Source organism: Calliphora vicina, chromosome 4 (assembly GCF_958450345.1).
Source record: "Calliphora vicina chromosome 4, idCalVici1.1, whole genome shotgun sequence".
NCBI lineage: Eukaryota > Metazoa > Arthropoda > Insecta > Diptera > Calliphoridae > Calliphora > Calliphora vicina.
The window spans coordinates 22,394,544-22,682,901 of NC_088783.1; the positions used below are offsets into that span (position 1 = coordinate 22,394,544).

General features: G+C 31.4%; 15 protein-coding genes and 1 non-coding gene across 22 annotated transcripts; 9 read left to right on the top strand and 7 right to left on the bottom strand.

Moving 5' to 3' along the window:
- The first annotated feature begins 18,808 nt into the window (after positions 1 to 18,808).
- Positions 18,809 to 45,080, top strand: LOC135956217 (uncharacterized). Its single transcript, XM_065506623.1, has 5 exons — positions 18,809 to 19,091; positions 41,706 to 43,261; positions 43,323 to 43,475; positions 43,546 to 44,160; positions 44,224 to 45,080. The coding sequence occupies exons 1-5, from the start codon at positions 19,078 to 19,080 to the stop codon at positions 44,424 to 44,426; spliced, it is 2,541 nt and encodes an 846-aa protein (XP_065362695.1). The 5' UTR covers positions 18,809 to 19,077; the 3' UTR covers positions 44,427 to 45,080.
- Positions 45,081 to 47,752: 2,672 nt separating this feature from the next.
- On the top strand, positions 47,753 to 49,072 carry LOC135956967 (odorant receptor 94a-like). The gene is made up of 3 exons (XM_065507603.1): positions 47,753 to 48,489; positions 48,548 to 48,914; positions 49,016 to 49,072. Exons 1-3 carry the CDS (start codon positions 47,753 to 47,755, stop codon positions 49,070 to 49,072), a joined length of 1,161 nt encoding a protein of 386 aa, XP_065363675.1.
- Positions 49,073 to 63,160: 14,088 nt separating this feature from the next.
- Atx-1 (Ataxin 1) lies at positions 63,161 to 102,053 on the top strand. 2 transcript variants are annotated; one of them, XM_065507621.1, is made up of 4 exons: positions 63,161 to 63,256; positions 97,033 to 98,639; positions 99,793 to 100,009; positions 100,081 to 102,053. In XM_065507621.1, exons 2-4 carry the CDS (start codon positions 97,357 to 97,359, stop codon positions 100,993 to 100,995), a joined length of 2,415 nt encoding a protein of 804 aa, XP_065363693.1. In that variant the 5' UTR covers positions 63,161 to 63,256; positions 97,033 to 97,356; the 3' UTR covers positions 100,996 to 102,053. The 2 variants fall into 2 exon arrangements, with proteins under 2 accessions (XP_065363693.1, XP_065363692.1); XM_065507620.1 differs by lacking the exon at positions 63,161 to 63,256 and having other exon boundaries at positions 96,349 to 98,639.
- Positions 102,054 to 106,218: 4,165 nt separating this feature from the next.
- nonC (serine/threonine-protein kinase Smg1) lies at positions 106,219 to 134,056 on the top strand. Of its 2 annotated transcripts, none has more exons than XM_065510374.1 (12): positions 106,219 to 106,727; positions 106,788 to 107,208; positions 109,077 to 111,336; positions 111,540 to 113,489; positions 114,083 to 115,708; positions 128,096 to 128,412; positions 128,501 to 129,248; positions 130,467 to 131,027; positions 131,096 to 132,106; positions 132,174 to 132,546; positions 133,107 to 133,485; positions 133,543 to 134,056. In XM_065510374.1, exons 1-11 carry the CDS (start codon positions 106,364 to 106,366, stop codon positions 133,307 to 133,309), a joined length of 9,834 nt encoding a protein of 3,277 aa, XP_065366446.1. In that variant the 5' UTR covers positions 106,219 to 106,363; the 3' UTR covers positions 133,310 to 133,485; positions 133,543 to 134,056. The 2 variants fall into 2 exon arrangements, with proteins under 2 accessions (XP_065366446.1, XP_065366447.1); XM_065510375.1 differs by having other exon boundaries at positions 133,562 to 134,056.
- Positions 117,528 to 121,474, bottom strand: mAChR-C (muscarinic Acetylcholine Receptor, C-type). Its single transcript, XM_065508756.1, has 3 exons — positions 120,976 to 121,474; positions 118,095 to 118,398; positions 117,528 to 118,029 (listed from the first exon to the last, which is right to left on the bottom strand). Exons 1-3 carry the CDS (start codon positions 121,425 to 121,427, stop codon positions 117,538 to 117,540), a joined length of 1,248 nt encoding a protein of 415 aa, XP_065364828.1. The 5' UTR covers positions 121,428 to 121,474; the 3' UTR covers positions 117,528 to 117,537.
- A 1,387-nt stretch (positions 134,057 to 135,443) lies between the features above and the next one.
- Positions 135,444 to 135,535, bottom strand: TRNAI-UAU (transfer RNA isoleucine (anticodon UAU)). The gene is given in 2 exon segments: positions 135,444 to 135,479; positions 135,498 to 135,535. It is a non-coding gene; the product is annotated as a tRNA-Ile (tRNA).
- A 429-nt stretch (positions 135,536 to 135,964) lies between these two features.
- Tmf (TATA element modulatory factor) lies at positions 135,965 to 139,871 on the top strand. 2 transcript variants are annotated; one of them, XM_065508031.1, is made up of 5 exons: positions 135,965 to 136,871; positions 136,934 to 138,599; positions 138,765 to 139,038; positions 139,091 to 139,321; positions 139,390 to 139,871. In XM_065508031.1, the coding sequence occupies exons 1-5, from the start codon at positions 136,118 to 136,120 to the stop codon at positions 139,579 to 139,581; spliced, it is 3,117 nt and encodes a 1,038-aa protein (XP_065364103.1). In that variant the 5' UTR covers positions 135,965 to 136,117; the 3' UTR covers positions 139,582 to 139,871. The 2 variants fall into 2 exon arrangements, with proteins under 2 accessions (XP_065364103.1, XP_065364104.1); XM_065508032.1 differs by having other exon boundaries at positions 135,966 to 136,871; positions 139,100 to 139,321.
- LOC135957308 (uncharacterized Golgi apparatus membrane protein-like protein CG5021) lies at positions 139,872 to 141,210 on the bottom strand. 2 transcript variants are annotated; one of them, XM_065508035.1, is made up of 4 exons: positions 141,062 to 141,210; positions 140,758 to 140,840; positions 140,444 to 140,678; positions 139,872 to 140,359 (listed from the first exon to the last, which is right to left on the bottom strand). In XM_065508035.1, the coding sequence occupies exons 1-4, from the start codon at positions 141,074 to 141,076 to the stop codon at positions 140,051 to 140,053; spliced, it is 642 nt and encodes a 213-aa protein (XP_065364107.1). In that variant the 5' UTR covers positions 141,077 to 141,210; the 3' UTR covers positions 139,872 to 140,050. The 2 variants fall into 2 exon arrangements, with proteins under 2 accessions (XP_065364107.1, XP_065364106.1); XM_065508034.1 differs by having other exon boundaries at positions 141,053 to 141,198.
- Positions 141,211 to 141,732: 522 nt separating this feature from the next.
- Positions 141,733 to 142,360, top strand: LOC135957311 (protein FAM32A-like). The gene is made up of 2 exons (XM_065508037.1): positions 141,733 to 142,024; positions 142,079 to 142,360. Exons 1-2 carry the CDS (start codon positions 141,803 to 141,805, stop codon positions 142,199 to 142,201), a joined length of 345 nt encoding a protein of 114 aa, XP_065364109.1. The 5' UTR covers positions 141,733 to 141,802; the 3' UTR covers positions 142,202 to 142,360.
- Positions 142,215 to 144,254, bottom strand: Cht11 (Chitinase 11). Its single transcript, XM_065508033.1, has 5 exons — positions 144,094 to 144,254; positions 143,874 to 144,010; positions 143,034 to 143,801; positions 142,831 to 142,978; positions 142,215 to 142,760 (listed from the first exon to the last, which is right to left on the bottom strand). Exons 1-5 carry the CDS (start codon positions 144,132 to 144,134, stop codon positions 142,409 to 142,411), a joined length of 1,446 nt encoding a protein of 481 aa, XP_065364105.1. The 5' UTR covers positions 144,135 to 144,254; the 3' UTR covers positions 142,215 to 142,408.
- A 3,699-nt stretch (positions 144,255 to 147,953) lies between these two features.
- On the bottom strand, positions 147,954 to 173,376 carry egh (beta-1,4-mannosyltransferase egh). Of its 2 annotated transcripts, none has more exons than XM_065506924.1 (3): positions 172,975 to 173,376; positions 156,601 to 157,878; positions 147,954 to 153,573 (listed from the first exon to the last, which is right to left on the bottom strand). In XM_065506924.1, the coding sequence occupies exons 2-3, from the start codon at positions 157,399 to 157,401 to the stop codon at positions 153,001 to 153,003; spliced, it is 1,374 nt and encodes a 457-aa protein (XP_065362996.1). In that variant the 5' UTR covers positions 157,402 to 157,878; positions 172,975 to 173,376; the 3' UTR covers positions 147,954 to 153,000. The 2 variants fall into 2 exon arrangements, with proteins under 2 accessions (XP_065362996.1, XP_065362995.1); XM_065506923.1 differs by having other exon boundaries at positions 172,968 to 173,376.
- Positions 173,377 to 175,271: 1,895 nt separating this feature from the next.
- LOC135957383 (uncharacterized protein CG5902) lies at positions 175,272 to 178,955 on the top strand. Its single transcript, XM_065508119.1, has 4 exons — positions 175,272 to 175,584; positions 176,687 to 177,156; positions 177,234 to 177,550; positions 178,216 to 178,955. Exons 2-4 carry the CDS (start codon positions 176,897 to 176,899, stop codon positions 178,398 to 178,400), a joined length of 762 nt encoding a protein of 253 aa, XP_065364191.1. The 5' UTR covers positions 175,272 to 175,584; positions 176,687 to 176,896; the 3' UTR covers positions 178,401 to 178,955.
- Positions 178,956 to 179,571: 616 nt separating this feature from the next.
- Positions 179,572 to 183,835, top strand: LOC135956794 (E3 ubiquitin-protein ligase znrf2). 2 transcript variants are annotated; one of them, XM_065507380.1, is made up of 5 exons: positions 179,572 to 180,769; positions 180,828 to 180,975; positions 182,229 to 182,324; positions 182,390 to 182,495; positions 182,561 to 183,835. In XM_065507380.1, exons 1-5 carry the CDS (start codon positions 180,452 to 180,454, stop codon positions 182,616 to 182,618), a joined length of 726 nt encoding a protein of 241 aa, XP_065363452.1. In that variant the 5' UTR covers positions 179,572 to 180,451; the 3' UTR covers positions 182,619 to 183,835. The 2 variants fall into 2 exon arrangements, with proteins under 2 accessions (XP_065363452.1, XP_065363454.1); XM_065507382.1 differs by having other exon boundaries at positions 179,573 to 180,769; positions 180,840 to 180,975.
- Positions 183,836 to 185,387: 1,552 nt separating this feature from the next.
- On the top strand, positions 185,388 to 187,532 carry LOC135956357 (2',5'-phosphodiesterase 12). Its single transcript, XM_065506813.1, has 4 exons — positions 185,388 to 185,826; positions 185,892 to 186,146; positions 186,201 to 187,158; positions 187,222 to 187,532. Exons 1-4 carry the CDS (start codon positions 185,443 to 185,445, stop codon positions 187,494 to 187,496), a joined length of 1,872 nt encoding a protein of 623 aa, XP_065362885.1. The 5' UTR covers positions 185,388 to 185,442; the 3' UTR covers positions 187,497 to 187,532.
- Positions 187,533 to 188,636, bottom strand: LOC135956358 (NADH-quinone oxidoreductase subunit B 2-like). The gene is made up of 2 exons (XM_065506814.1): positions 188,532 to 188,636; positions 187,533 to 188,390 (listed from the first exon to the last, which is right to left on the bottom strand). The coding sequence occupies exon 2, from the start codon at positions 188,380 to 188,382 to the stop codon at positions 187,708 to 187,710; it is 675 nt and encodes a 224-aa protein (XP_065362886.1). The 5' UTR covers positions 188,383 to 188,390; positions 188,532 to 188,636; the 3' UTR covers positions 187,533 to 187,707.
- A 924-nt stretch (positions 188,637 to 189,560) lies between these two features.
- Positions 189,561 to 197,646, bottom strand: LOC135956649 (membrane-associated progesterone receptor component 1-like). The gene is made up of 3 exons (XM_065507199.1): positions 196,698 to 197,646; positions 190,825 to 190,977; positions 189,561 to 190,738 (listed from the first exon to the last, which is right to left on the bottom strand). The coding sequence occupies exons 1-3, from the start codon at positions 197,038 to 197,040 to the stop codon at positions 190,467 to 190,469; spliced, it is 768 nt and encodes a 255-aa protein (XP_065363271.1). The 5' UTR covers positions 197,041 to 197,646; the 3' UTR covers positions 189,561 to 190,466.
- Between the last annotated feature and the right edge of the window lie 90,712 nt (positions 197,647 to 288,358).

Sequence of the window (288,358 nt, forward strand, 5' to 3'; positions counted from 1 at the left end):
ACAAAATTGAAAAGGTGGGTTCATGAAACACGTCGCGCAAATTTGCACAATTGAACAAATGGGACACTTAAGCGTTTAAATGAGTACCCTTAATATAATTTTTATCGAACTTTTTTCGAAAAAGTTTAATAACTTTGGCAAGTATAAACCGATTTTAACAACTAATGTCTCATTTTTGTCTATATAAAACCGTATTTAAAACACTGTGCCAAAAAAATAGGGCTTCTTAAAATAATTATTGTTGAATTTGAAAAATTACAAAAAAAATAAAAAGGAATGCGAAACTATTTATAAAAACTTAAACAATTTCTTGGAATATAGATTTTATGCATACATTTTATGAAAGCTTAATTCTTTACCTATCCATAATTGTTTAAAATTTTGAAATCGGTCTAAAAATGTGTGAATTAGAGGTACTACGACCTACCCTAAAACAGTTTTTTCAAAATAACTCAAAATTTTGGGGGTGTTTCAAAATCTTTGAAAACGGTTTTAGTTTTCAAAGATTTTTCACCTAGGCCTACAACCTCCATTAGGTCACTTTTCAAGTTCTAACAAAAAGTGTTATTTTGTAGCAGAGTGTTATTAAAGAATAGACAATTAAAATTACTAAATCGTAGATTAAGCCAAAGAAATAATCTAAAATAAAATGTTAGGAAATGGGCCACGAAGTATAGTTTAAGAAATAATTTTAACAAATTTGATACCAAATACTAAATTTCCTCAAAATTCTCCAATTTCAAAATGGTGCACAAGCTAATCCATAATAGGTACAACAGTTTGAATTTGCATTTTATACCCTTCACCTTCGCTGAGATATGAGGAAAAACCAGGACAACCTCGATTTTAGACCTCAGATATTTCAAAGACCTTTGCAACGACGTATATAAGACCATAGTAATTTGGACCTACAATGGGTCAAAATCGGAAAAAATATTTTTTAACCCAAATTTTTTTTTTCACCAAAAAATTTTGTTTCAAATTTAAAAAAAAAAATTTTTTTTTTAAAATTTAAAAAATAAAATTTTTTTTTGAAAATTTAAAAAATTAAAAATAACAATTGGAAATTTTTTTTTTCCAAAAAATGAATAAAAACATTTTTGGAAAAAAAATTAATTTTGTTTACCTAAAATATTTAAAATTTGTATTTTGAAGTATAATTTGGTGAAGGGTTAATTTTGTTTACCTAAAAGTATTTAAAATTTGAATTTTGAAGTATAATTTGGTGAAGGGTATATACGATTCGGCACAGCCGAATATAGCTCTCTTACTTGTTAATATTAACCTTTATTAGAATTGCAACATTTTTTTTAACCCTCCGTTAGGAGCAACTGATCTGACTGATACAGGCAAACATTTTTTATTGTAAATTTTTTTATACACCATATGTTTTAAGCTATTTTTGGTTAAAAATATATTTTTACTGCAATTTTATTTTTATTATTCTTTTAAATACTTTGAATTTAATATTGTTTTTATGTTTTAGAAATTAAAAGCGAAGATATTATTTTCAAACGCGCCTTTCTTTTATTGATATCAATTTGATACATTGCGACTAGTCTCGATTGAAAATGATTCCGACTAACGGAGAGTTAAAAGAATGTTTGAAAATGTAAAATTTGGTATTTTTTTGGCATCAAGTTATAGTTATCGAAGTCAGAAATTTTTTATATTTTATCTATGGGTATGTTGAACTGGATTTTTTGTTCAACATTTATTTTTTCGAAACTTAAAAAATGAACCATGTCTAAACGTTATTCGATTTACTCATATTTTCAGCATTTGGTTTTTAGATGAGGGAGTATTTAGGAGCTAAAAATAAAGGCCACTTTAGTATTTTAATAGAATAATGTTTTATTTGGTTTTAAAAACCAAAAATTTCGAAATTTTTGTAAAAAATAATTTTTATGTCAAAAAAATTTATATTTCCACAATGACTGCGAAGATTAATGCCGTGTTAAGCATAACTTAAAGGTAATTTTATTGCGGAATTTCGTTTTTTTAGTTTATTCATGAAACTAAACCGTTTTTGAGTTACGCGAATATATGTTGTGAAACCTCCTCCTAAAAAAACGGTTAGCACCACTGAATTCAGCTTACCCGAATTAGTTTAACCCTCTGAGTGCCCTTCTTGAGAGAAAAAAGTGTCAATTTCGTGCACAGTGTAGTTTATGTCTCTATATTGTTTATCATTAATTGGAAAATCATGCTAACTCTATTACAGATACTTTAACCTTTACAGATATTTAGTAGTCACAAGATTTTCGTTTCATAATGTTTTGATTTAAGTCTAAATGTCTTAATTTAAGTTTAATAATTTTCTGATCTTGGTATCTTAATACAAACTCGATTGGAAAATGAATATAGAAAGTTGTTTCTAATGGAGTAACATTATTAATTATATGTGTTGCTTCTTTGAGATATTTTTCTCCAAATTTATTATAAAACTGTTTGTTTCAGTTTTAAATTGAAAATAAATTTATTCGACTATTCAATTAATCGACAATTATTGATCTAATAATTGATTATTCTAAGTAGAAATATGTTATTCATTCAAATATAATCACCAGGGAAACCAGAAATATGCTAAAAAAAAAGGGTTTTAAGCTCTTTAAATATGCAGTAAAAACTCTAAAATATGCTCTTAAAATTTAAAAAATATGATCTTAAAAATACAAACTTTTATATAATTTTTAGCCAAAAAATATACTTTTATTCAAAAAAATCAATAGCGGTATTCACAATGTAGAGTACTTGGCCTGGCAATGTAGTAAAAGAGCACAATAAAGTAACATAAATCGATGTCTATTGGATCTGAAAACATTTTTATACATAGAAAATGTTCTTTCGACATCCACTGATGTTATAGGAGCAAATTTAAAAGACAATATTTCTTTAACACATAGAACGGTTAAGTTTGAATTAGAACTAAAAGTTGATATTTAGATGGCGCTATTATTAAAATAGTGCTTGTTTTATATTAAAACAAGTAAGAGAGCTATATTCGGCTGTGCCAATCTTATATACCCTTCACCAAATTATTCTTCAAAATAAAAAATTTAAATATTTTTAGCTGAACAAAACTTTTTTTCAGTTTTTTCATTTTTTGGAAAAAAAAATGTTCGAATTGTTTTTTTTTAAATTTAAAAAAAAAATATTTTGTTTTTTAAATTTTTTTTTTTGATGAAAAGCCATCTATTTTTCAATTTTGAATTTTAAACAAAGCAAGTAAAAACCTGTAACACAATACCGAAAAATAAGTAAGACAAAATTTGTTTGATAAAGTCAAAATATCCTATTAAACAATAAAATATGCTCTAAAAACGCAAAAATATGGCATAAATATGCTCACCAGAAAAAACATGCATTTGCATATTTTGGTTTCCCTGATAATTACATATATTGTTTTTTCGAGTATTCGAATATTTTTTATTCGAATTACAACCCTAGTGTGCATACTGTGCCCCCAAATCTACCTTTACCAGCACCTTCCTTCCAAATAAATCTTTCACATTTTTTTTTTGTGTTCACTTTTTTTGTTTTGGGAAAGACCTAAACAGAAAAAAATACATAATACCAATCAAAAGCTGAAGCAGTTAAAACTCAAACTCCCCCGCACAAACTCAAATACATACAAACAATCGAATATAAAAAACTAAAAATTTGAATGTTGTCGCATGACGCGACTTTACGTTGAAGTTACTCACTCACTCATCTATTGATCGATACGTGTATGTTTTACGTAAATTTTTTTATTATTTTTGATTCTTTTTTTTATTTTGTTTAAATAAAAACAATAATAATAAAAAAATTGTTATTGTACCTATGGATGGATATCGTATAAATGTTTGCAGTAGTTGGTGGTGTTGTACTGTATGTTTGTAGTTATAGTTGTTTTTAATCGAAGTTGTGAGGTTGTAACTGTAACTGTTGTTATTGCAGTTGTTGCTGTTATACGGAGTTTAACTCTTGCATAATAATTGACAGTGATAAATTTTATTATTGCTATTGTTTTTGTACACTTTTTTTTATTAAATATTAAACACAAAATATATTTATATTTACTTCTTTTTCAATGGAATTCCAAGCCAATAGATTTTTTGAGATACCAATCATAATGAAAATACATAAAAAAATATACACAAAAAGACCAAAAATAATAAAACAAACTGTTTAATTCCTTGTGGATTTTAAATGAAACCAACAACAAATACCCAGCAAACGCAGTATTATACATATATGAACGTAAAGTGCTTTTGCTGTTGGTACAGTGGTATGAGGAGACTAATATATTGTCATAGAATATCAAGTTAGTTGGTAACTGGTTGCTAACTTTTCATCTTACCATTAAATTTTAATAAGAAATCCATTTTGGAAAAATTTCTTATGCCAAATTATTTTTAGTTTTTTTGTCATTAGATCAGTAAGCTTACATTTTACAGTGGCTCAGTTTTCCTTTCTCCATTTTTTTTATCCCTTCCAAAAAATACGATTTGTCGAGGTCAAGGTATTTTTTGTTAGTTGATTTCATCTTTGGAGTCAAGTCTCTTTTCTCCGAGACATTTCCTCAGGTTTGCAAACTAAAAATAGTCACTCGGAACAAAATTCGGAGAATAGGATGAGCATTTCGTACCCTAATTCATATATTTTAGCCATGGAAACTACAGATATGTGTACCCTTTTGTGCACCCGATGGTGAGCAAACGCGATATCCATCTTGGGGAAAGCTTTTTCATACCCAAGTGATCACTCAAAATTTAAACCAATGAGCCATGTGAGATGCCTATAGTTTCCACAATCTCTCGCACTTTAAATCTCCGATCGGCCACGACCATATCATGATTTTTTTCAAATGTTTTGGGTTTAGAGACCTCAAATGCCGCTGCCAATCAACAACATCAGTTTAAAATAATTATTAGTTTATTAATAACTAATATTTATCACCTACTCACCACAAGAGGCGCTGCAACCTGTACTAATTACAAACATAGTTGTCAAATAAGCTTTTCTCCTCCTTTCACCACCTTTCCTTCTTCAGTCTATCTCCTTACCAAAATAACACAAAAAAATAAATTCAGTAATTCACTTTTTTACCATTGAAATTGATGGTGTATAGTTCCCATAGTATTTATCAAGCTTAGCCTTGATGGTTTTTTTTAGCAAAAAATGCTGGCAAAATTCACTTTTTACAAATTTCTCCACAAGCCACGAGGTAGTCTGCTATCAATAGCTTTCAAACATAAAATAATAGACGCAGCTTGTTAAAATTTTGACAGGAGTCAACTGACAAATGCCTGTTGCCCTTTCAGTTAAGAGCCATTAATTCAAAAAGTAGCGGACTTATGGGCCCATATTGGTCCATATTTACAAACAAACAATCATGGTGCGGTAATTAATCAGTTACGCGAGCTCAGTCTTAATTTTTGTAGAAATAAGGTCCGATGATGTTACCAGCGTGTAAAACACACAAAATGCACCGTTTGCATTTTTCTGGATGTAATGGAGTCTGTTATGGATTGGTTTTACTCCATATGCGGCAATTTTGTTTATTAACAAACCCGTTAAGTCAAAAAGTAACTTCATCGTTGAACACAATTTTGCGTTAAAACAGACGACTATGAGTTGCTCCAATCGATGAATGATTTTCACAGTAAATTTGGATTATTTCGTAGCGTTATTCAATGTCAATAAGTGAGATCAGTATGAACTTTAAGCCTATATAAATACTAAAACAATAATAAATATTATCGAATATACATTTTCTGATCGATATCTTTCGCTTCGTCCCTGCTACAGCAAAATGAAACATACCTATTTCAGTTGGTACTTTTTTTAATTTTGATGAAAAAGTATGACATTTTAGTACTTTTTGCAAATTCCGAATGAAATAATCCAAAATGATGAAAGATTAGTGCTACCGCAAGAAAAAAATTACAATTTAATGAAGAATCATTAAATTTTAGTACTTTTCTTAACTTTCTAGTGAATTTATTCAAAATGATGAAGGATTAATGCTACCGCAAGAAGAAATTTAAGTCACTTTAAGAAAGTTAAAAAAAAGTTTTACACAAAAAAAATAAGTTTAACACATATTCTAGAATTAAAACCACTGTTCTGTAATTTTTACAAATAAATAAATAAGCATATGTTCGTACATACAATACGAATTTTTTTTTTTAATAAATGACAACTTTATTCAAATATTCAATACATATGTATGTCTGTGTCTGCGTCCGATTGTCTGTATATAAGTACTATAAGTATGTGTATGATTTTACACCTTTCTTTGTCATAAACTTAAGAGTTCATGTAACTTTTAATCATGCACAAACACTTGATTATTTTAAACACTCAGAAAGACAGACAGAGAGACATTCATTCCAACCATAATGGCCACTCCTGTTAATACAAACAGAAAAATATTCAGAAAATCAAAGTTAAATGAAAAAAAAAACACTCCAATACAATTCATTTATGAACCTCAATGCTAAAGATACGTTCAGACTAGACAACTATTTCCTCAGTATTTTTGGGTAAATGTTTTTTATATCTTACATGGCATTTGTAAGAGCAAACAAGTTTAAGAAAATATGAAAAATTTATTCTCGAAATAAAAATTATTTGAAAATTTGTAAAAAATATTTATACAGTGTGAACATACCTTAAGTATTCGTCACAGCAAACATTGAATCGTTGGGTTGCCACAAATAAATTCACAGCACATGAGTTTGAGTGTATGAATGTGATTGTGAGTATTTATGCAAATATCTTTGTTTTCTTGTTAATTTTTAAGCCTGGTTCAGATGGTATACAAAAAAAACCTATAAAAATAACAGCAACAAAAGATTGACAGACGTCCGTCCAACTGCAACAGAGCAGTTACCTTTCGGTTTTTGTTTTTTATCTTTTATTTTTTTTTTGTCATGAAGTGAACAATAAATCAATAAAAATGTGTAACGAATGATATACTATAGTTTCTCGTTGAGCTTTTTATGCATTTTGGTTTTATTTATATATTCACCTTCAATTTGGTTGACGAAAACCAAAAAAAAAATAAAAAAAAGAAAAAGCATAAAAATAAGAATAAACAAAAATATATTCTGACATTTCTGTTGCGTTAAAAGGTACAAATGTGCCACAACTGATAAAAAGCCATGTCCTTTAACTTGTTAAGAGACACTGTGTTGAATTTTACTTAACTCCAACAAATACAAAATTCTATGGAGCTGTCATTCAACTGTTTAAATTTTTATGATGCATGTAAAATACAGCCATAAATCTTGGTATATAAATTTTACAAAAATATATTGTTGCTGGTAATATTACAAATCATTTGTTTAAATCAAAACAGAAAAAAAAACTGCAGTCTGGTAAGAACACAAAAAAACCCAACTGTCTTTTAAATATTTTATGTGTTTTTATCTGAAGGGCAGTGTTTTTTTTTTTTGTTGGAACGAGTTCCATTAGCAACTTTAGAATGTCTCCTTGCAGCTATGAATTCACACAAAATGCTTAATGAAAAATTACTAAAATTTGTTTTAATGATAAGACTGGCTGTACCTTTTACTCGTTACAGGATTAAACAAGTTTATGCCTGCCGCCAGCAGGGTTCTTTGGAGATTCAAGGGCATTAGTGCAGTTGCTTTAATAATATGTGTAAAAGAAAAAATATGTTGTTTTTTAAATGTTTAAAAAAGAAACGTCAGTAATCAATGGCAATACTGATTCAGCCCAAACCAGCCCAAATGGATAATGTTATAGGCAAGATATTTGGACAGCGGCAAATAAACCCACCAAGAACTGATTTTTGGAAATTCATATTTCTTAACATGAGCTACATATCAGTTTGACATCCATAAACATTAAAACAAAAAAAAAAGGTGTTAATGTTTAAAAATGCGGAAAATTTTTTATTTAAATTCTAGTTAATATTTGGTATATTACTTAAATATGCAGGATTTTTTCAAATCTTTAGCTTTTATTTTGAAACATTTGTACAATATAAATATCGCACTGGTTCCACTAAAGAGAGCCAATTCAAAATTTAAAAATTTTCAGTAGAAGCAAAAAACTGTTTTTTTTAATTCATTACAATGAAAGTTGAAGACAGATACAGCTGTATTTTTTAAATTTTCACTTTTTGCAAGAAATCGATGTACAGTGGTCATATCTACCCACTGTAAAAATCTTACATAATTTTCTCTACGATTTCGTAGAGAAAATTATCGTAGAGAAAATTATGTAAGATTTTTACAGTGGGTAGATATGACCACTGTACATCGATTTCTTGCAAAAAGTGAAAATTTAAAAATTTTGAGTTGACTCTCTTTAGAGGAACCAGTGCGATATATTCAAAATATTCGCCATTGTTAGCTATGTTAGCAGTGTTAGCAAAGTGAAGAGTATCTCAGAGAGAGCGTTCTGCATCGATCGAAACAAATAGTATTCGAACGCAAGGGGTAAGGTCGGGACTATTATACAGGTGAGGCAAAATTTCCCAACCACTTCATTCTAAATGAATGATACTCGCTTCAAACGAATCAGTTGCATTCGGTACAGGTTCCCTGTGATGATCTGGTCAGATTTCAGCAGCTCATAATATATAGAAACCTTTTGCCCCCACCAAATACAGAGCATGGTTATTTGGCTTTGGTATTGATTCGGCTGGTTGGCCGGGCTTTACATGCGATCTCTTACGATTCGGGTTATCGTAATCGATCTATTTTTCATACCAGTAATGACTCGGTGCAAAAATCATATTCTTTTATAGCTTTCAAACATCATTTCTTTCAAAGTCTTTCGGCTTCAATTCGTATGATACCCAATTTCCCTGATTTTGGATGAATTTAGCTGCTCGCAAACATTTTGAAATTGCTGCTTGAACAGCTCCCAATGATTTTGCAAGCTGTTGTTGAGTTTTACAACAATCTTCATATTGTAATGCCTCCAATTCTAATTCTTCTAACATTTTTGGCTGGCCTGGGTGATCTTTGTCACTTCCGAATCGCACAAACCATATCTCGCCGATGAAACACATTCATCATAAGCTTCGTTGAGCAATCGGTGTACATCAGTGGCAGTTTTTTCAAATTATAAAGAAGTAAAGCAAAACTTCCCGCATGTAACGATTCGGTTTAAAGGCCCATCGATGCCAATATGTATGTAATATAACATCATGCAAATGTCCACTGTGGCTGCGCTTCCGAAATGTCCAATTTTCCATAAATCAGACTGAATTTAATGCTTTACTTTATTGCTTATTCGCATAGACCTGCAACTTAAGAAAACCCCACAAGAAAATATCCACCAGGGTCAAATCTCACGATCTCGGTGGCTAGTTCACATTACCTCCACTTGAGATGATCATGCCCTCAAATTGTACATTCAGAATCTACAATCTGGCATGAGGTGTGAGGCAAGTAGCGCCGTCCTGTTGAAACTAGATGTCGTTGGTATCCATATTATCAATTTCAGAGTGAAAGAAGTTCTTAATCAGCGACCTATAGCGCTCGCCGTTAACGCCTTTCTCAAAGAAATATGGACACACCAACCAGTGAGTTCTTCGGGATGTATTGGACGCTCTTGGATCTCTTGTGGATTGTTATCGTCCCAAATTCGTCAATTTTGTTTGTGTTGACTTCATTCAGAAGTGGTGGATTCTGAAGATTAAATGAAAATTATGTTAAGTTTCCAAATGTTCCAGAAACCATTCAGCGAATGGATGTCGTTATATAAGGCCGTTTAACTTTAAATCATGGGTGAATTGATTTTTGTACGAGTGCAGGCCCAAGTCAAGAAGCAAAATTCTCCAAGTTGTGCTCTGCGAAAGGTCGAGTTCTTGTGAGCGACGCAAAATAGAATGCCTCATTTTCTCCTGCACACTCTTACGGACAGCTGCGACGTTTTCGGCAGATCTTGCGTTTTGTCATCGTACGGATATTGGTTCATTGTTTACTGAACCAGTGGATTCAAATTTATCTACCACACAGTAAATAGCCCTCTCGGTAGGAAGATTATGAAGACCATAAAATGGGCGAAGCTCACGGATCTTTGACCAAACAGAACATTAATTCTGAGAAAACAATTTTATCATTTGCAGGTGATTTAGCAAAACCAACTAAATAAATGACAGCCAATTCGACAGATGTAACTTCCGTTAGACTTCTAACGGATAAAAATACGTTAATGATATCGTATGTATTTTTAGTTTGTCAAAATCAAGCTAGTTTTTCCCGAATGTCACTAATTGAATCTGGCAACCCCCTCTAAGACACATGATGGTAAATCTGAAAATAAATCATAAAAACCCATTTAAATTTACTCATAAATGTATTTGCATATACGGGAAGATAGATGCTGGAGCTTCAATTATACTAATTTACATTTAATAAAACTGTATTTACATTCAATACTCAAATAATTACTAAAGTTTTAAATAATGTATGATGTTATTTTGCCAGCTTGAAATCATAAGTGTGCTTGATTGCTTTTGAATGCACAAACATCTTTTCGGATGTAGTTTCAATGCCATTTTTATTAATTTGTATATGAGATGTGTATTAAGCGTGAAATTTAGTTTAATTTTATTTATTAACATCTGCGCCACAAGACACCCTATAATGATAATTATTTATTAATAACAAATTGTGTTTTGTTTGGCTTCATTTCATTTCGAATTCATTCATCCACTCAATAGTTCATTCGTAGTCAAGTTTAAATTGAAAGGCGGGCAAACAAACAGACCGCCAAACGCACATGTTGTATTAATAGCAAGTGTTACATTTTTTTCTAGTTTTTTTTTATTTATTTATCATTTCATTTGATTTTGTAAAATTCGTGTTTGTATATTTTATTTATTTATTTATTTATTTTTTATTTGTAAGACCTGTGTCTGTGAATTTTGCTAATGTTGTGTTTTTTTATCATTTGTTAATATATTTAAATGAAGACCTTCTACCAGTTTAATGTTAATGAATGTTAGTTTATTTTTTTCAGTTTTTAATTTTAGTTTTTGTGCGTTATTTTAGAGTCACCACCATTAGATTGTGAAACATGTTTGTTTTTTTAAATTACAAAATCTATAATTAAAAAAAGAGACTCCTAATTGTTTCAACGAAATCGTTTTCGTTTCGTTCCAAAATAATGACTTTATCTTAATCGTTTAAATAGATCAAGGTTAAACAGATAATTAATTATGTTACATTCTTTAACGCATATTAAATAGAATGCATTAAAACAAACTTAACTTTCATTTTAATACTTGAAAAATTTAAGCCTGCATTTGGTTCTATATAAATAAATGATTTTAGTCAATATGATGGCAACACAATCAAGGTGTTGCATATTTACTATGGCTAAAGCGAAATACTACAGCAACAAAATGTTAAATATTCCTAAGCATCTCTTTATTTAATGGCTCATATCTCAGCCCCTGATGAAACGAATTTGTAATTCTCCAATAGCAAAATGCTCGAAAGTGTATAATAGGGTGGCCCTTATAATATTATTATCCGTCATAGGATAAAGTTAATTTGAAGTTTGGAATTTTCAGTTAAAGCAGCAATATTTTCAAAAAATTTAAAAAATTTTAAATAAAATGATGAAAAAAATTCCATTTACAAATAGTTTTTGTCCATAGATAGACAATAAAATATAAAATTTTTCCGACATCATTTAGCCATTATAATTCGATACCAAAAAAATTAAAAAATTTCATGCAAATCTCAAATCCCAAATTTCACATTTTCAAAATTTATTTTTAACGAATTTTTAAAAAAAAAATAAGAAAACTGAGAATTAAAAATTCAAATTTTTGTGGTTGCACTTATTATCGGTTAGTGAATTTACCGATTTGAAATTGGCGGATTTTGACAAAACTTAGTTTTTGTTAAAATTCTACTTTATAAAACCGATCTAAACAGATCCCGATTATAAAAAAAACTCGAACCTGAATTAAGCCAATCCTGAATTAGTTAAAATCGATTCCGATTATAAGGATACCCGATCCTTAGTGCAGAAAGCCAAGCCCAACCTAAGCCGAAATCGTAAATCCCAAAAGTAGCAGATATTAATCGACTGCATCAACGTAACTAGTCTATCGTAATTTAATATACATACATATGTGAGTGAACTAACATTCGAAATCGATGTCTTCCAAAGCGGGTGATTCAAAATTTCCCAACAACTTCATAGTAAATAGTTTGAACAGGTATTGCAACATGTGGCCGAGCGTTTTCATGATAGAATTCGTATTAATAACGGTTTCATGTCTGGCCGCATATTCTGTGCGTTCTTTTAGCTGATTGGCCGAACTTCACATACGATCTCTTACGCTTCGGGTTATCGTAATAGATCTATTTTTCATCGCAGTAATGATTCGGTGCAAAAATCATTTTCTTTTATAGCGTTCAAGCTTCTTTTCCGACATGGAAAATCGTCTTTCAAGGTTTCTCGGCTTCAATTCGTATAGTACCCAATTTCCCTGATTTTGAATGAATCCTGATGCTATAGAAATCGTAAATCCTAAAAGTAGCCGATATTAATCCGACTGCATCAACGTAACTATTCTATCGTAATTTAATATATGGGGGATTTCATGTCAAGTGAACCAACTTTTGAAAACGATGTCTTCCGATGGGGATGCACCAATGTTAGTCCTATTGGATAATAATTCAGACACTATTTTTCAACACGACCGGTCAAGAAAATGTGTTTTTTCTCATCCATGTAACTTATTACCTATTGTTCCTAGCAAAATGTGTCCCAAATAGTTTAGATAGCTATTTCTTTAATCTTTCCCGATCGGAAGACATCGTTTTCAAAAGTTGGTTCACTTTGCATGAAATTATTTGAAATTAAAAAATTTTAATTGATCAACTAACTAACCCCAAAAAGGGTAAATTATAATCGTCTTATCACTTAAGGTTTTGTAGACCCATAAGTAAGCCCAGGACACGGCTAAGTTATCTCAGCCGACGACAAAACCATGTTACAAATATTTAATTTCATATTGTTTCTTTTCATATTGTTCATATTTAATTTCTAGGACATTGTTAAACTTTAACTTTAACCCATTTTAATCCAAAGTCAATAACACTGTTCAAAACAATTTCGAATAATCGGCTGGGCCGATTTTTGTGTGTTTGAGTTGGTCTCTGGATGGGTTAGATTCACAATTGACCTATATAGCTATAATGGGCGTGGCACCTCCCATACGAAGTAAAAATGTATTAGTAGCTATCGAGCGAAGCCGGACGGTCAGCTAGTATTTTATACAATTATGTTATATGTTTTACTAATACTTTTTCACTAATATAGGATGCCATACTAATCATTTTGAGGGTATAATGAAAATGTCATAAGTAAATAAATAAAATTGCCTTCATAACTTTATGGTTGTTTATGATTTCCCCCTAAATAAACAATAATAGTCATAATAATAATACGTCACATTAAACATTAATTTAGTTATTTTTTAAGTAATTTAATTAATTACGTTAATAACAATAAAGAATTTTTCAATTATGTTTAATAAACGATTACAGTTTAATGGCCTCATCCATGGCAATCAAACTTTGACATTAAACTCTAAAAGTCATTTTTTGTTTTTCAAATATAATTCCGCTATTCAAAATGCCAACAGTTATTTAGAAAATTGATTTAGTAATTGGCTAAATATGTAATTTTTCAAACAATACTAATTGATTTAATTGTTTACACACAGCCAATAAATTAAATTAACAAATAGCTGGAAAATAAACTTTAAACATAATTAAACAATAGCTAAACATAATTTTTTATAAACATTTTTTTAATAAGTGTAAATAAAATATTTGTATAAAATTTGATATATGTTTGTTGCCACAGTTATACACACACTCGAGTTGTTTTATTTTGAGCTTAAATGTTAAAACCGCTCAACATAATACGCTCCCAAAATGATATTACAAACAAACACCAAACAAACAAAAATAAATGGATTATAAAAAAAATATCTATGTAAAAACTAAATTGTTAACTGATCCAAATAAAATGTTAACAAATCTTTTACCACAAATTGAAACACACTCATGCAACAGCATAAAAAAGGGGAGAGCACAAGACAAGATTTAAGTTTTACATACATATTTACATTTACAACTAACTGTAGGTATTAAATTTACTCGTTTTAATTCAATTATTATTCAAAATATAAAAAAAAATATGAAAACCATGAGCGAGCGGGGAGCTCATTTGAAAGCCAGCTAAATAAAAAACTCCAAATCCCCATAAATGAGCATGTAGAGTTAGGAACAATGAGTTTTTCGTTTGTATGAATTTGTTTTTTACAATTACAGGCTTATAAAAGATATATTACAAAGATATATTGTTTATTTGTATGTATGCAGTCATTGTAATGTTTAGGTGTAGCTTAAACCAGTGGTTCTCAAAATGTGTTTGAGATTAATTGAGAGAATTGAGTGATTTTTATAGGATACAAAACTTCAACATCATAATATCTAAAAAATTAAAATCTGCTGTGAAGTTCTCCTGGTTTTTAATGACAATACAGTTTTTGGAAAATAATAATACCCACTTTTAAATAACGATGTAAATTCGTATGAGTCAATTAGTTATATCTGAAAAGTTCCAAAAAAAAAACAAATTTCTTTAAGGACTTTTTTAATTTTGTAATATAAATACTGGGTACTTGTTTTTAAATTTCAGTTTTTTTCTGGAAAATGTTTATATTCAAATTTATTTTCTGTGTTGAATAGTTTCGTAGTAAGCTGAAATTTTGTATATAAAAATTATAATATAACAAGTAAGAGAGCTATATTCGACTGTGCCGAATCTTATATACCCTTCACCAAATTATACAACAAAATAAAAATTTTAAATACTTTTAGGTAAACAAAACTAATTTTTTTGCAGTTTTTTAATTTTTTGGAAAAAAAAATTTTCTAATTGTTTTTATAAAATTTTTATTTTGTTTTTTAATTTTTTTTTTTAATATTTAGCGAAAAAAAATTTTGGTGAAAAAAAATCGGGTTAAAAAATATTTTTCCGATTTTGACCCATTCTAGGTTCAACATACTATGGTCTTATATACGTGGTTGCAAAGTTCTTTGAAATATATATCATTAGATATCCATATTGTCTATGTTAATGACTTAGTATCCAGATATAGGTCAAAAATCGAGGTTGTCCTGGTTTTTTGCTCATATATCAGCCATTTGTGGACCGATTTTGCCGATTTTAAATAGCAAACTTCTCGAAAACATGTCTGAGAGAATTATTGAAGATTTGGATCCCGAAGATATCTGGGGTCTTCAGAAAATTGATTTCAACAGACAAGCGGACATGGCTTAATCGACTCCGCTATCTATAAGGCTCCAGAATATATATACTTTATAGGGTCGGAAATCAAAAATGTAGAAATTACAAACGTAATGACAAACTTATATTCTCACGAAGGTGTACATGAGAACTTGTGTTTATATTTTGTCTTCTACACCACAAATTAATTAAAAATTCTAATTTTATTTAAATTAATCCTTTATATTTGGAAAAAGTAGATTATTCGCCAAATATTCTGTATTTTACCGGGTATTCGTTTGCAAAGTTTGTTTCTTATACATAATTTTAGTTTAGTTTTATCTAAGTTGCGTTTATATTTTTAACAGCCTGGCCCACGATGTCGAAAGAAAAATTATTCGAACAAATTTGTATGAAAACTATTCGAAAGAATTTTAAAAACTGAGTGTTTTTCATTCAAATTTTTTCGACACATGTTTCATTCCACATCGTGGGCCAGGTTGTAAAAATGAATCATATTTGGAACAAAAATAGATCATGTCTGAGAGATTTTACATTATGACTACCGTGTATTCGTTTGAAAAGTTTGTTTCTTATACATCATTTTAGTTTAGTTTTATTTAAATTGATTAATATTTTGGATTTGCTAAAGATTTTTATATAAATATGTAGAGTTATTAAAGTGAGTAACGGGTACCCGCTTCAAAGTTTAATATTTTACAAATACATAAAAAATGTTAATTTTGTTTTACGTAGTCGTTTATATTAAAAAAACACATGGATTTTTCGAATATTCTGTGTTATGAAGTTTGAGTACCGGGTACTCGTTTAACCATTTTGTGTTTCATAAAAAAAATCTAAGATATTTTAATTTTAAGTAATGAATATCTTAAATTTTTCAGAAATTTATATATAAAAATGTAGAAATAGTAAAGTGAGTACCGGGTACTTAGTTTTAAATTTGATATTTTACAACTGATATCTATTAAAAGAGTTAAGATTATTTAGCTGACTTTTGTAATTTTAGAAAAAATAAGGTTTTTTGTCCCGTATTCTGTATTAAGCATTATGAGTAACGAGTACTCGTTTAACCATTTTGATTTTCATAGACAATTTTATGTTATTTTTATTTCTATAAATTAATTTCTTAGGTTTTCCATGAATATTTATATAAAAATGTAGAATTAGTAAAGTGAGTACCGGGTACTCGCTTAAAAGTTTGCAAATTTATAACTCAAAATGCATTAAAAATGTTAATTATATTTTGCTGAATAAATTATATTTATGAAGAAATATGATTATTTGTCCAGTATTCTATTATTCATAATGAGTAGCGGGTACTCGTTTGCAAATTTAGCTTTTCATGAAAAATTTTGTGTTTTTTTTATATAAAAATTAGGATTAGTGTTATTAGTACCGGGTGCTCGCTTTATTTTACAACTCAAATACTATCAAATTGTTAATTATATTTTGCAGGGTAGTATATTATCTATAATGAGTACCGGGTACTCGTTTAACAATTTTGGGTTTCTTTGAAAATTCTATGTTAAGTTTATTTATTTTAATTCATTTCTAAGATTTTTCGCAAAATTGTATATACAAACTAAGAATTAGAAAATGAGTACCGGTTACTCGGGTAAATAAAAATAATAATCCAAATATAAATCGGTGTTTAGTAAAAAACTGATATTCAATAGCAAATTTCTTGAATGCACACCCAAAATATTGATAAATTACACATGTCCCTTAGTTATTTGTGGGCTTCGGAAAATACATCTATAACATTATTTCTACTGATAGGATTTTGCTGATTTTCAATACCAAACTACTTAGAACAGTAATAAACATTCTAAGTTAATATCAATCCTTTTGGTTTAAACTTTTGAACATGAGAGTGTTTTACACTAACTAATTCGAAGTATCAATAACTATATACTTTGTGGGGAACTGGACAAAAGTGTGAAACTTCCAAAAGCCTCTCCATCTCAACTGTTTAGAAACCCAGTATTTTTTTTAAGAAAATCACTCAACCATATAATATGAGCATTATTATATAGTGTTTTTTTTATACAATATTTTGTTTACTTATATGTTTGGTTTTTTCGTCTTGCAACAAACGAAACGAATGTCTTGTCTTAGAAGCAACAAAACCACAAAAACATAAAGCATGACAGTTTTAACATTCAACAAACATTTTCCTGTAATTTGTACTCCAAACGTGTTGTAGACATAAACCAACGGGCGCGTGCGCACTTACAAAAATAATTTCAAATCAAAAACGATCAATAGAAAAATTAAATAAAAAAATAAAAAATTATACAATTTGATAAATATGAATTTATGAATTTTGAAAGCTAATAATAAATAAAATTATTTAAATAAAAATTACAACTGTGACAATATTAAATACATATAAATTTTCCATTATATTACAACAAAAATAAAAAAGCAAATAAATAAATAAATATTTTGCTGTAATATTTGTTTTATTTGATTTGACAAGTTATTGCTCAAAAATTACAAGTTGATCTGCATTCCATTAAAAGATCATTGAGTTAGAGCGAATTATTGGTCAATTCGCTGTTGATGGTTGGTGATCGGCTTGATCGGTTTATTAATTCGCAGTTTTGGTTAGATCAGTCGTTACATTGCAGTGGAATTTAGTAAATATTTCATAATCATATTCTACGACCGGTTAAGACTGTTTACTGCTGCTACTACTACTACTATCTACTTACTTGCTGAATTCAACTCAACGCTATTTACTAACTGCTGCTGGCTGTTTGTTGTTGGTCAAATCCCAAAGTTTATAAGGACGGACGGTCTAGAGCTACATGGCCTTTGAATGCCGTTCGCTAAAAAATACTTAATTTTCAATAAAAATTTATGAAAAAACAAAATTAAACTTAAAGCAAAAAAAGTAATAATAAAAAAATATTGAAAAAATAAACGATCTTCAGCTTTAAAAGTACAAGACGTAGTTCATGCGCTCAAATTTAAGCTGGTGTTAGTTAGTGTTGGTAGACTTTATACCAGGGGTAACAGTGTTGGTGGTTTGACTTCAAAGTACTGGCTTTTTTTTGGTGTTAGTGTGTGTGTGTGTGTGTGTGCCGCAGCAGTTGGTGTTTTAGTATTAGTGAGTGTAACGTGTAACGGTGTGATTGTGATTGTCGTGATCTCGTCGTATGTATGGTTTGTGGATATTTTTTTGTTAAAGTGGTATTGGCGGTGGTTACTCGTCGTTAACGGATGCAGTAGTTTGTTTCTTAGTTTTGTATATATTATAAACATTATTTTTTTTTCATTTCATTTTTTTGTTTAATAAAATCGGTTTTCGATATTTAAAAAGCTCATCATTTTGCCATTTCTCGTTCGGCTGGCAAAGAAATCGAAAGTGACTTGCCAAGCAAGCGCAACACTCTACTCACTCGAGTTTAAAAAACATACAAAAAATAAATATAATAACGCTTAACACCGCGTAGTTAACGTTAAAGTGCAAAAATATATATTTGAAAAAAAATTCAAGAAATAAATTCAATTTTAAAAATTTAAAAAAAAAGATTTTTGTTTTGTGTGAAAATCGTTTGTATGGCTGATAAATATATTATTTGAAAAACATTTGACGTTAATTATTGGCAATTGTTTAAAGTGAAAGTACAACAAATTGAATTACTTCCTTCGCATACAACGTATAAAAATATAACAAAAAGTAACAGAAAATAAATCACAACAAATTAATTTCAAATAAAAGAGAAAAATAAATAAATAGATTTTAACAAAATGTTATTTAAAATGTAAGTGTGCCCATTATTTGAAAATATATTTTTTTAAGAAAAACAAAAAAACATAAATAACTTAAAAACCCAGCTGGAAATTGGGATTTAAAATAATTAGTTGGTGACATTTAGCATGACTTGTCTTCAGGAGTGGTCAGCACTTTGTCTTCAGCTGATATGAAGACAATGGACACAATTTGCTTTCGTAGTTTTATGAAAAAATTAAAAAAAAAATTTAATTAAAAAAATATTCAGTTGCTGACACAAAACTAAAATTTGTTTAATTATCATTAGCAGTTTGAACAAATTTCTTATTCATTTTATTATCCACTTGGAAATATGACATCACTGCTGTTTTTCCACCAGCGTATTTTAAAAACCCACGAGGACAATCGCTGGCCTTTTCTACATTTGCTCAAAAGTCAGCAGGACAATATCAGTTGGTTGTCAAAAGTGCTGAAATATATTATTACAGACATGTTGTAGGTTTATCAGTACTTTTGAAAATCTGCTGATTTTATCTTCCTGACATTTCATCTTCATCATCTTTTTATTTGGGTTAGGTGAAGAACGCGACAAAAGCGTGAAATTTTTAAGTTGATTACAAATGCTGGTTTTGCTCTGCTGATATTTCAGCCAATTTATGAAAAACATTCTGATCAGGAATTTCACAATGGGTGGACGAAAAGTGATTGAAGCTAATTATGCTTTATATTAGCTGTTCAGTTCATATAAAACATTAAAGAATAAAATATTCACTGGGATATAGTCACATGCAAAAATTCTACTTGGCTACAGATCTTTAAGCAATGACATGTCAACACTTTCTTTTTAAAAACTACTGACTTTGTCTTGTCATACATGTGATCAATTGTGATAATGAGTTATGAAATCAAGTCAGCAATGTCATTAAGTAGTCAAAATTATGGCTGCAGATTATCAAGAGATCATTTCAAAAGAACCTTTAAAAAATCCAACTAATTAATATGTAGATCAATTTATGAAATATAATCAATTTATGAAATATATAATAAATAAAATGATTTAAATAAAAATTAAAACAAATGGCAATAATTCATACAAATTTTCCATCACAACTTTAAATAAATATTTGGCTGATCAAAAGCAAAGACAAAGTCCAAGGTGATCTGCTTTTAATTTAAAGTTCAATGTATCAGAGCTATTTATTAGTCAATAAGTTGGTGATGACGATGTTGAAGACATTTCAATACTTGGTCATTAACTTACGGCTCTATTATAGTAATCTGACAAAATTCTCTGGCCAACTGGACAAAATGTTGCCCTATTTCTGCCCTTTGCCCTTTTTGTGTTCTTTTCTCAAATATTGCAATAAGTAATTTCTGCTTTACATTAAAAGATCATTAAATTAGAGCGAATTGTTTGTAAATTTTTTGGTGATGATGGGGGTGAAGACTTTTCAATATATTGTCATCAGCTTGCTTAACTTATGCAGAAAACTGACAAAGTTCTTTACTTATAGCAATTTATTTTCGGGCAAAAATGTAGCCATTTTTCAGTACTTTGTCCATTTTGTATTATTTTCTTAAAAATTGTCAACAATTTATTTTCTAAAAATTAGTTGATCTGCATTAAAATTAAAGACTAATGAATTAGAACGAATTATTGACAGATTTGTTGGTGATGAAGACATATCAGTACTTAACTGTTGCAAAAACTGAGTTTTTTACTTATAGCAATTTATTTTCGGGCAAAAATATTGCCCATTTTCTGCACTTTGCCTTTTTGTGTTCTTTTCTCAGAACATGCAAAACTGTCGCAAACCACTCATTTCTTAATTAGAGGTAATGAAATTAAATTTATATGTATGTTGCAAACATGTTCACGTCCAAAATACAAAACTTAAATATACGATTTTTATGTGAACAGTATTTAAATTCATCATAACAGTATTTAAATTCATCCTAACAGTATTTAAATTCATCATAATCGATCTAGTAGAACAAAAGTTATGGACCACAATATCAAATAACCTAAAAACGATTTGATGTATTTTATAAAAAGAATTTCCCACTTTGATAGTTGACTCTACGTTAGACTACATGGGATGTATAAAATAATGTGTAAATTCGAGACAGCCTAGTAACTATTTTGAAATAAAAAACGTTAATCCTTTAAATTAATATTCGTCTCCAGCTGAATAGTATATCGCTTTAGACCGCTGGTGGATACGAGTACCAACCACTGCTTTAAATACATCCAAATATTCTTCAACATATTTTCGTAACTCTCTAAGCTCAACCCATTTTTGTGCACTTAATTTTTGCAAAGTTTCATATTGAATATAAATGTGATATTAGCAGTGTTTAAAAAACTAGACTACAAGTAGCAGTAGCAACGAAAAAACACATGTAGTCTAGTTAAAAAATTAATAAAAACTCGGAGTCAATAATTACTATTACTACTGCTACCTTCACATTTTGGTAGCAGTAGTTGTAGTACTAATAAAAGAAAAATTTAAAAGTAGCAGAGTAATTTATTTTCTATTGCTACCTTAAAAAAGAAAAAGTTTTGATGTAGCAGTCATTAGTTTTTTATTAATTCTGCTACTTTTAAAATTTAGTAGTAATAGAAGTAGCAGTTGAAGTAGTAGAAGAAGTAGCAGCTAAGTAGCAGCTTAGTAGCAGTTGAGGTAGCAATAAAATAAGTAAAAAAAAAATCTTCAGCCAAAAAAGTATATTATGTGTTGTTGTTGTGAATGTATATTTGTGTATGTTGGTCGTGTTGTAAACAAAAGTTCGGCTTTTTTGTTATACGCACAGAAAACACGATCTTTCTGTTAGCAACACGAACATCTGAGACGAATAAAATCGAATAATTCTTTCAAACTCTCTCAAAACAAAAACAACACACAGTGTTTAATTCTGTCAATTTTGGTGTTATGACTGAAGATTTTCTTTTTTGACTACTTTTATTGCTACCTTAACTGCTACTTTACTGCTACCTTAAAAATTAAAACTCGATATAGAGCAGTAGCAATGATTTGTATTTTTATGCTACTACTCCATTTACAATTCATGTTTTATTACTACTGCTCTGTTAAGAGTTTTATATTTTGAAGGTAGCAGTAGTTTTAAAAAAACAATAAAACGAAAAAAGACAAATGCTACTGCTACCGCTACATACACTTTTTTGAAGCAGTAGTTGTAGCAACAGTTAAAAATTTGTTAGTTATCGTAGCTTTTTAAACACTGGATATTAGTAATCAATCTAGTTCTTGGAATATTCGCGAAAAAAAATCTCTAAATTTTAAACATTACATAGAAATTGATAAATTTATTTTACATATAATATCGCAACAAGAAATAATAGTTCTTCAAGAATAAGATGACATGCTAAGAAAATAATTCAAAAGCCACTGATTCAAAAACACTCCCAGAGAAAAAACGTAGTTGTAACCATTTCAAAATTGTTACATGTTTTTTTTAACAATATTATAGTCACAATAATTATTTATATAATTGTGGTAACCATAATAAGGTTAATTTACGATTCACATGATAGTCTCAATCATATATATGGTTGCAGTAAACAAGTATATGTTTGTGACAACCATTGTTATGTTGAATCATTACATCATAATATGTTGTCTCAGATTATGATATCCATAAGCCGAGAACAACATAATATGGTAAATCCTTCATCATAAAAATGGTTGTCACAAACATATACTTGTTCTTTCTTAATATGAGGCATAATAAAAACATCTACTTGTTTACTGTAACCATATATATAATTGATACAATCATGTGAATCATAAATTAACCATATTATGGTTACCACAATTATATAAATAATTACTGTGACTATAATATTGTTAAAAAACATGTAAACAATTTTAAATAATTACAGTAAGCATGCTGCATGTAGCTACAAATTAAATAATACAAATAGTATTTTGTGACAAATTAAACCTACTGCTTATTATTCTAGGACATTTCTCTAAATAAGATTTTCTATAGCTTACTTAACAATAATAAATAACTTAACCATTAACAATTTCCAACTGGGTATTTAACTTGATATAATTAATACATCTTTTTTTTAAAAAAAAAAGAAAAACATTTACCAAATGCAATAAACTATTAATTAATTTCTCCATAAATTGGTTTTCCCTCTACCGATTCATTTGCTTTACACTCTGGGCTGCTAAAGTGCCAAACATAACAAAACGTTGCCATTTTGGAAACTTATTTTTTCTTTTTTTTTCACTTTTTACTATTTATATTTTACTATTTTATAACAATGATTTTTCAACAAAAAAGAAACATCGACAAGCAGCCAAAAAATTATGGCAAAACAAAAAAAAGAAAAAGATTCATCGTTCATCTTTTGTGTTTTTATGGTTCAGGTGCACTCAAGTGTTGAATTTATGTTGCTTTTAATTTTTTCACTTTCATTCATTTCCAATGAGATGTAATTTGTTTTTCTTTTGCCAAACACTTCTTGCTAGGAAAATGAGGAAAACCAAAACTTTTTTGTTAAACAAAAACATAACAAATTGTACAGAGTTTTCCCCCTTCAAAAAAAAACAAAAAAATACACAATAAGAAGAAAAACTCATTATGAATTTCTTGGAGTTTTTTTTTCACTCAAAGTTTTATTGTTTAAATGTTTGTGTTAAATCTTTAATTCGGCACTAATTAAATTATGTGTCTTTGATAATTAAAAATATAAAAAAATACCAGCATATTAGCTACTACATTAAACAGCAAATTTTTAAGATAACAATAAGCATGTTGTAGCTAGTAGCTGTTGCTGTTGCAAGCGGCAAGTTGTGGTTACTAAATCTTTTTTTTATGACATAATAAATAATTTTGCGCTAACTTTAGTCATTGCAAATGCTTTTGCTGGAAAAGTGTTGGTGCGCGCGAGTATGTGTTCAAACTTAATGCATCGTTTAATTTGTGTTTAAAGATCTAAGATTTGTAATAACTTTGAATTTATTTCATATAAAAGTTATATAACTGTTGGGTGATTATTATTGCATTGATGTCAATTTGGCAGACAATGAAAATTATTTGATTTTTAAGAGACTACTGTTAGATATTCCCCTTTAATGGAATGGTTAAAATTCAGCTTTTAGAAGGAGGATATTTGTGATTCTAAATTGTTATAGTAATTGATGATACCACAAATGTAAACTCTTTATATCAGTGATCGGCACTCATAGACATCAGCAGCCGAATGTTAACGAAGTTCATAACAATTATCAATAGCAGATTACAGCAGAGACATAATATTTAATTAAAATTATTGCCAATCACTGCTTTAAATATATCATAGTATTTTTCAAGAAAATCAATTATTTTTGTACCAACTACACTATTGTAAAATAAACTATTGGAAGAATAAACATATTTGGTCAATTCACAAGGTCTCTTATCAGTCATATTGTCATAATGTCTTAATATATCACGACTCAGCATAACCGACTCTTAGGCATTCGGCGCAGGGTCTGATAGTTGGTTACGATAACACAATAAACATAGCATACAGAGTAGTATTATTTTAGGATATTTTTTGCTTGAAAACAATAAAAACCATTGTGAAATATTAGGACATTATGACAATATGACATGATAAGAGACCTTGTGAATTGACCAATTATAATTATATATTTGACTGTGCCTAATCTTAAATACCTGAAATATGCTGAACATTGTATCATAAAAAAGTGGAATTGCCTAGAGCTAAAAAAAATGTAATTAATGAATACTTCCTATCCAAATTTGATATCCAAGGTAAAATAATAGAGATATTACAGATTTTTAGTTAAATTTAAACTCTTTTTTTCATGCTAAATTTTTGGGATACTTTAAAATAAATAAAATAAATTTGTTGTGTCTTATTTCTGACTTTCTGGTTAAATTTTCCGGTTTGGTGTATTCTGGGACTTATAGTAAAATTTCACGGATAATATTTTTGCGGAACATTTTAACCCCTTAAAACCCTGTTTTAATGGTGGTTTTTGCCCTTTTTTTAAAGAAGGGCAAAAAAGACCCATGCCTTGAGATTTTAAAGGGTTAACATATTCTACAAAAATGTTCTCCGTAACATTTTATATAAATTTGCTGAACACATTTTATACATAACATGTAAGGATCACATGGTTTCTTATGCCGATTAACAATAAGAATGTGCCGGAGTTGGGAAAAATCAAATTCTGATGTAAACTTTCAAAACACCGATACACGTGTCTTTTTTTTTGTACCCTCTATCAAAATTTATTGGTTGGACCTTGTAATTTTGGAAAAAAATTGATTTTGTTGTATAGTGTAATAGTTTCCCTTAAACCAAGAAAATTATTTCTGAATTCTACTAATATTGGTCTACAATTAAAAATTTAATTTTCAAAGGACGGGTAACTTATCAAAATTTTAAAGATAGGGCATAATCAATGTTTAAATATATTTTTTTCATACAAAAAACATATTTAAACTTTGGTTAATCTTAACTATGTTTATAATTTTGATAAGTTACCGGACTTAAATCAAATAAAATTGTATCTCTAAAATTTGAATTTTAAAGTTTAAATTTGTAAAATTTTAAAATTGAATTCCTTGATTGAATGGCTTAGAGTCTAAATCATTCTATTAAGGAATTCATTATGAAGTAATTCATAGGCTTAATTCTTTGGTACTTCAAAAGCATTGAATTCATTTCTTTTAACAATTCATTCTGTATTGAATTCATTCATATAAGAATTCATTCTTTACTGACTTAACTCCCTCTTTAATAACTCAAGTTTTCTTTAACTCTCAAATTTGAGTTTTAAACTCATTTTTTGAATCCATTTTGTAAATGATTAAAAACAAAATCGAATCAAATTAAATGAAGAAAAAAATATCTTTATTTAATTTGAAATAGATTTGAATTAATGAATGAATTTTATTATGAATTAATTCAACAATTAACGAATTTTATTCAAATAAAAGCCGTTTAATGAAGCTGGTGAATTTGTTTTCTTGGTAATCATTTTATGTAATGAATTTTAGGTATTATTTAGTACTGAATTAAGGTTTTAGTGAATTAATCTTAAATTTAATTTAGTAACACGAAGATCTGTCTATAAAATATGCATATAATTCATGAATATTATCTCAAAAATGAGTTTTTGGTTTTTCGAAAAATCCTAATAATTTTTAAAATGTGACAAATACTCCAAATATTTACAGTTTTAAATTTATCCTACACAGATAAGTATAAGTAAAACATTTTGTCATTAAACTGATTTTTCCGATCTCCCATAAACTCATACAGGAGAAGAACATTTTTACATTAAGAAATATACCGGGGGACTTCCAATAGAAGTCAGGGTGGCTTCGTCCGCATTTTTATAAATTTTTTAACAATATTATGGTCTCTATCATAAACATGGTTGCCATGAACATATACATAATTACTACAATCATGTGATTGCTACAATCATTTGATTGGTAACTTAAAAATATTATGGTTACCGCAATCATATACATAATTACATAATTTTAAAAATGTTGAAATGTTTATGGTAAACATGTACAACTATAGTTGTTCTCTGAGTATATACTATATGTAGTTTACAACTAGTTTGACTGTAGGTTATGATATTTTCGGTACTCATGGACCTGGAATAATCTAATCATAGTCTGGCCTGGCTCCCCAAAGACCAAAAGCTCGGCCGGCTGAAATTGAACGTGTTTCGAAACTATCTATAACATTTCTATACAATGCCATATTAATACTATGATTGGCATGAAATATACATTAACAGAGATTTATTATATAGTAATTATAGTTATTAAAAAAGAAGACTTCAAAACTACAACAATATATAGCCACGGTTCTACATCAGAAGTTTTGAAAATGTGATTCGCTTAAAGTTTTCTGCTGTGAAATTAAGCAACAATAATTTTAAGCCATTAAAAATGATTAAAAAAAATCATAAAAAATATAATCGTTAATATATTGTAGCATTCTCTATGAATTATTTTTTAATTAACTTACAAACATACATGTTTTTTTATGAATTAATTCTTTTGTTTAAATCACAAACAAAAATTGAAGCAAAAAAGGATTTATTGTATCTAATGAATAAAAATTAAATAGCATTTAAATTGTTGGTATAAATAACTGAAATTGATATTGTAATTAAATCAATTTAAAATAAAACTTGTTTAAGCATAACATTTTATGGAAAAAATAAAAACAAACTCCAGCTATTTAACACATTTTTAATGCAAATTATTTTTTTATTATCAAATTAAATGTGTGTTTTTAACAAAAAAAAAGCGTAAAATAATTATGGAGCATAAAAAGGAACCAAAACATTGATTTAAAATGGATTTTTTAAATTTTAATTAAACCAGTATGTAAATTGAACAACAAGAAATGCCGTGCTATATAGAGATTTATTTACCAGGAAAGAATTTGTTTAGAAATGTTGTTAAATGACATCATAACAAGACAATTATTAATTAGCAAGAATGTCGTAGGTTTATCCAGGTTTAGCATCTCTGCAGAATTAAAGCCAAACCTTAAAATCTGGTTATAGATACAAAACCAAGAATTTGCCACTTAATGTCAAACAAACAATATTTATCGCAAAAGTGTGTATTTGTTAATTTAAAACAGAGAAGAACTTGTTTTGTTTTTGGTTTTACTTGGTTTCGATTTCCATTAATTTCCATTTCATCTGTACACAGATATTTGTACATTTGAATGTATTGCGTAACCCACAAAGTTGAAGACAAGACAAAAAAAAAGATACAACACAGAGATACAGATACAAAGCTACACTTATGCATAGGCAGCAACAAACTGAAACTGAAAATGAGAGTGTGATGGCGAATGTGATTGTGTGACTGTGATTGCCAGTGCGAATACCAGTTTCTTTCTTTAACAGACTCTGAAATGCAGCTGACCTCCAGTTGTTGCAGTTGCAACAGGATTAATTATACAACAACGTCCTTGAAATAAACGATTATTTTCAGTTCGATGTTGTCGTTATTGTTGCTCGTTGCTACATTTATCTTTCATCAAGTCTTATTCCTTTGTGCTGGGAAACCATATCAATACATGGATGCATTGGAATGTACTGGATCACAAATGTGCCTTCATAAGTGATTGTACTATATACACCAAAAATTACTTACACATCCATATAAACACACACTCAGTATCTGAGATAGTATTATGTACATGCAACTTAATTTGCATCCATTACATGTTCAACGAAAACCAACAAAATCACACACAGATAAAATAACAAAAAAAAAATCAAAGAAGACTCTTGAAAGATGCTGCTTGCTGTCTGAGGTGGCAGACAGTTAAAGAAAGATGAAAACTGTTGCATTCAATGTTGCACATGCAATTTTATTAAAATATTCGATAGCCTTTAATTTGCGCTCTTGTCTACAGCTTGATTGTACGTCTGTCCGTCCTTCCGTCTGTCTGTATGTTTGCTAGCTACTCAGGCTTAAAACTCGATCATGCACATTGTTGTGTTAAATTAACTGCAGTTGTTGCTGTTGTTGTTTGTTGATTTAATGATACATTTTAAATTACTTTCAAGTTTTTGCTGCGTTGCTTATTAAACATGTGATCTTTACGCTAAGAAACAAACTTGTTCGTTCATGTTCTGTTATAATTATTGGTGGGGGGAAAAAGTTGCCATAGGATTAATTTCCAAAAATTTAGAAAACTGTTTTAATATCCCAGGAAAACTTATGGAAATAAGTAAAATATTAAAATTCCTTTCTTTACTTATACATTGGCATTTTCACCCGGTGAAGTTATTGGGAGAACTTTGTGCTTTACCTATAAAACAGATTAGGACAAGATGTATAATTTTTAGACATTTTCGATTTTAGTTAATTTCAGATCATAACAAACTTCATTTAATTCATCTTGGTTCAAATATTATTCTTGAATTCTAACGGAATTTAAAACAACATTTTAAATAGATCGCTTTGGAATCGATCGATTATATCAAGATATGAAGAATCCATAATCTTAATTAAATCGGTTGTATACCGTAAACCAATCGTATTAATACGATTCGATTCATTTTCATATTCCTACACAGAGAAAACAGATTCGTGATAGCAACCGAATTTGTTGCCAATCGAATGATTCGGTTGCACACATAGAATTTTTCAGTTCTAACAACAGAAAGTCAGTTGATAAAGAAGAATTTCAGTTGAGGAAACCAAACTTTAGTTATCCCTTACAAAATATTGTAGTCACAACTGTAAAATTCTGTCACTAAGATAGAATCATTCGATTGGCAACAAATTCGGTTGCTATCACGAATCTGTTTTCTCTTTGTATGTGAATATTAACGGGTGTCTTTTTATCCATAATATAATGTGGAACAATTTAATTATTTGCATTTGGTCCTTCCGTATGACAATGTTCATAGTACCATATAGTAGCAAAACTTTACGCAAGCATTTAAATGCCATACCTTAGTAGACGGGGATATGAAGGAGAGATTATACTCCCGAATACTGACAAGACTTTAATTGGAATTGGATGCGTATGGAGAGAAACTTGAAGGAGTGATTATTCTCCCGAATGCTGGCAAGGCTTTAACTGAAACTGAATGAATATGAAGAGAAATTTTAAAAACAACGAGGACACACATTTCAGTTCAGAGTGTATATTTAGATCATTTAGGTTCATAGTTCAAAAATGTGCTAAGTGAGCGAATGATTTTGTTCATTTAATTCAAACAATTGAATCTTTTAAATGAACTAGTTCGTTCGTGATATATTCAAGGCAACCACTATTCAATTGCTTGGTCGCCCAGACTAAAATTATTCTTATAGTTGTGGATGCATATCATTTTGTTCGCTTTAATATTCACTTTCAGACCATTCGAGAGGTCATCAAGCTAATATTATCTACTCCAAACGATATTCTACAATATTTTTTAAAAATCTCCATCATGATATTGACCAGTGTATCGGGGGATGATAGGCAATATAATAACAAAGGGCTGATTAAAAATTTTAAATTTGATTAACATTATTTCATTAAGCGTAATTAAAGCCAACGAAGCTAATAGATTAGCCTGGTGGAGTCCATAAACTAAAAATTTGCTTCAAAAATTCAAAGATCAAATTTGACTAGATCACTCTCTGGAACGAACGCTGTACACTGGATCAGAATTCCAGCTTCTTATCAGAATATCAGAGTCGTTTGGTGGGATTTTCTTGAATAAACATGCGATAATCTGACGTTTTAGCTAAACCAAAACAAACAAACCGACCAAACAAATAATTCTCAAAAAAAATCTCAAAAAGTTACGAGGTTGAGTCAATAAGTCCGCTCCTTAATGATAAGGCAACACTGCTCCTTGCAACAGGCATCTGTCAGTTGACTCCTGTCCAAAATTTGAACAAGCTGCGTCATTTAGCTTGTGTTTGACAGCCATTGATAGCAGACTACCTCGTAACTTGAGGAGAAATTGGGAAAAAGTGAATTTCGTCTGCTCATAAATATTATTTTTTGCAGAAAAAAACCATCACTCAAAAAAAGGCTAAGCTTGATAAATACTATGAGAACTCTGCACCATCAATTTCAATGGTAAAAAATGGTTTACTGAATTTCGTTGTGGCCGTACATGCATCAAATATTCCGAACGTTATGGACGCCCAGTTGAGGTTTCTACAGCCGAAATAACTGGAAATAATCACGATATGGTGTTAGCCGATCGGAGATCAGGTGCCCTGTTAGACTAGACGATAGTGTGCTGGACTATCAATCCAAGGGTATCGGGTTCAATTCCTGTCTGGGTGTTTCTGCGGACAAGCAAAACGCTTCGGAGTTTGTGAAATTGAAAGTGCGAGAGATTGTGATCACTTGGGTATGAGAAAGCTATCCGCAATATTTCTGCCGTTTTTGCTCACAAAAGGGTAAACACATGTGCAATTTCCAAAGCAAAAATCCGGACTTATCGCCGAGCGACTATTTCGAATGATTCTATCTTAGTGACCGAATTTTACAGTTGTGGCTACAATATTTTGGAAAGGGTAACTAAAGTTTGGTTGCCTCAACTGAAATTCTTCTTTATCAACTGGCTTTCTGTTGTTAGAACTGAAAAATTCTATGTGTGCAACAGAATCATTCGATTGGCAACAAATTCGGTTGGAGATACGTTGGACAAAGTGCATAGAATTAAAAGGAGACTATGTTGAAAGTCAAATAATTTTGTATCCAAAAATCTGTGTTTCATTCAAAAAGCCACGGACTTTATGACCCATTTAATAGAATTAAAAAAAAACATTTATGATTTTTCAAAATGTAAATCCGAGAATTTTTAAAATAACGAATATTTTTTATAGTAAACATAGCTCCATCAATATTGCTAATGATTTGTTATTGATATCTTGCTCGAACACTATGACAACATGTTTCGTGTCATTTGCGATAGTCGTTCGCGAATGTCAGTAAGATAAATGTTCGCATGAAAGTCAATGGTGATAATATTTTCGAATGCTCTGGTAAGGATTGCTCAATTATGATTCCAAGAGTATTGACCTAGTTTATACTGATACAGAGAGGCTAGAACCCTGCTTGCTCATCGTGTTAAATTCATTGGCGATTATGTTATTTTCGAATATTTTCAATTGTAAATTCTACGTTTTGCATCCTCTGGAAAGTAATAGACATCATTTAGATCAGTGGACGACACAATCACAATATGCCTCATTAGTAAATGTATTGTAATGTTTAATAAAATAAATTTTTTGACAGTGTTTTTGATGTGTTTTGATCCCTTTTGACAATTTCAAGGAATTTCGTTTACATTCGTGTTGTGTACTTCTCAATCAGTGAATCGGCACACTGATTTAGATCAAGAATTGAATAGAACTACATTCCATTAGTGTGTTAACTGTAAGTTCAGTTCCTAGTTTATTCTCAGCATTACATTTTCAGTACTTTATTCAACTAATAGCTTATCCCCACACCAATAACTTGCTGCTCCCTAGCAATAAGCTGGAAAAAAGCAAACAAATAATCAGCAAAGAAGCCGATTATTATTAATAATACAAACTAATAACCATGATGATGATGATGATGATGATGAAAAACGTTACATTCAACATACAAAACAACTTCAATTTCAATCCGCATTGCTTGTTTTCATTTTCTTTTAAATGCCAAAGTTGCATTAGCTAAAAGCAACAATAACAACAAAGAAACAAAGTATATAAAAAAAAAGAAATAGTAAATAAAAAAAAACACATCTTATAAATTAAAGCGGCTCCATCGATGATTTAACAAATGGACAAGTTAAATTAATATTTCAACAATAAAATAAAAATCAAGGCTAACGGCCGATATCTGTTTAGAGAAAGAAATTTATTGAACTGAATTGTCTTGAAGTTGCGAGTTAATATGCCTGCCAAACAACACCAGCGAAAACAACACCAGCAGCAACAACAAAAAGAGTAAATTGAGTTAGATTGACATCTCTGCAAAATGCAAAAGTTGAAAAAACGCACACACACACAGAGAGAAAAAAGAGACCGGGATTTTTGTTGTTGTTGTATCTTGTAGATATAAAACTTTTGGCCAAGACTGGCTGGTTTCATATTAGATAGCTAGCTGTTGTGTGCAGCTTTTGCAAGTAACTTGTTGGCTGAACTGGCTGGCTGACTGGCTGAGTAGTTGGTCGGTTGGTTGATTGTTGCTTAAATTACTTACCAGTTAGTTTACTTAAAGCTGGTTCAATTTGCTTTTTTTTCTTCATACTTTTGTTGTTTGTTTTGTTGTATATTTGTTAAGTTATCTGGTTTACCTTCTAACTGAAAGGGGAGTTTGTTGTTTTTATTTTTGTGTAATATGTTTTAAACCATAATAATAAACATACTGATAGACAGACAGATAGACGGTTAGACAGACAATCTTATTAACGGGTTAATATTATGGGTTTTTTTTCATAAAAAGTTTTATTTATTTATTATTTTTTTGTTTTTGTTAAAGGTGACCGTATAGCAACTAAACCGGTATATGATTGGTACTACTTCTGTACTTCAAGTACCAGTACAACTTGTTTGTGTTTTTTTTTCTCTTGTTTTCATACATATTTTTTTTTTTGTTATTGGTTGGTGTATTGTTGCAGTTTGAAGGTGTTGTGTAAAAACTACAACTCACAACAGTAGCTGACTAACTGCAAGAGCAGCATACTTACTGACTGCAACAAACATACTGCAAAAAAAAAACCCTTTCGCCAAATTAGTTGCGTGTATCATATTTACACAAACATATCAGATACCCAACAACACTGGTTGTTGATATTTTAAAATGCAACCTGACTTGACTTTGCAAAAAACATTAAAAAAATCGAAATCATACATTAATAATCTCCTCTTCTTTCAAATGTGTGTCATCTTTCATCATACTAAAGAAACATCATCAACATCCATTCATCCATCTATATACAAACATAGAGACATAGATACATATTTACATAAATGTGCATGCATGTGAACTAATTAGTTTTTGTTTTATTTTTTTATCGTCTTGGTCTTTACTTGAGAAGGTGAAGTTTTTGCAGGTTTTCAAAATTTTATTAAAATAAATATTTAGTTTAGAAAAAAGTCATTTCGTAAAACTCAATTATCTCAGCCATAGAGTTTATTCAATTATGGTTCGTTATGTAAAATTCTGACCCAGATGGATTCTAAAGATATTTAGATCCTTAAATATGGACCCAACCGAAAAAAACATTTATTTTTAACAATTTCTAAAAAGGAGCAGTAGTATAAGGAATTTAAACAAAACAATACAATTCACACACCAACCTGCTTCCAAGAAGGAACTCACTATACAAAAATCATGTCTTTTGTATGGGACAGGAAGCTTCCGAAAGCTGGAAACCAAACTTAGCGCTCATTTCAATTTATTTGTCCAAATGTGACAAAAACTTGATTTATCGATAAATTTTACAATAATTTCCTAACAAAAATATCGAATAATTTAAATTTAAGATCAGTGAAATAAAATTATATTAATTTTCTCCTCAGAAGACAAATCATTTCATACAAAGTGTTAGTTCTCTTTCAGTTCTCTCTCTCTCTGTAGGAGTTACAAAATCCTTCAAGTCGCAGATGAACTTTATATGGAAGCTATACCGATCTTCTCAAACTCTTAAAAATTGTTCTCGTTTATAAAACATTTGGAAAATGATCTTGTTGGAAGTAAATTCTAATTTCATTTGCAAATTGATAAGCTTAAGCTTAATTAATTGAGTTTTTTATTTGTTTTTTTTTACATTAACATAGAAAGGCCCTACCTAACGAAAGTTTTCCTTACTTTACAGGAGAAGGTAAAATCTTAATAAAACTTAATGTTTTGTACTTGCGTTTTTATACCCTTCACCTTCGTGAGAAGGGTATATATAAGTTAGTCATTCCATTTGTAATTTATATATTTTTCATTTCCGACCCTATAAAGTATATATATTCTGGATCCTTATAGATAGCGGAGTCGATTAAGCCATGTCCGTCTGTCTGTCTGTTGAAATCAATTTTCTGAAGACCCCAGATATCTTCGGGATCCAAATCTTCAATAATTCTGTCAGACATGCTTTCGACAATTTTGCTATTTAAAATCAGCAAAATCGGTCCACAAATGGCTGACATATGAGGAAAAAAACAAGACAACCTCCATTTTTGACCTATATCTGGATTACTAAGACATTAATATAGACAATATGGATATCTAATGATAGATATTTCAAAGACATTTGCAACGACGTATATAAGACCATAGTAAGTTGGACCTACAATGGGTCAAAATCGGAAAAAAAAATTTTGAACCCGAATTTTTTTTCACAAAAAAAAATTGAAAAAACAAAAAAAAATTTTAAAATTTTAAAGAAAAAATTTTAAATTTAAAAAAAGTAAAATAATCGAAAAAAAAATTTTTCCAAAAAATTAAAAAAACAACTGGACAAAAATTAAATTTTGTTTAACTAAAAATATTTAAAATTTTTAAGTATAATTTGGTGAAGGGTATATAAGATTCGGCACAGCCGAATACAGCACTCTTACTTGTTTTTAACACAGATCTTCCATCAATTTAATGTTGTGGCATTTTATAAATGGTGTATTAGGGGATTATCTATCGAAGTTTGCAAAAAACTCAATTTTGGAAAAAACGAGTTAGGGCCTTTCTATATTATGTGTATTATCTTAAATAAAGGACAAAATGTTGTCCACTAATTCAATGTTTTACTTTACGAAAGGTCCTCTTTGTCTTTACTTTCAAGATATTTATAAGATTTAAAGACCGGTTGGCCGATTGTAAACAGTTTCAATAGGGCTCATCCTTGATTCTAAGGAGTGAGATCGAAAAATTCTTAACATACATATATGTTTATAAAAAAGAAACCACTAAACTTACAGCTTTAATTTTTTTTTTATTTGATTGAAATTATTATTACAATTTACAAAAAAAATTATTTTTATAGTTTTAATCACTAGTGATGAAATTTTGAACCTTTTTCGGAAACCCTTCCATTAACGTTTTTATAGTGCTTTCTGTCACTTTGCTCGAACATGTAGTCCATCTCCGTTTAAAATCTACCACACTTTTGGACACCTTTTTTGTACTCTTCAATTCTCTTTTAACAAGAGCCCAATATCTCTCCACTGGCCTTAGCTCCGGGCAGTTTGGAGGATTTGCCTCTCTTGGTACAAATACCACATTATTGTTCTTGTACCACTCAAGGGCTTGTTTGCCATAGTGACAGGATGCCAAGTCAGGCCAAAAATAAGTGGACACATTATGAAGTCTTATGAATGGAAGCAGCCTTTTTTGTAAACATTCCTTGATGTAAATTTCGGTATTTATAGAGCCCGTTGTAACAAATGAGTGGCTTCTTTTGCCGCAACTGCATATTGCTTGCCATACCAAGAACTTTCTGGGAAATTTTGTCTGCTTTTGGGTCCTAAACTTTTCTTCAACATTCCCTCGAGCATCAGCAACATAAAATTTTTGACCTGGAAGTTGCGAAAAATCTGCCAGAACATACGTTTCGTCATCCATTATGCAGCAAGAATATTTTTTTATAAAACTTGACTTCAATTTCCGTGCTCTGTTTTTGGCCTCTAAATTTTTAGTAGCGTTCCTGTCAGGAACTTTTTGAGCCTTGTATGTTTTTAAACCTGCATTAGCTTTAACTTTTCGTACCAAATAGTCCGAGCACTGAGCTAACCGGGCTGCTTTCCTACCGGATGTGTTGGGAGCTCTTTTGAAAATGCGTTCTATTTTTTTGGCTTTAGAAACATCATGTGGACCATTCCTTCTACCTGAACCAGGTTTTCTATCAACTGACAAGTTCTCCCGGTACTGTTTAATAACATTGGAAACAGTTTGACGGCAGACCTTTGTATGCTTGGCCAACTTTTTGTAAGACCAAGTTGGGTTTTGTTGAAAATATTTAATAATTTCAGTACGCACTTTTTTCTGGTCACTCATTTTAATCAGATTAACAAAAAAATTAATATAATTGACATTACACATAATAACTGACATGTTTTTCAAAGGTAACTTGATCAAAAAAAAATTCAAATAATACTTGGGTTAAAAAATGTAATGAAAAACGTGTGTTAAGAATTTTTCGATCTCACTCCTTACCTATGGTTGTGGAGGTTATTAAAACGATTTTTTAGAAATTTCTTATAATTCTCACTTAATACTTATTGTAAATTTCTCAAAAGAATGATACAAAAAAATTCTTACGTTGGTGGATCTCTTTAAAAAAACCCTTTTCTTTTCGAAAAAAAATAAGAAGATTATAAATCTAACATCGGGCAAAATAGATGCTCTTGAATGCGGCCCCCAGTAATGCAAATAAGTGAAACTTTTATCGAATCTAACAAAAAACAAGTAAGAGATCCATATTCGGCCGTGCCGAATCTTATATACTTTCATATAAAATTTTTAAATATTTTAAGCTAAACAAAATTTCATTTTTTTGTTTCAAAATTATTTTTTTTTTTATTTTTGAAAATTTTATTTGTATATAAGATTCGGCACGGCCGAATATGGATCTCTTACTTGTTTTTTGTTAGATTCGATAAAAGTTTCACTTATTTGCATTACTGGGGGCCGCATTCAAGAGCATCTATTTTGCCCGATGTTAGATTTATAATCTTCTTTTTTTTTCGAAAAGAAAAGTTTTTTAATTTTTTATAATTCTTTTTTTAATTTTTTAAATTTATTGAAAAAATATTATTACCAAAAATATTTTTTATTGAAAAAAAATCGGATTAAAAAATATTTTTCCCGATTTTGACCCATTGTAGGTCCATCTTACTATAGCCTTATATACATTGTTGCAATGGACTTTGAAATATCTACCATTAAATATCAATCTGATAGATATAGATCAAAACTAGCCCAAAATTAGAAGTTATCTCGGTTTTTTCTTAAATATCTCAGCCATTTATGGACCGATTTTGTCGATTAAATAGCAAACGAGCCGGAAGAATTCCCGATATATTGATGTATGAATAATGTAAGTTATTTGGGGGCTACGGAAAGTTGATTTCAACATACAGGCGGACAGACAGACATGGCTATATCAACTCCGCTATCTATAACGATCAATAATATACATATATACTTTATGAGGTCGCAAATGAAAAATGTAGAAATTACAAACGGAATGACAAACTTATATATACCCTTGACACTCATGGTGAAGGGTATAAAAAATTAGTCACGTGGTTCCTTGGCTTTAGGAACCGGTTCAAGTTCTAGATTTTATATGAAGGCGAAGGACACTTTAAATTGACGTTGTCATTGGTCGAGATCAGATCTCTTTTTATTGAATTTATTCCTTAAAAAATCGAAAATTTCTTGTCCATTTTTATAGTATTTTTATATTCACAAGTTACAGGAAGATTACGTTCTGTGATCACTCATATTTCCTACCAAAAATGGATAATTTTATCCTTCTTTATTATGTTCTTCAAAATGCGAAAACTATCTGTTGCGGTTCTTCCACTATTCAACTACTTTGCTAAATTTTTTTTTCATTTTTCGGCACTCCTCCTCATTATATTCTGTTTCGTCTATAATATTATTAAATACGTAAATCTTTTTATTAAGGACGTTTTCATTGTGCCAAATTAAATAAAGAGTGCGTTTGGATACAGTCATTGTGCCTAAATATTGCATTAAAAAATAAACGGGCAAAAACGGGCAGATCATTGTGGACGCCTGACAACAACAATAAACAAAATTAACAAACAAAATCAGAATTTAACCGAATCCTATCGAATCCCAAAAGATGCACTCCATGAAACTACAGTAAATAAGATTTCAAATATGTTATCACACATGTTAACTTCTACAATGAATTTTTATTAAACTAGATAAAGACAGGTAACAAACATTTATTTTTTAGTAAATACAAACCTTCCACTTACAATAAAAATTTGAATTAACAAAATTATTAATCAACTGATTTAATATTGATATAAGACACGCACCTAGTAGTTAGGTATCTATGTTATATTTGACAGCTAACAGCTATGAGATTATTGAAAGCAAAACAAGACAAAAAATGCCAATTTGCTTAGAGGGTTATGCTAAATATTTATCGATTTAAGAATTTTGTATTAAATGCCGCTAGATCAGTGATTTTGACCACTGTGCAAAGGGACGAAAACTCACATATGAATATGTCTCTTTTATATACATATCTTTAATAGGATTATGTTCAAAAAAAGAAGCATACCTTTAGGCATTTTAAAAATAGTAAAAAATACTGGTTACTTGATAAACTACATATCTAGTTATTTTAAAATCTAAGTGACTAAACTCTAGCTTACTTAGAGATACTAAAGTGACAATTGACTTTACGCTAGGTTAGTTACATGGTATGTCAGTATATTTAAGCGAAAAGAAAGTAAACTGTATGAGAATTATATCAAAACAATTTATATAAAACCAGTTTTTACGAATTACTCACAAAAAAGTGCATTAGAAAATAAATGTTTAAAGTGACTACACTCTAGATTACTTAGAGTTACTTAAGTGACAATTGTCTTCACGCTAGATTACCTGAGAAGTATAAAGTAACCAACTGACTTCTCTCTGCACTAAATAGAGCACATACGTGTAAAATTACCCAAAACATATCAATTGTAGTTAGCCAAGTGATCAGATATTATAGACAATTACTGTCTATAAGCGATAGATATATTAACTACTCCTGCAGTTGATTATTTTCTCAAATACATAGTTAGTTTTTCATGTTGCAGAAAGTTATTTGTTTATATTTTGGAATTTTTATAATTCAAAAGGGAATATTTAGAAATTTTCCACATTTTGATTACTTAAGTTGCATACATCTTCAATTCCATAACTCATTTACTGTTATAAATATAACTAGGGTTCCTAATTTCCCGGGAGGAAATTAAAAAATTGTTTCATTCCCGGGAATTCCCGGGAATTTTTTAACACTAAATTAAACCAAAAACCAGAAATATTTGTTCGAATAAATAGACTAATAATTTTACCAGGGTTTTAAAAGAAGTATAAAATAGCTATATTTGGTTGTTGGTACAGCCTATATAAGGTTTCTAATTTAATAGTGGTATTTGATCGGTATTGTCACAGTCGTAGTTTTAATCAGTATGAAATCAATAAATTCTTTGTTTAATTAAAAGACTTAAGAATTTTGACCATATTAACATGTGTAGTTAGAGAAATTTTTCTGATTGTAGATAAACAAATTTGAACCACTATTGTTATTATTTTCTCCACATATGAATAATATCCCTATAAGTTGTAATGTTAGTCGTCTTAATAATTCGTTTAAGAGCATAAACATTAAATTTGATTCATTCTTAATAACCAAATTTTTCTGCTGTGGCTAGAGTTGAGTGAAAAAATTCGCTTATTTCAACAGTAATACTTCTTTGTCAACTGACTATCAGTTGCTAGAACCGAAAAAATCTATGGATATAATAGAATAATTCAATTAGCAACAAATTTTGCCATCGAAACGTATTTGAATATTGTAACTTTTGGAAGAAAACTTATGAAGGAATTCCCGACAAACATTTCCCGAAAATTAACAAAAAAATATTCCCGGGAATTCCCGTGAAATTTTTCCCGCGTAGGAACCCTAAATATAACTCTTTTCTAAAAACAGCTCTATTCTGTTATTCTAACTCCATGTAACCATTAATCTTAATAACATAACAATTTACAAATTCCTCTACAATTCCTAGATACAATGGTTAATACGTTTTTTATTAGATATTTTTAATTAGTCTCATTTTTTTACAAAATCATTTGATCATTAGGAAACTATTACACCTTGATTCAAGCAAAAAAAACACATTAAAACAAGTAACCAACACCACAGACAACGAAAAACCTAATCATACGTAACATTATTTAATATTTGTAATATGGGCCAGTATTATAAAATAAACTTAAATAAAGTTTATTGTATTTATAAAAAAAATTTACAAAACTATGATAAAAAGCCATTATAATGGCAACATTAATTACTTTTAAAGTGAAACAATTTCCTAGTTTGTCAATTGTTATAAATTTTAACCCTTAAACCGTAAAGGTGTCAGAAATGTATCATTTATAGTATTTTTCAAAAACTGCTAAGAATTGTTATGGTAGTCGCAAATGAACTTTTACTATATTTGTAATAATATTGCTTTTGGTCCGTTTAAATCAAATCTCCATAAAACGTGACAGTTTAGAACTACTCTGAAGTGAAGCTTTCAGTCCATATTCCTTCCTCCATTTTATGGTTAACATTTTATCGCCATGACTCATACTTCATCTACCTTCCACAACAAAGACAAAACAAGTCAAAGAGCAACTAACATTTCAAATACTGCACTGCAACAATTCAATACTGCTGCGGCAGCGCCAAACAATACACAATAAAGGTGGGCGCGCGCGCCTGAGTATTTGAAACAATTGCTAAGAAATTAAATGAACAGAAATATCTTTAGAAAAAACAAACGACAATATAATGAAATAGAATTAACGCTATAAAAGAAATAAAAACAATTATAAAAGACATAAAGCTGCATAACAAAAGAGTATGAGAGTAGTATTGCATTTAATGTTTTGCCAAGTTTTTTGCAGCCATTAAATTGTACAAAAACTACGTATATTTGTTAAGAAAAATGTTGTTTTTGAAGTAGTCCACCTTTAAGCGTAAATTACAATTTAAAAGTGGTTGTTATTTATACAGTCATGACTTTGCAATGCGGAGGAGTTTTAAGTGGCTGTTTCTTAAATGCTTTTCAAGTAGTTGAATTATTTGTCATATGACTGGCAATGTAAACAATTACATATCTTAAAATTAAATTGGCAACAAATCATGTAGTTCAATTCTCACGTATGAGACAAGATATTTATGGAATCTAAAATGCTAGATCACAGCAGAAGATCATGAAATCATCATTATTAAAACTCACTATTTGTTAATTAAATTGTTACATCATTGTACTGTTTAATTGGTTGTGTAAATCTAAGTTTAAATCCATTTTAATTACTTTCTTCTTTACTCATAATAACCTTTCTTTTTCTCTTTGCTTCCAGATTCCTTTGTTGCCTTGTGGCAAGTCAAACTTTAGCCGAAAACTCTATCGATTCCACTGTGATGCCCACCGAAGTTCGCGTTGAATCTTCAGTATCTTTCGAAACAGCTCACAAACGTCCCGAAGCCTTGGGTGATGATGGTTTCCAAACAGCACATAAAGTCAGCCACTACGATGTGGAGAACATGAATCTCTTGCCCACCAAAGAGAAACCCGAACTCAACCCCATTCTAAGTGCCCTCATCAATGAAGATGTCATGAAGAGTATTGAAGCTAAGCGTGCCATCGAAGAGGCTGAATTGGAAATCATCAAAGCTGAAGTAGATGCTGCCGTCAAAGCAGAAGAAAAGAAAATCGAAGCAGCTAAAGAAGCCGCCGAAGAGAAAGAAGAAGAACAAGATGATGCTGACAAGGCCACAGAAGCACCAATTAATGTGCTTACCACCGCTGCTCCCATGAAGAAAGCTGAATTGGAAAAAGACGATGAAATCAATGTTGGTTTTGTAGACCAAGCTATTGCTTTGGAGACAGCTGGCACTGAGAACAACAAGAAGTCACGTATTGAAATTAAAAAGGGTCCCAATGGCCAGGATTATGAATACGAATATGTTTACTATTACGAAGATGAAGAGGATGATGCTAAGCCTAAGGGATCAGTAGCCGAAGATGGTGAAGAGGCTGAGACCAGAGGCAAATCACGTTACACCAACATTGATCGCAGTACCGCTGCTACTCCAGCCGATAACAGTCTGGTCAGTGGCAAAGCCAAGGGTCGCTCCTCCAACGTTGAAGAAGATATTGAAACCGAACGTTTACCTCAGAATACCCGTTTCCCCAGCCGTGGTAAAACTGTGGATGTGCCTCCTACACCCGCCTTGGATTCAGTCGATTCTGCTGCCGAGAAAAAGAAAATCAGTGTCAAGCGTCCCAGTTTGGAATTGGTAGATAGTCAAACCTTCAACACCGACGAGAAGCAGTCCAAGAGCTCCCGCAATTCTGATGACACCAAGTCTGCCATTACCATTGAACAAGAAATGGCTGTTTTAGCTTCGGCTCAAGCTGCTGCTGCTGCCGCTAAAGATGCTGAAGAAGCTGAGGCTGCCAAGGCCCAAGAAAAGGAAGATGAAGAAGCTGCCATGGATGCTGATGAGACTGTTGAACAAACTACACCTGCCATGGAAAAGGCTGCTTTGGATTTGTATGCTCTCTTGACCAATGAAAACAACAACATGGACATGACCACAGACTCGGATATGGATGTCACCACCATTTTGCCCGACACCACCGATATGTATGGCGATGATCTCTTGACCACCATTGTGGATGAAGAGCCAAGCAGCACTACTACCACCACTACCACAACCACTACTCCAGAACCAACTACCACCACCACTACGACTACAACCACTACCACCACAACACCAGCTCCTTCGTTGTTTGGTGGCAGACGTGGTGCCGCCGGCAGCACAAACGGTCGCAATCGCTTCAAGCTTAAGTCTGCTAACAGTCCCTCAACCACCACCGAAGCACCTTCGGAAGCTCCCAAAACTGGCAAGAGTAAGTTGTTTTTAGTAAAATATTTGAATATTTAGTAAAATTTACCTTTACTTGTTTACAGATCGTTTCAACCGTCCTTCCATTGGTGGTCGTGCTCGTCCCGGTGCCAGAACTACTGCTGCTCCTGCTGCAGCCGCTGAAGAACCTCAACAGGAAGAAGAGGTTGCCGTCAAGGAAGTTAAACCCGTTAGCTCAGGATTCTCACGTAACAGACGTAAGTTATTCACACAAATATGCAGTTTTTAAATGTATTAAATATATTATACATTTATTGCTTTCAATAGCTCGCAATCGTTTCAACATTCGCGGCAGCACCACTACTACTGAAGCTTCAGTCCAGGACTCTGATGAAGGCCATGAGGAATCTGTCTCCAGCACTACAGCTCGTTCTCTTAGAGGAGGACGTCCTACACTTGGACTTCGCGGTCGTGGCAGTCGTACCACTACTACCAAAGCTCCAGCTAACGACGAAGAAGCTGTCAATGATAGCGATAACAGCGTAGATGATAAACCCTCCACAACAGCTCCCAGTCACAGTGGACCCGTCAGACCTTCCCGCTTCAATTTGAACCGTGCTGCCGGTGGTCGTTTGCCAGGTCGTGCCAAACTCGGCCGTGCTACCACTGAAGCACCAGCTGCCTCCGAGTCCGACGACTCTGCAGCTGATAGCTCACATCACAATGATGTCAAGGGAGAAGGTGAAGAAGCTTCTGAGAAGCCAGTTGAAGAACCAGCATCTGCCAATGTTGGTGGCTTAAACCGCTTGAAGAACCGTCCACGCATAGGTGGCTTACATAAGACTGATAACAAACCAAAGGTAGCTCCTGCACCAGTAGCACCACGCAAAGTTAATCCTCTGCTTGCCAACAGACGCCTCAAAGTAGGACCTTCAACAACAGGTAATAGAAATTAAAAATTTCTAATTTAGCAACTTGAGTTTTTAACAAAAATTCTTCCTATAGAAGCTGCCCCCGTCGAAGAAGCTCCATCAGCTTCAGCAGAAGAATCCGATTCCAAGGAAGAAGCTTCTGCCACCGCCCAAGATGAAGCTAAAGATGAGACAACAGAAGAAGCAGAGACTACCACCAAACAACAAGCTCGCGGTTTGGGTCTTTTAGGTCAAAGAAGGCGATTGCCCCTAAGAAAACCAGGAACATTATTGTAAAAATAATAATTTCCCTACCCTGCTCCTATGCCCCTTTCTGCCTCCTCCTCCTACTTGAGTACTCAAAAACCAATGTAATGCTCATAAATAATGTATCTTTAATACTCATAAAAGATAAACAAAAACCAACTCCTTCTATTTAGTAATAAATAAACTAACTCTATGCCCTCTTTTCTTTCACTTGTATGTATTTGTATGTAAATTAATTATTTTTAATTTTCGTTTTGTTTTTTTATAATTATTTTATATTATTTTGTTTATTCCTTTCTTGAATATTTTGATTTGTGAATTTTTTTATTTTATCCTGGTAGCTTGTAGTTTGTTTTACAGCCACATGTGAATGAAAGTGGTTTCAATGTAAGAACAAAAAAAAAACTTAGGTAAACCCAAAAAAAAAACACACAAAACTTATGTATGTATGAAATTATATTTTCTTCTATGTTTTTTCTTTATTTTGATTTAAAATATTATTAAAAAATTTACTTTAAGTTTCTTAAATTAGGTACGAAACACAAACAAACGAAATCCTTATGTAAAAATTTTGCGATATAAATGTAATTTTTGTATGTAATTTTCTTTATTTTTTTGTTATAAAAGATACTTTTGATAAATAAACGATAAAAAAATATATAAAAAATATAAAACAATTAAAAATGTGTTTGGATTTAATTGACACTTTGGAGCTAGTTAATTGTAAGGGTGGATACTTACATTATTGTTAAGTTATTTATGAAGGTTTAGGTAATCGTAGTGTCACTAACTACCAGATGGATAAACTGCCGCTAATCAAGTTAGCCAATGATTGATTTTTAATTGTTTTAACAGTGGCTACAACCTTCGTTTATTAGAAATATACATTTTAATATAGTAAGGTTATAATATAAATCGTGCTTTGGGAAGAAGTTTTTCAGAAATCGCAAGAGCTTATAGTTCTTATCACTCATTTTATAGAGGTCAAAATTCTGGAAGATTTATACTTCCATCATTGATTTTTCAAAATTCTTATGTTTCTGAGATCGAATGAAACCAATTCGATAGTTGAATCTGCTCGCATAAGAAATATTGATTAAATTAATTTGGATATTTTTATTGTACCATCATATATTTAGTTCTTTAAGTTGTCCACAATTATAACTTTTTAATACAGAAGTCCTGAGTTAAACCTGTAGCATCGTCCGTTAACTAATTACCACATGGAGTTCCTCCTAAGGGTAGACTTAGCTATCCACCACCGCCTTGTATGCCTTGCAAGGATCACACAAGTGGCAACTCTTAGCAAATGGACAAATGTTGAAGCATCTTGATTGAGATATCTAATCTCTGTCGCCCATAGTTTTTCCAATGAGCACAACTCTGAAGGAATTAATAAATAGAACAGTATCCACCATAGCTGCAGTAGTCAACCTTATTTGTAGTTCCTAACCACCACACACCATGGTGAAAACCTACTCATGTCGCAGACACTATCCTCTCCAATACATTCCTCGATCACTGAAGCTAATCGAACATGACTACTTTCAGCGACTCTGTTACAGCCATTTAAACAACAATCTTCTTTTAGCAGTTTTGGGTTAAAACTACATTTAAACACATGTTTCTTGAAGGCATCACTCTAACAACCAATCAGGTCTAGACCTGGTGCTACTGGTTCCCTTGGTAATAGTTAAATCTTTGGTAAGTCAGGAGTATGAAACTCCACCAATAATCACTAAGATAACATGCCCTAGAGTGGAACTTACTCATACAGATGTGTTCAAGTTTAACGTGAGTACTTGACACGTAGTTTCAAACTCACAGTTCTTCTAAGCCATTTGCCATCACTACTTTCAATGGCTCTGTTGTTTCGGCTACATTACCTAGAGATATAATTGGATGTCCCAAATTTGCCACTAACGCAAACATCAACCAACAATCGTTTCCCTCGATTTTGGGTTAAACGTACTCCCTCAACCACCAACCAGGCAGGCAAAGTCCTGGGGATAAATAAGTCTCATGCGAGTTTTACAATGCTGAGATATCGGTCTCAAAACTGGATTGCAATAAGATCAAGGTCAGGGAAGATCACCAAGATAACATGCTCTGGGAGAAACTTATTCATAGAAAAATGTCTAAGATTAATGGAATTTCCAGTCATGAAGACTTAACACCACCGACAATGCGTTTCATAATTGGCAACTCTTCCTACAATAACAGCATGGATCGATGTACAATCACCTTGCTGAGTAACTCGGGCTATCTAATATCTGCCCTTTATAGCAAATCAATCAGCAAATCCTGGTACAATTATTAAGACAGCAGCGACTGGAAAAATATGAATATGAACCAAGCCCCAACAGCCATCATGCCACGAATACCATCACTCCAATACATTTCTCAAGCACTGAGCCAATTCCAATCGCTATTAATTAATGACTGTTGTTTAGGAAACAGATATCTTCTTTCCACTCTGGGTTTTAAACCACAGCCACTGCATCCTCCCTGAAGGGACATTATTTTTTTAACAAACACAAACTGCGAAGCGTTTTGCTTGATTGCAGATACACCCAAAGTATCTGTGGGAATCGAACACGCAACCCTCAGATTGATAGTCCGATCGGTGCACCAATGAACCAGTCCCCGTAGTTCCAGCGAGTTTAAAATAAACTCTTTCCATCTTTATATTCCGTGCAACCTTATCCCCTTTGAAGCATAACAGAAAAGTGAGGAATATCACGAAGGTATAACAGATATAAAACAAAAAGGTACAAGAGGAATTTAGTTATGCCAATTTATGTTTTTTAACAGTCTGCAATATACGAGATAATTTATTTATTATAGCTATGGGTTTGCCTAATATTTATTTAAAATACTTTTAAAGAGTATGGATTCCCATGACAGATGCAAAATATTCAAACTCTCCCTAAATCTCAACATATACCAATCTCTTAAGATTGGTAAAAATGATTACAATATGAAAATCAGGGTCTCGGAAACTCAGATATAACTTTAATACCTCAGAATATTCACTATACAGCTCTTACCATCAATATGGTAAGGCCCATTAAGATAATGGTTTTAATCTATTAATTAGAAATCGATGAGTTCTCAAAAAATTATATGACGTCAAATTCTATTGATCTAGTATATTTTGCTGGAATATTAAAAGCTCGATTTATTACAACACTTTTCCTTCAATACAAGAACTTTCTTCAATACAAATAAAAAATATAATCACCTATAACACTGCTTAAACCACTGTACCAGCTATCACTCTCCACTTGGCCTATAAATTAACCCGAATTGCAAAAAATGTGCTTAATAACTGTGTGTATCATCATCACTCAACAATGGCCTACGATACCTTGCAAAAGTCGCGCATTCTTATAACGATTCTGAGCAGCACTGGTGTTTTAACAAACGAGAAGCTGCATCATCGTAATCTACCAAAAATGTCACCCATTTATTACAAATTAATGCTACACATACCACTGACGTTTACCTTCACCCTGCTCATGTGGTTGGATGTTCTATTTAGTTCGGATTTAAATCAGGCCACTGATATACTTTACATGGTCTTAACGGAAACGGCACTGGTGGTGAAGATACTTAGCGTCTGGTACCATGATGCATTGGTCAAATCCTTGTTTAATGAATGGCAACAAAATGAAATGTTCAAGTTGCAAACAACACAAGAATCTGTCATGTGGCAGCGTACGTTTAAATTGTATGGTATTGTGGCATTCGTTTATATAGCGGGCAGCCTGAGTGTTGTGTGTTCCTCTTTCACAGCTGTGCTATTTCTCAACGTATACCGATTGCCATATTCCTATTGGACGCCATTTAATTGGAAACATCCGTTAAAGTATTGGTATGCTTACTGTTATGAATTCATTGCCATGCCGTTGACATGTATTTGCAATTGTACATTGGACATGTTTCATTGTTATATGATGCAGCATTTGGCTTTGTACTTTAAGTTGATAGCCATGCGTTTGGAGAATTTGGGCACTAACAAGGACGAAACGAATGCTGGTGTTACCCAAAAGCTGTTGAGAATAATTGAATTTCATCTTAAATTAAAAAGGTAAAACTGACAGTTTAATTTATCAAAAACATGTGATAAACTTAAATTCTCTTCATAGCATGTCCAAATCATGTGAAGCCGTTGTCTCCTTTCCCATTTTGGCTCAAATTTTATTGAGTGCATTTGTATTGTGTTTTAGCCTGTATCGTTTGCAGAACATCAATTTCATAGATGATCCAGTTACCTTTTTCTCATTGATCCAGTATGCTGTAGTTATGAATCTACAGATCTTTTTGCCCTGCTATTATGCCAACGAATTGACCATAGAATCTTCTCGCCTTGTGAATGGAATTTACAATTGTAACTGGCAAGAGATGTCGCCGTACAATCGTAAAATTGTTTTTATGTACATGCAATATCTACAGAAACCTGTAGTCTTAAAAGCTGGTAACTTTTTTAATGTCGGCTTACCAATTTATGCAAAGGTAATGGTAATAATTCATTATACTTACATATTTAATTATTTTCTGTCTATTTTATATTTGTTACTTGTTGTTGTTTTCTTTTTCTATTTTGATTTTTTCAGGTCATGAATAATGCTTATAGTTTTTTTGCTTTATTACTTAATATGGATGTTGAGTAAGTGTTATATGGATGGAGTAAGCACAAGATTATTTACGGACAGAAGAACTTTGTTTAAACCTCACAAAAAAATGACACTCACTTACACACATATTTAAATGTTTACAGGTTATTGCACAGCTGCACTGTTAATAACATTATTGTTATTATAAAAGCACTAAAGCTTTTAGTAATTGTTGGGTTTAAAACTTTGCTAAGTTTACGATTACACCACGATCACCAATAAAGTTTGCTGTTAATGAATAATGTTATGTTTTAATGTGTGTATGCTGAATATTCAGCTGCTGTTTTATTTTTTAAATGGCAATTTAAAAAGCGTATGAAATATTGTAAGAAATTGCTAAACAAATATCTGTTTTATAAATATATTGGGTGTATGACTTAAAAATGCGAGACGTTTTTCCAATTTTTAGCCTTTATTTTGAAACTTCATAAATTTATTCAAAGTATTGCCCATTGTTAGCTATGACCTTTTCAGTCAAGCGGATACTCTGTTCCAAAGTGAAGCGTATCCCAGAGAGATCGTTCTGCATCGATCAAAACAAATCAAAACAAATAGTCAGACAGGGCAAGGTCTGGACTATAAGGCGGGGGAGGCAAAACTTTGCATGATGTGGTAGAGCATTCTCATGATGGCATATTACGATTTCATGTCTGGCCGCATATTTTCAAACGAATCAGTTGCGTTCGGTATAGGTTCCATGTGATGGTTGTGCCAGATTTCAGCAGCTCATAATAGATAGGACCCTTTTGCTCCTACAAAATACAGAGCATTACCTTAACGCCATGGATATTTGTCTTTGGTGTCGATTCTTCTGCTTGGCCGGGCTTCACGTACGATCTCTTATGCTTCGGGTTATCGTAATGCATCCATTTTTCATCGTAAGTAATGATTTGGTGAAAAAATTATTTTCTTTTATAGCGTTCAAACATCAATTCGGACATGCAATATCATCTTTCAAGGTTTTAATTCGGATGGGCAATTTTTGTTGTTGTAACAGCTAAGACTGCAATTATTTAATCCGAGATTTATTAATTGAGATCAAGCCCAAGTAGTCGTAATAATTCTGCCGGATTAGTTCATAAATTCACTGATGTAATGCTGAACAAGTGATTGTAATGAGTAATCTGAGGATATGAAGGCGATGATCCGGTATGTGCATGAACAGTAGGTCTGTTCCTTCATCCAGAACTCAATTCAAGCTAGAACTGGTCAGTTCTTCACTGTATCTGTGTTTCTATGAATGTCGCGCCATCTAATGTTCTTCTTCTCATACACACGAAGCTCACTCCTGATTGGAGGAGAGAAATCAATGTGACATATCAGGAACTACTGTGTCTACATGTGCACAGTGGTATAGAAAAAAATAGAGGGAAATAAATATCTAACTACCAAACTGTAAGTCCGATTTGAATGAAATTTCACATGCATAATGAAAATTAAATTTTCAACATTTTTACCCACCCTACTCCAGTTGTTTGATAACAGCGGATCCAAATATTTCCCGATTTTCTCCAATTTTCCTTTATTGGAGTAGCAACACATGTATGTGTCAAATAGAAAAAGAATTGTTTAAAAATAATGACTTCGTCCAAAGTTATATGCATTCGAATTTAAAAAAGACGATTTTTCGCAAATTAATTAGGAAAAACTTAAAAATTCGCAGAGAATTTACCTAACATAGAAATTCTTAAAAAAGTATGTTGCCTACATGCCATTAAGTTCCCTAACAAATATAACCTTAATTTTCTCATTTATATGGTGACAGATTTGAATATTTCTACAACGGGTATCATCCAACGCAGGCGATCACATTGGATCATCATAAGTTATCATTGATTGGCCAATCACCTTGTAGGTATTTCTATCGCTGTTCAAGTAACATGAACTGAATTTCGAACACACGACGCTCATCCCTGACTGAAAAGGCGGAGAAATCAATGTGACAAGTCAGTAAATACTGTGTCTGCATGCCATAAAGTTCCCTGACAAATATAATCTTTGTTTTATCATTTATATGGTGGGAGATTTGAATATTTCTACAATGGGTATCATTATATCTTAATTAACCATTGACCAATCGTCTTGTAGGTCCTCATAGTATTTCATAGTGCTTTCCAATCGGGATTTGTAATATGTTCCAGAATTGACATGGTATCCAAATAAACATTTCTGACACAGTTAATGTTCCAATGTTTCGTTCTCTTCCTCACTCGATGAGCCTTCAATTCTGTGTATGCTGTTAACATTTTAACTAGTCCTATGATTGTTAGCCTATTTAGGTTCCGAATGTAGTTTGTTCTCTTTAGGTTTTGGGTTTCTGCCAGTCTATGATGTGTTAATTTATCGCTTACTCCTTTAGTTCATCTTTGATCCTTGGTAAGAGTTTGGTATTTTCCAGATTGTCGGTATACATACAGGATCCCATACTGAATAGCTTGTCTGCTTTCTTATTTCCGACAATGCCATGATGGCTTGGAACCCATATTATTTCAAGATGTTCGCATTTACAGCATGAGTTTATTTCGTTTGTAGAAAAACTTTACAAACGACTGACGACCACTTAGATAATTCATCTTTATTTAAAATCAATTAATTATTTATTTGAAAATATGTTTTTATTTATAATTAAAACATTTAAACTACATTCTCCTGTAATAAATATGTTACATAATCATTTACATAATTTAGTTTTTAGTTCAATTTGGGGGGTTTTTCCAAAATCTTTACAGCTACCGTGGGAATAATATTTAACACCTACTAAATAAGTAACACACTTGACAAATAATAAAAACTATTTAATGTATGTAAATATTGTATTGTTTAACTATTTCTTCACTTTTCAATAAGGGGAAAATCCATAAATAAGAAACCCAAAAAACCACTCTGACTCTAAAGGAAATTCCAAAATAAATTCATTGGTTATTGAAATTGATTTTGCAAAGTTTCCAATTTCAGCAGGAGATTAAAGCCGACAAATAATTGCTGAAAAATTCCATACTAAATTTCAATTGGATGTCAATGAGTATTTCATTAATATCAAAATAAGATTTTCCAACATTATAAGAATTTCCACCTTTAGTTAATTCGCCCAAAATACGCTACGCATTTGCAAACACACACGCACACCTTTTTCTATGGGCTGCTGATGCTGCTGCATGCATGCTGTGAGTCGAGTGGGTGTCAGTGACATGCAAAATTAAGGGAAGCTAAAAGAATAGAAATTTCAAGTGGCTGAAAATGATCATGATCACGATCACACACATGTGAGTACGAAGATTGTTTTCTCAGCTAGTTCTAGGATACCGCAACAAAAATAAATGTGTGTGTTTGAGTGTGTTTAGGAGTATTTTAGTTTGTTCGCCTTGTTTTAATCTGTTTCTAGGTATAACACATTTTAAACACCAGTTAGCAGTATGCGAGCAAAGAAAGGTCCCTCCAACAACAATTAAAACAATTGTATTATTGTTTTTGTCAGCGTAATTGTTGTTGTTGGGCCAAAGCAATACAAATCCAACTTAAAGGAATAAATAGTTGAAAGAAAAATAAAGAACCACTTGAGAAAACAATAGATACGGGGCGACATCATAATAAAATGGTTGTTTATATATGGCCATTGAAAATGTGCAGCAGCTAACAATAGATGCGTTTTACACTGCGAGAAAAAGTTGGATTAAAAGATTTTAAATAATATTTGTTTAAAAATTTTTCTAGAAATGTATTTCACTTCAGGAATAAAATGGGACGACGAATTAAACGAAAGTCTTTTTCAGAAATGGTCTTCATGAAGCGAAAATTTAGACAAAATATCACCAATCATTATCAAGAGATTCTACTCTAAGCTGCTGAAATGAAAAGTTTTTTTTAAATAATTCGGTATTTCGGGAACAATTAGAGATATCATAACGAAATTTCACATGGTGGGAGCTGAGGTGTTTTCGAGTTGATTTACAGTAGTTCAACTTCGAAGGCGGAATGGCTAGGAATAATTTTTTTGATTTAGAAGTAGCTTTATGGGGAATCAAATTTTGAATTTTTCTGACTTGTTTTTCGGAATCAAATTAGAGATATTTTCAAAATCGATGAACAATTATAGAAAAAACATAATATCTAATATATTGAGGTTAGAAAAACACGGCGAAAAAGACCAAAAATGGACTATGGCTCGATAACGGTTGATAAGATATAAAAAGTACCTTTTCCAAAAAGCATAAGGGCCTCATTTTATAAAACGCAACGACAAACGTTATAGAAATTCTGTATTAAAAAAAAATTAGTTTAAAACCATTTTCCCAGTACTCTTCACACAAATTTCTAAACGCTTCGTTTTATAAAATGAGGCCCTAAAACTTAATTCGTTAAAAATTGTGTAATAAGTCCTAAAAATGTAGACGATGTTTATATAAAAATCAATTTTGGTAACCTTTGACCTCCAATTTTTCAGATAAAGGATAGTTAATGCCACTTTTTAACTATGACATTCCACATTAAAGTCCTTGTTTGACTTCTTTTCACTGAAAATTGTGTAAGTTGCAATAGAAAACCTTTTGAAATTCCAGTTTGGTTAGTATTGGAGAGGACCACTCTGTATTCTTTGTGTAATCACAAGACAATATATAGTGATTCATGAATGATTCCTCAGAGAGAGAGAGAGATTTGGTCCAATGCAGTAAGTCTCAATTGTAGTGCCGATTATTCTTCTTTCACTTCACTGCCGCAGGTTCAGCAACTATACCAGTTTCGAATCTTAAGACGTTATTGCAGAGGTGCAGTTCATTTCGTTCAAAGGCTGTGTTCATATCCATATCTGCTAGAGTTCACACAAATTCGTCTAGAATTTTATTACTTTTTAGTTTGTTTAGAACATTTAGCTATCTTATTCTAATGGGACCTAGAGCTTCTTCTTTTTGATTTTGTTTTTTGTCCCGTATTATTCTTGAACATTACCTCGTTCATCAACAATATAAAAATCTTGACTCAGAAGTTGTGAAAAGCCTGCCAGTACATAAGTTTCATCATCAATCACACAACAAGTGTATTTTTTATAAAATTTTACCTAAATTCGCTCGTTTTTTTGCTTCTAAGTTCTTTAACGCTTTGCGATCTGGAACTTTCTGATTTTTATAAGACTTCAACACAGCATTAGCTTTGCCTCTGCGGACAAAAGCATAGGAGCATTTAACTTTACGAGCTGCTTTTCTTATAGAAGTGTTCGGTATTCTTCGAAAGAGTTGTTCGACTTCTTTTGCTTTACCAATATCTGTTAAACCTTTTTCTTCCTGATCCAGGTTTTCTTTCAATGTTCAAGTCATCCTTATACTGTTTAATGGCTTTTGAAACGATGAACCTTCAGATCTTTTGCTATTTTTTTGAAAGTCCATATTGGATTTTTTTTGAAAAGTTTTAATTAGATTTTCAGGTACTTTCCATTTTGACCAAAATAACAGTTGATAATTGACGATTTAGAAAAGATAATATCTGACATATTTTCAAAAGCGTGATTAAAATATTAATTTGTTGGACCAAGGATAAGTTTTGGCTGGAATAGTGTGTATAAGTTTTTTTTATTCACTCTTCATGTAGATGTCGCTCGGTAATATAGGCGTGTGTTTCAGCCCACCACGTAGACTTCAATTCATTCCAGATTACAAATTTCGATCTCCCAGTTATCCCTCGGTAATATGAACGATAATCATTCGGTTCTTTGAGTCATTTCAATTACAGTTTTCGATCATATTTTCGAACGTTTTATCCCCTTAGCGTTAGAATTTCCCTTCTTAGTGGATATATATAATGTATAGTAACCTATTCTGGCATTTGGCTTTCACGGTTTAGGCTATTCGCCGATAACTGAATTAATCAGTCAATCAAGTTACTCTTTTATATATAAAGATAGACCATTATTTCTTAATCAGTTTAATTCCGATTTGTTTATCTGTATCAAAATCTCTCTTTCATTAAACACCCTAATCGCTTTTATTTCCAACTCTTTCTCTCAGTGTAATCATGCGAATACATGCAACTGCAGTATTGTAGAAGAATATTTGAAAAAGCCTGACCTACAAACAACAAAAAAGAAAGAAGATTTTACTTAATAACCACTTGAAAATTTTATGATGGTACCAAATTTTCGAAGGCGTAAAAATCTCTATGACGTCGAACAATAAACAACACTTGAAATCACTGCGGGGAGAAAAGTAATTGATGAAGAATATAACACCGCTCTTCTTCTACATCTTTGGACAAGCTAAAAACTAAAAAGAACCTTAAATAAAATAACAGCAACAACAAAAAATAATAATAAACACAATAGCAGAGGTGCGAAGTTTCTTTGAAAATGTATGCAGTTATATGGCTGGATCTCAAGGACCTCTTTCGTTTCGTATGGTCGTTCTTCTTATAAAGAGAAGAATGAATTGTTGCTTACCTGCACAATGGCCCAAAGAACAATAGTAGTAACTGCAGCAACAACAACAACAACAATACCGTAGAAGAACAAGAATAACATTGACGACCTATAAGTGTCATAAAATGTTAAAGATAAACTCTCAAGATCGATTATATACAATAGTCAGCCAACAATAACAATAAAAATAGCAAAGTAGGTAGATAAATGCCTGGGATACAATACTAAACACTTGCTCTATCAAAAAGAACAACATAAAATACAAAGAATAAGAAAAAAAACAAAGATACAGAAAAAAAGGTTTCGCGAGTTGGTTGCGCTAACTCTAAGAACTAGAGATGCAACGCAGCACAGCACAGCCTGTGTATACATACACAAGCTGGGATATTTTCAAATATTAAACAATGAAGCCATTCGAAACTCAAAAAGGGAAAACATCACATACCTACGGTTGTTTGGACAGACAGAGAGACAGATAAGATACGAACGAAAGAAACGAATGAGTACTAAATAAAATACCAGGCGCTTTTAAAGATTTAAATGAAAGTAAACAATGAACGAATTTCAAGTATCATAAAATTCATGCTAGACTTAGAAGCGCCATGGTTAGACTAACAGACAGACAGACAGTCAGCAAGACTCTGGGTACTTGAAAATTCTTTATGAAAGCAACAGCAAAAAGAAAAACTCATAAAAGTATTTTATTTATTTGTTGTTATTGTTTTTTCTTTCTTTAAATCTCTGCGCGCTGCAGTTGGCAACCTGTTAAATGTAATAATACGATGTTTTTTGAGGTTGAATTTCAAGTGGTTGTAATAAAACTTCAATGGGAGATTAACATGTAGGATGTACAAATAAACATTTTTACTGCATCTTCTGAGGGATGGAATGTGGACAAGAACAACAACAATATGTAGATAGAAATGACCTTAACAATTATTATTTTAATTTCCAAGAATTAAAGGTGACAAAATCACGTTATAATTATTAAGAAATTTATTGTATAGATTATTATTATCGATCTAAAAGATTTTGTGAAACGGCATAAATAAAAGATATGAACTATATGAATATTTTTTTTTTATTTGAACTCATTCTTTTTTTCATTAGAAGTGATAAATGGAGTAGAAAAAATATTTTATAATAAAATGGTACTACATATTTGGTGGAGAAATCCTTTAAACTTTCCCTTACTTATATCTCTTTAACTCGTTGCATAGTAAACTCTTCGATCATGCTCTTCTTCAGAGTTTAAGCTAAAGAGTGAGTCAAAAAAATGTATACACACTATTCCAGCCAAAACTTATCTATAGTCCAACAAATTATTATTTTTTTTAATCACGTTAGCTTCTAAAAATATGTCAGATATTAGCTTTTCTAAATCATTCATTTACAGCTGTAATTTCGTTCAAAATGGTCCAAACTTTCCATAAAAATCCAATATGGACTTTCAAAAAAATAGCAAAAGATTTGAAGATTCATCGTCACACTGTTTCAAAAGCCATTAACAGTATAAAGAAGACTTGAACATTGAAAGAAATCCTGGATCAGGAAGAAAAACAGGATCTAACAGATATTGGTAAGGCAAAAGAAGACGAAAAACTTTTTCGAAGAACATCGAACACTTGTATCAGAAAAGCAACTCGTAAAGTTAAATGCACTGATTCTTTTGTGAGCAGAGCCAATGATAATGCTGGGTTAAAGTATAAAGTTCAAAAAGTTCCAGATCGCAATGTGTTAATGAACTTAGAAGCAAAAGAACGAGCGAACAAATTGAGATACAATTTTTTTTAAAAAATACACCTGACTGTTCATAACTACCGAGGTAATAATCAAGAACAATACCGGACAAAAAAACAAACAAAATTCCCCAAGAAGTTTCTTGTGTGGCAAGCTAAAATCCTTTAAGCTTTCTCTTTATCTCGTTGCATAGTAAACTCTTCGATCATGCTCTTCTTCAGAGATATTCATTAAACTCTGAAGAAGAGCATCTGAGTTATGAATTGAAATACTCAAACTCGTTCCGGCTTTTTTTAAAAAATTTCATAAACGTCATAAATCTGTAACAGTTCCACTGTTGTCTTTCCTCGCGAAAAAACTTTCTAATCGTTGAGTTGATCCAATTGTCGTGAGAATGATATCTATTTGTTGTTGTTTTTGTTGGTTACATGTGAATAATTTCAAAACAACTGAACAGCATGGTGAATATCCATGCGAGTTGAAATAGCTGATGCAAAAAACGTGGAGTATGTATAAAAATTAACATAAATGCTTTGCAAAGAATGTCCTTTCTAATTTTAAAGAAATTCTGAGCTGGTGAATCTGAATCAAAAGACCTAAATCTAATAGAAAAAACAAATATTGTCAAAGTGACTAATGTAGGAAGAGCTATTCCAACGGCACGAAAAAAAATATCACTTGATGAGATCAAAAGTTGCTAGCGAAGATCCCTACTCAGGGCTAACTGAGGGATAAATAACCTATAACGTGAACGAAAGGAAGAGTTTGACTGTTGGTATCATTAGGACTTGAAACTGCAAGGATTTTTTACATCTCATGGCAGAAAAAGAAATGATGATATGGTAAACGGTTCGATAAACGAACAATGATGCTAATGTAAATTATGATATAATTTTCATCAGAAAAACTTAATGTTCCCCAAAAAGCATATTCATTTCCGTTCTAAAGGAGGACAATTTGGTTTCCTCCCTTTTTTAAGCTCTTTTCATCATTATCACTTACAGATCATGCCACCAAATTAGATAGTGATCGATTATCACAGACACCAACAACAAAAAATAATCGTTGGCCATAAAAAGTAGTTCTTGTAATTGTTTTGGAGTTTGCAAAAGTTATTTTATGTTAAAAAAAGTTCCTATTTTTATTCTATGGCTAGTAAGACTTGGATTATTTTGAAGCGAAAGTCTAATTATCGAAGGTGAGTATGCTTGAGTATGTACTAGTTATTTATTAATGTGCAAGATTTAAATACAATTGATTGCCTATTCAGGTGACCACATCCTATAAAATCCTCTGATCAGTAAAAAATTATCAAGAGAGTTTCAACATTTTCGCTGTTATCGAAAGTTTTTCATGCTGAGTGAGAGTCGTAATGTTCTGGAACGATGATCTAATTGCCGAGGAAATGCTTGAGATTTATCCATAATTTATTAGTTGTCCATCTTTCAATGTGGACATGTCCGATTGGTAAACTCTTCTGCTGAATTTTATGTATGTTTATATTATAGACATGGTGAATGTTTTGATGGGCAAAGTGCCTTATTAAATATCGTTTGGTTAACACAGGTACTAAGTTTTTGTGATATTTCCCCTGGTATCTAAAGTGAGTTTGTCTCGAATTATTCGGGAACAAAGATCCAATTGACGAGGAAACGATTTAAAATAAGCATTCAGTAAATGTGATTAGTTGTTGAGCATTCAATATAACTTCAGATTCCAGAATCAATCAGCAGTTCAGTGATCAGTTCAATTCCAATTTAGGAGAAATACTATTTTTTTGCTTCCGGAACAGAGCGGAACAAGTCACGATTCCGCTGTTTTCTTACATAATGAACAAAGTTCTTCTTGATAATCTTTGGCTGAGTCAGAATCTAATCATTCTGGAATAAAGATTCAATTGTCGATCAAAAACTTGAAAGTTATGCTTTAGTTCAGGCGCGGATCAAGAGGGTGTGAAATATTAAATTTCCCCACCCAAAACCGAAAAGTTTTCATATAAAAAACGAAATAAAAAGAAAAATGTAGAACAAATTTTAATTCCCTCCCCCCAAATGGTTGACTTGGATCCGCGCCTGTTTTAGTATATATTTTGACATTACAAATTTAGCCATAATTGATTCTGAATTTTGGTATTTCAGGCTAATGGTATTTCAACACAGGTAACTAGAGTGCTCATAAATCTCAACAATGTACTGCATATTTTTATGTCTCTAATTCGGCCTTTGAGATATTCTACATGTCTTCGATAGACGAATAAAGATACAAATACAACGTTGACACTTTCAGTCCTATGCCAATTTGGGGGAAACAATTTGTTGCTTACAAAAACCGAAATGTAATCAACATATTTCATTTGCTGAGTATGTTACCTTTTTAGATAATGTTGTTTGGATAACACAGATACCAAAGTTGTTGCCACGTTCCGGAATTATGATCAAATTGTCAATGAAACTATTGAAAGTAATGTTTTAATAAAAATTATAAGTTCTAGATTTGGCCAATTGAAAACAGTCCGCGTGAATTTTGTGTTCGAAATAGAGTATTTCAGATTCCAAAGAACTTGTAACGTAATTCCAAAACTTGGAAACTTGACCATCCTAACATTATCGTATACGTTCCCATTCCACTTTTTCTGCGCCGTGCAGTCAATAGCCATTTTCCAATAATCAAGGATTGTAAGACTTTAACGTCTTAATTATTGGAATAATAAAATAAAATATCCTCTTGAAAGTATACCTCATAACTCACATAGTCTTGCAGAGGGGAATTCCACCTATAGAGGAATTCTATCTATGAATTTGGGCTAATATTTATACAATTAAGTTTTTGTCTTCAGGATTTTGTATATGGACACAAGTGTAAATTTGTTGACGTAAAATTTCAACTAGGATGATATGAGACTTAAAAGTTAATATTAAGCTATAATGTATTACAAATTCTTATTTCATTTATTTTTCAAAACATAAAAAACTTTCATAAAAGCCCTCGCATATAAGGCACGATAGCAGCAGTAATTCAATACATATTTATACAATTTAGTAACGGTTTTCTGTGTGGAGCATTGAACTCCCTTAAGGAAGATTTGCCAACAAAAATTCTCAGCGTAACAACTTAAAGATTAAATTTCAAACACTGGTAAACTCATATGAATGTACATAATGTCATAAAACTGTAGACAACACGATTTTCAGATAATCATTAAGCATTAAGCAATTTTAATAATAAATAAGAATAAAAAAAATTCTATACTTTAAATTGTATTCTTGACATTGACAGACAAAATAAAAATACAAGCATTGTTAGTGGGTCAAGGAAAAAAATAAAACTTGCATACATTAGAAATACAATCAAAATGTGTTTTTTTATATATAAAACGTACAATTATTATCAAAAAACCGTTATCCATTTTGTAATCCCCGTTAAAAACAAGCACTAAGATTGTTATGGTTTATTTAAACATGTGCTTCGTTGAAAAAATAATATATCTACAAGATAGAATCTTTGAAATGCATTTCGTTAATGCGTTTTTAAGTGAGTAGCACACAGAGAGAGAGAACTTTTTTTTTTATTAATGTGGAGATGATAGTCTGCCAGACAGACGAAGGAAAAACAAGTTTGGCTGCAATCAAAAAAACATAAACTGACGTCATTCTTAAATGAAATGAAACGTAAGTAAAATATATCGTACATGTACGAGGGCAATTTTGAAAAGTTATTATTTTTGACAAATTAATAAACTACTGTCAAACTTGACGTGATAATTTTACAAAATACTAAAGAAAACATAAATAAAGACATTGATTGAAATCAAAGTTTGGTTGCGGTCCATAGAACGGCGCAGTCACTTACCGATAGGTCTTCTTGCGAAAAACTTATACAGTAGCTGTTATATGGAAAATCTATACATTCAAACAGTGCCCAGAAGTATTCCTATAAGAACTGGAATCGAATCTCTGTTAAATTCTAGGAGGGTCTAGTTAATATTCCGGGCAAATGAACGCCAGATAAGTTTAGATAACCCACAAGTAATAATAGAAAACCAGTTATGTATCAAATCCATGAGTGCACAATCATTAATCTCATGGGTTGGTTGGTCATCGTGGTAGTTCACTTAGAGCTAACAATCAAGTAAAGTCTAAAAAATCCCATTCTGAAGAGACCACAAATTCGTCAAATGTAATGTTCTCCAGATCCTAACTGGGAAGACACTAAATCTAGCATGAAAGAATTGTCCAAGAATCTACGTAGCAGAGAACCCTTTCTTCCATTTTCTTTGTCCTTTCAAATGTCCCCATAAGTATGCATATAAGAAGTGAAGGAGCTTTTGTAAGGCCCAATCTAAGAAGCTATAACAAAGTAGATGTTTAGTTGTCTTCAACTGGAACTTGTGAGCGAATATTCGGTTGTCATAGTTCAAAATTCTTATCAAAATTCAATGTAAAGTATTTTAGATCGTTAGATCATACTCTTGGTCAAACCAGACACAGTCTTACTTTATCCATGTATCGTTCACTGCTTCCTAACAGTGTGCAAAAGTTCAATTATTTGATGACTAGTGGGACATCCAGCTGGAATTAAAGACCAGACCAGACCATGAACCCATGGGTTCGCAGTTATTTTTGTGGCGTTTGAAGCTTCATGGTCTCTTTTGTAAGGCATCACTCCAAAATCCATGGTGTCACTTTCACCGAATGCACATTAACTTTTCGACAATTACGTGCAGAGAAGGTAGATAACCCTTTCTTCCTTTTCTTTGTCATTTCAAATGTCTCCATCATTCTCTCATCGTAGGCCAAGAGTTGTTCCAATGTTACGAGAAGTGAAATCGAGTCTCATCGTGGGAAAGCAGATATCTTAGGGAAAGGATAGGAGATTAAGTCTGGACAAAGATACCTCCTAGAATAGATAGGAAAGTGGAGAACCATTATATATTTTTCTTTGTGCTTTCAAATGCGACAATAGTCGTTGAAGTGGAGTCAGAGTTCACCAGTGACCCAAGGGTGCCTCGAAAGACCAGTCGATAGTGTGCTGAACTATTAATCTGAGGGTTGCGGGTTCGATTCCCGCCAGAGACTATGGGTGTATCTGCAGACAATCAAAACGCTTCGTAGTCTGTGTTTGTAAAAAAAAAAATAATACTGCCAAAGAGATCTGGAAATTACCCGGCGCATAAGATTTGTCTCAATCCAAGCTTTTTTTAATTGACAATTAATAAAGTCAACTCAAAATAATATATTTGTATGTTGTTATAAAAGGCCTTTTCAGCTTAACCACGTAAACAATAAATACAAATAAAGTATCTAGAATAAAAACAATCACCGCATCCTAAAGGTTGTTGGGAATGTGGGGGAAGAGACAAAATAAAGACAACAACATAAACGATCGAAACACTTTAACGAAAGTTATTGAAAAACGAGAGAGAGAGCCGGTTAAAGCTTAATATGTTATGTGTTGCACTCCATGTTTTGGTTTTATTTACTTGTTGCTGTTGGTGATTGTGTGAGGTTCGTGGGGATTGTGGGGATTGAGTAGACAACAACACGCTCTCCCTTTATCTCTCAATTGCACAGGTTGAGATTTTGTGGATACTTTTTTGTTAATTTTGTTAGTGTTTTTCTCTGTGTTGTTGGTTTATTTTTCAGTATTTCTTTTTTTTTGTTGTCTTGTAGGCGATAAAGCACCACAAACATTTGTATTAATTTTTTGTTCAATTCTCAGTTAAATAACAACAACCACAGGGCTTAACGAGCGTACCGTACGACTGGCTGATGGACTGACTAACTGGTTGTGTAGATTGTAAATAAAAAAATAGTTCTCGATAAATGTTGTCGTCTATAGGCTCTCAGTTTGCTCGAAAGCTTCGTAGAATAATGTCGTGAAAGAATTTTTTCAAAAGAAGAACAACAAAAAAAAAACAGTGAAGTGAATTGAAAAAGCCCGTTCACAACAGATTTTTTCAGTGAGTTCTGAGATGGCTATAAAAGAATGAAAGAAAAGCAACTACAACAACGAAAATAACCACAAAAAATAATAAACAAGTACCTACATACTGCTTTAACTGAATGGAAAATGAAATAACACGAATGAATCTATCTATAAAAAATTGTGTATATAAAAATTCTTAATATAAAAAGTTTTTTTTTTCATACTTATTTGTTTATTGTGTTATTTGTTGTAGTTATTATTATATTTTTGTTGTTCTTAATGTTTCACAAGTTCTGTTTGATTATTTAAACCAAAAAATTAAAAAAAATAAAATGAAAATAAAGTGAAAAAGCAACAACTAAACAGCAGAGAATAAGAAATAACTCGTCACATAATTTTTTTTGAAGTGTTTAAATATGTAGTGTTGCCAACACTTGACAAGATATTGCTTGCCTCTAAAAGGGAAATCAAACCGTTATATGAAACCCTTAACTCTATTATAAGATTTATTTTAAACCATTAACATAAAATACAAAAATCTTTTAAATAAATTACTTTTCATAAATATATTCATTTAGATTATACTGTTTTGTTTATCTTTAAATTGCGACATTGAATGAATTTCCGTCATTAAAATTTCACTGACGTCCTCATAAATGTATAAATTATCAAAAATTTTACATACTATATTTTGTTTGCATAGAATTAGTTTCTATTTTTAGATTTACAAAGATTTTTACGTAGTACGAGTAAATTTGTGCCAAATATACAATATTTTGTTTGTCAAATTATTTATATTTGTGGCCATTTCTACAATATTAAAAATTGCTATTTTGGGATATTTTGCAAATGCTTTAAATTGAAAAAAAAATATTTTGAGTTTTATTCTTTTAAATCTTTCTGGAAAGTTTCATGTGGAATTAAACTAAATTTTAGAAGATCTTGTTAACGGGTTTTGGCCCAATCTCAGAATTTTTTGATTATACACAAAATTTATATTTAACGGTTCCCCAAAAAAACATCGAATGGGGACAAGTCGCAGTTCCTAGAAAACTAATTGAAAATGACAAGAGTTCTATTGTTTTGTGTTTTGTATAGGATTCAGCTGGAACTAAATAGGAAATCATTAGCTTCTAGAAAATCATATGAGATTTTTCATATCTCTAGATGTGCCAATAGTGCTAATAAACTTTGTGACCAAGATCAAAATTATCTTCTTCAGCAAATGTGATTTTTCTACCAACTCGACGTCCAATTAAAGCTTTTGTAAAGACCAATTTAAGAAGCGATAACAAAGTGGATGTTTATTTGCTTTCAATTGGAACTGCTAAGCAAATTTTTAGATATCATATTTCAAAATTCTTATCAAGCCAGTCTGGTCAAACCAGACACATTCTCCCTTTATCCATGCATCGTGCATTGTTTCCTAACAGTGTACAAAAGTTCAATTGTTTGATGACTAGAGTGACTGATATCCAGCTGGAATTAAAGACCAGACCATGAACACATGGGTTCGCTGTGATTTTTGTGGCTTTTTAACTTATCGACAATTACTTGCAGGTTGTCCGATCCTCAGATGCACTAATTTAGTTCATTAACATAGTGGCTGAGACTAAAATGCTTTTTCAGCCAAATTGAAGTCGAATTGGAAAATTTTTACAGCCCAAACTAGGTACCAATGACGAAGTAAATGTGCCTGTGTCTTGAATTGGAACTTGTGAGTGAATTTTCCAAAATTTCTTATCAGGCCACTGTGTGAAATGTTGGGTATGTTAGATCGACAGGGAATCGATTGAGTCTCACACTTTAAGCAGCTACATTCTCACTCTTTCCACACATCGTGCAATGATAGGGGAGTTCCCTAATATTGCCCAAAATATCCATTATTTGATGGCTAGATCAGCTAAGATCATTATTTACATTACACAAAAAAACGTTGTTTCCATTATCATTGGCCCTTTTTGTTAGGACATCACTCGAAAATATTTGGAATAGTTGAAGTCCCAAACTGATATGTAGATGTTCATTTATTTATATTTAAGCGAATTCTATAAAATCATAAGGCAAAATTCTTATCAGGCCAATGCACTATAGTTCAAAGTATCACTTTTCCCGTGAGAAATTCAAATTTCGAAGTTGTTATTATTCATTATTTTTTGTTGTCAACTTGTTACTAAAACTCCAATGCAATCAAATTCGCAATTGGTTTTTGTAAAATACAAAATACTGCTTGACAGCACGCCTTCAAAGTCAAAGTTTCGATACATTTTTAAAAAATTGTAAATAGTATCAATATTATATTGTAACTTTTAACAGTTAATTGTGGAAAGTGTGTGAATAATTTAAATAATGTTTAAAATGGAAAACAACGAGACGTCTAAGTACTTAATTTTTCTTTCCTAAATATTTGAAAACTATTTCCCTTTATATTAAAAATTACAATTTTTAAACATAACCTTAAAGTAATTTCTTTTGATTACAAAACTTTAACTTTATAGAAGCTTTTAAAAAAATGTTAACGTTTGTTAAACTTGAAATAAAAAGAAATAAATTTATTGAAATGTTGTGAATTCATTTCACTTTATTTCATACTGCGCATTTTTGCGCTTTCTGAGTAATTTAATTTTTTCTAGGTTACTGTGCTATAAAAAACTGCCAAAGATACAAAGTATGATGCTATTATTAAATATATTGTGAAGAAAATTAGTGCTTTTGTCTACAATTACTTAAAAGTAAAATGTCAAAAATGCAGAAGAAAGGAAGATAATTTTCGAAATGAAAACACTATATGGCTTAATGGTGATATATGCTTTCAGATTTGTATCTTTGGTTACCAATGACATCCACAGTACACAAGGTATTAATACATTCGAAGCAGATGATAGAAAACACAGACGAAGAAATAGGATCGTTTTAAAAATTTAACATACCCGAGGTGTCCTACTATGGGGACCCTTGACCGCACTCCTGGTGGGCCCATGCGGTCAAAATTTAAACTCGTCAACACTTATTCTTTGCGCATGTCAAATTTTATTCAAATATGACTAAGGATTTATAAATTACAAATTTATTTCTCTTTTTTTTATATACCACTGTGCGAAGTTTTATCTCACACTTCAGTTAATATTTTGAATTAAATGTGTTTACAAAATGAATTACTGATTCAACTAATTTGACGGAAAACTAATATGAAATAAATTTTTTCTAATCAAAAGCAATGAATTTACTTTATTTTTCTCCTGAATGGTCGACAAAGGGTTAATTGTTTCTTAAATTTGTTGAAAATATAAGTATTTCTACCTATGGTCCAATTTTGGTATGAAACAGTAGAATACTTTAATAGTTATTAATTTCGCACGGAAAAAGTGATACTTTGAACTATAGTGCAATGTGTGAAATATTGGGTATTTCAGATCGATAGAGAGTCGATTGAGTCTCACACTACCGCTCAAACTTGCCTCATTCTCACTCTTTCCATGCATCGTGCTATTATGGAATAGTGGGTATTGTTCCCTAATATTGCCCAAAATATCCATTATTAGAAGGCTAGTGTGACATCCTGATGGAACAAATGATCAACTAAGATCATCCGGGATCATTCAACCTTTTTGTTAGGTCATCACATTAAAGTTCATGATGTTAATATCTGCAAATGTACATTGGCTTCTACTGGTTAAGATAAAACATGATTTTTTCAACAAAAATCTACGTCCAAATGTCCTAAACTGAGTCCCAAACTGAGAAGAGATTACGAATTAGAAGTTCATTTGTTTTTAAATGCAACTTGTACCACAAAATCATAGTTCAAATCTCTTATCATATAATTTTGTGAAATCTTGAGTTTTTGAGATCGATGTGCTTCAGTGTAACACCATCCGGTACATTCTCAACTAAATATCCAATGTTCGTAGATAGTGTGACATCCTGATGGAACAAATGATCAACTAAGATCATCATTTACAGTCCACAAAACAACAGGTGTTTCAAGGATCATTGACCCTTTTTGTTAGGGCATCTTTCCAAAATTCATGATGTCAATCTCTGTCTAGTGGTTGAAATAAAACATGATTTTTTTCAATAAAAATCTACGTCCAATTGGAGTCCCAAACTGAGACTCCAATTACGAATTAGAAGTCAATTTGTTTTTAAATGCAACTTGTAAGCGAATACTACAAAACCATAGTTCAAATCTCTTATTATATAAATTTGTGAAATCTTGAGTTTTTGAGATCGATGTGATTTGTCATAAATTGGCAAGACAGTATCATGAACCATTTGCACAAACTTGCATACGTCACATAGCTTCTTGGTTTCGGCGAGCAATCTTGAGTTTTTGAGATCAATGTGCTTTAGTGTCACGCTCTCTGTCTCTATCTCATAAGTTCTCAAGATCCGACTATGCGACCGTGACTATTGCTCCCTCACAAGCCAGTCTCTTGAAATTTTGGCACAAACTTGCGTAACACACACAGATACTGGGATACTGGGTTTTCAATCTTCCATGTCACTAGATTGAGTATTTATTACACTCAAGCCATTCTATACTCATTCTCAGCTGTACACCTTGCGCGAGGAAGGGACCCTGAGTATTATCTACTTGAAACCCAGCGTCATGAACTTTTTGCACGAACTTGTTAACGTTATTTTAAAAGACTTTGGTTAAGTTTGTGCAAATGTAAAGTGACTCATTTCATTATGCAGCGTACTAATAGACAGTTCTAGTTGTGTATTCATTCCACATGGAAAAATTTATGGTTTTTATCATGATAACCGTATTTATATCACTATAAAATCTGAACATATGTTGCTGATTTGTTTACTTATACATTTTTCTCATTCACACCATTACAAAAAGTTGAGTAATCTGTTACGTTGTTAGAGGCATATATTGTAAACATATATTGAAAGTATATACCAGAAAACTGAGGCAATTTCCCTTCTGGGTAGCGTAACTATTTTCTATAGAACATTATCGATTCTAATGATGATGATCTTAGTTGATCATTTGTTCCATCAGGATGTCACAAACACTGTTTTGATTTTTCGCAGATACATAGCAATGAATATATAAGGCTATCAGTGCAAAAATGGAGTAACCCAAAACTATTTATTTAGCTACATACATTACTTTGTTATATTATGCTCTGTGCAAAAACGATATTTTCAGCTTCATCTGTTTTTGAATACCAAAAGGTAACCCCACTTTTGTATTGATATTGGTAATGTAAGGACTGTATATAACACCAGAATAGCAACCAAAAAATTTTGGGTTACACCAGTTTTACGCTGATGGCCTCATAAGAGTTACGAATTTATCGGCAAAAATATGTCTGCTAATATCGATCAGTATAATTGTTTATTTCCCAGATGTAATGTGGATTCTAGCTCATACGAAACGTATTATTAGAATTAAAAAAGGACCATTAAGACCCACATTTTGTATTCCCACTCAGCATCATGAATGCCTAATTTAAAATTTCTGGGCCCATTATTATTGAAAATGCAAAAAAAATGTACCACTAAAGTCATACTTTGCGAATTCTAACTCATTCAGAATCGTTTATGTCTAATTTTTAGGTATAAAATGTTAGGTTATAAAATATTCGAAAAGTACTATTACAATAATGAAATAGTACTATTGCCAAATATTATGTACATAAGAAATATAATTTAATATAATAAAAAGTACATAATTGAACCCTAGTCAAGTTTGAAATTAAAGTAATTTCCTGATTATAGGTTCAATATTATAGAAAATTCAAAAAATACCATTTTGAAGAACGAAAATGTACTCCTTAATTAGGTTTAGTTATCCTTTTTTGATATCATCATACAATTGAGCCCCATATTCTTGATTATTTCTTTACTGAGAAGCATATTAGCCAAAAAGCTAACTAATTTAATATATTAAAAAAAGTACCATTAAAAGAAAATGTACCAATTTTATTTTATCCTCTTGAACACCCGTCAAGTTTGAATTTTAAATTTGTTAGCTTTTTCTATATTATCAACTGATTTTGTTTCTATAACACTTGATATTTAATAAATTATCACAAAACTGACCGAAACCGATCGGTTTTCAATTTTTTAAAACCGAAACCGCGGTTTTGAAATTCTTCGGTTTTTTGAAAACTCTATGAAAGACAATGACATTTTCACTCTAACCCTCCTTTTTCTCAATCTCTGGTTATAGTTTTTCGTAACGATATACTTCCAATTAGGATACGTCAGTAATCGTCACAATAAAAAATAATCAGAGTTTGAGAAAATATTGTTTAGTATAACAACCTAGAATTAGAAATATGAAGTATTCAAAAATTAAAAAAATATGTTTCCATGATTTGTCTACAAATCGAGTTCAAATATTTGCGGCAACTCTGGAGTATATCAAATATTGTTGTCGTTGCTTGCTGATTTTTTGTTGCTGTTGCTTTTTTTTATTTTTGATGAGACGACGGACTACTGTTTAATAATGAATTTATTTATTTATACATTTATGAAAATGAAGCAACAGCAGAACAAAAAAAATAAATAAAAATAAAGAACATATAAGCGTATGAATAACAATAAAAACAGCAACAACAATAGCAATAGCGAAAAAAAAACTCTTAACTCAGCACTTTGTACGAATCGGTTTTGTAGTATTTGTTGCTGGTTGCTGCTGCTGCATAGTCAAAGTTAGTTAGTAAGAGTATTTCGTAAATATCATGACAATTTTCTTGTTTTTTTTTTTTTTGTTTTGTATATCATTTTTTGTTTATCTTGAATTTCTTGCACCGATATAAAAATGAACAGCAGCAGCAACAACAACAACTAAAAACAGCAACAGAAAATACAAAAACAAACAAAATTAAAACCAATACGTTACGATATTTACTACTCCACTCGTAGGCAGACGTTCCAAACGTAGACGTTTATTAAACAAAAAAAAAAATCAACATTCCTGAATTTCGTTTTGTATTCGTAGTCTTGGTCTTGATCGGTGTCGTCGGTACCTCGTATAAACATCCATAAAAATACTACGAATACAATCGGTTTTGTGTACGTTTGTACTATGGTTGTATGTTTGTATGTATCTACTCAATAGTATGTGCGTGTGTTTGAATATTCGAATACTGAACAATCAGTTTCAGTATGGGTGAATTGAAATTGGAATTCAAGATTTACTCAAAGATTGTAGTGTTATTTTTTTTTTGTGTTCTGTATTATTATTATTTTGTTTCATTATGATAGTGTTAGTTTGGGTTAGTATTTTGGTCGCACTCGTGTTAAATTTTTAGAGGTGCCAGATATTGTTTATAGGTGGCTGAAAGTTCAGAAGTAATCCGAATTTATTTGTTAAATGCATATCAACATAACTTAAAATTAACGATATTTTGAATTATCAAGACCATCACAGAATTGTATTCCGATCCTGAAATACAATTCCGTATTTCTCTTCTTCAGAAAAGTAAAACGAAAATTTCTTTCGGAATGAAACCACTTTCAGTTTTCAAAGTGGAATTGATATTTCTTTGTTTTTCTAAAATTTCCAATCAATTTCTGTACAAATCTTCACTTTTGTTTTAATATAAAAAACACTGTCAAATTAAAATCAGAAATACAGAATAATTAAACCTTTTTGGATTTAATAAATTACTGAAGAACCTAAAACGAAACCATTCCCAACAAAATATGAATCCATCAAACATATTAGCAAGAAAAGGTATTTTTACATTAGATTTGTCCCAAAATAAATATTTGATTTTGTTTTTTTTTTAATTTTTCCACGTCCAATTAGAGCTTTTGTAAAGCCCAAACTAAGAAGCGATAACGAAATACATGTTTATTTGCTTCCAATTGGAACTTGTAATAAAATATTCCGAAATCATAGTGTAAAATTTGTATCAGGCCAGTGTGTGTAATTTTGATTATTTGGATCGATAGGAAGCCGAAATTTCTGGATAGAGTCTCCACACATGTTGTGATGATGTGACCATAAGTATTGTTCCCTAAGATTGCGCAAAAAATCGATTGTCTTCAGATCAAAGATCTTCAATTGGATTAAACAAAACGTCCGTAATCATGCTTTGCTGTGACTTTTGTGGCATTTGCAACTTTGTTCGTATGATTATTACAAATAAGGCCGGATTGATGTTCAAATTGATAAAACAATTAGAGCTTTTGTAAAGCCCAAAACTAAGAAGCGATAACGAAGTACATTTTTATTTGCTTTCAATTGGAACTTGTAAGGAAATATTCCGAAATCATACTGCAAAATTTTTATCAGGCCAGTGTGTGAAATTTTGATTATTTGGATCGATAGGAAGTCGATATTTCTGGATCGAGTCTCACGCTCTCGCTTAAAGTATCCACACATGGTGCGATGATGCAACCATAAGTATTATTACCCTGCGGGAAATTTGTGTCAATTGTTCGAAAAGCACTTGTCCTGTGACCATATCACTTAACTAGTGTCAAAGTGTTTGAAGTGTAGTTACTACTGAGGAAAGGTAACTGACACAAAATTAGTCCTGTGACTGGGTTTAGTGGGTGTTATGTTCAATCTCTTTATATGGCATGGTGTTGGTCTAGAAAGTGGTGAAATCACATCTTTTCGGCTCATTGTGATAGGTCACATAATGAACGCAAATGAACCGGTTCAGTTTATTATGAAACTGGTCATAAAAATGGGATTAAAATAGTTTGAACTTTTTTACCAAATATTATTAACATACGTGTTGATCCGACATTGAATAAGTGCGCTTAGGTTAGTTCAGCGACTTGTTCACTTGGGACAATATATGAGACAGGTCTTGTATTAACCGAAATTGAATACGTCCATTTGGGTAAGTTCAGAGACCTGTCACAAAGTGTCAAAAAGGTGTCAATTAACCTCTTCCTAGGACATCCCCATGTTAAAGTGACTGGTCCCCTTCATATAAAGTGTAAGAACTGGAACCGGTCCCTACCACTTTGGAACTGTCACGTGATAAGTTTGGTGTTAGTTCCTTTTCCCCTAGGGTACCTAAGCTTTCGCAAACCATCGATTGTCTTCATATCAAAGATCTTCAATTACATTCCACAAAACGTCCGTAATCATGACTTTTCTGTGACTTTTGTGGCATTTGCAACATTGTTCGTGTGACTATTACACATAAATATGGATTGATGTTGAAATGGATAAATCAAGCTGTGTGGGAGACCCTCTCGCACACATCCAGCTGAATTGGAATGAGGGTGATGACTTAAGGAGCATTTGGTAGCTTATTGACATAGACAAAGTCTTGCGGCATCAAATCATAAGATATTGGTAGTGAGTCATGGATTCGGAACATCCATATGAAACGAATATCTTATGAATCCATATATATATTCATTGGTATGGAAAATTAGCAAAATCGTTCAATAATCGTTCAGGTCAACATCCTTAGCTTGATGCCGTTGCTATATTTGTGGCCCTCGTCATATAACACAGTCCTATTACGTCTGCAAATAGCGAGCAGTCTGCGTATAATCTTGTTTCGCAGTTAAAGTTTGTAACTCTATATAACTCTTTACCACGATCTATTTTGGTGGAATATTAAAAATGTGTTTATGCCTGGCCTTATAATCAATATTTCATGAAAATCATATTTCATGAAAAAATACCGAAATATATTACTACACAGATAGAACAGATTCGTTGTAGCAACCGAATTAGTTATCAATCGAATGATGAGGTTGTACACAGAATTGTTCGGTTCTATCAACAGAAAGTTTTTTGATAAAGGAGAATTTCGGTTGAAGCAACCAAAGTTTTGTTACACCTTCTAAAATTCGGTCACTATGGCAGAATCATTCGATTGGCAATAAATTCCGTTATTACTACGAATCTTAAGCAATCGAATTAATCACTTGGATGTGGAAATGTATATCAGTATCACACTAGTAAATTAATTAACTACTTTATTCTTCAGCTCATTGCCAAAAACTCCAACATATTGTTAAAAAAACTTTCGGAGGCACAATAGAAAAGTTTCGAATACCCTGAAATGTATGTTAAATTAACATTAAACCGCAATAGATTCAATTCCAAAATAAAGCAAATGTTTCAAAGCATATTTAAAATGTGCGGAAGCTTTCGACATATTTCATACACCTATTAAGTATATTTTCTTCAGAAGTTTCAATCCAAAAAGAAAACCGATTTCCAGCATCTTTCAAATAGTCAAGAACACGGTATGACTCGTTTGTCTCAATAACTCTTAGCCATTTCATTTTTGAAACACTTGGACTTGGCTACTATCGTCAGAGATTCACCAGCTGATACTTACTTTTTGTACTATTCCTTTTTTTATGTCCTTCACCTTCGTGAGAAGGGTATATATAAGTTTGTCATTCCGTTTGTAATTTCCACAATATAATTTTCCGACCCTCTAAAGTACATATATATTCTGGATCCTTATAGATAGCGGAGTCTGTCTGTTAAATTAATCAATTTAATAAATACCCCAGATATCTTCGAGATCCAAATCTTCAATAATTCTGTCAGACATGCTTTCGAGAAGTTTCCTATTTAAAATCAGCAAAATCGGTCCACAAATGGCTGAGATATGAGGAAAAATGCAGGACAACCTCGATTTTTTACCTATTTTTGACCTATATCTGGATTACTAAGTCATTAATATAGACAATATGGATATCTAATAATAGATATTTTAAAGATTTTTGCAACGACGTATATAAGATTGGACCTACAAAGGATCCAAAACGGAAAAAACAAAAATATTTTTTAAAAATTTAAAAAAAAATTTAATTAAAAAAAAATTTTAAATTTAAAAAAAAATTAAATAATTCGAAAAAAATGTTTTTCAAAAAATTAAAAAACAACACAAGACATTTATTTAGTTCCAAATTCCACCTATTATTTTTATAGTCTGGTAACACTAAATGAGTCTATGCAGTCTATTTCTTACACATACACTGCAAGTTTTTCGAAAAGTGCATTAAGTGTAGTAGAGTGGGGGTAGATCAGTTGTTGTTGTCGGTATAGTTGTCGTTTTTTCCATTAGTAGTAGTCGGCAATATTACTGCAAGCAATGATATTTTTTGTTGATGTTGTTGCTGTAGTTGCTGTTATTATGGTCTCGTCCAACAACAGCAAAAAAAATGAAAATAAAATAAAACAAAAACACTATAGAAACAACAAATAAATGTGTTGTCAACCGGAATTTTCATTACTCGTTGATTGTACGCAATAAAAAAATTTACGAGTTTGTAATTATTTATAATATAAACTGACGACGACAACAACAATAATAAGAGCAACAGTAATAGCAACAGCAGCAAGCAATGGCCAACACAACAAGGCACTCGCTCAGTATTGCATCGTCCGTCAATGTTGTTGTGCTGGTACTTGTTGTTGTTTTTGTCATTGTCGTCGTATGTCATTCAGCCAACAATCCATTCTATATATTGACAATAATTTTGTGCTGTAATGTTTACCCCTAGAATATTTGATATCTGGTAATTTTCTTATACTTCTACATATTTTATTACATTCAAACATATCTACATATATATGAAGTAGAATTTAGCGTTCTTGTGCTAGAAGCAACGTATAAAAACAATCAAACATATTTTATATTTTTTGTTGTTATTTTGCTTACAAAATACTCATGTACCCATCATAGTTTGTGTTGTCTTTTTTTTTTGAGACAATCAAATATTTCATTGCACCAAACATACAATACACACAGAGCTAGTCAGACATAAGATTTCATTCCAGACTTATTAATTTTTCAGTCATGTTCTGTCTTTATGTTTTTGTAACACAACAACCACATTTAAATAAATATACAACATACAAGATTATTTATGTATATTTATCATATTAACTCCTTTTTTATTTGTGGCCATAATATTTGATTCCGTATTAGTTATTTTGAATCTAAATTATATGATTTTTTTTATGATCGCACAATACAATTTGATGTTTTGTTTGTGGGTAGGTAGGTCAACATATAAGTTTCTAAACTTTTATTCAGGTTTCATATTTGTATGATTTAATACCACAGTAAAAATAAACCATTTTTAAACGAATCTTTAATTATAACTATAGGTAGTCGTACTTTCTATTTTTCTAAACCGTTCCCATGACAATTGGATCTTCGTTCCCGGACGAATCCAGCGCGCTCCGCTAACATTTTTCAACAGCATAACTCATACAACAATAACTTATCTAGACTCATAAAGAGTGAGCCAAAAAAAAAACGGATACTTTTATTAAGTTATTAAGAAATCCTCCAATTAAAGATTTTTATAGCTGCTTCCATTACCCGTGGTACAAAATTGTGGCTTGATGCTAAATCGGGTCAAAACTATTAAGGCACTCTGTGATCTTTTAAGAAAGGTAAAAGCTGTTTTTGTAGACACTCTGTAATATATATTTTTGTGTTTATTGTGACTGATGTTCTTTTGGAACACAAGAAACTTCTTGAGGAATTTTGTTTGTTTTTTCCGATATTGTTCCTGAACTTGTCGACAGTCCGTCAATACATAAGTTTCATCATCCATTAACACAACAGGTGTATTTTTTTTTATAAAATTTGAACTAAATTCTTAAAATTTGAATAAATGTCCATTACTGCATTGCGATCTGGAACTTTCTAAACTTTATAGAACTTTAACCCAGCATTAGCTATGGCTCTGTTCACAAAAGAATCAGAGTATTTAACTTTACAAGCTGCTTTTCTATTCGGTGCTCTTCAAAAGAGTAGTTCGAATTCTTTTGCCTTAGCAATATCTGTTAGACCTTTTTACTTCCAGATCCAGGTTTTATTTCAATTTTCTAGTCTTCTGTATACTGTTTAATGGCTTTTGAAACAATGTGACGAAGAACCTTTAGATATTTTGCTATTTTTTAAGTCCATATTGGATTTTTTTTTAAGTTTTAATTATTTTTTCACTTACTTTTTTTCAATTTCTTTATTTAAAGTTTCAGGAGAAATTCAAACTTATTCCGTACTTTCTTTGATTAGAGATGGGTTATAAAACTGATAAATATGATGAATTACTTCTGTTGTTTATATTTAAATTGTTTAAATTATTGCGGTAGAATATTTTTTAGGATTTTCTAAACTCAAATGTGACAATTATCATGATTAACGAAATATGATTAATGAATATAATCAGTTTGTTCAAAATAAATGTAGCAACCATCTTTATTTTAAAAATATGTAAATCCCTTTTTTAAATGATAATATAAAACCGCAAAAAGTACCAAACAGTTGCATGTGTTATTCAAAACAAACAAAGAGCAGACAATTTAAATCACAAATCCCATTATTATTTATAATTTTAAGCCATAAATAAAGAAATAATGCATGTAAACGAAAAATGTTTTACATTTTAAAAAATGCTAACGTATCCAGAGAAAAAACATTCAGAATCTGGAGTGATAATAAAAATGCTGAAACTTTTCCCTACGCTAACAGCGTGATCTTCGAGTGCCAAAGTCTTGGAGAGTGAAAAATCTCTACACGAGCAGTGCCTTCGAGATAAAGTTCTTGCTGCTCTCAGGGACTGTAAAAGCTTCTATTAATTTGTTAAAAAAATAAAAGAAAGAATAAACTAATCTTTCGGCTGCATTATTTGCAAATAATTCGAATTTATCGGAGAGCAATCAACCACCAGCACAAGCTCGAAAGAGTATTAATAACTATGTAAAATATTTTCTTTCGTGGTCGCGCAGTTAAAAGCGTTCTAGCGGATCTCAATATAAATAAGTATTTTTGGCCGGATAATACTGGTCTTGAAGCAGTGTTCGTCCCTAGCTCGGCCATAAACTACCATTTACAGCACTTTATCATATATGCCGGTAAATTTCCTTTATGTTGAAAAATAATGTAACTCTAACAACCCTGACTATTATCGCCTAATATTAATTTCCTCTGCACTTTCTAAATATATAAAATATTCAATAGTAAATTAACATCGTATATTTGGAGTCCAACTAAAGGCTTTCGTAGGAGACGATATACGGGAGACTCCATTCACCGTTTTGTCGAAAAAACTGGTGGGTCAAAATCAGGCGCGGAACCAGGGGGAAAGGAATCCACCCCAAAACCAAATGGTTGATATGAATATACCTGTTCTAGACAATTCCAAGACGTTCGATAGAATGATAACTTTTCTCAATTTATATTGGGTTTTCTCAGAGATCACGCTATACGAATTGTTAAAGATGGAATCCCATCACACGAGTTCAAGGTTTAATCAAGGGTACCGCAAAGCTCCTTTCTATCTCCTAACCTCTGATCTCATATGATCGATTTTGTGACCATCTTAACACATGTAAAACTCAATATTGTATGTTAACACATAAACGCAAGACAGATCATGCTGTTTTCATGAGTGTTGTAAATGGTAAGAAATCGGAAGCTTTTGATTTTTTAGATATGAGAATTCAGTGTAATGTCCGCGGTATTAAATGTATTTTTTTAAGTGTCGAAAGATGCATTCAGGTGCCAGTTGGACATCTAACTCTATTGATTCACTGGAGCATGTGGGTTGTGTTTTGTGTTGCTAAATATTTATTTTTTTTGGTCCTGCGTAATTTTTGAAAATCCCGCCATTTTTCATCTATTTTTTCGTGGTAGATCACACAATACACTACAGAGAAAATTCGTTATTTTTTCCCTAACTAGTCTTTCTTGTCAATTTTCAATGTAGGATAATTAAAATTCCTCCCAAACCTATTTTTCTAGTTCCAACACAATGCATTACAGGAGTAGGGGCATCGTCTGAATGCTGGTTCAAACATAAAAAACGTTTAAGCCCTTTCAAATATTTTGATAAGTATTATTGAAATAGCAGATTAAATAATTCCTAATATTAACTTTACGAAAATTATTTATGAAAACAATGTAGTTTCGCTAAATCTCCAAAAAAAAGAGTTTTTTTAATTTTTGAATTTTTACATTGGCTGATAACTTTGCACAAAAATACCAAATAAATTTATATTCTTTAGAGTTCCCCAAATAGGAAAAGTATCGGATTTTTTTAATACTGTATAATGACATTTAAATGGAGTATAAAATTTAAAATTTAGTATGAATTTGAAAACACGTAATTTTTATTTTTAATACAATTTTTGTATCCTAATTGTTGAAATAGGAACCAAAAAGGTGAACAAATAAAAAGAGAATCGATAAAAGATAATAATTTTTAGAAATGAGATCTTAAAAAATTCAACCAATATGTTAAAAATGAGAAGAGAAGTTTACTTATAAAAACAAATATAAACTATGGAGATTATGCTTCCAAAATTACGTGACAAATGTCGGTATCTATTATTGTATTGAAAATCATAGAGAATAGAGATGAGACACTCCGTATTGTCAAACAAAAATACAACACCCCTGTCGGACTTTGAGTTAACTTAAAACTAACTAATGATCAATCAGAAATAAGTCACACACAGGTGACTAAAAAACTAGCTCATTTCCCTTGTGAATCCCTATTCAGTTTTTCCATTTAGTGTCATATGTATGTCATATTGAAATCATATGTCTGAAATAACAACAAAATACATTGACTAACATGTATTTTAACGTTGCAAGAGTTAGGTTTTCGACAACAAACTTAGGTTTTTGACTCGTCTCGTCTCTATGTTACCCGATGTTGAAAATTGTAATGGAAGATTTCATTTTTTGTTGTTTGCAAAATACATATGTATGTTTTTTTTCATAAAACAATTAACAAAGTTTATTTAAGCAAACAAATTCAAAATAAACCATAAATCATTATTTACATACATACATATGTATCTATGGATGTAAATATGTCAACTAATAAAATACAATATTACATGATAAATAGCCCCACTTTGTTATCATTTCAATCAATTGTAAATGAACCCACCTACATAAACGTGTGTTTTTTTATAATGGAGGCAAGAAAAAAAGCAACAAAGTTACTCTACTACTACCGCACGTACTAACGTACATACAAACATAGATACACTGGTGCAAACAAACATACATACATAGATACTACGATGCCCACTCAAAAAGTTGATTGTCTTCTTCGTGTTGTATTTTATTTGTTGCTGTTGTTGTTGTTACTATGTCTTTCTTTCTTGTTTATGTTTGGCCTTGTCGCGATAAATGTAAACATTTAGCAAAACAATGTTGTTTAGAAAATACTCGTAACAAAAAAACAACAATACTGCTTGCTACCACCAGCAGCAACCAAGCCAGCAACAACATTAAAACTTGATGCGTACAACTTCTACTACTATTATTAAACTACTATTTACTAATACAACAACAATAGGAACAGCAACAATACCAAAAACAACCACAACCAACCGCCAAGATTACTACGTCTACTACGAGTACAAACAACAACAAAAAATAAATCCCCACTAGATACTATTTGTATGAACAATAATAATACTACGTTTAAAATGAATACTAGTTGGATGATGATTATGATGATGATCATGTTCTTCATCACCATAATCATCATTATTCATTATTTGTAGTTGTGATGATAATGATGTCGATGATCATGATTATGATTTGGAGCTAAACTATTCATACGTAAAATATACAAAGAGCACGTCTTTCAATATCTAGAAAAATTGTAACTTTTTTTTTCATTTTGAAACGAATAAACGTTTCTACGTAAGTACATACAAACATTTGTGCTGTAATCAACAACAGCAAAAAGTACAAGACCAAAAACCAAAAAAAAACACTACGAATGATGAAGATTGATTCCATTATTGTTGTTGACGTCGTGGTACAAGCACAGTGGTTCCAACAGAAGAATTAGTGGTAATAATTATAGAACTTTTAAACTATCGAACCTCGTTACACTTAAGGTATGCTCACATTGCTGAAACATTGGGTATATGACTTAAAAATTCGGCATTTACAATAGTATCTTTTTAACGTGGTTTCTGTTTTTAATAACTTATATGTAATTTTGAAGGGTAAATATCTGACATTTATTCTTACTTAGTTATTGAATATTACAGCGAAAACATAAAAGTTTTTATTTGCGTCATATGCGGGAAGTTTTGCTTTACTTCTTTAATTTGAAAAAAAGTGCTGCTGAGGCACTCCGATTGCTCACCAAAACTTATGGTGAATGTTTTCCATCGATTTCAAAGTGCGAGAGATGGTTTGTTCGGTACGGAAGTGGCGATTTTGACATGGAAGACAAATATTGCCTAGGCCAGTTTAAAGACCAAGAATTGGAGGCATTGCTCCATGTAGATTGTTGTCAAACTCAACAAGAGCTTTTAAAATCATTGCAAGCAATTTCAAAACGTTAGCAAGAAGAAAAATTCCCACAAAGGCAGGCAAGTTGGGTATCCTAAACACATCACTAGGTAGCGATCCCATGATCCCTTCATGACTATCAGTGTAGAATAGTTTAGATTTTCCTTGAGATTTTTGTATCAAACTCAGTCATGATCAGGCACAATGAGTCAAAAGATCACAGATGAGATCACCAACTTTCTACTTTCTCCAAAGTTTCCATAAAACATCCCGCCTAGAAGGAAATATAACCTTTAACGTCCTATGAAAGGATATTGGATTCATTTAGGAAGCAATGTAGCGATCCTATGATCATTTCACGACTATCAGTGTAGGATAGTTGAGGCCTTCCTTGCGATTCTTGTATCAAACTCAGTCATATTCAGTTAGCCATAAAACATCTTCTCGCTTAACAATTTTTGTTTACCATACGAATTGAAATACGATTTTGTATGTCTGAAATGCAGTAATGTTTGCACCGAATCATTACTTGTGATGACAAATTTATCCATTACGATAACCCTTAGCAAAAGAGATCATAACTAAAGCCCGACCAACCAGTCGAATCGACACCAAAGCCAAATATCCATGGCACTAATGCAATTCCCTATATTTGATGGGAGCAAAAGGACCCTATATATTATAAGCTGCTGAAATCTGACCAGATCACCACAGGAAATCTATACCGAACGCAACTTATTCGTTTGAAGCGAGCGAAAAAAGCCCAGTATATGCGGTCAGACATGATATATTCCATCATGGCAACGCTCGGCCACAAGTTGCAATACCTGTTAAAAAGTATTTAGAATTAAGTGGTTGCCTCAACCGATTTATAGTCCAGACCGTCCGACTACTATTTGTTTCGTTCGATGCAAAACGAACTGTTCGGGATACGCTTCACTTTGGAACAGAATATCCGATATTGGCTTGATTCGTTCTTGACCTCATAAGATGAGCAGTTCTTTTGGCTCGGAATCCATATGTTGTCAGAAAGGTGGGAAAAGGTCAAGTAAATAAATGATTCCGACCATAATGTCTACCGATTACTGGTGTAAAAGTTCCAACGAGTATATTTACTACCAATGCTATTTTTTTTATCAAACGGTGCTACTGTGCATCGTGGTCAACGATAAGTTACGTTGTATATATTAGTCGTAATCGTAATTTTGTTGTAGTTGTTGTAATAGTTGCTGTTTATCGTCAACAGCAACAACAACAATGGTCAGTCAAGTCAGTCGTCGGTGCTTGATTTGTATTTGGCTGTATAAAGAATACAACATAGCAATGACACATAATCTAAATTTATGATGATGAAAATATGTACATAATTCTATACATACAATATTTTTTAGAATATTATAAGAAAGACAACAACATCAACTACAACATCAGCAATTTCTTAAACATATGTATGTATGTAGTACATACATTTTTGTTTGGTTGGGATTTCTTTCATTTTTTTTTAATTCATGTTGACTTATTTTGTATTTTGTTGTGGCATTAAGTATTAATTTGATGCAGAAAACCTTTATCTTTAACTTCAGATCATCACTTTAACCGCAATTAGTTGTTGTTTGGTATTTTTTTTTCTTCTTTTCTTACAAAATATCAGCGACAACAAGAACAATTTTACAATATTTATAGTTCATTGACTTATGTTTTTTTTTTTTCTATTCATCAAAATTCCATTGATCTGAGTGTAATAGAGGAATTGCACTCGTATATTACAACATGTCGTAGTATTTAATAATATTGGTTTTTCTAAGAAATATTGTTGATTGTTTTAGAAAATAAACGGAATCATATAAAAACTTTAACAAATTCTTTGAATGGAAACTTTCTCGTTTCAATTACAAATCATTAAATGGAGATATTTTTGCATCGGAATAAAGATCTTGGTAAAAGGTTCTATAATAGAAGAGGTATTTGAACTAATTTCTTAAGTAATGTATTTTTTGATTGATATTGAAACTAGCTTTCATTTAATTAAATAAGTACGACCTGATCGTTTTTTCAGCAGAATTTAATGTTTAAAATTTAATTTCGAAAATATGTTTTCTAAAACTAGCCTTTCTAGAATAAAACCGGCATTTTTAAACTGCTGGACTTGGGCGTAGACAAGGAGTATTCGAGTTTAAGTTTTTTAAAATGGACCCTACAAATGTTCCAGGGGCGGCGCTTTGGGACCTTCGACATGTAAAATTTATAAACACGTGCCATTTTTATGTTTCCCATGCTATTTATGCTATTTATCTCTTAATACTTCCAAGTTATAGTTTTTTGAATTGAAATTGAAATTTTAAAATTTTGGCATATCGCTTTTTCTGCTTTTTCAAAAATGTAGATCGTACTTTTGGACCGAATGGACTCGAATTGTTAGTTAGACATAAAACATCCCGCCTAGAATTATAACCTTGAATGTCCTATCGTATATTGGATTAATTCAGCAAGCAAGGTAGCGATCCCATTATCATGACTATCAGTGTAGAATAGTTGAGACCTTCCTTGAGATTATTGTATCAAACTCAGACCTGTTCAGTTGCACAATAAGTCAATAGATCACAGATGAGATCAACAACTTTTTTCTCTCTTCAAAGTTTCAGTTGCTGCGACAATTGTCAAATAAATCGTTAAACAACCATAAAACAACCCGCCTAGAAGGAAATATCTTTTGAGATTATTGTATCAAACTCAGTCATGTTCAGTTAGCATGACAACTTCATCATGTCCCTAACGGAAATAGGCCTATATATGAGTGATATGATAAATGAGAATCTTATGACAATCTCTGAGAAAAATGTTTTCAAGCTAAACTGTGTTTAGAGATAAAGCTCATGGTTAGTTAAATGTCTATATTAATAAGCAAACCTGGCGCGTTTTTTCTTCGGGACACGTATTTCTCTAAATTGCATAAAAGCTAAGCAAATTCTAAATGATCTGCTGTATCAAAACTCCAATCCTATCTACAATTTTGCTGATGACAGCAACATTTTTCATTCGTATTCATTTAATAATCGGATATAGTCTATATATGAGTAAGATGCTAAATGAGAATCTTATGACAGTCTCTGAATGGGTGCGAACAGAATCGATTTCTGTGATACAAGAATCATTTAGGTGCCTCGATTTTTGTTAAAGATATAAGAATTACTACTCTGATCTCCTTAATGTTTACACAAATTTAATACTTAAGAGATGCCCAAGATTTGTATGTTACACACGTTCTTCAACAAAATTTCATATATTTTTAGTCGAATGAACAATGCCAAAATTATCCATTTAGCCGTACTCTTCTTATGTGGAATAAACTTCCTGTATGAGTATTACTTGACACTTTCAATGTAGAAAAAACAAATCAAATGTCAAAACTACTCTTTTAATACTTCTTCCCATAATATAGATTCATTTTGATCCACTTGCCTGCCTAACAGTGATCGCGTAAAATCTAAAATATATCGTTTTACAAGATCACCGTTAGTCAAATCTTACAATGCTATATAAATATCAATTTCTTTATATAAATACATCCAATTTTGTTTAATTGCCTTATTAATTAATCATTTGAATTAAATACATCATAAATAACTAACTGTAAATTAAACTAAATTCAGTAGCTCAAAATTAGCTCAAATATGTGAGACTTAAATACTGGCTTATAATTAAAATCAAGTTTAGTTATTAAATCAAAGCTGTATTTAAATAATTTTACATGAAACCCACGTAAAAACCTTCACAATGTTGAACAATTTATACATATTTATAAACATATGTTGTTTTCTATCTTTTTTTTTTTTGAGAGAAAAGATCACAATTTCTTCTTAATCTACAACAAAAATCCGTTAATCAGAAATAATCTAGAGTGCAAAAATATAAAATAAAATATGTATTTGTATATATACAATAGAGTGCTCCGAAAAAATAAAATTGCGAATTTTGACCGTCCCCCCCTCTAGAATTGTTCTATGTATTGTAGAAACACATTGTGTAAAATATTAGGATGATAGGATAACGTTAACTGGTGGCGCAACGACGCTGAAGTTTTGAGGTGCATTTACAAGTGGAAAATATGCAATTTTTTCAGTTTTTGTAAAAATTTTGCCATTACATAATGACTTTTACAATTTAATTTAAAAGAATCGAAATGTGTACGTAATTGTCGTTATAATAAGATATAAAAGACAAAAATTGGTGAAAAAATGATAAAGTTATTAAAAAATCGCCAGGCCATTAACGTGTCTCAGGCCACTAGAACAAGAAATTTATGAACAAAATTAACATATTTTGAGAAATATTAAAATAAAAGCTTATTTTTACTTAAAATATATCCATATTTACTTGTATATGAGTTTTTGTCCTCGTAGGATACCGTTAACCTATTCGCAGGTATGACCAAAAAAATTAAATTTTTTTAACGACAGTTTCAAAACTCCAATTTCAAATTTTTAAAAATTTTGTTAAACAAATTTCAGAATTTTTTGATCATCACATGGGGATTTATTGACAACATAATAGGGAATAAAAATGTGAAAAAAGTATGTCAATACCTCCTATAGTTTTTCCGTACCTGCGATATAAATTTTTCGATTTTCGAGAAAAACTAATTTTTTGGCCATATTTTGGGGAATGACCAGAATTTCGTTACTGTAATGATTTTTAAGTAAAAGCTATTCAGAATTATATAGTCCAGGTAATTTTAAATATAGTCTGAAAGTTTTACTAAAATCGGAAAACTTTAACCCTTAAATCGTGAAGGTCAAATGTAAATTTTTTCAATATTTGGAATTTCTCATGGAAAGATAGCGAAATATTATATATTTTTGGGCCGATTTTGATGAAACTTACGAAAAATATGAAATGAAGTCTAGTATTCACAATAACAGTACAAAAATGGAAATTAACCCTTAATAGCACTTGGGGTCCAAATGACCCTCAACTTTTAAAATCACGAAAAACACATTCATTTTGAGGGTACTAAGTACTCTTAAGGGTTAATTTCCATTTTTGTACTGTTATTGTGAATACTAGACTTCATTTTATATTTTTCTTAAGTTTCATCAAAATCGGCCCAAAAATATATAATATTTCGCTATATTTCCATGAGAAATTCCAAATATTGAAAAAATTTACCTTTGACCTTCACGATTTAAGGGTTAAAGTTTTCCGATTTTAGTAAAACTTTCAGACTATATTTAAAATTACCTGGACTATATTATTCTGAATAGCTTTTACTTAAAAATCATTACAGTAACGAAATTCTGGTCATTCCCCAAAATATGGCCAAAAAATTAGTTTTTCTCAAAAATCGCAAAATTTATATCGCAGGTACGGAAAAACTATGGAGGTATTGACATACTTTTTTCACATTTTTATTCCCTATTATGTTGTCAATAAATCCCCATGTGATGATCAAAAAATTCTGAAATTTGTTTAACAAAATTTTTAAAAATTTGAAATTGGAGTTTTGAAACTGTCGTTAAAAAAATTTAATTTTTTTGGTCATACCTGCGAATAGGTTAACGGTATCCTACGAGGACAAAAACTCATATACAAGTAAATATGGATATATTTTAAGTAAAAATAAACTTTTATTTTAATATTTCTCAAAATATGTTAATTTTGTTCATAAATTTCTTGTTCTAGTGGCCTGAGACACGTTAATGGCCTGGCGATTTTTTAATAACTTTAACATTTTTTCACCAATTTTTGTCTTTTATATCTTATTATTACGACAATTACGTACACATTTCGATTCTTTTAAATCAAATTGTAAAAGTCATTATTTAATGGCAACATTTTTACAAAAACTGAAAAAATTTCATATTTTCCCCTTGTAAATGCACCTCAAAACTTCAGCGTCGTTGCGCCACCAGTTAACGTTATCCTATCATCCTAATATTTTACACAACGTGTTTCTACAATACATAGAACAATTCTAGAGGGGGGGACAACCTGTACCTAGAAAGTTTTTTTCGTCCATACAATCTTGGAGCACTCTAATATACAAACATACAAATTCTATTGCCAGACATTAACTTCAGTAGACCGGCGATAAATACTATTTTTACGCAAATTTAAATAAACAAACAAGAGCGAAATACATGTGCAAATATTTTCAGAAAAAAAAAAATAAAAGAATAATTAAGAAAGAAAGAATCATATAGAATCGTGCATGCATATATTCCCAGACAGATATTTTAATCCCACTTTAGTACGCGAATAACTTAGACAGTCTATCTGTATCTGTCCATGTGGTGGATAGAAGGGATTTATAGTTATAAATAGTAACAAAATTCCCATTAAATGAAGAAAAAAATTGAATTAAAAAAATGTAAAACATCAAATAGGCTATGATGGCAGCAGCAACAAAGACAACTACAACAAACTGAAATAAAATTATTTGTCTGACTTTGGATGGATGGCTGGCTGGTTGGTCGGATGGATGGATGGATGGATGGACATACATATAGTAGATAGATAGATGGATGAATGGCTGGTATGCAATGCATTCGTTTAGAAATTCTTTAATGCATAATAATAAAACTATAATTGATAAGGACAATGATCTCTAACTCAATTTAAGTCTTATTTATTTATTATACATACATATGTATGTATGTTTTTAGTTGATACTATGTCGTCGAGTTAAAAGACTTAATAGGAATTTAACATTAACATTTAGTTTTCATGTAACAAACAGCAATCGATCAAATCAAATCATATTTGTTACACCACAAGGTAGCAACAATTCAGTAACAAGAATAACCACAACAGCCAATGGACTATTACTACTACTTTTGCATTGACTACAGATGCAGAGTTTGAAATGAATGGTTTCTTATTTGTATGAAAGTGTATGATGTCAATATTATTATTTTAAGTCATTATTGTATTACTTGTAAGTAATGTAGACAATATGCAGTAAACATTGAAAAGTGTGTTATCCATTACCATGCTGTTGTTGCCTGTGTATCCAGAAAAATGCTCTGTTAGGTACTGTTTAAGGATTGTCGTATTCATCGGTATACGTAATGGCTTAAAAACTTTATATTTGAGAGGTGCCGTTTCTTCTCGATATTATTTTTATACCCTTCCCCTTCGTGAGAAGGTCATTCCGTTTGTAATTTCTACATTTTTTATTTCCGACCCTATAAAGTATATATGAGGAGCCGCAGAAAAAAAGGTACTTTTTCGCACATTTAAAATTTTTGGGAAAATGTGTTTTATTTATTTCGTCCCCTTAAAAAACAGCATGAACCTGAAAAGGGTAACAAGTTTCTTACTTATCAATAGATACATCTAACTGCCATAAGTCACCACATTAAATGTTAAGGATGTTTGATATAAAACCATTTCAATATCGGAACAAGTAAAAGAGTTATATTCGGCTGTGCCGAATCTTATATACCCTTCACCAAATTATACTTTAAAATAAAAATTTTAAATATTTTTAGTTAAACAAAATTTAAATTTTGTTTCCAGTTGTTTTTTCGAAATTGTTTTTAAATTTTTTTTAATTTTTTTTAAATTGTATAATTTTTTTTTTATTTTAAAAATTTTTTTTTTTAGTTTTTAAATTTTTTTTAATATTTAGTGAAAAAAAAAATTCGGGTTAAAAAATATTTTTTCCGATTTTGACCCATTGTAGGTCCATCTTACTATGGTCTTATATACGTCATTGCAAAGATCTTTGAAATATCTATCATTAGATATCCATATTGTCTATATTATTGACTTAGTAATCCAGATATAGGTCCTTATATCTCAGTGATTTGTGGACCGATTTTCTCGATTTTAAGTAGCAACTTCGCCGGAAGAATTCCGGAGATATTGATGTATCATTCGTGTATGTAAGTTATTTGGGGGCTTCAGAAAGTTGATTTCAACACACAGACGGACATGGCTATATCGACTCCGCTATCTATAACGATTCAGAATATATATACTTTGTCGCAAATGAAAAATGTAGAAATTACAAACGGAATGACAAACTTATATATACCCTTGCCACTCATGGTGAATGGTATAAAAAGAACCTTTTGTTAAAAAATAATGAAAAAAAGTACGTTTTGATAAGTACATATTTTTTTTGGAACCCATTTACTTAGTAAAAATTTTAAAAAATTTTGCTGACTTGATTGTTTCTAGAAGATTTCAACCCAAATATTATAAAAATACCAAAAAACCAATTTTTGAAAAGATTCGAAAAAGTACCTTTTGTTCTGCGGCTCCTCATATATTCTGGATCCTTATAGATAGCGCGGAGTCGATTAAGTCATGTCCGTCTGCCTGTCTGTCTGTTGAAATCAACTTTCCGAAGCCCCCAAATAACTTACATACACGTTTCAGACATCAATGTCTCTGGAATTCTTCCGGCGAGGTTGCTATTTAAAATCGAAAAAATCGGTCCACAAATCACTGAGATATAAGGACCTATATCTGGATTACTAAGTCAATAATATAGACAATATGGATATCTAATGATAGATATTTCAAAGACCTTTTCAATGACGTATATAAGACCGTAATAAGTTGGACCTACAATGGGTCAAAATTAGAAACAAAAATGTTCGCTAAATATTAAAAAAAATAAAAAAACCAAAAAAAAAATTTTTTAAATTTAAAATTTAAAAAAAAAAAATTAAAATTTAAAAAAATCAATTCGATAAAATTTTTTTTCCAAAAAATGAAAAACTAACCTGGAAAAAAAATAAATTTTGTTTACCTAAAAATATTCAAAATTTTTATTTTGAAGTATAATTTGGTGAAGGGTATATAAGATTCGGCACAGACAGACGATAGAGTTATTTTGCATTAACAGCACACTAATGTGAATTAAAATTTAACCCTGACACACGACAGTTTTTGCATTTAGTAAACAATTGTTTGTTTGTAAACTGTTTAATGTTGAAAAAATTTGTTGCAAATTGGTAAATTCTCTGCTGATAATTCCCTAATGTTAAGCTTTCCCCAATTAATTGCCACGTATAAAACTCAGCGAAAAAATTAGCGAAAAATCACATTTTTAAAGTTTTTAAATTCAAATTCATATTATTTCATATCATGTGACTAATATTTTTGAAAAATTTTTCAATTTGACACATACATGTGTTGTTAGTCCAATAGAGGAAAATTGGAGAAAATCGGGAAATACTTGGATCCACTATTATCAAAAAACTGGAGTAGGGTGGGTATATCTCATAAGCTATAAGAGATAATTGATAGCTACGACGAGGTTTTTTGTAGTGCTCGATGCGGATATTCTATATATATATTTTGCTTGAAATTGGAACACAAAGGAAGAAATAGGATCGTTTTTAAAATTTAACATACCCAAGGTGTCCTACTTTGGGGACCAGAGGCCGCGACCTTGGTCAGCCCAGGTGGTCCAAGTTCAAAACATAAACTCTACAACAATTTCTCTTTGCGAATGCGAAATTTCATACACACCGGGCTAACCGTTTAAAAGTTATAGCTTTATTTCCTCTTTATTTATATTCTACTGTGTTACGTTTTCTTTTAAAATAGTAAATAATTTTCCTACAGCTGATTGATTTCGACGGTATTGTCATATTGAAATAGCTAAATTCAGTATACATTCAGTTTGATTTTGTGTATTTACGTTAAAGCTAATGCGCATTAGGATGGGGATAATTCACAAGTTAATTTGAATTAAGACTACCAATGCAAATTAACGCTGTCGTTTGTCTACGCTATTACTTGTTCTAGATGATCTCGTATGTCAAACCTTTAATCTCATCTGTAGTTTTGCAAATGCCAGCAACATTTTCCATTCGTATTCATTCAGTTATAGGCAAAGCTTATTAAATAATGTTTGAAAGGGGTCTTGCGGGGTCAATGACCACAACATGGATCTCTGGAACATTACCAACGAGGAACCCATACTAACACAAATAAAATGTAGGAAATGGAGGTGGATAGTCCATACTATCAGAAAGAGTCCTGACAGTATAACAAGGATACTAGAGTGGAACCTTCAAGAATCAAGAAGCCGTGGACGACAAAACAACTGCAACAAATCGTGTAAAAAGGAAATGTTTTGTAAAGTTCATATGCTCCCAAGAGGGGTAATGCAGAAAAAAGTGTCCATCAACAATTTCTGATGATATATTAAGCCCTTTCTTATCAGGGTCATCTCATTCTTATTTCCTTTAATATCGTTTACCAGTTGCCTATGTAATGTTGTTAACTAAGAACCTTAGAGCCCTATTTTGAAAATGAAACGAGATTGAGCGAAAACTAGATCAAATCCTGATGCTAGTAACTAAGGAGTATTAAATTCAACCGGCCGCATAAAGATCGCACAATTTGATATCGGCCGATTGAAACGCAATATGTATGTGAATATTTGTAAATTGCATGGGGAAAATGTTTTCAAAATTTGAGTGAATTCACTTAATTGCGAATAAATTCGAAAACGCTCAATCGATTTTTATGATCGATATCTCATTTGTTTGCTATTATATGTGGCAATTTCTGCCGTTTATATATTTTTTGCTTCAATTTGTTATTATAACTCCAAAACTATTTCTACTAGGATTTTTCTTCTTAACAACAATTGATTTCATCCATTTATGTTCTGACCACAAAACTAGCAAACGAATAATGGAATTATTTCTTAAATGTTCAAATACAATAAAGCAAAACATATATCTATCTATCTATCTATATACTATGTATGTATGCATGTATAAAGTATAAATAAGAAAACTTCTAAATCAAATCAATCGTAACAAAAATTATTTGGGACGCATCGTCATGGACGCACTCAAGTGAACATTTTGTTTTATGAACATACGGTCGGTCTGTCGGTCGATCGATCGATCGTTCAGTTGGTAGTACGAGGAGTATTATTGTATACTATAGACAGTTTTTTACTAAAGAGTGGTTGGTGTTGGAGTGCTATACAATCGAATTGGTTTAATGGTTTAAAGAGTAAAAGAAGTTGATATCAGCAGCAGCAGTAGTAGTAGAAGTCGTATTAGTAGTGGTGGTAGTAGTATTGGAGTTGTAGCCAAAGTAAGAAAAAAGAAAACCTGTATAACAAGAATTGGTACCTGTTTATGGTTTTTTTTCTTCAAAGTTTTTATTTATTTTTTTGGTATGCCATACTACGACGACTGACTGGTAGTGTACGTACTTTGGCTGCTTCAACAGCCAGCAGAGATTGAAAGGTTTTTATGTAATGAGTGTGTGTATATGTTTGTTTGCAGTATGATCATGATTATGATGATGTTGTTGTGTGCCCAGCCAACAACAACAAACCAACCTCATCATCATACTACAAGATATACAGACAGAATGACCGACCAAGCGACAAACAGACAGACTGATATACGAATAGTTTGATAGACGGACAGACATACCGACGGACACATATTTTTTTTATAATTTTTGTTGTTATTATTATGTATTTTAGCTGCTGATGCTGGTGTATGTTTAGTACGTATTGATCGTGTTTGAGGAAGAAAACAAAATCCAAAAAAAGAGCAGGTCAGACTTATAAAAAAAAAACTAATAATGAAATCTTGCATTTATGTTAATTAGACTGGCCAGTTGTGATTTTCGAAATTTTAATTGTAACTCATAGAAACTGATCATTGATATCACCTTAGGCGGTTTGAAGACGTTTGAAGGTTTGTCATACAAGTTGGTTAAGGTTTTATTAGTAAACTAGTATCGGATAAAATCGGGGTAAATCAGGAGTGAAAAGTTTCAATTACAATTATGTGAATTTGTTAACCCTCAAATGCTTAAGCATGCCTCAAGACACTCATCGCAAAATGCCAATAAATGCAAATATAACTGATTTTTCATTTCAAAAACCCATGTAACTACGAGCATTCTGTGCTTGGATATCCAGGTTAAACAGATTCGAGGAACTAAGATATATGACGAGGAACTAAAATTCGAAGATATCCTGGATTCCTAACACTCAGCCTAAAGGGAGACGGCTGTGGACTTTTGCAGAAATCATCTTATTTTTTCCACATCACTTCATCAAACCACCTTTTAAAGTGTTAATTGCTTGAGTACATTGAGCAGTTCAGAATCTCCCCAAAAAAATTAGTGGTTCTTACAACCGAATCTTACTGTGTTTGATCATATTCCAAATTCGGAAATAATTTGAGATCACTGATTCGTCCCAAACAACTCGTTCTAACCAAAGTAGCTGAGTGCTAATCTCGCATTTTATCACCAATAGAGAAATATATTTTAAGCTAAATAAAACAATTTCGGCTCATATGAAAGATAAAGCTTAGTGATGTTGGTCCCTTTAGGTTTTGTTTTATCATTTTAAACCGATAGATCTTCTTTGGCTTATTAGTATGTACAATATAACAACTTGTTATAAAGCTTATTTTGCTTAGTTTATACGGCGTAGAGCTGACCTTGATCTGACAATGCAAAGTATCCAAGCTATCCTGGATTCAAAACACTCATGGAAGTCAGCTACTGCTATTTAGACTACTACTATTTGATACTATAGGAGCATGTAACCGAAGGAACTTAGTATTCATGTAATAATCCATTATATTGGTACGATATTATACGATATTGTACTCTGCCTGATCCTGCCATTTATTCATACAACTGATGCATTAGGAGCAGTTTTATCAAAAGGTGAAATACAGCAAGATTTACCAATTTCATACGCCATAATTGAAAAAGAACTGTTAGCAATCCATTAGGGTATACATTTCTTTAAACCTTATTTATATACTAGAAAGTTTATAGTAGTGACAGACCATCGATCATTGTTTTCACATAAATATCCTTCATCAAAAATTACTAGGATTAGACTAGACTCAAGTGACTATGACTTCTCAATTGTTTACAAGAAAGGACCGATTAATACGAACGCAGGTGCACTTTCTAGGATAGAAATTAACTTAGACATATTGAAACAAATAATACAACAAATAATTAATTAAATAATAAAGAAGATAAATTGGAGAAATGCAACTCTCAAAAGCCTGATCACATTCTAACCTTTTCTTCAGAAGAGGCTTAATTGAGTGATCGCTACCAACTGGAAGGGAACAATATCTTCAAGAGAATCCTTTTAAAGTTTTTTTAAAAAACGGATAAATGTCCTTGAGGCTACGAGCCATGAGAATATTGTTAAATAAAAGACAATAAGCTTTAAGATAACGACTCTAAGTGAAACATTCAAATCAATGAACATTTTTTTTAAATTGTCTAAAACCGTTAAATAACAACCTATTAGAGATTCAGCCTACACCACCATAGTGTGAGGGGTGTTTTGCGTTTATGATGATGTTCGTAACACACACCTTAAAGTATACCGATCTACTAAGAATCACTTAGGTTAAGTATTCAGACAGCCGTCCAAAACTCGTACAGCTCACTTGGGTCCATTGATTGTTCCATTGTGGTACCTGAGGAAATAGAAGATAAAGGAGAGAAGTGAAAGATGATGGAAATCTGTAGGTTGAGTGAGAGTAAAGTTAGCAAGAGAAGATATAGATAGAAGTTGGAGTAGTTAGAGGAGAGATGAATTTGAGAATTCAAGAATTCAAATGCGACAGTTGCTGGGTCACTATGATGTGCAATTTGGATGGTCGGTCTTATCTACCACCTGCTTTCAATAATAAAGGCGTCTATTCATCTTAATTCACCTTATTCCTTCCCAGATAACCCAGAGAGATTACTAAATAATTGTTCGCCTAAAAGCCTGGCACGAAGATCACCCAGTGCCGAAAAATTCTGACAACTCCTGCAGAAGTCGTGTGGTTCCCGGCGAAAGTGCAATTCCCGGTGATCATCGCCACTAACCCATGCTAAGTCGTATTCGTTCTAAGAATCACTTCCCGTGTTCATCTGGCAGTCTATGCAAACCTTGTGCGCAAAGTACAGATTCCAATTTTGAAGATGTTTCGATAAGATTTGGTACTTTTCTTTTATCTTATTTGTTTTTGGTTGTACAGGTGATCATACAACCAATGGGCATATATTTTGAGACCTTATGTAATTTTGAAGATTTGTTTTCTATATGTTAGTTAAACTTAGCATAATAAAACCCAAAACTGGAAATTAGTTGAAATAATGATGAATATGAACTTTTTACAATTAAAGTTGTAATTAATCCAAATAATGTCTCAAAAGTACACAGAGAAATCCATCCAACATAACTATACTGGTTCTTCGGATATAGGGGTTGGTTCTGGTTCTTACACTTTGTTAAAAATGGCCTAGCCATTTAACAAGACGTTGACCCAGGAATATAATTCATCATTCTCAACTGACTTTATTCTACAACAAACTAAAACTTCTATGTTTACAATCGAATCATTCCATTTCCACAACGTACCCAGCAGTTCTAACAAAAGTCTACTTGTAGTGGGTGGAACAAATACTTTCTTAAGTACGGTACACACGAACAATTTAAAACCCAGACTGGGATGTATGAAGTAACCACTTGACTTATCACTGCATTACAAAGAACACAAACAGGTCAAACGACCCAAAGAAATATATAAATTGAAGCAGGCACGGATCCAGGTCAACCATTTGGGGGGATATAAAGTAAAATTTATTTTACATTATTCTTTTTTCCTTTTTATACCCTTCACCATGAGTGGCAAAGGTATATATAAGTTTATCATTCCGTTTGTAATTTCTTAATTTTTCATTAGTGACGCCACAAAGTATATATATTCTGGATCGTTATTTATAGCGAAGTCGATATAGCAATGTCCGTCTGTCCGTCTGTATGTTCAAATCAACTTTCCGTAGCCACCAAATAATAACTTCAATACTTGATTCATACATCAATATATCGGGAATTCTTCTGGCTCGGCTGAGATATAAAGAGCAGATAAAGACCATTGCGACGATGTATATAAGGCTATAGAAAGTTGGACCTACGATGGGTCAAAATCGGGAAACATATTTTTAACCCGATTTTTTTTTTGTCATAAATTCTATTTCCAAAAAAAAAATTTGTTTAAAAATTGAAAAAAATTTTAAAAAACAATTTGGAAAAAAATAAATTTTAGAAACAATTTAAAAAAAAAATTTTAATTTTGTTTAAATAAAAATATTTTTAAGTATTTTTAAGCCGAATCATAGCTCTCTTACTGTTTATATAAAAAATTTTTTGGTTTTGGATCTGAATTTGAGTCAGATATTAGACTTCTATATAGTAGTCAATGCAGAACTGTTGGGTATCTGTTTTCTGTGTGCATGAATTTAAAATTGTTGCTTTTATATTAATTTATTAGCGCTGAAAGTCTGGTCATCCTTAAATTAATGAAATCAAGCTAAAAAATAAAAAAAAACTTTCATAAAGAATTTGTTTTTTTTTTCATCTTAGATGTATGATCGTTCGTAGTACGAGTATTAGTAGAACTTGAGCATATTAGGCGGTATGTGTAGCCGTAGTAGAAGAATGTTTCAGAAAATACAAACGAGGATGGATGGATAGATGACTGGTTGGTTGGTTGGCTCACTGGCTGGCTGACTAGATAGATTTGCTAGATTGTTTGTTTGTTCAACCGCCTGCTTACTACATATAGTAGGGACAGACAGACATACTTATTTGTTGGCTGTTTAGTCGGGTTGGATGGATAGAAATTCAGTTTGTGTTGTTTTTGGTTTCTAGTGAAGTGTGTGTGGATGTGGTGAGGTGAGGTTGCCTAGTGTATGAACACTACTAGCACGAGTACGACTCACTCAGTGACTGACTAATGTTGCTGCTGTTGTTGTTGTTATTGTTGCAGTAGTAGTTGTAGTAGAATTTGTTTATTTATTTATTATTTTGTTGTTGTTCTCTTGATGTTTTTTTCTCTTTTCGTCTGTCTGTCCGTCTGTCAGTTTAGTATGTTGTTGTATTTGGTTGCGTTCGCTGTTTAGTGTTGTTGTTGCTGTTGTCGTGTTATGTTCTATGTGTGCGAACGCTAGTGTGCTCTTACGAGAAGGCCAAACGATTAGTTAGCTGTCTGCTGATACATCGTGTTAGTATGAGTTCAATAATCAGAGTGAGAAGTAGTTGTATTAGTTGTTAAGCGAGAAGAAGGCGAAAAGATAGAACACCAACCGTAAGACGGTTATGGGAAAAATTCTCTAAGAAAAATACAAAAAATACAGATGAAAAGTGATCAAGTCATATAAACAAAACAATTTAAAGTGAAAATAAAAACATTATTTATTAACAAACGGACCGAGCCGGTCGGTGTACTCTCTGACGTGTGAAAAATACTATATAAAAATATTCGCTTTTATTTTATTTTTATTTAATTTTCAATTTATTCTAAAATATAAAAACATTTTAAAATAATTGATCAGAACTATTTTTGGATTAAACAACAAACAGCCACAACAAAAACACATAATAATAAAAGAATAAATATAAACAGCCATAATGAATTCACCACAAAACAAGATTGAATGAACAATTTAATAATAGTACGAAAAAAATTCAATAAATTTAACATAACATAACAAAATAATAATAACAAATATACAAATTCTAATGTGTTATTAAAGAATTTTACGTGCGTTATAAATAACAAACTTAAAAGCTAAAATAAAATTATTGAAAAAAAATATAGATTCTTTCGCGAGTGTGATACTGAGAACAAAGTGCCAAAATTTCAAAAGTCGATAAAAACCATCTTGTTGCTACTTTTGAATGATCTCCATTGATGAAATCCCCACTCAATCATTGTGTTCCTGCTTGAATTGATGATTTCAATAGTTAAAAAAAGAAAAAACAAAAATTTTATATGAAAAAAGCAAAAAAAAAGTGAATTTTAATTGATATTGAATCGAAACGAATTGTATTGAAACGAATTGGCATTTTAATAATGAGTGTAGTAGTGGTAGTAGATTTTTCTGTGCGTGTATGAGTTTTAATTGGATATCTTGATTATAGCATGTCAAATGATGAATACAAAACATCTTTGCTGAATTATAATCGCTATTATTTTGGTCAACCCACAACAAACAACAACAACAACTATTGCAGCAACAACAGCAGCAGCATATATCAAACAGTATTTCCAGCTAAACGAAGTGATAAAAACTCTCAAACAACTCCCTCATCCCAAAAACCTACATATCAAACGGATGATGTTAATGACAATAACAACAACAACAACAATAGTAACAACACAGATAAACGTGTTATAGATTCCCAATTTGTGCCTATGAATCTAATAACAAATACGGGTTTGGATTTAAGTCATTCCATAAGAAAACCAACATTTACAAACTATTACAACAACGAATCATTAACTTACCACAACAACTCATATGTCTCATCGCCCTCTTCGTCCACCTCAGCTTCAATAGACGTAGAAAACGACGACGACGACGACCACAACGACGATAGTGGTGATCGGATTATGTCCCCCGTAAGCATTCCATCCCACCACCAGCAAAAACCACTTCTAAACGATACTCGCAATCCCAGCCAAAGTGCCTTTACCAATATGGAATTGACAGCGGGCTCAATACCCTCCGGATTTCCGCTCAACTACCAGCAACTATATGCCAATAATGCGGCTCTCTATGGAGCTCCCGTTATGTTCTCTGGTGCCATACATGCTGCTCATGCCTCCTATATGGCGGGACTACCGCTACATGCGGCTCTCTCGCCCAATGAAAACTATCTTAAGGCCATACAAGCCTGTGGCATCTACAGTCACACAGCTTTAGCGCCACCACCACCACCTCCACCCGCATCTTCATCAGCTTCTGTCAATCCTTCGTTAATTTCCATGAAATCCTCATCACTGCACAATACCACAGGTTCATCAATGATGGCGCTGGCGCCCTCCTCACAGCCTATGGGTATTTCCAAATCACCTCAACAACATCATCATCAACATCAGCAACAACAGCAACAGCACTATTCGCCGAATATAGCAAGTAGTGGAAGCATAGCGGAAGTTGAACAACAGAAAAAGGATTATCATGTATCGCCATTAAATTCACAAACAGCATTGAGATTAAGTGCAAGTGGCAGCGGTAATGGCAATAGTAGCGGCACCTACCTGAATGATAAAGTGAATGAACGTTTGACAAGTGTCGATGCCACAAAAGATTCGCATTTCAAAGTGCCAAACGGCAAAGAAGGTTCGCTTAAACATCGCATTTTACGACCACCCAGCAATAGTGAATGTGCAACGGAGCCAAATAAAACTCCTGTAATGAGGTATGTATGATTAATTAGTTGCTACATAAATTTAATAAAAATGCTTGCCTTCTTAGTAAATTTATGTTAATGATAATATGTTAATTTATTGTTAATGAAAGTAGCTGTATTATTTGCCTTCCTACTATCATCTTCTTTTGGCAACATCTTTTTCGATGGTTGAGGAAGTTAATGTCTTGCATTATCAGTTTTTAGACAGCTTAATTAAGTGAGGAACGTTCACTTTCATGTTAGTTTATCATTGCATTCTTATCCTCATAATCCACATTAAAATATTTACGTAAACATCATTACACGTCAATATCATTTATTTGATTAGACACAACTCCAAGTCAAAGTGACAAATGAGTTAGGTCTTTGACAGGAGAGTTTCCGCTCTATGTCTATTCTCTATGGTTCAAGTTCAGGAACGAATTCTTTAATTTTTATGGAGTTTGAAATTCCAGCTTTTGAGCACTTATACGTGAAGTTTAACATTTCAAATTCTGTAATCGGAACCATAAAAATAACAGAAGGAATATCAAGGATTGCAATATAAATAGTTACCATTTTAATAGAAACGAAATATCAGGAATAGGTTAAGTTGAATTGGTAGCCGAACGAAGAAAAGCTCTCTTGTGTCCAAGCTGTTTTTTTTTGTCCATCGTCATTTAGCCACCCTTTTGCTTTAATAAAGATGTGGATTTTAGCTAATCCTCTCTCCAAATATAGGTCAGTTATAGAGAACATGTTCAGTGAACTCTTCCTCTTCATCGTCATTGCAGCTTCTGCAGAAATCGTTTCTTAGATGAATTCTAGCCAGATTTATCGTGAATCGTATTCTTTGTAAATCCATATTGGAACAGAATTTTCTGGTCATTCATTCGAATTTATGGTGGAAACGGTTTTCGCAAGTGCATCCTTCATATTATTACATTCATGCCCCCGTGTTCAGCAACTCACAGGAGGGTTAAATTTTGATTATCTCGCTATATCCTCTAGAGACACCCGGCATTATTGGTGGACAATTTTGCATGTGGTATACACACTTTCTAGGGATCTAAATGTCGCTTTGTTGTTTATAATCTAGTTTTGCTACTTATCTTACATAAATAATTTCTATTAAAATATTGAATTTAACTTAAACTAATTAACATCTTAACTTTATTTACAGAACCTATAGTACCAATTCAAATTTTAAGAAAGGAAACTACATTGAACTCTCTAATGGAGCTTTACGCAGAGTTGAAGATATGCGCACCGAGGATTTCATACAATGTGCAGAACGTAGTCCACATCATCAACTGGCCGAGTCCACTGTAGTTAAGATCAATACTAGTCTGCCCACAACGGCTGTGATAACATTTAGTTATGATAGAAACCGATCAAAGGTAATGATTTCATTGATACACCCAAATAAACATGATTATACTAAATATGTATTTCTTTTTTCTTTAAATAGGTTGATATGGAAGTATCATTCGATCATCCATTCTTTGTATATGGTCAAGGTTGGGCCTCGTGCAATCCCGAAATGTCTATGAAAATGTTTGGTCTAAAATGTCAACGTTTACAGGTCGGCGACATTTGTATATCGTTAACAAAGCGAGAACAGCCCAGGCAATCAACACCACCGGTAGCTGTACCGCACACAACACAGAATAGTTCATTGTCCCAATTAAATGAGGCTCTAAACTATCAGAGAAGACACGCTTTGGCGGTGTCTAGCCCCAATGCAGCTAATCTTAAATCACCCTCATTGCCAACTATGAGTGCAACAACGGAAATGCCTTATGCTGCCACAATGAATGCTCATGCTTTCTCAATACCTGTACCACAGCCAAATCATCATCTGCAACAACAGCAGCAGCAGCAACATCATCACCATCAAGTACAACAACAGGCTTATGCCGAAATGGCCAAGTTAATGTCTTCCTATGCCTATGCTAAGGGTCTGCCACAACTGCCTCACGAACAGCTAAAAGAAGTTGTTATGGATGCTGCCTTGTTGCAAAATTTACCACCAAAAATGATGTCGGCTTTTTATCAAAATCAAATTTTCCAATTAGCCCAACAGCAGCAACAGCATCAGCAGCAGCAGGAACACTTGAGACAAACAGAACTGAAACATAATCAACAAAGAGTAACAAATGCTCATTATAATATGCCTACCAGCCTGAACAGTAGTCATAGTCCCCAACCCACCGATTTGGAGAACAACCATCATAGTCAGCAACAACCACCCCAAACTCAACCTTTGGACGTTACCATGTCACGTAAAAGACGCTGGTCTGCTCCCGAAAATATGTTCGATGACGATGAGTCAGATACTCAGCCACCTCGCAATGGATCATCACCCGCCACTGCCAGATCGTAAAACGAATTTCAAGAGTTAATACAACGATCCTCGGTTAAAACAAGTCGATGAGTTAGTTAAATCAAGCAAACAAACCAACCCAACCAACCAAGCAACCAAGCAACCCCATTTAAAAAATGATCTCAAATATTTGTAAACAAATGCTATGACAATGGATGGATTATTGTCCTGTACTTTTTTTGATCGATTTTTATTTTATAACTATTAATTTTAATTATGTCTAACTAAACATGTAAATACGGATGACTGCAAATTGTCGCAAAAGATAAGTTTGAAACTTTACTCAGCACAAACACACAAAACAATTAATTAATTAATATATGTATGACTTTGTAAACTTTAACCAACCAAATATCGAAACTAAAAAAACTCTGGGTAAAGAATCTACTAAATAAATAATTAAAAAAAATTTGAAAGTAACGAAAATTCAAGTACTATTTGAAACTAGACTGCAAATGTATAGAACATATAACAAAAACAACAACCAACAGCCATATAAACAATAATTATTTTATACTTAAGTTTAGTTTAAAAAAAAATATAACAACAACCAACAACCATAAAACTGAATATTATTTTAGTCATTTGAACCAATTGCTAATTCAAAATAAACAAAATATTACAAACAATAATTATGAAAAAAAAAACACACAAACAAACAAATCTACTCTTAAACTCAAGAAACAATAAAATAATACAGCTTAAAGTCATATATAATTAGATCCATACTCCTCTATCTATATAAAGTACGAAATACATACATATTAAAAAAATAATAAAAATAAAAAAGAATTAAATATATATCAATCATATATATACAATAAATCTAAATAAATACATACAGACATATAAAATCAGGGTACATACAATAAAAACAAAACCAATTATACAAATAAATATACATACATACATACATACGTATGTATGTATATAATAGTTATTTATATATGTATACATTTTGTAAATATGTAAATTTATGTTATTGTATATTTTATTAATTGTTCGTAAATAAATCTTTAGATGTTAAACAATTTTTTATAATGTCAAAAAAAAATAAATAGTTCGTTTGTTTCATTTATGTAAAGTTAAAAAGATACAGATACTTAAATACGGAACACAGGGAAAGACTTAAAAGAGGTAAAAAAAAACCATCAATAGATTTCAGAATTCAATGAATAATGTATGAATTAAAGAATAGAGGAATAAATAAATCAGCAATTTGAAAATGAAATTTTAATAGTTACTTCGAGTACTATGTGGTATTTAAGACGGCAACAACTCATAAGCTAGAATTCGATTTATAATATCATTAAAATTTAGAACTTAATCAGCCCAGACTTGTTTAGGGGATTTTTTGCTCAGGGAACCAATTTTTAAACCCACCATAAAAAAAGATGATATTGAATTTGTCATTCCGTTTGTAACATCGAAATATTGCTCGTTGAACCAAAAAGTATACACATATATCCTGGGTCCTCATAAGATTCATCGACGATTTAGCTTTGTCCGTCTGTCTCTGTTTATCGTTCCATGATTTCACCTAGCCCCATTTAATAAATTTTGCACTAATTATACTGTAAAGTATGGCGAAATCGGACAACATTTGCCCCTAGTCCCCATACAAGCCCCCTTCAGAAAATTACTTGAACATTCATAATTATGTTATAATAATTAAAATCATGATGAAATTGAACAAAAACAAGTTTAATATGAACCTAAATATCTCTACCAACTTTTTTGTGAGGATCGGTCCATAATAGACATGTAATTTATATGATATTAACATAAATTTCGACATAAGTCATTTAAATTTTAAAGGAATTGACACTCTATCAAATTCTGTACAGTTCAAGTACCCCCAAGAATCGGCACAACCGAATATATCACTATTACTAGTTTTTTATTTATTTTGTAAATAAGTCGCCGTATACACATGCAGATTTTCCTCGCATGAAAGTTTACTTTATAGGCAAGAGAGGAAAGAGGAATAGAAAGGGGTACACACTCTGATGTACTTGCAATTCGTTTTGTGTTTTCGTTCGTAATACCTACATACACACAAACATGCACATTAATGTACAAACTGTCTGCAATAAAAATCGTTGTGTGTAAACGCGAATGCTAGTTTAAAGTAGAATAATAAAATCTTATGCGCGAAAAATCTTATAGTGTAAATGGGGACTAAGTTCAAAGAGGAAAAAATCTAGCAATGAATGATTATGGAGCCAATTAACCCGCTCTCTGTCCCCATATGAAGACACATATTTAAAGGCTCTAAGGTAAAAAAACATTTTCCTTTTCAAAGCTTTGATACCAACCTTAACTGTACATTATTTCTTAAGTATTTACCCGATGTCTATACCTGATAAATTTTTGTCATGATAAACGTCAAAATGGTTATTAGTTCGTTATGACAGACAGAATAGACAACAAATTGCTTAGAGAAAGTTAGAGCCAACTGTTAATAACTGAAATAATTATGCTTCGTTTAACGGGTCAATAAGTCCATGACTTTTTTAATTTCCAGCCTCTTAACTGAAACCTGTTAACAGACTACAAATAGTCTGCTATCAAAGGCTGTCAACATTGGTAGCAGTGATAGAGCTCAAAGGATAATAATTTTTTATCCAAAAACTTGTGTTTCATTCACAAAGTCACGGACTTGTTCCACCAAATTTTTATTAGCAAAGGTATAATATTCTTCTTATATGTATACATAAGTATTTGGTTATTTATTGGTGACTTGAAGAATAATATTTCAGTAAAATAAAATAATTTTACAAATTTTTCGGTGATCGTATTTAACTTTTCCATGAAGAAATATATAAAATTTGAATTAATGTAAAATATTAACAGTTACCATAACAAAATTTGGAACATTGTAATTTTTGCATTTTTTTATTTCAAATACCTTAGTTCCTAAAAAGGGAAAAATGTATTCCAAAAACTGCACGTTATTCACCGAGTGATAGTAAAAAAACTTTGTATGTATTTATGTAACATTTAGGTCTTTACAAATATGGTCCTTTTTCCAGGATCAAACTCAATAACACAGTGCTACAGTTGAAAGTTAAACTCTAAATAATCTAAAACAGATAAAGGACATTTTTGCGAAAACTCTTCTTCCGAAAGAAGAAATAAATAACAATTATTTTCGGTACCTGATCCTAATGCAGTCAATTATTATTTCATTTCAAGTTTTTTCAAAAGATATGAAAAGAAAATTCATAGAATATTGAATATATTCAATGTACTCACTCTTTTCGTACATCTCTCTGAAGCGGACACGTCCCATAAGTGGACACATTTTTCAGTACCAATAAAATTCTTTGGGATTTTTACAATTTATCCCTCTTGAGCGGACAAACCGGACCGGAAATTGTTTTCCCCCATAACCGGACAGATAACAGAAATACAACACAGTTTATCGTTTACTTTCTTTTTATTCTTTCTTACAACTGTTGCTTATTCAATAATACGTAGTATATGTATAAAGGGAAATTCCCTTAATATTAACATCTTGTTGTATTGAAAATAGAAAAACCTACATTTGCAAATGTTTTTTGTACATATTCTTTTTTTACTTTTTGTAAAAATGCTAATATGAAAACTCAAATTACTTTACCTTGACTTATATTTTTTATGTTGTTGTTTTTAAATAAAATGGTTTAAAGAAGAATATAATTGGCCAATTCACAAGGTCTCCTATTATGTCATATTGTTATAATGTCCTAATATTTCACGACTCGGCTCTACCGACTCTTAGGCGTTCTGCGCAGGTCTCTGCTGGTTGATTATGATAACACATGAAACATAGCATACAGTAGTATTATTTTCGAACATTTTCTGCTTGAAAGGCAATAACAACATTTTCAAACCATTGCGAAATATTAGGACATTATGACAATATGACATGATAGTGAATTGAATAAAAACAATTTTTTACTACTCTCATAAGGGGACAAATTTTTCAGTCCCTTAGGTGTCCGCTTATGAGAGAGTACACTGTAGAAATATTGATATAATGTTGTTTAATATAAAATACATTTATAATAATTATGTTAAATTGTTTCTATTTTGGAACCAATTAATTTCTATTATTTTAATAAATATTTCATAATTAATTCAATTCAATGCAATTCGTCTACTATTTACATTTTAGTATTATTTTTCACTTACTGCTCTTTCTACTTTCATTTCCATAATCTACTACTATATCCATTTGTCGGTGTGTACATTCTTTAAACATTTAACGGAATTACTTACACATTTTTACGTTATCCAGCACTACATTATTGAGCAAAACTCTTTATTTTGACTAAGTTTTTTGTGTGATGAATACAAAATCATTCATAATAAGCTTTGATGACCGTAGCTAATTCAACAACCATCTAACGAATATGTATAAAAAACTACTGCATACTTTTAGGGTACAAATTTGGCGTGACTTTGAAAATTATGACGTAACGGTATTTGTGGTGAATTTATTTTTTATTCACCACACAATTTTATATTCACCACGAGTTTTTCAACACTTTTTTGAGGTGAATTTCTATTTTTATTGACCACAAAATGTTTGTGATGAAATTCCTTCCTTTTTTAATTCACCACATTTTTGTGGTAAATTTTCTATTTTATTCACCACAAAATTTTATATTCACCACGATTATTTTCACCACTTTTTTGAGGTGAATTCCTTTTTATTTTTATTCATCACAAAATTTTATATTCACCACTTTTTTGAGGTGAATTTTTTTTATTCACCATAAAATTTTATTTATTATATTCACCACATTTTGGCTTAGGTAAATTTATTTTTTTATTCACCACACTCAAAAATAAAATAAAAAAATTGCCTGCCGACGACCGTCGTCGACCTTTTTCTTTCTTCTTTTGGTCCTTCGTCGTCGTTTTTTCCCTCCCCCTCCCCTCCTTTTTTTCCTACCTATCAACCCACACCTTGGCAATGTGTGTGTGTGCGTGGTTTGTTTGCTGGCTGCTCGTTGCCAATTTCTTTGAAAATTTCGTTCGTCTTATCTATTTATTCGAATTTTAAAATAAAAAAGAATTCGGGAATTAAAAGATTTAAAAAAAAAATAAAACGAACGAACAAAAAATGTTCATCATTCACAATAGTGAATTTTGACGTTTTGTGGCATGTTATGGCAGTATATGGCAACTCTTGAACAAAAGACAGCTGTCAAAGTTTTATCATCAAGTTGCATCGTTATTTTCGTGGAAATTGTGTTTGTTTTTCTTGTTTGTGGAATTTTTAACTAAAATAATTAAAGTTTATATACATTTTGATTGATTCGACAAATCAATTACATGTTGTTTTATTTTGACAAGTGTTTAACAATCCCTGACCATGGATTACAATGATGATTTTAGTCCGAGGCGACTTGAACAGGAAACAACTGACATCAAACAGCGCCACCACAATGATAAAGAAGATGCAGAAAATCATTTGGTGGGAAATTTTCAACACGCTCTTCTAGAGGAGAATGCAAATAATGAGTGGCGGCCCTTAAATGGCCTACGCCACCAAAGCACGTACGACTACCAAGATCAACAAATTCGGCAACAGCAGCAACAACAACAATACGACGGACATGATGCCAACCACACAGACCATCATGACAATGTGTCGTCTACTTATTATGGCAAAACTCAAACGGACCAAGGAGGACACTTTAATGATATCCTAAATAGTAATAGGCAAAATGTGGAAGGTGGGTGTCGACAAAAGCTAGATGATTAAGAATTTAAATTAAAAGTGAACAATTTTTTAGGTTCCCATTTGAAAAAGGCCACACCTGGCAGCTCTTATGAAAACAGCAATAAATATGGACGTATGCACAATTTGCCCATGCTATCGGAGGACTTGCGCATCTCTAAAATCATACGACGCCTGATGATAGAAAACAATCGCAAGGCTGCTATTGATCTGTGCAAGAAATTGGAAACTGCTGTACGCAATCAATCGAATGTCACTTATATATGCCGTTCATTTGATATTCTGTTCGATAATATGCTTACGGTGTTGCGTCAATGCCCTATTGAGTGCTTAGAGAATGCCAGCTCAATTCTGGGCATCATGGGCTACATAAATCGCTATGATTTTGCCGTTTATAAGGGACACTTGGCCAAGGCTTATGAAAACATTAAAAGTATACGCAAATATTTAATGATGGCTCTGAAAACTACATTGAGGTGGGTTTATTTGTTTTATGGGGTTCAGTGAAATGGTTTTAATATTATTCTTATTGTATAATAAAGTTTTTAGGTAAATTTAAATTAGCCTGCAAAGTAGTTAGTTGATCTTGTTTTGTAGTTATTTTTTTTGTGTACCCGGCTGATAATACTACACGTGGCAATTGATTGAGGAACCACTTGCCAATAAAAAAAATAATTTTACTGTGTTTTAAATGATAAAGTTGAGGGTCATTTGGACCCAAAGTGCTCTTAAGGGTTAATTTCCATTTTTGCGCTGCTATTGTAAATTTAAGACCTTAAGGTATATTTTTTGCAACTTTCATTAAAATTGGCACAAAAAATATATAGAATTTCGCTGTCAATCATTTAGAAATACCAAATATTGCAGAATTTTACCTTGACCTTCACGATTTAAGAGTTAACGTTATCCACATTTAGTAAAACTTTCAGACTATAGTTAGAATTACCTGAACTGTAATATTCTCAATAGGTTTTACTTAAAATTCATAACATTATGGAAAATGAGCACATTCGACAAAATATGACCAAATAATTAGTTTTTCTCGAAAATCGCACAATTTAAATCGCAGGAATGGAAAAACTTTAGTAGGTATTGGCATACTTTTTTCATATTTGTATTCCAATAAATACCAATGTGATGATCAAAAAATTCTGAAATTTGTTTAACAAAATTTTTAAAAATTTGGAAATGGAGTTTTGAAACTGTCGTTTAAAAAAATTATTTTTTTGGTCATACAATGAACAATTCTACACCATTTCCAATTGTATTTCAGAAAATTCCAATTGAATTTCAGAAATTTCCAATTATATATCAGAAATTTCAAATTATATTTCATAAATTTCTAATTATATTTCAGAATTTTCTAATTATATTTCAGAATATTCCAATTAAATTTCAGAAGTTTCCTTTTATATTTCAGAACTTTCTAATTGTATTTCAGAATTTTCCAATTGTATTTCAGAGATTTCCATTTGTATTTCAGAATTTTTAATTCACACTTAAAAAGTTTCTAATTGTATTTCAGAATTTTCCAATTGTATTTCAGAATTTTCTATTTGTATTTCAGAAATTTCCATTGGTATTGCTATTAGAATAATTGGAATATTCTGAAATTCAGTTAGAAAATTCTGAAATATAATTGGAAATTTATGAAATATAATGGAAAAAAAACAAAAAATTTTCGAATCCAATTAAACAAAACTTCACACAACTCCAAACAGTAATCAACTATTAATAGTGATTTTTTCGTGAATATTATTTTTTTTGTATGGGGATACCCTGAAGCTTTGGATATAGAGGGTACGTTTGTTCTAGAGAAATATTACATTTAACCTTCCTAAAGATGACTCCTGAGTAGTTACGAGCCTTTTTCTATCCATTTTTTCACAATTTTGTTATCACGAACTTTAACACTCGTGCGGCACGCCAATTTTTAACCGATCGACATCAGACTTTTTTTTAAATTTTTTATCCTAACCTCACACAAAACTTTTTTCAATTTTTCCATACATTGAGGGTCCATCTTTGGAAACCTATAATACAAATTGTATTTCTTTACCTTTTGGCGTTTAGGCTCGGCGATGTTGAATCATACCCGTAACTTCAACAAATTGTATTCTACGGTGTAAAATACCCAGCAGATAAATTTACCTAAAAGGTTACTTATTTCAAATCAATATCTACGGCTAAAAGTTACCAAATATTTTTACTCCATAAGTAACTAAGCACATCATTCAATCAATCAGTAGAGGAAGATAGATAGATTCCATTAATCATAATTTTTTATAATCCAATTTTATGCTAAATTAAATTTATTTCTTATATGTACTCTTAACTCCTCAAGATGTGATGCCGTTAATCTGGATCTAAAAACCTACAGCGAACGACTCCTTAGTCTACTCAAAGAATATCTCGAAAATGCTGAAGTTTCAGAAAATTTCATTTCAATCAGCGAAACTATAGCGGAATTTTCGAAAAATTACAAGACATCATTTCAGCGTCACTTCACCGATATAGTTGACATCATTATCGGTTGGCATTTAGAGGTCGAACAGCCTGCAGAACTTAAACGACATTGTGCCAAGGTTTTACAACAATTCGCCGAATATTTTCTCAATGAGTTGGATTTTACATTCGGTCTTTTGGGACAATTTATAGAAGATATAGAGGCCTGTCGCGATGATATACTAAGCGAGGAGGATAGTTCGGCGGTAACAAGACAACAAACAGAAATTCGTGTAGGATCCTTTATAGGAGCATTTACTTCAATTGTAAAGGCTTTGGCCTCCAGAGGGGTTAACCTCAATGAATTTGGCACGGCTGCCGCCATTTTAACAAACGCTAAAGAAGCCGTCAATAAAGTAGCCAAAATATGTTTCGATGTGATACCTATGTTAAGTGAAGAGACTGTGGTCAATTTAAATGAGTTCTACTGCATGATTCTTTTGTACGACAGAGGTGTTGAGAATTTAAATGCTTTTGAAAGCATAATCCAGCTGCAACTGAAACATTTGCCGGTCTTCAATGCTAACCAGCAGTCGAGTTTCCTTTATATGGTTTTAAATATTGTTAGACAATATCGCACCCAGCTGCCTCTAAGCTTCATTACTCTTATCATGGGCACCGATTGCCAAGTATTACAAGATATTAAACTAAGTTGTGGTTTGAAAACAAGTAAATTATTAATGAAAATCTATCATGAAATGTTAATTATAAAAAATGTGCCATTGCTGCAAGAAGGCTATCGCCATATCCTGGAAGATGTAAATAAAACAGTGGCCAAATTAAATACCATAGAGGGTACTGCGGATTCCATGATGAGATGTGAAATGTTATTAAATTTCTACTTGGCTGGCTTAACCGCACTGGCTTGTCAGACATCTTCAATTATAGGCATGTATGCTTTAAAGCCTTCAATTTTGGAATTACTTATCAAGAATTGCCAGGGCTCAAATTTCTCGTTATGGAGTAAATATCCCACTTTACACCAGGCCTTGTTGGAATTAATCATAGATCATTGTATGAAGAATCACAATTTTCGCCAGTCGTCACGTTTGCTGAAACAACATCAAGACTCACCTTCTTCTGAAAATTTTGCCATGATTTTAAAATTCCTAGCCGAATTATTAAAGTGGCATAGTTCAGAGAAAATATTTAAATGGCTGGAAAATATTTTACAAGAATGCTTGGAAGACTTTGAAATATTAATACAAAACAAGTATTTTATGCAGATATGCGATAATATAACATTGGCAGCTGTCAAACAGCCGCTTATATGCTCAACTATAATAGAATCGTTGCTCACATATCCAAAGGTCCCTGATCAGATATTGTCCAATATCAGAGATATTGCTCTGTGCATCACAGAAAGTTCAGATAAAAAATTGGCTGCAGCTTATTGCAAAATTCTGGCACAATTACCTTTGGATATTTGTCTAAGACCCAACTATGACAAACAGTTTTATGCCAAAAACAAAGAGAAGATTTGCACTCTATACCAATGGCACAAAGCGTCCGCTTGCTTTAATGGCCTACGGCCAAAATATTTCAAATCATTCTTGGAGTCTTTGGATCCCAATGCTCATTCAAATAGTTCACTTTATCCTTCGTTTATCGAAAAGAGTTCATGCAATTTGCAGCGTGAACATTTTGTAGAATATTTAAAGGCTTTGAAGGACAATCATCAATTGTTGTCATATCACTTGCAGTATGAGGCAGCCCGTTATTGTGTGCAACAAAAATTGCGCACTACTTTGGGAAAACCTCAAGAAACTTTCCTCGGCATTGAGGGAGTGGTTATGAAATATGCTCGCTTTTTGGCAGAAAAGGAGGGTTTGCCTTTGTCGTATAAAAATTTACAAAATATCATACAGGTGCAAGAAAATTGTCGCATGCTTTTGGGCTTTCTCGAGTGCTTGGAAAAGCATATTTACAATGCCGCCGAGGGCACTGCCTATGCCATGTTACCAGCTGAAAAGCCGGCAAAAACATTTTTTCGCGTTAATGCCTCGACTTGCAGGGAGTGGTTTAAACGCATCCGCACCGCAGTCAATTTGATATCAATACATTGCATGGAACCAGAAATGGTCATACGATATTCTGAGGTGAGTCAAAGCAAAAATATTTATGTATTTTAAACAATTTTCAGTCTATTTTAATACCTTTCACTAATAATTTTGTATTTTTCAAAAAAATGTTTTCAACAAATATTTAAAAAAATGTTTCATCCAAAATTGATTTTTCACCAAAAAAAGCGATTCGGCACAGACGACTAAAGCTCTCTTACTTTTTTTATTTTTAATTTTAGAATATTTTGCAAATTGAAGCAAATCACAGCAATCTAGCTCTACTCGATCGTACCGTGACCTCTTTGGTGTGGGCTCTCTATAATTGCGGTGAATCCGATACTCTGTATGGCTTAACAACCTGGTTAAAATCTAAACATGGCAAACGTTTCGAATGGATACAATATGTAGCAGAACAAGCAAGTGGACATTTGGAAAAGGCTGCAACTGGTTACCTATATACACTACATGATGAAAATAACAAGTCTATGGACTCGTACATGAAGGAGTTCATACAAAAACAACTAACAGAGTGTTTCTATCACACAGCCCGTTGGTCGGAGATTCCGGCTATAACACAGGAAACCATTTATTCAAAACAACATCTACAAATCATGGAGAATGTCTATCAGTCGGTGGGTTATGAACAGTACAACAGCTGGCAACATCAGGAATTAACCACAGCCCTAGTAGATTTAACCGAATGGCCTGAAGAGTTAGCAAACAGTGAGAAAAATATAAATAGTTTCACCCCCAAATTGGAAACCTACTCGTATTATGAGGTTTTAAGAAAATTACAAGATTCTTGTATAATAAACGCCAACTCAAGGGACGTAAAGAAGGGCGTTTATGACTCCGTGAGAAACTGTGTGCAACAGGGTATACGAGAAGGTTTATTGCGCAGTTACGAACCTGGATTCAACAACAATCAACTAAATGAATTAATGGTTATTAACCACATTTCACAAAAGTTGCACAATCAAGAAGATATTATTATTTCTACTAAAGAGAATTGTCTAGATACAAAAATGTCTTCCCTTTTATTAAGCAAATGTTTGTATTGGTCTTTGATAAAGGGCCAACAGAAAAGCAAACCACAATACGATCTTTTGTTACATTTATCTTCTAAAGCTCGTCTAGAAAACAATCTAAATTACTGCCAATCCTTGCTCAGCCAATTCTTTAAATTGAAACACATTAATTTGCCCCTCAATGAAATTGCTCAACAGTTGAAAACAAATCAATTGAATATTGACTATAATGATATAGTTTTAGTACAAGGTGTAGAGGAATTGGTCAAGTGTCTACAAGCTCAAACCACTTCAATATCAGAGGCTTTAGAATTGGGTTCGGCTTGTTGTTCAGAAATTATACAATTGAAAGATAAAACTGAAACATACTCTTATCCCGACTCTATATCAAATCTGCTCTTAACCATGGCTGATTGGTTGACCATACATCGTTTAAATAACACCAATCTCACAAATGGTCAACAATTTCAAAAATTACAAAACCAATTGCCCGAAATAGCCTGCTGTTCTCATTCGGACAGCTCTAAAACGAATGTGTTACCTTCTTCGGAATATTCGGTGGGTAAATTATTAAATGCTAGCATCATGTGTAAACAGAATTCAGGAGAAGCTTGGTTTTCCTACGGCAACTGGTGTTATCGTTGGGGTAAAAAACTCATGGAGACCAAAGGTTCGGACCAATCATCATCTGTCTCTGTTAATGACCTTAAAGACATTAAACTTACTAAGCGAAATGTTGCTGCTATACAAGATATACTTAAAGATAACTTTGATGTCGATTCCATACAACAAATTATTGATGTGCTAAATAAGCATATTTTAAATGCCATGAATTATGACAACACCGAAGATTTGGATACAAATACGAATTCGGAAAATACGACTGAAATTTTGGAGCGTGAATTGAAAAGTGTTTGTTCTCTTAATGAGGAACAATTAAATGCTATTCTATCAATATGGCGTCAGGCACAGAAAGGTGTATATGGTTTTTACGAAGAAGCTACTAGAGCCTATTTCAAATATCTGGCCATTGAAAGTGAGAATGTAGCCAAAAAAACGGATGTTACAATTTCAGATAATAACGAGGTGGAGGACTGTACTTTTGTTACAACAACGTTGCGGCTGTTGCGTTTGATTGTTAAACATGCCATTGGATTGCAGGTAATACATTTTTTTCTTTAAATATACCACTAAAATTTTTTCACTTAAATTTTTCATTAAAAATTAGTTTCACTACAAATTATCATTAAAAATTTGTTTCACCAAAAATTCTTGCTAAAATATTGTTTCACCAAATATTCACAAAAAAGTTTTTTTCATAAAATTTTACCAAGAATTTTTTTCACTTAAAAATAATTTCACCAAAAATGTTCATACATTTTTTTTTTAAATTGCTCTAAATATGTTATCCAGTTCACTAAAAATTAACTTCGCCACAAATTTTCACTTAAAATTACTTTCACCAAACATTGTCAATAAAAAATTTCATAAAAAATCTCTACAAAGAAATATTCACCAAAAATGTTTAAAATTTTTTCTACAATTATGTCACCACAAATTTGCAATAAAAATTAGTTTCACCAAAAAATTTCACTATAATTTTTTTCACCAAAAATTTCTCAAAATACAACTTTCATCAAGATTAGTTTCACCATAAATTTCTCCAAAAATTAATTTCACTAAAAATTAGTTTCACCAAAATATTTCACTAAACTTTCAAAAATGTTAAACATCTTTATTTCATTAATTTCCAGGATGTTCTTGAGGAAGGTTTACGCAACACACCCCTAAGACCATGGAAAGTGATTGTTCCTCAGCTCTTCAGTAGACTTAATCACCATGAGCCCTATGTGAGGCAAAGTTTAGCCGAATTATTATGTCGTTTGGCCGTTAATCAGCCTCAACTGATAATTTTTCCAGCTGTAGTAGGCGCCCAACAAGAACTAAAATATCGTAATAATGCCGACACCCAAGTACAGTTAAGCAACTGCTTTGGAACTCTCTTAAATTCTCTAGCCGAACAAGCACCCGAAACGGTATTACAAGTACAATTATTGGTAAAAGAACTAAGACGTATTACCCTGTTATGGGATGAGCATTGGATACACAGTTTGTCACAACTGTATGCGGAGTATTCACCTCTTTATAATAATCTTGATGCTGAGTCGAAAAAATCCAATAATTCTGAACTAATGCAGGCCAAATATGAAGTGTTCAGACAGCATTTGTTGGCAGACTTTAAACAAATTACTGCTGTTACCGAAAAGGAACCAGAAACTAATTATGAACGCAGTTTCCAAGAACGTTTTGGTACATATATCGAGGCCGTTTTAAAGGAATTGCATAAAAATATCGAGGAATCTAAACCTTCGGAATATTGGCAAAAGATAAAACAATTGTATAGTGTATTCCAACAAAGACCTTTAAGGGGTAACTCTTCAACGCTACGCATATCCGAAATTAGTCCAGTTTTGTCAAATATGCACAATACAACTATAGCTATGCCCGGTGTTGATACCTATGAACAGCCGGCTGTCTATATAAAATCTGTAGATCTCACGGCTTTAATATTTATTTCCACCAAAACTAAACCTAAAAAACTTTCCTTCTATGGCAGTAATGGTCAGCGCTATACGTACCTGTTTAAGGGACAAGAAGATTTACACTTGGACGAGCGTATTATGCAATTCCTATCCATATCCAATTCCATGATGGCACGTTCTTATGGCTCCAAGGCAAAAACAGATTGTTTTAAGGCCAATCACTATTCAGTGATACCTTTAGGCTCACGTTCAGGTCTAATAAGATGGGTGGACAATTGCTCTCCCCTGTTCGCCATATACAAGAAATGGCAACAGCGTGATGCTTTGCTTAAGCAACAGCAAAAAGAACGCCAGTCATCGGCTAAGGCACAAGAACAAATACAACAAAGCCCAGTGGCGGCCAATGCCACAAGACCCTCTGAATTGTTTTACAATAAACTAACCCCTCTGCTGGCTGAATGCAATCTCAAAGTTACCGATCCACGGCGACAATGGCCCATGGGTGTTTTGAAACGTGTCCTCAAAGAACTTTCCAACGAAACACCTAAAGATTTATTATCCAAGGAAATTTGGTGTTACTCTGCCAATTCTGTGGAATGGCGTAAGTCAGTGCGTCGTTATTCTATGTCATTGGCGGTCATGTCTATTATTGGCTACGTCATTGGTTTGGGAGATCGTCATTTGGACAATGTGCTTATTAAATTGGCTACAGGAGAAATTCTGCACATCGATTATAGTGTTTGTTTTGAGAAAGGTAAAACTTTGCGCGTTCCGGAAAAGGTGCCCTTCCGCATGACTCAAAATCTAAAGGATGCCTTAGGCTTGGTGGGAACAGAGGTAAGTGCAATTACATTTTTTTATTGGTTATTTTATTGTGAATTTTAATAATACTATAGTCCCCGGGTTTTTCCAAGTGGATGCATAAAGTTAAAAAAATCTTAAAACCAATATTTTACTATGTTCTGCCTTTTAATTTGAAGTATAGTAAAAAATTTATAAAATTGAACGATGTCACAAATTAAATCCAATTAAAAATTTATTTCTTAAACCCCCCTTCTGAGACTTTTTCTATCCAACCCAATTAGTATTCTGGTTGCCATTGCATCCAACTTTGGCCAAATAGCCATCGACACCCTGCAATCCGTCATACTATACTAAAATTGGTTCGTAGAGTCCCGGAATCTTTCGAAGATCAACCTATAGTAGTGACATAAAGAAGGTCCTTATTAATATAGTCGAGATCCGAACCTTGTCTGCCAGTTCATCTGAAATACCGAAGTCTAAAGTCGTTACGCTATGGTCCGAAATCCAGTAAAGACTCAAAGAGTCTAAGCAAGTTTCTAGCCGCAACACTTGCCACATAGTTCTCAATTGGCAGTATATTAAGGATTACATCCAGTGCTGCCTCAAGAGTGCTACCGATGGCACCCGTTATGCACATCTCTAAACTTTACTGAGTATCTTCCTAATGTGTAAATCCAGTATACCATGCCTGGTCGTAGTCTCCATTTCTTTCCAATATAATTCCTGCATGTGTAGGAGGCATGATAATTTGTTGGCTTCATCTGATAGTCAGCTCAACGCCGTATATTTTCGGCAAATTAAAACTCCCTACTCCTGGTAAAGAGTACTAACTCCGTTTTCGTTGGGTTTAACCCAGCCCGTTCATACCCAGCCCATTTTCCTTGGCCCAGGTTGAAAGGTCATCTAGCGCCGCCTCGCTGATTGTCGAAAGAAACTTTCCCTTGATCAAAATCATAATGTCCTCCGCATAGACAACTATTTTCCTACCCTTAGATTTAAAGATCTTGAGAATAGAGTTCACCGCTAGTAATCATAACAGGGGATATAATAATCCATCTTGCTCTGGTACCAATCAAGAAACTATTCAACTCACCAGGAAGTCCTTAACCCAGAGTTCAACTAACGACTCTATCCTAATGTTATTAAAAACGAACAAAGGATTTAATATTCCTTACGAATAAGCGAAATAAACAGTTCATTTTTTGTTTGTGTTTTCTAACATAGAGAATGTTGAATATAGTCCCTCGATATGTACACAATAAATACTTAAAAGGAAATGTCATTAAAAGCACCTAAGAGTAAGATAAAATATATTTGCAGTCCAATTTTTCTCATGATAACAACACAGATAAGCTTAAAATACAATATATTATAAAAATTTAGAAATTTGTTTGTATAGCGTTAGAAAAAATCATTTGTTTTTGAACATTTTTATTTTCAATCTCAGTGGACCTTTTTGTGAGAATGCCCATATACGTTTCTCATATAAAATTTCATAATATCTATGTATGTATGTATTTGTTTTGCTTCTTTAATCAGTCAAATTTTACCCGAATAATTTTAAACAAATTCTACACTTCCATTTTCAATACAGTCCTTACAAAAACATTTATTACATTAAATTTTTAAAACTTATAATTCTAAGTTATTATTTAAACTATGCTCTCCATTTTCTCAATCTCTGGTTATCGTTTTTCGTAACGATATACTTCCAATTAAAACAATTTTTGTACGGAAACTGTTAGTATATCGTCATGATAAAAAATAACAACCAGATATGGGGAAAATGGGACTAAATTTCTCTATTTTGTTTCACAATACAAAAAATTCTAAATACATATATTTGTATTATGCATTGTGTTTCAATGCATTGATAAGCAATCCGATGTTGTTGACATCGAAACTGTGTAAATTTTAGGCAAACGTTCTGTTTTGATTTGCAACGTACTCGCATTAATCACACACACTTCAACATCAGCTCCACTAATCGCACACTCCTCAACATTATGATTTATAGGTATATCAGCACTTGATATGGAATAGCGTTTGTCTGCCATTGGCGAATCATTTCTGGAACAACGTTTTTGTGACACGGGAGACTCTTTGCTAAACTCTGGTGAATTCTGATAACAATTGGGAGATTTACAATGTAATAGACGTATAAAGGCTTTACGAAAATTGGAATTTTTCCAAGCATATATAACAGGATTAAGGGCTGAATTTGTCATAGCCAAGGAAAATGTTGCTTTGTATAGTAATGGTGTTATATTATAGATTTTAAATATCTGAGAACAGGCCACTATAAAGTAAGGAAGCCAACATATAGAAAAGCAGCCCATAATGAAGACAACAATCTGAAATGAAAATAATTGTTAGAATTTGTTGGTATTTTCAAAATTTAAATTAAAAAAACACCAACCTGCACAGATCTCCAATCTGGCTGTAGATAATTTGATGTTCTTTTGCCTCTTGGATTTTTCAATTGTTTAGCCTGTTTTGAGGCTTCCTTCATTATCCGCCAGTACATAAACAACATTAACATCCATATGATGGTAAAGCCTGGTGTTATAATGCCGGCCATGTACCAGGGTGGCAAAACTTCATCGAACTCACATTGAAAAGCAGTACTCCAATTGTTCCAAAACATGGGTACTGCTGCTACTGTAGCACCAACTGACCAATTGAATGCTATTATAAATATAGCTACTCGACGTGTCATATATCTGAAAAGAGGTTGGAAAAGAAAAAGTTTAAATTATTAGAAATTGGTATTGGCATATTTTCAGTGGTGGGAAATATTAATACTTTCTAAAGTGACTAAACTTTAGGTTACTTAGAGACACTAAAGGGACAATTGCCTTCGCGATAGGTTACATGAAATGTCAGTAACTTAAGCAAAAATAAAAATAAACTGTATGAGAATTATATCAACACAATTTGTATAAAACCAGTTTGTACGAATTACTTACAAAACGTTTAAAATTACTACACCCTAGATTACTTAGAGACACTTAAGTGGCAATTGTCTTCACGCTAGATTACCTGGGATGTATAAAGTAACCAATTGTCTTCTATCTGCACTACAAAGAGCACATGCGTGTGAATACATAAATTGGAGTCAGCCAAGTGATAAGGGATACATTGACTACTTGCTTAACTGCAGGGTATTAATCAAATAACATTTTTTACCACATATAGGGATGTTGTGTAGAATACTGTATGTATTTGTATGTACATTATACGCAAATATTTTCATGAAAAAGGTTTCTGACAACTAACTTCCGTCACAACTGTCTTGTGGAAAAATAATTAGACAAACAAAACTCCCTAAAGTTTGTAAAATTGCTTCGAATTTCATTATTTTCGCCGTTTTTTTTTTTCTTCTTGGACCAGCACCAAGAAACTTTAATGCTTCTTTCGACACTTGAAAAATGTGTTTATGCCAGCGGACATCACATTGTATTCCTATGCTCAGAACATCAAGAGCGTTTGATTTCACAATATTTACATCACCCAGAAATACAGATGAAGCGTCATGGTCTGTCGTCATGGTCTGAGTCTTGCGATCGTTGAAAGCGACCCTATTCGCATGACCCCATTCAGAGATTGTCAGAAGGTTCCGAATCATTCATGTTTTGCCTCATTGCCCCAATCTCCGACAGGCTTAGTCTATAACTGAATGAATATCAATGGCAAATTTTGCTGTGATCTGCAAAAGAATAGATAGAGTTGGAAGTTTGAGGTAGAAGATCGTAAGGGGTTGAAGGGTAGAAAAATAAGAAATAAAGTAGGAGAAAGAACGAAGCCTTGCAGTACCCTCGATATAAATCGAGAGAAGTTAATACCGACACCGAAAGCAATAAGTTTTGATAAAAGTGTACCATTTCACACTCTATCGAACGCCTTGGAAATATATAGAGCCACCACTTTACTTTCGCTAAAACGTTTAATGGAACGACACCATTTTTTCGATAGGAAGGCTAGTAAGTCTCCCATATAGCATCCTCTACGAAAGCCATACTGGCGGTCGTTAAGTAAATTGTTGGACTCCAAATATTTAACCAGATGGCAGTTTACCATACTCTCCATAACTTTGGAAAATGTTGTTGGGCGGTAATTTTCAGGGTTATTAGCCTCTCACTTTTTAGGAGTTGGAGCGACATTAGCAACCTTCCAACATACAGGAAATACGCTGCCACGTTATGAAGTGCTGAAAAGGTTAGCTAATGGACTAGCTAACGTCGAAAAGCACTGCTTCAAGACCAGCGCTGGTATGCCATGTTATCCAGGAGACTTATTGGTATATTTTTGAACATATCATTTTAAGCAGAAATTTGTTGCGCAGCATAAGTGTTTAAATTTAGCATCAATCAAGGTTATAAATCTCACAAGTATACAGTCCAGAAAAAATATAAAATAAGCCTAATCAGTCCACGTTGTTTTCAAAAAATATTCTACCGAAATAATGCACAATTATTCGAAAAAAAACAAGAAACATTTTATTTTTATAATTTAAAATTATTTACAGTTTTAACCTCGAGTAAATAACACGAGATATGGGGAATTCAACGGGCAAAACAAGAAATTATTTCCGTTTAATAGAATTCAAAATACATTTCATTTGAATCATATCGCTTTATTATTAAAATACTAAAATAACTAGCTATTTATACCAGGCGTTGTGATCCAAGATGTTATTTATGAAGCCAACTGAATCATTCGTTTAGCAATAAATTCGGTTATCACAACCTAAACAGTTTTCTGAGTGTGAAAAAATTAAAAAAAAAATATTTTCTAGACAAATTGAAATTTTAAGTTTTTAAAGGAATTATTAAGGTTGTTAAAATAGAACAAAATATAAAAAGAAGTGTACTGAGAGACAAAAAACCTAAGTTTGCTGTCAAAATTCTAAGGCTGTATGTTGTTGTTGCGTCCGACATAAAATTTCAGAGAGAGTTACCAATATAATCGTAAATATCGTTACCGCTAAAAAACTTAATCATCATTGTAAAAGATATACAAATAAAATTTTAGGAAATCAATTATATCATCACAAACGGCTACAGGTATTAAGGTCTGTCTCGTCTTGTAACAACAGAGTTTTGTTAGCAACACTAAATGTAGTTAAGCCCCATTTTAATATAATGCATTTGTAAATCCAACACACCTGTTGAAATTTTCCTCAGCACACTGACACAAACACTTAATATCTCAATGAGCAGTTTGTCACTGCTCAGTTTTTGTTTATCTCTGTATCTATCATCTATCTTTTTCCGCTCATATGTGCAAATAGGACTTACCTTGTATAATGTAGCGGATAAACGATTGCAATATAACGATCAATCGATATTGCTATCAGTGTTAAAATTGATACACAGCAAGCAAATATAATCAAAAAGAAACGTATAAGACACAGTTCATGTACACTGCCCCAATTCGAGCCCAAATAAAACGCCAAATGATAGGGCAAACTTAAACCGACAATAAAATCCGAAACGGCTAAAGAGCAAATAAACATATTCGAAATTAGGCAACGTAAGCGGCGGCAAGTGCGTACTGCTAAAATTGTGAGAGCATTACCACCCAAAATGCATATAAATAAAATGACATTGGTGAAGGCCCACAAAATGGTGCTCCAGCATAAATCCGTAACGGCAACGATAGGGTCGACATTAATTAAGCTATTATTAATAACTGAAGAATTTGATGTTGTTGTCGATGGTGTGGTCAAATCAATTATGGAAAACTCCATAGCATATTGTTTGAAATTTGGTATTTTAATTTTTTGGTTTTTATTATTTTTTTTTAGTCTTTGCTCTTGTTATTATTGTTTGTTTGTATTATACTGTTTGGCAGGCATTTTGTTAAAAAAACAGTAGTTAATTAAGATTTGTTTTTCAAAATAATTTATTTCAATATTTGTTTTTTTTTGTGTTTATTTTTTATTAAGTTTTTTATTTGTTTTTTTTTTAATATTATTTTTTTAGACTAGAGAGAGCCGTTTTACTAGAAAAATATCAACTTATTCGTTGTTAAACTGATTGAATATTGACTATGATTTAAACTAAAATATATAAATGCTGTTATTATTTTTTTCATTCTTTCTGTCTTTTTGATTTTATGATTATTATTAATATGTATGATAATATATCGTTGTATATTTGTTTATTATACATTCATACATACTGTGTACTATATTTACATTATTTTATAACTCTTTTAGTGTGGGCGAGTTTTTCGTTTTGTATTATGCTGCTGAAAATGTATAAAAAAACGCACTGACTTTCTTCATGGGTCTTTATCCCTAGTATAGTTAGATTTTTATTTTGTATTTTGTTTGTTTTTCCTCCTGCCGGTACTTTGTTCAGCGAATACAAAAGTTCACACAAAATCATTATACTAACACATAGTCATACTAATTTGGATATATTCCCTGCAGTTCTGGTTTACTGTCCCGAATATATAGTGAATATTCCTATCATTTATGTAGTCACATTAATAACTACGTGAATTTAACATGTGTTGAGGCAGGGGGTCTATTAAACCTACATAGATTATAAAGAGACTGTCTGATAGCTGGTCCAAAGTAGTTAACACATGGGACCGGTTACATGGAGTCAGTTACCTTACTAGCTACTAGAGTATTATAATTATTCGAATAATTTATATATGATAATTTTCGAATAATTTTATATATTGGGATTTTTTTTTAAATTTTTAACTTTGATTTTGAAACATTTGTACAATATAAATTTATTCATAGTATTGATCACTTTTGGCTATGACCAATCTTTCTGACAACATATATCCATATGTTGCAAGCCAAAAGAACTGCTCATCTTTTAAGGCCAAGAACGACTCAAGCCATTAACGGATAATCTGTTCCAAAGTGAAACGTATCCCAGATAGAGCGTTATGCATCGATTGAAACAAATAGTAGTAGGACCGGGCAAGGTCTGGACTATAAGGCAGATGAGGCAAATTTCTTTCTAAATTGTTTTTTTAACAGGTATTGCAACATATGGCCGATCGTTTTCATGATGGAATATTGCGGTTTCATGTCTGGCCGCTTATTCTGGACATTTGTCTGCCAATTAACGTTTCTGAGGTTCCCTGTGATCGTTTGGTCAGATTTCAGCTGCTGATAATAGATGGGACCCTTTTGCTGCCACCAAATGCAGATAATTTTACCTTAGCGCCATGTACAGTGGTGGCCAGGAATTTAAGACAAAAATTGTTTGCTAAATTCCACGGGATTGTCAATTATTTTTTCAAATATTTCCACAAATATGTATGCATAAGGACTGTTTTAACACACAAGTGTGTTTTATTCAACTGTGTCAATTCATACATATTCACCACGAACACATACAATTTTTCTACAACTTACCAAAAAAATTTTTTTTTAAATAAACATATTTTCTCACATTTATATCATTATAATTTTATTATTATAAAATATTCGGAACAAATTTCGTATTTTTAGTTCCATTAGTTTCGCTCATATCATGTTATTAACAGCGGATGTTCGCTGAGGTGGGTCAATGTATTTCCACATATCTTTGTCCATATATGTTTTACCGATTTTTCCAAACATTTTTCAGAAACTAGAAACATTAATAATAAATTTCATACCCTTAGAGGTCCTTTTATTTTGGCTTTATCGCACTTAAAATTCAGTTGATGAAAAAAATTCAAGTATTTGTCTTAAATTGGTGGCCACCACTGTATATTTGGTGTTGGTGTTGATTTGGCTGGTTTACCTGGCTTCACAAACGATTTCTTACGTTTCGGGTTATTGTAATGAATCCATTTGGTGCAATGATTCGGTACAAATATGATTATCTTTTACGGCGTTCATGCATAATTTCAAGGTCTTGCGGCTTCAATTCGTTTTATACCCAATTTTCCTGCTTTTGGATGAATCCTTCTGCTCACAAACGTTTTAAAATTACAGCTTGAGTGTCTTCCAATGATTTTGCAAGCTCTTGTTGAGCTTACAACAATCTTCACGGAGTAATGCCTCCAATTCTTGGTCTTAAAACTTTTTTGGCCTGAGCGATCTTTGTCTTTCGTATCAAAATCACCACTTCTGAACAAACCATTTCTCACACATTGAAACCGATGGAACACATTCACCATAAGCTTTGGTTAAAGGGAGTATTCATTAGAAATGAGTGAAATAAATTTTAGTTATATGTATAGTTCTTTTTATAATACCATCAAAAAAGATGGGGGGTATATTGATTTTGTCATTCCTTTTGTAACACATCAAAATATTTTTCGCAGACCGACATTCGTATATAAATATTCTGGGTCCTCATAAGATTCTAAGACGATCTAGCTATGTCCGTCTGTATATCTGTTGAAAACACGATGGGCCAAACTAAAGGAATTGGCTGGCTTAAATTTTCCACAAATACTCTCAGTGGATAAGTTTTGATTAGTATTGACACTTGAAATTGTTTAGTGATCAGACATTAGCGATTACTGTATAAAACTGCTGGGTTTTGATAAAAACAATCTTAATAACAACAACACCACTATAACAATAACAACTACAACTACAGAAATGTAACTTCGTTTGGGATATTTGACCAACTGTGAGTGCTAAAACTGATAACAACAACAACAAAAATATATCCCAAAAAATATATATAAATTGGGGGAAAAAATCTAGTAACTGCATTTGTCAAAAATACTTGTATGTAAATATGTATATAGTATATTTAACAACAATACAAACAACAAATTGTAAACGCAAAAGAATAGCAACAACATGTTTATATTAACAACAATCCTCAGAACCTCATGAAACACATGTATCTATCGTATAAAAACACTCTGCTGCCATGTTATCTTCGTGTCATTAATAATTTTTGTGTGTTTAATAATATTTATAAGTAGTAGGTATAGTATGTAAATAGCCACAGTTGCTTGCAACTAATTAGAAATATTATTTTGATTTTGACTTAGAATTTTGTTGAACATCCCTTGTTTTTTATTACTGTTTCGCAGCGCCGATGCATTGAACTACAATAATTAAATCGTTTGTATTTTCTTTATAGCCGCATCTGATAAAGCTTCCTTCGTGGTATAATTTTGAGCCCGTATTTTGTGATCTACAATTTACCATTTTTTTTCTATTGAATTGAGATTGGGTAGGCCACTTCCAATCACGCACCTCATTGAATTGTAACCACTCGGCTGCAAGCGTAGTGGTGTTTTGTGGTCATTGTCGTTGTGGAATCTCCAAACTATGGGCATATTTTCCTCAGCGTATGGATACATAACATAGTTTAAAATGGATCTGTATTCGATTCCAGTCATAGTATATTTTATAATATATATTAGACCCATACCTTGCACTGAAAAACAGTATCACACAATAATATTGCCAACGCCAAGCTTGACTGTCTTATTTGTGTACAGCGGGTCCAGCCACTTTCCCTTCGTTCGCCTTATGTAAGCGGTTGTTTTTTCTTATAAAATTTAAAATATTGCATTTTTATATGAAACATTTTGATGAATTGATTTGACTGAAAATTATGTCAACGCTAAAAAAATAAATCCATTAGTGAGAAACAACCATTGGTTAAAACCCGGCTAAACAGCCTGTTAAGCTACGTTTAAGTGACAAGTAAGAAACCATCTCTAAAGGTATTAACAGTCGGCAATATTGTGTATTAATACTTTTCAAAAAATGTCAAAAATTAATTTTTCAAATTGCTTTAAGAACATAAAATTTAAAAAAAAGCGGTTGAAATGCAATGCTTCTTTGCCAAAAGAAGACAGAAACGAAAAAATCAATGGATATTATAGAAAAAATGTATGGCAACAAATTTGGACATCGCAATGAATCTGAATACTGTAACAAATTCCGTTAAAATACCGTTAGCATTGAACCGTTAGCCAACCTTGGTAATTTCTTTTATTGTTTCATACATATGTCTTAACGCCTACGGTAGGGGTTTATTTTGCTATTTCAAGTAGCCTTTCCTTATATATCATATGATGAATTTACATATCAGCCATCGGTCTATCCATTTATAAATAGTTGAGCGTTACTGTAAATACATAGTATGTGTGTATATGTCAATATAATTGTTGTTTATGATGTTATTGTTTATAAAAGTATCTATTTTGCTGTGGGAAAAAGCAGTAGCGTAGCTAGTATCCCGTTTTTCAGGGGGGTTATTGTGTAATTCGATTCGAAAAGAAAACCATTAGAATTTGTATGCTTTATACATGGAAATTATAATAATTCTGTAGAATACTTTGAAAAGGTTTATTGATGTTTGCCATCAATTTTTTTTTATTCATATTTGTTAACACTGTAACAATGTATATCCCCCTCGTTATCTATGTTTATGAATTTAGCATTATACCCTTTAGGGAACTTCATGGTATATAATGTTAATAACAATAATAATCATAAAATATAATAAAATCTTTACAATCTATCAGGGTCTTTGTAAGTCCTAGTAGTTTGGCAGAAAAGCTTTAATGATACTTAAAATTGTTTAATGACAAAAAAAACACTTATTAATAGACTTTTTAACAATTCCTATTCTTCACAGTTCATTTGATATTTCTACAAAAGTTTATTGTATAATTACAAAATAATTTTTTAATTAGTTAGTATAGCTATTAAATATAAAAATCTAAATAGATATTTTTTGTAAAAACATAGGTTTTTATTTTTGTAGGTATGTCTATCTAATTCGTCATGAAAATACACCACAACTATCAAACAAACAACAGGGTAGACATTAAATTGTCTAGTCATCTTCGTTATAAGAATTGATTTTTTAAGTAGTATTTTAATGAATATTATACTTTGAACTTATCAAATAAAAACTAACAAAACGTGATTATAAACATATTTGAGAGAACTTACGAATAGAGTAGCTTCATCACAAACATATCATTCATTCATTTTAACTCCTATTAAAAATGAAGAATGTAAACTAGTTTTTGAATTTCAAAACCTGTATGAATTTTGATCTCGTAAGTAATAGAGATAGCACATGCGAGCATGTATTTCGTAGATTATTGTTTAAATAAACCAAACAGTATTTATAAAGTAAATATTAATTTAGATGCGATTTATCTCTATATTTAATGAAATGTTGTCATCATTTTCAGTCGCACCTTTAAGACAAAAGTTTACATCAAATTTTGTTTTATATATACATACAGTACATTTTGGATATAACGAACTAACAAAGACTGTATCATGTTATTATTGAAGCAGTCTAATATTGAGATCTGAAAATACAAATTTAAAAAAAATCGTTGTCATCATCATTAAATTTTTTTCTATTAACCAAAAATTGAGGTAGGTTGGTTACCAATTCGAAATGGTTAAAAGAAAATGGCAAAGCGATTCCGTTACCGCTGAGGTAACAGTGTTGCAAGATATAGTAACATGTATAAGATAATTTCGGTCTTTTTATTATACCCTTCACGTTCGTTTGTCATTCCGTTTGTAATTTCCACATTATAATTTTCCGACCCTATAAAGTATATATATTCTGGATCCTTATAGATAGCGGAGTCGATTAAGCCATGTCCGTCAGTCTGTTGAAATCGACATTCCGAAGCTATTTAAAATCGGTCCACAAATGGCTGAGATATAAGGAAAAAACCAGGACAAGATTTTTTTTACCAATTTTTGACCTATATCTGGATTACTAAGTCATTAATATAGACAATATCCATATCTAATGATAGATTTTTCAGAGACCTTTGCAACGTATATAAGACCATAGTAAGTTGGACCTACAATGGGTCAAAATCGGAAAAAATAGTTTTTAACCCGATTTTTTTTCACCAAAAATTTGTTTCGCTTAATATTAAAAAAAATTAAAAAACTAAAAAATTTAATTTAAAAAAAAAATTAATTTAAAAAAACAATTCGAAATTTTTTTTACAAAAAGTTAAAAAAAACAACTTTGGAAAAAAAATTAATTTTGTTTACCTAAAATATTTAAAATTTTTATTTAGAAGTATAATTTGATGACTTGTTTTTTAGATTTAAACAAGGTTGTCTACCGACTCGAAACGTTAAAAAGGTTTCGCTTATTTGGATTAATTCGGTAACGGTGATTTGATTTTATTTCGATAAAAAAATAACTGTTATTTTGGTTTGACTAAAATTAATAATCAAATTTACAAACATTTAAAATAAGTCAACAAAATTGTATCAAAGAGTATTTTGGTAACAGTATATTAGGGGTAGTATGTAGGGGTAGGCAATATTAGATTTAAATAAATTTGTTTAAATAGTTGAGACATTTTCTGAACGTTAATTTAAACATACATATATTTTATTATAATAAATAAAAAAATTGTATAATTGAATTACTCAATAATGTAATAGAAACTGTAAATAATCTCCTATTTCCTCAATTTCAGGGAGCATTCCGTTTGGCCTGCACTCATGTTCTTAAAATATTGCGCAAAGAACGAGAAACATTATTGACATTATTGGAGGCTTTTGTATACGATCCCTTGGTTGATTGGACTGTAAGTGATGATGGTACTACCACGGTTTCAAGGAGGACATCTGCTCATAGTGCGGCAAATATAATAGCATCACTGGATACCACTACATCGGCACAACTTTTAAGTCCTAAGAGTATATATAACAATAGAAAACAGGAAGTGGATTTATCTAGGCAATCGATGGCCTTAAGAATAACAGAAATTAAGCCAACCTGGATCAAATATAAGTAAGTGTGGCAATAATATTATGCTAAAAATTCTTTGGAATATTAAGATTTATTAAATAATATAAATTCTCTTATATTTCGCTTTCAGGAACGATTTCGATTTCCAGCTAAATGATTTGCACTCACATCTACAAAATGTCTTAGACTATCGCAAACAAATTTTACAATTGGAACAGGAGCGCGATAATTTCACCAAACAACAAGCAATGGTCAGAGAATTAGAAGCCCTAGGTTCGGCACAAGCCAGCCATGCATTCATTCAACGTTATAATGTCTATAAACATGATTTAGAGAACTTTAACAAAATTAAATCGATGGTACAGAAAACTGTTAACGAACTCGATTTGTTGTTATTAACATATTTTAATATCGTATCGAATCCCGAGGCAATGCATAACATTGAAGTAAATCCAAAGGGAAATGATATTGTCGATCATAATGGAAGTGAATTTGATATTATTAAAGAATTGCTGATCGACAACAATTGGAATAACGTCTATGTGCAGGCAAAGTTTAACAGACACGATATGGAAAACACATTCATACAAACTCAACGTTCGGCTTTGGAGTGCCGCGATCTATTAACCTTTTACAGTCGTGTTATGCAATTTTATCCACGTTCACAATTGCAACATTATCGTTTAATGAAATACAAGAGGAATTTTATCAACTTAATGGGAATTGAGGACAAATCAAATGATGTAGTTGCAGTGCAGGCTAAGCGTAATATTGAACATTGCTGTCAATATTTTGAGTGCATGAAAATGATTTCGCTGGATTTACAAAAGAACATAGTTCAGTCTAAACAAAGTTTGGAAGAAAACAAACAGCAACCGGTAAGTTAAATTTATTTCTTTTCTAATTTATTATAATTAAAATTACAATAAATCTTAAGCCTAAAGGCCCAACTATAATATGCATACACTAGTTTAAGTCAGCTTAAGCAACTGTTCGAATACATATAAAACGTATGTGACAAACTATAATTTACTTAAGAGAGTTTCGTCAAGTTTCGTCAAATTTTATTTGCTTAAGCAAAGAGCGAAGCTGGTCGCACATTCCGTAAGTTTGTTTATTGTATACAAAGAAAAAATGAAGAGGATGAAGAAAATTAATTTATTTTCATAAAATAATAAGAAATACGTATTTTTTTAATTACGTGTTGCACATAAATGTGCAAATGGGGCTAAATTGTTTTGAATGCACATAAGTACATTATGGCCACCTAAAAGTTTCTTCGGATTTTCTTAAGCATTTGACAGTCTTTTCGTTCGGTTTTGACATTAACTTAAGCTAGCTTATGCACATTATAGTTGGGCCTTAAGGCACTAGCAACTTTTAAGTTAAATGAAATCAGTGAAAATAATCAAATTAATATATAAGGGTATATACAAGTTTATCATTGCTACATTTTTCATTTGCGATCCCATAATATATATAAATTCTGGATCGTTTACATAGCGGAGTCGATATAGCAATGTTTAAATCAACTTTCCGAAGCCCCCATATAACATGCATATACATATTATTGATACAACAATATACCGCCTTTAGTTCTGGTTCGGTTGCTATTTAAATTCAGGAAAATCGGCCTACAAATGGCTGAGATAAAAGTAAGAATCCAAGACACCTCGATTTTTTTAACTATTTTGAATCTATACCTGGAATACTAAGTCATTAACATGGCAATATGAATATCAAATGATAGATACTTCAAAGACCTATATAACGCCATAGAAATTCGGACCTACAATGGGTAAAAATCGGGAAAAAAAATGTTGAACCCGAATTTTCAACATTTTTTTTAACCAAATTTTTTTTTTCAACAAAAAAATAAAATTCATAAAAATATAAAAAGAATGTTTTCTCAAAATTTTTTCATTAAAATTTTGTTTACGAATTTCATTTTCAATTTTTATCTTAATTTGTTGAAGCGTATATAAGATTCGGCACATCCGAGTATAGCTCTCTTACTTGATTTTTAATGAAAACGTTTATTTTATTGTTAAAAGCAACTTTTCACTTGAATTAAATGTAAATTTTATTTCTTTTAGATCATTGACAGTTCACTTGCATTAAATTCCATCAATGAATTTGTTTCGCTAAATCCATCATATAACAACCAAATTCTTATAATATGTATGCTACGTCACATCTTGCAAGCATCACAAGTTTTCCAAATCCATGAACAAACTCTAAAGCAAAATCGTGACTACTTTTTGCCAAACAAACAACTTAGTTTTCTTCAACTAATAAACACCTTTATCGGCTCAATATATACCACCTACAATAATCCGCTACCCAACAATGAAATCCTGCATTTGCTTATAACGGCCCTGGAATCCATATGCTATCTAAGAGAAATCATGGAATCAGTAATTCCCAAGCTATTTAGTATTTTTATGATGGACGATAATGTAGAACTGCAAAATGTATTGAATAATTTTGGAAGTGGCATGAATAATGCTGTTTTGGAAAACCATGCACCATTAAAAGATATAATAAATAGTATTGATGCAGCGGTGGAAAAATTGGAAATGTCTCTGAAAATGTTGCAAGATAAATTATTGTATATACAAGAATGCCACAGGGGTACAACAAATGATCTGCTAGAGGTAAGTATTGTTTTCTTATATTTCAAATAATTTTGTTTTATCATATCTTTATTATCACACATTGTTAGTTGACTTCTTGGAACATAAATATCAGCAATATTACACAAAAGCTACGCACTGATTTGAAGATAACTTTAGTTGGAAATCTGAAACATAGTGTTGAATCATTTAAAATAAATAATATCAATAACATTTATGATATACGTAAAATACGATATGCAATTGATGACCTAGTGTTTGGTATACAATCAACACTCTTTGAAGGTTTATTATCGTACGCCATTCAGAACATAAATCACAATATAAAAAGCACTCTAATTCCTTTGGAAACATTTAATGAGATTGATTTATCGAATGCCGATTTATTGTGTGGAAATCTGTATGTTGCTTTACAGCACGAATCATTAAAATTGAGTGATGATTTTGTGGTAGTACATCATTCGAAATTGCTGGAGGAATATCAATTGATAACCACAGCCTATTATTGGTTAAATGAACAACACTTGAAGGATGTAACAGATGCACATACATTCGTTACGAGCAAGCATGAATTTTTAACCAGACTTCAAGTAATCTATCAAGTTTTAGTAGTGTGGAAGTCAACAATGTTAAAAATACAGTCTGATTTGGAGTTGCATCGTCACTCGTTTAAAGATCTCATACAATCATTGACATCTAGTGCAGATTTGATTGTAAAACAACAACAATTTGATGAAGCCATCAATTTCATCAATCAACGCTATAAATTCTTTTTAAATTTGTGCATAACTTTGTCAGAATATGCCGCAGTACTGTTGCAATTTGAAATGTGTTCAGATGAGCAGTCATTTGAAAATTTGGTAAAACTTTTTGCCGATGTACGCCAGGAATGGCTACAGAGTGAATCATCGATAACAGCGGTGGAACGTAATTTGGTACAGCTTTTAGATCCTGAGGATAAAATAGATCAATATTGGATAGAAAATGTTTCGGGCTTATTAGACGAAATGATCTATAGTGTACAGAAAAAAATCAGTGATATGGAGAAAGATGATAAGTCCATGCAAAATAATTTGCTGGCAGATGGTCAACAAATGCAGGTAAGCAGCCTTAAGAAATATTTGTCGTTAAATTCTTTTAAACATATTAACAAAAATTTTATTACAGTCACTTTTGGATTCAACGTTACGCTCGGATTTACGACAGCTATTGAAAATGTTAACGAAATTGTGCAAACAAACCACAAAATCTGATAATGAAGAATTGTGCCAAGATCTGAGAGATGTACAGCAATCTTTAAAACTTTTGCAAACCAAACTCAATGAGTTGCAAGCACAATTGTTTTCCAGAGAATTTGATTCACAATCCATACTACAAATGCAGGACAAAATTACAGAATTACATGATTTATGTCATAGAAATAATGACGATTTAAATGGATTATTAGCACGTTTTCTGCAAATTGATAATGAACGTGAACAACAAGGAAGTGAGTCGCCAAATAAAACAATATCACAGAATGATCTTGTCAATAAAGAAGGTAATTCTAAACAAATACACATTTCTTACAAGTTTCATATAATTATTACTATACACTTTACCATGAATGGTGGTAAGGGTATATATAAGTTTGTCATTTCGTTTGCAATTCATTTACGTCCCCATAAAGTATATATATTCTGCATTGTTATAAATATATAGCCATGTGTGCCTGTCTGTTGAGATTAACTTTCCGAAGCTAACTTACATACATGATTGATACATCAATATATCCGCTACAGTCCCGGTTCGACTGCTATTTAAATTCGGGAAGATCGACCCATAAATGGCTGAGATATTACTAAAACTAGCTCTATTTCTGAGCTATTTTTTTTTATCTATATCTGCATTACTAAGTCATTAACATAGATATTATTGATATCTAATCATAGAAATTCGGACCCAAAATGGTACAAAAACAGAAAAAATATTTTTTAAGTCGAATTTTCTCGCAATTTTTTTTTTTTGAACCATGAAATTTTCAACAAATACAGTTTTCAATGTTTATCTTAAATTATACCTTGATGAAGGATAAATACCCTTTATTAATTTTTATTTCAGTTATCAACAGTCAAATTGGCGAACAGAAACGTAATGCTTATGCTGTTTCAGTATGGAAACGTATTCGCATGAAATTGGAAGGTCGAGATCCCGATCATAATCGCCGCAGCTCTGTTGCCGAACAGGTGGACTATGTAATACGCGAAGCTACTAGTGAAGAGAATCTAGCTTCGTTATATGAAGGTTGGACTCCGTGGGTGTAGTTTGTTACGGGCAACGGCTCCCATCGGCAAGGAGCATGGTTAAGGCTTTCGCAACAAATAAAATCATATTAAATAGAATTTAAAACCAAAATGATTCTCAGAACCACAACAACATGCAACATCAACATCAATCTACAAACAAAAAAGCCCGGTTATTAGAACGACAACCACTATAGGTAAAACTTGACAAGATACACAAGTGTGTGGTGTGTGACATTAATTTCTCTTAAAAGGTTTTGTTTTGCATTGCAGGTTAAATACGTAACATCTAGACAGCCGACCCTTTTAGTTGTCACTCAGTCAGTCAGTCCGCCAGTAGTAATTTAAAACAAATCTTCGACTCGCTTTGCATTCGTTATTGAAGATGGCGTAGAACATGTTATCGATGATGATGGTAAGGATAAATAATAAAGTGAGAGAAAGGAAGCAGACATGAAAGAAAGGCGGTGTGATGTTGCTGTGTTATGGTTGTGGACATATTTTTGGTGTGTGTGTGGTTGGACAGTGAAGTATGCCTCTTAATTTTTTTTTACTACCGAGTGTTTTTCAACAGTTTACTATTTCAAATATAAAAATCTAAATACTTTTGTTTCCTTTATCAACTACAAATATCTATAACACGTAAAGAGTTCTTTAATATATTTTCGGTAAATTCTTTTTTATGTTTAACCACCTTTAATTGCTTAATTTTAACATTATTTTTTTTTTAATTATATTAAAAATAAACCATTGAGAATAAAATTGGAATTTATTTTTTGTCTTGTTTGGTATTGTTTGTTGGTTGGTATACAAAAAAAGTTGCATGAGTTTCAATTTCTTAAAAAAAAAATGATTTTGAACTCGAAATTAATTTCATTAACACTTTAAGATAAATTAGCGTAGAAAACTATAAAATAAAATTAAAAATCATTCTTTTGTTGTAAATATGATTTTGGTTATATGGGCATTTATATTGTTCAGCACGGTTCCCAACGCGACATTCCTTTGATGTAAAAAAATTAAGAAATCTTAAATTTTTTTTTTAATTTTTCGATAGTATTTGTCTTTCAGTTTAATATGAAATATAACTTGTTTTGTTTTCAAATAAAATAATGTAGCTATTTTGTTTTACAACCTTTAGTACGATTTGTCACGCGACATATTGTAATTTTTCATGTTCATAAAGCAAATTAGTGAAGTAAATTCAACTCATAAGTTCATAAACTACACACACTTTGAATATCAAAATAAAATGTTTGTTGAGTTTATTAGATGCAGTAACATGTTTTTTGGATAAATTTAGTTTTGAATTAAAATTGACTGATAACAAACGGTGATTAAGGTACCGGAACGCTACAGTGGAGCATTAACAAAATCAATTGAAAAATTTACCCTTAATCCTGCTTTGTTCGTCGTATTTTCATTATAATTTCTTGTTTATTGAATGATTTTATGAGATTTGTGCTGTCATGATATAAATATGTAAACAATAAAAGCTAAAGAGAAAATGTCATTAAAAGTATGTAGCTAGGAGAAAGAAAAAATATATTTTCAGTTTCCAGTCTCATTTTCTCATGATAACAACTCAGATTAGCTGGAAATACTATACAAATTTTCAAAGTGATGTCAGGTAAAATAATTTGAATATTTTTATTTTCGGTCACGGTGGACCTTTCTGTGGAATCGATCGATTTTTGGAAAAAAATAATTTTTATATAATTTGAAAGTAAATTTTTAATTAGGCTTAAGTTCATTTCGTTATAATTTATTTGTAATAATTCAAAGTATATCAATGAATAATATTATTTTAGACAATTGTCACTAGGAAATTAACGCGTTAAAATTTAATTAAATGTAATTTTTTAAATACAATTTTATTATTTTTTTGAGATAAGTGTTATTCCAAGGACACGACAAAAACGGGATTTAACCTAAAATAACAATAAAAATTCAAATGTAGACTTTTACCCCGGAAACTATGGAATATATCGGTACAATATATCCAAACAAATGGCGTCAATCAATCGACATAAACTTTATATTTCAATAGTAAAATTTATAAGAAAACATAAATTTTTTAATACGGAGAATGTAAAAAATGTGGAAATGAAATTAATTTATTAAAAAACAAAATTTAAAAAAATAATAAAAAATATGCTCCAGGTGAGGCTCGAACTCACAACCCCGGCATTGCTCACAAGTTACTGATTATAAGTACCGTGCGCTAACCAATTGCGCCACTGGAGCTGTGACAACGATGTTGACAAAACGCTTACATTAACACATACTTTCTCTCTATCGTTCTGAGAGAATTTTACTTTTATACAGGTGTTGCCATACATATTTTATTTTGAAAAATCTTATAATTTCTTTTTGTTCAAATGTTGTATTAATTAGTAAATTATTATACAAATTCTGAATAACTAAAAAAATATTTAATTTTTAAGAAAAAACTACAATTTACTTTAGGTCAATTTTAACCGAAAAATTGGTTTCGTGAAAAACACCAAGAAAAAAAGAAAAACTACAATTAACAGACCAAAAGTTTCGTGGTCTAAAAATATTACAATAATGGCAACACATCCGATATGTGTGTGTGGTGTCACACACACACTTGATTTAAAATAGTACTAGTTTTTTCTCTCTCATTTAAAAAATGCAACATTTCTCTTAATACAACTGTGTGTATTAGAACAAAAAAAAAAAAAAACAGTGAAATATGACGTTGAATACGTAAATAAAGGAATTATTGCAGAAATTGTTAAAAAAATTTCCAATAAAAATTAAAATTATTGTAATGTGTTGCTTAAAAAGTTAAGATATTGAAGTATGAGTTGGTTTGATACAAAAAGCTTCGCCAGTTTGGCAAAAACAGCTTTAAAAGAAGCCCAAAAGAAAATCGACAAAGTTCTTGACATACAAGAAGATGAATTGGATGGTAGCATTGTTGGTGGTATTGTGGGAGTAACTGCATTGGACGGCTCTGCTAATGCAATTACAACGGAAGTAACAAGTAATGTGAAGAGGTTTCCCGGAGCTGCTAACCGCTCGGAGAGTGCAGATGATGCAAAACCTAACGATACGGAACAGTCCACTATGCAAGTTTCTACGTCGTCACCGGATTTGTCAGCTGATACATTTTTAAAAGAACAAAAGGAAATGATAACTATTGCCCCCAAAGTGGGAGAAGTTTCTAAAGAAATTGAAGCTTTATCAAAAGCGACAGCTTCTGGTCTAGATATCGTTACTCCAGTGTCAGTTGAGCTACCTGACAAGAGACCATCTGTAGCTTCAACATTAGAATCAGTAGATGTCTTATCACCCCCTCAAATATCACCATGCTCCGATGAAACTACTGACATTTCTGAATCGGTGGAATTAATTACCGCCACCAGTGATATGATGACTTCAGAATCCGAACATATATTGCCAGCTACAGCCACATCCGATAGTATTGTCATAATTGGTAGATCAAGTGATGCGGGTTTAGAAGCTGAGGTTAACCTGTTGGAAATGGAGCTTGGAACGAAGCTAGATGATTCGTCAAATTTTGATACAAAAACCTTGGTGGAAAGCATGGAAGGTAAAAAGCGTAACTATCTTTTTGATTTCAAATTCATTTATTAAATATTTAATTTTTTACAGAATCCACTCAAAAAACATTTTCTGTAATGGAAGGCAGTACGGCAAGTAATAAATTATTGCAATCCATGGAAATTGTGCCATATGAACTTCAAACTATAGATTCTGATTCGACACAAAGTTTTGAAGATGTACAACTACATTCGCCAGCAAGTGGTGATAATATAACAAATTCCCAGCTTATTAAGAAAATTTCACGTAGTAGTAAAAGTGACACATCACCACCTAATTCCAATGACGAAATGGAGACAGCCACTTCATCGGATATCGAAATTATCTCTAATCCTAATGGTGATGCATCAAGCACGGCTAGTACTACCACGCGAACAAGTCCTTTAAAAAATGACAAGAAAATAGAAAATATAAACATTTCCACACCACCAATGGCTGCCAATAATACAACGCTGACAAACCGCAAAGGACATTGTCGTGAACCTTCGGAAATATCCATACTTTCCATGGATTCACAATCCGAAGATGAAATTGAGAAACTTTTAAAGCGCATCTCAGAATTAAATAGTTTAGTGGAGGCTCGTGAATTGCGTCTGCTGCAGTCTGAAAGACAAAATGCCGAATTACAAGAACGAAACAATGAACTCCAGGCTTTGGTCAACACCAATAATTTGCAATCATCTGAAGAATATACTAAACGGGTGTCATCACTCGAGAAGAAATTTCAAAATTGTATACGAGAACGCGATTCATTACGCATGAAAAATAAAGATTTAGAATCAAAAATACCCAAAAATGATTTAAACGACACTCTAACCGAAAGTCAAAATATGGTTGCAGAATTAAGACAAGAAGGTGAGAAACTGGCCAAGGAAATCCTACAACAATCCAATATTATTAAAAAACTAAGAGCTAAAGAAAAAACTTCAGATAACCAACTGAAAACCTTTAAAGATCAGCTGTCTTTAACACACGAAGAAGTAGAACGTTTGAAAAAGACCCTTTCGGCGAAAGAAGATGTCGAGAGATCACAAATAGAAGCCGTCCACAAAATGACTTCAGAAAATCAGAAATTAAGCACTGAAAACTCCCAATTACGAAGTAAACTAGACGACACACAACAAAAACTAAATACCCTACAAAGAAGTTTCGATGCTGTCAAAACAGAGCTACAACAGCGATCCAAACAACATTCCGATCTCTCACGTACTGCAGAGAATGTACAAGCAGCGGAAAAGGAAAAAGCTCAAGCTAAAGCCGAAAATCAAGAACTGCAAAAACAATTGCTTGAATTGAGAGAAAAAATCAAATCAACTGAACAGCAAGCCATGAAAAGGGACCAACAGCTGAGGGAGGAAAACCGCCAACTAATGGCACGTCTTGAGGCGGCCGAATTACGTGCCGAATCTTCAACACAGGAAATAAGTCAAACTACCATACCGCTAATGCGTCACTTGGAGTCGCTGCAACAAACTCTAAATCAACGTACCGCCAATTGGAATAAGGAAGAGAAATCGCTTTTGGAAAAACTAGATGCAGCTCAAACTCGACTCAAAACTTTGGAAAATATTGAGGACTCTACAAACTCCAAAATTGACCTATTGAAAGCGAGATGTCAAGAGTTGGAGGAGAAACTTTCGCATGCTGTTATGGAGGAAGAAAAGACTAAAATCTCATTGCAGTTGGAGTTAAGACAAAAAGAATCGGTGTATAATAGGTAAGTTTATGTTATATTTATAACTGCGTACATAATTTCTGATAATCTTCTAAAACTAAATAATTTTTTAACAAGAAAGTTTTTTTTTTAATAAAAGCAACAATCTTATATACACTTCACCAAATATTTCATATAATTAAAAATACTTACTAAAAATGTTTGCAGACAAATTTCTGAAATAAACCAAGAATTGGAATTAAGTCAAGTAAAAATAAAGTCCCTAGAAGATTCTCAATTAACCTTGAATGAGAAACTAAAAGAAGCCGAAAGAAAAACTATAACAGCTGAAGAAAATCTACATAGGGAACAATCTACACATTCTTTGGGAGAATTACAACACTCTCCTACAGAAAATCCCCAGAGACCACATTCTCCAGCCATAAGTGCAGGCGTAAATTCTTTGGAAGATGACATGGGTGGCAGTATAGATTGGCATCAGGTAAATTTCATTACAATATAAATTTTTTACAACTTTCTTAACTAAATTCAAGTATACCCAGGATGATTTAGATTGTATCTCCAATTCTGGTCGACCTTCGGGCATACAAGGTTTTGGTGTACATTATTTATCACAAAACACCTCAAACTTTGAATATTTACAATCGATGGTAAAACAAAGAGACGGCGAAGTGGCTCAAACTCAGTGGGAGTTATCACGTTTACAGGCCGAAAGAAATATGCTACAGGAAGAGCTATCACAACTTGTAATGGAAATGGAAAATGTAAGTCTGGTTTTTATTGATGTATTTGTATAAGTTATTATAATTCTTGTCTCTCACTCACTGACCAGCTTAAGGAAAAATTACAATCATTGGAAATGTTGGAAATCAACTACAGTGATTTACAAACTCGTTACGATGCCTTATTGCAAATGTATGGCGAAAAAGTTGAACGTTGTGAAGAATTGGAATTAGATTTAAAAGAGTGCAAAGATGCTTATAAAGTTCAGATACAAGAGATTTTAGGCAAATTAAAAACATGATGCAATTTATTAGTTATATCTGTTTATCTTCAAATGTGATGATGATATTTTTTTTATTTTATATTTTTTGGTTTTTCCGTTTTTATTATAATTTTTAGGTCTTGTAAAAAAATAAGAAATATTTAAAAGAAAAATATGCAACTATTATTGAAAACAAAAGTACGCCCCTCCCCCACACACCTTATCATACATAAATGTGTTTGTATTGTTATGTTATGTATTTTACTAGTTTAGTTAAATAATAAAACAATTATTACAAATAAATATTTAAATAACAATTAAACAAAAAATTTCAAGTTTTTAACTTAAAAAAGAAAAAAATACAAACAAACATTTTGTTTATATTTTTGTTACGATTTATTTTTTGACTACAAATTATTTTATAAACAATGAAATAAAACAAAATACTAATTGCGTTTAATTTTAAACAAGAACTTAAAAAGGAATGCTTAAGTTATCTAACCAAGATCTATACCACTCCAGTGGGACGGGCCGTTGGTGGCTGAGCACTTGGTTTCGTTATAATATCCATGGCATTTTTAAATAATTGCGTTTTAACAAAGTCTGTTGCAGCGGAATTTAAATCCTTGTTAGCTCCGAAATTACATTTAACATAACCATACAGATTGGCTCCATTTAAAGCTAAGGCAATCATAACTAACAGCAACCACCTGAATTTTAGGCCAAATAAGGCCACAATGAAAAATAAGCCCCAGAAAACTGGACACAGTATTAAGCCTAACCAGAATATGCGAGCTTCGTGATTATTAACTTTTCCCTGAAATTAGAATATGTACACACACCATCGATATAAATTATAAAGTTTTACATTGCACAAGTTAAAAAAATTAATATGAATTACCTTTTTTGCTTCGTAAACCCAGTGTGATACCCCCTCATCGTCTACATAATTCCACCAGCGCAGTCCTACCAATAAACGTCCAGTAATATTTTTGACTGTCCAAAAATCGGCCGATAGAAACAACACAACAAATACAAAACTGGTTATAAAAGAATCGCTAAACCAGCCACAGAACATATAAATCAGAACGGCAGCACCCCGGAAGAAGAGATGGAAGAATGTGACATAGGGATGTCTGCAAAACCAGATAATAATTCGAATATATTACAAATCATTCGTATGCACATACATATGGACTAATAAATTTTACTTACGTGTATTTCTTAGCAAGTGCATTTGGATCTTGCATTTCATCTTCCTCTCCAAATGGTATTGTATCGTCATCAAGTAGTGGTACCTTAAGACGTGGAAGGTATATAACAACAAAAAAAACATTGTTTACATTTAATACTTGAGATAAGGGGTTTTTCACTTTTTTATGAGACACCACAAAATTTAAGACAACACAGTTTATGATTTATTTTACCCATTGGTCTGCCACCAAAGCAACAATTTACATTTACGGACCCAAAATACAGAGAATAGAAAATTGTATTGAAAATTCCTTACATTTCTTACCGTGGCCGAAGTCATTATTTTTTAGGTTTTTAAACACTATTCTAATATAAGAAATTGTAATAATATATATTATTCTTTTTTTATTATTAATTCTATTCTAGTAATGACAGAGTAGTAGTATATATATAGTAGTAGTATACTAAAGTTGCTATTATTAGTATCAAATAACACTCTGGCTCATATGGCTCACTTTCAAACTGAATACATACAAACGCCGTTTATGTCTTATGGGACTGATAGGTTTGAATACCAAATGTTCATTAAATGAATGTTCTAATTCGCAAAAAAAACAATATAAAAAAATAATAGCTTTGCTCGCCCGAGCAGTTCAATGAGCCAACACAAAAATGTGCAAATTTAAAAAATTTAGTATTCACAGTTGTAAAAAATTGTTTTAATTGTAGTTGACAAAGATGCAATCTTGAGAATAGGTTACCTTATCGATTACAATGAAAGGAATATTCATGCTTTTGTGTTATAAAAATTATAATGAGGAATATATCTACATAAAGAGTAGTTGAAATAGGTAGTATTTCTACTACTTTTATTAAAAAAGTAGTAGAAATATGTATTTAGGAATTCATATATCCCCTTATATATATATGGCAACATTATCCCAAACTATTTACATGTTCAGGGATCTGGGTACTCTGCAGCTGTCATATATAAATAAATAAAAATATTATTTTTTCACTCATTGGATTTAATTCTGGTAAATAAACGCGAAATAATTAATGAAATATGTCCGATGAATATGCATGTGTATCAAAAAGTAAATTGAAACTTAAAAATGATGGCGGAATTAAAAAGAAAAAGAAGAAAAGTAAAGATAAAGACAAGGAGAAAGAACGAGAAGCTCTACAACAAACACTGCAACAACAAAGTAGTGGAAGCTCCAAAGCTAAGCCAGAACGCCAGTTGACCAAAGCCGAACAGGCTTTCAAACAACAACAGGAAAAAATGGTAAGTTCTTAAACTAATAATTAAACGCATTTTTATTTACTATATTCTTTAAAGCGCAACAAACGTATAATGGACAAGGCCTCAACTACCCACAAGGAACGTGTGGAAAAGTTTAATGAACATTTGGATTCTCTAACCGAACATTTTGATATACCTAAAGTATCATGGACCAAATAATTTGTACTCGTACTATAATTTCTCTAGAGTTTTATTAAGATTTTTTCATTTCACCTAATTTTAATTTTAAAAAATATACATACAATTTAAAACAAATGGATTAATCTTAGTTTTAAAATAATAAATAACAAAGAGCAAAACAATGCATCTAAACTCTGATATCGTCTTTGGTCTGTCATTCTATTTTACATATATATGTACCTATTTCTAAACTTTTTTCAGGATTTTATAAACGACTTCGATTAATGGAAATTTTTTGCCCTCCACGCAAATTCCTTTGAAATCATCAGTATTCAAAGAAAACATCATTGCTCCTCCAAGACCATGCATTTTAATATACTTTGCCTTACAGGCTATACTAGTAACCTGATCAAAGGCAATCCATTCCGTGGCACTACTGGCGTAACAGGAACAAGAATCCTTGTCATACTCTAACGAACTTAAAATGTTGTGTTGCAAAAACCAACATATTTCTCCAGACGATATAAAACCTTGATTACCAGTATGACCATAACCTTCAGCTGGAGCACCTATAGCAGTATTAAAAGGATTGACCAATCTGCAGAGAAAAGAAACATATTTGTTTAAAGCTATATTTTATTCTAGCTTAATCCATATGATATACTTACGTAAAGGAATGACCATAAGTTGGCAAACCCACAATTAATTTTTCACGTGCCAAACCATTCTTAAGCCACCAATTTACCGAATAGTTAATATTTAACGTGCCAAGAATTGAATGTTCATTACTACGCGCATATAGGGGTGCATTTAGACCTGAAAATATTATTTATAATTATTTAATTCATAAAGCTCGCTTAATTAAACTTACCAGTAAATGGCGTTCCTTTTGTATAAAAATGATAATCATATGACATTAAATTGACATGATCCGCATACTTATTAATTTCACCTACATCGTATGCGAATAAAGCAATACCTTCTGGTGCGGCCACTGCTACAGATAACAAATATGGTCGCTTTTCTCTTACATACTCCTGACGTATTTCATAAAGTAATTGTGTAAAATGCATACGTTCACGATTATAAGCGCTGGGAAATTCCCAATCTAGATCACAACCATCTAATTCATAACTTCTCAATACTTCCTTTAATGATTGTATAAATACTTTACGACTCTGATGATTTTTCACCATATCCGAGAAACCATCACTTGATGAGCCACCGCCTCCAATACACAAGAGAAATTTTAAATGCGGAAACTGTTTTTTCAGTCGAGGCATATCATATAGTAATGTACCATTTAAGCCTTGACTAATGGCAATAGAGGAATTATTTATAAATGCCATACCCACATTAATGTGGGTACATAGTGTACCATTGACTTGTGTTAATTTCAAATTCTCATATGCATTATCCTCACTGGTTATTGTATAATAACAAACTACTAGTGTTTCATTAGGCAAAGGTGCTAAAATACTGCTAGCCTCTGTCGATGAATTGTCATCCTGATCGGAATGTAAATATTTAATACGGAATGTAGAATTTTTAACCAAACGAAAATCATGTGATTCTTGGCTTTGATTTTGATAAGCTAAGCTATACATAGTGGCTCGATCAATCCATTCGGGTGGTATACCTTGAAAAAAGGGTGTTGTTAGTTTCCTCAATATAAGTAAAAGGAAATTTATTGAAAAAATATACTACATACTTTGCTTGACTTGTGGGTAACTCAGTATTACCGTATAATAAGGTCCATAGATATGTTGCCATATTCGATACACCAAAGCTGTGGAGCACATACATAAACTCACCAATAATGCTATACGCCATCCTATATGCTTGTAACTATTATAAGTAGATACATTTACAAAATTTTAAAATCCCTTTAATAGTTTATATATAATATAGAAAGTGTTTTTTAATCCTACCGTACTCCATTTGTTTCATCTATTAATTCATAATTAGCCATTTATCATGTTTTTCTTTTTTGTACTGATAGTATTATTATTTTTGTTCTTTATTGTTATTTTTTATAACTTCTATGTAATTGTGTTTTTATTTTAATTGATTCTTTTGTTGTGAAGAAATAATTGTATTATCAAGTTGATTCGTCAATGTTATTTCTCCAAAAACAAAAACAATTTCATGAACTATTGTTGCGAAGGAAGTTGAAAAGGAAAACACAATAAGATAAACAAAGGTCTTGTGTGCTGCCAGATTTTATATTGTTGTCACAGGGTTTGAAGTCATCTTAAAATATGGAATATTGTGACACAAATCTATTTAGATAAGCGTGAGTTTGTGCTATAATGTTTTTCATGTTTGTATGGAAAAACAAGACAAATACGTGTATATATATATATAGACCACAAAATTGTTACACGATTTCTGATTTTATCCAGTTTATCCAATTACTTTTCCGAACGTCAAATACACAGAAAAAAGTTTCAACATAAATATTATGATTTGATTTCATAGATTTCAATTCATAACATTTATTAATACTTTCTTAAATAGTATGATTTTTTTCATATTTTATGTTTTCAAACAAAATTTAGAAGGCTTGGAAAATATAATTTCAATTTCATTTTTATTTTTATGTTGTTCAAAAATGTTTGAAAATTTTCTTGGAATTTTTTTTTTATTTTTTTATGTTTTTCAACTTCAAAATGAAAAAATATGCGCGAAATTGACACATTTTTTTAACAAGATACTATTCTTCAATATTTATGAATGTTTTATCATGTTTAATTATATTTTTAAAATTTCAGATATTTCTGATTCATCTTAAAATATTGGCCAATATATGGCTATTATGAAAACATTTTTGAACTAATTCATTACACAATACAATTATAATGCAATTTATTATAAAATATTACGAAATTTATGTAAAAATGCAAAAAATTGCGTCATGTACAAATTAATAATATTTATGAACATGTTCTTATTCTGAATGAAAAAAGTTTGGGAAAAAAAAATCAAGTTCGATTAATAATATTTATTACAAAATTCATTTCAATTATGAATTTCTTTTTTCTGTGTAGGAGTTTCAAATATAAATGTTAGATCTTATTTGAGTTCTTGTTCTTTTCGTTTTCTTAATTTAAAACAAGTAAGAGTGCTATATTCGGCTGTGCCGAATCTTATATACCCTTCACCAAATTATACTTCAAAATTTTAAATATTTTTAGGTAAACAAAATTTAATTTTTTTTCCAGTTGTTTTTTTAATTTTTTGGAAAAAAATTTTTTTCGATTGTTATTTTAATTTTTTTTTTTTAAAAATTCGGGTTAAAATTTGTTTTCCGATTTTGACCCATTGTAGGTCCAACTTACTATGGTCTTATATACGTCGTTGCAAATGTCTTTGGAATATCTATCATTAGATATCCATATTGTCTATATTAATGTCTTAGTAATCCAGATATAGGTAAAAAATCGAGGTTGTCTTGGTTTTTTCCTCATATCTCAACCATTTGTGGACCGATTTTGCTGATTTTAAATAGCAAAATTCTCGAAAGCATGTCTGACAGAATTGTTAAAGATTTGGATACCGAAGATATCTGGGATCTTCAGAAAATTGATTTCAACAGACATACAGACGGACGGACAGGGCTTAATCGACTCCGCTATCTATAAGGATCCAGAATAAATATACTTTATAGGGTCGGAAATGAAAAATGTAGAAATTACAAACGGAATGACAAACTTATATATACCCTTCTCACGAAGGTGAAGGGTATAATAATCTACAAAAAAAAGTGTTGAAAAATACCAAAAAGAACAGTTTTTTAAAAGCTGTTATTTAACTTGCAATGGTAGTTTAGTCAAAAATTTTACATAACAGTGCAATATTCGAAAAAATCAAATCAACATTTTCATGAATTTAAAAGTATTTTTCAAAGTAGCTTACATTCTAAAGCTTTTTAAAATATGTTCATAAGTTCGTACAAGCCAATCGCCTGGAAAATATCGCGAAAATCGTTTATATCATATAAATTGTTTAATGTAATAAAAATATTTTGTTTGAATTATTTTTTTAATACACATTACTTCATAGGCTTATTCGAAATTACATTCTTTATAGAATACCGTCTTGAATCATTCAAGTTTTCTTCAATTCAAATTTATTACAAAAAGGCTTAAAAACATTTTTTGATTCGAAATATTAAACAAATTTAATACGCTACTTTATAAGTATAATATAATAGTTATATTACTTTTATACTCACGCTGATCCTCCATATTGCACTATTCCAATACAAAATCTATCTGGATAAAATGATATGTTTGCAGATTAAAGCAAAATATTTTTAAAATATGTAATATTGTGTGGTTTTCAGAGAGAAGCTCAAATTTGATCTTTATGTTCTATTCAGAGGGTAATTACTATATTTTTAAAAAATAGTAAGTACTTTCGAAACATTGTTGTACAAAACATCAAGCGAAATAAGGGTATATCGTACGTGACGTAAAACGGAAGTAATGCTAAAGTTTTCGATTCATAAGAGGCGTTATTTTTTCTTTTAATTTCTTACACTAAACCAAAAATTTTTCTTCTACAATCCGTCATATTTAAATGAAAACAATCTTTGGAAGATTTTATAATAAATAAAATTTAATATTGTACGTGACATACCGACTGATTGATGAGCGGACCATTTATCGAAATACACGAAAATCAGAGCTTACAAAAAAAAAACACGGGTTAAGGCGTTTCTATATTAAGGTATCGATATATTCTATAAATATATGTATTCAAAAACTAAAAATAATAACAAAAAACAATCAGCCAAATTCATTTCATACATGCTAATTGGGCGCTTAGATTTAGTCACCATCTTAACCTAAAACATACTAATTAAATGAAAAATTAAATACAATCAGTTTAAACTACTATTTTTGCCCTTAAAATGTTGTAATAAGCTCTAAAAACCTTCACGTAGTACAATTTTAGTGTTTTCTCCCATTCAGATCATCTTGAAAAAAAATTTTTAGGGTTTTTGTGATTTTACATATTTGCATAAAAATTTAATTTTTTTTTTATCTAAAAAAAATAATTTTTCCTTGCTCCTGAATGTAATGAAGTAATCGTCTTTCTTCTTCATTACGACGCATTATACATAATTTGTTTCACATTATTAATGTGATTTCACTCAAATTAAAGAAAAAATCTTTACTGCAAGCGTTTCTACAGGGAGAATTTCACCATGTTTTTATTATGATAAAACGATATTGATAGTTTTGAAAATTTTCAAAAATTCCTTGTGTAATTTATAAAATTTCTATAACTTTTAACATAAATGTAATGCTGGGTATACACGATACTATTTTTCGTACTAATCGTAGTATGAGTTGAAGTACGATTTTGTGATAGACGTTACTACAAATCGTACTATTTCCTTTGAAAAAAATTACAAGTAATAAAAATATCACAAAAATCAAAAATTTTTGATTTTCATACTTCGTTAGTACGACAACATGATACACGTTACTAATTTCATACTTATACGATTTATCGTAACGTGTATACCTAGCATAATGAATATACCTATTTTTTGTCCACATTTAATTTATTAATAATTTATTTCGAAATCGTTCAAATTTTACATAATTTTACTTGAAAACAAATAATTCTAGAAAAATGTTTCTTAAATTCACGACAATTTTAAAAAAATATGAATGTTTACATTACATAAAATTTATATTTTTTAAGGAAAATTCTTACCATTACAAATGCTGTTAACAAAATCCTTTAATAATCTTATAATTCCAAATAAATTCCATTGTTGGTTTTTTATTTTTTTTTATTTATTTTTAAGAAATCTTGTGCTATTCTTTATTTTGAGACATTAATTATGAACATAAAAAATACATTGAAAATTACAAATTGAAAACTATTATGCTGTTTATTTTATTTTAGAATATATTTAAATATCCATCGATTTAATTGGAAATATTTTATATTTCAATACAATCCATAGACATACATATTGCATTTGCCGGTTGGTTTTTTATTTATTGTTGTGTTCTGGGAGGTTAGTGTTATTATGTTGTTGTAATTATGGTATGTAGTACTCCTCGAGCTGTTAGTTTCATTTAAAGTTGTTCCTTTCCATTGAAAGATATTCAAAATGGACATATTGTATAATAATATAATATTCATACGAAGCTGACCAGCAGCTGCGTTTTTTTGTATTATATATTATGATTGTATAATAAAAAGAGATCTACAAATAATAACCTAGATTATATTTTGTTTGTTAATTTTAGAGCAAAGCAATTTATTTCATATTTGTTGATGATTTTTGACATGTTATTTCAAATTTAATTAAAAAATTCATTTAATACTTTATTGAGTTTTGTATTTTGTTGTTGTAGTCTGTTTATAATTGTGTATTTAATTGTAATGTTACATGATGATGTTAGATTTAAGCATTTAATTTCAATCATTATGATTAAATATATTTTGTTTACAATTATATTTGGTTTTTTTTTTAATAATTTTATATCAATTTAAAAAGATTTTCTTCGTTTATCTAATTTTTTTGTAATAAAAATTATTGTTTATTAGTTCATATTTTATTTAATTATTTTTTTAGAAATTTCATTTCAAATACTGTTTTTTTAATTTATTTACTTTAAATTACTTTATATTTAAGAAAATAAAAAAACTAAAATAAAGAACTTAAAAATACGCCCATTTTCACATGTCTAGTTATTTGTTAAACTAAAGTTATACAGACAGTTTGCATATAAAAATTATTTTAACAGGAAGTATTACTTTAAATTAAGGAATAACTAGAGGTAGTGAAAATGAGGCTTTATATATGTGTGTATGTATGTAGTTTTAATTACAAAATTAAAAAAAATAACTTAAAGCAGCTTTTCTTTTTCATTTTACGCTGACTTCATATCATCTTGCAGTTTAAATATCATATTTAATTAAGTTTTTTTTATTTATTTTTTAATTCTGTTTTTTTTTTTCTTAGAAAATATTAAGATTTCTTACAAAACTTATATAATAATTGTAGATTATTTGAGAAATAGTTTTAAATAACAAAATTTAGACTAGTAATTTAGAAATCTTCAGTTTTTATCTTTATTTAAGGGTTTGTCATAATTAGAACATAGTATAGAAAAGTATCTAGTCAACATTTTTCATCTCTGCGGTGACGTGAATATTTTTAATACAAAATAGTAAAAAACAATAATTTGTTGATTTAAGGTAGCACTCACAATTCCGAACTTTTTTTTCATCTCTTTCAGAAGCTAATCATTGTATATATTCTCCTTTAATGTTGAGTACAAAACTAAAACTGTTGCTAGTATTGCGAACGTGACTTAAAGGATTTTGAAATAGAATTTTATGTTTAAACTTATATAAAATCTGGGGTATCATCGTTATTAACTTAAATTCATTCAGAAAGCATATTCCGAAATTTATGCTATAACAAATATATTTAGAAAAGTTTTGAAAAAACGTAATAAGTGTTATTATGATTGTCGAAGAGAAGTCGTTTAAAAATTTGATATTCCGATTGCCGAAAATAAAAAATAATCGTCGAAATCCTCAATAAATATTTAAATGATAACGACACTTGTAATAAGGCTGTATAACCCTAGAAACCAGGTAACATAGAGACGAGACGTAATTGCCAGAAGCATAAGTCTGTTATTTTCTCAAAAATAGTTCTATTTCAAAACAAATACGAGTTAATCGATTTTAAATAACTCATAAATATGTACCATAACCGCAAAAGTATCTCAAGAAACATTATACTCGTCTAATATTTAAATGAAATTCGTTTTTAAGGCATTAATTTTTAAGCATATTAGAGTTACTCTCACAATTTGTATCCAAATATGTATGTCCCAAAACACAATTTGCATTAAAAATATTGTATTCATAATAAAACAACAAATACCAATAGACAAGTGCATAATTTTTTTCTAATGGATATCTATTAACCAATAATGCACATGCACTTGTTATTCAACATTTGTTTTTTTTTTTCGTTTGAATAAGTCAGTTAACAAAAGCCAATTAAACATATACTGTGTAAAAAAAAACTGAATCTCTTACGTCTATTTAAATTTATTTCAAAACTTTGGTATTTTAAATATGACAGTAGACTGTTTGAATTACTGCCGTAAATAGTGTAGTCAATTTAAAACAAAAACTATCATCTTCAATAGTATTCAATCATTCAAAATGTACTATTTAATGTGTGTGTGTGTTTTATTTATTATTATTTTCAGTTATTTCATGTCTATGTAGAATTTAAATTAATTTCTCATATACATTCATTGACCCCCATTAATAAAATGAAAAAAAAAACATCATCATATCATACCAAGGTATGATGTATGTAAACATTTTCAGTACACTTTATAAAGAACTCATATAAATTTTAAAATAAAATATAGATAAGGCGTTATTGAGTCTAAAAGGAAGAGCAGTCAAAAACAAAGGTCAAATGTTTAAGTTTAAATTGTTTAGCAAATTAAAAAAAGAAAATTGCTTTTTTTTATTCATATTTTTCTGTTTTTAGTTGGTTTTGTTCTAAAAAGCTTCTTAAAAAAGTATGTATAATGTTGGGTGATCATACAATTGCTACTGATGATATTATTATTTGTCTGAATGTGTAATTGTTTCGTTTTCAAAATATTTCTTTTAATAAGTACATTTGTGTATAAAAAATCTTTTAAGAGGGAAAACATGGTTTTCATTATTACATCTTATTAATATTTTTTTTCAAGCACTCTTAGAAATGAATATTTTTTTATACTAATTACTTGTACATAATATTATAAGAGAAAACTTTATGGTTTTGTTTGATTTTTAAGAATGGTATATATATTTTTGTTTCCAATACATATTTTATCAGATTTTTCTTTTTATAAACAAATTATACATAAAATACATACATGTACTAGTTATTATTTTGATTTATTATGTTGTTTATACAGTTTTTATTTAAATACAAACTTGTCTTAACAAAAAAAAAAACATAAAGAAAATAAATATTTAGAATTTACTTTAAAATTAATAGTGATGATGTTTTTGTGATTATAGATGAAAAAAGTTATTAACAAGAGATTATTATTTTATTCAGAATTGTTTTAAAGAAGATTTTCAATACCAAATATTTCCATGTAAATTTAGATTTTTTAAATCACAAGTGTAATTTATAAAAATCTAAACCAATCATTAATTTACATATGAGAGGAAACAAACATTTTTGACAAGGCATTGGACCTTACCCATTCCAAATTTGTTAAAACTTGGTACATAGATTCTTCATGGCCATACAAAATTTGAAGATGCTCAAACATTTTAAATTCGCCTTGGTTTGTCTTTTATCGAGGCTCAAAGGTGAAATTGTATATAAGAATGGTGTAAAATCACTCAATTTAAATTGTATATAACTTTTTAACCCTGTCTTGTCCAATATTTTACAATATTGGTCTCATAGTAATGTGCTTTAATTTCAATATGTTTTCCTAAAAATCCTTTGATACATTCATTGTTCAAGGAAGATTTTCTAAGTTATATGTATCTTGTTTTGATGAGAACGGATTTATAGAAAATAAAACTTTTAAATTTTTATTCATTGGCTTTAATTTGAGATCGAAAATTATACAATCTGACTAACAGTTCTAAAATTATTACCAACTTTGAACCTATATAAAAATCAAAGTAAGTGTGTTTCAAAAATTAAATAATCTGAGATTTTTAACCACTTCTTCAATAACTTGTAAAACTCAAAAAGTCAGAAAACTTTCAGAAAGGGCCTATTATTTGCTTCATTTGATTATGAATATTGTACCATTTTTCTAGGATTTATAAGTGCAACGTACACCCATGTTCAATATTTTAATTTTACATATATATGTATATATTTGCCCTGATTAATAACTTTTTCTATAAAGCATGAATGTAATGTAAGTGTAATAAATGACGAGATGGTGAGTTAAAAGAGTGCTGTTTTTTACAAGGTGCTGGTTTAACAAAAATGAAACCTTATGCCACCAGTATTTAATATATATATATTATAAAAAAAATTCACAAAACAAATTTACATTTAACAAAAAAAAAAAATAATGATAATAATAAATAATTGTAAATAAATTTAAGATTTAAATTAAAATGAAAAGAAAATAACTAAAACATATACATACTATTAGAAATATATTAATGTTATCCTTTTTGTTTTTTGGACAAGGAGGAAGGTGTAAAAAGAGGTTATTTTTTGGTGATTAAGTGTTTGTGTTTTCGTTTGATTTTAGTTATGTGCGTGAATGTAACATTTAATAAATTTTGTGTGTATTTGGCAAGTGCTATTTATTGATTATTTAAGTAATCTATATGTAATCTATAAGCATAACATTTTAGCTTACAAGTTAATAAAACCATAAACTTATATGTAGTGTAGTTTTTTTTTATTGCAAAATATAAGTAAATAATCATTAATTAGCCCAAGCCTAAAATATTATTTGTTCAATGAGTTTTGTTTAAGTTTAATGTGATAACAGAAGAAAATCTTCCAAACTGCATCACTTTTTGGTTCGTTTTTTGTTTTTTTTTTTCTAAAAAAAAGATTTTTTTTATCGTTTTATAACTTTAGCTTACAAACAACTTCAAATAATGTAAGGGAGAGTTATTTTTGCTTATACAAAAGTCAAGCTTTTGTTACTTAGTTTTGTTTTTTTACATATAAATCCTATCACAAAAAATAACAATTTCTTGCTTTTCATTGTGCAACAACATTTTGGCTGTGTTTTTGTTTGCTTATTTGTATGTTAGCATGCGGTTAATATGCATTAAACCTACACAGTTTCAAATGCTCGTACATCTTTTTGCACAACATAAAATTTATGTTTTTTACCCACTAGACCCCATATAACAGCTACATTCTCGATTACCACATTTACTGGTATTGTACACACAGCTCCCAGTACGCAGGCTAAAAATTTCAGTAAACCAAAACGATATAGTGAGAACGATTTGATGACACCAAACACGTACATGTAGATATTGACGGCCGCTATGAAAGCACACACGAAATCGACAATATTGGGACAGGGTATTGGATAGAGTCCAGCAAATACAATATTTGATGTTGACAAGGGCATGGTCACCCAAGAATAAACACTAATACCTAACAGCAGTTTATGTTTGACGGGTATCATTTTTGAGTGTACGACCAGTAGGATGCCTTGAAGCCAACGTTTACGTTGCTGCAAGAAATCCAACAGGGTAAATGGCGATTTTTCATACATTTCACCTTCGATGAAATTAAAGGTATATCCCTGGGAAAAAGCACGCATAGCAAAGAAACAATCTTCGGCCACGGAGCCATCAATGCCATTATCGAATGATACTTGACGTTCAGCACCAACCTGGAAATACAAACAAGAAGCAAATGAAATATATTAGCATACCCGCATACAATTATATAGTTCTAAATAAATTCATCGTTCAATAATTCAAAAGTTAAATTGATTTTAATTTACAGTCTAAGGTCTTTGAAATGGTTTTAAAATGTCTGATTATTATTAGATGTGATAAGATAAATTTTATCTGTTTTATTATAGGAACACTAGCAATTTGAAAAAAGGCTAAAAACTAATTTAACATTTTCTCAATTTATGATTTCTAAAATAGGGTCTAGTGTTTATTGTGAGTACAATAAAAATCTTGATAATTTTTGTGTTTGTTTTATGATTTTATACTTTAAAAGCTTATTCTTGCAATACGTATTGTTCAATTTTCTGATCTTCTGATGTTTTGTTTTATTCAACATTCACTTACAAAATAAAGTAAAGCGTAATTGAAAGGAAATAAATTTGGATAAAATATCGATGATGAAATTTTAATACTTCTAACATATATACTTGATTAAATCTTTGTTTGATTTATGTAATATACAGTGGTTGACAATACAATGGAAACTTGTCCAAATATTTAAATAATAGGTAAAAATCCAAAAAAAATTCTTATGAAATTTGTATTTTTATAAAAATTTTTTAAAACTTGGAACCTGTGTTCTTTATATTCATACAAAATTTGATGTTGCTAAAATAATAAGAATCGTGTAAAATCGATAATTTTGAACCAAAAAATATCAAGAACAAACGATATTTAAAAAATATATCTTCCATTTTCTAAAGATTCGTGATATAAATTTGAGCCAATAGTATTTCCGATAGGTTTTCTAAGGGACAGGCCACTTCAAAACACATACCTCATTGGATTGCAACAACTCGGTTACAACATAAAAGTTGTGTTTGGGGTCATTTTCGTACTGGAATCTCCAAACTCAGTGTATGGATACATAACATTTCTTAAAATGGATTCTGTCATATTATCTCTTATGATATGAACTAATGACAGATCTGAAGAATGTACAGCCCACTAAAAAACACATACCTCATTGGATTGCAACCATTCTGTTACAATCCAAGAGGTCTGTTTAGGGTAATTTTCGCACTGGAATACCCAACTAGAGGAATATTTGAACTGTGTATTCATACATAACATTGTTTAAAATGGATCTATGTATATGCTATTCCAGTCATGGTATATTCTATGATATGAATTAAGTGCCCTGGGGACGATCAAATAAACACATCAATCACATACACATACGCGTTGTCGGCAATGATTGAATGAAAAAAATGAAAAAGTGCGTCAAAATACAAATGGTGATTGACGAGTTTATTTGTACGTCTCCTTTATAGCTACAAGCATACGACACTCAAACACATGCACTGATTGACGGGTTTATTTGATCGTCTCCAGGGCGCTTTAGTACCATGCTTTGCCCTGTAAAACAGCACCACACTATAATATTGATACCGCCAAACTTAACTGTCTTATTTGGAGTCACTGCCTCTTAAATTGATTTTTCACAGCCGATAGCAACCAAGCTGTTAAAATTCGAAAACTAGTTTCTAATTTTGGTTTGGCTCTGCGCACTAAAAATCGGTGCATTTAACTTTACGAGCTGCTTTTCTAATAGAAGTGTTACATGTTCTTCGGATCCAGGTTTTCTTTCAATGACTGTCAAAGACATCCTTATACTGTTTAATGAATTTTGAAACAGTGTGACGATGAACCTTCAGATCTTTCCATATTGGATTTTATTTTTAAAAATGAATTATTTTATCGCATACTTTTTTTCACAGAAAATTTTGACCTAAATAACAGTTGAAAACGAATGATTTGGAAAAGATAATACCTGACATATTTTTAAAAGCTAATGTGAATAAAAACAAGTAAGAGTGCTATAATCGGCTGTGCCGAATCTTATATACCCTTTAAATTTTAAATATTTTTAGGTAAACAAAATTTAATTTTTTATAGTTGTTTTTTTCATTTTTTGGTTATTTTAATTTTTTTTTTAATTTAAATTTTTTTTTTTTTAATTTAAATTTTTTTTTTTAAATTTGAAATTTTTTTTTTTGGTTTTTAATTTTTTTTTTTTTAAAAAAATTCGGGTTAAAAATTTTTTTCCCGATTTTGACCCATTGTAGGTCCAACTTACTATGGTCTTATATACGTCGTTGCAAATGTCTTTGAAATATCTATCATTAGATATCCATATTGTCTATATTAATGTCTAAGTAATCCAGATATAGGTCAAAAATAGGTCAAAAATCGATTTTGCTGATTTTAAATAGCAAAATTCTCGAAAGCATGTCTGACAGAATTATTGAAGATTTGGATTCCGAAGATATCTGGGGTCTTCAGAAAACTGATTTCAACAGACAGACGGACAGATAGACAGACAGACGGACGGACATGGCTTAATCGACTCCGCTATCTATAAGGATCCAGAATATATATACTTTATAGGGTCGGAAATGAAAAATGTAGAAATTACTAACGGAATGACAAACTTATATATACCGTTCTCACGAGGGTGAAGGGTATAAAAATAATAATTCGTTGGATGAGTTTTGGCCGAAATAGGGTGTATAAATTTTTTCTGACTCACTCTTTAGTTTTAAAAAAAGTTTCCATTGTATTGTCACTCACTGTAATTTTTAATTATGAATTTTTTCGAATTTCGAGAAAAAAAATACATAAATATTAATGGTATGTATTTGCGTGTCGACGAATCTGAAATAGCAAACTTTTACACAAAAAATTAGCATTAACAAATTTCTATAAATGAACAAAAAAGTCCCTAACTTTTTTTGTTTGTAAATTCTCATAGAAAACATTTGAATATGTTATGAATGAATGACGCTCTAATCGTACAAACTTTAGTTATCATTTGGTCCGTATTGTTTGACTTTACTTCTTTACTTGCTAAGTTCTTCTCGAAATAGATTTTTAAGGAATTTAAATAGTTCATATTAAAAAGTCTGTTCAGTTATTTTTTTTAAATTTTAACTTTGTCTAAGAGCTAATAATCTTACCTGAGTTACAACATAACTCCCTTTCCAGCTGAACAAGGGTTTATGGAACAATTTGAATTGTAAACGCAATTTACCCATATCATCTGACACACGGAAACTATCGGCCAATGTCGTCAGCCAATTGACCACATTTTCATTGGCATACGTAATCAAACCCTGTCCAAATGGATGTTTACCATCTAAAACAAAATTGATAACACCGCGCACTGAATTCTCTGTGAGTAATGTTTCCTCATCTAAATGTACAATCCAGTCGTTGTCATTTAAAACATTTACATTATCCTCTAGACAGTACTGTAAAGCACGTGACTTAAATAAGGCACCGGTCCGCGTTTTATACTCTTTAGGCACTACAATTTCACGTATGCGACGATGATGTGCTAAATTTACCGCTTTATCGGTTACAACTTCTATAAGGAAATTTTCCAAACCTGTATCCAAACAAGTATTCATATTCCTCAGCACGTTTGTCTTGACCAAATCTGGAAAATCTCCTCGTGTCACGACACGTATGCAGATGAAAGGCGCTAGCAGGGGGCTACCTTTCAGTACAACTTTTTCGGGAAAAGCATTGTAAAATACTAAACCGCAGAAATTAAATAATACTTGCGGCAGTGTAAGGAACGTTAGGAAACGTAACATATATAGTATTACTGTTGCTATTTGACCATATTCCGCCCAGGGATCCAAAACTGTAAATGAATTTTCATCGATTTTTATGCCACCAGAGAAAATTTCAAATGATACTATGACCACTAGCAGTAAAGTGCAATGAAGTAAATGTTTTGTGCTTGAATTCATGACGAAATAAATAATTTAATTATAAGTGATGTTGTTGTTGCTATTACAGATGCTGCTGTAGTGTTCGTTGTTGTGGTTGTTGTTGTTGTTGTTGTTGCAAAGAGTCTTGTTGGGTGTCTGGTTGACTCAGTTTTAAGTATGTTGCTTAGAGAGAGAATTAACTTGTAGGATGACAGCACTAAACATTTATTTTCAAGGCAATTTCATCCAGAACTTAGTTGATGTTGTTCTAATGCGTAATTGCTTTCTTCCAAGTTGTTTTTATTGTTTGTTTAATGAATTGTTTAAATGCAATTATTCACAATTGTTGATTTTCAAATCGAGTCAAATATATAAAAAAGCACCTCTATACTTTCTTTTGTTACGCCAAATTCTATTAAGTGCAGCAGCAGCAAACAAAATATTTCTATAGACTATGGCCGTTATAGTTGCAATAAGTAATTATAGGAGTATTTCAGAGATCTATTTTGTAATTATCTGTAATGACAAAGAAAAATAAATACAAATATTTAAACAAAAGAATGTATTAGTTTATATGACGTAATAAAGTAATTAATACTACAAAGTCTGTTGTACACATGCTTTTTTTTATTCTTATTATTATTCAACTACATTTGAATTTCAAAAATATAACGAAACAAGAACGTTAAACATCATAGTAGACAACGAATTCTTGCTGTGTGTGTAGTACTTATGCACTATGTTCTTTTCTCCATGGGACAATTAGATTTGATAACAAATCTGTTTTAATTGAAACAAAAAAACAAAAAAAAAATAAACACTAAATAATACGATAAGATAATGCAAGCTATGTGCTATTTTTAATTGACACTACTATGTATGTTAAATGATTTTTTTCTTTACTTTAGCAATTGAAGTAACATTTTGTTTAACTATGTATGTCTGAGATTTGTATTCTCTTGATATATGGTGATAAGTTAATTTTGTTTTGTTTTACATTTGTTAACAGCAAAATTTTTAATAATTTTTAGGGTGGTATTTACAATAATTGACAGGCAATTTAATGAAATACGTTTAAAGATAAGATTTTAAAAAGAAATAAGTACAAAAATTACGCAACTGTTTGGCAACAAGTAAATTAATAACAACGCGATTTTCAAAAGATGTTTATAAATAAAATTAAAAACCTTATTCAATTTTATCACTTAACCATTCCGATAATGATTTCGTTAAGAATTAATTCATAGGCTTAATTATTTTGTCCTTTGAGAATTCAATCTTTATGGATTTACTTGAAATCCATTACAAAATAGCTTTAAAAATGTATTGAAATATTAAATCTTCAATTCAAATCTTTTACAAAAAAGCTTAATTGTGTAAATGATAAAAAAAATCTGAATATAGAATAAAATAGAAATCCGTTGATCATCAAAGCAGGATAAAGCATAGAAAATAGTTTTTAAACAAAGAATATCTCAAAAAATACCCTGCATTTCATTGAACTTGTTCCGACGCGTCTAATTAATTAGCCACTGAGAACTACTACTAGTGAATTTTCAACACACGAGCAACGTTATCGAGTGGTGTTATTTAACAAGGGGATGACATATATCCCAATAAAAAAATCAAAATATAAAGATGAACAATACTGCCTCCATCACGAGAAAAGCAGAGAAAAATTGCATTTATTTTTATGTAAAAATTCGCATATACTTCCCCTTCATAATTTCCTGAAACATTGAGATATGTCCTTTCTACAATAAATCAACGAAAAAATTTTTCACATATTATGAAAAAATAAAATGTAATTCTTTGAGTTAAATTTTCAAATAATAAGGTTCTTCATTTCAAAAAAAAGGGAAAATTACACTCTGATTTTTTTACAATTTTACACAACAAAAACATGAACAAAATTCCACAAAAAAATACAACATTTTTTGGATTTTTTTTTTTAAATGTAAAAACAAAAATTTTCCATTTTTTTGAAATGAATATCCTTAATAAACTAAATTTACTGAATTATCAAATAATTTTTATAAACTTTATAAAAAACTTTAATATTAAACAATAATATTCCCTCCATTTTGGCTTAAACAATAAGTTAATAAATCTTACATTAAGAAAAAAAAAAATTACAATACTTTTTGTTAAAACAAACAAATTAGGTTTCTTTCAATTTAAACGTAATATTATTAATAAATTAAAAGTTTTTAACTTATTCCGATCACACCTTAAACAATTGATGAGTTTAACATAAATATAAATATTTAAGAAGAAAGTAAAGTACACAATCAAAATGTGCTGGTACATACGAATATGTATAAATAATTTGCAAATAAGTATGGGTGCAGTGTTTACTTTATAATTATCGAATATTAGTACATATTAATATTGTTATTAAATATACAAATTTATATTTCGAAAATCATTGTTGTTTAAACCAGTTTTTTTATATGTATATATCAATGTTCTTTAAATTGTAATCACGATTTCAGTATAATGAACTCGGCATTTTTGGCATTAGCAAATGCGTTTTATTTAAAAAGATATGCGTTGTTGCATTTATTAGGCCACACTCTGTGACACCAAAAAGCATATCTATAACACAATATTTCAAACATTATTTATTACAATACTATTTGGCGTACTCTTCTTATTATATTTAAAACTAAATATTCTAAAAAAAAAGTTGTTAGAAATGTATGTTATTCTTTAATACAGTATGTATGTACATTAGGGCTATAATTTTTTTTACATTTTTTGCAAATATCAAAATAGCCCAAGCATAGTCTAATAGACCATTGAAAGTTATTTTAAAAACTGGTATTACTTTTTCGAGGTTGTCAAAAAAGTTCATCCACAAACCACGGTAAAGTTTGGAGATAATTTTTTTTTGTTATCCAAAAAAACGAAAACAGTATTTTTTATAAATATAACAACCTGGCCCGAATCTACGGTAACGAGAAAAACCCGTTGTTTTACTATAAAAAAAATAAACATCTTTAAAACATCGTTTCCTAAATGACCCGAACAAAATGTTATCGTAAATAACACAATATTTGCCATCGCGTGGTGCTAGGGTCAAAATTTGGTTATAGCCCTTTGTACATATTATTTTGTTTAATTGTTGAATGAAAATAAAAAATAAATACACACATACAATTGTTTTTTTTTTTTTTTTTTCTCTCTCTCAACCATATTTTACTGAACCTAATTGTATTCTTGAATTTATCATTTAATATAGAGTATGTAATCTCACTTTAATTTTGTTGGCTACAATTTTGTGAGGTTTTGTTTTTTGTAGTTTAAATGTCTTTATTATTATCTATTAATTTAATTGGTTATTTGCTGATCCCATTACTATGAGTTAATTTTCAAATTATATATTGATATCTTTTAATTTTATTATTATTTTATGTATAATCAAATTGTGAGTAGTATAATTGGAACCGATTATGGCCTATTGGCTAGGATTCTGTTACTGAATGAATACAAATGTATGTATCGACGTTATAAATTCTGACGTTTAGCAACGCCCCAAAATAATTATACAATTATACCAAGCATGATAAAAATGTTAATTAGCAGAATATGAATTTATATAAATAGCCTTTTTGATGTCCCACAAAAAGGACATTCAAAGGAGCAACAAAAAACAAATGTAAAAATGAAATTGAAGTATGATTTGTTAGATGTTTTTTTTTGTAGGTTTTATATTCCATTTTCCTCATGATCTATAGATCTTTAAAAATTTATCTATTGGAGTTGTCATATTCTTTAGTGTTAAAAAATAATCAAATTACTGTAAATTCTCACGATTAATAGTAGTGAAATAGTAATATACTGTTTTATTTTGTAAAACACTCCACCTCAATTTGCTTATATTTCCATAGACAAATTTAGAAAAACAAATTTCTCAAAGTAAGGTTTTGTTCATCTTTTACAAAAAAAAATTTAAGAATCTATATAAAGATGCCGTCCGAGGCAATTGTAAATATCAATGAGATATTCATACATTTGCAAACAATTAAGGAATATTTACATTTATTCCCATAGCTTAAAGGGAATGTTTTCCAATATTATTATGGCTTTTAACAACAATTGAATTGAAAATATTAATTTAAAAATATTTTGTTAAACAAATGTAAGAATAATTTTCTCAATGTCTAGTTATGTTATTGTATATTGGCAGTTTTTATAAAAAACATTATTTTAAACTGTAGGTTAAAAATAAACAGAAATCGTGGAAATGGGGCTAAGTGTTATGTACTTATATTTTTATCTTTTGTTATTGAAGTTTACTTTTTTTACTATTATTAGGGATTAGATTTAATAAATATTTTATTATACAATATTATTATCAAAAAAAATACATACATATGTATATTATGCCTGTACACATTGTACATAGCAATTCATTTGCAGCTCAAAATTTTTATCTTTTTCTTGTTTTTTTGTTTATTTTGTTTAATTAAAATGAAAAATAAGAACACTAAATTAATAATTAACCATACAAATTTAAATTCATATTACCAGCAACAACAATAATAATAATAAAACATTTTTTTTAGATAAGAAAGCACCATCATGCCCATTCACACACTGTCGCACTACGTCACAACAATGTACCGGCATATTTGAACGTTCCTACTACATTCATGCACTACCTCACGCCGCGCCATCATCTAGTCATGTTTGTTTGTTTATTTATACGAATTGTATTTATTGTATGAATCTATGAGCAATAACAAAAAATATTCCATTTCTTGAAAGAAATTAATGATGATAATGACACTGACGATAAATATATTCATATATACATACCAATGTACCAATAAATGTATAGAAATATATTTGCATGTACTTAAAATGTATTTAGTAAGACTATTTAAAACTGAATTAAATATTTTTGTATATGGTGCAATTGTAATAAATCCTACTTGAGCATCTGTTATATTTCTTGTGGAATAATTTTTAGAATTTCCAAGTAATGTTCATGTAAATAAGATCATATTTTGTTGGTGGCATATTTTGCAATCCAAATTTTTTGTAATGTTCCTAATTACAATTTATTATTGTGATTGGGGAAGAAATTTAAGATTTTCATTAAGTACTAGCTGATCCGGCAAACGTTGGTTGTTCTACCATACAAATTATTTTTAGTGAATATTTTGGTTGTTAAATAAAAAATAACGAAAAAGTGAATTTGGCATTCTAGGAATTTTTGATGCCAAATGAAGAGGAAAACAAACAAAATTTTTTGGCGAAAAATATTTTAAAAAAATGGGTGGATACGGACATCCTAATGTCCTAGTGGTATGAAATATAGTATTCTCATACCTACCAAAAATATATACAAAATTTCATAAAAATAGGTAAATATTGATATTTGAATATTGCTCATACAAAATACTAAAATCTGGGCTAAAAACGGGTGGGTGAGGTTGATGGTTGATGAAAATTTGGGGTTATACGTATTTTTTTAATGCCAAATAAATAAAATGCGAAAAAAAAGCTTTTGGCCAAAAAATTATAAAAATAAATTCTGGATAGGGTCACCACCTATTCGCATACCTACCAAACATACATACAAAATTTCATAAAAATCGGCTGAGCCGTTTCGGAGGAGTTCAAACACTTAATTTTTCGCATGAAAGGAAGAAATAAACAAACAAAATAAATAAGTGATATCACAATGGAAACTTTTTATGAAAAATTTAGTCCGTAATTTCAGTTTTCAAAAACATGATATTTTACCCAATATAAATGTATATTTCTATGATAAAATATAGCTAATTTCAGCGGTTTTAGCATTCAAGTTTAACAAAAATACATTTATAGAATGTGGTAATAATTCTAAGCATTGACAAAACTATAGAAACTTTTAAACTTCTACAAGATGAATAAAACAAAATAAATATGAGGATGAGTCAATAAGTTCGTGACATAACTGAAAATACAACACCGCCCCTGTCAACAGGCATCTGTCAGTTGACTCCTGGTATTGTCAATCACTGTATATCTGAAAGAGCCGATTCTTTGTCAATAATAATAATGTCCATCGATATTTTTATAGTTAATAAAGAAATAATTTTATTAATTACTTTTGACAAACCAATTGAATTTTGTTCATTTTCCCATCCATAATGTTATTAGGAAATAAATAATAAAACCTAATTACAATTCATCAGGTGGGCACAATCAGTTAGACCAGATGAACACGTGTTACATTTTAATACAATCTTCCAAATAAAAATAAATCGATATGAATGTGTACGTATGTATGTATAAACAATATTGAAAGTATTAAGTATTTAGCATGATTATGATGAGATGAATTAAGTAAACTAGAAAAATATAATTTAACTGAATGAAAAATTATTATTTAATATTTATGAAGACGAAAATTTGAAAATTCCGAGAGTAGACTATTTTTATTATAAATATTAACGTATATAAATATCCCCGCAGTGTTAAATTAGTCAATGTATCTCTTTAGGTAGTAATTTTCACTAATGTCTGATCACTTGGCTGACTTTAATTTATATACATATTTTGGGCCATTTGACACGTATGTGCTCATCGTAGTATACAAAGAAGTTAATTTGTTACTTTATACATTCCAGGTAATCTAGCGTAAAGTCAATTGTCACTTTAGTGTCTCTAAGTAATCTAGAGTGTAATCATTTTAATCTTTTTTTGTATTGCACTTTATTGGTGGAGACCACAAACTAATGAGTTGAGCTCGATAATTCCAGCTTCCTATACGAAGGTATAGATCGATGTGGCAGTTCCTGGACGAGACTCTTCTTTGGCCTAAGCCTGGCGATGGCTTAGAATTAAACTTAAATGAATCAAATCATGTATATATATCGAGGGACAATATTCAAAACCCTCTATCTGAGAAAACACGATATATTTTTAAGGCCGCTACTAATTTACTAGATAAAATAAACAATGTTGAAATGTTTATGGTAAAAAATATACAACATGCGTGCAGTCATCATTTAGGGCCGACCCTAAAAAAATCACTAGTTGGGTATAGCCAACCAGAACTACTGAGAAGTCACTGTCACTGTCATATTTATGTTATTGAATCGATACATATGTACATAGACTTGTCAATTATTCGAGTTAAATTTTAATCAAATAAAAATTTGTAATTTTTTTATTATTCGAGTGATCGATTTTTTTTTTTACTATGTAAATTTACTATGTATAAAGAGTTTAATACCCGAAAATTTATAATAATTTGTTGGTTAGCAAAGAAGAAAAATACAAAATTAATAAAAATAATAACAACGCACCGACTCAGCTTCTTCTTTATAATGAATTTCATTTCCATACATATTGTAAATCGAGTGATTTTTGGAACGAATAATTGACATATTGGTGTTCCGGTAATCGCTCTATTTTGTACATTAAAACATTTTTGTTGACTCAAAAGTAAAACAAGTAAATCATGAGGATTTCATTTACAGACCACCAACATATTTGAATTGATTTTATGAAAATTATAGGTGTTGTATTTTATCGAGATAAGTTTTATTCGAATCACAACCTTATATGTACATGTATACATAAATAAGTGCGTACATCAAAGAATGTTATGTATATGCAGAAGCACGCATTTATAGGTTACAATAACCACAATTATAAACATTTGACCACAACTTGTTAAAAATAAACTGAACAAATTTAATTGACCTTTTAAGTAGATCTGTAAAGAACATTTGAACGCAATAAAAAACACATAGACGGTATAGAGTATTAAAAAATTGTAGTTGTATGAGCAGTGTTTAAAAATAATCGTCCAAAGTTTAAAAAATAATAAAAGTTAATTATACATTTACCATATGCACTTATAGAACTAAACATACACAGTGGATTTTTCTATTACGAATGACTGTATGTACATTCGAATATAAACTAATTATTCATCATCATTATTTTTTTTTTACTTTACTCGCATACACATTGTCGTATTTATATTGAAATTAATTTTAAATATAAAAAATCTACTATAATTTCCGAGAAAATCCCCAACTTATTGCACCTCATTGTATTTGTTTGCTTAAGCACATACGAAATACATCATAATAAATGATTTTTTTTCTCTCAATATATCTATTTGTATGTCTGTATGTAGTATATGAGTATAAACGAAATGAAAATAGTAAAAATAAATGAAAAAAAATATTTGCAATAAAACAATAGCACAAAAATAATTTGTTTATTTTAAAAATACCCAATATTGTTAGTTAGATTTTTATAATACCCACAGATCATTTAAAGAATGTACTATTGTATGTAAATAAATAAATTTTTAAAATATTTTTCAAATTCTACCAACTTCAAAAACTCAAAAGTCCAATTCAAAGTATTCTTTCAGTTTATGCTGTGACGTATAGTTAATTTTATTTTAATATGAGGTCACATTACATATGTTAGATTTTCTTATACGTCAATCACTCAAGTGAACGTATATAATAAGAAAATTTACTCTTATTTGTTAAAATAAACAAATTCATTTCTCTTCAATTTAATTTTTCTTTTAATTGTCGTAAATTCTTATCATAATTGTATGATATGTACGTATATTTTAAAATGTTCAGTAGAAGCAAAAAACAATTTTTTTTCAATACATTAAATGAAACAACTGTACGGATACAACTGTATTTTTTGGCGAAAGAGTAGAGAAAATGATAGCAGATTTTTACAGTGGGTAGATATGACCACTGAAAAAAGAAAAAATTTTCTTTTTTTACGTTCTTTAGAGGAACCAGTGCGATATAGACAATAGAAAGTGGCAAGGATATATGAGGCTATTCGCGCAAAAGTGGTGTAACCCACAATTTTTTTGTAGCTGTTCTTTACCAATATCAATACAAAAGTGGGCTAAGCTACCTTTTATTATTCAAAAGCAGATGGAGCTGAAAAAATCGTTTTTGCAGAGAACATAATATAACAAAGTTATGTATCAAAAGTGGTGTAAGTTGAATATATGTACCACTAAATAAAGAGTTTGGAGTTACACCACTTTTGCAATGATAGCATTCATAGCCACGTTTGTAATTTCTAATTTTATAGATATTCTGTTTGTCTGTATGTTGAAATCAACTTTCCGAAGCTAGCAAATAACTTAAATACATGTGTGATATGTACATTAATATTTATCCACTATAGTTCCGGTAATGTACTGTTGGGAAAATCAGACTATGACTACATAGATTTTTTACCTATTTTTGATCTATATGTGGATTATTAAGTCATTATCATAGACAATATAGAAATCTAATGGTATACATTTTATTTACCTTTCTAACAACATATATAATGCCATAGAAATTCGGATCGACAATGGGTCAAAAAAATATTTTTAATCCGGCAATTTTTAATCACCAAAAAATTTTTTTCCATTCAAATATTTTATTCAACATTTGTTATTAACAAATAGTTTTAAACAAAAATTTTATTCAATCAATGAGACAAAATTGAAAAAAAAAAAAAAAATTTTCACCAAAAAAATTTTTTCATTCAAATATTTTACTCGCTAAATTTATATTATAAAAAAATTTCACCAAAAAATGTCAAACAAAAATTTTGTTAAATTTTTTTTTTTTAAGTATACTTTGGTGAAGGGTATATAAGAATCGGCACAGCCCAATATATAGCTATCTCACTTGTTTTTAGATTACACAAAGACGGTCTGATTGCTGGTCCAAAGTAGTCAACACATGGTATTCACATGTCAGTACCTTACCAGTAAAATACATCACCTAGAACTCAATTAATATTCTATTTTTAGCAGTTTACTCAATCTCAAATATTAATTACAAATAACCGGTTTCTTGTAAACAAACCATCTTTAGACTACTATATTCTTCCCACAATGAAAAGTCATCAATATATCAGCCAACCTTGGACAGACAAATAACTCGTATGAAATAGTTATTATTCGAGGAAATAAGAATTATTATTCAAATAATTTAACAATATATATTTACTTGTAAAACTGCTGGGTTCTCAAGAACTTGTGTATTTTATTAGTTTTACATAGAATTAGGTGTTTGGGAAATACAGTTAATACAAACAATTAAATGAATGTGTGGTACTTAAAATTACTGGAATAACTCCACATTTTATGAAAATTGAGATTTTAAAAAATGTTTCGAAGTTAACTTTGAATTTTCTAACTTAATATTTCATTGTCATCAGTTGTACGTACGCATAAATGGCAAATTTTATCCTGGATCAAAATTCAATTATAAATGTTGACCTAAAATTGCTTTAATGTCTGCGTAATTAATATTAGAATTGAATCTTTGCATATTCTGCTAAAAATACATTTTCAAAATGAGTATGTGCCAAATCTAATTAACTTATAGCTGCTAACAATGACAATGAGAAAGAAAAACTAACTTAATTTATATATGTTAATAATGAACATTTTTTAAGGTTTTAATAACATTTGCATGTGAACGTTTTATGTAGACATCATCATAAACTATACGCATACGTTCAAGTTGTAGTTATTTATACGGGACAAATGAAATGTTATCAGTTTTATGGAATACATATATAAGTGTGACTAGCAGTCTGCTATTAAGCAGTCAATTAAATACTATACGTCGACTCTTGTGACTGCAAAATTTAAGACTTTGACATAGAACTTTAATGAATCACTTATAACAAAAATGATTATTGTTGGCTTGACTTTTATAAATACTTATAATATGATGAATGTTTCATCGACATTTGTGGAAATGACTGCGCAATATACATACATATATACAATTACGATAAGAATTGTAAAGAACAATGTGTTTATTTTTGATAACATTAAAGATTTATATTTTTATCTTGTAAAAAATAGCATCATTAAGGATGGATGGACAATATTCATTCATTCACCTTACTTAGTATGTTCTAAGTTAAAAATAATTCGGTATTTTTATGAAAATATAATTGTTATGAAAACAGAGATCTTGTACTTTAAATTAGTTTAATAATAACTAATTTATTTTTTTGTTTTTTCAATTTAAATAGTCTATTAAAGATCAGAATATAGCTTCAATTCGAAAATTAAATTAATTAAAATCTTACAATTTTATTTGTTTAGTAGACATTTTGTAACCATAATAATAGCGTTGGGAAGGATACTTAAAGAACATATTTAATTAATAAAATATAGTCATATGTATAATTAAATACATATATATGTAAATTTAAAAGTGCGTGCAAAAAAAAAACTACTGTTTAACACGTCATATTTTCATTAATTTTGCTAAGGTATACAAACATATTTAAATTCTTTAGTAGCCACATAAATTTAGCTTTATTTCAATCGATATTTACACCTAAATAGACATAGCTACAAAATGTAGTTCATGTAGAATGATTTTATTGTTATTTTTTTATTCTTAAATAAGTTTAACCCAAATAATAACAAAATATTAGCAAGAATATGGAATTACCTAAAAGAGTTCAGTAAATGTTTATTTTTTTGTGATATATATATTAATAAGTTATTTGCAAGGAGGATACCGTTTCGAAATTGTAAAAGGCAAGGATAGTCAAGTTCAAAGATATATGTAAATGTTACTCGAGAAAAACATACAATTTCCAAAAATTTATTATCAGCCATCAACTATCATTTATTATTCAAAATTGAACAATTTAAAAAATCTGTAAATTTTGGTATCCAATTATGTTGGATTTAATCTGTTAGTTAATGATTAAATTCTTGTAAGTTTCAAATCATATTTTGAACTGCTTTTTTCATTTCAATACTCAAAAGAAGCCTTCTGAATTCAGTTTCAACTACATATTCTTCAGTATTTTTAATTTTCCTCATACCCATGTATGTACCTATAAAATTTTTGTAGTCAGGTTGTTTCTATGGGATTTTCTAACAACATAAAAAAGTAGCTATGAAAATTTCAAATAGGTAGGGCGAGCCTGTTTAATAAAGTTCTTTTATATGAATAACAATTGCTGCCTAAACGTAAAATACCATTTATACAATAAATTTTATTATCTATGAGTATATTTTCATTTTGGCCGCAAAAAAAACTCTGATAAGACAATAGGTAAACATGTGTGAAATACTGCAGTGAACCGAAAACAACAACAGCAGCACATACTAATAAGAGTGGCCTTGTCAAGAGAAACGTTACGCCGCTATGTACTGTTTCAACTTTTAGTAATCAATGAGTACAATTTTTTCAGCCAGCGAGACTATTAACTCCGTATAAAAAAACGTTAACTAGGTATAAAAAAGGCAAACAATTGTTATGTAAACCCCTTTTCGTCAATAATAAGTGATAAATAACTAAAATTTGTTAAATAAAAAGTAAATAGGTACATACTGTTAAGATTAGAAATTTAACAAGAAAACATACAATTAGTGTATATTTTAGTGGTGGTACAATAGCAGCAATGGACGACTATTAAGAAATTTATAATAATTAGAATATTTGGGTACATGTGTTTAATCTTATCACATTTTATTTTATATTTTATTTTTAAGTTACAATGATTTTGGAGCTAAAGTGAGTCATAATTTAGATCAATGTCGGTACATACTTTTATGTACAACTTCTTACTGCTTCCAATTGTTGTTTTCATTAAAATATTGGTTGTGGTTCAATTAATGATTTCTTTATACTGAAGTTAAACGTTATGTGATTTTTATCAAATTTTAGTTAGAATCATGCATAAAAATTATGAAAAATTTTTGTTTGGGTTTAATAAATAAATGCTTATGTACATACTAGTTAATGGTATGAAAAGCTAATAATCGATTTTCGACTTATCGATCAACCATTTTCATTTCGATTTTTACAGTCGATTAATCGAACCCAATAATCGATTTTTTAATAATCGACCTGAATTTTTGGGAACTATAGCAAATGACCCATACACGCTATAATTACGGATTAAAATCATATTTTTGGAAGAGTATTATAACTCCTTTATGTTGAGGTGCTCATTTTATAAACCGTAACGCCAAACATTTGACAACAATTTTATGGAAAAAATTTCGTAGCACTTTTTATAAAAATTTCTTAAGGTTGAACAAATTTCGCATTAAAAAATGAGGTCCTGCGTAAATATTTTCCGATGTCAGCTGTAGACTAATATATTGCAAATTTTAATGAATGCAAATAACGTAGACAATACTAAAAATTCCGGAATTTTATTTCTATTTCGATTAATGGTTATCAAAAATCGATTTCAGCATAAAAATCGGAGTATATAATCGATCACGAAATAATCGTTTTTAGACCCAGAAAATCGATTTTCGACCATAATCGTAATCGATTTACCATTCACTAGTACATACTATTTTAATCTAAATTTTTATGATTTTATATATTCTGAATTAAAATTATCTATTATATGAGTGAACACAGATCGAGCTCCTTTTTTGATTAAACGCTTATTGGCCAAGTTATTAGCGAATTTATTTATTGTGAGTTTTTTTGTATAAAAAATCAATTTTTGGTCAGAAATATGTGTGATCACAGATCGAGCTACTTTTCTTGATTAAAAGCTTATTACCAAGTTATTAGCGGATTTAGAATGTAGACAACAATGAAATACATACTTTTAATTAGATTTTTAAAGTTTAGGGAAAAAAGAGAAATATTTTAGTTTCAATGATATTACATCTGGTGATTTTGTAATGGCCACAGTTAAGGAAATTAATCAAAAAGTTGGAGGTTACTCTCTGAAACTGGGAAGAATTAATGGTAAAATTGTTTTAGTTCTACAACTAGTTCTAGAATGCATGCATATAGCCACTACTCGTTCTATGCAGTTTGGAGTTGCGACCAATGATTTTTGTTTAAAATTTTCAGCTCCAGAATTGGTTCTAAAGAAGATTTGCGGAACTAGTACCTACACGTTATTTAGAACAGTACTGGAACCAGTCCTGTAACTAATGATATTTGTTTGAAAATGTCTCCCTCGGAACTAAATCTTGGGAAGCTGTACGGAGTAAATACACATTCTTAGGAAAAGTTATAGTACTAGTTCTTTCAGTCCTGTAACTAATGATATTTGTTTGAAAATGTCTCCCTCGGAACTAAATCTTGGGAAGCTGTACGGAGTAAATACACATTCTTAGGAAAAGTTATAGTAATAGTTCTTTCACAAGTGATTTTTGTTTGATATTGACTAGTACAGGGTTTCAGAAGTAATTGCGACATCACTATTAGTTCCAAGGCTGTCATTGAAGAATCTGAAGAGGTTCTGATTACACTCGTTCTATAACACCGTCCGACAAATAGAGAAAAAATTCGTTAGACACAAACTGGATGATATACATCTGAAACTATGAATTATAGGTGAGCAAACACAGATCGAGCTACTTTTTTCATAACTCTTTATAATCATATACCCGTTGTAGGGTATCATAAGGTCGGGTTTGCCCGAGTATACCATTTTATTTGTTTATTAAAAAGTCTTCTTCGTTGCTTTTCACAACGGATTTTGTTATATTTTTTTCGAATGAAATATTAAAATAAAATATAAAAAATCAAATAATTCAAATTTAAAATATTTTTTAACACTTAAGTAGTTAAGATAGAAGGATAAAATTTTGGCATGAGGTATTCAATACATAATCACTATTTGTTTAAAAAAAATTATTGGAAATCTAAAAGGATATTCAAGGATACAAAGGACATTTTTGACATCTTTTGAGCGTTACAGGATAAAATAATACGAAATATTCTTTTGATCATTTGACACCAAATTTGACATAGTAGGATGATCAGAAGTATTTTAAAACATTTTTTTAAAAATGTACTCCTAGATTGATATTTTTATTTCAGTTTTTTTTTTAGAATTTTTAATACCACTTTTTACAATGTAAATACACTTTAAAATTCGAACTTCTTCCTTCTAAATTGTGTCGAGGAAATTTGCAAATTATTTTAAAAATCCAAAAATAGCGTTTCGCTGCTTTTTTTGAGTTTGTGAAACCAAATTCTGTCGCAGAAAAGACCTTCAAATCGTCAAACAACGAGTCATGTGTAATCCTTACCTGTCCGACCAGTAAAAAATCCCTGCTTAATAGTGTTTGTCAAACACCCATGTAATTTAGATAGGCGTGTTTGACGAGTCTGACTGACAAACATGAAGCATGTTCGCTGCCGTTCCAATCGTTTCCAGTCGTGGAAAATGTAAAAAACAGATACAAAATACAAATCTGTACGGACAGGGGAGCAAAACAAGAAAACAAAATGGCAAACTTTTTTACAGAGTTGCAAAGAAAGTACTATTTATGTAAACATGAGAAAAAATGTAAACAAAAGGATGACAAAAATATTGCTTTATTTGTGGAATCCTTATCTGATCATTTTAAACGATATTTAAATTTTGAAAAACTGGAATTAATTACTGAATGACACTTGAATCATATTTCGGGGTTGTCACTTGCGCCATTACAGTCGACCACATGTTATTTAAATTTAATCATCTAGATTGTTGCTTCGTAGCAGATTTTTGCTCCTTAAAACGAGCAGCAATATGGAAACACTTTCTGAATTAGAGGACGAATAATATATTCGATCGATTTTTCACTTTTCGCTTACCACTCACACTTTGTATATGCAATTTTTTTAGCTTTGGCCGGGCTAATGAACTTTTTTATTTATTGCGTTAAATTAAGCTTTATTCATAAAAATACTTTAACGAAATTGACTTTTTTTAATTATAACATAAATTAATATATATATTCGATCGATTTTTCACTTTTACGCATTTTTCACTTTTTCGTTCCCACTCACACTTTGTATATGCATTTTTTTTTAGCTTTGGCCGGGCTAATGAACTTTTTATTGTGTTAAATTAAGCTTTATTCGTACAAATACTTTAACGAAATTAACTTTTTATAATTATAATATAAATTGTATGCAAGCTAATTATATTGTGGTATTTTATTTAATATTTCTTTTCAATTTTCTTTGAAAAAAGATTAACAACGCCACGGCCGAAGCAATCGAGAGCACAAAATCGAATGACAAGTACGTGAAAACAGAGTTGTTTTCGTAAGTATTCAAAAGAAGGAGAAAGCAAATAATAAAGAGAAATCCAAAAATACAATGGTGCAAAAAGGTAGTGCCAAGTTTTAAATAATAGCGTTACTAAGCTTACACATAGAAACCCTGTGTCGTGAAACACTGTGTTCTTTCGTATGTTACAGGTTTCACAACAAACGAGTCGTTTTGGGAAAATCACGTTTTTTAAAAGTTTACTTATACATTTTTTAAGTAGAACAAAACTACTTGTCTCAAAATACGCATACAAAATGTTTCCTGCTAATTTAGATTTAACAAGATAATTATTTTGTTATTTTATTAGTAATTGTCAAATCTTAAATTGCTTACATAAAAATAATTAAAAATAGTAATAAAAAAAATATTTTCTTCAATAAGTATTCTCCACCCATTTAACAAAATACCCCCATTTTCTTAATATCTTGTTATCGTTTTTCGTAAAGATAAACCTCCAATTAACATTTTTTTTGTATGAGAACTGTCAGTTTATCGTCACGATTGAGAAAGATTGAGAAAATGGAGGATAAAGTTGCAAATAATACTTCAAAATACAAATACAAAATACTTCAAAATACAAATTTTAAATATTTTTAGTTAACAAAATTTTTTTTTTTTCCAAAGTTGTTTTTTAATTTTTTGGAAATTTTTTTTTTTTAATTTTAAACATCTATTTTTTAAATTAAATTTTTTTTTAAATTGAAAAAAAAAATTCGGGATAAAAATTATTTTTTCCGATTTTGACCCATTGGTCAAAACTTACTATGGTCTTATATACGTCGTTACAAAGGTCTTTGAAATATGTATCAATCATTAGATATTCATATTGTCTATATTAATGACTTAGTAATCCAGATATAGGTCAAAAATAGGAAAAAAATCGAGGTTGTCCTGGTTTTTTTCTCATATCTCAGTCATTTGTGGACCGATTTTGCTGATTTTAAATAGGAAACTTCTCGAAATCATGTATGGCAGAATTATTGAAGATTTGGATCCCGAAAATAACTGGGGTAATCAGAAAATTGATTTCAACAGACGGACATGGCTTAATCGACTCCCCTATCTATAAGGATTCAGAATATATCGCTCATTTGCTGCAACAACGTCATAATTCAAAAAAGTCGTTTCGAGAAAAACGACTTTGAATGTTTTATGACATTTTACTATTTCTTAAATAAATTTCCAACAAATCATGCGATTTCAGAAATAAAACCTGATTTAAATAGTATATACTAACATCTTTCTAATCTGTATTTAACCCAAATTTTTACTTGTCAAATATACGAGAAAACATGAATTTTCATTTTGACTTTTACAACAAAAAAACACTCTCATACAAAAAATAATTGACATTTTTTAAAACTGATAAAACTAAATGAAAGATTAAAGAACGGTGCATATTTTGTATTACTCAGTTCAAAACACCCGGATTTATAGGGTCGGAAAATTATATTGTGGATATTACAAACTTATATACATATACCCTTCTAACGAAGGGTATAAAAATACGTTGATAAGCCGTGAAGAAGTGATTAGGGGCTTCGAATATAGGGGTAAACATCAGAGTTTTGTGTCCAAAGTTTTTAAAACTTAATAGCTGACAAAATACATTTATTTCAAATATATTGAAAGGTAAAAAAGAAACTGAATTTTCACAAAAAAATTTGAGTTTAAAAAGTGAAAGACAACTAAAATACACTAAAAATATGAAATGTATGTTGTATTTGTATTGTTTTCAATTGGCTACCACCTTATTTTAATACACCATATTCTTGTTTCTGACATTTTCTTTTTCGCACAATATACACATTATTTAACGTTGGCAACCATATTCGCCATTTCTATTAGTTCATCTTATAACAAAGAACGGTGAGACAAGTGCAGTTGTTTTTCGTGCAATCCAAAATTCCTCAATATTAAAGAAATTCTTCGAATTGGTCCATTAAATTTCTAAATTATAAATCGTATGAGGTGATCCGGATGAGGATGATGCCAGTTTCCCTAAAATTTATACGTAAAGAAACAGTTAAACAAAGAAAAAAACTGTCCATCGTTTGACCATTGAAAAAACATCGAGTGCGGAGTAGAGAAAGGTCAAAAGAAACAAAGAGGAAAAAGATTAACCAGAAGCAGTAGTTAAATAGATTAAATGAAGGTATTTAATTTAATTGTTTTCGAAAAGTTCATAATAATCTCAACATTTTGTTATGATGAGGGTCAAGGATTTTCTAAATCGGAAAGAAATGGGTTAACTTTTTTCTTAAATTCTTTGTGACTGACTGGCATATATATATTTTCTTTAGCAATGTTTCATTCTATCTTTTGCTGACATTTCGTAAATATCAATAAAACAACAAGAATAAGAGAAATAAAAGACGTCAGTTGGAAATATATATGTAGCTAATGAGAATCGTGCTGCCAGATGGAATTGAGAAGTATTTATTAAAATGGACAATTCTCCAATAAGAATATATGTATATCACAGATTATTACAGATATGCAACCAATAACAGTTGCCAAAAAATAAATATCGAACCGTATGATAATTTTGACGTTCTACAACAACTTTTAATTGGTTGTGGTTTGAAGATCGAGAGAAAACAAAAAAAATGTTCCATCTTTCCAAACCACAGCCATATTACTGAGGCCAGCTCATTCATATCTATATAATTTGTGATATAAATGTTAATACATTAAAGTTAAGCTTATTTGAGACTTAAAACGAATTATTTATAAAAAAGAAAATGTCAGATTATAAATAAATTACAAATTATTATTTTAAAGTAAAAAGGTTTAAAGGATGGTGATTATACATGAATGTACTGATTTTCTCCATTTCTATATTAACTTTATAATTTAATTCATTACTTCAAATAAGACGTTATAAACGATGTCCATCATATGCTCCTGAACAATAGTATTGCAAGAATCACAGGTTTGGTTTTTATCCTTCTCTTATCATACATCTGTAGCTGATTTGCCATTTTTGGAACAAATGAGAATCTTCTCCTTCCGGATTAAACATCTGGTAGTCATAAAAACATTTCATTTGATAACTACCTATGAACAATTTTATTCTTTTATAAATTAAATTACTCTCATTTTATGTTATGGCAACATAAATTAAAATTATTTGAATATCAATTTATACACAATTAAGTTTGGCAAATTTCTTTTTAATATCTTATTTGATAACTTTCAACATTAGTCAGTATTACAAACAATATTATATATGTATATTTTTATTATATTTTCAGATAAACCTAACCATTAATTAGATCATACACCCACTGCCATTACTTTAATGATTAGCGTACGTTATTAGACTAAATTAACATAAATTAATTTTCACTATCACCAAACGATTTAAAAACAATTTACAAGAAACAAAAATATATAAAATAAAATAACTTTTTGAATATATTTTTGTAAACGTGAAAGAAAGGCGTAAAAAACGTAAATACATTATGTCCAACCATTATCACAATCATAATTCCTATAATTCGGGTGGTAACAGTAGTGGGTCCAATCAACTCTATACTAATGGCGATGGTAAACATGATTACAATCACCACCAAGGAGTGGTTAGGTTGACAAATGGTTACGCTGTTAAGCCATTGGATAATGTGGCCGTACCCGATATGTGTTTGTTTTGTTTTGAAGTTTTAGATTGTGAGCTCAACAATATGGAGGGACCAGGTACTCCACCATTCACTAATGAAGCTTTGTAAGTATTTTATTTGTGTTTATGTATAATATTTAACGTTGCAAATCTTTGTTTTATTTTCTGTTTGAAAAATAAAGCCCTTTATTTGTTACCTGGAAGACGGGACGTGATAAACGTTTACGCGGTTGTATTGGAACATTTAGTGCTATGCATCTTCATTCGGGTTTGCGCGAATATGCCTTAACTAGCGCTTTGAAAGATTCACGATTTGCTCCGATCTCACGTGATGAACTACCAAAATTGACAGTTTCTGTATCTATTTTGCAAAATTTTGAGGAGGCCAATGGTCATTTGGATTGGACTTTAGGTGTACATGGCATACGCATTGAATTCATCAATGAAAGAGGTTGTAAAAGGACTGCTACTTATTTACCGCAAGTAGCTACAGAACAAGGTATGTAATGAATTTTTAGAAGTGTTTAAATTTTATGAAATTTAATTTGTATTAATATTCTAAAATTCTACTAATCTGTAATTATTATAATTGACATGTCGAATGTAAAAACATTAGATGTATTCACAACAGAAATTTAGATGAAGCTAATTTTAATTATTAGTACTAAGCCTATTACGCATATGGCCATTTTCACAGAAGTCCACCGTGGACGATAATAAAAATTTTCATAAACAACTTTTATTTACAAAAATGTCAAAATTGTTATAATTTATTTTTCTGTAATCTTTGTTGTTATAATGAGAAAACGGAAAATATATTTTCTACTTAGTACTCCGCTATCGTTCCGATAAAGTGCCTGAAAATTTTAATTAAAATCAAAATTTAGTGGATTTAACTAAACAACTAGTTTCTGCATCTAATAAACACACTAAACATTTTATTTTGATATTCAAAGTGTTTCACGTTCGCTATTGTAAGTGTATCTTGCATAAATAAACATCATTGTCAACTGATTCCATGAAATTGTTATGGTACTATAAATAAAACCAGTTTTGAACTTAGACAAATCTTTTACAATCATATTAGTATTTTAGTAAGAATTAGTTTTGGAATTTAGTTTTAATGAAAACTAATATTATTTTTATATTTTCAATAATTTCTAGGATGGGATCAGATACAAACGATAGATTCTCTTTTAAGAAAAGGTGGATACCGTGCTGTCATTACACCAGAGACACGTAAAGCTATTAAATTAACCCGCTACCGTTCTCAGGAAATTCAGATGAACTATAAAGAGTACCGTGAAGTTTTAGAACGTCGCGGCCAATACTGTAAAGTGCAATGCTAACAAATAGCGTTTAATCGTTTCAAACAACCAGAAAATAAACGCCAAGAGAAAACGTTTCAATTTAGTTTAAATTTTTAACAAATTCTCTTGCTTTACAATTATAATAAATATTAAAACAAAAGAAGTACACATCAAAACAATATAATACAAAAATTAATTTTAGAATTAATCTATATACATACATTAATATATATATATGAAAATATCACAAGAAAAATAGCTAAACAATTGTGTTTTCCAAATTCCAAACAAAAAAAAAATAATAATGATTATTTATCTTCTATCTATAACTGCAATTAAAAGAGAAAAAAAAAACAAATTAGCAAGAATGTTAAGCATAGATTTCTTTTATTTAAAAATACTAATTTTACTCTGTTTTATTCTTTAGTTATTTGAAAATATAATCATTCTTCTTTTTAAGGTACATATTCAATTTGTGTGTATTAAAATTTAATAAAAAAAAGAGAATGTGTAGTTATATATAAATATTTTAATGGTTCTTATAAAATTTGGTTTTGATGAAATAAATAAAAAAGTTTGAAATATCAAAATTTATTTATCTATTTTTGTTTTATTTTTTTATTCTATACAGATAGAATCATAGGTAGAGGCAAAATGTGTAAAACTTAACTAATTTTTAGAGTCTGATCAAATATTCGGTTTCGAATTAGGTCAAACTTATATGTTTAAGCATCTTGTAAAAACTGTTCGCTCAAAAATGTTGGTTTATTTTGAATTAGACCGAATAATGAACCGGTTTCGGTGGGATTTTTAATTTTTATAGAATTTTTAAATATGTTAGACCAAAATATTAGACACATGAAACAAAAAACTGATTTAAAATAATTCGAAAATGCGTTTTATAATTTTTTTCATTTAAGAATTGAGGTATAAATTAAGATTAAATAAACAACATATCGTATTAAGTCGCTAGTTGTTGCAATATTAGTTTTGTGTAGATTTTAAACTTATTTTAATGTTAAATTTTGGATAAAATCTCATAATCGTAAAAATAACGATAAATTATTAAATTTACACGATATGATGCCAGATCGACAAGGTTTATTATAATCACAACAAAAAAAACTTTATAATTTTGTTTGCTTTCCGAACCCTGCACAAAATGGCAAAAATGTCAAAGTGTGCGATGAATGTCAAACTACAGCATAGAGAAACAACAAATAAAGAACTTAAGTAAGAAAAAATTTTTTAAGACGGACATAAAATTGCATAAAAACGTAAAAGCAGAACAAAATATATAAAAATTTCACGGAAAAACGTAAAAAAATTGAAGTGTTTATTTTGGCAAATAGATAATTACAAAAACAAATTCAAAATAACGCAAAACATTTTAACTATAATACCTTTATTTTATTGCATTACATATACAGACAGCAAAGGAAGAAAAAAAATAGGAAAACAAATTCACCCATCGTCATTAATCCAGTCCGTATTAGCCGCTGTCGTATAGTGTTATTTTTAATTTCATTTTCTATGTAGTATTTAATACTAAAAGGACTTTTCAGTTAAGAAAAGAAGTAGATGAACAAATAATAAACGAAAGTATTGTTTATTTGCCTGTGAAGAAAAAAAACAAGAAAAAATTAATTAATCCTTAAGATCTACTAAAACAACGAACAACAAAGAAAGTAAGAAAGGAAGGAAGAAAAAGAGAATTACAAAAATAATATCTACAAGGAAAAAGTAGTAGACAACAAACAAACCAACTTAACATCTAAGGAAATAAATAATACAAAAAGAAAAAAAAAAAACACAAATGGAGTATGATGAATAACTTGAAGAAACTTTGAACTTTTTTCATCCTTGTTCAAAAAACTACAACTACGATAGTGCACATAGTCACACCCACAACAAATAAATAATAAAATTTTAGAACAATAGACGTAACATTAAAACACTTCAAAATATTTTAGCAGTAACCTTTGCCAGACAAAGGAACTCTATAGATAAGTTTACAAAGAATTGATCATCCCTCCCTGATCCTTTTCCTTCATCTCCTCCACCACACTCACATCAATATCCAACAACGAATGGGCGCAAAGGCGAGTACACCCGCCAACAGCGGTCACCAGAGCCCTCGTTCGCGGACATTTTCGAGCAGCTCGACTGGTGCCGAATTGACTAGCTCGTCGGTGGACAGACAACGTGCCCGCAGTTTGAGTTCTGTGCCTGACATGCACGCTCAGGCAACCGGATCATCATCCGGCGATCACAATCAACACACACATGCCAGCAATTCGACAGCAGCTAATAGCAATAATTATGCCAGTTCATCAACAACAACAATGTCGTCACAACAAGGTCACAACAATCACTTGCAGCGTCACACATTGGGAGATAACTTACGTGTAAGTTATTGTCTCTTCACCATTGTTCAGACAAGGTGAATGTCTTTTTAATGATTAGGATTACTTTCAGGGCGTTTCAATGGCTGGAGCCAGTTTCGTAGAAAGCATAGCTTTAGCAGCTCAATCGGCCTCAAATGGTGCAGCTAATAGTATCGGACGAGTGTATACAGCAACATCACTTCCATCGCAAATATGGTCGTTTAATGGTAAGTTATTTTCCTATGTATTTGTATACACTTTGTTATAATACATATGTACCTATTTTTTTTTGTGTTATTCCAATTGGAATTAAATTTACTTACGTAGGTACATATGTATAAATACATACATACGACCAATTTTATTTACATATGTAGATATCACTTTATTTATTTCAATATTAACTTCGTAAGTTATTTACTGTAGTATTAATCTTAAAACACATAGAAGCGAATGCTTGTGTATTCTACAAATACATATGATCTGATATTAAAGATTTTAGGGTTTATGAATTATCTCCAACGTTTTACTAGATGTATGATTTCGAAAAACTTATATATCCAAAATAAAAACGCTTACGATTCTTCTAACGATTTTATTATGAAACCAAACATGTTTAGTAGACCAAAGAAAAAAGTGTTTTTGTTACCCCACTCAAAAAAAACCTTGGTTAGTTTTATGATGTTTTCCAAAATATTTTGGTTGTAATAACCCTTCGTGAGCTGGACCATTTTTTACGTATTTACATTTTCTCTCCATCTAACAGTATATACGACATGTCCATATTGCACAATTTGTATAATTTTTCAAGGATTTTTTATGAAAATATATTTTTTTTTTTTAATATTCATCCAGTTTGTGTGTTATTTCGGACATTTAGGGACATTATTACAACTTGCCTTTAAGTTCCTAATAGTAAAAGTTAACTTTAAGCAATATACTTTTACTATTTCGAGATAGTTGCTGTTTATAGTTGCTATTTAAATAAATAGTTGCTAAATCATGAAAATCGGCTGAAAACTACCTCGATGTTTTTTTTTATCAATATCTGGATTACTAAGTTATTAACATATACAATAGGGGTATATAGAGATAGACTATTTAAAGATATAACGCATAAACGCCATAGAAATTCGGACCGACAATAGGTCAAAATCGGAAAAATATTTTTTTTCACACAAGGTTTCATTAACCAATTTTCTTTTCACCGACAAATTGTTTTCAATATTTATATTGAAATATACTTTGGGTATGTAAGATTCGGCACAGCCGAATATAGCACTTGTTTATTAATTTTTACAATGCCATGTAATTGTACAATTTATATATAGCAAAATCTCTATGAGAGCACAAAGTTTTCAGATAAATAGAGAATACTAATCCAAATTATATGTTTTCGAAATACATAGTCCAAAAACCAAAGCATTGCTAAATCAAGCATGCTCGATGTGTTGTACTAATTTAAATTTTTACTTTGTAGGAATTAAATGCCCTGTATGCAATAAATTTGTTTTACCCGATGATATTGAATGCCATTTGGTTATGTGCCTGACAAAACCTCGACTCTCATATAATGGTAAATATACACATAAACCACAAACAAGCATTTTTTATTAATTATAATTATTTGTAATTGTACAGAGGATGTTTTATCAGATGCCAAGGGAGAATGTGTAATTTGTTTAGAAGATTTAAATCCTGGTGATATTATAGCACGCTTGCCATGTCTTTGTATTTATCATAAATGGTAAGTTTTTACTTTGTTTTGTTAAATTTAGTTTTCATTGGTGTGATTTCTTTTAATATTTAAAGCTGTATTGATCGATGGTTTGAGGTAAATCGCTCATGTCCAGAGCATCCTGGTGACTAGTTAAAACTCAATATGTAATTATTAAACAAACAACTTTTTCTATTTTAGTATAAATAATTCTATATATATATATACAAATATTCATAAAAAAAAAAACAAAAATATAATTACCGAAAAATTGATAAACGATTAAATTAGTTTTTAGATTTTACATGATAAATAAAATTAAAAAAAAAACCATTGAAAAAAATAAACAACCACAAAAAGATAAACAAAATAATTGAACAAACCACTTTTTATGAAATGACTAGAAAGAATTAAACAAAAAAATTAAAATAACAATAATTAAGAAATTCTTACCAAAAATCAATGATAAGTTTTAAATCATTAAAAAAAAATAATTTTGATTTAATAAAATTAAATAGAAATTTAAATTAAAACGGTTTACATATATAAGGACATACATATATATAAATTAATAAAAACAAAAATTATGTGCTGCAATAGTAATTTAAAAAAAAATTCTGAAATTCTTTGAAATAACGATAAAAAGATGACGGTAATTTTATATATTTAGTATACATATATTTAATAATAACGTTAATGATAAAATTAAAGAAAATTCTACCAAAATTAAGTATATATACAAACATACAAACAAACATACATACTATACATCTCTATACATAATATACAACATAATAATAATAACAATTTTAATAATATAAACAATTTATTAAGTGAAAACAAAACTAAACAACCGAAAATATATATATTTGAAATAAAATATTAATGATAATGTTTAAATACTATTATAATTTGATAGTAATGAAAATAAACATAAAAACAAACAAACAAATAATTAAGAGATTAGTTGTTAAAGCATTTTGTACTGTGACATAAAAAATAAGAAAAAAAAACAAAACCAACAAAACCTAAAATATGATGTTGTATGTAATCATGTGTATTTATCTGTATCTGTTTTTATTTCCTTAATTGTGATTTTAATTAAATTAAATTTAAAAACAAAAAAAAATAATTAAAAGCAAAAAACAAACAAAAAAATCCCAGTGAGTGCATGAACTACCGAAGAAATTGTATAAAAAAACCAAAACACACACACACACATATAAAAGCCAACTCATGTTTTCTTTGTTAACAATTTTTATTCTCGATTAATGGTTAAGGGCAGAAAGGAACGAAAGAAGGTGTCATATAATAATGTATTTGTAATTAGTAAATGTGAAAATCAATTATAACAATTTACAACATTTTAACAGTTGCGTTTGTTGTTCACTCTTTGAAAGTTAGTTAGAAAAATGGTTTACAATTGCTTAGTTATAGAATGATTATTAATAGCTAATAGCTAATTTATATTTCTTTTATTTTATTTCTTTTAATAACTACCAGTAGACTATTACTAACAAGTTTTGCTTTAATTACTTATAAGAAATTGGCAATTTCTAGTAATTAATTTTAAAAATATCAGTTTTTGTTCTCAATAATTATTGTTCACTCTCTATATATGTATACATATAAAGAGCTAGGTTTTGGTATAAAGATAATTGAAGATATTGAATAACATATTAAAAAAAAAAAACTCTAACGATTATGTTGAGAAGCATGCACATACAGATTTCTAAAACTACAATATTTTTAAATCTATTTCAGAATTTATAGCGGAGTCGATATAATCATGTCCGTCTGTATATTGAAATCAACTTTCTGTAGCCCCTAAATAACGATTCCAACATCAATATATCCGCTATAGACCCGTCTCGGTTGCTATTTAAAATCGGCCCACAAATGGCTGAGATATAATTTATATATACCCTACACCACCATAGTGGATTAGTGCTGATGTTTGTAACGTACAAAAATATTGTCCCAGCTTAAAGTATACCAATCTGCTCAGTATCACTTGTAATCATATTACAGGTCGCAATTTTAATGATAATTCGACGAAATTAATTTCACACAAACTTTTATATTGCCCCAAGGACTAAGCCTATTTGGTTAGAATCGGTCCATTATTTATCCAAGCCCCCATACAACTGCAATATCTGAAAATAGTTAAGCTCTCATATATATCTTAATTATAAACATATCCAAACCAAATTCAGCATAAATAAGTTATATATGAGCTGAACTCGTACTACCAAATTCAGTACCGATCGGTCCACAATTTTCCATAGTTCCCATAGCACCATTCTCGGTAGGAATTTTCTGACGAGAAAAATAAAACTACTCAAATGAGTTTTATTTTATGACGGCTAAAACTAAAACTCTCTTTTTTAAGATCACCATAGTTTATGAAATAGAACTTCAATACGAATCTATTGGTATCAATTTTCTGGATAACTGTTATTTACGGTCCCTGTTTTTATTACATGAAATAATCTCTTATTTGTTTTATTCGAACAAAAGAAAAATCTAACAATTTGGATATAATACACACTCAAGTAAGACCTTTCACACTAGGCAATTTAGTTGAGCAAGTCTCTAGTGTTTGTAAATGACAGAGGTAATGTCGGGGTAAGGAGAAGTAAAATTAACATACTCAATAAAAGACAATATTTAAGATGTAGTAGCTCACCTTGTTGTCAACTCAGTTCTTCTCTACTATCACCAAACTTGCATCTCTAAATAAGGATATATTTTTATGGTCCCAATAACTTTCTAAATGCAGGATTTATTTTATAATCGTAATGACATATAAACAATTATAAAATTCCGAACCATGTAATTTTTTGCACAAATCGAAAACCCTAACTTTCCCAGCTGTGAACAGCTGTTTTTTGTTTACAATTTTTTTTGCAAATTCCTGGAACCTTTGAGTAAAAACAAGAAGAAAACAATGTGTTTGAGTTGAGATTGCTGGGTTATGTTGTCACGAACATTTAAACAATTGAATCATACAATAAAAAACCGGATTCCAGATTTTTGTAACAAAAATAAACGGTTTTATATTCAACAACGTCTGCTGGCGGCACATGCTCATCGCACCAACTACACCATGGATAAAGTCTATTTGCGCAATGATCCCAATAGCCAGGAGCTCCATATCAGTTTTCGCTATGCAAATGAACACTTAAAAATTGATCGGGACTTTAATTTTTGTCGTAAAATTGATGAAAAAATCGAGGCTACCTTGAACAGAATTCGGGGAAACATTGAAAAGGAATTGAATAAGAAAATGAAGAAGGGTAAAAAGAAATCTCCAGCCCAGGTGCCGGAACCAATAAATGAAGTTGTTTCCACAGGAGAGGTAAGTGGTTCGCTCTTTTAAATGTTAATGTTAAAACCGAAGTATAATAATGTTTCTTTTCTTAGATAAATATAGAATTTGTAAGATCCAACAACAAGTTGGAAGATATCACCTTTGCTGAAATGTTAACAGAGACAATGGAAAATTTGCATTTGAAGGTTTTGGATCGCACATTTCAACTTGTTTATAATCAACCTTGGGTGGTTAATTTGGTTCTACCCACTTCTATATTGGCAGGATTTACTGTGTATCCCAGCAAGATAGAAATGAAATTTGCCGAAAAATCTAACAGCAAGGCTCAGTGGTATAAGGCTAAAATGGCAAGTTTTTAAAAATTTTTATAATAAAATATACTAATCTTTCAGTTTTTACAGCCTGAATCTGGGAATATTCAGCAAGCCTCCTGGCAGTTCTGCGGTGATGGACTATTTTATACCACCTCAAATGAGGATGTAGACCATTATTTAAAACTTGTACTAACGCCTGGTAATGCTGAAGGCATTTATGGACCACCTGTAGAGCATATCTGCAAAAATGTCATACAGGCCGGCCCGGGACCCTGTCCATTTGAGACTAGACACTGTTTTACTCAAAAACGTTTACTAGGCGATTCTTTGCGTGTGGTTTCGTACAATATCTTGGCAGATCTTTACGCTGACAGTGATTATACAAGAACTTATCTATTTCCCTATTGCCCGCCATACGCCCTAAAGATAGACTATCGCAAACAGTTGTTCATTAAGGAAATACTAGGATACAACAGTGATATTTTGTGTCTGCAAGAGGTAGATATGAAAATCTTCGAGTATGATCTTAGACCAGTGCTTGAAGATGTTCGACAGGGCTTTAATGGCATTATAGCTCAAAAAGGAACATGTGGAGAGGGAGTTGCAACTTTCTATCGCTCGGATAAATTTGAGTTGGTTGAATCATTTGCCTTGAATATTGGCGAGAATATAAAGACCCTGGATGTTTTTAGTGAATTGTGGCAAAAAATTAAATGCAATGAGAAATTAGTGGAGCGTATTTGTGACCGTTCAACTACTTTGCAATTGAACTTATTGAAAACAAAAAATGATCATTATATTTTAGTGGCCAATACTCATCTATATTTCCATCCCGATGCCGATCACATACGTTTGCTACAAATTGGTTTTGCAATGCTGTATGTAGAAGCTATTTATAAAAAATCAATTGAAAAGTATAATCTAAGTAATGAAAAAGATTTGTCAATTATATTCTGCGGAGATTTCAATAGTGTTCCCGAATGCGGTATTTATCGTTTGATGACAAAGGGATATGTGGATAAAGATTTCATTGACTGGAGTAGTAGTAAGTTTTTGTTTACTATTTTAATATTGGAACCCATTTAATAGCATTGTTTTCTTTTTTTAGATTTAGAAGAAGCTGTAAAAAATGTGAGTTTAAAACAACCGTTTTCTATACAATCTGCTTGTGGAACTCCTGAATATACAAATTTTACTGAAGGCTTTGCGGCCTGCTTGGATTATATTTTTTATCAATCGGATCGATTTGATGTAGAACAAATCATACCCTTGCCCACCAATGACGAACTCAAAGCCCACACTGCTATTCCCTCGGTTGTTTTTCCATCAGATCATGTTGCTTTAGTAGCAGATCTAAAATTTAAAGCAGTTAAAAGTGTATAAATAATAAAAAACTACTGATGATTCAACGAAATTAAATTTTTTTACTATATTTAAGAGAGGTTTATTTCGTATCGATTTTTCATTTCACAAAAAAGAAATAAGATTTATTTCATAAACAAAATTCACAGTTGGTGTGTTTATTGTTTTAACTCCTTCATTTACATTACACTATATGGTTGCTTTTTTAACTAGAATTAAATTCTTACACCGTTTACTTTCTGTACCACATTTGCAAAGTTCTCATACGTTTGACCTTCTTTTGCAATTGCAAAACACCATACATCAAAGCTTCAGCTGTGGGTGGACAGCCGGGAACATAGATATCTACGGGGATAATACGATCGCACCCACGTACTACTGAGTAAGAGTAATGATAGTAGCCACCGCCGTTGGCACAACTGCCCATAGAAATAACCCAACGGGGTTCAGGCATTTGATCGTAAACTTTACGCAAAGCTGGAGCCATCTTGTTGGTCAAAGTACCAGCTACAATAATGACATCAGCTTGACGCGGTGATGCACGGAAGACAACACCGTAACGATCCATATCGTAACGTGGAGCAGCGATGTGCATCATTTCAACGGCACAACAAGCCAAACCGAAAGTCAATGGCCAAATGGAACCTTTGCGACCCCAATTCAGCAAATCATCCAAACGAGCCAATGTCCACTCAGCCATGCTCGACTGTTTGGTGCCAAAGGGACTGTAAGGTTTTCTGGGTACAGCTTCATTTGGATTAACAACAGGCATTGTCTGTTGTTCACGACGCACCATTAATGTGTTAAGGGCTGGAGCAAACGAACCGGCTGTGAAGCTGGACGGCATTCCCGTAGCCAACAGCTTGGGGGTTTTGTTTACGAGAGCTGAAGCAGCGGAGCGCAGCATGATTCCTTCTAAAATAGATACAAATACATTTTTCTCACATTATTGTTGAAATTCGCAATAATAGTATAATTTACTTTGTTTTTAAAATACTACTTTGTAGAAAAAATATACTTTTTCTAGCTAATTTATTAAAAAATATATTCACAAACCTTTTTATGTAACTTGCTCCAACAAAAAAATCAAACGTCAAATATTGACAAACATATGTCGCCGAAAATGACACTTCTAAAAACTTGGCCGCACTTATGCCATTAGTGGCAGTGGTTATTGTGAATGATTAAGCAAAATTTAGCGGTATTTTTTGAGTGTTTCTTGTTCTATTGTGTGTAGTGGAAAGGAAATATTAAAATGTTTGGAAAATAAATTAATTCTTTGGAAAAATTCAAAGAATGGTTTTAAAAAGTGTAATTTAAGTATTCTTCTTAATGTTGTGATTGTAAAAAGAAGTGCAATAATGAATAAATTATTAAAAAAAGGAATGATAACTTTTCCAATTGCTTGTGTTGGGGTAAGTGTGAAAAAAGCTTTTAGGATAAAATTTAGTATAAATGCAAAAATCATTTCTTGAACTTAATTGGTAATCAAGTTTTTCATGGGGGTTGTCACAAAATTTATTCTGATAAGGTCGCTTAGTTGATAATCTCAGGACGAGTGTGACTCGGGTCGTTTCGGAGCAATGTTTAAATTATTGTGGTAATATGATTGTCGTTCGCTCAATGAAAGAACGTCAAAACTCAAACAAATATTATGAGAAGATATCAATATATCCGTTATAGTCCAGTTTCGGTTGCTATTTAAATTCGAGTAAATTTACCCACAGTGGTTTTTTACCCAACTTTATTTTGCTTGAATTTTTCACTAACATTGTTTATTTAACAAACTATTTTTTCCCTATAATAATTGACCGAATTTTTCTGTGGTAATTCTTCTGTGCAGCACGAAAAAATCTATGGGTATAATAGAATCATTGAATTAACAAAAAATCACAGCGAATCTCATTTATTATGCAGAAAACTTATAAAGCAATTTCCGAAATTTCAACCAATGGAGATCCATTTTTAATCTGCTTGCAGTATTCAGTATTGATTTCCATAATTTTTTTATTACGCACCGGAAGGATATGTTGCTCTAGTCTTTGCTAAATAATTTTCTTAATGACAAACTAAAAACAATAGCGATCTTTTTATATATGTATAAATTTATCTTTATTTTAAAGTGATGTTATTTATATATTTTAAGTAAATGTTTTCTCAAAAATTATATTAAAGCAACAGGAAATGTTAATCAATGAAATTTTATAGGACATCAGTAAATATAAAGTTTTTTTTGACGAAAACGTAAAATTGTTAAAAGTCGTACAACTTTTGAAATGCTGTTTAGTTAATTTTACAATTTAATTTAACATTTAAATGCCAACTCCCTTATTCAGAATCGAATTTTAATTACATACAAAATTTGTATGAAAAAATAAAAATTTGATTATCAATTTGATGTTTTCGACAGTTTTTTTTGTTGTCATTTATTCGTATTATAAATCGCCTTTCTCATATTTTGTCCATTTATAATTAGCAAATTTGAATAGAAACTAAATATGTATTATGAAGAGTTGCACTAAAATTATAAAAAAAAACATTTAAAGCTTTTGCTAATTAAATTAACTTTTGAATAATGTTATTTGTTATGTAGTGTTTTATTTTGAAACCACAATTTTTTTAAAATATTTTTTTATCAATTAATAATTATTATAAACTACACAATTGCAATTTGAATTAAACAATTTAAATCTAATTAAATACGAAATTAAAGTATGAAAAAAATTAACAAAAACCTTTTTTTAAATCTAAATTAAATGATTAATATAAAATATAATTTAAAGTGCAACTGGTATTTAAGGTTTACATGTTGGGGTAGGGTTTGGATTTGGGGTTTTGGATTTATATTGTTATGACGGAGAAGAAAGAAAACTCTTAACTGCTAAAAAAAAGTAAAGAAATGTAGAAATAAGCAGCTTTTTCACGTTTCTTCGGGTTTTTATATATAAATATAAGTTTGTATATATATATATGAATTGATTTTATTGGAACTTATTCAACGTCCTTTGTTGTGGCCGATGTGACGACTACATCACGTTTTCTAATGCCTTCGGCTTCAATACCTTGGACAGCTGAAGATGAAGCATTGTCTGTTGTCGTAGTTGTCGAAGTATTACCACCGGCCGTAACATTTGTAATTGTCGAAGCCGTATTGGTGGGAGTGTCACTAGCTTTTGTATCTTTGTCGGTATCATCCTCTTCATCTTCATAGTTGGTTGGTTGTTCACCTTTGCGCAATAGTTTGCCAACTAAATCATATTTTTCTATATATAGAAAAAAAATTAATTGAAGTATTGTGTTATATATTACATGTTAATAAATATTAGAAGAACATGAACAGAATACACACCTTTGATTTGCATTTCCCATTCGCGTACTGAATCAAGTTCCATTGCAGTCAAATCACTTAGATCATCGTATTCGTCTTTGTCGTTGGGTGCTACACTAAATGTGGCCAAATTACGAGAGGCATCACGTCCAGCAAATGAAGCATAAGGTCCACCTAAATAAAAATAATAAAAACAAAATTTTTTTATTTTCTATTGTTATCAAACTTAATCCTCAAAAATTTCAAAAACCTTAGCAAATTTAAAGTCGGGAAAATATATTATTTTCTCAATTTGCTATCAAACTTAAAATTTAATTTGAAACTTCTTCAAATATTCAATTAATACTTTAAAATCCCAAAAAAAAAATTCTTAAGAAATTTGTATTCTTTTAGTATTTTATCACAGCTACGATACATTGAACCAATTTAAGAGTCAATATGAGAAAAATCAAATATTTTACAGAATTTTACTAAAAATATTTTTAAAATTTTTTATGTTGTGACATGAACACCATTTTATATTTGTATACGTTGATACGTAAGCATGATAAAACTGTTCGCGTTAAGGATTTTCATTGCTCGCAAAAGTTACGTTGGTTTAAAGTTGAAAATTTTAAACAAATTCTTAAAAATAAAGCATGTGCTGAAATTCAAAGAACCCTCTAATTAATAAAACTCCCTCGGAACTATCAGCGTATGTTAAAATATTTAGTATATATTAAATTATATCTAAATTATAACGCAAAATGTTGCTGAATTGGACATAAATAAAAATAATAGATTTTTTTCATAATATAAATAAAAATTATTACCTATCACAGCATTTATTTTTTAATAGGTGGAGAAAAAAATTTTAAAATTTCGCACAAATTTGCATTTGGAAAATTTTTAACAACCATTCGACTCGGGCGTGTATGGGTGTATGACTTATAAATGCAGGATTTTTTCAAAGTTTTATGTGCTGTTTTTCTATAGCGAACGAGTACTTAGTGGAAATTTAACATGTGTTTTGTTATTGTAACAAAAACAAAATACATGTAAAACGTCCACTCAAAACGCTCATTCGCCATAGAAAAACAGCACATTAGGCCATATTTTGAAACTTCAGTCCAATATAAATTCATTCAAACTCTTGGCCATTGTTAGTTATGACCTTTTCCCCATCTTTCTGGCAATATATGGATTCCGAGCCAAAAGAACTGCTCATATTTTAAGGCCAAGAACAAACCAAGCCAATATCTGACACTCTTTTCCAAAGAAGCGTATCCCAGAGACAGCGTTCTGCATCGTTCGAAACAAATAGTAGTCAGTTGAGGCAAAACTTCCCAACCACTTTATTCTAAATACTTTTTAAAAGTTATTGCAACATGTGGCCGAGCGTTGTCATGATGGAATATGTCGGTTGAGGCAAAACTTCCCAACCATTTTATTCTAAATACTTTTTAACAGTTATTGCAACATGTGGCCGAGCGTAGTCATGATGGAATATTACGGTTTTCAGTAACGCTTCTATGTATATTTTATTCTATGGTATATAAGATTCAGCACTGCTGAGTATAACTCTGTGAATTGTTCAAAATAACAGAAAAAATACGCAGTATTTAAAACTTGATATACATTGTAAACTTGCAATTTCTTGAAATTTGTTTGCAAACAACAAATTTCTGATAACCACAAAGTCAAAGACTACTCTACTCTTCTTTATATTCGCCTGCTCATCATAATTCATCTAAAAGAATATTATTGATATGTATGATAATTGAATAAGCCACAAAAATAAATGCTGATTTTTTAAATATTTTTCTTTCTTGAAAGCATGATTTGACACAATATATAAAAACAAAATTATTGTTTATCAAACCTTTGAAAGCAACAAGTTATTGTTTTTTTCAGACACAACAGGGCAGTAGGCGGCAGGCACTTAATTTCATTGATAAGATTTTTTCTTTCCATTTAACTATTTAGATAGACTATATAACATTATTTTGTTTATTTTGGTTTCTAATCTAGTATTATTACATGATATTTCAGTTTCGTTTAGCAACGCATAGACTGACTAGTAAGGTAGTAAAACAAAAAAAAAAAATAATTTAATGATGACGGCGTCATTAAATCTAAAACACATACACTAATTTCATCAACAAATGCAATGTTTAAATTGTATGAGTCTGTTTGTTTTTGTTTTTAAAGTCAATTTGTATTCTAATTGGAAAAATATTAATGATTTAAAAAATATAGTATTTTAATAACAATGTTTGAAATGTTTAATTAAAAAAGGAACTTTATAAAATTTAGTATTATAGTAAGAATTGTGCTAAATTTTGTTTGATTTCTACTAATTTTCATCGTTTTTCTCAATTTATAAGCAGTGCACGTGCCTGAACTTGAGATTTAAAAATAGTTTTTTTTTTTTCTTTAAAAGAAAATAAAAATTACTTCGGGAATATCACATACAATACAATTAAGACATTACACAAAAACACCTCATGCGTAACAGCAAACAAAATAGCATATTTTAATAAATTTGTGCTGTGTATTGGGTGTCAAGAGAGACATGGGACGTTGAGTAAAACACTAGACAATTAGAATAATAAGTTTACTCTAAAGATGTAGTGCCTTGCCTTTATCGTGGCCGTCATGTCGTCAATATGTAGCAAAAGTAATTGTTTTGCAAATTTTGTAAAAACAAAAACATTCTACGGTCTGATTTTGGTATCCCTGCTAAATAACAATAAAAAAGAAACAACAACACAACTTCAATAATAAATGAATAAAATTTCCATTTCATTTTAAATAAAAACTAAAGTACAGGAAACAAATGTTTTAAAATAGACTCCAACAAAAATTTGTTTTCGGAATGTAACCTAAATGGCATTAATATTTATTTTCTCCATTTAATCCATGTCAAATTAAAATCGGAATTCATTTCAAACTAAATCTTTTGGGAAAATTCAAATGTAATCCAAAGAAGCTAATACTATTCCGTATGAAACCCAATAAGCACCTAAGAACAAAAAATTCAAGCATTTGAAAAATTAAATATTTTTCAAACAAAAAACATATGGCTTGAATTTATATTTCCTTTTTACTGGAGAATTCTATTGAAATAAAGTGTAATACAACTGTAATTCAATTGCATGACTATAATTCAAGGCATGAATTAAACTTGCTTTGAACTTGAATTCCAGTAAAAATGCTTATTGGGAATGTAAGATAGGCTTCATAGAAATATCATTACTATCATACTAACCCGTCATATATACCTTCTCTGTAAACATTTAGAAGATACGATATAAAATTGAAAATAATTTGAAATATTTGAAAACCAAATTGAAAAAAAAAATATTTTTTCAAATCGACCTCAATTTACTATTTGAATAAAATTCAAACATCTGTTCAGGTTTGGAAAACATTTGAGAATAATGCTTTATATAAAATTCATCAAACGATTCATACTAAATTGAAAAAACTCAAATAAAAAAAAAATTTACGCCGATTTTCGATTTGTTAAAATGTTGACATGAAGACATTTTTTCGAAAATATTTTACCTGTTTGGTATCTCTTAAGCCCTTTTCAATGATATCAAAACATTTGACATCGATTGTAATTTAAAAGAAATTTCAAATTAATTTGAAGTAAAATTCCCATTTTCAATCATTTTAAAAAAGTAGTATTTTTATAAGAAAAACAGTATTTTCAGTAAAATATTGGAATTTAAAAGACATTTTAAGTAATTATATAATTTTAAAGATTTTAAATAGTAATATTTCAGTATCTTTATTACAAAATGTAATAGTAGTATTGAAATTTCAAAGGAATTTGAAATAATTATATTAATTCAAAATTTAATTCTCAAAGATTTTAAAAAAAGTAGTATTTTGTAAAATGCATTTTATGAAAAAAATTACATAAGAAAATTTAGAAAAAAAATTATGTAAACATTTCAATTTCTAATAATTTTTTTAAAAAGTAGTATTTAGTACTTTTGCTAAAAAAGTAGTATTTTTAGTACTTTTTTAAAAAAGTAGTATTTTAGTACTTTTTTTAAAAAAGTAGTATTTTAGTACTTTTTTAAAAAAAGTATCTTAGTACTTTTTTAAAAAAGTAGCATTTTTAGTACTTTTTTTAAAAAAGTAATATTTTTAGTACTTTTTTTAAAAAAGTAGTATTTTTAGTACTTTTTAAAAAAAGTAGCATTTTTAGTACTTTTTTTTAAAAAAGTAATATTTTTAGTACTTTTTTAAAAAAGTAGTATATTTAGTACTTTTTTAAAAACGTCAATATTACTAAAATACTACTTTTTTTAAAAATGTAGTATTTTAGTACTTTTTTTAAAAATGTAGTATTTTTAGTACAGTTTTTAAAAAAGGAATATTTTGGATACTTTTTATAAAATAAAATATTATCTTAAGTAAAATATCGGATTTTAAAAGAAATTAGAAATAAATTTTAATTAAAATTCCAATTTTGAATCGAAAAAATGTAGTAATTTTTGGAATCTTTTTAAAAATTCTCTGTAAAACAAAGAAATTTTACATACAATTTAAGCAAATTTCCCATTTAGAGGATTTGAAAAAAGTTATATTTTTAATACCTTATATAAAAAGTGTTTTTATTTTTAGTATTTAGTTTTCATAAAAGTAAACAATTTGTAGTGAAGTTAAATCTTTAAAATATTAAGTTAGATTCATCTTTTAAATAATAGTAATTTTATAAAAAGGTACTTTTTTAAAGTAAATTTTTAAAATTTAAGAAAATGTACAGTAAATAACTTTTTTTTCAACGTTTATTAGTAGTATATTTTATGAAATGTAGTATTTCGTTACTTTTATAAATAAAATCTACTATTAAAAAAATACTTTTTGTAAAATATTAAATTTTAACATTTAATTTTCAACGATTTTTCAGTACGATTTAAAAAAAATATTTCTTTTTTAAGACAATTTCAAATTTTATTAAAAGTTTGAGAATTATGTTTGACTTCATATTAAAATAACCTATATTTTCAAACTTTTGACAGGATAACTGAATCGATATTTGTCATAATACCTATGTAAGCATTTCATTAGTAGTCTAAATTTTAGGAAATTATTAACTTTAACAAATTTTCAAATTAAACAGATAAAGCAGACAATTCAATTCGATGGCAAATTAAGTTCGATTAATAATTTTATCTACAAAAATATGAAATGATGAAATTTTCACCTTAATTAATAAGAAAGGAACAATCTATATAAATCTATCAAATACTTCTATTATGCTTATAAGCTTATAAATAAGTATCTAACATTATTTCGTCATATATTTTTAACCACTAGCAATTTGTGCTAGCGTTGACCACAAAATATCTCAACTCCTATTATCAGATATGAGATAATGAACGAACGTTGCTAGAATTGAAAATCAACACAATCGTAAAGGTGTTTGGAGAGGGGCAAACAGTATTGTTTTAAGACCAATAATGCAAAATTTGATTAACAGATGACTAAATAATTCTAATAAGAATATGGTTGTTAAGAAAACACGAAGCAACAGGGTGTTAGTTTTTTTCTACTTCGCTGCAAGTAGTATGATTTTGTTATTGTTTTGGTACACCCTTCCCCATGTTTTGTTGTTTTTATTTTTTTGCAGGGACCGAAAAGAAATACATCACACATACAAACAGTGAAATATAAATATTTACTCCTACTTTCCTCTGCCAACGAAATTGTAGCAAAAAGATAAAAAAGCAGCATATTGAAAGATACACCTACTACATTCTTGTACATATTTTTTAATGTACATACAAAATATAAAAAAATCGTTTAACAGCTGAACAACAAAAATATTCTACAATATTACGCTTTAAAAAATGCAATAAAATATCTTTAGGAGAAAAAAAAATGCAATTTACCTGGTCCATAGAAACGTTTTCCTTTTGTAACATCAAAGACTTTGCCATTTACTGCCACCAAAATTCTACCATCTGGTTGTGTGCCATCGTATTGACGTAGTTCGGCTATAGTAAAGTCTCTACGTAATTTAGGCAGCTCTGGTTCTAGAGGTTTTTGTGAGCCCACACTGGGCACTTCAATTCTATCCTTAATGATTTTGTAAACCAAAAATGCAATAATAGCCACCAGGGCGAGATTCATGGGACTGTAGAAAATCTCTTGTATAATGGCCATAAACATGGATGTTGGTGCTGCTGACTCCTCGGCCGAGCCGGCATTTGTGTCCACAGTATCAGCGGTCATGGCTGCTATTTTTGTTTATTCGTTTAAGGCCGGTTAAAAAATAATGATGACTATACAAAATTTATAAGTATATGTATATTCTTGGATTTTTTTCTTGCTCAACTTGTACTCTGTACTTTCTCTGTTACTTATTCCATAGACACACACAAATGCGAAGAGCACTTGGTTTTTTGTTTAACAGGTATTTCCAAACCTTTTCCGATTTTAATAAAAACGAAAACAACAAAAAATGTATAATAAAAAAATGCAATTAGTTTTGTGGCCTTTTGAACTTTGATCTTTTTGCTGTTATTGTTGTATTTATTTATGTATGTGGTGTGTATGTTAATATAATTATCTTCCTAATTTATTTACACTTTCCTCGCTTTTATCGACAGCCTTTTTGTTAATTTTCTCCTTCTGCAGTAAGTTGCCCAAATTCTTTTAGTAGTGCCGGTCGTTTAGAATTTTTTAATTTATTTTTTTTTCGCAATTTCAATTGCGTTTCTTTTTTTCACGCGTCCACACACGCTTACAAAACAAAAGTCGCAGCAAGTTGGAAAAATACAATTTCAAAACGAACAAGTTGACTTTTTCTGATGTTGATTTCAATGCAATCTTTTTATTTCTGTAGTGTTGGGGATGGCACCTCAACGATTATTATTACTTAGAGTGTGTTATCAAAATGTCATCATTTGTGTTTTTGTAGTATGTTGGATGGAGCAGTCATTGATTGTTGTTATCGTTTTTACTCTACTAAATCATTTTATATTTTATTTATTGTTTTGCCAATAATCAATTCTATTTTATACATGTTCCTATTACGTTGTAAATTTTTGTTTTATTAAGTTTAATGTTTATCGATTGTTTTATTAAATCGATTAATTTGTAGTTGTCAATTGGACAGAGTTGCTATGCATATACAGTTGTGATACTTGGTACCACTTTTTAGTAGTCAGGGTTAGGAATCTTTGTTTTTCAATAAAACTTTTTAGTGCAATTTTCTTTTTAAAGTTGGCATAAATACCACGAACCCGATTTTCTAGCAAAGCAGTGAGAAAGCAGACGACGACGATGGAGCAGCAACAGGTAGCTGAACAACAGACAGACAAAAAATACTTTTCGTAGAAAGAGGATAGAGGGGATCGTGGTGAAAATAAAATATCGTGGTGAATTTTTAGAAATTCACAACAAATATCGTCAAATGCAATTGAATAAAAATCGTGGTGAATAAAATTTTTTCGTGAATGTTTACAAATTCACCACAAATACCGTTGTTATGACGTAGTTTCTGAGCGTATCGCCTCGTCGTAGAAGATGTGGAAGTGCTGAAAGTGCCACTAGGAAGTCTACTTCTTTCTGCTGATTTAATTAAGTCAGTGCTTGTGATAAGCTGCTGTTAGTTGGTGGGTCAGCTGGTGTAGGATAAGAGCTTCGAGTGTATCCGCTACGGGTGACTGGAGATATCAACCTATTTTCCAGACTTCCTTTTGGTGTTCCTACTGCATCTAGTTCCATGAAAAATGGATTTTTAGGATTTCAGTGATCACAGATTTTCGTTCTTTTGGTCCTAGCAGCTCTAGTTTCCGAAAAAATTAACATTTAGGATTTTACTCAAAATATCGATTTTTGGTAGGGAATATCGGTTTTTTGGAATATGAGTGATCACAGATTTTCGTCCTTTTGATCATAGCGCCTCCAGTTTCCGAGAAAAATGGATTTTTAGGAATTCACTCAAAATATCGATTTGTGGTAGGGAATATGAGTGATCACATATTTTCGTCCTTTTGGTCATAGCAGCTCTAGTTTCCGAGATAAATGGACTTTAGGATTTCACTAAAAATATCGATTTTGGTGGGGATCAGCGTTGCCACTGAACAAATCTTATTCCTACCAAATTTTTGTCAAAAAACTACCAAAATCGTTTTAAACCTACCATTTTTTTAAAATCATATACATATGTCAAGAATAAAAAATAAGTTTTGATTTTATTATTAGACTTTCTGCCAGTTCTGCTGCTCTTATACCATTTACGTCATAAAAACGTGATATAAAATACAATTTTAAACTGTCCCATTGTTCTATAATTCTTGCAATAACACCTTCTAAAGATAACCATCTTGTTTGGCAAACACCTAATATTTTATGAGATTTTACAGAACAGTATTCCTGAAATTCTTTAAGCTCGTTAATTCTTTTGGGACTATGAGAGAAAATATAAATATATATATTACCACAAAGAAGCTCAATATTTGGCTCAATATATGCATAACTGGAGCAGAGTTGGAGTGAGTGACATGTGCACTTAATGTAAAACAAGTCAGTTTCATTAGTAAGTAACGTCACCAGTCATAACGTTAGCACCGTCTGTTACCAATCCGATCAAGTTTTTTAAAGGAACGGTCACTACCCGATTCCCGGGATTTTTAGTCGGGAATCCCGGGAATTAAAAACTGACGAAAATACATTGAAAACAACTAAGAACTCCATTTTTTTCGCCAACAAACAGTGAAAAGTTTTTTTTACAGTCTCGGCAATAATAGATCGCTTACTATTATTATTTATTTGTGGTTTTTCGTATGAAAATTTAAAAAGTGAATTCATTATATATAGAATTTCATTATATATTTCGGGTACCCGGGAATGTAGAAAAAAATTTCCCGATTCCCGGGAATCAAAAAAAGTTGGGAAATTAAAAACCCTAGTTATGTGCCGAAAAGAAAACTGTTATAAGTTGGAAAATTGAAACTGCATCTGCCTTAGTGATCTCTAATAATGCGATAAATCTATCTTGTAAATAAATACACAGAGAAAACAGATTCGTGATAGCAACCGAATTTGTTGCCAATCGAATGATACTATCTTAGTGAACGAATTTTACAGTTGTGGCTACCATATTTTGGAAGGGGTAACTAAAGTTTGGTTGCCTCAACTGAAATTCTTCTTTATCAACTGACTTTTGGTTGTTAGAACTGAAAAATTCTATGTGTGCAACCGAATCATTCGATTGGAAACAAATTCGGTTGCTATCACGAATCTGTTTTCTCTGTGTACTTTTTGATCCAACCTACCAAAAATCAATTTAAACTACCTTCCTACCAAACGAAAAAAATCCTACCAAATTTGGTAGGAAAAGCCCAAAACGGCAACGCTGGTGGGTATGTCGGTTTTTTTGTAGGGAATATGAGTGATTACAGATTTTCGTCCTTTTGGTCCTAGCGATTCTAGTTTCCGAGAAAATCGACTTTTACGATTTCACCAAAAATATTTTTTGCTAGGGCATATGAGTGATCACAGATTTTCGTCCTTTTGGTCCTAGCGGCTCTAGTTTTCTAGGATTTCACTCAAAATATTGATTTTTGGTAGGAAATATGAGTGATCACAGATGTTCGTCCTTTTGGTCCTAGCGAATCTAGTTTCTAAGACAAATGGACTTTTAGAACTTACTACTCAAAATACTGATTTTTGGAAGGGAATATGAGTGATCACAGAGTTTCCTGTGACTGATCACAGATTTTCGTCCTTTTGGTCCTAGCGCCTCTAGTTTCCAAGAAAATGGACTTTTAGAATTTCGCTCAAAAATATTGATTTTTTGGATGGGAATATCGGTTTTTTTGTACGGAATATGAGTGATCACAGATTTTCGTCCATTTGGTTCTATCGAATCTAGTTTCCATGACAAATGGACTTTTAGAAATTAAAACTCAAAATACTGATTTTTGGAAGGGAATATGAGTGATCACAGATTTTCTCCTTTTGGTCCTAGCGCCTCAAGTTTCCGAGAAAATGGATTTTTAGGATTTAACTCAAAAATATCGATTTTTGATAGGAAATATGAGTGATCACAGATTTTGTTCCTTTTGGTCCTAGTGCCTTTAGTTTCCGAGAAAAATGTACTTTTAGGATTTCACCAAAAATGTTAATCTTTGGTAGGAAATATGAGTGATCACAGATTTTTGTCCTTTTGGTCCTAGCGCCGAGAAAAATGGACTTTTAGGATTTCACTCAAAATATCGATTTTTGGAAGGGAATATGAGTGATCACAGAATTTCGTACTTTTGGTCCTAGAAGCTCTAGTTTCCGAGAAAAATGGACTTTTAGGATTTCAGTCAAAAATATTGATTTTTGGTAGGGAATATGAGTGATCACAGATTTTGTTCCTAGTGCCTTTAGTTTCCGAGAAAAATGAATTTTTAGGATTTCACTCAAAATATCGATTTTTGGAAGGTGATCACAGATTCTCGTTCTTTTGGTCCTAGTGCCTTTAGTTTCCGAGAAAAATGGACCTTTTGGATTTCACTCAAAATATCGATTTTTGGTAGGGAATATCGGTTTTTAGGTAGAGAATATGAGTGATCACATATTTTCGTCCTTTTGTCCTAGCAGCTCTAGTTTCCGAGAAAAATAGACTTTTATGATATCACTCAAAATATCGATTTTTATTAGGGAATATCGGTTTTTTTGTAGATAATATGAGTGATTACAGATTTTCGTCCTTTTGGTCCTAGCGCCTTTAGTTTCCGAGAAAATCGACTTTTAGGATTTCACCAAAAATATTGATTTTTGCTAGGGCATATGAGTGATCACAGATGTTTGTCCTTTTGGTCCTAGCGAATCTAGTTTTCCAAGACAAATGGACTTTTAGAACTTACTACTCAAAATACTGATTTTTGGAAGGGAATATGAGTGATCACAGATTTTCCTGTGAGTGATCACAGATTTTCGTCCTTTTGGTCCTAGCGCCTCTAGTTTCCAAGAAAATGGACTTTTAGAATTTCGCTCAAAAATATTGATTTTTTGGATGGGAATATCGGTTTTTTTGTACGGAATATGAGTGATCACAGATTTTCGTCCATTTGGTTCTATCGAATCTAGTTTCCATGACAAATGGACTTTTAGAAATTAAAACTCAAAATACTGATTTTTGGAAGGGAATATGAGTGATCACAGATTTTCTCCTTTTGGTCCTAGCGCCTCAAGTTTCCGAGAAAATGGATTTTTAGGATTTAACTCAAAAATATCGATTTTTGATAGGAAATATGAGTGATCACAGATTTTGTTCCTTTTGGTCCTAGTGCCTTTAGTTTCCGAGAAAAATGTACTTTTAGGATTTCACCAAAAATGTTAATCTTTGGTAGGAAATATGAGTGATCACAGATTTTTGTCCTTTTGGTCCTAGCGCCGAGAAAAATGGACTTTTAGGATTTCACTCAAAATATCGATTTTTGGAAGGGAATATGAGTGATCACAGAATTTCGTACTTTTGGTCCTAGAAGCTCTAGTTTCCGAGAAAAATGGACTTTTAGGATTTCAGTCAAAAATATTGATTTTTGGTAGGGAATATGAGTGATCACAGATTTTGTTCCTAGTGCCTTTAGTTTCCGAGAAAAATGAATTTTTAGGATTTCACTCAAAATATCGATTTTTGGAAGGTGATCACAGATTCTCGTTCTTTTGGTCCTAGTGCCTTTAGTTTCCGAGAAAAATGGACCTTTTGGATTTCACTCAAAATATCGATTTTTGGTAGGGAATATCGGTTTTTAGGTAGAGAATATGAGTGATCACATATTTTCGTCCTTTTGTCCTAGCAGCTCTAGTTTCCGAGAAAAATAGACTTTTATGATATCACTCAAAATATCGATTTTTATTAGGGAATATCGGTTTTTTTGTAGATAATATGAGTGATTACAGATTTTCGTCCTTTTGGTCCTAGCGCCTTTAGTTTCCGAGAAAATCGACTTTTAGGATTTCACCAAAAATATTGATTTTTGCTAGGGCATATGAGTGATCACAGATGTTTGTCCTTTTGGTCCTAGCGAATCTAGTTTTCCAAGACAAATGGACTTTTAGAACTTACTACTCAAAATACTGATTTTTGGAAGGGAATATGAGTGATCACAGATTTTCCTGTGAGTGATCACAGATTTTCGTCCTTTTGGTCCTAGCGCCTCTAGTTTCCAAGAAAATGGACTTTTAGAATTTCGCTTAAAAATATTGATTTTTTGGCTGGGAATATCGGTTTTTTTGTACGGAATATGAATATCGAATATCACAGATTTTCGTCCATTTGGTTCTATCGAATCTAGTTTCCAAGACAAATGGACTTTTAGAAATTAAAACTCAAAATACTGATTTTTGGAAGGGAATATGAGTGATCACAGATTTTCTCCTTTTGGTGCTAGCGCCTCTAGTTTCCGAGAAAAATGGACTTTTAGGATTTCACTCAAAAATATTGATTTTTGGTAGGAAATATGAGTGATCACAGATTTTCGTCCTTTTGGTCCTAGTGCCTCTAGTTTCTGAGAAAAATGGACTTTTAGGATTTCACTCAAAAATATTGATTTTTGGTAGGAAATATGAGTGATCACAGATTTTGTTCCTTTTGGTCCCAGTGCCTTTAGTTTCCTAGAAAAATGGACTTTTAGGATTTCACTCAAAATACCGATTTTTGGTAGGAAATATGAGTGATCAATTTAATTTTACTTCATTTAAGACATTAAAAATAAACAAAATCAATTTGTGTCAACTAAACATTCTATATAATTAATAAATATCGCGTTGTGGAACTATTAAAAATAAAATTATTTTTTTTAAAAGAACGTTAGTTTTGATATTTGCGAAGAAAACATTTTAAAAAGAAAACTACCGATGTTTAAACCCGGTTTTGATTTAAATGCCATTATTTGACCGGGGATCTTCAACCTTCGTTCCAATTTAGCATACATGTATGTATCCTATTTTTATTTTTATATTTCTATTTTTAATTTGCTATTTTTGTAAAGTATTTTGGAAATGTATTTTCATATCTTGTTAAGAAGTGTGGGCCATGGAAGTATTATTATATACATATGAAAAATATATTTCAAGTAAAAGCTTTTGTATAGATTTCTTTTTCTGAATAATAAATAATCTCCATAAGATTTAAGGGTTAAAAAATGCGACGAGATCAGCAAATTTGCCTGATCAGCAAAATTACCTGAATATATAAGAAAACCACGTAATTAGTAACCAACATTATTTACTATGCACAAGTAATTCTTGTCAAATTCTGTTTTTATACATACTTAGAAACACACATAGAGCTATAGAAACACACATACATAGATCAGAAACTCGACTGCCAAAGACCTAACTCAGTTGTCAAAAACCTAAGTGGTGAGAATGCATTAGGAAAAAATATATCAGCCCAATTATGAACACAAATTCCCCGGAAGTTTTTCCCTTTTCTCATTTTATCTATTCAAATTCAATGGGAAAAAATTCCCGGGGAACAAACTCCCGCGGAATTTTTTATTCATAATTGGGCTGTATATGAAAAAAAAACTTTTGAGTAAATTTTTTCTAGTTTCCGCTCTATGCATAGAGAAAATATACATAGAGTGGAAACTAGAAAAAAACATTCTCAGCACATACATTTTTAACAACTAGTTAGTTAGGTCTTTGACAGGAGAGTTTCCGATCTATGTGTATTTTTATCTATGACAACATACATACGTTCTGTTTATTATTTGTTAAAAATATTAAATTTATACATTAGAACAAAAGCTCCTCTTAAAAGCCTCCCATACAACAATAATTTATATTGGGTGTATGACTTAAAAATGCGGGATTTACAATAGATTGCGTATCTTCAAAATCTTTTGCGAGCAGCAGAATTCATCAGAAAGCAGAAAAATTGAGTACCATACGAGTTGAGGCCGAGATACTTCGAAATACGATTTTGCATGTCTGAAATGATGCTTGAACGCTATTAAAGATAATAATTTTTGCACCGAATCATTACTTGTGATGAAAAATGGACCCATTACGATAAACCGAAGTGTAAGAAGCCAAATATCCATGGCGCTACTATTTGTTTTGATCGATGCAGAACGCTCCTCTGGTATACGCTTCTCTTCTGAACAGAGTATCCGAAATTGGCTTGATTCGTTCTTGACCTCAAAAGATGAGCAGTTCTTTCTTTTGGCGCGGAATTCGTATGTTGCCAGAAAGATGGGAAGAGGTCATTACTAACAATGGGCAATACATTGAATAAATTTATATTGTACTAATGTTTGAAAATAAAAACAAACACATTTTAAAAAATCCCGCATTCTTAGGTCATACACCCAATATTGTAAGTTTTATTCAAATAAAAGCTTTTGTAGAGATTTTCTTTTCTGACAAAACAGAACTGAAACAATCTCCATGAGATTTACATACACTGAGTTAAAACAAATGCGACGAGATCAGAAAATGCAAATTATTTAGCAGTTTTGACATTTTTGCTTTGTTTAGAAGTTTACAAAGCTTTGCACACATACATACATATGATATAGAAACTGTCAAAACGAAATATTACATAGACAGGCAGACATACAGAGGAGATCGGAGGCTAAAACAGTTTGATTTTAAACTCGTATTTTAAAGTAGACCATAAATATTAAAATAATACTAAGCGCATTTTTTAAATATGAAAAAATTTTTAAAATATATTTTTTTATAGTGCGACTAATAATTGTATTTGTTTAGTGTTTTATTTATTACGCGGGCGTAAACAAGTGAAAGAGAGAGAAGAAATGAATTAAAAGCATAATAAAATGAAAAGAATAAACCGTTAGTTTTTGTTGGTTCAAGTGTCATATTGAAATTTTATAAATATCAACGAGTGAAAAAGCAGTAAAAAAACTTGGTTCATTTTTATTTAAATACACACTTACTTGGTTATGACCCCGTGCTACCCCGGATGGATGATAAAAGTGGTTTTAAGAGGAGAAGTGACGTTTGTACACGTATGTAAATGCCTTCAATCCAAAATCAATAATTGCTTAATTTACAATTCAAAATTGTCTTGTAAAGCAAATAAATACAACAATACATAAATAATAATACACATCTTCTCCTCTACGTTTGCCAACCATAAAATCACATTGTCAGATTTCACTTGTGCAACAAATTCAGCAAAAACGACCAGCTGCCAATTGATTTTATGCGAATGTAAATCTAAATGCGAATGACCACCACCAACCATCATCATCACCACCATCACTTTTTCGTAAAAAAAATCAGTTGAGAATTACCAAATAAATATACAAAAAAAGCAACATCATGTACTTGTAAAATTTAATTTTTGGACAAAAAACAAAACAAAATAAAATAAAAAAAAGCAAAAGTGAAATGAAAATCATATTTAATTTTTAACAAATCAAAAAACAAACCATTTTCCTATGAAACCAACCAAAAATAGCAACAATCGCACTCTCTACTCCTTCAACCAGCAAAGATAACAACAATAACAACAATTTGAGTGAGATCTTCTTGTTTAAAACATTATCGTGCTGCGGCAGATCAACTGTATGATTTTTAGTGAAATAGTTTGTGGTAGCACCACAATCACAATCACCATCCAACAACACCATGGCTTCCTACAATGAACTACAATTTGATTGGAATATTTTATTTCAGCAACAAGACTACGATCAATGGTCGAAAACAGGTTAGAATTGTAGAAATTAATTATAAACAATCAAACAAAACACTTTTTCTATGCATATTTTAGTTTATTTCATTGTACTTCAGTTGTTAAATCATACATTTTTATTATTCACCCTTCATTATGGGGTGCTATGTTACTGACTTTGTTACACTGTATGAGACATTTATAATGTCATACAAAGACGGGACCAATGTGCACATTTCAGAAAAGTTTAGCATGTAAATGGACGATCTATAAGACTTTCAAACAAATTTAAAAATTCTACATAAGTGCTTTTGTTGTCGCAACCATGATAAGAACTTCTATTTGAGATTAAAATCTTTTGCATTTTATTTTTCATTACAAGTCTTGAATCAAAATTTCTTTTGGACTTTTACTTAACTTTTTTATATGATGAAGGGTATAAACAATTCTGTTTAGTCGAATATGACAAATGCGATCTGTTTAAGTGTTGAATTGTTTTATTTTATTTATTGTCGTATTTGGTACTTGTTCCATGATATGCCCCTACATCAGTTTCGCAAATGTTGTGCACTGTAATTTGTTTGAAATATTATTTTGAAGTCAAACCTAATTAAATTATTTTATATTTTTTTTAATTTTTGAAACAGTTTTTTTTTTTTAAATTTATTAATGAAAAAAATTGTATAACAAAAAAATTTTTTTGATGAAAAAAAAAATTGGGGCAAAAAATATTTTTCCGATTTTGACTCATTGGAGGTCCAACTTACATATATACGCCGTGGCAAAGGTCATTGTAATATCTATTATTGGATATCCATATTGCCTATATTAATGACTTGGTAATTCAGATATATGTAGATTAAAAATCGAGGTTGTCCTGGTTTGTTCCTTATCAACAAACCATTTGTGGGCAGATTATCTCGATTTTTTTTTTTTTTTTTTTTGGGGTCTACGGAAAGTTGATTTCAACATACAGACGGACATGGCTATATCGACACCGCTATCTATAACGATCCAGAATATATACACTTTGTACAAATTACAAACTTACATATACCTTTGCCACTCATTGTGAAGGGTATAAAAAGAAAAATTTAAAATAAATTTTGATTTATTTAAACCCTACAAATGGTTGACCGCGCCTTATATATAATTGTAAAAATTTGCTGCTGTGCTGCCAACTTATTAAATTAATACACTTTGTTAACACACTTCTTCCATACGGTAACTTTAATTTTCCGAACAATTTGTTTTAAATGGGTGAATCGTGTTTCAGAAAACTCTCAGTAAAAACTGCTTTTCTCGCAGAAAAATAGATATTCTCCGAACAAAAAATGTTTCAGAAACAAATGGGTGAATCCATCTTGATAAACTCACTCACGACTGCAACCTCTGCCACTATTTATAACACTGCCATCTGCACTCTAGATTGTTCTTTAACTGTCAAAATTCGAATATTCTAGATCTTACTAATACATACGCCATCTGTGGTGTACTTTCTACAATGTTCTTTAACTGAATATTCGAATTCGAATTCAGCGTTGCCAACTTACGATCAAATCAACTGAAAGCTTTTATTTAACAATGCCCACAGATATGTTACAGTTTGCTATTACAGCACTGTTATTTGAAAGCATTATGCTACTTTTAAATCAGCCCTTAAAATCGTTATATTTGAATTCAAGTACAATTTCGTAACAATATAATATAATGTTTGGCATTTAACATATTGCAAACAATTTTCTACATACGAGGGCATGTCAAAAGGTCCTTTACTTTTTTAATTTCCCGCCTCTTAACTGAAAGACAAACACTGCACCTATCAATAGGCAGCTGTCATTGGACTCCTGTCAAAATTTTAACAAGCTGCGTTATTTATTTTATGTTTGAAACGCGTTTTACCGCGTGATTTGAGGAGAAAATGGAATGTGGTTTACAGAATTTCGTTATGGCCGTACCTCAACTGGACACCCAGTTGAGGTCTCTGCACCCGAAACAATTGAACAAAAATTCAAAACATAATTTCTTCTATAGACAAGGGAAATTTTCATTACATTTCTTTTTCAAAATTCCGCCACTGTGCGGTGTCGGGTTTTAATGGTTACCCTTGGCAGAATTTTGCTATTTTAAATCAACAAAGTCAGCAACACAAGTTATTTTCCGTTACCGATATTCTATAAATAATTTGAATTATAACAAGTAAGCGTTTTATTTTCGGCTGTTCCCAATCTTGTATTTATACCATCAATATGCAACAATGAAATATTTTTCTGATATAAGGTTTATATGGGGGTACCGCCAATTATGGACCGATCCTCACAAAAGTTTGTAGAAAGATTTAGGTTCATATAAATCTTGTTTATGTCCAATTTCATCACGATTTTATAATAATAAAATCGTGATGAAATTGGACATAAACAATTATGAATGTTCAAGTTATTTTTTGAGGGGGACCTTGTATGGGGACTAAGGGCAAATATTGCCCAAATTTCGCCATACTTTGCAAAATTTATCAGCATAGCCGCATAATCAACATACACACAGCCTCAAAAGTGAGTAAACACCAGCGAATTTTTTGATTTTTTTAAGATCATGAAAATCATTATAGTTCGACTTGAATCTTTTTTTTTACAATAGAATCTATTATTCAACCCATTATCCAACAAACCGAAACTTTTAAATTTTAATCGATAGATAAATTTTAGGATTTCCATTATCTCAAAAAAATCATAATTTTTGGTGTATACTCACTTTTGAGGCTCACTGTATTTATGATATTGCCCGTTTTCAATAGTAAACAAACCTTATCAATAGAGAGTATTTTGAAAGAGAGAAGAGTGGGAAATTTCACAAATAATCGTTTGGGGTCTATCGTGTTTTCAACAGACAGACGGGCGGGCATAGCTTGATTTTCTTAGAATGTTATGAGGACCCATAATATATATAAAGGGTGTATCAGTAAAAATGAGATTGTTTAGATTTTTTTATTGGATTGTAAAGAAGACAAGTATGGAATAAAATATCCGTCAAATGATCCTCACGGCACAGATGAAATTTCTCAATTCGTGAAATTATAAGTTGTTGAGAATGATGCCGAATTGATGTTTTCGGGTTTATGGCAACACTCGTTTACAGCAGCCATATTTTCAAGACATCGTGCGGTAAGACACTCTTGTTGTGTTACAAACAAGGTTGCCAACTCTTCAGCTCTAAAAATGGCTAGATTTTGAATTAAAAATGGCTAGAAATGGCTAAAACCCAAAAATAACTGTATACAAATTCATAAATATTACATTTCTTGCCTCCATTACAACGAAGTCTGGATATGTATTAACTAATAGCTATACTGACAGTTTTCAAAAATAATTTTTACCGACTTCGTGTTAATGGGGTTTAGCAGATTAACCCCCATTTTCTCAATCTCCGGTTATCGTTTTTCGTAACGATATACTACCAATTAATAGAATTTTTGTATGAGAACTGTCAGTCTGTCGTCACGATAAAAAATAACCAGAGATTGAGAAAATGGGGATAAATATTGTAATATCAATAATTTTTTATTCCTTTTTGATAAATTAAACAAATTTCTGGGCACTTACATTCAAAATTGGATCCATTGAGGAAATGCAAAATTGATTTTTGAATATGCCTGATGTGTTTGCTTTGGAAACAATTTCGAAGCCTGTTTTCAAAAAAAACCAATAATATTCTCATCAAATTTTTATAATTTTCATTTCATTTCCAAAAATGTTCAAGAAAAGTATAAAATAAAAAAGGGTAAGACAAAATAAAATGGCTAGATCTTCCCGCTAGATTAAATCTAGCCATTTTTTTATGGCTAAATGAAAATAAAATCGCTAGATCTAGCCGGAAAATGGCTAAATTTCAATAATTACATTATTTTGTTTTTGTATCACCCGTATGTGTGAAAAGAGAGTAATTTTTTACTCTCTCCTTCCGTTCTATGCGTTTATTCTATATTATAAAATCTCCTTCATCAACTTATTTCTAATTTTTGTAAATTTTATTGGAATTCCGTTATCATTAAAATACCCTATCAATTACCGTTACCAAAATAATAGCGTTACCGTTTCGAATCAGTAACCTTTTTTTAACAAAAAATCAAATTTATGAATTTGGAAAAAATCTTACCCTTTCCTACCATTACTACCACTGTGCATCAGGCGAAATTTTGTTGTCTTTACCTTATAGTTTGCTGTTATTTAGCTTCATTTGGTCATTTCGGTGAAAACTGGTTCTAATTGCAAAAACAAAGTAAACACACTTATGTACATAATACATACATATATACTGAATACATAATCACATACATACATATGTACATATGTACTTACATAATAATAGTAATTTGTTTATTCTATTTAAAATTGTTTATATTGTAGGTGATAAATTTATTTATTATTTGTTAAACGTTTTTTTTGTTGCGGTTAGAAGATATTTTTTATTCAGAATTTGTAAACAGTTTCACGACATCTTTTGATTAACAATATTCTGCGATTTTTTATTGTTTTTTGCAAATTATTATTTATACAGGTGAATCATTGTTCCTGTGATTAATTTGTGGAATTTATAATCAGCCAGCTAGCCAGTCAACCAGCCAACCAACCGACCATCCCATCATCACAAACGTTTCTTTCAACTTGTATTAATTCGCATTTACTATGTATGACAGAAATAAAAAATTAAAATTGTTTGGCTGTTTCACTGTCAGTGATGTCATTATTTTGTTTGAGTAGCCCCTCAATAAATTCAATACTTTACGCTTTAGTATGGATTTGTGACAAGTGTCAAAAAACCATAAAAAATCAGCGTATTTACATAAATGCTTGAAATTAGAATAAGCTACACAAGACCGGCTTTTGACCCTAAAAAATATTACACTAGTCAATACTCATTCTTAAAGTTTTTAAAATCTTGACACAGTAAAAACTTCAAACTTTAAGAAATCTTGTATTGCATTTTCAATTGGAATGCAAATAAATTTAAAAGTTCTTAAAACATTCTTAGGCTTGTCCACCATATGCTAATTAAATTCTTTTTCCATAAATCAATATTTATTATTGAATTTCTCCCCCTAACAATGTCACTGATGTATTTTTTTTTATTATTTAATTAGAAACATGTTCATATGTAAGTAAGTACAAAGACGCAACAATTGGAATACAAATGTGATAATTATGTTTTATGTTCATTGCGACTCTGACTTGTCGTATTTTAAGCACAAAAATATCAATTTCAAATGAAAGACAATGCTGGGACTATATGTATGTATGAATTTTCTTTAAAGTCACCATTAAATTTAAAAAAAAAAACTGAAATAAATAAAAGTAGGGATACACGAGTTACATGAAAAGTAATTATTTTTGAAAGGTATTTTGTTTTTTTTCTGTATAAAATAATGGGTGGGTTTTCCATTAAAAATGTGTAAAATGTTTTTTGTTTTCAAATCATACATTTAATGTTACGTTTCCTCCTATAAGTTCAAACTGCTTTTTTAATTGCTTGAGAAAAGTGTAGATTATTTTGTAATAAATACTTCAAATACATTTCTCTGCATTACATACTTTTAGTTTTCATATTTTTACAACAGTAAATTAATATCCAAGGAATTACTTTCCAAATAATTCACAAAGATAATTCCAGAGATCAGTCTAATTTAAAGACACTGGACAAATTGTTACTTAGCGTCGCTTAATTTGAAAAAAAAAATAAATGAGAAAACTTAAATTATAAATCGTTAGCTGTAAATGAATACAACATTGTGTTTCCAGTAAAGAATGCGAACTATTTAACCCTTAAATGCATATTGTTGCGAATTGTCTACATTCCACTTCCACTTAATTTTAGACGAATATAATCTTGATACTAATTCAGATTCTCCTTCAGCAAAATCAAATGGAGTACAATAAGTCTCAGCTAAAGAAATTATAAATCAAATTAATGCTATAGGAAATATAATAAATAAAAATCTAATAAATATTTGATAATTTATAGAAAAATAAAAGTAAAAATCATTTAAGGGTTAATTTGGAGTTTCGTGTACTAACCGAAATCGCGGTATTTCATGCCTTAAAAATGATTGTAGGTATGACATACCTACAATCTCCCCCACTATAACCAAAATAGCAAACGCTATTTGCGCCCTTAAATAACACAAGGATCCAGGACCTGACCTGACATAAACCCAGAGCTGCTAAAAGCAGAACATCAACCAAGTGCCTTCCTGCTTCAGAATGTGGTGCAAAGACTCTGCATAATCCGGAGGGGATCACACTCTTAAGCATGATTAATAAAGTAATCGCAAACATTATCAACATGAGACTTGCTAACTCCATCGACAAACAGTTTCGTTACGAACAGGCTGGATAAACAGCCTTCGCATAATAAGTGAGCAAGCAGTGACTTGGACATCTCCCTATACCAGGTCTTCTTTCGACACACTTGTCCACACTACCATTTGGAAATCTCTCACATGTAAAGGCAAATAATTAGGAACTCTGCGATAAGGTTTATGTTAAAACAGGTATACGACAAGGCTGCATCTTGCCGCCGTTACTCTTTAACGTAGTGCAGGATATTGTCGTGAGAAATTCAACGAGCAATATTTAGGCGGCCGATCTTGATTGACTATGCCGACGACGTATGTCTTCTAACACACAGTCACTCTGGCATGGTGCAACACCTTCAAATGGTAGAGACAGATGCTGCAAAAGGCAGGACCTAGAATAAATATAAATAAGATGAAGGCAATGCGAGTAAATGCAACATCCAACCGACCATTCTCTATCCAAAACATCCAACTACAGGACGTGCACCACTTTTGCTACTTCGGTAGCATCATAATATCGTTTTTTCTGATGATGTCTCAAATCGCACCATGAGAGCTCGGCAAGCTTTCGGTCAATTTAATGGAGTGTAGAAATCATCATGTAATTTTGAAGATTACATATAGTGTAAACAACAAAGAATTTTGTTCCACCAAAGAGTTTTGCTTTACATCTTTAATTTGAAAAAAGTCCCGCTGAAGCTCACCGATTGCTCATCAAATCTTACGGTGAATGTGATCCATCGGTTTCAACATGCAATATAATGTTTCTGCGGTTCAGAAGTGGTGATTTTGACACGGCAGACAATGATCCCTTAGGCCAGCCAAAAGGTTGTAGTCAAACTCAGCGAGAACTTGTAAAATCATTGAGAGCAGACAAATTGGGTACCATGCGAAATCATTTTTGCACCGAATAGTATGTGATGCCAGGCCAACCAGCATAATCGACACAAAACCCAAATATCCATGACGATAAGGTAATGCTCTATTATGAGCTGCTGAAATCTATCCAGACCATCGCAGGGAACCTGTACTGAACCCAACTGATTCGTTTGATGTGAGTATTCAAATATTCCATCATGACAACGCTCGGCCACATGTTCCAATACCTGTTAAAAAGTATCTAGAATGAAGAGGTTGGACATCCGCTTATACCTGTTAAAAAGTATTTCGAATGAAGTGGTTGGGATGTTTTGCCTCATTCGCTTTATAGTCCAGATCGAGCTCCTACCGACTACTATTTGTTTCGAACGATGCAGAACGCTCTCTCTGAGATACCATTCACTTTGGAACAGAGTATCCGAAATTGGCTTGATTCCGAAAACTGGTCAACCTTTTTTTCATCTTTGTAAACTCCACCGGTTTCGGTTTTTTCAACATTTCGGTTTTTTGACAAACCGGTTTTTGTTAGACGGTTAACCGGTTTTAATAAAATATATTTTCTAAAGCACATTCAAATAAATTTATGAAAAATTTGATACCATTTTTAAAATTATGATTTACTTTATAGAAAATTATAGCATTTGACAATATTTCGTAAAAGATATAAAATCCATATCCATATAAATATATAAATGTCTTTGTAAGTTTGTTTGTTGGTTTATTTGAGCATCACGCCTAAACGGCTGAACCGATTTTATTGAAATTTCGAACATAGATATTCCTTTACTTGGAAGCAATAATAGACTATATATTTTTTCTTAACTAGGACAATAAATGGACAAAAGAGGGCAAAATTTGTACCACCCATACAAAGCAAATAGTTATTTTCGAATATATGCAGAACTAAAATTGTGACTATCTTCAAACTTTATATGATTCAATTTCGTATCACTGTTTGAAGTTTAACTAAAAATGGGAAGGATCGGAACTCGTGGTGAGTCACCTCCCATACAAAGTAAATAGTTATTTTCAAATATATGGAATTTTGAGAACTATAATTACGAGATTCTTCAAACTGTATCCGAATGGCTTTCTTGTCAGTTTACATAGTTTTCCAGAAAATGTAAGGGATTAGATTACTGGCACATCCCATAACAAGTAAATAGTTAATTTCGAATATATTATGTACGGAAATTAGGTGAAAATATGAAGAATTGGATTAGTGTGCGTAGCACCTCCCATACAAAGTAAATAGTATTTCTAATATCTGGAGAACTATAACTATAAAAGTCTTCAAACTTTACATGATTCCCAAAAATGGGAATGATCGACAGGGGGTGAGTCACCTACCAAAAAAGTAAATAGTTATTTCTAAACATTTTGAGAACTATAATTGCAAAATTCTTCAAACTTTGTATGAATTAATTTCTCATCACTGTACGGAGTTTAGCTAAACATGGCTGGGATAGGAACGGTGGGTGTGGGCCCTTCCATACAAAGTACTTAATCAATTTTGTATCTGGATAATTAAAATTGCAAGACTCTTGAAATTTTGTCCGAAACCTCTTTTTATAATTTTACTTAATTTTTTGTCTGAAATCGGGCGGGTTATAATTACATAAAGATAGAGCTTTAAGAATTAAAAAAAATATCCGAAGATTTAGTACACAGTTCTTAACACATTTCCTATTAGCGTCCACAAATAAAAATAAATTTAAAGAGACCTTTTTCATATTAAATAAAAATTTAATATAAACGGGTTTTTTTAAAAGACAATAATCAAAACCGGTTTTTTCAAAAACATACTTTTTCGGTTAAACCGGAAACCGGTTTTTCAAATTTGCCGGTTTTTTGGACAATCTAGTCTAGACCTTGCGCAACTGAATTTTTTTTGATAGAATCTTAAAATCATTTAGTTGACAACAAATCACAAAGAATCAGTTTTGTCTCTGCAGAAATAATAATGTAACTTTTAGAAGACATTTCCGACATTTTTCAAATTTCCCGGGTAGGTTTTATTATCAATTATTTTACAAACTGCTCACTGTGCACACACTAAATTTTCAGATTTATTTTGTTTATTTTAGTATCTTTAAAGATTAACACGCAAACATATATTATTGCCAAAATGTCAATTGAACTTATCGATTGTGGGCAGGGGGTCTATACGCGAAATACATACAACAATTATTTGATTTAAACAATTTATACACGTATCATCATGATTTCATGATCAAAAGAGTGAGTAATAGATTAAAAACAAACAAAAACAAAACAACTAAGAGTTTTACATTCGGCTGTGCCGAATCTTGTATACCCACTATCAAATTGTGGCAATAAAATATTTGTCTGATAAAGGGTCAATAGAGGGGTAGGGTCAATTATAGATCGATCCTCACAAGAGTTGATAGAAAGATTTAGGTTCATGTAATATTTGTTCAGGTGCAATTTCATCACGATATTAATTATTATAAGACAATTATGAATGCTCAGTATTTTCTGAGGGGGACCTTGTATGGGGACTAGAGACAAATGTTGCCCTATTTTCGCCATACTTTACTGTATAGATTCACAGTACTTAGAACTAATTTGTGCAAAATTTTATCAGGATTGCCGCATAATCAACGTATTTATGACTACTCAAACTGTATTCCGGGGGGACATTTGTCCCCACAATACTAAAAGAACCTTATCAACCGAGAGTATTTGGAAAAATATCAGCTTCAAAAGACAGATAGACGGACAGTCATAGCTAGATAGTCTTAGAATCTAATGAAGACCCAGGATATATATATTTTTTGGTTCTCAAACAAAATTTCGATATGTTACAAACGGAATGACAAAATCAATATAACCCCCATCTCTTTTGATGGTGGATACAATAAACAAATACATAAGTTACCAACCATTTAATATGATGTTTCGTAAATGTTCATAAGCATTTAATAAATGCTAATGAAACTTAAAATTTGAATATAAATTGTATGTAAACAAATTCTTTTACGACTTCGTACATAGCTTCTTTAAAGAATTTTTACAGACAATTTTAAGAATTTGCAACAATAAACTAAACGAAAATAGAAACATGCGTTGCTATTTTGATGTCTAATAAATTTTGTGCCACACAAATATTTTAACTGTTTTGTTTTACAAATAAATTGTTTTTCTTTCATCTACTCTGTCCGTCAGGCCATTTCACTCAATGCCAAAATTTAGGTCAGTATAAAATACATTTTTTTTTAACTTCTTATTGCAATTTTTTTTCCCCCATTTGTATTTTATTTTCCAACACATTTTTTTCTTGTTCATGTAGTATAAATTTGGATGATACGACTATTGTTAAAGTTTTGGTTGTTTTTCGTTTCTTAGTTTTCATTTTATTTTTGATAGTTTTTAATTTAACACATATAAAACAAAGCTGAAAGATAGACGGACAGACAGACAGACGGGCAGAAAGACAGGCAGACGAACGTTTAAATAAATTTTGATAGACTGATAGGCATACATTCATCCATACACACAGTTTATTCGTATATTCAGTATTCATTTATATGGATGGGTGTTTACAGATCCATATAGTCAGTCAGTTGGTCATATTTAACTGCACTACAATGTTATTTGTTTGTCTGTACGAATTTACGAATTTACTCTATGAATAGCATGAATTTACTACAAACGTTTAACAATAACAACAACAACACCATTAATTATTGTTAAACAGAGTTTTAAAATAATTTAATGTTTTTAATTAATTTATTTTAAATCAACGATTTTCCATATCTTATATCGAGGCCATATATTCAATATCCTCTATCTTAAAAAAAAACACAAGTTTTCAGGAGATCCAAAAAACTGTTTTATTGCGTATAACTTGAGTTATTAAAATTCGGTATTATACAATGTTTTTTAATGCAACTACTGAATCTCACATATAATTGGTTTTTAAATTTTGCATTATTGGCATTTATAATATTCAAAATATTCAAAATGTATAAATCTCTAACTTCCGATTCCGATTTCAAAAAATTACAAAATAAAGAAACTCCTCCTCAATCACTATAAAAACTCTTATCGTATCTATCAAATATCTCTTATAGCTTAGGATATATTCGTATTTGAAAATTAAATTTTCAAAATTTTTACAAACCTGCTTCAGTTTTCCATTTTTATTTTATTAGACCAGTATGCCTGTAGAGAGAGCATCAATGTGATCTGTATAACAATTTATTTTATATTTTATTCTATCATCTGAAAAATAAAATATGTTTATTATGAAATCCACACCATAGATGAGGGCTGTTTTACTGAACATTTTCCATCAATATCTTATATCTTATATCTTATATCTTATATCTTATATCTTATATCTTATATCTTATATCTTATATCTTATATCTTATATCTTATATCTTATATCTTATATCTTATATCTTATATCTTATATCTTATATCTTATATCTTATATCTTATATCTTATATCTTATATCTTATATCTTATATCTTATATCTTATATCTTATATCTTATATCTTATATCTTATATCTTATATCTTATATCTTATATCTTATATCTTATATCTTATATCTTATATCTTATATCTTATATCTTATATCTTATATCTTATATCTTATATCTTATATCTTATATCTTATATCTTATATCTTATATCTTATATCTTATATCTTATATCTTATATCTTATATCTTATATCTTATATCTTATATCTTATATCTTATATCTTATATCTTATATCTTATATCTTATATCTTATATCTTATATCTTATATCTTATATCTTATATCTTATATCTTATATCTTATATCTTATATCTTATATCTTATATCTTATATCTTATATCTTATATCTTATATCTTATATCTTATATCTTATATCTTATATCTTATATCTTATATCTTATATCTTATATCTTATATCTTATATCTTATATCTTATATCTTATATCTTATATCTTATATCTTATATCTTATATCTTATATCTTATATCTTATATCTTATATCTTAAATATTTAAATTTTAATTACATTTTCAATTTGCTAATTAAAACAGTCATAAAAAAGTATAACTTTCGTTCGAGAGAAGAAGAAAAAGAGGAAACTCTTTCCAATCTCCTCTAATCTCTAATCTACAAAATCAAGTCTTGCGCAAGTAAACTTGGCGTCTGGTGTTTACTCACTTTTGAGGCTGTCGTAGTTTATGATTTACATGAAATTATTCTTTTGCAGTTCTGCAAGTTTACTAGTGCTATTGTTGTTAATGTTACAAGAAGAAAATAAAAATATCAACAAAAAAGAGCAACAAAAAACAACAATAAAGAAATGCATTTTCATTGCCAATGTAAAATGCTGAATTAACAACATCGAAAAAAAGTATTTATTTTTTTGCTAAATGAAAAACAACAAGTAAAACACCATCACATCGTATCGCATCACATCCACAACACCACCGGCAATAAATGATAATAAACATTGGATTGCAACAACGTTGTTTATGCTTCGTTAGATTATAATTTTCAACTTCAATTCGACTTATTTTGTTTTTTATTCCGCAGTATTCATTATTGTTATTATTATTAAGCTGATGATGACGATGATTATGATGTTGACGATGATCACTTTTCTCATACTCAATTCAAAGCATATCCCAGATAAAACTAAAGAAACGTAATGAGTTTTACTACTATTATTATTAAATATTATAACAGGGTTTGCGTGTCAAACATCTTAACACAATTTAGACTCCTCAGCCAGCCATCCCATCCCATCCATACATTCATACGAAAATCATGGTCAATGCTGTGGTGGATGGTGTGAGTCAGTCAGTCTATTTTTTATTTTTTAAGCACTTGCAATTTACTTAAAAAATTCTGCATTCGTATACATACTTACTTACCTTCCAAGCAAATATGTAGGTTATATTTATGGAACAATTCTTTAGTTAGTGTAGCAAATACATATTATACTCACTTGTATTGAGAGTAATCATTAATTTTGAATGGCCGTAGTTAAGTTGTATTCTATTTATTTGCGGCACTAATATTTAATAATAAACTCGTGCTTGAGTTTACTTGTATGAATATTGGTGTCAAGTAGTTGGGATATAAATACTTACATAACTATTGTGGGGTACTAACTACATGATTTTTCTTTGCTTGTTTATAATTTTTCAAGAAAAAAGTTCTTGAAAAATAAAGTATCGTTACCTTAATATACAAATGACCTAACTCGTTCTTTTTTAAGCCCAGATTTCGTTTATTTCGTTAAATGTTCCGCTCATATATCATATTTTGCTAAAAATCTCTACTTAAAAAAACTGGCTGAAATCGGTCGTTTATTTCACCTAACCCCCATGCTAATGTCCTACCGAAATTGGACTTTATCGCTCATAAATGTTTAATTTATATATGTATCTACACAAATTCCGCTCCACGATCGGTCCATAATTAGTCATAGCTCCCATATAGACCCGCTTCCGAAAATCACTTTAACGTACATAAATGTTGGTATACACACAAAATTCAACATAAATAAATTTCATATAGACATAAATCATGGAGATCGGTCCATAATTGGCCATATATAAGACCCACTTCCGAAAATCAGTCACGAATATAAATTATTGATATTTAAAAAAAAAAATGTTTTTGCTCATTTACTTAGTGTAGGGTATAATATGGTCGGGCTTAACCGACCATACTTTCTTATTTGTTTAGTTTGTGTTTAACAGCCTTTGATAGCAGACTACCGCGTGACTAGAGGAGAAAATGGAAAAAAGTGTTCGTGTTTCGCACAATTGCAAAATTCACGATATAGTGTTGGTCGATCGGATATTGAAAGTGCGAGAGAATGTGGAAGCCATAGGCATCTCACATGGCTCAGTGGCTTCAATTTTGAATGATCACTTGGGTATGAGAAAGCTTTCCGCAAGATGGCTGTCGCGTTTGCTCACAATCGATTGCATTTGAGTAACTGTGTGACAACTTTGCAATTAAATCTAATCCAATAACCAATAATATTTTCCGAAAAGTTATTTTGTTTTCGAAGCTGAAGGGTTACTTTCGATGTTTTTGAAGAATTTGATAAGCTCAAGTTTTTAACAAATGCTCTCTGTGCCGACCACTGCTTAAAAGAAATTTGGATGAATGATTTCACAGGCTCCAATAGCGCATTTTCCTAGATTTATTTGAAACTCTTATGCTGCATTAGTTTTTTCATGAAATCAAATAGCACTACGGTCATTGTTCGGCTGTAAGTCTTTCCGATATAAATGACAAGGCATACTTAATTTTGGTACATGACAAAATGCACAAGGAAACTGTCAACAATTTTAGTCTTTAGTAACAAAACTTGATGTCACTGATTTACTGTAAGTGGTGATTCACACACGCGCCAAGTTTATTTGCGCAAGTCTTGAGTGTGTAGAAGATAGAGGAGAGGAGATTGGAAAGATTTTCCTCTTTTTCTTCCTCACTCTCTTCTAAAAACTCAAGACTTGCAGGATGGCACCCGTTTAATATTATTCTTGTACCATTTACACAAATTAAGGCGTTTGAGATCCATAAAGCCGATATTGAACGTTCGCATATTGAATTCTCTGGGCAGGTAGACCTTGCACATATTCTTGGTCTGTAATCCGATTTAGAGTGCCCTGCTATCAATACTTGACTATCAATCTGGGGGTTGCGGGTTCGATTCCCGCCGGAGACTATATATGCAGACAAGCAAAACGCTTCTCAGTTTGTGTTTGTTTTTTTAAAAAAGACACCATCTTTGAGAATTACTTTTTCATAACGGTACATGACCTAATAGGGACCAATTGCTAGATAAAATTGTTACATTAATGATTCCAATTAAGATAATTATGAACTGGACCTGGCGTTTGCGGTACTTCAAAGTACCTAAAGTGTGGTGTATGACATTTTTGTAATGGCTGATACCCAGGTTGCGCTGAGGAATTTATTGTAGCATTAGCCGAGGTCAGGGGTCGTTCTGAACTAAACAAAAACATAAGGTAATCGAAAAAGAGTTTTTTCATTTACAAAACGGAGAAACCTAAGATTCATCAAAACGATTTCGAACGGCTGGAAAATTTAATTCTTTTGAGAAGGTGAACCTGTACAAGAGCTGCAGGAATGAAATACGATTGGCCTGAAACGACTAGCAGTTCACAAGTAGATTCTCGAATTCTTTGAGATGGACTCTTTCATAACACTACCTGATCTGATAGGACCAAAATCCAATATGAGTACGTTAATCAAACTTGTTTCCACTAATGCCTGGAAATAGGATAGTTGTGATAATTGTGTGCCATGTGCGACCCAAACGATATTCCCATTTGAAAGTCATGATATCCCATAGTCAGCGACAGTGAAGAACTTGCCGCATAATGATGTTCTTATACAGGGTGTCCGCCAGGAAGGTATACTACTTTGTTTTGCCACCATTTTGGTGGCGATGTTGATTGGCCTCCACGGTCGCCTGATTTGAAAGTTATGAATAAAACTCAAAAAAGGCCGACAAACCCGATTTTTGACAAAAACTCGATTTGAGCGACCTCGAAACCACTTCCGAAATATCTGACAAAAATACTCTTCCCTAAAATAAGAAAAAAAACTTTTTTGGGACACACTAGTCTACATATCTATGTATATTGAAATACAAACAAATAGTAGAGAGTCCCTCTCTATTCCTCATTTAATCAGCGCTGCATTGTTTTTAACAGCACTAATAGAGTAATAACTGCAGTTATTGTAGAATTTTTTAATTGAAACTGTTTTACTTCAGTCTTATTTTTTTTAATTTGTATGGTATTTTAGTTACAGAAGACCTACATCTGAATTTATGATGTATTTTTTTTATTGTATTCTTGTTTTATTAGCTTCAAATAACTACTCTCATATTATATAGTATTTAGATGAAAGAAGAAATTTCACTTTTACTCTTATTACTTGGGCTTCCTTGTCTACAAATCTAAAAAAAGTATAAAAAAATTATAGTACTTACCTTTCTCTATAAAATACATATATTTTATGGATTTATTTGTTGTTATTGCTGGCTGTTTTGCAAACAGGTGTCAATGCGATAAAATTGAGTTAATAGTGTTGATGATGATCATCATGATCATAATAGTGTTGATCACGATGATTATGTTGTTTAAAATCTAATACCTAGGATGATTACAGATTTTGTTAACGTATGTATATTAAAACAATGTACATTGTACAAGTATCTTATAATATTTATTTGTAAAATACAATATGAGTACAAATTTTTCAGTCATATTTATATTGTACATATGTAAATGTATTAATATCATTGCTTATAATTGGCTTATATTTATTTTAGCTGTTGATGATTTGCAAAACATTGGATAAGATCCATTAACAATTGTTTTCTTTTAACACAAAAAAAGAAAACGAATAAAGTGTTAAGAAAAAAAACTTTAAGGTTTTAATTTACCATCACAAATGGATGAATTAACAAGCAACAGCATCTTTACGCTGATGACTTTATTAACACTAACTATTAATAGAAGTAAACAAGAAAAAAATTGCGAAAGTTGAAGAAATATGCATAAAATATAGAAACATTTCAAATTTCAATTTAATAGAGGTTTTTGTCTTCAATAACGAAGACATCGCCTCTTTTCTAACTTTCGAAATAAAGACCAACTGACTTGGCTAAAACGCAGAAATTGTATTTTATCTCTAACGTGGGAAAAAATTAAGCGGTCTAAGAAATTTTTAATTAAGACATTTGGGCGAAATTACATTGTTAAATTGTAAAAGATTCTAAAAAGAAGACTGTGTGGTTTTCAATAATGAGCATTAGCAATAAGATCACTAAGTTAGACGTACGAACATAATATGATGATTATGGCAATTATGGTAACGGTAGCATTGGGGACGATTACGTTCAAGGCGCTGTTTACTTTCTTCAATTGTTTACCACCGGACATTTTACCAGTACTAATTGTAGCCAACACTGCCGCTGAAGCATGTAAACATAAAAACTCCCGGGGAGTTTTTTCCCTTTTCTTATTTTTAACATTGAATTTGAGAAAAGGGGAAAAAATCCCAGGGAATTTTTATTCATAATTGGGCTGATCGACAACTAGGATTTAATAAAACCGATCATGCGTACACGAATCGGAGAATATCACCCAAATTTTTATTGGGTGTGGTATCTATCAATTAAATTTATGATATTTACCAGATGAGATATCGTGAAGGGCTATCCTTATATTTGCTGATAGAAAGGAGGCAATTTAATCCATAGATAATTGTCAATAAAAGCCATGTGCCGCTTGGTTACCCTGACATATATTCCTGGACATTGGGAATTCGTAGTGGTGATTGATTATCATGCTGAAGTCCATAACTACATTAAATTTCAGTGAGAATAGCCGCCATCGCCATATCTCCCCATATGGGAAACTGATAATGGAATAGAATAAGATCCCACTTGCATCGAAAAAAATAAAATTCTGTCCCCATATGAATCTGTAGAAAAAGCGATTTATTATTAATAGTGAGGCTACATGAACTGCGACCCATGGAATCTTTTGTGCAGCCCTTATTATTAGTCCAATTATTTTGTTAGATAAAATAACTAAAACATCACCAGCGGCCATTTAAGCACATCCAAATCATTTCGCTCTAGTCTTTGTGATCTTTGGTGATATATAAGACCGTAATCTCCGTTAAATAATCTAGTAAGCACTCTCAAATAGCGCATTCCAAGCGATAACAACTTTTGAAATCTACGTTTGGACAGAGTAATGAATCGTTTAGCCTACCTGAGTTCATGTTACCCCAATGTTTCACAAATTCCGATTCAACCCAAGTACGAATTCTGTCCATACCGTATCCTCGCAGCATACATGTTCAGATCAAATGAAATGCTTCCCGTATGGCCCTCATGAACAGGTACCCCGAACCGAGTTCATTCTACGCAGTCCATGACGATAAGGCGCAAAGTGCCGCCTGACTATATGACATAACAAAAATCTTAACGCCCCTTAATCTCCTTCTTAAACGCTCAGCAGAATATATTAGGATGTTGGAAATTGGGTCCATAAACAACAGCCCCAATGTCAACATTGATCTGTTTGGAAGCATTGGCGAATCACAACTGATCGACGTTATTGTGCAACCAAGTTTGATTTGACCACTGATTTCCTTTCAGGTATAAGGACATTAAAATTCCTGCGTAATACCAGGGTCCTTCTTAAAGATTCATAAATCCGCATGTGGCCAAACAGATCATCCAAATGACGTGAATTATGAAATGTTTTTCTACTGGTGATTCTCGAAAAATCGCCGCCTTTATTAAACCTTTAGTGAATTATGATAAGCCTTTCTACTGATAATTCTGGAGAGATCGAGTCCTTATATCGGGGGTATAACTTAAAAATGCTGGATTTACCATCTATTACCGTATCTTTTAATAACTTGTACGTCATTTATTCTTACTTCAATAACATTATAGTCTAAAAACAAAGTTTTTTTTGCTTCGAATATGTCGAATTTTGTGCCAACAAAGCGTCATATTCGGGAAGTTTTGCTTTAGTTCTTTAATTTGAAAAATAGTGCCAATGAAGCACACCGATAGATCACCAAAGCTTACGGTGAATATGTAGCATCGTTTTCAAAGTGCGAGATATGATTTGTTCAGTTCAGAAGTGGTGATTTTGACACTGAAGACAAAGATCGCCCAGGCCAGCCAAAAAAGTTTGAAGACCATGAATTGGAGGTATTCCTCTACGAAGATTGTTGACAAACTCAACAAGAGCTTGCATTGGGAGCTACTCAATTAGGAATTTCAAAACGTTTGCAAGCAACAGAATTCATCTAACAGCTGGGAAATTGAGTAAGATTCAAATTGAAGTTGAAAGACCTTGAAAGACGATTTTGTATGTCTGAAATGCTATTTTAACGCTATAGAAGAAACTAATTTTAGCACCGAATGATTACTTGCGATGAAAAATGGATTCAGTAAGAGATTGTATGTGAAGCCCGACCAACCAGACGAATCGATACCAAATCCAAATATCAATGACGATAAGGTAATGCTCTGTATTTGGTAGGACCAAAAGGGTCCTATCTATTATGAGCTGAAATCTGGAGCGAGCATTGGCCAAAAAACGGCCAGAATATGTGGCCAGACATGAAACCGTAATATTCCATCACGACAACGCTCGACCACATGGTGGAATATCTGTTAAAAAGTATTTACAATGGAGTGGTTGGGAAGTTTTGCCTCGATGCAGAACGCTCTATCTGGGATACGCTTCACTTGATTCGTTCTTGGCCTCAAAATATGAGCAGTTCTTTTGGATCGGAATCCATATGTTGCCTGAAAGATGGGAAAACTTATATTGTACAAATGTTTCAAAATAAAAGTTAAAAATATGAAAAATAGTTTAGCTAACAAAAGATCTGTTTCTGATAAAAGGAAAGTTTAATATTTTTGATGAAGCTTACCTATAATTTATTGGTAGGATCCAACAACCTCGGTAATTTTCCAATTTTCAATAACAACCTAATAGTGATCGTATTCGATATATTGATGTATCGATCATTCATGTTCTTTAGTTATTTAGACAATTCAACAAACTGGTGGACATCACTTATCGACTCTGCTATCTAAAAGGATCGAGGTCTACGAACACTCACGAAGTGAGGAAATTTAAAGGCCTTATTCATACTCGTAATACATTTTAAAATTTATCAAAAGGTTTATAAAACAATTTTTTATGAAATTTTGGTTTTATAAACCTTTTATAAATTTAAAAATGGTTTACGAATATTGGGATACAACTTGTATCTATTTAAAATCTGTGTTTTCCAACATTCTGGCCTAAATATTGAAAATTTGTCATAGCTGAATGTAGGCAGCATTCTGAATTGTTTATATTGTTGGTTCATTTCTCTCAATAATTTTATAACTAGATAAATTTTACCTTTCTATTTAATTGACCTCATAGCAAGTAGTTATGTATAAATTATAACAATTTACATTCCATAACAAATACGATATACAAGGCCTGTGGGATTTTTCTCGTTGGTTAGCAGCTAGCAAGCAGCACAAACAAACAAACCAACAAAGTGAAAAACAAATCTCCGGTAATTGTTGTATTAAAATGTGTAAAGTCAAAGTATTAATTAAAATTATGTCATATTTTACAAGTGGTTCGTTATTACTGTACAGGGTAACTAACTAACGGTGTGTGTGGTGCCTTTGTAGTTAATGTATCTATGTTATAATTAACAAAGCTGCTGACACAGCTGATGCTGTTTTTATTTTTTTACTCGCATTTAGGCTGAGACTGAGACTTAGGCCAAGTTATTAGTTTACAAAAAAATAATACACTGGTAATACAAACACATAATAAACTCATTTAAGCTGCTACTTATTTTTCCATTATAATTCATGTGAGAAAAAAAGTATGTAAGAAGAAGTAAAAACCCCAAGAGTGTCGGTTAGAGTCACACTATTTATTATTAGTTAATTTGTAGTGTTGGATTTAGACTCTCTAAGAAGAGGTGTTGAACAAGTGTATGAGTGGTTATATGCATGTAGATTTATAGTTAATATTTATGTGGTAACTACTGTATTCCAACAGAGAGTTTCAGGAGGTGGTGTTAAAGGGTTATTTTTTTTTAAAGGAGACTGGTAATAATTTCCACCAATTGAATGAATTATTTGTTAAATTTCTTTAAAATTTATTTTTCAGCCAAAACAAAGTTTAGAATAACTTGGTTATTTTACTCTGTATCAGAATCTGATACTCTGTTCCAAAGTGAAGCGTATCCTAGAGAGAGCATTCTGCATCGATCAAAAGATTTTTCTGTGAGATTTCAGCAGCTCATAGTAGATAGCACCCTTTTGCTCCCACCAAATACAGATACAGTGGAGTCGGGTTAGAGTAAACACTTGATAATATGAACTACTGGATAGTATGAACACACAAATTTTTACATTGGAGACTCTAAAGAGTGAACATCACCTACCTCTATAGAGTGAACTTTAGTTTTTTTTGCAAAAAAAATTAAAATCAAAAGTTTTTATTTGTTATTTTTTGTCTACATGCAGTTCTGACTCTCATTAGTATTTTTATACCACTTAAACTAAGTTTCTATATTTTTTTACAAACATTTTTTATACAACACCGTTATTTCTGTTTTGGTTTTTCTGAGATTTTTGACTTTTTTTGAACCTACTATTTTTATTGCTATATAAACCCAAAAAATCTTTCTATAAAAGTTTAGCTAGAAATAATTAAAGATATGGACAATGGAGTGGGAGTTACAGGTCCTGCAAATAAATTTGGTGTAGCAAAGTCCACAATATGGGGCATTAAAAAAATACAAAGTGGAATTCTATGCCACAATAAAAGTGCTATAAATAAAGAAAAACTTTCCGAAAAGCGGAATGTCCCAGCGTCGAAAAAATACTGCATAACTGACTTTTAAAGCAGCGATGTAAAAATTTGCCTGTCAGTGGAGAAATGCTTAAGGCAGTATCAAAAAAAAAAATACACGAGCAGTTAAACGATCAGGAGATTTCAATGCAAGCGCAGGCTGGCTTCAAGGGTACAAAGCAGAAAAAGTCATTGACTGGGCTGAGAACAATACTAAAGATTATGAAAATATCTTAGTCTTACAAATTTCGTGATTTAGCAGTACAAAAAGCCAAAAGTACATGTCCCTTTATAAAAATATAATGAAATGTGCAATTTTGACATAAAATATTATGATTTTTTATTATTTTTTCAGTCTCGATAAAGTGAATTTATTGGATAAAGTGAACAGGCCTTGCATTAATTAGTTCACTCTATCCCGACTCCACTGTAATTACCCTAAAGCTTTGGTGTCGATTCGGCTAGTTGGCCGGGCTTCATATACGATCTCTTACGCTTTAGGTTAACGTAATGGATCCATTTATCATCGCAAGTAATGCAAAAATAATTTTCTTTTATAGCATTCAAGCATCATTTCGGACATGCAAAATCGTGTTTCAAGGTCTCTCAGCTTCAATTCGTATGGTACCCAATTTCGTTGCCTTTGGATGAATCCTGCTGTTCGCAAACGTGTTGGAATTGCTGGTTGAGTAGCCAACAATCTTCATCGAGTAATGGATTTGGATCTACCATCTTAACGGTATATCACATAAGAAATTGTGCACGAATGCTGTCTTTCTCTTGGGAGATTGCGAGACACTCATTGGTTATCCATATCTAAGTATATTTCTGGACAGGCTGATGATCCTTCTGAACTACAGATCCCGTGACAACTTCAGCAGCTGTCACATCGTAAATCACTGCATAGGGGATAATGGTACAGATCCTATTGGCAATTAAATATGGAAACATGAGATTAGCATTGATTCCGACAGTCCATCCCTGAACGACTTGGATTTCTACTAGTGATTCTGGAGATCATCAAAGTCATAAAACCTTTAGAAACTTCTGATAATTCTTTCTACTGATGATTTTGGAGAGATGATATCCTTTATTTATAAGGCAATACTGTATGGTGCAATTAGATTAGAAAGTATTTAAAGTGTGTGTCAGTAAGAATGCACTTTTTCATTTTATTGGATTGATTGTAAAGAAGATTAATAATGGAATAAAATATCCGTTAAATGGCCACAACGGCTCTGATGACAGGCCATTACTATTTTCATGATGTGGCTGTATCTCACCGCTGACGCGTTGGATCTCGGATTTGAACTCATCAATTGTTTTTGGTTTATTCGCAGTAACCAGAGATTTCACAAACCCCAAAGAAAAAAAATCCAACGGCGGTAAATGGTAGCCAGGTGATATCAGAATTTCCTGAGATAATTTGTTCAGGAAATCGTTGCTGATTGTTGCATGCGAAGTGTAGCAAGTGGCGTCGTCTTGCTAAAACCACATGTCGTCCAGATCCATGTCATCCAATTGATGCCACAACATCTCCGTTATCATTGTGGGTGCATTTGTTTCTCATGTATTTCATGAGGATTTTCTGAGCCTTAAAATCGACAATTTTGTGTATTGACAAAGCCATTCAGATGGATGCGCTTCATCGGAGAAGATGACTTCTTTCGAAAAATTAACATTGTCTTCACTTTGCTCCATTACCCATTGAACGAATTGCCGGTGCTTTCCATGGTTCCGCTGGTTTGAGCATCTGAGTGAGCTAAATTTTGTAAAAATTCGCTGCTTAGTGCTTCGTGAAATTCACAGTTGTTGAGAACAATGTCGAATTTATGTTTTCGGGTTATCGGCGACACATATTTACAGCTGCAATGTTTTCAAGAGACCGAGCAGTACGTTGACGCACAGGAGTTTTACCACGTCATCCATGTCCGAGTATATTGAACGTCTGTACTTTACTTTTGATATAAAAGGTTAATGGCTACATCCAATAGGAGATCTAGTAGTGCTTTAGAAAGTATAAAACAAATATCTATTGAGCGAATTTTCAAAGTTTTTCGCCTATTATGTTTAGGAGAACTCGCTATCTTACTTAAGCCTTCAGCGACTTACGATCGAACGTCTCTAATTAACTTTCGATGTAAACGGTTATAGGATCATTCCAACAGGAAAGTCAGTAGACCGTCCACTACGGAGCTTAGTAAAACGTTGGACTCCAAATATTTAACACGATTGGTTGTTTACCTTATTCTCCTTAACTTTAGAAAGTGCAGAGTAAATTTGTATTGGGAGAATTTTCAAGGTTATTTCGCTATTCTTTTCAAGGCATTTGCAATATATTAAAATAAGAAATCTTTCATCATAAAGGAACTATAATAATGTGGTGGTTAATAGAAGAGCAAGATCGAACATGACTGTTTAATGGAGAGATCGTATCCTTTATAAACTAGAGAAGTTGGTAAACCCTGTGTGTTGCGATTAGCTTAGAAAAATTACGATTAATGGGTCTTGCCGTTAGGATAGTCAGTAACTCTACCGTAGAGCTTACATTACGAATATTAGTAAATTGCTGGACTTAACGTTGAACCATAACTTTCAAAAATGGATATTAAAATTAGAAATCTTTCATCATAAAGGAACTCTAATAATGCGATGGCTAATAGATGAGCAAGCCCTGAACATGACTGTTTCATGTATAGATCATCTTTCTACTGATTATTCTTGAGAGATCGTAACCTTCAAAAACTAGAGAACTTGGTAAACCCTGTTTGGTACGATTAGATTAGACAAATCTTAGTAAATTGTTGGACTTAACTTTGAACTTTCGAAAATGCTTAATGGGTGAATTCCTTTGACTTTGGCTCACCAAGATTTGGCCTGATCTTTCAGCTGATTGGTGTTAACACTCAATTTAAAAGATCATCTCATAATGAGAGCACCTGTAACCATTTGGCATCATTTGTTGAGTGCTAAAGCTGGGTGCAGATTATAGCGTGTGGCAATTAATTCACACAATATGTTGCAGTTAATCACCCCAACCAACCGCTAATAACAAAAACAAAATAAAAAAAAAAACTATATACCCACAACATTATTATTGTTTTGATTTGTTTTTTCTCGAAAATTTCATAACAAATGTCTTGTGGACTTGTCGGTTTTAAGTGTTTGTTTGTTGGGCTGTCTGAATCCGATGATGATCTACGGAAGGGAGTGAATGAGTACGTTTGCGTGTGTCTGAGTGTTTTTTTGTATTGTTTTAATGACTACGCAGTCAAAACATTTAACATGATCAAATATTGTTTTATTTATGTGTCTTCTGCTTTGTTTTTGTTAAATAATAGTTTGATGGATGATGTGAACAACTGCATTCAAAAAAAAGTTGCACAATTGTCGCCTCTTTTTTTCATTATTATTATTATTTTTTTTTGAGTGGAAAAATAATAGAAAGAAATAATAATTCAATTTCATTTCATTTTAGAGCAAGTGAAAAATAAATTACTTTTAATCTAGCTCAATCAAATGATATGTACTCTATAGCAAGTAGGGTTTTGTAATAACGTAGAAAGGTATTAATTTATGATATAATTATTTATTTTTAGAAAAAAATACTTTCGGATTTCTCATGCTGAAGGTTGGTTCATACTATTTAATAGTTTGAAGGAAAAAGTTCGACCACAACAAAAATGATATTTCACTTTCATTAAAAATGATATTAAAGTTAATTATTATTATATTGTTACAAAATTGCACTATCAATTTACCAGTTTCCATATCTATCATCTTTTGTATATATTGCCATTAGGGTTTTTATCCCGGGAATTTTGCCAATTTTTCAATTCCCGATTCCCGGGATTTTTAGTCGGTATTGCCGGGAATTAAAAACTGACAAATCTACAAAGGAAACCAGTTAGAACTATATTTTTTTTTTTTAAAAAAGTGAAAAGTTTTTTTTACAGTTTTTCTTTTATATCTCGGCAATAATAGACCGCTTATTATTTTTATTTATTTGGGGTTTTTCGAATGAACATTTAAAAAAGCATATGGAAAACTTCACGATCTAGAAATTAAGGTGAATAATCTTCAATGCTAAGATTGACCGGTGCGAATTATTCCAGAAAACACTAGTAGAACAAAGGCCCCTAATTTTGATGTCGGCACACCATTTGGTATTTTCAAGTATAGAATTGATTTTGGCCTTGAAAGAATACAAAGCAATAGTCCTTGGTAACAATGACTGCATTATAATGAGTGTGTTTTGCAGATAAAAAATCACCTTTGAATCCAATAATTTGGAAATTTTCGAGATCAACATAAAGTTATCTCTTAATTAGTCAGTTAAATATATTGAATTCATTCATTTTACTAAAAGGCTTAAGAAATTTTCTTTCAATTCATTTTGAAAATGATTAAAAGCTAAATAAAACTGAATGATGAAAAAACATTTTAACTCAATTTGTAGTAGATTGGAATCAACAAAAATTTAATCATTCAAAGTTTGAATAAATTCTGTTATTAATTAACTTCAAAATTATTTCAATTTAAATGAAGCTTTTGAAGGAAGCTAAAGAATTAGATATTGGTAATGGATTTATGAATGAAATTTTTTAATTACGGATTACGATTTTAGTGAATTAAGCTCAAATTGAATTAATTAATACGAAACTCTATATATAATGATTATAACACTAAGTTTTTATATGAAATTTTGATATAATATTCATAGTTTACAGTATTAGTATATATTTCGGGAATAGCTGGGTACCCGGGAATGTAGAGAAAAATTTTACCGATTCCCGGGAATCTAAAAAGGTCGGGAAATTAAAAACCCTAATTGTTATAAGTAGATACTTCATTTTATTAGCACTAAGGCTGCTGAAAGCTCTATAAATAGAACATTCTAGTTTTGTCCGTTAGATAATTCATAAAAGTTCTAGAAGATGGCACGTGTATATATAGTATATAGTAACAGCAATTTGCATTGACATAGGGGCTGTTAGAGTTAACATCAACTGTATTACCAGTGTATTAATATTAATTATAAAGTGTGTGTATTAAAATAGAGTGACTTTTATTTAAATTGTTGTGTAAATTTAAATAAAGAAAGATTTGATACAAATTTTAAACAACTAATCGCTATTATTTAGAATTAAATTTAAATAAAGAAAGATTTGTTACAAATTTTAAACAACTAATCGCTATTATTTAGAATTAAAAGTTTCCGTCGTTTTTAAGAGGTAAAAACGTAACAATATTGTTTTGCGTTGCTGGCTCTTACAAAAGTCCTGAAAGATCAAATAAACATTTGCTGAAAATATCTGTTATATATATTTCTTCAAACATTTGAACAATGTGAAGGGTTACATTCACCTAATTTCTTCATGTTACAAACACTTGCAACAACTCAAATACTCCTTATACAGTAGGGTATTTCAATACTATAAGTTCAATTTCAATGGCTTCTTGTAACAAATAAGTGGCATAAAGATTTCGTTGGTATGATTCAATTTGTTTCAACTTTTACTTTTCATTATTTAAAGCTTAAAAGTAATATGGAAAAAATTAAATAAAATAATACAAAATTGCAAAAAAAAAAAAAATATTGCACTTTACCAAAAAATGAAGAAATTATTGAACGATTTTATTTTTATTATTACTTTTTTTTTTGGTATTCAATGAAAACCTAAAATCTCCTTGCTGTTATTATATTTTTTTAGCAAAGTCATAATTTGCATAGATGATCAGAGCGCCGTTGAACCTTTAAGTTGTTTTTTTTTTCTTCTCAATTTTCCTTATAAACAAATGGCGGTATTTTTCCATTATATTGTTTTTTGTTTTTTGAATTTTAGTTTTATTTTGTTAGTTTCTTGTAGATTTTTCCGGCTGGACGACAAACAAGTGTCGCACGTTTTCATGTAATATGGCATCGGGCGTGTTTAGAGTTCAAACATTTGACAGAAGCTATTTTTAACGAAAATATTTACCGCAATCCACAAAATAAATTGAAATAAAATATAATAAAATAAAATAACTAAAAAAGGCTTTTGTTTAAGATTTTTTTCACTACAAGTTCATTTGTTCGTTCGTTCGTTTGTTCCTTCATTTATTTACTTTCTCTCTCATTTGTCGCATGCCTGCTTCTTTTTGTTTCTTATTTTTTCGGCTCTGGCCGTCCTACCATATGATCGTTGTGGACACGTTGCTGCTGCAGCAGCTTCTTATTGTCGCTGGTGTTGTTGCTGCATTGACTTTGTGTGGCAATTCCTAGTCACGCCAGAAATAATGTTTTTATTGAAAAGTTCCAATAAATTCCATTTGCTTTGTTTTTATTTGGTTTTGTATTTACTTTAAGGGGGTATTTCCTTTTATTTACTCATTTTGAAATTCAGCCGAAGATAGTTTGAAAGATTCGGTTTGAATTTGTGACTTACATCGTAATATTGAAGCTAGATCATTTTGTTTTGTTGCTAACAATATTCCAAACCCAGGATTCGCAATCACTCTAAGGAAAAAATACTAAAATGGAACTAAACTATCACTATTTGATAGTTTCAAATATCTAAGAATCGTTTTGGCCAATAAGTTATATTAGAACTTGAACATTAGAGTCATTGACACTAATTGGGGCGTAAATCTCAGGAATTTCAAATGTTTAATTTTGAAGGTTATCGAATCTATGCTGATCATGTACAGGATAGATTGTTTCCATGTTAAGAAAATTCTGAGAATAACGACGTATTTATTACGGGAGCTATGAGGTACTCCTATGCTTTAGTTCAGAAGAAATTTTGGATCATTTGTCTGCATAGTACTTGAGAAGGGCACCTAGAGGCTGTCTGTGTCAGACGACCAAAAGAGAACGACGATAAACGAGCAGCCTATTGGCTCAGTTAGCAGCGGAATGCCTGGCATATTTCTAATTGCATTAAGGTACCAAAAAGGGATATCTAATGTTACTTTTACGTTTTTCAAATGTTACTTTGACATGTGTATATGTATACATGTGTATATGTATACACAAAGAAAACAGATTCGTAGCAACCGAATTTGTTGGACTGTGATATTCCTGAATATACCTCCCAACCATATAATAATATAGGAATACATAACACCATAACTACTCGCCTCTTTCCCTCACCGCCAGGTAAATACAATCCAATATTTAACAAACGTCTCAGAACAAAATGTATCCCAGAAATAACATGATTCTCATGGAAGTAAATATTCAAGTGATCGTCTATGAATAATCCTAAAGTGCTGTAGTATCTTGTTGGTGCCCAATAGTTTGGGCAAAAACCACATGCATCGCGTTTAAGAAGGATTCAGAAATACACAATTAATTTCCTATCACTCACTAATAAGCCTTAAATCTTCATTAACCAAGTCCCTTATCATCTGCCAATAACTGGACATCATCAGCATATGTATAACATTTACACAATTTTATCTGCCTGTACAGATCGTTTAGTCCTCTGACTAACCTCCCATCTTAGGAGCACTTTAGAAAATCACTCACGAATAAAAAATTATTTAAACATAGTCTCCATTGAGCTCTACACACTTTGTCCAAGTTTTCTCCAATTTTTTTTATCCCTTCAAAAAAATAAGATTTGTCTAGGTCATCAAAATAGGTATTTTTTGGGAAATGATTTCATCGTTGGTGTCAAATCTCTTTCCGCCGAGACATTTCTTCAGGTTTGGAAACAAAAAATAGTCACCCGAAGCTAAATCCGGAGAAAAGTGTGGAAGAGGAGACATTTCGTAGCCTAATTCATGAATTTTTGCAATGGAAACTGCACATGTGTGCAGCCGATTTGTGAACAAACGCTGCAGCCATCTTGCGAAAAGCTTTCTCATACCCAAGTGATCATTCAATAATGTAACCAACACCATATCGTGATTTTTTTCAATTGTCTCGGATGTAGAGACCCCAACTGGATCTCAACAGAACGTTTGGCATCTTCAGTAAACCTCTTTTTTTGCCATTAAAATTAATGGTACAGAGTTCTCATAGTATTTATCAATCTTAGCCTTTATTTGAGTGATGGTTTTTTTCCCGACAAAAATAATGCTTAATGAGCAGACGAAATTCATCTTTTTTCCAATTTCTCCTCAAGTCACGAGGTGGCTGTCAAACACAAACTAAATGCTGCAGCTTGTTCAAATTTTGACAGGAGTCAACTGAGATATGCCTCTTGACAGGAGCAGTGTTGCCCTTTCAGTTAGAGCTGGGAAATTCAAAAAGTCGAGGACTTATTGACCCACCCTCGTATAGAAAACGGGACTCTAAATTATATAAAAACAAGTAAGAGAGCTATATTCGGCTGTGCCGAATCTTATTATATACCCTTCACCAAATTATACTTCAAAATAAAGATTTTAAATATTTGTAGGTAAACAAAATTTATTTTTTTTGCCAAAGTTGTTTTTAATTTTTTGGAAAAACATTTTCTTCGAATTGTTTTTTTTTTAAATTTTATTTTTTTTTGTTTTTAATTTAAACATTTTTTTTTTGGTTTTTTAATTTTTTCTTTTTGAAAAATGTAGAAGTTACAAACGGAATGACAAACTTATATATACTAGAGTTTCGTGTTCGGTTTTAATCGAAACCGCGGTTTTTCAAGGCCTAAAACTGAATCCGAAACCGACAATTATTCGTCGGTTTTTATACCCTACACCACCATAGAGGGGAGGGTATAATGCGTTTGTGGAGATGTTTGTAACGCCCAAAAATATTGGTCTAACACACACCTTAAAGTATACCGATCGACTTAGAATCACTTTCTGAATCGATTAAACTTTGTCCGTCTGACTGGCTGGTTGGTTGGCTGGCTGTCCATGTAAACCTTGTGCGCAGAGTACAGGTCGCAATTTTAAAGATATTTCGATAAAATTTGGTACATATAATTTTTTCGGCCCAAGGACCAAGCCTATTGAAACTAGCTGATATCGGTCCATTATTTCACCTAGTCCCTTACAAATGTCCTCTCGAAATTGGACTTTATCGGTCATAAATGTTTAAATTATATATGTATCTACACAAATTTCGCTCCAAATAAGTTTTATATATACAAAATTCATGTCACCAAATTTTGTTATGATCGGTCCATAATTAGTCATAGCTCCCATAGAGACCCGCTTCCGAAAATCACTTTAACTTGCATAAATCGCTTAAAAATGTTGGTATACACACAAAATTCAACATAGTTAACTTTAATATAGACATAAATCACACGACCTAATTTCCGAAAATCACTCAAAAATATAAATTATTGAAATTTTAAAAGAAAAATGTTTTTGCTCTTTTACTTAATGTAGGGTATTATAGGGTCGGGCTTGACCGACCATACTTTCTTACTTGTTTTTTTTTTTAATTTATTTTCAGTAGAAAAATTAAAAATTTAGAAATGAAAAACAAACTTTTTCATCCAAAGATTCATCCAAGTATTTCCTGACAATTAAAATTCAAATGACTGTTTATTTGACCCGCTACCCCAATTAGAAGAAATAAATAGTACAATTAAGTCTCCCTTTGTGAATTAATAATAATTCAGGATAACATGTATCTAGTTTCAAGTATATTGGTTTATTGTAATGTGAATTCTAGCTCATTCGAAACGTATTAGTTGAATTAAAAAAATACCATAAAGACCCACATTTTGTATTCCCACTCAGCTTTATGAATGCCGAATATCATATTTCTGGCCCGATTATTATCTAGCTAAATTATCTAGCTAAAGAAATGTACCACTAAAGTCACCTTTTGCGAATTCTAATTCATTCAGAATCATGTGTGTCTAAATTTAAAATAATTTAATATAATAAAAAGTACAATTAGAAGATAAAGTACCAATTTTCCATAATTGAACCCGCGCCAAGTTTGTAATCTAAGTAATTTCCTGATTATAGGTTCAATATTATAGAAAATTCAAAAAGTACCATTTTGAAGAACGAAAAAGAACTTCTTAGTTTGGTTTAGTTCTCCTTTTCTTGATTATTTCTTTACTGAGAAGCATATAAGCTAACTAATTTAATATATTAAAAAAGTACCATTAAATGAAAATTTTCCTTTATTCTCTTGAACACCCGTCAAGTTTGAATTTTAAATTTGTTAGCTTTTCCTATATTATCAACAGATTTTGTTTCTATAACACTTGATATTTAATAAATTATCACAAAACCGACCGAAGCCAATCGATCGGTTTTCAATTTTTTAAAACCGAAACCGCGGTTTTGAAATTCATTGGTATAAAAATTAATTGAAAATTTTCTGTAGAATTCTATTAAAATTCAATGACAAATTGTTTACTTTCCACAAGACACTGGATAAGACTTTCTAACAAAATATTTTCTTTATTTTCATTCTAGGTAAGTGCCAAATAAATGCTTAAATACTTATTTGCAGGTATGTTATTAAAAAGAAAAATAAAAATGTATATAAAATTTCTGCTCTAATTTTTTTCCATTTGTAAATAAATTAAAATAAAGATAACATTAACCGAATTTCCTAAATCGGCTGGCCTTGCTAAATAATTCTGTCTGCTTCATTGGTTTCCACAGCCAGAAAATAGATGGCAATGTTAGAGAGAATACGAAACTGCAGTTGCCAAAGGAAGTACTCGATCGTACTAATGTAATGTTTGTGTTTATTGCTGTTATACATATTTATTTGTTTTTGTTTTTTGCTTCAAATTTGGGATGCTTTTTTTTTATTTCATTGCAAATTAGTTTAATTTTGGGGTATGCAACATGCATCTCAACTATTTGTGTCTTATAGGTTTGGCCTGATGTACATAGCAAAGGCAAGGTGTGTTATTTTCAATATTTTTTGATTTCAGCTTCGTTAAATTTTGTGGGTTGTTTTGGCTGCTATGTTTTTACGTTTTCGTTCATTTGGTTTATTTATTTTTTTTTTGTAATTTTTTTTGTTCATTTATATTTATTTTCTTTATCATCTTTATGTTAAAGAAATATGCGACCAGGGATGGTTATATTTACCAAATACAGGCATAAATACGTATGAGTTTAGTTTTTCCTCTGTACTATGGTCACGTTTATGGGTTCATATTTTTGTAGTTTGTAAGTTAAGATTTAGTTTGTTCCAAGTATTCGTATTCGACATAAAAGTGCATTCGCCTTTTGTACAATGCATTTTTTTTGTTGCTGTCGTGTTGTTATTGTTGTTGAATGAATATTCGACACAAATTAGTTTAGCACATGCAATGTTTAAAATTGAGAGGAGCCAAGGGAAATAGACTTGATTAGTTTTTTTTTTATTTATTGTTTTTTGTAGGTACTGTGTCTAGCTATAGATTCCCTCACATACTTGCATTACCCACCTTAAGTGATGTTGCACATGAATGAAAAATTAAAGTCGAATGCCATATTTTTTATCCAGCATTTATTTTTTGTTGTTTTTTTACTTTGCTGTTGTGTGTATGTAGCCTTTTATGACTAAAAAAATTTGTTGTTATTAAAGTTATTTAACTAAATTTTAATTAATTTTCTGAGAGTATTTATATGTGTCTAGTTTTTGAACTCTTCTCGTGTCTACTGATACCCTCTAATCGTTAAAATCATCATGATTATAATGATCATGCATTGATCATAAATTTTTGTAAATACTTTTACAAATTGTTTATACCTTTTGCATTTTTGTAAGAAGAGGCAGGAAATGTTACTGCCCTCTATTAGCGCATATGGTTTATGGGTTTTTGAAGTTTAGTTTTTTATGGGAATCTATAAAAGAATCACATAATTTTTTTTTTGATCAAAGGAAAACCTAATGAAAAGAACGAATGATCATTAGATATGGTAGGCTTTAGATTACGCTACATAGATATATATGTAGTTCAAGGATTGAAACTTAAATACACAAAATTTTCTATAGCAAAAACTGCTATACAAACAATTTTTAATAAAAAACTGTTTGTAAACCATTTTCTATAGATAAAACTTATACAGACAATTTCCATAGAAAAACATTTTCGATAGTAAAACTTTTATACACAAACTTTTATATATAAAAATGTCTCGTGCGGTCGACACTCAAATTTATAGCAAATGGGTGCAATCTGCGAGATATTCTTGTGCTCCGAATGAAAGTGCGCGTATCAGGTATGAGATTACTTATGTCAACTAAACAACACCCGTGATAATATCTGTAAAATAAGGATAAGCTGCCCACATTCCGACAATGTTCTAAAGTATCGATAAACCGGGTAATAGTTTCATCACCTATAAGATCAACCGTCCTTCTTTGAACGGCATAGACTTGACGTTGCAGCTGTGGGAATTACATTCCACTTTTGGACGAATTAAGCTATTAGGGTATATACGAAGAAGGTCGGAAGGGGAGAAATATGTCCCATACCGTCTCAAGAAACCCAAGCACCTAAAAGTTTCCTTCGCAACATCCAATATATGACGATGCCAACGCACGTCACACTGTATTCTTGTACCTAGAATCAAAAGGTTATCTAAAACTGCAACAGCTGCGTTAGTCATACGAAGAATTGACTATCCCTTAAATGCATATTGTTGCCAATTGTCTACATTCCAGTTCCAATTAATTTTAGACGAAAATAAGATTGATCTATTTCTGATTCTCCTTCATCAAAATCAAATGGAGTACGATAAGTTTCAGCTAAAGATTCAATTCTATATCAAACTAAAGCTATAGGATATAAAATAAATAAAAATCAAATACATAAATATTTGACAGTTTATCGAAAAATAAAAGTAAAAATTATGCATTTAAGGGTTATGGTGAAATCTCAAGACGTTTGTGTGTCAGTAGTACTGATTTTAATTCACCCCATCAGGAGATTGTTATAAGGTCACGATTTATCGAGTCATCCATATTCATTCTTGAGAGTTTAATCTCAGAAAGAGTTGGTCTATGGTCGAATGAATATGAGTGACAGATATTACTGTCATCCGCGAAAGAATAAATTGGATTTGAAGTGATTATTAGTAAATCATTCATGAATATTAAACAAAGGAAGGAGAAAGTACTGGGTAAACCCTGGTTACTCCACAGCTTAATATGAAGTTCTCGGAGCAAACCACATTATAGTACGTCCACGAAGGAAACTAGAAAATTCAACCCCGACACCTAACGCGATCAAAACCCAGTCAAATGATTTCTAGTCCGACTACCTTACTGTCCCACGTGGTGTATTGATAGACACCACTGTTATGAAAGAAACCCCATTAGGTCCCCAGTCGAACGACTACTACGGAAGCCATATTGTGTGTCATTCAGAAGTTTAATCGATTCTAAATAATTGACAAGGTGATAGTTTAACATGCTATCCATAACCCTCTAGAGTTCCGAACAAATTGCAATTGGGCGATAATTATCCGGATTGGTTGGGGAAAATCCCAGATTGATATGAAAGGTAGATGAATGATGATGAATAATTTTATCATAATATGTTGTTCTCAGATTATGATAAGCCTTAAGCCGAGAGCAACATAATATGATAAGTCCTTCATCATATGAATGGTTGTCAGAAACATATATTTGTTTACTGTAACCATATATATGGTTGATACAATCATGTGAATCGTAAATTAACCATATTATGGTTACCACAATCATGTAAATGGTTACTGTGACTATAATATTGTTAAAAAACTTGTAACAATATTGAAATGGTTACAGTAACCATGCCCAACTATATTTTTTCTCTGCGTGCACCATGGAAAAAGATGTCCCGCCGGAATACTGTTTGAGCAGCAATAAATATGTTGATTCTGATAAAAGTTTGCACAAATTAGTTCTAAGTACTCTAAAATTGTACTGTAATGTATGACACATCGCGGGCAACATTTGTCCCTAGTTCCCATATTAGAAAATGAATTGAACATTGAATTGTCATATCATATTTAATATCGTAATGAAATTGAACATAAACAAATTTTATATGAACCTAAATCTTTATACGTACCAACTTTTGTGAGGATCTGTCCATAATTGACCCTACTTATCTTTTATTTATATATAATTCTTCTATATTCAAAAATTACATATATAGGTACAATGAGCGTTGCACCTTTCATACGAAGTAAAAATTTATTAATAGCTACCGTGCGAAGCCGGGACGGTCAGCTAGTAGTGTATATAAAGATATGTAAATATAAAATTATAACCATCCAATCAGCAGTCTATAAAACTTTCGATGGTCTGAAATTTAATACTACCATGATTTTATTTATTTTATTACTTTTAAAAAATACCATTTAAAAAAACACTCGTGTCAAATCGCATTATAATTATAATAAAGCATTTTCGAGCTCTACAATTTTAAACTTTTAAATCTTTAAATATATTACTCTACACACACTCACACTTAAATCCAATTTACTCCTATGCGGAAAATTATGTTAAATATTTTGTGTTGTTTTTCCATGCCAGGTGAGAATTCCCAACATGAGCATGTTTTCCATTTTTGCAAAATAAAAAAAAGAATTCATTGCACTCGTCGAGCAAACGACCAGTTTGTTGTTTTTCTTATAAATTGTTGTTTAATTAATTTATCTGTATTTTTTTTGTTGCTATTTTTCTTTCATAATGTATTTGTAGACTTTAAGAAAACAGAAAAAAAAATAAATAAAATTAAACACAACAAAACAAAATAATCTACTGTTTTTAATGACAGCGCTCACATGGAAAAATTACTTCTGGCGCCTTTTGTGGGAACAGAAATATTTACTCTTAACGTGTCTTAATGCACCCTCACTGATATCGTTCGTAGTAATCTGGTCAGAGGGAACCTTTAGCAACTAAAATAAATAATTTGTTTTTGGCAACGTACATTTTAATTATTGCTTTTAAAAGTTGCTGCTGCTGCAATTAAAACAGAGTTGCAAATTTGTTTTCTTAAAACAAAGTGACAATTTTATTACGAAAAAAGCCAAAAGAATCTGGGTCGTGTTTGGTATGTATTCGAATTCTTTTTTGTTTAAGTTAAATGTTTTAATTAAAATGTTCAAATATGTGTATTTAAGAAACAAAAAAAAAAAAATAAACAAAATAATTGCTTTATACTAATTACAGTTTAATGGTGATCATTGAAATTTTTGTTTGCCGAAATCACAAAGTCTTTTTTGTCTGACTTATACTGAGACTATCGTATTATACTTACCGTCTTATACTCAGACTACTGTCTTATACCCAGACTACCGTCTTATACCCAGACTACCGTCTTATACTCAGACTACCGTCTTATACTCAGACTACCGTCTTATACTCAGACTACTGTCTTATACCCAGACTACCGTCTTATACCCAGACTACCGTCTTATACTCAGACTACCGTCTTATACTCAGACTATAGTCTTATACTCGGACTACCGTCTTATACTCAGACTATCGCCTTATTATCACACTACCATCTTATACTCAGACTACCATCTTATACTCAGACTACCATCTTATACTCAGACTACCATCTTATACTCAGACTACTTATACTCAGACTATCGTCTTATACTCGGGCTACCGTCTTATACTCAGACTACCATCTTATTATCAGACTACCATCTTATACTCAGACTACCGTCTTATACTCAGACTACCGTCTTATACTCAGACTACCGTCTTATAATCAGACTTTAGTCTTATACACAGACTACCGTCTTATTCTCAGACTACCGTCTTATACTCCGACTACCGTCTTATACTCAGACTACCGTCTTATACTCAGACTACCGCCTTATTATCACACTACCATCTTATACTCAGACTACTTATACTCAGGGGCCGAATTGCCGCATTCGATATCGAGTAAAATCGATCGTAATTTTCTTATTTGAGATTACGGCATTCGATATCGAGCATGAAATTCAGTACATTTTGTTATAATTACGATATCGAAATTATTTTTCGATACTATAGTTCATTCGATCACGAGTGCGGTAAATCGGCCCAGACTATCGTCTTATACTCGGGCTACCGTCTTATTATCAGACTACCATCTTATACTCAGACTACCGTCTTATACTCAGACTACCGTCTTATACTCAGACTACCGTCTTATACTCAGACTACCGTCTTATACTCAGACTACCGTCTTATACTCAGACTACCGTCTTATACTCAGACTACCGTCTTATACTCAGACTACCGTCTTATACTCAGACTACCGTCTTATACTCAGACTACCGTCTTATACTCAGACTACCGTCTTATACTCAGACTACCGTCTTATACTCAGACTACCGTCTTATACTCATACTACGGTCTTATACTCAGACTACCGTCTTATACTCAGACTACCTTATACACAGACTACCAGACTAGTCTGGTGATAATTGAAATGCTTGTGTCTGAAATACCAAAATCTATTTTTTCTGTGCAAATTAAGTATATTCTAACAGACCTGAGTTTCTGGCGGAAATTGAACCAGCAACACCCAGACTACTACACTACCAACTAGCCAACCGGGGCCAATATTACTGTGATTTTTCTTGAATTTTCATCGGAGCAATATATCTACTAAACTTTCATTCGATATTGGCCAAAGCTTTAAAAAACAAATTTCATTATAAACCTTTATTTGTAATTTAATAAAATTTAATTCAAAAATAGGCCTCAGGCCAAGTCATCCATCAAACGAAAGGTGGGAATGAAATTTGTCTAGCATTTTTTCCAACTCCAACTGCAAACATATAAATTTTATCAAAATCAATTTAATATTTCCACAATGAAATCGTTGCATGATGATTTTATGATGCATTTTTAATGACAGTTATAAAATACAAGACAATTTATGGCAAAAAAATCAAAGATTTAAAAAAAAAAACAAAAGTAAAGAAAAAACAAATGCTAAATATGTGCATAACTATTGTTAATTGAGAATATTAATGAATTGTTATGGGAAAAAATAACACTTGTTAACCACAGGATACATTTATGTATCTATGGTTCCATGATTATGTGAGATAAATAACCAAAAGGCAAATAAATATTTAATGCATACGACTTTGCCAGCTAATAAATGTTAAATCATGCAGCATGAAAATGTACATTTTCATCCATATGCAGAGATATTGTTACTTTTTGTTTTCGTTTTCGTTACTTGACATAATGTCACATTCACTTAGTAGACACCAGCAATTTGATCCTAAAATTTTTATTATTTGTTTATTATGTATTTTTATTAGCCAATCCAACCCAACCAATCCTATCCAGCCACCAGCAACTAGCCAACAATCATCCAAGACAAGGCAGACAGTCAAGAGGTTTTAATGGACAGACAGCCGGGTTAGATAGGCGAACAAAACGCTAGATATTAGTTAAATAGTTAAATATTGTTATACGAGTGTCCATGTTAAAAAAAATGCGCATAAATCAAATGTAATTATCACCAAACAATAAGTACAGGTTACATTCATTCATACCTCTACTATGGATATGACTATGACTGCAACTAAATCTAATATTTGTTTAATATGTACAAGTTTACGTTTTGTACTCATACTTGTTGTGTTAGTTTTATTGTTAACTAAAATCTTTAAAGTCTTTTGATCTGGTTTATTTATTTATAATTTTATGTTTGTTTTTTTTTTCTTACGATTTTAGCCAAATCTGCTTACGAGTCTATTTGTTTGCCATTATTATGTGTTGAATTTTAGGCGATGTGGTGTTTACTTCTATGGTAATGGCACCAACAACTGAAATAAAGTTTGACTCATCTACATTATTTCGAAATCGTGTTAAGTAAATATTTTGTATTTATTAAAGAGACATGTTTAGCTAATAACATCAATTAGTTGGTTTTAAATTTGGCATTATTATGTCTTGTTTGTTGCATAATGATTGTTGATTATAATTTAGTTTAATTTATTACACTAGGGGTTCTTACTTTTGGCTTAAACATAAGAATTGTAACTTCGCTCAAAGATAGTGTAATCGGTGACAACTCAACAAATAAGTTATGGAAATATCTAAACCCACTATTTTGCTAGCGGATCTAAATGACGATATATGTATATATTCGGCTGTACAAAATTATACTTCAAAATAAAAATTTTAAATATTTTTAGGTAAACAAATTTTATTTTTTCCAAAGTTGTTTTTTTAATTTTTTGTAAAAAAATTTGTTCGAATTGTTTTTTAAATTTAAATTTTTTTAAATATAAATTTTATTTTTGGTTTTTTAAATTTTAGCGAAAAAAACTTTTGCTGAAAAAAATTCGGGTTAAAACTTATTTTTACGATTTTGACCCATTGTAGGTCCAACTTACTATGGTCTTATATGCATCGTTGCTAGGGTTTTTATCCCGGGAATTCCCGGTACAAATTTTCCGGGAATTTTGCCAATTTTTCACTACCCGATTCCCGGGATTTTTAGTCGGGAATACCGGGAATTAAAAACTGACGAAAACACATAGCAAACAAGTTAGAACTCTATTTTTTTCACCAAAAAACAGTGGAAATTTTTTACAGTTTATTGCTTATATCTTGGCAATAATAGACCGCTTATTATTATTATTTATTTGGGGTTTTTCGTAAGAAAATTTAAAAAGTGAATTCATTACTTATAGAACTTATTTCTTATTGAATCATTATAATTTCTTTAAATTTCTTCTTCAAATCCATAACAAAATAGCTTCATAAATTTATTAAATTTTTCTTCAATTCAAATCTAGTACAAAAAGGCTTAACAATTTTTTCAATTAACTTTGTAAATGATTTGATTTAACAAAAACTTAATCATTCAAAGTTTGAATAAATTCTGTTAACTTCAAAATTAACTCAGTTTAAACAACGGCTTTGGAATGAATCTAAAAAAATAAATATTAGGAATGGATTTAAGGAATAAAAGGCTGACATTCTTTAATTACGGATTAAGATTTTAGTGAATTAAGCTCAACTTTTATTAATTAATTCGAAGCTCTGATATTTAATAAATTATAACACTAAGTTTTTATATGAAATTTGGCTATAATATTCCTAATTTACAGTATCATTATATATTTCGGGAATAGCCGGGTACCCGGGAATGTAGAAAAATTTTTCCCGATTCCCGGGAATCAAAAAAGGTCGGGAAATTAAAAACACTAATCGTTGCAAAGGTCTTTGAAATATCTATCATTATATATCCATAATGTGTATTCCAGATATAAGCCATCCAGATATAGGTCAAAATAGGTCAAAAATCGAGGTTGCTCTTGTTTTTTCCTTATATCTCAGCCATTTGTGGACGGAGATATTGATGTATGAATCGTGTATGTAAGTTATTTGGGGGCTTCAGAAAGTTCATTTCAACAGACAGACAGACGGACATACAGACGGACATGGCTTAATGGACTCCGCTATCTATAAGGATCCAGAATATATATACTTTATAGGGTCGGGAAATTATATTGTGGAAATTACAAACGGAGGCGCATAGGCTGTATCAAAAACCGGTCCATATTTGATCATGGCCTCTATATTAAGCACACTTCCAAAAATCATTTAAATATGCATAAATATCATAATCAGTTTTAAATTCGACATCAATAATCCTCATGTAAACCTATTTTTATGAAGAGTGGCCTATAGAACCAAAATTTTGCACTGTTGTTAGCATTGTTTGTATGTATGGCAACATTGAATGTTTAAGCTGCGAATATTAACATAGAAAGCCCTAGAATTCGAATATAGTAGTATTCCGTTAATATCATTGTAGAAGGTTCACGAAAGATGGCGTGTGTTTAAATAGTGGCAGAGGTTGCAGTCGTGAATGAGTTTATTATAGGCGCTGTTAGAGTTAACATCAACTATCTTGTGTGTGCATTATAAGTGTGCGTGTGTGTATAAAAATACTAAGTGATATTTAAACTGTTGTTTTAGTACATTTTAAATAAATAAATAAAGAGTTGCTACAATTTTAAACTACTAAACTGTTTTCTATTTGCATTCAAAAGTATCCTGTTTATTTAAAGGAAATAAACCCCCATTTTTAAAAGGTAAAAACGCAACAATATGTTAAATCTTTGGTTGAACTCGATGCAAATAATAACTGATCAACAGAGTAGCCAGGCCGGTAGGAGAGGTACCTTTGCTTGTCAAGAGAGATGGAGAGAAGATTTATTCTTGAGCTGAATCTGAATTCGCTCTTATTATTACTCTGCGATCTCATAGCACTTATCTGACATTGTGGTCTTAGATACCATCAATTTGCTTTGGACAATGTTGAGGTAAAATTTTGCTCGAAAAGACTTTAATGGCCCCGTAGGATGTTTATTTTGTATCTAACCAAGCATAAGCCGGGGACTGTTGAGGTGAATTTTAGGGCTGTACAAGTAGTATTGAACCTTTCTTATAACAATAATAATGAGATGATTTAGAAAAGGTTCTCAGATGTGGAGAAAATGTAATTCTGTAATTAAAAAAAAATTATTTTTTAAATATTTGTTGCAGTTAAAATATTGAGCGTATGATTTAAAAATGTGGGATTTTTTTTTTTTTTTTCATTTATTTTTAAACATTTGTACAATATAAATTTACTCATAGTATTGACCATTTTTCTCATCTTTCTGGCAACATATGCATTCCGAGCTAAAAGAACTGCTCATCCTTTGCGGCCAAGAACGAATCTAGCCAATTTCGGATACTTTTTTCCAATGTAAAGCGTATCCCAGAGGGATCGTCTGTATCGAACCAAACAAATACTAGTCGGACAGTGCAGGATCCGGACTATAAGGCAGGTGAGGCGAAACTTCCCAACCACTTCATTATAAAAAGTTCTTAATAGGTATTGCAACATGTGGCCGAGTGTTGTCATGATGGAATATTACTGGTTCATGCCTCATATTCTGAACACTTTTCGGCAAATGTTCGCTTCACACGAATCAGTTGTGTTCGGTACAGCTTCCTATGTCTGGCTAGATTTCAGCAGCTCATAGGATAGATAGGATCCTTTTGCTCCCACCAAATACATGGATATTTATTTGGCTTTGGTGTCGATGCGGCTGGTCACGCTTCTGGTTATCGTAAAGGATCCATTATTCATGGAAAGAAATAATTCGGTGCAAAAATTATTTTCTTTTATAGCGTTCAAGCATCATTTCTGATATGCAAAATCGTCTTTCAAGGTCTCTCGGCTTCAATTCGTATGTTACTCAATTTCCCTGCTTATGGATGAATTCTGCTGCTCGCGTAGTTCCCAATTTTTTAAATTCCTGCTTGAACAGCTCCCAATGATTTAGCAAGCTCTTGTTGAGTTGTACAGTAATCTCCTATTATTGGTCTTCAAACTTTTTTGGCTGGCCTGGGAGATCTGTGTCTTCCGTGTAAGAATCACCACTTCTGAACCGCACAAACCATCTCTCGCACGTTGAAACCGATGGAGCACATTCACCATAAGCTTTGGTGAACAATCGGTATGTTTCAGCGGTACTTTTTTAAAGAAGTAAAGCAAAACTTCCCGCATATGACGCTTTGTTGGCACAAAATTCGACATTTTCAGTATAATGTTCAATAACTAGTTAAGTGAGAATTAATGACAAATATGTACCGTTAAAAATGACACATAAGTTGTTAAAAGCAAAAACCGCTATCTAAACATACACCATCATACAATAGATGGCGTATCTTAAGATTGCGGTTTTCCGCATTTTTAAGTCATACACCTAATATATCCTGCTCATTTGCTTGCTGATTTCTACCTCAATATTTTTACTAACTTTGAAAATAAATTAGTTTTTTTTTATATTTCGAACTCAAACGGTTTATAACTTTGTCCTTTCTCCAAAATCCTAGCTGGTCTCATTTTTAATCGACAATAGATAATTTCATTTTTTATGTGGCATGTTGTGGTGGCTTTGGTTTATTTTCTGATAACCTGTTGTTAAGGTATTTTTACATTTAAGCCAAATACAGAAACAACTACAAACAAAAAAGTGGCTTTATTAGTCTTATAAGCGTTGAAATCATTTCATTTTAGTAACATTTTTGGTTCGTTTTTGCCTGGTGGTGGTACCCAAGTGTCTAAGCAAGTCGCGTTCCCACACTTTTGATTATAATAACAACGGCAACAATAACGAGAGATCAGTTTTGTTTGTAGTAGTACTTACGTTCATTTTCAGAGTATGGCTTGTAATAATGTAACTAAAACCTCAAATTGTTGTACGAGTGCAGCAGCAGTGCAGTGCAGTATTCATTCATTTATTTATTTATTCATGCACTCATTGATTGCAAAGTTGCAGTCTTATTTAATGCATCCATGCATGCATTCATGCCTGTATTCAATTTATGTTTTATGTTGAGTTTTTTTTCTTGGTTTTTTCTCTTGATTTTATTTATTTATTAAATAAAAATTTCAAATGCATTTGAAACTGGTGATTATGCTTGACATTTTGCCAATAAATATAAATGTGCAAATAAGTAAAAATTGAACTGGACTGGGTCTTAAGCGAACTGCATGGAAGAAACTAAGAAACAACCGGTGACCGGTAAAATACGAGTACATAAATATTTGTTTACTTACATACTTACAAAACGCAAATATTTGTTTGTATCTCAGGCTGGACTTTGTGGAATTTTTTCGAAACTTGTGTATTTTGAAATTCTATAACACTAGCTAGCATAGCAGCATGTGAGCAGGTCCGCCATGTGCTGCATTCATACGCATGGTTTTAAAAAGGTCGTTTTGTAGCACTGCAGACAGCAACATATTAAAACTATTCATCAGGTCTTGTTCAACATGCAGGTGTGATAAGATGGGCGCCCAAAAAACCAAAAAAATAAATAATAATAGTTGTAACTGAAAATGAAGCGGTTTTGCACAAAGTCTAATTGTATTTAAGTGTTTATTTATGTTAAATATCAAAATCTCAAGCTCTCAACACATGGTAGTTTTCAGTTTCAGTTTCGTTTTCTTTAAAACATGACATTTGTTAAAGCGGAATTTTTGAAATACTCGCTTGTGTTTTTTTTTTTGCAGATTTCAGCCGATTAAGGTTTCTCTCCTGTCTTTTAGGTTGTTTACAAAACAATTTAGTTTTGATTTTTCTTGTTATTGTTGTTGTTACCCAGTTGCTGTATTTTGATTTTAATTGAATTTATTAAAACATTTTTTTTTTTGGTTTGGCTTTACTTTTTTACGATTAGCTATTTTTTCTGATGAAATTTATTTATTTGGTTTTTGTTGCAGTGAATATCTTATTATTTGCCTAATCTTGATAGCTGACAGTGTAACGAGACAGAGATTTTTAATCTAGATTAAAATTAAGAAGATTAAAATTTGAAAATATTATGTATTTAGATACAAAATGAGGAGATTATATGTAAATGTATAAGTATCTATTTATTCATATAATATTTCAGTTATTTGTATCTTTCTGTTAGTTAAGTTAATGAGATCAAATTAAATACAGTCGATTTCTAGTGAACTGCCATCAGTATATGATAGATGGATTTTGGAATTCAAAATTTGATACAAATATAATTAAGCGTAGACACTCTGAACACTGCAAAGTATCGTGGATGTCCAGACATTTAGCCAAAAAATTAAATAATTATCGATTATGTTCATATAATCCCACATTAAAAGATGGTTCAGCAATACCCGATTTAAACTCTCAAAACTCTATTGAGAATTCAATTCAAAACATGAAAATTTTCATGGGAAACATCAGAATACGTTACAAAAAGCAATTTATTCAGAATCATAGCATGTATATGAAGATCTTGCTGAGTAAAAATTATCTTTTTGAGAATATGTTTCTGGAATCCTAAGACAGTCAAAGTGCTATATTTGGAACTTTTTAACATTGTTATCTAAAATACTCTTCCCTCAAAAGAATTGTTTCAAACACGAACAATGCTAAAATACAAAATGGACGATTGATAACCAAACAGCCTTTGTAAACAAACCTGATGGTTGAGTCTCAATATCCTTAATCATCGTTTGAATCATAGGTTTTTGGGTAACAAATTATTTTATTTTTCAGCATAATTTCCTTTGAGCTATGTATATGCAATTTGTCCAAAGTTTCTTAAATTTTTGTATCCTTCAAAAAAATAAGATTTGTCGAGGTCATCAAAATAGGTATTTATTGTAAGATGATTTCATCGTGGAATCAAATCTCTTTCCGCCAAGACATTTATCCAGGTTTGGAAACAAGAAATAGTCACTCTGGGTTAAATCCGAAGATCGAAAGTGTGATAGATAGGGCTGAAGAGGGAGCATTTCGCGGCCTAATTCATGGATTTTTGCCATGGGAACTGGACGTGTGTACACCCGATTGTGAGCAAACGCGGCAGAAATCTTACGGAAAGCTTTCTCATACCCAAGTGACCATTAAAAATAGAAACCACTGCCTATGGTTTTCACAATCAATCGCACTTTCAATCTCCGATGGGCCAACACCATATCAATTGTTTTCCAATTGTTTTGCGTGTAGAGACCACAACTGGGCGTCCAGAACGTTCGCCATCTTCCAGGCTTGTACGGCCACAACGAAATTCAGTGAACCACTTATTTATCATTGAAATTGATAAATCCAATTTCTCCTCAAGTCATAAGGTAGTCTGCAGAATGACACAGCTTGTTAACCCTTTCCGTCCCCGCCTACACAAATGTGTAGGTAAATTTAACGTATTTTGTAGAGACATTTATATATTATGTACAGTTTTTTCTTACTGTTTTAAATGTCTCAATATTATGTGTTAATTCTTTTTCATTTTGTAATATGTTTTTGTGCGATTTACTTTAGAATTTTGTGGACGAGTGCAAGGCGTATTAACAAGGTAAGTGCGTCCCGGCAACAAATACAACAATGCAAAAACAACAGGCAATTTGTTTTTGTTAAAATGTACGGTAAATGTCAAAATCAAGGCGAATTAAAATATTAATATGTTATTTACAATAACAAATGTAAACATAAACAAAGTTTGACATATAGTGTACATAAAACCACAGCGAATTAAGAAACAGCTGATTTTATGCACTCACCTTGTTAATACGCCTTGGACGAGTGCAAGAAATGTGATCGAAAAGTTCACTGAAATCCATTAATTTTGAAATTGCTTGGGACGGAAAGGGTTAAAATTTTGACAGGAGTCAACTGACTGGTGCCTTTTGATAGGAGCAGTCTTGCCCACCCTCGTATATTGTCTTCCAGTGTCTCTACTATTTTAATAGTGTAGCTCCGAGGTTTATTGTATATTATAGCGGCTGGTGGTTACTGGTGATAGTTAGCAAAACCGGAATTTTTCTCAGTAATCTCTTTACTGGATCTTTCATTAGATTATTCGACAACAGACCAACGTTACGTTCACTTTAATTAGGGAAACATGTCTTTAAATACCGATAGATAACATCAGAATCCCTGAATAAAATCATGCTGCAATACAATTGCCTACACTGATGATGTGGCTGCGGTTGTTACTGTTAAAGATACTCAATTGTTTCCATAACTAACGTAAGTGAATCCCTTCAAACTTTGCTACTTCTAGAATAAGTGGAGTGAACATGTCTCTATCTGATAGAGGCAAGTGCATTTGTCTAGTATTGAAAAATAATCTAATTTGAAATAGTCCGAAATACACACATTGTGGTGTCATAGGATTATAAATCTGCAGTCTGGTTATTGGTGATGGATAGGAATCATCAACGCATATTTGAATTAATTATGATATTGGTAACGATTCTTAAGACTTAAAGACTGGTTTACTCTGAATTTGTTAAATATTACAGATACATTCCACTGGCTCATGGAAGTGACTATGGACATGCTCCAATTCACAATAAGCTGTACATTTCGTTGGACTATAGAATTTCAGAATCCCATTTCGATCCGGGATTCCGCGTATGTATCCCAGGTAGATCAACTTGGACAAGTGCTGGAGAAGAATGTGGCATATACTCAAATAAACTAGACTAACGATTGTCGCTTGGACTACCGGATTTCTGCAGCATGTTCAGGTCGAAATTATGGCCACAAAGATTACGCTGATCACATTCAGTGTCTCAGGATATCGAAACTCTATATTTGAATTTTTACTGATAGCAAATCGGCCATACATTCCCTGGGAGTTTTACGAATCACTACCAAACTTGTCCAATAAAGCCGGTAATATTTGGATTGCGAGACATTCAATTGCAGTGCTTATTTGTATTCCTGGGTATAGGAATACATAGGAATATGTAGAATGATTGAAAGACGAAGTTATTTATTCGTTTTTCTAGGAGACATTTTCCTATTTAACTGCTATAGTAACAGGATACTGGCCCTAGGGTTGACATGCTCGCAGAATGCGACTGACCTATAAAGACTACTCTAGAAGTTGGAATAATAAAGTGGTGGAGCACCTCCTTTCCATTCCTCGGTTCTTTGGGGCCTGATAAAGAGGAGGAGCACATCCTGTCCTACTCCTCGGTTCATTGGGGCCTGATATTAAATAATAAAGAGGAGGTACACCTCCTTTGCCATTCCCCGTGTCTTTGGGGATTTAACATCCTACTGCTTACCAATAAGACATGACTCTGCAATGAGAATCTGAACATTATACACTGGCTGGATGCGTGAGAATGACCAATATATCTAGACTCTGAACAGATATCACATGCGAAAACGTTTACTAGCCCCAAGTAATCTTCTATCTTGACCGTCACCTAACATGGGCCCACCATATTGAATCCAAAATTAAACAAATCAAATTAAAGTCTGGCTAAAATTCATAGTCCATTGTTTACTGTGTCTATAAGATTCCATTGTACAAGGAAGTTATAAAATTGATATGGTTATGGGGAACCACCTGGTAGCTAATATACAATAACTCATTGGTTCATTCAATATGATAAAAAATGGCAATGGTGATTAAATACTTAAAATCAAGTACGTGTGCTTCTTCCAGCGGTTCATTCCATAAACCCATTTCACGAAGTGAAGTACATATGGATGGCTGGGCCGTTGAATATATGGTTGTGTCATCGTGGATATAAATTTGGAGACAGTCCATACGGTATCAATAGACATTAAGCCTGTTGTTCCAATCCGACATTAGCTGTCCCAGAACTATTCTTGTTTGTCTGTGTCTCCTTCCAATATGACATTCATGCAGTATTCTCCGGAATTGATGGCGTTTCTATGAACGTCGTTTAAAGCTACTGAATACGAGTTCCGATCCAATCGATCCTGAAAATACTTCTATGTTCTACTAGTATATTCTAAAGTCCATCCTGACATGTCTCGGGGGAACTGCCACTATATAATGTTGTAGTTTGGTTGAATCCTCTTGGTTGAATCCTGCATTATCAACATGGTATTATGTTCATTGACCTGGAGAACCTTCGTTTCCACATGTAGAAGTGTTTTGAGGTGGTTACTCGCAAATATTAGTTGATTGGAGCTAAATCTGAGCATATGAAAAAAAGAATTCATCACAATAATACATTAAGCAAGGAGCTATATTTTTTAATATTGAAAAAAGATTAATGTTCTATGACGTTGCCATGATAAAACGAGGTTAATTTGTTACATCGGTGAGTTATTCACTCATAGAAAATTTCAAATTTAGCTAATATTGGTTTGTAGTAAGTGCTTACCAATTATTGTGTTATCTACTATCAAATAATCATCATTCCATACCAGAAAATAATGGTTCTTCCGGCATCCATTTGCTTTCTTTACTGTGTATATGCTGCATTAATCAATTTCGGAGCGTTCGAAGTTTAATGCTATTTCTTGGGAAGAATATTCTTGTATGTCAAATTTCGATTTGAGTTAAAAACCAAAGCATTCCGTAAAAATTGAAAATCAAATTTATGCAAATCCTAGTTTATCTTCCTTTATCATTATTTGTTTAAAATTTTCCACCATTTCGTAACACTGTAACGCCATCATCAACAAAGTTGTACTCCATTTATTCAAGGTTACCAAACATTATCTTGATCTGTTTTTGTGATTTCAATTGAATAGAAATTAAACATTCAATTGCCGTGCTGCTGTGGCTGTGGCTGCCGCTCTGACTATGACTCTTAAACTTAAACAGAAAATAAAAATAATAAAATCAGTGTTACTTACATACGTATAAGGCAACAAACGGTGGCAGATAGTTGGCAATGTTTTCGTAACTGTTGTTAACTGTAAAAAAAGACGAAAATTAAAAAAAAACAAAATAATATTATTACAATAATAATAGCAACAAAAAAAGCTAAATAAAACTACAATAAAATTGTACATACTTCTTCTTTAGCTTTCTACAAAAATTTACAATTGTCTTTATAAGATCAATGCCTTGTCTGGACTAACGTCAAACCAAACCAAAAAAAAACTTTCCATTTCTAAAAAGACAACGACATCGTGGCTTGCAGCAGTTGAAAATACAGAAATCGAAAACGAACTAAACGAAAAAAATCCAATTTATAAAGGCAGGATAAAAAAGCGACAGTCAAAAATCCCAACCTAAACTAGTGAGCGAGCCAGCTAGTGAGTGAGTGGAACCAAAAATAAAAGCACCTCAACAACATAACAAACACCAGCTTAGTTTTATACACCAAAAACGAAAGGAATGTAATCATGGATGGCCGTCGTCTTCATCGGCGTCGTCGTCGTTGTTGTCGTTCGTTTGTTTATTGTCTTGTTGCGGCATAGTCTCAGTCTCTGTACTACACTGCTCCTACTCATTCATGATGCATGATCGCATAGATCATTTGCATGATTTTGTCTGTGTTCCAACATAGCTTCCCATAAGTTACTATAGACATGGTGTAGTCAGCGATGATGTTATTTAAATTAAATTGTTATATTTATGTATAAGGATTATTGCTGAATTGGAACTAGGATCAGTAGCCAAGATCTCCATGCGAAATCAACAATTTGAAAGACAATATTCTACGAGTTCTTTACAAGAACATTTAGAAAATGGAACACGTTTCGATGAATATTCCAACCTACAACGACTACTGTAGAAGTTGTAATAATAAAGAGGAGGAGCACCTGCTTTGCTACACCCCGGTTCTTTGGGTCCTAAGATTTAAATATTTAGCTTCCAACTGTTTACCAATAAGGTGTGTCTCTGCAATAAGAATGTTAACATTATTCACTCATTCATTGGGTCAACCGGATGGCTGCGTGAGAATGATCACTAGATCTAGACACTGAACCGATATCACAGGCGAAAACTTTTACTGGTCCCAAGTAATCTCGGTGGTGGGGCGACTGCCACTTAAACCTATCTTCTATCTTGACCGTCACCTAACATGGACTCACCATATTGAATCCAAAATTAAACCAATCAAATGTCTGGTTCAAATCCATGTCCATTGATTACTGTGTCTATAAGATTAGATTGTACAAGGAATATCTCAAACCGATATGGTTATGGGGAACAACCTCTTATCTAATATAGCTCATTGGTACATTCAATATTATACAAAACGCGAAGATATTAAATACTTAAAAACAAATACCATTGGACAAAGTGAAGTTTGGTTGGCTGGGCAGTTGAAATCATATAGTTTTTGTACCCAGCTGTATTCTTCTAGGAAAATAATTTGAAAAACTAAACGATTCTACACAGATGTATTACGACAATCAGCGTTATTTGAGAAATGTTTTTCGTGCACTGGTTTGCATCATCGACCTTCGCTAATTTTGTGTTACGGACCGGTCATCTGGCTGCTTAGAGCGTGTGATATCACAGCTCTGGATTTTTTTGGGGTTATCTGAAGTCAAAAGTCTTTATCGATAAGCTAGCTACAATTCCAGCCATGGAAGAAATCATTACTCGCGTAATACGTGAGATACCCATAGCAATGCTGGAAAGAGTGATCGCAAATTGGACCTTCCGAATGGAACAAAGTTTGTTTTTGCTTCGAAACTTTCGAATTTTGTGCCAATAATGCGTCTCATGCGGGAAGTTTTGCTTTACGCATTTAATTTTAAAAAGTTCGAGAGGTAGTTTGTGCGGTTCAGAAGAGGTGATTTTCACACGAAAGACAAAGACGCCCAGGCCAGCCAAATGAGTTTGAAGACCAAGAATTAGAGGCATTAGTCCATGAAGATTGTTGTGAAACTCAACAAGAGTTTGCAAAATTATTGGAAGCTACTCAAGCAGCAATTTCAAAATGTTTGCGAGCAGCAGGATTCATCCAAAAGTAGGGAAATTTGGTACCATACGAATTGAAGCCGAGAGACCTTGAAAGAGAATTTTCATTTTTGCAACGAATCATTACTTGCGATGAAAAATTGATCCATTACTATAACCCGAAATATATGTATTTGGGGGGAACCAAATGTTCTTATCTGAAATCTGGCCAGATCATCACATGTAACTTATACCGAATGCAACTGATTCCTTAGAAGCGATTTGCCGAAAATGACAACGCTCGGCCACATGTTGCAATACCTATTAAAAACTATTTAGAAAGAAGTGGTTGGAATGTTTTGCCTCATCCGCCTTATACTGTTGCACTGTCAGAATACTCTCTCTGGGATATGCTTCACCTTAGAACAGGATATCCAAAATTTGCTTGATTCGTTATTGGCTTCAATAGATGAGCAGTTCTTTTGGATCGGATTTCATATGTAGCCAGAAAGATGGGAAAGGTCAATAGCCAATACTTAGAATAAATTTATATTGTACAAATGCTTCAAATTTTCATAAACTCAATAAAATGATGAAATTTTGATAAAATTTTATCTTGAAAATAGATAAAATCGTTTAAACAGAAAAACAATGCTATGAATTCACATCTACCGTAAATCGGATAAGGGTTTTTAGTATCAAAAATGAGTACCGATCATTTAATTCACGATCAATTCGAAAATCCATCTTGGTTGATGTTTGGTTCAGAGCTACATATATTATCAGAATTCTTAAAATTTAAAGGACTTTCAAATAACTCAAATTAATAAAACACCCTGCCATTGACACTCACTCACATACGAACAGAAAAGGAGTTTTCGTATTATAAATACTTTTTGTACTATTAATTAAAACGAAATCAAAAGTCGAAAAAAATAGTTTTAAATAAAGTTTTTACTTCTTTCTATATATGTACCTACTGTTATCGTACGAGTATATGGATATATTCATGCACAGATTTGTCTCGCTTTATATTACACAGACATGTGATTTTTTCCATTTTATTTATTATTTTCTTTCTTAAAAACCCAAAAGGCAATGAAAGTGGTATTGGCAACAATTCATTTTTTCTCTCTCCTTCCTTTTTTGTAACTAATGTCTGTATTTGGTTGGGGGTGTCAGTCACCCATGTCAGTTAAAAAAAAAATAAAATTGATAAGATGTTGATTTAAGATCAACTAGGATGATTGAATGTATACCAAGTGAATCAAACCGCAGCGTACCCATGTATGTATGTGGAGGAAAACTGATAAAAAAGAAATAATAAAAATTAAAATGATTTTAATAGATGATGCCATTATTGCAGGTGATGGTGTTTAATCTTTCTAACAATGTTGTTTTGACTATTTTGTGCCCGTATCGTTCGTCGTCATCATTTTTCGTTTAGCTTGTTTTTGGTGTCTTTATCATTTGAATGTGTCTGGTTTTGTAATATGGTGTAATATGGAGATTTTTAGGTAAGTGTGTGTATTTCAAAATTTGTTTGCTAATTAATTATGTGATAATTCCTTAAAAGAGATACAACTGCTAACTTGTATGTTAATTAAATTTTTGTGCCTTTATCTAATCTGCCACGTGTTTGTACATACCTGCAATTAAAATGGGCCACTATTGGTTTTTTTTTTGGTAACTTTTGTTACCCTTTATATCTTCAAAATAAACAAACTCCTAAACATAGAACGCAGATCGACGTTTCAGTTGTACACAATACGAATCTGAGCGATACTCTTTAAAATTATCAAACGGGAAACAAATTGGATATTGTCAGAAAATCAGAAAAATCGTTTTATGCAACATTAAAATAAGTACTTCTACTAATGTGGCATGTTGTGTTTGAGCCAACCACTGATTTAATGAGTATTCTCTAGCTAATGTTTGGTACGTTTTTATTTTTATAGAAAAAGTTTATCCACGCGCCAACTTAAGTCTTAATGACACTTTTTCTTTGTTCTAATGAACCTGAAGTTAAGTTTGCTTATGTTATATCTGTCGGCTACCAAAAAGCTTTTCCCTGTAAGTTCCTCGGCTGCTATGGAGCTAACCTGTTCTACTTATAATTTTTTAGGAAATAATCCCTGATGCCAGCCAGATTCTGGAAAGCACGCCAACCAATATTTAAGATATCAGTTGCTTGGACATTTTTGTACCAACTCCGCCTCTTGCTCTTCTGAACAGCAAGGAAATGTCTATAGTTGTCGACTCATATTCTATTCATATTAGAAATACATTCAATTTTCCTTTGTCACAAGAGCTTGTTATCTTGGGTTTGTGCAAATTTAGAGTTTGCAAAATCATTTTTAAACGTTTGCGAGCAGCAGGATTGATTTAAAAGCAGAAATTGGGTACCATACGAATTGAAGCCGAGAGACCTTGAAAAACGATTTTCATTTTTGCACCGAATCATTATTTGCAATGAAAAATGGATCCATTACAATAACCCGAAGCGTAATAGATCGTACGAGAATCGACACCAAAGTCAAAGATCTGTATTTGGGGGGAACCAAAGGGTCCTATATATTATGAGCTGCTGAAATCTGATGAAACCTATACCGAATGCAACTGATCCAAGGACATCCAATTATATTTCTTGTTGTTGCTGCAGAATCAACAGATCGGTTGAAAGTAGTGATGGCTTCGATTGGCTTCGGTGTACGAAGAATGTATTGAAGGGGGCACTGTTTGTTCTTTTCGATAATTGCTGCGGGCTGTGTTGATTGACTAAACATGGACAAAAGAAATTAGATAGCTCTTCTAAGGTGCTTGTATATTGGTCAATGAAGCCATGAACGAATATTTGCCACCTGTAATGGCATCGTCCCCTGTCACCCACAGCTGAGCTTTTACAACAACGGCAACGTAATTCTAGTACAAGGTGTGGCAAAAGTATTCATCATATTGGAAAACCCTATAACTTTTGCAAATAGCTCCAAATGTCAGTTCGTGAAGTAAACAAACGCAGAATACAAATCGACAAGCCATGAATCGGTTTACTCTGCAAGAAAGTGGAATAATTTTTTAAATTTTTTTTCGTAACAATTCGTCGGTCACTGCGTGGTCGGCTGTTTACGCTGGAGGCCATTTTTTTTGAGGATGTTGTGGGCCAAACGAAGACTATGGACGTTACATAGCCATGATTACCGAATTTTTCCTTCCTCAATTGGAATTGGGACGCGTGTTTCCAACAGGACGGTGCAACGGCGCTCGCTGCTCGATCCACAACTGATATTATTAAGGAAGCATTTCCGTTTTGGTGATTTGTACTGGCTGGATAGATCACCTTATCCAACCGTTTCTGACTTCTTTTTATGGGATTGTTTGAACTCGCGGGTTTATTTCAACAAGCCTCAGACTCTTGAAGCGCTTAAGGAGAATATTCGCGAATATAGGCATGCGAGAACCTGTCGCCCGAAGTTCTGACAGGAGTGATCGAAAATTCCATAAAACGAGTATGGTCATGAGCTCTGGCGGCGGCCATTTCATTTCCTCAAGTTGATGGAATAAATTCAAATAGATTATATAAACAAATTTCATAAGCAGAACCAAAGTTTTTCATTAAAAAAAATGACAGCAAAAAAACATTGGATGGAATACCCCACCATGCACACATAAATGTCGCTTTTTCTAAGTGTATGCACATTATTAGAATGAATATGCCAAAATTTGTTCTCCACATAATGAATGTTTATTATGTATAGAAGTTTCATGTAATAAAAGCTATTTACATACAGCTTAAAGAATCTAATTACTACAATTCAAATAATATTTACGCCTACTATTATTATCCCGCCCACTTCTTGCTCAAATAAATATAATATTTTCATATTCCTATCCCTCCCATTATTCCTACTATATAAGGGACGTGACACACCTACAATTCCAAAGCCGCACAATTTTTAATCAAATAAGCATAGTTAGCATGGGAGGTTCCACGCCCACTCAACTCATTTCGCCCATTTTTGCTTCAAGTAAGAATGTTCATAATAAAGTTACTCAAGCTAAGGTTCTCATTATTATAGTTTCGTGTGGCGATATTATAATAATGCGAATAATGCGAACCTATATTTTGGCTGCAATAATGTTGCCCAAAAAAATTTAAATTATCTAAAGGTAGGAAATATAAAACAAAAAACTGCAGCTTCCAGTTATATAGGAAGACAATATGAAAATGTATTCGGTTAAGTGGTTTTGGCTACTATGGACTTGGAATAATCCATGTAATTAATTTGGTATATAACCATATCGGAAACTCGCCTGTGAAAGACAGTTGTTAAAAACCTAAATGGTGAGAATATATTAGTAAAAAATACTATATGAAAACAAAAACAACGTTATTATGTTGAGTAATTTTTTTGTTTGAGTTTTTTCTAGTTCCGCTCTATGTGTTTGTCTCTATAAATAAAAATTTAAGTTACAATTAGGGTTTTTTAATTTCCCGACCTTTTTTGATTCCCGGGAATCGAGAAGTTTTTTTCTACATTCCCTGGTACCCGGCTATTCCCGAAATATATAATGATACTGTAAATTAGGAATATAATAGCCAAATCTTTATATATATAATTCTTCTGTACGTGTGTTAGTAACTGAACTTCTCCTTAACGGCTGTGCCGATTTCGATGAAATTTGTTGTGAGTGTTTTACTGGGTCCCTGGATGGTTTAGATTCACAATTGACCTATATAGGAACAATGGGCTTGGCACCTCCCATACAAAGTAAAAATTTATTATTGCATATCTGGTATACTCTTATAGTGGGAGTCTTCAAACTTTGTATGAGCTATGGCAGAACAACGTTTGCCGGGACAACTAGTTCCATATAAAAACTTAGTGTTATAATTATTAAATATCAGAGCTTCGAATTAATTAATAAAATTTGAGCTTAATTCACAAAAATCTTAATCCGTTGTCAGCCTTTCATTTCATAAATCCATTCCTAATATTTAATTTTTTAGATTCAGCCTTTGTTTAAACTGATTTGAATTGAAGAAAAATTTAATCAATTAATAAATTTATGAAACTATTTTGTTAACCCTTTCGCTACATTGTATCCATATGGATACATTTTAGATTTTTGCACATAACTTCGACATTTATTAATATTTTTAAAAAATAGTTTTTGAGTCTATTTTTGGAATATATTTAGAGATGTTTACAATTTATTTCATTGAATTATCACTATGCGTGTTCGATTGGTAGCAATTTGAAAATGTGTGAAAATAGATTTTTGAATCCAACATTTTTTTTTCAAAAAAGTTCCTTCGATTTTTTGCATATAGAATTTTTAAAAACTATAATTTTGTAATAAAAATGATATAGAATGCTTAGAAACATATTAGAGAAATACAAAAATAAAAAATATTAAAATAAAAATCACTGGGGGCTTCAGGATAAGCTTCCAGGACTAAAAATTTAATTTGGAATAACGGATAAACCAGGACACGTAGGACCTTAATATTAATATCAGTCAATATTGATATCAATACCAACCATATAATATACTTAAAACATCTATTAACACCTCCAGTTAAAACTTGTAACGAAAGGGTTAAGAAATTTAAAGAAATAAGAATGTTCAATAAGAAATAAATTCTATAAATAATGAATTCACTTTTTAAATTTTCATACGAAAAACCCCAAACCTATTATTGCTGAGATATAAGCAAAAAACTTTGCATTGTTTTTTGGTGAAAAAATGGTGTTCATGTTTTCTATGTATTTTCGTCAGTTTTTAATTCCCGGGAATCCCGACTAAAAATCCTGGGTAGTGAAAAATCGGGAAATTTGTACCGGGAAATTTGGAATTCCCGTGATAAAAACCCTAGTTACAATATTTCGAATAATAATAACTCTCCCAGTTGTTGGTTGGATTAGCTTATGATAATCCTCAAGGATTTATAGAACTGTATGGGAGATATATAATTCGACCGACAAATGTCAATGTGTAAATTTATTATTCAATTCATTTCTCAAAAGTGGCACCCAGAGATTAAATAATTGAAGGACACTTAAAGTTTTCTGTCCATCTGTCAGTCCTTCGGTAACGCTTGTGATTAAAATACAGTCTAGAGAATTTGTTTTGGCTCAAGGACGACCGCTAGTAAAAATGAGATACATTGGGTCCATGGTTTCACTTAGGCTTCAACATATACATCATCCCTAAATAGGATTTTAACGCTTAATTATAACCGTAAGTCAATTGCTGTTTGAAATACAGAACTACAACTTCGCCTTGGCACTAAACTAAGTAATAGTTGTTAATGATCTTAACAGTATTTTTATTTATGTTGTTTCTGTTATTGTGGCAATAATTGACTTTTACTTAATTGATCGCTCGACAGTAGACAGTGATCCCTCCACAAATAAATCTCTCCCCTTGCAACGTTGGTGGTACTGCTAAATGAATTATTACCATTTATTACATTTTATGTTTTATTGTTGTTGTTGTTGCTGCATTTGCAGTTGTTTTATCAAAAAATTGTCTGTTGTATGTGTTTTTTATGTTGGGACTGTTTATGCCAAATGCCTGTTCCTAACTATCATCTCACTAAACCACCTCTCGATTCCCAAATTGCAAATGCCAGTAGTTAGTATTGTTAGTTGTTGTTGTTATGTTGCAGTGCGTCTCTTGTGGTTGTCGCTGTGTCGTTGTTTTTTTGTTTTTCCAATAAAAAGTGAAGGTAAAGAAGGTGTATGCTAGCTACTCCAACGTACTACTTGCACTCTACTGCCACTACACTCTCCAATATTTTACGTTCGTTTATTAAGACTCTGGCTAAAACGTTAAACATAAATAATAATTTTCTAAATCGTCTAGTGTCATGGTCTGACTTAACAGTTTAACTCTTTTTGTTTTTTTTATTTTTTTATTTTGGAAACAATTTATAAAAATAAATAGTAGAAGAGAAAAAAAAAATACATTAAAGTAAAAATATTTACAAAAATTAATGCCGGCAGCTATTTTTTATACGGACAGTGCTTTGGCACTCCAGCAGACATTTACAATCATAAATGGATGGTTATTACATCTGATACGTAATTGAATAAATAATTATTGACATAATAAATATGAATAAATTGTAATTTATTGTTAAGTTTGTTTTATTCGTAAATTTTGTAATAATCGTAAATATCTTGGTGAATTAAAAGCATTTGATAATTTTGCAAATTTTAAATTATAAAGTTATTAATTCTTACAATATGTGTAAATATTAACTTGAGAAATATCTATAAAACACCTGTTATTCAAGGAACTAAATAAATAATTTTCAACTGCTGCAGCCCTTTTTCAATAGAACAGTTTTTCACTTTATGTCAGAAATTACTTGAGTGAAAAATAGTATGAATGACCAAACATTTCACTCCTCGATTTTTGGTAGGAAATATGAGTGATCACATATTTTCTTTATTATGGTCCTAGTGACTCTAGTTTCCGAGAAAAATGGACTTTTAGGATTTCACTCAAAATATCGTTTTTTGGTAGGAAATATGAGTGATCACAGATTTTCTTTATTTTATTTCCGGACTGAGTGATCACAGATTTTCGTCCTTTTGGTCCTAGTGCGTCTAGTTTCCGAGAAAAATGGACTTTTAGGATTTCACTCAAAACATCGATTTTTGGTAGGGAATATGAGTGATCACAGATTTTCGTCCTTTTGGTCCTAGTGCCTCTAGTTTCCGAGAAAAATGGACTTTTAGGATTTCACTCAAAACATTGATTTTTGGTAGGATTTCACTCAAAATATCGATTTTTGGTAGGAAATATGGTGATCACAGGTTTTCGTCCTTTTGGTCCTAGTGCCTCTAGTTTCCGAGAAGAATTTCACTCAAAACATCGGTTTTTGGTAGGGATATGAGTGATCACAGATTTTCGTCCTTTTGGTACTAGTGCCTCTAGTTTCCGAGAAAAATGGACTTTTAGGATTTCACTCAAAATATTGATTTTTGGTGGAAATATGAGTGATCACAGATTTTCGTCCTTTTGGTCCTAGTGCCTCTAGTTTCCGAGAAAAATGGATCACAGATTTTTGTCCTTGCCTCTAGTGCCTCTAGTTTCCGAGAAAAATGGACTTTTAGGATTTCACTCAAAACATTGATTATTGGTAGGAAATATGAGTGATCACAGATTTTCGTCCTCTTGGTCCTAGTGCCTCTAGTTTCCGAGAAAAATGGACTTTTAGGATTTCACAAAATATTGATTTTTGGTAGGGAATATGAGTGATCACAGATTTTCTTTATTTTGGTCCTAGTGCCTCCGAGAAAAATGGACTTTTAGGATTTCACTCAAAACATCGATTTTTGGTAGGAAATATGAGTGATCACAGATTTTCGTCCCTTTGGTCCTAGTGCCTCTAGTTTCCGAGAAAAATGGACTTTTAGGATTTCACTCAAAACATTGATTATTGGTAGGAAATATGAGTGATCACAGATTTTCGTCCTTTTGGTTCTAGTGCCTCTAGTTTCTGAGAAAAATGGACTTTTAGGATTTCACTCAAAACATCGATTTTTGGTAGGAAATATGAGTGATCACAGATTTTCGTCCTTTTGGTCCTAGTGCCTCTAGTTTCCGAGAAAAATGGACTTTTAGGATTTCACTCAAAACATCGATTTTTGGTAGGGAATATGAGTGATCACAGATTTTCGTCCTTTTGGTCCTAGTGCCTCTAGTTTCCGAGAAAAATGGACTTTTAGGATTTCACTCAAAACATCGATTTTTGGTAGGGAATATGAGTGATCACAGATTTTCTTTATTTTGGTCCTAGTGCCTCTAGTTTCCGTGAAAAATGGACTTTTAGGATTTCACTCAAAATATCGATTTTTGGTAGGGAATATGAGTGATCACAGATTTTCGTCCTTTTGGTCCTAGTGCCTCTAGTTTCCGAGAAAAATGGACTTTTAGGATTTCACTCAAAACATCGATTTTTGGTAGGAAATATGAGTGATCACAGATTTTCTTTATTTTATTTTCGGACTGAGTGATCACAGATTTTCGTCCTTTTGGTCCTAGTGCGTCTAGTTTCCGAGAAAAATGGACTTTTAGAATTTCACTCAAAATATCGTTTTTTGGTAGGGAATATGAGTGATCACAGATTTTCGTCCTTTTGGTCCTAGTGCCTCTAGTTTCCGAGAAAAATGGACTTTTAGGATTTCACTCAAAACATCGATTTTTGGTAGGAAATATGAGTGATCACAGATTTTCTTTATTTTATTTTCGGACTGAGTGATCACAGATTTTCGTCCTTTTGGTCCTAGTGCCTCTAGTTTCCGAGAAAAATGGACTTTTAGGATTTCACTCAAAACATCGTTTTTTGGTAGGAAATATGAGTGATCACAGATTTTCTTTATTTTGGTCCTAGTGCCTCTAGTTTCCGTGAAAAATGGACTTTTAGGATTTCACTCAAAATATCGATTTTTGGTAGGGAATATGAGTGATCACAGATTTTCGTCCTTTTGGTCCTAGTGCCTCTAGTTTCCGAGAAAAATGGACTTTTAGGATTTCACTCAAAACATCGATTTTTGGTAGGAAATATGAGTGATCACAGATTTTCTTTATTTTATTTTCGGACTGAGTGATCACAGATTTTCGTCCTTTTGGTCCTAGTGCGTCTAGTTTCCGAGAAAAATGGACTTTTAGAATTTCACTCAAAATATCGTTTTTTGGTAGGAAATATGAGTGATCACAGATTTTCTTTATTTTGGTCCTAGTGCCTCTAGTTTCCGTGGAAAATGGACTTTTAGGATTTCACTCAAAATATCGATTTTTGGTAGGGAATATGAGTGATCACAGATTTTCGTCCTTTTGGTCCTAGTGCCTCTAGTTTCCGAGAAAAATGGACTTTTAGGATTGCACTCAAAATATCGATTTTTGGTAGGCAATATGAGTGATCACAGATTTTCTTTATTTTGTTCCTAGTGCCTCTAGTTTCCGAGAAAAATGGACTTTTAGGATTTCACTCAAAATATTGATTTTTGGTAGGGATTATCGATTTTTGGTAGGAAATATGAGTGATCCAAGATTTTCGTCCTTTTGGTCTTAGTGCCTCTAGTTTCCGAGAAAAATGGACTTTTAGGATTTCACTCAAAATATTGATTTTTGGTAGGGATTATCGATTTTTGGTAGGAAATATGAGTGATCCAAGATTTTCGTCCTTTTGGTCCTAGTGCCTCTAGTTTCAGAGAAAAATGGACTTTTAGGATTTCACTCAAAACATCGATTTTTGGTAGGGAATATGAGTGATCACAGATTTTCGTCCTTTTGGTCCTAGTGCCTCTAGTTTCCGAGAAAAATGGACTTTTAGGATTTCACTCAAAACATCGATTTTTGGTAGGGAATATGAGTGATCACAGATTTTCGTCCTTTTGGTCCTAGTGCCTCTAGTTTCCGAGAAAAATGGACTTTTAGGATTTCACTCAAAATATCGATTTTTGGTAGGCAATATGAGTGATCACAGATTTTCTTTATTTTGTTCCTAGTGCCTCTAGTTTCCGAGAAAAATGGACTTTTAGGATTTCACTCAAAACATCGATTTTTGGTAGGGAATATGAGTGATCACAGATTTTCGTCCTTTTGGTCCTAGTGCCTCTAGTTTCCGAGAAAAATGGACTTTTAGGATTTCACTCAAAACATCGATTTTTGGTAGGGAATATGAGTGATCACAGATTTTCGTCCTTTTGGTCCTAGTGCCTCTAGTTTCCGAGAAAAATGGACTTTTAGGATTTCACTCAAAACATAGATTTTTGGTAGGAAATATGAGTGATCACAGATTTTCGTCCTTTTGGTCCTAGTGCCTCTAGTTTCCGAGAAAAATGGACTTTTAGGATTTCACTCAAAATATCGATTTTTGGTAGGAAATATGAGTGATCACAGATTTTCGTCCTTTTGGTCCTAGTGCCTCTAGTTTCCGAGAAAAATGGACTTTTAGGATTTCACTCAAAATATTGATTTTTGGTAGGGATTATCGGTTTTTGGTAGGAAATATGAGTGATCACAGATTTTCGTCCTTTTGGTTCTAGTGCCTCTAGTTTCCGAGAAAAATGGACTTTTAGGATTTCACTCAAAACATCGATTTTTGGTAGGAAATATGAGTGATCACAGATTTTCGTCCTTTTGGTCCTAGTGCCTCTAGTTTCCGAGAAAAATGGACTTTTAGGATTTCACTCAAAACATAGATTTTTGGTAGGAAATATGAGTGATCACAGATTTTCGTTATTTTGGTCCTAGTGCCTCTAGTTTCCGAGAAAAATGGACTTTTAGGATTTCACTCAAAACATAGATTTTTGGTAGGAAATATGAGTGATCACAGATTTTCGTTATTTTGGTCCTAGTGCCTCTAGTTTCCGAGAAAAATGGACTTTTAGGATTTCACTCAAAATATCGATTTTTGGTAGGAAATATGAGTGATCACAGATTTTCTTTATTTTGGTCCTAGTGCCTCTAGTTTCCGAGAAAAATGGACTTTTAGGATTTCACTCAAACTATCGATTTTTGGAAGGAAATATGAGTGATCACAGATTTTCGTCCTTTTGGTCCTAGTGCCTCTAGTTTCCGAGAAAAATGGACTTTTAGGATTTCACTCAAAACATCGATTTTTGGTAGGAAATATGAGTGATCACAGATTTTCGTCCTTTTGGTCCTAGTGCCTCTAGTTTCCGAGAAAAATGGACTTTTAGGATTTCACTCAATATAGGGAATGTAGGGATTATCGATTTTTGGTAGGAAATATGAGTGATCACAGATTTTCGTCCTTTTGGTCCTAGTGCCTCTAGTTTCCGAGAAAAATGGACTTTTAGGATTTCACTCAAAACATCGATTTTTGGTAGGAAATATGAGTGATCACAGATTTTTGTCCTTTTGGTCCTAGTGCCTCTAGTTTCCGAGAAAAATGGACTTTTAGGATTTCACTCAACATATCGATTTTTGGTAGGCAATATGAGTGATCACAGATTTTCTTTATTTTGTTCCTAGTGCCTCTAGTTTCCGAGAAAAATGGACTTTTAGGATTTCACTCAAAATATTGATTTTTGGTAGGGATTATCGATTTTTGGTAGGAAATATGAGTGATCCAAGATTTTCGTCCTTTTGGTCCTAGTGCCTCTAGTTTCAGAGAAAAATGGACTTTTAGGATTTCACTCAAAACATCGATTTTTGGTAGGCAATATGAGTGATCACAGATTTTCTTTATTTTGTTCCTAGTGCCTCTAGTTTCCGAGAAAAATGGACTTTTAGGATTTCACTCAAAATATTGATTTTTGGTAGGGACTTTTGGTCCTAGTGCCTCTAGTTTCCGAGAAAAATGGACTTTTAGGATTTCACTCAAAACATCAATTTTTGGTAGGGAATATTAGTGATCACAGATTTTCGTCCTTTTGGTCCTAGTGCCTCTAGTTTCCGAGAAAAATGGACTTTTAGAATTTCACTCAAAATATCGTTTTTTGGTAGGAAATATGAGTGATCACAGATTTTCTTTATTTTGGTCCTAGTGCCTCTAGTTTTCGAGAAAAATGGACTTTTAGAATTTCACTCAAAATATCGATTTTTGGAAGGAAATATGAGTGATCACAGATTTTCGTCCTTTTGGTCCTAGTGCCTCTAGTTTCCGAGAAAAATGGACTTTTAGGATTTCACTTAAAACATCGATTTTTGGTAGGGAATATGAGTGATCACAGAATTTCGTCCTTTTGGTCCTAGTGCCTCTAGTTTCTGAGAAAAATGGACTTTTAGGATTTCACTCAAAACATCGATTTTTGGTAGGAGATATGAGTGATCACATCGATTTTTGGTAGGGAATATGAGTGATCACAGATTTTCGTCCTTTTGGTCCTAGTGCCTCTAGTTTCCGAGAAAAATGGACTTTTAGGATTTCACTTTAAACATCGATTTTTGGTAGGGAATATGAGTGATCACAGAATTTCGTCCTTTTGTTCCTAGTGCCTCTAGTTTCTGAGAAAAATGGACTTTTAGGATTTCACTCAAAACATCGATTTTTGGTAGGAAATATGAGTGATCACATCGATTTTTGGTAGGGAATATGAGTGATCACAGATTTTCGTCCTTTTGGTCCTAGTGCCTTTAGTTTCTGAGAAAAATGGACTTTTAGGATTTCACTCAAAACATCGATTTTGGGTAGGACATATGAGTGATCACAGATTTTCGTCCTTTTGGTTCTAGTGCCTCTAGTTTCCGAGAAAAATGGACTTTTAGGATTTCACTCAAAACATCGATTTTTGGTAGGGAATATGAGTGATGACAGATTTTCGTCCTTTTGGTCCTAGTGCCTCTAGTTTCTGAGAAAAATGGACTTTTAGGATTTCACTCAAAACATTGATTATTGGTAGGAAATATGAGTGATCACAGATTTTCGTCCTTTTGGTTCTAGTGCCTCTTGTTTCCGAGAAAAATGGACTTTTAGAATTTCACTCAAAATATCGTTTTTTGGTAGGAAATATGAGTGATCACAGATTTTCATTATTTTGGTCCTAGTGCCTTTAGTTTCTGAGAAAAATGGACTTTTAGGATTTCACTCAAAATATCGATTTTTGGAAGGAAATATGAGTGATCACAGATTTTCGCCTCTAGTTTACGAGAAAAATGGACTTTTAGGATTTCACTCAAAATATCGATTTTTGGTAGGAAATATGAGTGATCACAGATTTTCGTTATTTTGGTCCTAGTGCCTCTAGTTTCCGAGAAAAATGGACTTTTAGGATTTCACTCAAAACATCGATTTTTGGTAGGGAATATGAGTGATCACAGATTTTCGTTATTTTGGTCCTAGTGCCTCTAGTTTCCGAGAAAAATGGACTTTTAGGATTTCACTCAAAACATCGATTTTTGGTAGGAAATATGAGTGATCACAGATTTTCGTTATTTTGGTCCTAGTGCCTCTAGTTTCCGAGAAAAATGGACTTTTAGGATTTCACTCAAAACATCGATTTTTGGTAGGAAATATGAGTGATCACAGATTTTCGTTATTTTGGTGCTAGTGCCTCTAGTTTCCGAGAAAAATGGACTTTTAGGATTTAAAATTGTGAATTAAATAGAATGCGGTCCCGAGAGGGTTTTTATTATTTGATTGACCAATAATTCACTTTATTCTTCTTATATTATATAACAATAATGTGGTTTTTTCAACTAACCAAAAATTATTACACACTTCTCTTTCTACTTTGTTTTTACTCTTCTTCTTCTAGTTTCTTATTCACCCGCATTGATAACCCGCTGGATTTTTACACTGTGCAAAATAATTTCACAACACTACCCCCTCCTTTAAGCTCGTGGCTCCTGACCGGGCAAACTATTTTCAAGGTCTCGATAAACAGCAAGGCGATTTACGTGAATAACTCTCCTAGTCCCCTTTTTTGGCAACTGAACCTCGTAGACTAGGTCAGATATTCTCTGCGTGACCACACCGGGTCCAACCCAATCACTTTGAAGTTTTGGACAATAACCTTTGCGTCGGTTAGGTAGATATATCCATACTAAATCTTGTTCATTAAATTTCAGATGGTTAGATCGTAAATCATACCTACATTTCATAGCTTCGGATGAAATCTTTAAGTTAGCCCTTGCTAGTACATGAAGTTTTTGTATGTTGTCTCGCATTTCTTGCGCATATTGATGAATGTTATCATTTGCTTCTGGTAGAACGCCAAACATTATGTCTAATGGCAAGCGAAGTTCGCGACCAAATGTCAAGTAGGCTGGGGAGTAACCGGTGGATGCATGAACGGAGGATCTATACGCCATCAGGGCTAATGGCAGATACGCATCCCAGTTCTTTTGATTCGCATCTATGAATTTTGCAAGATAATCAAGAAGTGTTCTATTAAACCGTTCGACCATCCCATCAGATTGAGGGTGAAGAGGCGTAGTTCGAGTCTTTTCAGCTCCCAACAGTCGCATGGTGGCACGGAAAACGTTGGATTCGAAGTTTCTTCCTTGGTCCGAATGAATTAAGTATGGAACACCAAAGCGACAAATAACTTCAGATACAAGGTGCTGAGCAACTACCTCTGCTGATTGATTGGGTAATGCAAGACATTCTGGCCATTTCGAAAAGTAATCCATTACAACAGCTATATATCGGTTGCCTCTTTCCGTTATAGGTAAAGGTCCGAGAATATCTATACCTATACGCTCAAACGGTGCACCAATGGCAGACGGCTGCAACCTACCTACAGTCCTTTGGGTTGGTCCTTTTCTTGACGAGCAAATTTTGCAAAGGGAACACCATCGATTAACTTCTTCAGTACAACCAATCCAATAAAACCTTTCACGGACTTTACTAAGAGTTTTAAGACGGCCCAGATGCCCACCAGTTACGCTATTATGTGTTTGTTCGAGTATAAGATGAATGTGTCTACGAGGGGCAATCGTCACCAATTTATCCCCATCTTTTCTTCTAAATTTCCTTTTTAGTATACCACCATCCAAATGTAGTTGATTGAATAGGGTCCACCATGCCTTAAGCTCTGGCTCAAAGCTGAGTATTTCGGATTTATCTGGCCTTTTCTGAATAGTCACCCAATCCACTACATTCTTCAATATTGGATCTTCCTTCTGATCAGCCATCAGACTTTCCGACTCGGCAACAATTGCAAACACCTCAAGACCCTCTTTGCTCTCAGCTCTCTCACAGTACTTACAGTCGCCACATGGGCGGCGGGATAATGCATCAGCATTTAGATGTCTCTTACCAGGGCGATAATTTAGTTGAAACTGGTATTCCTGAAGACGTTCTAACCACCGAGCTACCTGTCCTTCTGGCTCCCGAAAATTATATAACCATCTTAGTGAGGCATGGTCGGAGCGTAAAATAAATTCGCGACCTAAAAGATAATGTCGAAAATGTGCGGTAGCAATAACAGCGGCTAACAGTTCCTTACGTGTCACACAATAATTCCTTTCAGCTTTATCAAGTGTTCGACTGTAAAACTCAATAACTCGTTCTTCGCCGTCTTGGATCTGGCTTAAAACGGCCCCAATGCCCACGTTTGATGAATCAGCGTCTAATATGAATTGTCCTTGTTCATCGGGAAAAGCGAGAATTGGAGTGTTTGTGAGGCAATATTTTAAAGTCTCAAAGGCTTCATTCGCGCTATCTCCCCAATCAAATTTTATTTTGGCTTGTGTTAATTCCGTCAGTGGTTTTGCTAAAGTTGAAAAATCCCGAATGAACCTCCTGTAATAGGAGCACAATCCTAGAAATGCCCTTATTTCTGTTTTAGATTTGGGAACAGGCCACTCGACTACCTTATCAATCTTTCCAGGATCGACTTCTAAGCCATTTCGGCCAACAATGTGGCCTAGGTAACATACTCGATCTTTAAAAAAATTACATTTGGCAGGGCTTAATTTTAATCCGGCGTTTATGAGCCTTTTAAAAACTTCCTCCAACCTTGAGAAGTGTTCCTCTATGGTACTTGAATGGACTACTATATCGTCTAGATAAACTAATGCCGTGCTCCATGGAAGCCCCTCAAACACCTGATCCATTAACCTCTCAAAGGTGGCAGGGGCATTACAAAGCCCAAAGGGCATGACATTGAATTGCCAAAGGCCTGCTCCGCAAGAGAACGCCGTTTTTTCTTTGGATTCTGTATCAACTTCCACCTGCCAATATCCAGACTGCAAATCCAATGTAGAAAACCATCTGGAACCATGTAACGCCACCAAAATGTCATCCATCCTTGGAAGAGGGTACGAATCTTTACACGTAGCCTCATTTAATCGTCTATAGTCGACACAAAAACGAAGAGAACCGTCTTTCTTCTTTACTAAAACGACGGGTGATGACCATGGACTCGAAGATTTTTCCACTACACCCCTGGAAGTCATATCTCGAATTAGGTCAGCCATAACTTCTCGTCTGGCGAATGGAATCCTTCTCGGTGGAACTCGAATAGGAGGTGTATCAGCTGTGTTAATGTGATGTTTTACAATCGACGTACGTCCAAAATCATTAGGGCCATTAGATAACACATTACTATACTTTTCCAAAAAATTTTTAAATTTTATCTTTTCCGAGGAGGGGAGTTCTGTAGATTCATTTATTTGAAGCATAGAAGCGCTATCAGTAACTTCAGCTTCGTTTTTCTCCACAACTTCTACGGGATACAATTCACCTAAAAACGTATTTTTTTCTAATTCTACGGTTTGGTCGGTGACATTAATCAAACGAATTGGAATTAATCCTTGGTGAACATTTATTAGAGTTCTTCCAATCATTACTCCCTCAGGTGAATTAAAAGTTGTAGAACGTTCAACCATGTAAACGCCTGAATGCTGTTCTATGTCACATGGTATTCGCAAAAACGTATCAGACCTAGGCCCGAGTTGTATCGAGTTGACAAGCCTCACTGAGTTATCGATGTTGTAAGTTGGTAGCTTAATGTTGACCATGCCATTAGAAAACTCCAAAAACATGGCTTTCAGATTGACTTTACACTTGTGTGCGTATAAAAAATCTATACCTAAAATAGGCGGAACACACACTGTAACTACCAAAAATTTATGATGAAATACCATACCATTTATGGAGAAATTTAAATTAACGCTACCAATCGTTTCAAACACCGATCCAGAAGCACCGACAAGCTTCATACGGTTATTTGTTAACTTTGTCTTTTTGGGCACAAAGGTCATAGGAATTAAGGATACTCTAGCTCCAGTATCAATTATAAAAGGAACAATCCTGTGATTCAAACAAACCAAAACATGCAAACCACGATCACCATCTTCGCTATCACTCTTATGAAACAGGGTTGGTAATAGGTCTGTGTTATTGTTATCAGATATAGAAGGCTGGACACTGTGGATCTTTTCAAAAAACAAAAGAACAGCTGTAGCATTCATTACGTCCTTAATGTCAACCATTCTTACAGAGCAATCATCGAACTTATAAAAAACATCGCTCACTGAACAAAATGTCGTAAAATGGCCAAAATCAGGTGTGCTTCCATCTCTTGAAATTAGGGCTACCAATCTGTATTGACTTTTAAGAGCATCGGAGAAGGTCCCATAATCACAAAAATTCAGAATTAAATCATTGTGAATGTATTTTTCGATTTGGACGTTATTTGAAGAAAACCGCTTAAGGTGTAGACACAATACTGTGGGCATTTTCTCTATACGCGATTGACGAGTTGCATTTGTATACTTGTCGCAATTGTCACATTTATAATTATTTTCGGACAACTTCTCAACTTCGAAGTATTTTGCCAACGCTTCTTTCAATGTTGTGACATTTGATACTGTTAGCGACAAATCAAGAAAATGTTCGGTAGTGGTTGTAACTGTGTTACAATTTACACACTTAGTGAAATTTTTCATCGTGCCTTGAAATAATTCTTCAAACCCAATTATTACATCTGTTTTCTTAAGTTGCAAATAGCGTAGGGCTTCATTCAACTTTCCAATAAAGAAACGTAAAAACTCATGTACATCTTCATGACGTCCAGTTAAAAAGTTTGTACTCATCCTTTTTATTCGCGAGAAGATCTGGAATGGCCGTATAGCTTTTTTACTACACTTTGTACTAAAAAATGTATTTGTAAAGATGCATACTAGACATGCACTATTTTTGTGGCCATGTAATTTGGAGTGCTCTGTCATAGCCAAAATGCTGGTTACCATGGCAGGAATATGAAAAAGTGCTTGTAGTGTTGCATTTAAGTAGCAGGAGTTAAAAATATTTTTAATTCCTACGCCCGGCTGACTAATTAAATTATGATCATCAAAGTTTTTTAAACAACGTGGACTTTTCTCACGCGAATTTTTAAAACAACCCTGAGGATTAATATCAGCGGGCGTGGCCACATTTGTTCCATCAGATATGTGTTGGTGTATTAAATTCGGAGCTAATTCATAGTCTCTGCTTGGCCTTCGCTCCTGGAGGTCAGCAGGTTTAAGTTTTCCGATGACGGAGATTTCTTGTGACGTATTTCCTTTCCCCGAAACATTTTCTTGTTATCGTTTACAGAATCAACGGTAAAAATTTGTCTAGATCTTTGGCGGTCCGATCGAGCCTGAATATCTTGAGCCGCAGCCAATGCAGTTTTAATAGACATCTGTTGACCGGCAGCTACTAACTTCATCAATTCTGTGTCTCTTAAACCATCTATGAATTGATTTTTTAACAAATCGTCAACATACGCTTTCGGAGTCGATCTAAAAGCTGAAATTGACAGCAGCTCTAATGCAGTAGCAAATTCGGTTAAGGACTCACGTGGGCCCTGGACCCGCCTTTTAAACTCTTGAAAACATACTTGCTCGTGTACTGTAAATCGTTCTCTCATTAATTGCTGTAAAGAGTTCCACGATGGTAGATGGTCGGTAGGCACGGTGGCAAAAAGGCGGAGGGCATCGTCCCTTAAATTAGAAATAACGGCCATTACTTTTTCTTCCTCAGTCCATCCATAAAAATGTGCCGTATGTTCTACTAAACATTCGTAATTAGACCAAGGCGATTTGCCATCATAGGTGGCTATATCATGTTGATTAAATGGACGCATTCTACAGGAGCTTAGTGTTTCAACAGCTGAGATAGGTTTTTGTGACTTGGGATCACTATTGTTGTTACAGCAGAGAGCACTTGAGGTAGTATGCACTTGCGGCTGATGAAACTCTGTGACTGCAACGGAGTCCATTTGAAAATTTTGTCGAAGTCGGGCTGGTGCTACTTGATTTGTAGAAATATGGTTTGAATTAGAAACGTAAACAATTCCATTAGACACATTTGTTGAAGCGCCCTCTTTTACGTGATTGTTAGCGAATGAAGTAGCCGTTGAATATTTTGAAGAATAATTTGTTGTGGTTGGCGTATGTGTTATCACTGGGGGTAGTGGTGACATATTAGCTGAGTGGTTATACCCCGTACACATTTGAGGTTGAGATAGGTGCATGAATGTTGAAGTGGATGAGGCGGCCATCGTACAAAAATCATTAGTTAATGATGATGATCTTGTTGTCTCAACGTTTGATGAAGGACTTACTATTGGATTCCCTGTGGATGGTGGAAAGGATCTGAGAGCAGCATCTGATAGTGTTCTTTCTAAACTTACCAAACGCCTTTCTAAAAAGGCTTGTTGCAATTCGAATTTCTTTTCCATCTCACTTTTTAAGTCCAATATTTGTTGCTGCCATGAATTCTGCATACGAGCCTGCGACGGAATCATACTACCAAGTCGGGCGTACATTGATTCAGTAAAGGTGGACATCTGACTTTGAAGCTCCTGCTGGAAATCTTCACTCATCTGCTTATGCATTTGTTTAACTTTTTTATTTGGCATTTTATTTTAATTTGTGGCAAAATGCGTACTCGCACTAGAACGGATACCCCACACCTGACACCAGTGTTGTAAAATTGTGAATTAAATAGAATGCGGTCCCGAGAGGGTTTTTATTATTTGATTGACCAATAATTCACTTTATTCTTCTTATATTATATAACAATAATGTGGTTTTTTCAACTAACCAAAAATTATTACACACTTCTCTTTCTACTTTGTTTTTACTCTTCTTCTTCTAGTTTCTTATTCACCCGCATTGATAACCCAGCTGGATTTTTACACTGTGCAAAATAATTTCACAACAATATCGATTTTTGGTAGGGAATATGAGTGATCATCGATTTTCGTCCTTTTGGTCCTAGTGCCTCTAGTTTCCGAGAAAAATGGACTTTTAGGATTTCACTCAAAATATTGATTTTTGGTAGGAAATATGAATGATCACAGATTTTCGTTATTTTGGTCCTAGTGCCTCTAGTTTCCGAGAAAAATGGACTTTTAGGATTTCACTCAAAATATCGATTTTTGGTAGGAAATATGAGTGATCACAGATTTTCGTTATTTTGGTCCTAGTGCCTCTAGTTTCCGAGAAAAATGGACTTTTAGGATTTCACTCAAAATATCGATTTTTGGTAGGAAATATGAGTGATCACAGATTTTCGTCCTTTTGGTCCCAGTGCCTCTAGTTTCCGAGAAAAATGGACTTTTAGGATTTCATTCAAAATATTGATTTTTGGTAGGGATTATCGATTTTTGGTAGGGAATATGAGTGATCACAGATTTTCGTCCTTTTGGTCCTAGTGCCTCTAGTTTCCGAGAAAAATGGACTTTTACTCAAAATGTTGATTTTTTGTAGGGATTATCGAATTTTGGTAGGGAATATGAATGATAACAGATTTTCGTGCTTTTGGTCTTAGTGCCTCTAGTTTTCGAGAAAAATTGACTTTTAGGTAGAAAATGGGATTATCGATTTTTGGTAGGAAATATGAGTGATCACAGATTTTCGTCCTTTTGGTCCTAGTGCCTCTAGTTTCCGAGAAAAATGGACTTTTAGGATTTCACTCAAAACATCGTTTTTTGATAGGAATTTTTGGTGCTAGTGCCTCTAGTTTCCGAGAAAAATTAACTTTTAGGATATCACTCAAAATATTGGTTTTGGGTTTGACTTTTAGGATTGCACTCAAATCAAATGTCACCAAAAAAAAAAAACATATGCCGCCACATTTTCTTTAATAGTTTTCTTAGAAAGCTGTCAAAAACTCAAGTGTGTGCTGTAAAATCTAACAAATATTTTTTTTAAATATTTAAAATAACATCACCTGTGACAGTAGACAAGAGGCAAAACAATGTACGGCCTAAAACGGCTGTGGCAATAACTTGCGAACGCATGGCAAGAGACCTTATGTCTGGCTCGTTAGCGCTTTGGTTTTTAAACATTTTCGAGCTCATAATATAGTTAACAGCTTCCTAAACAAGGAAAATGTTGCTGTTGTTGGTATGCCTTCGCATCTTGCATACAATATATAAATAGTTTTTGTTTTTCCTATAATACGACTGCGCAAAGCTGTCAAAGAGACAGGGTATTGCAAAAGTTATGTATTATTATAAAGTTAAAGATGTTGAGATCTTCTTTAAGTTACAATTTTTGTTTAGCATGTCTTTTTGAGATAGCCTGTATTCGAATACGATTATGTACTCGTAAGTATATCCATTGAATCAGTATTTTGTTTTCTAATTATGATTTATACTGAGCCAGTGATTTGTGTTTGTGTGTTCAGCTCAGTCCAGTCGATTCGTAATGTTGATTTATTGTGTCCACCAGACAAATACAACAATACGCAACAACAAAAATAATAAAAACAACATAATAATTGTCTTAGTTGGCTAAGGCAGCATTATAAAGTTTAGATACATAGTAAGTATGTAAAAAACATATGGTTAAGTATATAGGGTGTACATGACAAGAAGAAGAAGATAGTTTTATTCCAAAAATGCCACAACTCTGGCCCAAAATTTGCTGGGAAGAGTTGTAGGAGGGTTTTTCATTACAAAAAGAGTTTTTTTCTTGCTTTGACTAATCATGGACCGATAGTCATGTAATATATACGAAATTTATTTCTGTTGGATTTTATTTTCGGAAGTGGATCGATCGCCATGAAATTAGGTCGCTTGATTTTTTTCTATATGAAGTAGGTCTTGTATGGGAACACGACTAATTAAAGTCTATTCCAGGGGGACATTTGTATGGGGCTAGGTGAAATAATGGAACGATTTCAATACCAATTTCAATAAGCTTCGTACTAAAAATTGCGACCTACACTATGAGTACAGGGTGTACAGGGACAATCAGCCAGCCAGGCGGACATACGGAAGGATGGGTATCGCTTAAGATGGTGGTGTAGGTTATAAGTAGATCTACGAAAACTTTCTCTCATTTCCGGGAAAGTAATCGGTATCGCCGAGAAACCCTGCAAACAAGGAATTTACAGTTGCCACAACTCACACAAAATGTTCAAGCATTTTGAAGGAAGGCTTGATGCTGTCAACAAATCTTGTACATATTAAAGTACTTAAACATAAATGTGTCCAAGTGTGTATATTTATCGGTTGCATGTTGCAAACGTAGACAATGTGATTATTTAATAAGAAAATCTATTATGTACAAGAAGAAAATGTAGAGAAAAGAAAAAGAAAAAAGGCAGCACCAGTTGCAATTACGCAATTTGGTAATAGAAAATTTGTTATGTTGCAGTTACAAAAAAAAGGAATTATTTATTATTTGTTGACTGACAATGACAATTGTCAAGTCAACAGTTAACATTTCTTTGGAAGGAATACCAACATGTACATTGAAGTAGCAGTTTTCTCCATGATGTCTTGTCGTCATAGACTAATTTGAATTAGTTTTTGGTTTTGTTGTCCATCATTTTACTTTCTTCTGCTTCAGCTTTTTTGGTCAGCTAATGTTTTAGAAATACTTACTTTCTACTAAAAAAAGAGTTTTTTTAATAATTTTATAGATGATAATCGATAAAGACTAAAAACATCTATAGGAAATGTTGAAGACAGACACACATAATAATTAATATGTTTTTTTTTTAAGGAAGAGTTATATTTTCCTTGTGATCTTATATGGTTAAAGTAATATAATTGAAATACTTTCTACTTTAGAAATGATTTTAAGATATGTTAAGTATTTGTAAATATAAATTTTCTAAAAGCATTGAATATACATATGTTAAAGCAAAATATAGAAGAATTTCTATTCTACCGATGCAGTCTTAATCCTGATTATATTTTATTTATTATTTTCCATGTGAATTAACTCAACAAGAGTGTGTCAATGCAGCTCCCTTCAGCATTATGTTAGGTTGGTCTATCAGGCAGCCGTCTAGTAGTAACAGGAACCAAACAGCTCACTTGGGTCCATACAGAAGGTTTATTTGTGTTGCCTGAAAATAGAGAAATAAATAGGACCAGATAGAGATGAAAAGAGAAGAGAAAAGTCACATAGAGTAAAGGCGTAGAAAAAATATAGAAGAAGAGGTCAGATGAGGAGAAACAAGGAGATTGTCGTACTCCAGTCATTTGACGGATTCTAGGTCACCCCGAGGAGATTTTTGTGCCTGGCGTGAGTAGCCAATTGATATTCCTAATAAGATCAGAAAGACTGCTGAAGGAACGATGTGCAAGAAACCTGATGTGTATATCTTCTAATGCCGGCCACTGATACAGATGATGAAAAATGGTCTCTTCTTAGTCTTCATTCTGACAGCTTCTACAGAAGTCATTATAGGATAGGCCAAGCCTCCTTGCATGGTTGTCAAATCTACGGTTATCAGCGCTACTGCATTACTAAATTGTGAGCTTGGCCTAACATGTTATCCGAACTCGTTTTAGTCTAGGCCTTTAGTCCTGTCTGAGCGATATCATAGTAAAAGTTACTAATTCGCTGCTTGCATTTAGATAACGGAAGTCTATCTTCCAGCTAAGTCCAGCATAGGAAGTCTATGTCACCGTCAGGCATCATGGCGTTTTTTACGCCAGTTCATCAGCACAGTTGCCTAAAATAAATCCGTGTCCTCGTACTCAAATGAGTACGACAGTTAAATGTCTCGCCATCCTATTTAAGGATTCCCGGCATTACTGGATTATGTCAAGGTTGTGTAGACACCTGTTAGAAATTTTATATATACGAATATCCATGTTTGATATCTTGTTATAACTGAGACAGTTGGCCGACCTTTTAATAGCCGATAATTCAGATGGAATAATAATACAATTCGGCCATACAGGCTATTTCAAAAAGACTTAGAGACTTGTTGTGTCAAGTGAAGGTTCATCCATTAATTCCATGTTGTATTGAATTGAGAAACCAAAGTTTCTCGTTAGGAAGGCCCTCGGAATGGAAGATTCTGTATACTTTCGATTATACTGGCGTATGATCCATGTTTCCATGCACCAATCGTATTAAGGCTGATGGCCGTAGTGAATGCAATTTTTCTGGCCATTAGATCCACAGGGATCCAGTCTAAAATTGTAAAGAGCGACTTTGTTGAAATCGTTCGTAGGGCTCAGTTACCAGAATTGCCATTATCCTTAAAACTCTCTCGAATAGCATTTAATTTGAGCCTTTATCTAGTGCTTTCCATCTGACAGAGACTCCATAGAATAATATCGGCTTAGCGACCGCATCAAATAGTTAATTCACATACCAGCCAATTCACGTCTTATACCCAATGTTATCGATGTTCTTGCTAGGGTATTGGGTTTCCAGGATAGTTTACTGTCCGACAGTCAACATTATTTAGTCGGGATAGTGAGAAATAAGGAATCGTGTACTTCCTTGTGAACAATACATGTTCGGTTTTGCTTGGGTTCACATTAAGTCCACTGTCAGTACTCCACCGACTTAGTATACGGGGTGCTTTCTTCAACCGCTGTGATATCGTGTCCAAGTAGATCCCAGAGACTGCCATTGCTACGTCATCCGCACAGGCGACAGTCTTATAACCCATGAGATCCAATTTTCTGAGCAGACAATTAAGGCCAGATTCTACAGAACTGGTAATAAGATGTCTCCTTGAGGAGTACTCCTCGTGGCCATCAAGTGATCATGGCCGTTTATTTTTCAGAAGAAATGATCCTATAGTGTAAAAGGTTCATGGTGAACTTAACAATTGACAATTGATTATGTATGGTTCCTTCTATATCCAGCAAGGCCACTAATGTAAAATTGAATTGATTTTTGTGTAAAGAAGCAACATTTTTGTTTTATAAATGTTGCTTCGTCAATCGTGGTTGTCATTTATTAGTTATTTTAATTCCTAATTTATTCGAAAAATTTAATTCTTTATCTTTTGAACTTTTCTTTACGTTATGGTTGCCCTAGCTCAATTTCGTAAAAGTTAGTAAGGAACTAATGTCAATAATTTATACTTTTAAGCGGTTCTTTGTCAAATGTCCTGATTTTCGGGGTATTTTACGATTTTAATATCCATTCAATTGACTTCATTAATTAGATAATAAATGGCATTAATGTTTAAATATGATTTTGGCCATGAGGCCGAAACGTTTTTCTCTGTTTTATTTCAATTTAAACCCTTTACTTACTAAAGTTTTTAATAAAATTAAAAGTCTTGTCAAAACTGCATGAGAAAATTGCATTTGCATTACGAATGCACTTTTATATTAAAATCTATGTATTTATATAATTGGTCATATTGTCATAGTGTCCTAGTATTTCACAATGGTTTTTATTACTTTTCAAGCAAAAAATTTCCTAAAATAAAACTACTCTGTATGCTATGTTTATTGTGTTATCGTAAGCAACCAGCTGAGACCTGCGCCAAATGCCTAAGAGTCGGTTAAGCCGAGCCGCCGAGTCGCGGTATTATGACAATATGACTGATAATACCCTTGTGAATTGGACACAATAACATTTCAATTCAGTTCCCCAATCAACCGAATTGGACCATGGCTCCATATAGTAAGTGTGTGTGCCAAATTTTAAAAAAGTCTGAAGACCCAAGCTCAGGCGCATTTCCAAGTCAATCATTTGGGGTGGGGGACTAAAATTTGTTATACACTTTTCTTTTTATTTAATTTTTTATATGAAAACATTTCGGTTTTGAGGGGGGGAATTCCTATTTCACCCCCTCTGGTTTCGCGCCAGCCCAAACAAAATGTTTGGGTGATGTACGGTGGTGAATGATAGCTTCTTTTTCAGTTTTACATGCTAACGTTAGATAATAATTATTTAATTTTTCTTATGTATTTATTAGAAAAATTTTTAGTATTTAAAAGAGATCTGCTTAATATATTCTGCCACTCTGTTAATATTTAATACAAACTACATATGGGCAATTCCATGTCATCGTACGTGACATTTGTACGCCTATAGAGTGGAATTGATTTTGCCAAAAAATAAGAGAATCTGAAAAAGAATTTGGTCTTTAAGTTCCATTCAGAGGGTACTATATTTTAAAATAACAAAAAGTTCTTTCGAAATATTGTTGTCCAAAATATTGGGCGAAATAAGGGTATATCGTACGTGACATAAAACGGAACTCATTTTGAGGTACATGTAGAAATATGCAAAAACTAAAAGAAATATTTTTCCTTTACAATCCGTCATATTTAAATAAAAACAATCTTTTTATGATTTTATAATAAATAAAATTTAATATCGTACGTGACATACCGGACGTGACAACCGTACGTGACAGATTTTTCTCTTATAATAAAACAGTATATATATAATATATATAGAAAATATACATTCGGTTTCAATAAACAATTTGACAATAGCAAAAAAACAATCAGAGCCAAATTCAAATTATACTACAAGCTAATTGGGAGCCTAGTTTTCGCCGCAATTTTAGCCTAAAATACCTAAAATATTAAAAAATTAAATATAATCAGTTTAAACTATTATTTTTGACTTTAAAATGTTGTAATATTATCTAAATACTTTCACAAAGTAACATTTAATTATTTTCTTCTATTCAAATCATCTTGAAAAAATGTTTTAAGGGTTTTTATTTTTTCAGTCGTGGTAGGGATTCTCGTGGAATTGCCCATATTTTAAATACGCATTTCATAAAATTTCTCTAAAGTAACCAATCATATGGTTACTCATCATGCGCTTTAATGCACTTAAACATATGGCAACTAACCACCATGTATAGTTGGCAACGCCAAACAAATGTTATTTTGCCAAAATAAACAACAAAACACCCTTAATTAAAAATAAATAGAAAACAAAAACAACAATACAGTGTCAGTGTCTCTTGTTTTTTCTTACCATCCACTCACAAGACATGCGCAATAATTTCTTACCCTTCTATAAATTTGGGGAGGCAGGCCAAGAGGGAGCGAATACTTGTTTTTGGTTGCCAGCAAGGGTGGCACAAATGTTGTTTTTTTTTTTGTCTGTCATAAACAGGTTTTGCTTTACTCATTGTAGAGAGTGAGTAAAAATAAAAAATTGCCAAAGTGGCACGCACCCAAAATTAAAGAAGAATTTATTTATGTTGCAGTTGTAGTTCTCGGATTAAAGCAAATTGTCACTTCCTTAAATGGTTGGTGTGTGTTTTGTTTTTTTTAAATTAATAAAAAAAGAGAAAAAATATATAAATTAAATATTAAATATTGTATAAAAATAAACAGCTTGTAACTAAATGTTTTCAATAAAAATATTAATTTAAATATTAAATAAAACAAACCAGAAAAGTCTTAGTGTTTGCAAAAAAATATTCTTTAAAATTAATGAAATAGAAATAAAAATTCATTAATATCAAAAATACAAAAGACCAACAGCATCCTTTGAAATTTAAAAAAAGGATGAAAGTGTGCCATGTTAAAAATCAATATTTCCAAGGACTTTTTTATCCAAAGAAAACATATTTACATTTTTATAAAGAAATTTCTATGATAAAAATTGTAAACAAGGATTTAATTAAAGGAAATTAAAGATTTTCTTTAATTTTGTGTATAAACTATTTGAAGATTTAAATTTTTTTTGGACTTTATTTTTTTTAAAGATACTTTTTATTGCAATAAGATTTATGTATTGGTCGCCATATTGGGCCACTGCTGTCTCTATTGTTGGGGAGAAAACACACCCTTATGTTTGTTTGTTATTGTTGTTGTTTTTGTTTGTTGTTTCATCGTCATCACCATCATTATCGTCGTCGTCGGTTTGCCGGTCTATTGCATTTTTAGTCATCGATTTTTTATTTTACACATGTTCCCTTAAATTGTGCATGTATTCTGATTTTGTTGCTGAAATTAAAGTACAATTTTTAATGGGTGGTTTATCCTCCCATGGGTCATGTCTGTGATTTTGTGTTTGCTAAGAATGTTCTGTAAGGATTACTTTTGTTAGTGTTGTGATTTTTGTGATTGTGTTAAATCATTATTCCGCAATGTTTCGGTTATGTATGACTTTTAATTATTCTATTTTGGATTACAACGCAGTAACCGCGTTTATTTTTTTCAATAAAATATCAATAGTTGAATTCTTATTCGAAAATGTTGTGTCAAAGCCTCAAATAACATAAAATCCAGCGGAGAAAGCTACGATCTATGGTTAGAGCTCACTATCAAAAATAATGAGAAATATATTGTTTTTGTCATTCCGTTTGTAACACATCGAAATATTCATCGCAGACCCACAAAAATATTTATATTTTGGTGCTTATAAAATTCTAAGCCGATCTAGCTATGTCCGTCTGTTTGTCTGTCTGTTGAAAACACGATAGGGCTCAAACGAAAGGAGCTAACTCGCTAAAATTCTGTTGATAAGGTAGTTTTGGTATTGAAAATGGACAATATCTGTCTATGATTTTACCTATCCCCATAGAAATGGATTATAGTTTGAATAGTTATAAATATGTTAATTATGCAGCAATCCTGATAAAATTTTGCACAAATTAGTGCCAAGTACTCTGAAATTATATTGTAAAGTATGACGAAAATCGGACAATATTTGTCCCTAGTCCCCGCACAACGTTCAAAAAATGACTTGAATATTCATAATATAACACTTCTGCTAGTTAAGATTCCGATTAGTAAAAAAGTTAAATCAAGTTTTTTTGGAATCATTTTTACTCTATCGTAAAGGAAGATTTTTCATACTTAAGCTATTATAATTTTTTTTGGGAAAAAAAGTATTCCTCTTCGTTAAAATAAAAATTAAATCGTCAATATTTCCATCAGATGATTTTTTAAAGATTTTCTATTGGTTTTAACTCAATAACGGTGTGAATATTAACCATTCAGATGCTCCGTCATTTGCTAGTATTCCGAATTAAAAGGATTGCATCCCTATTTTAACGAATTTCGTGAGATCGTTCATAATAATTTTTATTTTAGAAAATAGCAATGCTATTTAATTTACATCAGCGGAAAAGAAATGGCGTTTTTTAGGTTGGTTGCAGTTACCGCTAAGTCATCGTTACATCTAAAACACCCTTTCAGCTTGAATACCTCTAAAATACTGTTACCGATATTCAAAGTATTGACCATTGTTAGCTATGACCTGTTCTGCTCGTCTTTTGAGGCCACACAGAGAAAACAGATTCGTGATAGCAACCGAATTTGTTGTCAATCGAATGATTCTGCATTAGTGATCGAATTTCACAGTTTTGACTACAATATTTTAGAAAGGGTAACAAAAGTTTGGTTGCTTCAACCGAAATTCTTCTTTGTCAACTGACTTTCTGTTGATAGAAACGAAAAATTCTATGTGTGCAACTGAATCATTCGATTGGCAACAAATTCGGTTGCTATCACGAATCTGTTTTCTCTGTGCAAGAACGAATCAAGCCAATTTTAGATACTCAGTTCTGAAATAA

What these genes read in the sequence shown, in the direction of transcription:
- LOC135956217 (XM_065506623.1), top strand. An exon ending in AGGATTCTCACGTAACAGAC is followed by an intron (nt 43,476 to 43,545) that starts GTAAGTTATTCA and finishes TGCTTTCAATAG; the next exon opens with CTCGCAATCGTTTCAACATT. An exon ending in AGTAGGACCTTCAACAACAG is followed by an intron (nt 44,161 to 44,223) that starts GTAATAGAAATT and finishes TTCTTCCTATAG; the next exon opens with AAGCTGCCCCCGTCGAAGAA.
- LOC135956967 (XM_065507603.1), top strand. Translation starts at nt 47,753, where the DNA reads ATGGCCTACGATACCTTGCAAAAGTCGCGCATTCTTATAACGATTCTG. An exon ending in TTTCATCTTAAATTAAAAAG is followed by an intron (nt 48,490 to 48,547) that starts GTAAAACTGACA and finishes TTCTCTTCATAG; the next exon opens with CATGTCCAAATCATGTGAAG. An exon ending in GCTTACCAATTTATGCAAAG is followed by an intron (nt 48,915 to 49,015) that starts GTAATGGTAATA and finishes TGATTTTTTCAG; the next exon opens with GTCATGAATAATGCTTATAG.
- Atx-1 (XM_065507621.1), top strand. Translation starts at nt 97,357, where the DNA reads ATGTCAAATGATGAATACAAAACATCTTTGCTGAATTATAATCGCTAT. An exon ending in AATAAAACTCCTGTAATGAG is followed by an intron (nt 98,640 to 99,792) that starts GTATGTATGATT and finishes CTTTATTTACAG; the next exon opens with AACCTATAGTACCAATTCAA. An exon ending in ATGATAGAAACCGATCAAAG is followed by an intron (nt 100,010 to 100,080) that starts GTAATGATTTCA and finishes TTCTTTAAATAG; the next exon opens with GTTGATATGGAAGTATCATT.
- nonC (XM_065510374.1), top strand. Translation starts at nt 106,364, where the DNA reads ATGGATTACAATGATGATTTTAGTCCGAGGCGACTTGAACAGGAAACA. An exon ending in TGGTCATACGATATTCTGAG is followed by an intron (nt 111,337 to 111,539) that starts GTGAGTCAAAGC and finishes TTTTAATTTTAG; the next exon opens with AATATTTTGCAAATTGAAGC. An exon ending in CAACAAATGATCTGCTAGAG is followed by an intron (nt 131,028 to 131,095) that starts GTAAGTATTGTT and finishes ACACATTGTTAG; the next exon opens with TTGACTTCTTGGAACATAAA.
- mAChR-C (XM_065508756.1), bottom strand. Translation starts at nt 121,427, where the DNA reads ATGGAGTTTTCCATAATTGATTTGACCACACCATCGACAACAACATCA. An exon ending in TATCCGCTACATTATACAAG is followed by an intron (nt 118,399 to 120,975) that starts GTAAGTCCTATT and finishes ACCTCTTTTCAG; the next exon opens with ATATATGACACGTCGAGTAG. An exon ending in CAGATTGGAGATCTGTGCAG is followed by an intron (nt 118,030 to 118,094) that starts GTTGGTGTTTTT and finishes TTTTCATTTCAG; the next exon opens with ATTGTTGTCTTCATTATGGG.
- Tmf (XM_065508031.1), top strand. Translation starts at nt 136,118, where the DNA reads ATGAGTTGGTTTGATACAAAAAGCTTCGCCAGTTTGGCAAAAACAGCT. An exon ending in CTTGGTGGAAAGCATGGAAG is followed by an intron (nt 136,872 to 136,933) that starts GTAAAAAGCGTA and finishes AATTTTTTACAG; the next exon opens with AATCCACTCAAAAAACATTT. An exon ending in GCAGTATAGATTGGCATCAG is followed by an intron (nt 139,039 to 139,090) that starts GTAAATTTCATT and finishes ACTAAATTCAAG; the next exon opens with TATACCCAGGATGATTTAGA.
- LOC135957308 (XM_065508034.1), bottom strand. Translation starts at nt 141,076, where the DNA reads ATGACTTCGGCCACGGTAAGAAAT. An exon ending in GCACTTGCTAAGAAATACAC is followed by an intron (nt 140,679 to 140,757) that starts GTAAGTAAAATT and finishes CTGGTTTTGCAG; the next exon opens with ACATCCCTATGTCACATTCT. An exon ending in GGGTTTACGAAGCAAAAAAG is followed by an intron (nt 140,360 to 140,443) that starts GTAATTCATATT and finishes TTCTAATTTCAG; the next exon opens with GGAAAAGTTAATAATCACGA.
- LOC135957311 (XM_065508037.1), top strand. Translation starts at nt 141,803, where the DNA reads ATGTCCGATGAATATGCATGTGTATCAAAAAGTAAATTGAAACTTAAA. An exon ending in AACAACAACAGGAAAAAATG is followed by an intron (nt 142,025 to 142,078) that starts GTAAGTTCTTAA and finishes TATTCTTTAAAG; the next exon opens with CGCAACAAACGTATAATGGA.
- Cht11 (XM_065508033.1), bottom strand. Translation starts at nt 144,134, where the DNA reads ATGGCTAATTATGAATTAATAGATGAAACAAATGGAGTACG. An exon ending in AAAAGGAACGCCATTTACTG is followed by an intron (nt 142,979 to 143,033) that starts GTAAGTTTAATT and finishes TAATATTTTCAG; the next exon opens with GTCTAAATGCACCCCTATAT. An exon ending in ACTTATGGTCATTCCTTTAC is followed by an intron (nt 142,761 to 142,830) that starts GTAAGTATATCA and finishes TTTTCTCTGCAG; the next exon opens with ATTGGTCAATCCTTTTAATA.
- egh (XM_065506924.1), bottom strand. Translation starts at nt 157,401, where the DNA reads ATGAATTCAAGCACAAAACATTTACTTCATTGCACTTTACTGCTAGTG. An exon ending in GGAGTTATGTTGTAACTCAG is followed by an intron (nt 153,574 to 156,600) that starts GTAAGATTATTA and finishes TTGTATTTCCAG; the next exon opens with GTTGGTGCTGAACGTCAAGT.
- LOC135957383 (XM_065508119.1), top strand. Translation starts at nt 176,897, where the DNA reads ATGTCCAACCATTATCACAATCATAATTCCTATAATTCGGGTGGTAAC. An exon ending in CCATTCACTAATGAAGCTTT is followed by an intron (nt 177,157 to 177,233) that starts GTAAGTATTTTA and finishes TGAAAAATAAAG; the next exon opens with CCCTTTATTTGTTACCTGGA. An exon ending in GCAAGTAGCTACAGAACAAG is followed by an intron (nt 177,551 to 178,215) that starts GTATGTAATGAA and finishes AATAATTTCTAG; the next exon opens with GATGGGATCAGATACAAACG.
- LOC135956794 (XM_065507380.1), top strand. Translation starts at nt 180,452, where the DNA reads ATGGGCGCAAAGGCGAGTACACCCGCCAACAGCGGTCACCAGAGCCCT. An exon ending in GCAAATATGGTCGTTTAATG is followed by an intron (nt 180,976 to 182,228) that starts GTAAGTTATTTT and finishes TTTACTTTGTAG; the next exon opens with GAATTAAATGCCCTGTATGC. An exon ending in CTTTGTATTTATCATAAATG is followed by an intron (nt 182,496 to 182,560) that starts GTAAGTTTTTAC and finishes TAATATTTAAAG; the next exon opens with CTGTATTGATCGATGGTTTG.
- LOC135956357 (XM_065506813.1), top strand. Translation starts at nt 185,443, where the DNA reads ATGTTGTCACGAACATTTAAACAATTGAATCATACAATAAAAAACCGG. An exon ending in AAGTTGTTTCCACAGGAGAG is followed by an intron (nt 185,827 to 185,891) that starts GTAAGTGGTTCG and finishes TTCTTTTCTTAG; the next exon opens with ATAAATATAGAATTTGTAAG. An exon ending in TTTCATTGACTGGAGTAGTA is followed by an intron (nt 187,159 to 187,221) that starts GTAAGTTTTTGT and finishes TTCTTTTTTTAG; the next exon opens with ATTTAGAAGAAGCTGTAAAA.
- LOC135956358 (XM_065506814.1), bottom strand. Translation starts at nt 188,382, where the DNA reads ATGCTGCGCTCCGCTGCTTCAGCTCTCGTAAACAAAACCCCCAAGCTG.
- LOC135956649 (XM_065507199.1), bottom strand. Translation starts at nt 197,040, where the DNA reads ATGACCGCTGATACTGTGGACACAAATGCCGGCTCGGCCGAGGAGTCA. An exon ending in AAAACGTTTCTATGGACCAG is followed by an intron (nt 190,978 to 196,697) that starts GTAAATTGCATT and finishes ATTTTTATTTAG; the next exon opens with GTGGACCTTATGCTTCATTT. An exon ending in ATGGGAAATGCAAATCAAAG is followed by an intron (nt 190,739 to 190,824) that starts GTGTGTATTCTG and finishes TTCTATATATAG; the next exon opens with AAAAATATGATTTAGTTGGC.